Source organism: Cyanistes caeruleus, chromosome 11 (assembly GCF_971803275.1).
Source record: "Cyanistes caeruleus chromosome 11, bCyaCae1.hap1.1, whole genome shotgun sequence".
NCBI lineage: Eukaryota > Metazoa > Chordata > Aves > Passeriformes > Paridae > Cyanistes > Cyanistes caeruleus.
Window position 1 is genome coordinate 14,735,248 of NC_141711.1, and position 285,719 is coordinate 15,020,966.

Below are 285,719 nucleotides of genomic sequence, written 5' to 3' on the forward strand. Positions count from 1 at the left end.
AATTAGGACTTATACAGTAACTCTGAGTCAACTAATACATCTGGGTGTTGCCTTGGCATACTTCCGATGGCAAATCCTTCCTGTGTAGGCTTGATGTTCTTACATACTCTGATGGCCTTTCAAATGCTCCACTTGGAAACTTGATCAAAAACCTGTGGTGATGCCAAAGGGAGATGTCCCATTAAATTCCTCAGTCTTCCTTTGGTCCTCTAAACCTGCAGATGATCCCAGGCAATTTCTTTGATGCCTTCTTCCCCAGTGGATGAAGTAATTACGACTTCTGTGCAGCAGGCTAATAGCTCTGAAGGCTTTAGTCAGACTGATTAACAACCACTGTGTTTTAATAAAAAATGTTCTGGTAAATCTTTCTGAATTGCAGCCCTAATTACTCTGCAGCCTGATGTGCAGCAATTGCAAAGCTAATAGGATCACCTGAATCCAGTTAATGAATCCTCTGTTATGGCTTGCTGTGACTCACAAGATGTGCAGTGTTTCTTCTGGTCTCCCCTGCCCTGCTCCATTCCCTGGTGAATATTTATGCTCTGTATGGCTGAAGGTAAAGGGGGTGTGCACCTAGACTCTGAATGAATTAACTTAAATATATGTGCATCCTTCCTCTCATTATTTCAAGGGACTTTTAAGGATCAAGAGCCTGGGCTTTTTGCTTTGGTCTCAAGGTGAGTTCACTCCAGAAGTCACCAATAGCAGCAGTTGCCTAATAGTTCTTTTCAGGATTACAGGTTTTGATGAGAAATCTACTCAACCCTGTTCTCTGCTTCCCCAGCAGTACTCTGCATCTGTGTTAGAGAGCAGAGTTAGGAGAAACACCCTTCCTTCTTGTTGCTAGCATTTAAAGGTGGTTTGTCCTGCATCAGAAAAGGAAAAAAACCCAAAACATTAAACTGAAAGTAATTTGTTTTGCTGGAAATTTCTCTGTAGGATTCAACCCTTTGTATGTAAACATATTTATGCACCCTGGCTGCCTTCACTCCCCTTTCAAAAGAAGCAATACATATTAACCTCAAATCCAAGATTTTTCATCTTTTACAAGGTTGTAAGCTGGTGATTTAGTTTTGGAAAGCTTTGGAGTAGGACTCTTGGCAAGAAATACAGACCTACCAGTGCTTTTGGTTTTAAGGTGCCTTTTGCTTTTACAGGTGATTTAGGGCTACAGGTGATTTAGGACTTGTTGGCAGACTTGTGTTAAAGGTTTGGCCTCAGTCAGGGATAAACAAGGATGGTTTGAAAGTGGCCTTTCAGGAGTTCCCTCCTTGCTCACTTCTTATTCTAAATGCAATGTGCTTCTTACATAGATTTATAGGTTTAACTTCTTGTTTAGGCACACTATAAAATATGCCTCTAACCATGTACCTTGTAACTACCATAATAGCAAGGAAGCCTGTCTGACGAATTTAGTGGCAGGAAGCAAAGTCAACATCTAAAGGATGTAATAAAGCGATTCAGGTGGGTAGGACACAGCAACATACCAGAGGAAAGACTTGACACCAGTTACATTTCTGGTCCCGTAGCTCCAGTGCTGTCCTTTACTGGGCACAATCCAATGAACCATTTGTCTGAACTCTCATGGTGTTGGGGCTGTAAAGGGGAGGATGCATGGAACAAATCTTCCTCTTTTCTGCTGCTCTCATCACAGATGATTTCATACGTGGGTCAAGCTGAAAAGCTCCAGCTCAATACGGGGGTGTTAACAGAGGATATTGGACTGGGGATTTTCAGTGGCTTCATTAAATTTCTGTCTAGGAACTTGAAGCCCTTGGGTAAGAGGGGGGAAATGCTAAATGATTCAAGTTTTGCAGTAGAGAGATGAATGAAGTTACAATGGAACCGTACAAATATTTATTGCATGCTGGCAACAGATTTCAGGTCAGCCCTTTACAGCTGGGAGCAGAGAATGACAATATTTTTTTCTTTTAAGCAGAGTTTAGAGCAAAGAAAAATAAAAGGCCTGGATGATGTTTAGAAGGAGGAACAAATCCAAGCCTGGCAAATCTGCTTGTACATGATAAGACAGGGAGGGCAAGAGAGCAGAGGTGGTGCTGGAGGGTTTGTGTTGCTTTCCTGAGCATGAGAAGTGCAGCATCAGTCCTGTAACTGCTTCTGTCTGTCTGGGACTTGCAAAAAATCTGTGGTGAATGATGGGCTGAATGTGGGAGGAAAGGAGTGCAGTTTATCTTAGATTTTTAAATATTATAGTGTCAGACTTCTGCATGTCTGGCTCTCCCATAAAAGTTCAGAGCATTTGAAGGCTCCTTTTGTTTCTGGTATTCACAGGCATTTATCCTCTGTGCTCTGTGCTGGGCTCAGTAACTGGGAGGGGATTAGGAATGCAGGAGCTGTACCATGGTCAGATACCAGTTTTGATTGCCTGAGGTTTTCTTGTTACTGTTTTTGTTTGGTTTTCCTCTTTATGGAAGAAATGGGTAATGTGTGGTTGAAGTTAGTTTGACTCTGAGTTGCTGGATGCTTTGTCAGTGACATTAGCTTGGTGGCTTGGGGAAAGGGGGAATGCCTCCCAGAGTCAGAGAGGTTTTCTCATGGTGGGTGGGAGGAAGTCACTTCTCACTTCCTCCTCAGACAGAGCAGAGGTCCTGCTGTCTCACTTACATTTCCTTTAGTCCTGCTGATAAATATTTGTAATTTTGATGTTTTGGAAGCTGAGTGCCAGAAGATCAAAACTCACACTTGCTGGTTTTTGTGGAGAGTGAGAACTGGCTGCTTCCCACATGTTGTCTGTGGGATTGCTTCACATGGCTGCTCTGTGCTTGGACAGTGCCTCGCCCTACCTTGGGAGCTCTCGAGACAGGAGCTGGGCAGGAAGCAGCATGGCTGTGAGCTGGGCAGAAGCAGGACATGGGGACCAAGAGGGATGGAGTTCATCCCTGGCTTCAGGATGATGAGCAGGCATGACAGAACATGGAGAGCAGTATGTGCTGGGTGCTGCTGGTCAGCAGCAGACTCTGTCCTCCTGTCACATTCCAGTGGCTGACCAGACCCCAGCCTAACCCACGCTTCCAGAGCTGAGCCTCTCCCCCTCGACTCCAGCTCGAAGCAAGGCTGGAGAGGGAGCTGTCACAGTGGAGCTCCAAGCTCACTCTTTCTGAACCGAATGTGGGAGTTTTTGGCATGTCCTTGAGTGGGACAAAGATTTAAAATCCTTACCCTAACCTATGGGGAAAGCATTCAGGAGGCTTTCATCTCTGGAAAATGCACTGGGTTCTCTGGATGAAAGAGCTATTATTTACCTATCAACAACATAATCCCCCTCCCTCCTACAGATTGCAGGCAAGCTCCTGGGGCAAACGGCAGTGTAATTAAGAAGAAATATTTACTATGAAGGACTAGCTGAGGCCTGGCTGGGCAAGCAGCCATGAGCCTTGTCTGAACTTGCCTTCTGTTTGTTCCCCTTTGAAAGGAAGGAGTCAAAGTCTTTTGTCAGAGGAGCGTTTGTGAGGCATGAGATGGTGGGTTGGGCCTCTGAAGCAGCCAGAAGTTATCAGGCTGTTTGTTCCAAGCCTAGGAAATCCCCCACAAGAGGAGCTCCTTGCATCTAGAGGCACTTCACTTTGCTGTTATGGATGGCTCTTAGGTACATCTGCAAGTAAGGGTTGGTGTGGGCCCTGCACCTGGTGCCATGCCAAGCAAGCAAGTCTATGGAAATACTGGTCTAAAATCCCAAATTAATTCAGTGCTTGTTTGCATCTACTTTCCCTTCTGATTTCTGTTGCAATTCAAGATTTTGCTTCCCAGGAATCAAGCCCTAGTGTGTAGATGCAAGGGAGCTTGGCTGCTGGAGAAAGCATGAACTTACAAAATTGCTGGGACTGTTTCACAGCTCAGACTTGCAGCCTACTCACCTGCCTTCTGCCACTCTGATCAACAGCAAGGAGGGGTGACAGGGTTCTTGCTCATCTCCTGGCAAGGCTTGGCAAACTGAAATTTAATAAATAAGTCAATTGTGAGTAATAGAAACAATTGCAAGGATGTGGTGTGTGGTTCAACCAGCTATCACTGCTGTGGTAATGCAACAAGGCATGTGATTAGACTGGGAAATTGCTGTAGCAATACCAAGATTTACAGCATGAGTCCCACAGAAGGAGTACTCGTGGGAGACACACACAGACACCCAGGGCTTGCTAAAGGACTTAGCAAAGTGTCTGAACAAAGCCAGCACCATCTTCCAGAGTGCTAAGGAAGCCATGGAAGCAACTGGAGAGGTGCCCTGCACCATGCTGGTATATGTGCTTTGAAACAGTTACATCTTGTCAGAGTTTTTGAGGAATATGTCACCAGCTGGGCTGATTTAAAAGGTCTTTTTTGGTTCAATCCTCTTTGTTGTAAGTATGGTCATGTACTATCAGCAGTGTAATAGCTGAAACAGGGTTCGCAGATGCCTGTGCTCCTGAGCTGAGCCTAACATGTCTGGAACTTTGATCTTTGATAACTGCTTTATATACTAGATATCTGGTTTGTGTATTTTAAATAAAATCCTTTGCTTCCAGAGGGAAAAGTTTGAGGCTTTGCTCTTAATGACATGTCTCCTTTTGTTTGGGAGCTTGGATGCAATGCCAGGGAAAAACAGAGGTTATCAACTACATGGGTCTGGGGAAGAGGAAAGGCTCTGAGCCACGGGCTAGGAAGCCACAGAGTCTTTCTCACAAAGAAATGAGTGGCTCTTGCCCCTTAAGAGGGCAAGAACAGCTTCAGCAGTGCCATTTGCTGTGGCTTCATCAGTGCCCACCTCCTGCTTTGGCCCTTGGTGTGGGGAGGAGGTGTCTGCTCAGCCACTGCAGCTGGAGTGTGGTGACCAGTGTGTTAATGCTGGCAATCCCCAACTGAACTTGGAGCTTGAGTGGAACAAAACTTGCTTGCTGTTTTTCCCATTAAACCCGCGCCATCCTGGCTCATGAGTGTGTGTGTTTTTTGGCTTCACTGTCCTGAAGAAATGCCAAAAAAGCTGTCAGGTCTCTGGTTTGGCTTCTACAAAGGTGTTGTCCATTCTGGTGTCCCGTGCATATGGGCTGTAGGAGAAGAGCCCTGCTTTTTCATCATTGCCAGTGAGCCAGACATCTACAGTCCCTCTGCCAAGCTTGTTCTGCTGTTCAAGAGTTCTGCTTGATTTTTAAAGGGAAGTTGATTTTTAAAGCTGCCTGGAGTATTTGCTGTGCTTTCTGAAAGAGAAGTAGGCAATGAAGTTCTGGTCAGAGAAAATACATGTTGGTTCTTTTGGGGAATGATTCTGGCCTTGTTTTGTTGATTCCCACTTGCCGTTCTTTCATGGGCACATTTGCTCATTGTCAGGTTGAGGGATGCATGTCCTTGGAGTACTGTGTCCTGGAAAGGTGAGTGCTTGCAAGTATGCCTTGGATGAGACCTCATTCCCTTGGCAAGAGGATCCTGAAGCCAGATAGGCTTCTATAGACAGTGCTTGTATCCAGAGATCTGCATCATCCTAGTGCAGCTAGGCAGTAATCAGGACTAGGGAGACTATCTTTTAAAATTGTGTTTGGAGTTTTGTATCAAGGACAAGTCTGTGCCTGGGACTATGCATACACTGAAGAATGTCTTCATTTCCTTAAACTTAGCATGTTAAAGTGCGAGTTGCTGAAATACTTCCTACTTCTGCTCTTCCCCAGTAGTTTAGAGACAAGTTTAATAACTATCATTTGAAAAGAACCTAAGGAAAGAACTCAAGATGTTCTTTTCTGTCTGACATTACAAAGAGACTTTCACACCTCATCTCCAGTCACTGCTAACTGAGTTGTGTCTTTTGTGATAGTTATCAAACAAATAGAGTAGGTATTTCCTAGCACTGTAGGTATCCACTGGACATTGAGGTGAAGCACACAAAGGAACCTGAGAAGACACTGAGGATCCCCAGAGAGGCAAGTGGGAGGTGCAGGTTGCTGTGGACTGCACATTCCTACACTGAGCTGGTGAGGAAGAGTTAACTCACTTCTGTCTGAGCTGAAGGTGGAAGCAGAGGTTGATTGACTGAACATTGGAAATCCTCTCTTCATGCCAGGTGTAACAAGGATCATCTGGTAAAAATGTGTGTCTGCCTGAGACAAATCTGCCTTAGACATGCATTAGCACGAATGGAGTTTGCTGTCTGCTGGAGGAGCCAGGTCCCCAGTTGAGCAAAGCCTAATGGAAATTGGATCCAGTCCAGAATGTCTGGATGGCATATGATATTTACTGAAATATGGTATTGCTTGTGTAAGCAGCACACCCTTCTCCCTCACTCTGGAAACCATCTGGGCTTCATGTGTGAGCGGCTGAAAACCAGAGCAGGAGAGTATCTGATGCTGTGTGGCTCCTGTGATGTGTTTCCCACTCTGGCCCCCCTGCCTGAGTGTCCTTGCATTTGCAAGCATGGGAGTCTCACCCATGCCCCAATGTCCTCTTCACCCACTGAGGGCTTTCTTCCCATGCTCTGCAGTGGTTGTAAATGGAGCAGGGCTGTGTGAGGAGTTTGCACGGGGCTTTACTGACAGGGTAGGAGGCAAACTGTCTTGCCTTGGCCAGGGTACAGTCATTTTGCTGGCCAAATCTTTCATTTCTAGCTGGGTCCACAGCCTGTAGTTTTATTGACTCTACTGATTTTTATACAAGCTGGACTCAAAGCTCCTGGGAACAAGGAAGGATTATTTGGCATGTCTGTGCTCTTGCATAGCAAGTGTTTTTTCCAAATGCAGCTGAGCACCCTTAGCAGAAACTTGGGACTGGGCAGAGCCTCCTGTCCTTGACAATGCCAGGCTAAGAAATTATTTGTTCAATTGCTGTGTTGAAAGGGCAGGAGGGGACAGAGGAGTACACAAAATAATGCAAGTTTGGCTGTGCTTTCCTTTCGCTTTTTGGAGGGGAGTTAGTTAAAGGTAGGACTTCTGGGGTGGGGTTAGGGTTTCCTCTGCTGTTTTCAAGGCTTTCCTTGTAGCTTCCTCTCTGTCTGTGTATGCACACTGTGGGTTTTGTTTCTTAGAGGAGCATCATATGACAGCCCCAGCATCTCTGATCTTTCTGGCAGACTGATCCCTCTTCCTTCCTGAACTTGATAAACAGTCCAAGAAACTGTGCCTGTGTGTGAGTGCAAGTACGTCTTTCACAGACCACAATGCTTCTCCATTCTTGGTGTGGTTTTTCTATCCTTCCGTCAGAGTTTCTGGTGCTTCTCTGCTTTGCTTTCCCATCTCCCCTCCTTCTGTGGTTTACCTGCTGCTGCCTGACTTGAAGACGTGGATGATACGTGAACAGTCCATTTTCTGAGAACTCTGACTTGTGCTCCCTGGCCTCCCACCCTGATTGCACAGGTTTTCTGAGGTGGTGGTCAGGGTTTCAGGCCCTCTTGACAAGACTTTGCAGGGCTTTCTGAACTCAGCCTACTTGTGCAGTGCTGGCAGTTTCTTCCTGCCAAGTGGTTGCTGTGGCTTGCAGGTTACCCAGATGCCCAGTGCAGGCAGATACTGTTGGAAAAGGAAAACCTTCTCTGTGTGTCTGTGTAAAGCACTGTGGCACAGCAGAGCTCTGCTTCAGAGCAGAACTCTGACATGGTAGCAGAATGTGAATTGTTCCCAAATTCCAGCTGTCTTTGGCCTAATGTGGCTAAAATACAGAGAGCCACTGAAGCAACTTCCCTTTTTTCCAACTCCAGCAGCTTGTGCTTTTGTGGCTAAAAGAGCTGGCTCCAGCTATGTTACTGCTGCTGGAAAGTGGAAATGCCCTGTGTGCAGACACCCATCAAGACTCAGGAGGGTCCGGAGGCCTGACCTTTGTACCTCTGCTCAGAGAGGGTCTTGTGGGCTGGCAATTACCCTAAGAGCTGTGCAATCCCTTGGGCTGAGGGGAGCATTTTCCTTAGCTCCTGAAGTAGTGCATGTTTGAATCTCATTCTCCTCTCTAGGTCATTGCCAGCCTGAGTTGCCAGAGTCAGGCTGGACTAGCCTTGTACTGTGTCTTCAGCTCCTCCAGCTGAGTCTGCCCCTTTCCTCAAGTGTAGCTGATGCTTGAGAAGAGTTGTGTGCTCATACCCATCCTCCAGGGTAGGAGAAAAGTTCCCTCTTCTGTGTTGTTTTCCTGTCTCTTGGACCCTTGGAGAGATCCAGCAGCTTGGTGTTCAGCAGCAGCATTTAAACAGGTCACTTCACTATGGAGGTACCTTTTCTGCTCCCTCCCTTCCTTTTTCCTGCTTTGGCAGATTGCCTGGCCTGATTGACTGCATTTTGATTCATTTAATCTCCTCCCTGGAGAAAGATGTGCAGGAGAGATGCTGTTGCTGCCCTGAGGTAGGAATCAAGAGCTGTGGAGTGTTATTTCATTCAGTCCAAAAAAGCCCTCTAACAGCACAGAGGACATGTTGTGCTGCACTGAAAGGCGGCTTTGAGGGATCATGTAATCTGCCCTCGCCTGGCCTTGTGCTGTCTCTTGCTGTAGGGCTGGAATCAAAATACCATCTCAGATACTGCAGCTCAATTGATTGGAGCTGTTTCAACCAATTCTATCTCTGTGTTCTGGAGGAAGACCTTTCTTTCCTCCTTCTCCATCCTGGTCAGGTAACATCCAGGAAAGACGGTGTCCAGATGAGAGGTTCATCTTTTACAGGGAGGTGACCCTGTGAAGGAGACAAACAGCTTTCTAGAAAGTGGTGATGGGTGGGCTAAGGGTGTTGGAACAGGAGAGTGATAGGAGGGAGCAGATGAAATTATGTCCTCCATTTCTTTCAGCCAGAAGGGTTGTCGGGGTCCAAGGGTTGGAATACAGATGAGCAGCTGTGAGGCAGAGGCTGGAAAGAGCTTTTTTGTTTGTGCTGAATAACACTTGGTGCATTGGCTGCCTGTGTCTAGCTGTATGCTATACTACAGGGATGAGAGCTGTGCCCTATTGTCTTTTCTCATCCTATTTCCCTGGAACTTTCTACTGGGATGATCTGGGATCACCTCTCTCAAAGGGTGCTGACTGATGACGTGCACTCAGCTTTAAGCCAGTGGGGTTTGTTCTCTTCTCTCACCTATAGAAAGGTGGTTTCGTTCTGGTTGGCCATGGCAAAGAGGGATGAGGCCAGCCTTGAGTGAAAGAATAGGGCTCAGAACTCTGATGTTGGTTGAATTCTGCCAAGTGAGACTTTCTCCATGTTGCCTGTGTCCCTTGGCAGGAAGGGAATGGGATGAGAGCTCTCAGTGAATTTATTAATTTCTCCTGGGCTGTATCTTTCCAAGGTCACTCTCTTGCAATTGCATGCATATGGGTGGTCTCTCTGCCTAGCTGAGCTCTTGGAAGCCCACCAGGAGAAAGACCTCATGTGAGTATGAAATACAGAGCCTTTATACAGCCATCTCCAAAGCTATTCTTTACCAGGACAAAGCCTCCTGGAGCAGGTCCCTGAAGGGAGCCAAGTCCTAAATCCAGCTTAATTTCTTCTGAGCACTACAGTCCTAGACCAGTTCACATAAGGCCTTTTGACAGCAGGGTCCCGTGATCTTTTATTTTGCGCTAAGTAGTTATTTCTGCTGTTGGGAGTGCCCAGTCTCTTCAGGGAATGGTGGAAGGAGGTAGTGTCCTCAGCCTTGGCTGTAGCTGTGCTCCCTTCTGATGCTCTGTACAATCTTCAGTGCCCCAGTGTTTGGAGGAAGCTGACTGCAGCTTTATTTATATGCCATGGGTGGGGATATAATAAAAGGAAATGAAGAAGCCTACACTAACAGCCATGGCTTTTGTTTGTCACCAGCAATACATTGAGTCTGGCCTCACTAAAAAGCAAATACTGAATGGCCAGCTGCCATTCCATCTTGGGCTCTGGCTAGATGGTCTTGTCTGGAGAGAGGAGCAGAATCAGGCCCATTTGCTCACTGCAGGTCCTGCTGCACAAGGCGGTGGGAATGATGTGATACGCTTCCCCAGGAATTAACACTGGATGAGGCACGTATTTAACCACAGGTCGGGCTCTTCAAGAGTTCTCAGAGTAAGACCCCCTCCTCTTTCCAGATGCTGGAACTCTGAAGAATTCTCACTCTGGATAGACTTTTTTATTTAACTGCTTGGCTTTTGCCCAAGGGAGTCTGTGTGGCTTTATGGGAATGGAGTTTTAGTTGAGCAGTGAGTGTTGTGCACATTTGAACATGTGTACCCAGTGGATCATTCAGCTGGGGATGGAATTGCACTGCTGACCACGGATGTTTGTGCATATGCATTGATTGCACTTATCTGTAAAGTCAAAATCTCTACTTGGTTAAAGCTTCTGGTATTTTACATCTGCTTGTTATTCTCTGTGCTTTGTGAGACTCTGCTAAGCAGTCTCCTGCCCTGATGCATCCTTGTCTTTTTCCTCTTGTGTCTCCCACCCAGCTGGAAAGTGGCTGTGCCACTGGGCCTTGCCACCCAGCTGTGCTTTTGGGAAATAAGTGATTTCCTTGGGGTGTCTGAGAGTGGTGGAACAGCAGGGCTGAGGACCCAGGCTCTCTCCTTGGTGTCCAGAAAGAACAATTGTTCTGTGGCTCCCTGAAAGGAGGTATATGCTTGTGTCTGCAGGGAGATACGCTGCATCTGACTTCCAGTAGAACAATTTTGTTATTCCTATTTCTTCTAAATGGAGAGGAGGAAGACAGGATGAGGAGAGAGGAAGAACTCTGAGAATGAAAAGTTGGTATGAGACTGGTAAAGACCTGTTACAAATGCAGGGCAACACTTCAGGGTGTTTCAGTCACACAGAGAAGGAGGCATGTAAAAATATTCTGGACCAGTTGATGGGTTGTGCATGGCTCCTCCTCTGAGAAAGCTGGTGTAAGTTCAATATTTGATATTCTGGAAAAGCATCCTTGTGGTGTAGGATTTATCAAAGTTTCAGGTCATTTACCAGTCCTGCCTTGAACTGCTGTGTGACTTCCTGGAAACTCTGCTATCTGCATATGCCTCAGGTCTTCCCTTGTCTCTCCTTGGCTGGATCTGTTCTCTCCATGGCCGTAGCCTCTCTTGCTCTTAAGGCCTTCTCCCTGAGCACAGCCCTGGTTTTGAGGTGGCAAAAACTCACATTCTTTATGGTTAAAAGCTAAAGCTTCCGAAGGCTCTAAGCTCCATTTCAAGTGTTCCAGAGAGGTACATCTGGGAGGGAAGGGGAAGTTTTGGCTGTAAAATGGAGCAGTGTGAGGTTTTTTATTCAGTTCTTTTGTGGGCCAAGCAAAGCCTCAAGTGCTGTTGGTGCTTCTCTCTGTCAGCTTCTTCCACTGGAAACTCCAGTTCCTTTCTCTCATCTACCCTGGACAAATAACTGCCATCGCAAGACCTGCAGGAATGCCAGATGGAAATGTTCTTTTCAGACTTGCTGGGCACACAGGGCTCATTTACAGCTTGCTGGCATGTGGTGGTTGTTCAGAGAGCTGACTGGGCACTGCCTCCTCGCATGAGCAGAGGGAAGCCAGGCTCCAGAGCATAAAAGAAGTAAAGGAGAAGGGATTTGTGTGGCAGATGAAGGCAGCTGACGTGCCAGTGCTGGCAGTGCAAAGGTGTTCAGTGGATCCTAAGCTGCAGAAAGACAGACTGCTCAGCCTCCTAACTATGCTGGTTTTGTCCAGGCCTCTCCAAACACTCAATGGACACTTCAGAGCTACTTGGAGCTATTGGATACTTCAGAGCAGCCCTCAGAAGCAAGTACCTCAGGCAGGGAAATTTAACCTGCCACAAGTTTGAGGCTACAAAGTAAATTAGTGGGGTGGTTTGTGATATGACCAGAAGTTGTAATTTCTCCATCTGTTCTTGGGTGCTGCTAGGTACCACTAATTTTCCAGGGACAGACATTAAAGTCAAAACCAGCTCTGTTCTTGCATCCCATCCACCTTCAGCTTTCTCTTCTTCATACAATCTCTTACAGTGCTTTTAGAAGGAATGGGGAACTGGTAGTGATAGGAATGCCAACAGGAGGAAAGGCAGGGTGTGAAAACACACTGGTAAACAGGATAAGTAATATGGATGGCAGCAAGGTTCCCAGGAGGCCAAATGTGTGCTCAAGCTTCTCACTGGGGCGCCAGCAACCTTTGATAGAACTTTGATAGGAGTGGAGAAAGTACAGAGTTTTCCTAACCTACAACCCTTGTGAAAACAGCAGAAAGAGAACTTGTCTATAGCCAAGCTTTTTTCAGCTGACACAGCTTTCAGGTAAGTGTTTCTGGAAACATGACAGTTTTTCCTTTTGCTCTATGGGATCCCCTCACTTGATGATATAATTCAAGTAAGTGCTAAATGGCATCGTGGTCAGTGCCACAGTCAGCTGGGCTTCCTGCAGGGTCTTCAAAGGGTAGAGAAGTGCTTTGGGACATGAAAGGACTGACTTTGCAATAACACCTGAGCTTTTGCCCAGTAGACACCTCTCATGTGAGTCAGAGGTGTATGTATGCACGTGCTGTGGTGGTGACTGAGGCCAGGTGGGTGCTCAGACCTGATTGCCTGAGCTGCCTGCCATCAGGTGTTGAGGTGTGGGCTAGGACAAGTCGCTATGGATTGGTGAGTTTAACACAGACTCAGTCATGGGGGAAAAGAGCTCACCCATTTCTGCCTCTTTCCAGGGCCCTGCTCTGACAGGCACTGCTGTGCTGTCCAAGCTCTGGAGTCCTGGGGCTGCTCCAAGGCCGCCAGCCTTGCAGAGAAGATGGTTTTGTTTAGCTTGCTTATGTGAAGAAAATAAGTCTGTCAAACTAGGGATCTGGAAAGGAGCGGGGGAGCAGGAAGTCTTCCTGTTGGCATTTATTAGAAGGGAAATGAATGGTTTATGTTCAGGAGGCCCTGCTGGATGTACAGTGCTCGAGGACAGTGCTCTAGTGAAAGCCTTCTGACTTCTTGAGTCCGTGGTTAGAATGTGATCTGGAATGAGCAAGAAAGGGCTAAATATAGAAGCTGCTGGCTCTCATCCTGCAATGGTGGCTCTGCCCTCACTGCAGTCCTGGAGGCTGCAAGTTCTGCCTATTGTTCCGGTCACATTCTTGTGTCCCATGATGGGGCCTCTGTGATGGAATAAAATGAAGAGAAGCAGATGGGAAAACAATAACCCAAGGAATGGGCCCTGAGCTTTGCTGGAAGCTTCCAAAAACCCATAAATCCCCAAATGTATTTGTGCTGGATTAGGGAACTGAAGCAAAGCAAGGGCCAAGTACTTCCCTTCCTGTATCCATGTGCTCTTATTGCCCAGAGACAGATGTCTAAGGGGGCTCTACCTTGCAATAAATTATTGTAGTGGCAACTCTGTTTTCTCAGAATGTTAATCACGGCAACTTCTCCATCTGCCCTTTCTCTGCACTCTCTGACCATATTGTCTTGTAGGCTGAGGGATAAAGTGACCCCCACCTTTTCATCCTTCTCCTGTACGACTGAGCTGGCTGCAAATAAAACATGGTGGGAGCCTCGCCAGGCAGTGGTGTTGGTAAATGTTCTACAGAAAGGAATTGGTGACTGGGAGCCTCTTAGAAGGAGAGAGGAACTGATGAACAATGGGCAGGGAATATGACCTGCCTGAAACACCATGTTGGCTGATCATGAAGGTGATTGGAAGTCCTAAGACAGCTGCAATTTCTTTCTGTTTGTGTTTGAAGTGCAGATTGTTACATACAGTATCCCTTCCTTAAGTGTGTCCCCATGCAAAACCCTCTGCAAGCATCAGGGAGGATGGATGATTCCAGAGATGAATGAAAGAAGTTTGGTGCTTTCTGCTTTACCTTGCAAAAAGCAAACAACTTCTTTACTCACCTACCTGACTGTGAAGTTGCTTTGCTCACACTCAGCCAAAAAACTGCAACTTCTTCCCCTGACAGCCTATTTGTTGCTCTCTCTTTGAGGTGGAGCAGTTCCCCAGAGGATTAGACCAATGTTGCAGCTGGCCCAGGGGAAGGGGGAGGCTCTGGTTTGGGGAGCAGGGGACAGGCTCCATAGTGAAATGAGGTCTTTGAACCAACCATCTTGTGAAACTTCATCTTTTGGATCTGAGGCAGGAAGAGCTGCACAAACTGAATCTGTGCTGTTGCAGCATGGGAGCTAAGTTATTTAAAGCCAGGAGGGATCTATATATCAGCAGTCTTCATCCTTGTTAAAATTCCACTTCTGTCCTCCTAATCCTTTCCCCAAGCATTCTTTCAGTCACCTTCCTCCCTGATATGTTTGCTCTTTCCAACCACTGGTCCATGTTAAAAAGCTGTTGCTGCTCTGAATGGACAGATAAAAAGAAAGGAATGGTGAAACTTTTCATGAGTTGGAGTGGATTGGTCCAAAGCTACTGAAACCAACATCCAGGTTCACATTCTGTTTAATGGCCTTTGAATTAGATTTGGTGTTACCCAGGTGGTTTCATTTGCAGGACATGGGTTTTCTGTGTGGCTGGTTACTGTACTAGGGGGTATTTTGAACAGACAGATGTGTACTCTGGGATTGTAATTATATAGTTTGTTAACTTTATTGTTCCTTTCATTTGTGTGGGAGATTTTTTTCATTGAAATTATAGAGTGTTTATGCCCTTCTGTTCTTTGTGTACATAAATCACATAGGAACCTCCAAGTTCCTGGTGAAAAGTGAACTTGACATTGATACAAACCACTGTGTTGTGCACAGGAAAGTGCATTGCTTCCTTTGACCGAGTGTTGTGCTGCCAAATTTGTTTGATGTCCCCCATGTCCTGCTGTGGTGCAGCACTGTGGTGAAGCTGATGTGCTCTTGTGTCTCTGCTTCTACAGCTGAGGATAAGGAGCACACCTGAAAAAATGTATTTCAAAGGCAAGGAGAATCAAATGCAGCTGGTTCCTGCTCTAGTTGATGTGTTTACTTGGAGGACTGTCCTAAGGAAGAATGCTGAGGATGGGGAACTGCTCCTGCCAGCCCCGTGGTGCTACAGGAAATGAATATGTCTGTTTTGTTACGCACCTTGGTTTTAATTAGGGCAAGCCCTGCTTCCTGCTGAACAAGGGACCAATGGAAGTGGATTTCATGAGAGACATGAAGTATGTCCTCCTTTCTTTGGACTCGGAGCCACTGACAGCCTTTTCATGCCATCTGAATGGGATGTGGGAGGAAGCAAGGGAGGAGGAAAAAGACTCCAGGCTGATTTTCTCTTTTAGAGTCTGACTCTCATTCCTGTTGTCCCAGGGGGAGAGTGGTTTAACCCACCAGTCAATGACCATTTCTCAAATGCAAAGTAAATATTTTCTCAGCAGACGAGTCATTGTGAAAGCAACAGTAGAGGGCAGGGAGGGGGCAGGTATAGGTTGGGTGCCAGGGTGGATAACACCAGGAAAGCCATCACAACCATTTACTGGGAACTGTCCAGGCTGCACAGAGTGGGAAGAGCAGAGTGTGGTTTACAGAGTGAGAAAGATGAAAGAAAGGTAGGGTCTTCAGTAGGTGTGAGATCATCTAGCTCAGAGGTGAAGGAAGGGGAGAATTCTCCAGTTTGCTTTGTCTCACTTCAAGGCACCAGCTAAAGCCTTTTGTATGTGCCTAGGGATAAAAGTCTGTTGGTCAAATGCAGTTACTGTTAAGAGATAAAATCCCTAAAACCCCAGACCAGCACGTAGGGCATAAATGGTTGAATCCTCAATTAATTAGCTGCACATGTGGAAGCAAAATGTTTGGGCTTGAATGAAGTATTGAATTCCATTTGGGTGGGATGGTGTTCAGTAATGCCACACTGCAGTGTTTTGTTTTGGAAAAAAGCCGGAGTAATTGAATTCTTTCTTAACATTGAAGCTATTCTGTAATTTGCAATTTGAAAGTGCAGCTTGGGGGAGCTGATTGCATTTCTCAGTGCCTGATCCTGAAAGTGAACTGATTGATTTCATGAGGCAATCTGAGTGTGAACAGAACTACCTTCACATTCAGAGCCCTACAGACCCCTGGGCCCTCAGGAATACAGCTACTGGAGGGAGCTGTGAGTTCTTATTGCTGTTATGAACAGGAATTCTTGGCTAAGAGTAACTGGGAGTGATTGCTTTGTATTGTATGGTCTGTACTGCAAGAAGAAGGAATATTTTCTTATAAGATTTTTTTAAATCATTAAAACTTGCTCTAGCTCAGCCTCTAAATGCCCATGCCATTTTTGATATCACACTGGTATCAAGTCCTCTTCCATACAGTTTTGAAGTCGATTCTCTAAGGATGCTTTTTCCCTTGGTATGGGTAGTTTGGTTTGCTTTACAGCTCTCTTTTCTCAAAACAAGTTTATCTTGAAGCAGGAAGAATTCTTGCTGCAGTCCCTCAAGTCTTCATTGTGCTTGTCCCTGTACAATCACAGCCCTTAGCTGGAGGGTTCACTTTTTGGAAAGAGTAGTCAAAGGAGTGACTTGCCCCAGGGTGTTAGGTGCTTGGGGAGGCAGCCTGAGAATAGAGTTCAGCTCTCCAGTGACTGGAGCCAAAGGCTCAACCATCAGCAGCCTCCTCTCTGCTTCCTCAGGGAGCCCAAGCCTCACCTAGCACCTGTGTTGTTGATGCCACAGTCACAGCCTGTGAATGACCAAGTTGGGTCCTTCAGCAGTCATTGGGCTCCTGCAATGGAGAACAGACAGAAAAGGATTGGGGTTTGGCTTGTTCTATTTATAACTCTAAGCACCTATCCAGGTACAGCATCCCTTCAACTTTGAGAGACAGGTTTTCCACCTTCCTGTTGTTGAACCACACCTGTAAATCAGGAGAATCCTTTGTCTTTACCATTTTTGTTGGCAAGTGAGTAATGCCTAATGTCTCCTTCAATATCATATTGATGCATATGTATTTTTTAAAAAATAATGGCTACTGTCCAGTCTATTTTGCCCCTTCCCATATAGCAAACTAATCTCTCATATTTGGCTGAAAAAGCAGCTGTGCATGAGACAGACACAGGGCAATGGCAAATCCAGCCCATGATGTAGGTTAGCGGTATCAATAGCTTACCCCTTTCTGCTGCTCCCTGTCTTTTCTGACAAGAGTAATGGAAAGTTAAAAGAATTTGTTAACATATGATAGATATTTAAAGAAACACTTCTTCCTGTAAAATGTGTGCACGGTTATCGACATCGTAAGGAGAGCATTTTGTCTGGCTCCTGAATGATGGGAACTCATAGCGCAGTAAATTATACCAATATAGAAGTTAATGTACTTGGCTTTAACACAGATATTTTACTGTTATTATCATGATCAAAAGTGACATACATCACTGTGACATGTACCCAGAATGGAAAAAACCCCAAAAAAACGGTGTAGTTGTGTCTAATAACCCCAATTATAGAGCTTTTTCTAATGCCTTTTTTATAGCAGTTTTGCAGCTCTGTATTATCTGCTATTAATGTGAATTCTCTCCTATCTATAAATTTCTCAGGATTGCCTCTTCCCCTTCACTTTCTGTAATCACCATTTATTATCCACATGCTTCCCATAAAACAAGACTATAGGTGACAGAGAGAGATTGATGCTGACCTAGATACAGGCTCACCCCCAGCTTTTTTCTTTCCTCTCCCTCAGCAATAATGTGCTCGTTACCGTGTGGAGGAGGCTTTGTTAAAAGGTTTAGCTTCTCCCAGCTGTGAGTGCTAAAAATAGCATCATTAACTGAAACTTTGTGTGATCAGCTCCTGGGGAAGAGGTACCGAGGTGGGCTCAAGCTGTAAATAAACAGGAGGAAACTCCATCCCACTGCCCTGTCAGCTCCAGAACTAACTCGGGCTTGCATGGCAACACACTAGGAAAGCTTTCTGTCTCCATCTCTGAGCAAAAGGAGGGTTCCACATCCTCACTGCCCGGAGTAACTGTGGACCTGATGATGATTTTGCTCACATAGTTTTGGAGGTTTGTTCTTATGTTCTCACACTGAGCCTTTTCCCTGGGTAGCTGAATGCTTTGGAGACCTTACAAGTCTGCAGCACTTGGAAGTGCTCCTGGGGGTTTGAGTACTGAAAATTAGTCTTCTCTTGGAGGAGACAGGTATGGAGTGGTCCCTGGCTCACTGAAACCAAGGGATTTAGTATAATCTGTGCCTGGCTGCAGACTGCTGTGCTGTGGCTCTTTTCAAACAGCTTTGTGATATTCCATGCATTTCCCTGGACCCTTCTGGGGCTTCCCAGCCCAAGTAGCCCATTTCTGCCTGCCTAGGCTTCCAGAAGTGAGTAGAGTTCACCTGTCCCTTCTGTACCTCTCCCTGAGCCAAGGTCCCTGCCAAGCAGGATGCATCTGTGACATCTGTGGGAACCTGGAGCAGTTGCACAGGTTGGGGAACATGAGAAGTGCCCAGTGAGAAGGGATAACCACTTTGGTTGCCCAGAGTTGGTTAATTTTTTTCTGTTCCCCCTTTGCTAGGAGTGCTTGGTCCTGTTTGCCAGCACTGGTGAGGAGACAGTGGGTTTTTGCAGCTGCACCTTGCTTTCCTTTGGTTTCCTCTGCTAGGAGACTCCTCTGCATAGCAAAGGATGTCTCATTATCTCCTGTCCAAAAGGGAAATGCAGCTCACAGAGTAATTATCTCTGCCATCCTCACTGCCTTATTTCTCACCATGTTAGCACACTCATAATTAACCACAAAGCCTTTTTCTCCCCCCTCCCTCTTCCTAGTTCTTGCAGTTGTACTGCACTGAGCAACTGGGACATGCTTGAAATAAAACTCTGCCTTTTTCTACCTACTTGAGCTGAGTTTAACTCCATCAAAAACCAAAACCTCCTGTTTTGGGAGAAGACCTTTGCACACCATACATGATGAGGCTGTCCAGGCAGCTGGCATGGGGGAAGTGTGCTGCAGCTCCAGTTATCTGACCAGATTTTCATGGAGCATGATTTGTGGTTCCTTCAGAGAATTTTTGTAGCTTATATGTGCTGGTTTCTTAGTACCCTTGCTTTGGTTTAGCCATAATTTTTAATGAAAAAAAAACCCAAAAACTATGAACTCTGCTCCTGCTTTGGTGATGGGCTGCACTTTGGTAAGTGAGGGAAAAACCTTCACCAAATGCCATGTTAGTAGTGAACCATGGGTTTAATTGTCTCCTTACTGCCCTGAATGTTGTTTATGTGACCGATATGTGAAAATTTTGGATAGTGGGTATACACAGCAGAAGCAGCAGCATTTCTGAAGGTCCCTTAGTGGCCACCAGCCTGAACATCCTTCAAAACTTGTTGCTGATTCAGTTTATCTGGGACATTGCCAGGAAAGGCTTGTTTCCTCCGCTGGTTTCCTGCTCATAGCAGTGGTGGGAGGTGGGGAGCAGCTCCAGTGATTATTGGTAATTATCCATCATCGTGAGCCTGATCCTGGCACCTTGCCTTGGGCATTGGATATGACTTTGACAATACAGAGGCAAAACCAAAGGCTCATGATGACCAGGGCTCTGAAGGCTGCAGGTACTTCTGCCAAACCGTGGCTCTGCAGAGCAGGAAACTCCTTCTCCCCAAGTGGCCAGAAAACTGGCAGACAATTAGAAGTCAGTGCTGACAGACAAGGATCAATAGGAGTAGGTGGGCAGGAGGCAGATGGGCTGCCCCTGTTCACCTCAGCACTGTCAGCCCTGCTCTTTGTGAGCAGAGCTGCAGAATCTTGCTGGCTGTCAGACAGCAGCTCCCCTTGCTGTGCTGGAAAGGGCCTGCTCTGACCTCCTGGCACGGCCCACCATGGCACAAGGGCACCTGGCTGCCAGCTCCGTGTCTGAGCAAGGGAGGCTCTTCCCATGCAGCAGGACAGTGGGCAGAGGAGGGAAATGTCTGCAGGCTGGGTGGCTGCCTGGCCTTCCCAGGTGGCTACTTGGGCTGTGTGACAGTAGCAAAGAGTACGTCACTGCCGTGCCGCCTTGTTTGAGATGGTCTCTCCGTGATCTGCCGTGTGGGCCGTGGAGCCCAGGCAGGAAGAGTGGTTGCTGTGCAGCCAGATGGTTCATTTTTTGCAAGGAGGTTAATTAACTCACATTGACTGGCCCTGGCATCTGAGGAAAAAGTACTTATGGCAACAAATGAGCTGTCACTTGTCCCCTCCTGAGCCCGCTGAAGGAATTCAATAGACCTTTCCCCAGGCACTTGGTACCTAGATGTTTTGTGCTGACATATGTTACCTGTCTCTGTTCTTAAGGTGTCTGTTAAAGCTTGTGTGAGGGTATGTAGGTATGTTAAGGGAGGATTGACCAGAGCTTGGGTATATTTTCAGAATCCCCTTCATCTGTGAGGAACAGTTCTGCTGCCAACTTCATACCACCACCTCTTCCTCCACAGAGGAAAGACTTCTGAGCCTGCTGAGAGCTGCCTCGTTGTGTGGGATGGTGGCAGGGATGTAACTACAGAGGAGCCCCTATGCTCATCTCCTGGGAGCCCCCACAGCTCTGCAGAAGTGTTCTCAATCGCTACCGGTGAGTAAGTCTTTGGAGTATGAATTTCTTGGATCAGACCCTTTACAGCTCATGCCTTGTTGGGCCCTTATGAATGGGAAATGGCATCTGCAAGGCTGTAAACTTGGCTGTACTAAGTGGATGGCCCTGAAAGTGAAAAATGGATTTAAAGATTATTCAAGCCATGAGTTGTTTGGGAGATGTTGAAGCCTGTGTAATGGGCATGTGTTAAGATGTGTTAAGGGAGGGCTGATGAGAGCTGCGTACGGTTTGAGGATCCACTGCCTTTATATGGAACAGATCTGCTCCCAGCTTCATGCTCCCAACTATTCTGCTATGGACACAAGACTCTTTTTGGGAGCACTAACTTAGGTGCTCTTGCCAAACTGGAGTTTTTATGGCAGTTGCTGTATTAGGAAGAAGGATTAAATAATAATCTTGGAGTTTCAGAAATAAAAGGTTCAGTGACGCCACAGCTTCCCACATGTTTGTTCTGAAATCTGTACCCAGTACTGGAGCACATGGACCTGTCTGTTCAGGTCCTCACTCATGGGCAGTGAGGTTTAGCTCATTCCCTTTGTGCAAGTCTCCGTTTGTTTCCTGTACTCATCTGTGACCTTCCTGGGAGGGCTGGAAGCTCCAGGGTTTTCCCTTGAGGGATGATTGCTCACCCTTGAATAAGGTGTTTACTCTTGCCTGTAATTGCATGGGGTTTGAGCAGCACCAAACCCTAACTGTGCTTCCTTCCCATCTCATTGCTTTCATGTAGAGACATGGGTGTGTGCTTTGCTTGGGGAGTTTCAAGTTGGGGCATGATAAGCCCCATCCCCAGGCACTTTCCCAATCTAGTTTGTCAGGAGCAGGTTTTGCTTTTGCTTTTTGTTGTCCATTCATTGCAGTCCCCAGGATACATCAGGGTCTCCCGACCTTCCTTTACTGCCCTATCTCCCTTCTGACTCACAGTACATTTGGAAACAATTTACTGGTTTTAAAATTGGAGGAGAGATACTCTTTATTCCTCTTTGAAAAATGGGGAGGTTTGGAGCAAGAGAAGAGAAAGGACTATGGGCCCATTCCAGTATTTGTTTTGCTTATTGGAAAACAAAACCATTTACCAAACTGCTTTCAGAAAGCAGCAATCCACAGGCTTGGTTTTCATTAAAAAGGCACTCACTGTTTTCCCCTGAGTATTTAGTGACATTTTTCAAGATTTTCTGAGCACAATAATTGTATTTTTTTTATCAAATTTTGTTCTGACTTTGTGACCGCAATAAAGTTTAGGAAACTATAATTTATTATGGGTTAAAAAAATATTTTATGAATCTGACTCCTTTCCTTGATTACTGGATCATACTGTGATTCTTCTCCCAGCTGCAAAACAGCATTGTAAATGCTGCTTTCAGACTCTGTGGGATGTTCCTCAAATTGCTTGGAGAGCTACTCTCTCATCCATTGCTCAGTTCTGTTGCTGAGACCCTGAGAGAGAAACTCTTTTGTCTCTTCCCAAGACTCTAGAAATGGAAGTGTTTGTTTCTGGTGTTTTAGTTTTACTTTGGCAGTAAACTTTCTTTTCTTTTCTTTTCTTTTCCTTTTTTTTTTTTTTTTTTTTTTTTGAGGTGTCTCTTCTTGTAACCCTTCAGAACTGAAAAATAAGGTGTCCTGGTGATGATGTTAAAAGTCCTCCTACAACGCCAACCCTGCTACACCAACTTTAACAGACTCCAGAGGCTGTTTAGTGTTGTTTCAAGGATGGGGCTAATGGGGAGAGAAGGTGCTTTCTCCCTGAAAGAGGATTCTTATAAAATCTGTGCTTGCTTTGCAGACAGGGAGTTGGCATTTGCCACACCAGAGAAGATCTGGAGATGGGGCAATGACCTGCAGAGGCATTCGATGCCTGATGTTTGCTGTAGCCCAGACTCCAGCTCCCTAAAAGCATTGGGAGCAGAAGGCCAGGGCAAATTAGAGGTCCAAGGAGTCCCCCAAATACAGACCCAGGGAAGCTTCCACATTCATTGTAGATTGTGTATGTTCGTATTAAGAGGAAGGAACTCTTAGAGGAGGGGCTGCTTAGCTTTCTGGCTTGATTTGCTGCTGGGGCAGGTATGGCTGTTTTCTAGGAGCTGAACCGTGGTCACTGGTCAGCCTTCAGGTAGTGGTGGTTGTAGGTCATTATTTAATTTAATTTACCTCAGTGAAATCTGAGCTCTGGGCTGTGAGTGCACAGTACCTAGCTACCAGCTGAATCCTACATGTCTTTGTTAGAGAGGTCCTCAGGTATCCTCTAAGGCACCTCGGATATGGTCAGGTTTTGTTAACAAAATAAAATGCATGGATTTTTTTTTTTCCTTCATCCTTTCCCAGAGGTGCTGCTGTCTTTCCATTCTCCCAGGACACTTGATGGCATTTCATTCACTTGAGGTCGACTGATTGTGGCCTTACCTAGCAGATAATATGGATTCCTCACTGCCTTACAGGGAGACTGGAGGGTTTTTAAAGAACATGCTATAAATCATCTGTGGTTATGGATTATAAAGTAGAAGTGATGAAGTAAAATCTATGATGATCACAGAGGAGGGAACTGTGAGCTGCTGTTAATCCTAGAGAGGTACAAATGACCATCTGACATGGAAGTTCACAGAGAAAAAACCTCAGTGTATTTATTTGTTTCCATTTGTTCATGCAGTGGGCATCTAAAAGCACAAAATTGTTTTTAAAATCTAGCTTTCTTTCCAGTTTATGACCCGATTTTCATAATGAGATGTGTAAATAGTGCACAAAGTATCTTGATATTCCCCTGTGTGTTAAACTGCTGCAGCCAGTGTAATTGCTTGCAAATATCGTGTGCAGCAGCAAGGGGAAAATCAGGTTTGCTCTGTATTTATTGTATTTCACTCAGCTTAGCCACTGGAAGCAGCTTTAGTCTGCTTTGCTTCCTCTCTCTCACACCCTTAACCCAAAGCTGTATTGTTTAGGTTCCTAGGAGAATTGGTTGGGAACCTTTTGAGATTATTATTAGTAAATGTTACATTATTTAGATAATGATTTTAATAAAGAAATAGAAATTTGGGTTAAAATGTTTGTGGCTACCTCTTGTAGAGACACCTGCTCACCCCAGCAGTGAGTCAGACACTGGAACTAAGATGTGAAAATTCCTACCTCCAGATCCAGCCCCACAGATCTCAACCTTTTTCCCTCTCAGCTTTGGACAGTTGTCTCCGTTGGATAGATATGTGGGATATGGGTATGTTCTAAACTGAGGGAACACCTTTACTTTTTCCTTGGCTCTTGTCTTTTAAGAGTTTTTTAAGGGTTTATGCCACATCAAATGTTATGTAATCAGTCCCTGAAATTAAGTACACAAGGGCAGATATTTTTCTCTGGATGACTTTTAATTCATGTCTGAGAGAGAAAGAGAGAATTATTCCAAGAGATTAAGCAGGGAAAATGGTATCTGCCTTTGGATAGTGTTCCTTCCTCTGAGGGGGTTCTTTGAGACCCCTCTCAAGACCTGCCCACTGTTGAGGCTTGCAGAGAGCCAAAATGGTTCTTGCCATGGTTTGGTGCCTGCTTGAGGGAGCCAGGCCTGGACAACTGCGTGAGGGTTTAGATCTGATTTACCCCAAAATGATGGCACAAATTGAAAGCACCTAAGAAATCTGGGATTGGGACTGGTAGAACATGGTTCTTCTTGAAAATGTCTGAATGTATGGGCAACTGGAAGTAGTACTTTGCCTCAGTTTCTGTATCTACTTTTGTGCAAGGCTTCTAGATGGCAGGAGTGAGCCCAGCTGGTCTTAACAGTGAGATGTGACTTTCAGCTGTCTGTGCCATTTTCACTTGTTTTTTGTTGACGTGTAAGTCTTTCACCTTCAAAATTTCTATTTGAAATATACACTATTTTTGTGTTCTCTTCTTTTGTGTGTGAACATCCACAAACTGCAAAGGCCAAATCTCTTGCTTTTCCTGTCCCTAGTGCAACTTGTAGGGAGCTGCCTTTGCTTGCCCACAGCCCCAGCTTCACTGTTTGCAAAGCCCTTCATGCTTGACCAGACGAGTTCCAAGTTGGATTTATGGGAAGATTGCTTGAGGTTCAGGCATAAAATCTAGGATGGCTGACTTTATTTAAAAGAGTCTGGGATTCCAGGCTGCCAGAATTGATGGGACTGGCTTGTATATCTTCTCTACTTAAGCCAGCTGACAGTTTTAAACCATCATTAAATCAAACTTTAGTCATTAAGATTTACTGGTAGCTTTTTTACAAATGAAATGTAAAATCTGGTGCTCTCCACGTGGAAGACAAATTCTTGAATCTGTCTTCCTGTATGTTGACAGAAATGTGGGGCTTTCAGGTATATATTTACATGTACATGCTGCTGAGCCCTGCAGTGATGACAGACACTTCCAAATGGCCCTGCCTGGAAAGGAGAGGTATCTCAGTGTTTGAAGGCAGATCCTGCCAGCCTCATGGATTTATGGGAATGAGGGCCCAGAAGTAGGTGAATGGGACAGGTACCTATAAATACAATGAGCTAGTCTTGCACACAGGCAGAGTAACTACATCTAGCTTTATAAATAACAGCAGCCTTTTAGGTTTCCTAGGAGGTCTGGCAGGCTTACAAATGAATGTGCTGCTAGATGTCTGAGACCAGACATCAGAAAGCTGTCCATGAGTGCTGTTGGCCCACTGTCTTATTTTTCCCTGCCCCCATTCCCCGTCTTTTGGTGGGGGTGTTTTTTTTGCTGTTTTTGGTTACTGCAACACAGACCCTGCCTGGCCTGCAATCTCTCACTGCTGCTTGCTGGAGATGAATGATTCATCAAGCCCAACCTGATAAAATTGTGCAAGCCAGTCACCAAAGTTAGTCAGACCAAAAGGAAAGAGAGGAGGGAAGGGAAAAACAAAAACAAAAGGGGCCCTAGAGCTAGAGCTAATTTTTGAACCTCCCCTGGGAATTTAAAAATACATCTATAATGTACTCAGCCTGAGTTCTCCATCTTCCTCCAGCCTGCATTGGGAAATCGGAGAGCAGCCCAGGCGATGTGTTTTAAAGTGCAACTTCCGATGTTGCAATGCAGGGGAGCAGTGATTCAACAAGGCTGCGGCTGTTGGGGCACCGTGTTTGCTAATGGTGCTGCCGAGCGGGCGGCCCTGGTTGCAACCTGCTAATCACTTCCACTCGGGTTTGTTGTGTCACACCAGCCAGGATGGAGCTGAGGGGGCCGGGAACTGCTGACATGAATCATGTGCTGCTCTGCTGTGTAATTAGGAAGGAGCCCTGTGGTTCTCAGTGCACTGGTGAGATTTCTCAGGCCTGAAACATAATAAAGGCTGCCACCCACTTCAGCAGGGAATTGGCATCTTCCCGGCTGGTCCTGAAGGAGGCTGAGAAGCCTGTTTGCTTGGGATCAGGGAGAACTGGGGTTTGGCAAGGTGGGTCACTGTCACATCACTGCTGTGGCCGCGAGGATGGATCTAGGAGGGAGAGCATCAGCTGGGAATAGAGCCCCCGGGGTGCTCTGTGAAAAACCCATCACTCCCTACTTGTGTGGCTGCAACAGTGCTGCTCACTTCCACCCTGTGACTAAACGAGACAGAGTTGCACAAGTGATTGCGATGTCTCCCCTGTCTGGTTGCTGTGATGCTCAAGGGGTTCCCAGGGTGCTGCTTCCGTGTCTGCAGCTGAAGAATATCCTTTAGTTGCTCTCAGCTGGTTGCAGCAGTTCAGTTGGCAGTGGGACGCTGTGCAGGACTCACCAGCAGCAAGCCCAGCAGGTCCCTCTGGGCTGTTGGGGGCTAGTGCGGGGATCACCATTATAGCCACCTCTCTGCCAGCTGGTCCAAATGCATCCTTGGTGCTTTTGGCTTCAGGAATTACAGTGAGCATGAGGAAATGTGTTAAACCCTGAAACCTTCCAGAATGTAGAGACTAATTATTCAGTGAGAATGCTTCAAGGGATTTAATCAAATTGTCCTGTAATTCTTTCTACCCTCCAAGTCCACATTACAACAGAAAGGCATTCCCTTTGCTCTTTCTCATATTAGGTTCATTTTAGTTCAGTTCACATTTCATACATTTAGCATTTAACAACATTTTATCAAAACAGCATCTCCACATGATTTGAATTTAGAATTACATTACTGTGATACTGTCAGGAGAAAACCATGTGCCAGACCCTGAGCTGCTGTGAATGAGCAACAATCCATTGATTTCAGCAGGGCAGCACTGATTTATTCCAGCCAAGGATCTGGCCCACCCTTGCTTAAAAGGAAAACCCATTTCCTCACCCTGGTTGTTGAAACATCACATATCAAGATGGGTTGTGTCTAAATCACCTCCTTTTACTTTTCACCACTTGTGTAATTTTGTTCCTGTTTTCCACTGCTCCTTATTTTTTGCTGGGGCAGTGAAACTTTTCAGTTGGGGATAATTTCACTCTAAGCTCTCAAACCTTGGCACAGCTGAGTTTTGGGAAGATGGTTTTAATGTTGCACTGAATATAAAAAATGAGATTATTTTCTGCAAATTAGGGCTTCTGGCTCTGATGTTTTAGTTCTTGTACAAAACCTTTGTGCTACACAAGGCAGGGAAGGGGCACTGGAGATGTTTCCTACTGTTTTCTTTTCTTTATATGACGCTCAAAGAAGCCAAAACTTGGTGTATAATTGCACTCTTTAAGTCAGAGAGCACCTTAAAAGTTGGGTACCTCTTGAGACAAATTAGAGATCTTCTGACTGACTCTTGTACAATTTCTCTGCAAGAAATACCTTTTATGGGCTTAGTGAGAGGTACTTAATTTTTGTGATCATGCGTCTGCCTGCCACAGCACAGTTGTACTTTTGTGTTAGCACTGTCAAACTACTTTGTTTGAACACCACAGATGGCAGCTGCATTACTGCATCCCTTCCTTGTGGGGGGAGACACAATGTGAGGGAGGAACCCCAGCTCTGATTTCTCATCCAAACAGGATCAGGAGTTCTTAGGCCTGGCTCAGGGCAGGGTGACCCTGTCTTATGCATCAATATGGTTGACATATTTGAGAGAAAGCCCATTAAAGTTAGTGGCTTCTGCCTAGATGACATTGCAACCTCAGCACCTTCCCATGACGAAAGAAGAAACTCCCCTTTTTGGCAGGTGAGAGGAAAAGCAACGATGTCTAAGGTTATAGACTGGGTGTAGCTGCCACTCTTCTATTACTGCAGTTGTGAGAAATTATTAACACTCCTTTGTGGAATCATGGAGCTGAAACAATGGTGACCTCCACCCCAAGCACACGTCACTGCCCAAAACAAAGGCACGGCCCCAGCCTGCATAGGTGTGGACAGGTTTCCTTGGCAAGAGCCTGGCAGGAAAGGCAGGGAGGCAGCTGGGGAAAGCCTCAGGCAGAGAAGCAGTGCTTTGTGGGCTTGACTGATGGTGAAAAGGGAGCCGAAACAGGAGCAAATAAACTGGGTCCAGCATGGAGAGGAGAGATTTTGTACCTGCATCCTACATGAGTAGGATTTCTGCAGAGAATTAACTGGCACTGCTGAGAGGCAGAATCCACATATGGAGTCAACCCAAGGCTCTGGTTATCCACTTGTCTGAAATAAAGTCACTAAAGAAAATGAAATGAGTTGGAAAACAGAAGGCATTGGCAGGAGAACAGCCTGTTACCGGAATATATTTGTTGTATAGCAGTAAATGGAGGAGTCTGATTTGCCTGGCCCTGTGCAAATCCCACTAAGCTTTTACAAACCCAGAAGTGATGACTGACACAGAGCAGAGGGGCAGCAGGCTGAGAGTAAAGTGCTATGAATGTCTACTTTTCATTTGACTCAGGTCCAAGACGACACAGTCCACCCCAGATTAAAAATAATTAAGCTTCAGGATATCTTTTGGGAGTATCTCAGGTTTGATTCAGCCCCCTTTTTAACTTTCATGCTCACCTCTCTTTGGAACTGTGGCATTGTGGCTGATGTAATTCTGTGGTGCCTGGCAGCTGTGACAATGCCCTTGGCCTGCCTTCCTTATCTTAACCTGGAAATATAAGGAAGACCTAGCTGCATCCTTATTTTTACCCAGAAATGATTTTCATCCAGAGGCCAGGAACAGCAGAGCCAGGAGGTGTGACTTCTATCTCTCAGTGTGAGTTTCTGGGAGGACTGGTGGGAGCAGGGGCTGATGTTTGCTGAGGCTTTTGGTCACTTCTTTCAGTTGCCTTTGCAGGTGTGACAATAGAAACACCTCCGCACTGTCCTTTTGAGTCCTTTTGAGTGATTTCACCTCAAATTTTGCCTTTGTTCAAGTGGTAGTAGATCATCTCCAAGTAATCTTGTCAACTGAAATCATCAAGTGTGGTTTAAAATGGCTGCTTCAAAATAGTGGATGGTTTCCAACCCTCAGACTTTTTATTGCTAAAATTATTTGGGAATTTGCAGGGTTTCATATGTTTCCCTGTGAATTTACAATTTTCTGTACAACTAAATGAATTACCCAGCTCTCTTGTGGTCAGATGGGACAGGCAGTGTGCAGTCAAGGAGCCAGAGGTGCCTGGTTAGAAGTGGCCAGGACTTGCTCTGCCAGCTCTCTCCAAGTGCTGTAGGGTTTTGGAAATGCTGCTGTCATCTGAAGGCCATTTCATGCTGCTGAGGACCAGAGAAAGAAATCTTTTCTAGGAACTCAGGCCTGAAAAATACAACGAATCCACATATTTCTTGGTTTTCTCCGTTATCTCCTTGTGCTGCCTCGCAGTCCTATCTCTCCCCGCTCCCTTTAGGGTGACTAGGGTTGTTCCGTGTCTAAGTGAGGGAATGTTCCACTTCCTTGTAAGGAGTGTCCACTGGCCTTACCTGCTGCTGCTTTGCCTTGCAGGGAGCGTGACTTGCACAGATCCTGTTGCTTATCTCTTGTGGAAGGAAGAAAACATCTTCACTCATCAGTGAGGCTGGAGTGACCACTTGTATACAGAGATGGACTTCTCAGTGGAGGGCAGGGCTTTGCTGCTGCTGTTTGTCACGATGTGCAGAGCCCTCCCATCAGAGATGGGATCTTTTTGTGTGAGGCATGCACAGGTAGGAAGAGATTGTTCTAAATCACAAAAAAAATGTTAAAATACATAAGGGAAAAAAAAAAAATATATATATATAAGTTGGGAAAAGCTGCTCAGAATTATTGACTGTTTCATGGCCTTTTGGTGGACTAGTGGCACATAAGCCCAGCCCACACAAAGTCTGTTCAGCATGCACAAAATGAGTTTCTCAAGGGAGTAAGTGTCCAGTGCTCCTTCTGCTCAAAATACCCGTTTTGGGCACTCATTGCAATAGTCTCACATGCACTGGGTGGATGCAGCCAGGCCAGGTGACTGAGCCCATCATTGCTGGAGTGGTTTTTTGTACTGTTAATTTTCAGTCAGTTCAGTGAACTAAATTTGGCTCATGTAGGCATCTCCAGTGCTGGAAACATCGGGAGACTATAGAGTAACAGTGGAATTGAGACCGGCCCTTTGGGCAGCTGTTACATTAATCCAGTCACTCTGGTTTACTCCATCCTGGTGCCCCTTCTTCCCTTTGCTGGTGGGACCCTGGCATCCCTGAATTTCTGCAATTTCCAGGAGTCTCCCTGGTGACAGAGGTGGAGACCATGCTTTCCAGCACAATCCATGCAGCGCTGTTTGCTGCTGATGAGATATTCAGGAGAAAGCAGATGAGAAGTGAGTAGCTCACAGCTGGAGAGAAGCTCCTGAAGTCAAGAGGAAAACAAGGAGTGTCTCCTGTGTTGGAGGGCTATTCACAGGAGCTGACCCTGCAGTGGGAATTGATGAAAACTTAACTTACAGTCCTTCACCATTTTACTTTCCACAGATTTTTTTTAATTCAGTTTGTGCTCTCTCCATCCTGGGGTGGAGATTGCAGCACCTCCTCAGCACAGTACCTTAAGCAGCTCTTAAATTGTTTGCCAGACTCCTGTGGTTCTCACCAGAGCTGGGGTTTTGCTTCTTGTTCTTCAGGCTGACTGCATGAGGTGTATTGAAATTGCAGGGTTTCCTTGCATTCAAGCTTTTTTTCTTTCTGATGTTTCATCATATCTCCCTCTTCTAGGCAGGCTGTAATGTCTGATACAACATAAAACTTTGGAGAGGGAAGGCTTTGTTAAATAGTTGAGGATTATGAAGCAAGAGGTAGATTGTCTCTCAATCAGAGGAGAGCTTGTGATGTCTGTCCCTGAAACTTTTTAGGAAGAGGTTGTCCGTGTGCTCCAGCCATGCTACACAAAAGAGAGGCCTGCTTTAAAATGGGATGGGAACTGCGTATCCTTGCACCATTTCTTCACCTCTGCTTCACAAACAGTGCTTGCTAAGATAATCACCAATGACAAATGCTTATGGAATATTGCAAGTGTGTGAATAACCACCTGAGAAGTATTTGGAAACAGCTGCTCTTAGTTTTCTGAGTCTGAGTTTCCAAACAAGAGTTCCAAATAAGTAAGCAAGGGGAAGATGTGTTCTCTTAGCTGTGGGTACACTTTGCTGAATGGGTGTGGGCAGAAAAGCCATGCAGAGGCTGTTAGTAATCCTCACAGGCTCTGATGTGGTCACACTGAACCGGAGGTTTTGTGTTATATGTGAATGCAATGACTTTACTTTCTAATATTTGGCTGGCTTTATAGACCATCTTCCTTTCTCCCCGCTCTTGTTTTCTCACATGAAGTCACCATTTCTTGCTGGTTTTGGGTTGTTTTGGTGACTGGAGAGGAATGTAGGCCTCTCAGAAGCACATGAGCTGTTTTGCTCTCCAGTACTGTCCCTGCTCTGCTCGTAGACAGAGGAGAGCTGGGTGGAGAGGATCAGTCAGGAGGTTGAGGAGTGGCAGAAAGGCTGCTTTTTCTCAAGGGATCTGTGAAATGAGACGATCCTGCTGTCATTTCTGCAGCAGGTAATTGCATGGTTTTTGTGCACTTTGCATGTCCTTTGTGACCCATGTGTTTCTCATCCCTTGTACTTTCCTCTGAGTCTCCTGAGCTGTTCTTCCTTATTCTCTTCCACTTTTGTGCATGAAGCACAGGCCAGAGATGCCTGCTACCCCTTTGATACCTTCTCAAAGGTATGACTGATGCTAGCCAGCCTTTGGAACAGAAGCAGCTGCAACATGGGCCCTCCCTGTCCTGCTTCTGTCTGTCTCTGTGCATCTGGAGGGGCCAGGCTGCTGCAGTGCCATGGCTGCAGCTCCAGAAGCCTCTGCAATTTGCCTCCTGTGACACTGACTCACAGGAGGTCTTGATTCACTGTCTCATGGGAAGTGCTCTGGCTCCAGGCTTCTCTTAGCATTTCCTCGCTTAGACCCCAGCTCAACAAAGCCCTTGAATGTAGAGGGAGTGTGCAGCTCACTGCCCCCCTGCCAACATGACAGAAAATGTCCTTGTCGCACCGATGGTTGCTTCCTGAAAACGTGTCAACAGTATCAAGTGGACTTGTTTGCTTTGATATTCCCTATTCATGGTGAATACTAAAAATACTTGTTAAAAATCATTACCCTGGTGGCAGAATTCTTTTTCCTTTTCAGTTTTTGTAAGCACTTTCATTTCAGGAATAGGGAAATATGCCTGTATGATGGGGAGAGGATTCTTTTTCCCCACTGCCAAAACAAATGTAACATTTTAGGGAGAGAGGAAAACTTCCCATTGCTTTCATTAGTAATTGAAACTTCAGAAAAAGTGTCTACCCTCTATTCTTTCTACCACTATGGAGATTTTCCACTTAGCCACCATCTTGGAGGTGCTGGCCAGCTCTGCCTTGGCTTTGATCCCAAAATGTCTCTGATCTGAAAAACCATCCTGGAAACATCACTAGAATAGCCTTTCCTGTGAGATTTCTGCTTCCTGCTGGGCTGACAATGCTGCTGAATCCAGTGGGATTTCCCCTCTGGGAAGTGGGACATGGTGTGTCTGCTCGGTACCCCGAATCTCAGGCTCCTCCTGAGAAACCTGTGAAGAGCCACATTCAAATTAAATACTCAAGGTTTTCACACTTGAGGGTTTTACTAGTAATTATGATGTTAAATCCTTCATGTGTAGAAGGCAGCCTTTGGATTTTTTAATCTTATGAAGGAAATTTAATTTTTGGAGTATTGTGCTGGGACCTCAGAGAACTATTTTGGGAAAATTAAGAGTATAAGTTTGGCTGTGGCTGGGTAGTATTGCTCCACTCCTTTATTCCTTCTTTAATGTGCTGTTGACTAATCTGTAGTACAGCTGGAGGTACACTGATAATGTCACTCAGACATCAGGTGCTCTCATAGTGTTAGAGGGCCGGGTGCCTGTCCCAGGCAGACAGGGAGAGGAGAGTTCAGACAAGTTTTTGTTTCTAATTTCTTCCCAACCAAAAACCTGGAGCCCTGCAACTCCAGTTATGCAGAACTGTGTTGGGACTCAGAGAACCCATTCATTTTATGTCAGTGCACGAACAACTATTTGAGTGTAGGGGTTCTATGTCCTTCAAGTTTACAGTGAGTCCCTATGGTCTCTTTATAAATCCCTGATTCCGTGTGTCTCTCTTTGTGAGTTCTGATGTGTTGCAGACCTTGCATTTATGGAATCTGCCAGGCTGGAAGGTGCAGCCTGCTGTTAGATCACATTTACAGAGGGCTCATGTAAGACTTAAACCCATATTACGTTTGTTCCTCTGTGATGCTTATATTTGTCTTGCACTTTGTCTGGGAATTCAGATTGTGTGTCTTGGCTGGGCTCTGTCATATATGTTTAATCCCAGTTTCTTTGCTTTCCTGCAGGGACTTGCTAGGGAACAGGAAGTAAATGGAGTGTCTTGTAGAGATGCCTTGTAGGGAGAGCTGTCTGCCAGCCAAAAACCATCCAGCTACAAAAGCAGCTGTTTCAGCCCAAAGAATTTGTAAGCACAATTATTTTCTTAGCACCTCATCATGCTTCTTGCAGGAACTTCAGCTGTCAGACAGGTTTTCCATGCTGCTAGGCTGGGAAACATGGGGTGCTTAGTTGGTGAATTCAGCTTGGTGATCCTGTGACTGAGGGGGTGCATGTGTGAGAGGGGGGAAGTATCAAGGCATGGAAAGGGGACCACTTGGGCCCAGTCAATACTGGAGGTTTGGAGTCAGGTTTCAGCCTTTTTCCTGTGCCTGCTAACTCCAAACTAGAGCAGGTTTACTTTGCAGCTGGATCTGGGACGTGTGTGTGTGTGTGTGTGTGTGTGTGTGTGTGTGTGTGTGTGTACATGCCTCAGGCACAAGGGAAAGCAGGAATTTTCCTAGGCTGTGACGCACAGTCTACCTGGAGGACTGGCTTTGTCCTGGGCTGCGGGGGCGAGTCCCAGCTGTCCAAGCATCAGTCCTGTCTGGAACTTCTCAGACACTAAGAAGTACCTGGAATTAAAAATAAAAAATGTCATTTGGGAAAGACTAATCAGCACAATGAGAGAGAGTGACCTGCTCCCTATATCTCACATGCATATCCCACTGTCAGTTCTTTTATGGAAAAAATCCTCCACATCTTGACAGCAGACATAAGGAAAATAGATTTGTTTGGTTTAACCACGCAGTTAAATGTAGCAGGCTGGTTCCCCTTTGCTCTTTATTTCTCCACTGGCCCAGAGTGGGGAAATTCCTAATCTCAACACTCAGACTTGCCCTCTTTGCCAAGACTCATCTTGTCCACGTGGCTTGTGTCAAGGCTGTGACTGGGAGAGAAAAGCCTGGCAGCTAGTTTTCTAAGATCATAGCAATCCATTGCTGGTGTCCACAGAGCTGCTGCATCAGGGATATGGTATGGAGCCGCAGGGGCAGGTCCTGGCCAGGGTTATCTGTGCTCCCCTACCCCTGGCGCTCGTGGCCTCATGAAGGGATGGCTGAACTGCACAGAAAACAGCTCTGACACAATTTACAGCCCAGAGTGTTAAGATAATGCCAGTTGGTGCTGCTTGGCTGCATCAGCTGCTTCCTCCATTGTGTTATTACTGGGCGGGGGGGACAGACTGTTCTGAGTGTTGCTGTAACAAATATGTTTTCCTGCTGTGATTGTGAACAGCATCACTGTCCTGGAGATGGATAGTTGTACCACAGCTCATAGAGAGAGCTGAGTTCTCCTTTTCTCCCTGTCTAGGCCCTTGCCAGACCCATGGGACTCTATCTTACATTCTCAAAATTCTCCTTTTACAGTTTGGTTGCAGCTGGCTGTGCTGTGCCCTGCATCAGCCTCCAGAGAGCCTGTGTGATGGGACAGGAGACCTTTCAGCTGGAGAAGTCAGCCGCTGTGCAAGCTTGACCCAGATTCTGAGCTAAGGGGTAAATCTGCCCTTGTTTCTCAAGTACAGCAGTAGCAGGTTGGGGTCGTGGATGGCAGCACAGCCACATCGTGCAGAGCAGCTGAGGGGTGCATGTTCCTGCCCACGTGTCTCCCCTTGGGGAATGGTTACAAAACTTTCTCTGCAACTTTGATGAGACTTGCTGAATTTTATTGTACCCCCATATAGGCATAACTTTAGTTGATGATGGCAGTAATTCAATAGCAATTCTGAAAGTAGTCAACTGCTGCCTGCCTTGCTGACTGGTTGCTTCAGGCCACCCCTTCAGAAAGCTCCAGAAACATCTAGGGGGATGATGCTTGTCCTTATTGCTCTAAGCAAGCCTTAACTACAGAGCGGATGTCACCTTTTAACTTGGTTGTCTGAATTCAGTGGCAACTTTTCACATATGCAGCAGGATGCAGGATCCTTTCCTTCCTGACCAAAACTGTTGAACGTCATTTGCTGTGTCAGCCTAAAATGCAGTGGTGAATTTCATTGGGTAAAGCAATGCCTGTGTGTGGATGAAAAACAGATGAAAGCATAATGCGATCCAGCACCTAGAAATTCAACTTAGATAAATGTAAGCTAGAGAAAGAAGGTATGTGGTTTTAACAGTGACTAAATAGCAACAATTAAATAATTTTGGCACCAATTACCAGGAGATACAGTGGTGGTTCTGCCTCTTGAAGCCTCTGAAGAATCCATGTCTTGTTATCTCAGCCAAAAGAAATTTGGGACATCAAATGAAGCCTAAGAACATTTTTATGCAGGAGACAAATATGATAATTCCTGCTGCCTTCTTTATATGTAAAAATTGTAATTTTAAAGGCACTCAGTATTCTTTAGTGTAAATATTTCTATTCTGCAGCAATCTGTATTTCCTTCTCCTTAATGCTGCTTTCCTAACACATTGTTCTGAGCTGGTGGATGGCAATCAAGATTACAACAAGTTAAATGCCTTGCTACCTCTGTATAGTGTGGAGTGGTGGTTCATGCCCAATGTCCAACAGGGATTGGTCTTTGAAAAGGCTCCATGCTTAGGTCAAGGCTTGCTGAGCATTTCTTCTGGTGGCAGTATGACCAGAAGCTTCTCCTTCCACTGCTGCTCCTTTTGTTTGCTTGTTTTGTTTTCAATAAAGTTCCCAATGCCATCATAAAGCATAATGTGCTTTCCTTTTGGCTGCACAGGCTTTCATCTGGAGAGCTTCCTCACTGATTTTCAGCCTTAGCTGTGTGAATTTGTGTCTCCAGACCAGTCTGGGAATGTAAGAGCCAGGGAATCATCTGAACACCGGGAGCTGTTCTACAAGGTAGGAAAGAATGGTCATGGTCAGAGATTAACTCTGAGCTCAGCTGAGGCCCTGGGCAGCAGGAACCTTGCTGCATTCACAGCCTGGGCCTGGGAAAACTGCAAGGGGCACAGATGTTTCTGAAGTATTTAGAACAGACTGAGCTAGTGACAGGAAGGTCCAAAGCTCTTTCTTGATTTGACCCGAGATTTGGGGAATTAGTGTTTATTAATCCTTGTGATCCTGGAATGCCCATAGGCTGTGAAAGGAAATCTGGACCTCTTGATATGCCCTGTACCACAAAAACAACCTTACTGTGAAGGTCTGTATTCAACTAATCAAGATTTTGTTTGCCAAATCCTTAAAAAATGTGAGACGTCTTCAAATTACTCTCAGTGTTCATTTGTAGTTTTTAAAAATTTGATTTTACTTGTCTGTTATCCTATTACCTCTTTGGTGCTCAGTAAATAAAACAACCTGCAACTGTTTCCTTTGACTTGCTGAACTTGAGGGTGATGCCAAAGCTGTAACTTAATACCAAAGCATCCCAGCTCTATGGACGTGTTGATCCTCTCGACAGCCAGTGAATTCCTCTGGGCTAACCAGGGGGTTATAAAATACATCTTAACATGCAGCTATTCAGCAGAAATCTTTCCTTACCTGACATTAGCCAGGAAAAATCCTTCCAGCCTGCCCTGGAGGGGAGGGGTCCATGAACAGCTGGGGAGGTCTTGATGGCTGTATTCTGTAAACACAGCACCTTCTCCACCAGTCATTACCCTGCCCTCCCTACTCTCCCAAAGCCACAATTGCAAGGTCAGACTTTCAAATTCCAAGGTGCTGCTTCTGAGTGCTGTTGAGTTGACCAAAATGTATTTGAGAAGTGCTGTGGATCTATCCAACAGGTTGGAGATCAGGCAGACCTATGACGCCCTCAGAGAAGCAGAGAATGTTGGAGGTCAAAGGTTTGGATCATAGGATGAGGAAGTTAAAGCTCCATGTCTGAGTCATGATCTTTTGTTTGGCTCTTCTTAGTAGGGGATTTTTGTGCTTTTAGAAGAGAAGTTGTTCTGCTTTTAAAGTATTGCCTTTGATTTCAAATGAAGGAAAAGTGAGTATAAAAAGAGGAATGTTTGTCCACGTTTTCTTTCTTTTCTGTAAAAACCTTGTGAAAGCACAAGTCAAATTCACTTCTGAAGAGCAGGGTGCTCCAAAAGTGGGAAAGCACCATAGCCTGTCCCATCTGTTATGGGTCACCTTTTGAGTCCAGACATGGAAACTCCCATAAAAGAAGCAATGAAGCACTCTGGAATACTTCAGCCTGGAAAAGGGATGATTTGAGGGGGAATGTAACAGAGACTGACAAAATCTGGAGGTGCATGATGAAGCAAATGGGTAGGGACTGCCTATTCCTACATTTTCCCATGCAAGAATTGGAGGCAAACAATTGTGGGCAGATTTCAAACAAATGGTGGGAGCTGGTTCAGGATGTACCAGGTAGGAGACACAGAGAACTTCTCATCAGAGTGTGTTGTGAGTGCAAGGTGTATTCTCAAAAGAAGACAATAGTGTTTGAAACCAAGATTGTTAGGGATCACTTAAGGAAGACAAACCTTCTAAGGCCAAAAAAAATCTCTTCAGCTGAAAATAATTGAAGATTAAGTAAATAATTTGTGTTTGAGAAGGGACCTATTTTTTGACCTATTCTTCCTCTTTCCTGGGTGTCCATCCATAGTTTATGTTGTGGTGGTGGGTGGATCCTTGCTGTGGACTCATATGGCTGCTGTAGGAGTTCTGAGACACTTAAGTCTGGAAACAATATTGTTATTTTTTTCAGTCCTGCAAAAGAAGCACCAGCACAACTTGAGCTTCCTAGAACATCCCAAGGATGACTGATCTCCTTAGAAATTGCTTCCAGGCTATTCCTAAATTATCTGCAGTCTCAGTGATTATGATTTCCTTAATGCCTTCCCTGACCATATAAGCAGTAAATGGAAAGGTCTCTTCTTGCTCAGGGAAGCATCTCCTGAGGAATGGGGACTTTTGGGGAAGAGTAAGACATAAGAGGGGCCCGTAGGCAAAAGGGAAGTCTAGGGAGAGGCACTACAGTGGGACTTTGGGAGCGTAATCTTTGGCAAGCTGTATTTTCTTGAGAAATTTCAGCTGCCTGTAAGTGGATAGGTGGATTGAGAGAGCTGGGTAAGAGCTGTACTGGGATGGGGTAGGAGCTAGCGATGAAAAAGCAGCTCTGTGTTGGAAGGTGTGGGAACATCTCTGTCCCATTTGCTCTTGAGCACAACCAACGCAAAGGAGCAGTGCTGGCTGTTGGTTTCCACAGAATGGGAAGCCAGACTCTCTACTTTCCATGTATTGCTATCAGCAAGTCTGACAACTCCTCAGAGGGATTTTTGGGGACTGTTAAATGTCATGTCTACATGGAACTTGTGCAAGGGAAATGCATATTCCCAGAGCTGTTTTTCTGAAAGCAGAACTGCAGGACTTTTTCCTTTATTTTTCACTTCAAAAGGACTTAGTGCATAAATCTTGTCCCTGGCAGAGGCTGCCTCTCCCTTTGCGACAGCTCAAGTGCATACACAGGGAATCAGAGAGCAGGTGACTTCAACTTAACCTTCCCTCTGAGCTTGAAGAACAAGCCAAGGCAATACAAAAGGGACCTTCTAAGAGACTTGTGCAGCTGCACAGCCCTTATATTGGCCCCATGATCTGTTTATCTTTTGCCTTCAAGGAAGTCTCAGAGTTAGGGGAAGCTCCCCCAAGTTGGATGGCTTAAAAGACTGTATCCGCTGCTGGGAAGTGCAAATGCTTCTTTCTTTATAAGCCATTTGATGTGTTTTTCCTCTCTTGCTCTCTCTTCCCCTCCTCCCCTGCCAGCAGGATCTCTGGCTGCTGCATGCTTTTCATTAAATCTTTCTGATTGTAAGCTTGTATGTTCTGACCCAGGGTCAGAGAGTACCATGGCAGGGATACAGCGCAGCAACAGAATGGAGATCTTTTTCTGGTTTGGATAATAACTGGGCACCTCCAGTTATTGCAGATTGTATTCTCGTCTGGTGTCTGAAGCCTGAGTTAAATGTCACCCGGAAGGGAGCATTCCATGATGCTCCTGGAACACTGAACTTCTCTTGAATGATGAGGGTGTCGGTGTGTGTGCTTCAGTCGTGTCTTGGCCAGCTTCCAGCCTCTAATGCTACTGTCACTCTTATCCCACATGTTCCACCTCTGCAGTATCCATTGGGGGAGGTTATTTAACTTTCCTCACTGATATAAACAACTGCCACCGTTGTGTTGTTGGGTTTAGGTTGTTTGTCTGTAATGAAAGCCCCACGCTTAGAGCCAGCTCAAATCACCAATTGCTTACTCAGCTTCGCAGCTCTGTTATCGGAAGGCATAATCACTTCCTGCATCTTTGTTTGTCTTTGCCTCCCTGCTGCTGTACTGATGGGCTGGGAGGTGCCCTGCTGCTCCTGCAGCTGCTTTTCCCTGCCCCAAGGCACATCAGCATGTGGGGAGGAAAAGAAGTTCCCGGTTATTGCCTCACCTTCTTGCGATGCCGCAGACACAGGCTGCTCTGTAATATGGAATATCATCCTTCTTCTGAGGGAGGAGGTCATGGGGCATTCATGCCTATTGTGAAGGCTGTGGAGTTTGCACTTAGAGGGGACACCTGGCAAAATCCATCTGTAAGCTCTGGGCTACCTGGTATGAACACTGGTGCTGAGATGTCATGGGATGTCTAGGCATTTCTCTTAGTGTCTGCCCATGATACTGGCTAGGGCTGTGGAGATGCAATGACAGGGCCCTGGATGTAATTAGCCTGATGAGCCTGTCCTGGGCCTCCAGCCGCTGCCCTGTCCGTGGGCTCAGGGGCTCCATTTAAACTCAGTCCATGACTTTCATGGCCCCCTGAGCTGTGGTGCTGATATGCTGCTCTATACAGGGCCTCACACTGGGACCCTGATTGATCCATTGAGGATCAGGAAGATTGACCTCCCAGTTTGGCATCAGACCTTTCTGGTGACCACTGGACTGTCTCTGACTGTGGTTACTGTCACTGGAGCTGACTGACCTGCACTTTGAGCTCCTGCCTTCATCTGCTCTATCACCACACATGATCAGAGCTCTGAGTCCGCCCTGGCTGCCATCCCCAGACTTGGCTGCTGGTCTCACTTATGTCCTGTGGGATGGGGGAGCCCTGCCCTGCTGACTGAGTTATCCCTGACTCCTCATCCTGTAGGGAACTCACAGCTCTTCCTGATCCCTGACCCTTGAGAGGTCTCTATGGAGAGCTGATTCTTTGGAAAGACTCATTTTGGTGTGAAACACTTCCTCAACTACCAGCACAGCACAACAAGAGCATGTGGCCTTGGGGATATCCTGTCTGCCCACTGGGGAAGGTGACACTGTGCATCAAAGCTGTGCCTTCTTTCACATCTCCATTGTGTATCACCAGCCTATTAGTTGCAAAATTAATTAGCATTCCAGCTATGGGATGTGATGTGTTTCTCAACTCAGCAGGCTGGCCAGGCAGGACCTTCTGTCCAGCCTCAGGAAAGGAGGTTTGGGGATTTGGGGGTTTATTTCTTGTTTGCTTTTTAAGCTGCTAATAGTTCCAGTGTTTTCTGCTGCAATCAGCAAGCTGCCCTGTACTGTGACACTTCCAGGACAAGAAGAGAAACCATTCTTTTGCAGAATCCTTGCTAAACAGGTTCCCTGAAAAATATGAGGAACTTGTGACTGCTCACACCTGGCAAGAAAAGATCATGATAGATGCATTTACAGAGCAGAAATAATAACAAACATCAGCAGACAGGGGGAAATGGCTCCTCTGAGAGTAAAAACCAGACTAAGGGAAGAAAAATGCTCAGGTTAGATAGCTAAGTTTTGTGATGTACCATGGCAAGAGCCCACCTGTGAAAGTGAAGCCTCCTGATAAGGCTGTAAAATGTGTAAAGAGAATTGCTGTAGCCTTGTCCCATGGGAGGCCCCTAAGCACAGTGATACCTCCTGCCCTAGGGCAGTGCCCCAAGGGAGGGAGCAGAGGTTTCCTTGGAGAGGCACTGCCACATCACCCCTCTCCTTGGTGCTCCAGCCACTGCTGTTTGTTTCCTCCCAAAGGGCTGGGAAATGCGGAGGCATTTAGCTGACTGTGGCAGCTCCTGCCGGCTGTTGCTGTCTCAGGGGGATGGAGAGAGCTGTAGAGAGGGGATGGTACATGAAACCCTTTTTTCCTCTTTTCTGATACGCTCCTAAATTCACCTATGATTGCAGATATTGAAGGTTGCAAGCTCTTGCCAGCCTTCAGAGATTTATAGCAAAAATCCTCCCACATATGCTATGTACTTCAGAGGGCGGAGTATAAGGAGTGCTCCTGGGGGTGGCTGGGAGATGTCCGTGATGTTTTGGAGATCCCCGTTTGTCACTGAAGGGTAAACTGGGACAGCTGTTGTCTCTGGGGGCCCCGCTCTTGTTTATTCCCAAAGGAAGGGGTTTGGTGACCCAGCATCCCAGCTATAGCTCAGAGGAGCTTTATTGGGTGCTCTACATAGGTATGCTCTACAGGTATTCTATGCATAGAGCCTACAACTTGTCAAAGTAATAATTCAAACAGGGTTCATTTGAAGCTTTTCTAGCTATTGTGGAGACAAATCAGGGCTGATGAATCTTATTGTTACAGAAAAAAAAAAAGAAATAAAAATTCCACACAGTAAAGGAAGAGTGGTGTTGTGTTGCTTGAAATTCCAGCTAGATTAAACTGGACGTCTGAAACTGGGGAGATGTGAACAATTGGATTCAAAGCTAAAGAAAATGCTCTTGTGATCCCTTGTGAATCATAAATTCACTTACCCAGATAATGGGTGTTGTGTGACTTAATTATTGTAAAACCAGAATGTGTTCTGCTCCTAGTTTGCTTTTTTCTTTCAGTTTGTCTAGCAATTTCTTCCCTTAAAGATCTTAAATATTGTCTATATTATTACTGCCATTATTCTACCCAAGTCAAATTTATATTGCATATCCCTGCCCTGATTATAAATAAGATCCTAAATTTATCCCTAGCTTACCTAAGGTTGGATTTCTAATGTGGGGAAGCCATTGAAGCTGTCCTGGTGTTGGGAAAATATTTTTCAGCTCTTCAGGCACTGCAGAACTCCTCTGTCAAGATTTATTCCTACAGCCTGGACTGTCCATGGTATCATCACAGGAGAAAACACTTTAAAAATACAAACTGATTCATAGTAATTGATTTCTCTGATCCCTCCTGGGTGGAGAAGAACGACCCACCAAAACCTGTGTTGCTGAGCAAGATGTGCTAATAGACCTTTTAATCCTTTATTTCCCTCTATCCCACAAGAAATTTGTACCTGTTTAAAGGCTGAGTAGATGATTGAAATGCTCCCTTTTGGCATTGTGTAAGTTCAGGGGAACTACTGAAATGGAAATCAGATTTCCAAACCATCACCCACAGGAGGAAGAAAGGGAGCTTTGATTGCTTGTGTTTGCTTGTGCAAGAAGAGATAATGGACTGAAGTTTTAGTGTATAGAAAATGGGAAGAATGTCTTGAGGATTATGGTTGGTGCTTTGGTCATGGGGAGACACTTTTCTTTAGGGGCCTATAGAGTATTTCCCCAGTGAAACAACATTATGGGGGTATGGAAAACAGGGTGAAAAAGGTACAAATAGGGATGAGACTTATCACTGGCAAGAAACCATGTTTCTGGGGGTTTATAGGGAAAGACTGTAATTTGGTTATTGTGAAAGACCAAAGCAGTCTTATCTATGTACCAGGCTTTGATAAGAACGATGCTGTGTCAAAATTCCCCCTGCATTTTTTTCACTGTGTTTGTTTTCTTTTCATCAAGAGTTTTGGGAAGTGAGATGTGGTTTTCATCTCTTAAAGCTGTACTGTTTGGAATGCAAATTGTTCAGGTCAGGATTTCTTTCCCCTGTAGCTTTTATGGCTTTGCTCCTGTATATCGCCTTTTATCTCTGCTTTTCCCTCTGTTCTGAGATGCTCCATTGCCATCTGTGCCCTCAAAAGCACCTGAGGGTCATTTCTCTACCCAGACCCCAGATAAACCAGCCTAGGTCTATGTGTCCAGTGGAATTGCCAGTACCTGATCCTGGCCTCAGTTGTAGTGTCTTTGCCAGAGTTCCTTGCTCTGAGAACTAAACAGATTTTCACCTTTGAAGCCCAACCAGCTCTGTCAGAATTAATTAGAAACACACAAGTGCACAAGTTCTGGAGTGACATTTTGTTGTTTCTTACTCAATGAATGTGCTAGGAAGTAATTTTTATTGTAATGCTGACTGTTAAATTGAAAATGATAATTGCATTTTTGCCAGAACTGGGCTTCTAGATGATAGGAGGTGTTAAATGCTTAAGGTGTTGCTGCATGGCATGTCACACTGCCTCCAGCTCCAAAACCAGAGAAGATAATTGCTAGATTTTTCTTTGTCGTATGAAGACTGTCTAGCCCTAAAACTGAACAAGAGCTCAAAATTTATAAATACACCCCAAATAACCAAAAAGCATCACTGAGTGCATCACCCATGTTAACATACTCAGAGATAATTGTACTGTTGAATTATGTTAAGAGAGTTTCAGGGAAAACATAGGTTAAACAACAACTTCTGTGAGCTTGAGACATTGGCTCTGGAAAACATCCACCATGCAGAGCTGCTTTTCTGTCCCTGGATCATCGTGATTTTATTTTCTTCCCCTGTGATTCAAATGGTGAAAAGCACAGGACCTGTGAATTTTGGTTTTCAAAATGTTTTTTGCCAGCTCTGCTGAGCAGGGGCTTGCAGTCTAAAATCACTTTGATAGACTTATTCTCTCAGTGAAACTGGTGGAAATGGTGGAAAGCGGAGAAAAATGCTTCATTTTGAGCTGCCTCTTTCACAAAGCACTTCAGTTACCTTAAAATCTTTAGATCAAAAAAAGTCTGAAAGGGCAATTCTTCAACACAAAGGAGAGCAGGAGAAACACAGGGCACTCATGGCTGTGCTGGAGGAAAAATCCATCCCACTGTCCTGGAAAACACTTGAACGCTGGAGAGGAAGGGGTGAAATGCAGCTCTCCTGGACAATGTCTTCCAGGGAAAATTCCTTCTTGGCCTAAAGTTTGGTACCAGGAGAGAGGTGAGACGTTCCTCAATCAGCCTCAATTGGGAGGAAATTGAAAGCAGAGATAGGAACAAGCTGTGGGCAATTTGAATTGCTTTCATTATTCAATTAACTTTGCATCAGTGTAGGTGATGCAGAGATGGAGAGTTCTGATAATGCAGGGAACTATTACTTGGGAATCCTCTGGACTTTCAGGACTTTTTGATGTCTTGCCTGATAAGAAGACTGCACTGAGATAAAGACCAGAATCCCTGGAGGAGCCCTTCAGCTATTGTGTTCAAGGAAGATGGCAACTAATGTTTGTAAAATAGGTTTCCTTAAGCTTTTAGCCTAACCTCATCTGGACTTTTCTTCTTGCCAGCTACTGTCACTATTGTACAAATTTTACCCCTCAGCTGAGTGGGGTCAGCCTGGGGTTGCTTTCAGGCTGCAGCTGCACTCTAGTTTTAAAACCACTGCACAGAAATTTGCTTTCCTTTCAGAACAGAGACCAGGGAGCAGCAGTGACAGCAGATGGCTTAGAAGGTGTGAGCCCAAGCAATGACTATACCTGGCTTTGCCAGCCCAGCAGCCAGGAAGAAGGGGACAAGCCATGGGTGACTGAACTGAGCTGCTTTGCAAAATCCTGGGCAGAAACCTCCACCTTTCATTGCCAGCGATTGCCGACCAGCACCTCTCTCTTGGCTGTAAATGCCAGGAGAGAAAAGCATGCCATGCATACTTTGAGGAATTATAGGGGGGATCAGGTTTCCCCTGCTCTGCTTGATGGTGACCCTAGACCCAGGTACATCTAAATAAGGTTGTCTGAAATGCTTACCAATAGGGCACTTCCCTTAGGTTTGTAAATAACCATTTAGAAAGGCGTTTGAAATGCAGTGATTCTGTCAGCACTGGTGTATTCAGACTATTTTATTTTTTTTTAAGTCTCAGACTGATAAACACTAAACAGTTTGAATCTCTGGGCCTGTGTGTGACCCTAAAGGCTGTGGCCAAGCCATGGTGTTGTCCTGGTTGCTGTTTGGAATCATCAAAGCCCTGAGAACTCCCGAGTTAAATGCTGATTGAGAGTGAACCAGTGATTTGGATTTTATTGATTGGTTATTTTATCTGTATATGGGGAAAGAGCTCTACCTTCCCCTCCAGTTCTCAGCCCTTCTTCAGGTGTAATTCCACTTCTTTGGTACTTGCCTTTTGACTTCTTGCCCAAGTTGATCGACTGACAGGCCTGTTCCTGGCCTTTTGTTCCTGAGTGCTGCCCAGGTTAAGGGGAAGTCAGAGCTTCTCTGGCCATGCTTTTGTATGAGGTGCTTCAGGAAACTCTACAATGTCAGGTCATGTAGAGGTCTTGAAGAGGGCAGTGTTGGATGCTGGAGAGACAGACCACATGGCAGCAGGGAATGCTGTGCAAGCTCCTGCCCAGACACAGCACTAGGGGCTGGATGCCAAACTCTGAGTTACTTATGGAGCTGTTTGCTTGCAGGATGCACAGGTCTGTAGGACTGGGAAAAACTGTGGAGACACAGGTGTCATCTGGATAAGCTGTAAGGGAGCTGGAGTTTTCAAAATGCAGAAATTGAGAGATGGGAAAACTTGCCCTGTGAGAATGTTTTGAGGAAGGAAAATGATTTCTTTTTGCAGGTAGCTTCTGGTCCTCTCCCAGTAAAGTAAAGCTGCCGACAAAGAAACTGGGAAGGTAGAGGGTGGTGCCCAGGTCAGCAGGGGAATTGCACACTCAGGAGTCCCAAACTCATGTACAAAAATCCAGGAGAACAAGGATAGGGCCAAGCAGGAGAGAAGCACAGGCTGTTACAGGAATCTGCTTATAGCAGTGAGATCTGCTAAACCTGTGTGAAAACCCTGCAGCCAAAGTGTTGATCAGGAAGCTCAGCAGCAAGAGGGAAGTTCAGAGAATTCACAGAATGTTCTGGGATGGAAGGGACCCACAAGGATCATTGAGTCCAACTCCTAACTGAATGTACAGGGATTAAACCAAGGTCATTGCATCCAAACAAGCAAATGAGACGACTTTCTCCAACACAAATTTATTTAGCTGACAGATGATGACTCGTGCCCGTGGGCAGGAGGTGGGATCAGACTGATTTTAATTGAAGTTCCTGGAGTCTGCTGGCTCAACTGCTTTGTTTCAAGGATAAATTACAGTGTATTCTGAGAATATTGTATAGACTTGAGTGTTGGTGGGTCAGTTGCAATAAAACTTCCCCAAAGTACTGGTGAGATGATGCTTAAGCAATAGCTTGTAATAAACTAAGATGCGTGTACTGTACGTAATGATCGACGACAAAGAGGAGCAGCAGGAGAAGGACAGGAGAGGAAGAGAAATGTTTCTGGTGAAGAGTATAAAATGGTATTTTGTTTTTTTGTTGTTTTTTTTGCAGAGCATGTGGAGCACGTGGGTGGTTTGACTGGAATGTATTTAGAGTTCTGTCCCTGTCATGGCTCTGAGGGAGTGAGCGATGGGTGTTCTGTGCTGCCAGGCAGTTTGTTCCTCACAGGCATCACTGTGTGATAGATCTGTGTAAGAGCCACCCCTAGCATGTCTGTTAAAATGATAAATCCTGTCTTGCACAGGGTTCAGTGTGTTGCAGTTCATGCAACACAAGCAGGAGAGAAAATGAAGGTGCAGAACAAGGCTACAATGTGCCCTAGGGAGGCACAAGGTCTCTCTGATTCTCGGTCCCTTCTGCACGGGTGCAAGGAGCTCCCTCCTTGGCCCAACCCACCCCTTGGTGTTTGCTGGTGTTTGTGTTCCTCAAGAGCAGCCTTTTAAACCCGAGCAGCCCAGCATGAGCTGTTTCCATCCTCCTGTGGGATGTCACAGATATCTGTGGCATGACTCTGAGTCAAACTGTGTCACTCAGCTGTTTCAGAGCACACACAAGGCTCATCTAGGCCTTTACAGAAAAGATCCACAATTCCCTTAGTGCCTGTATAGATTTTTCCACAGTATGGTATTTGGCTGCTTAGTCACAGAGTTATCTTTGTGTTTTAAGAATAGACTTGTCTACCATCTCCTTGGCTGTACAGAAAACTAAAGACTTTATTTGTCTTAGCATAAACACCTTGTATAAGTGTCAGATGTGCCAGCAAGTATGTGCTTAATTAAAAAGGCTTCTTAATAGGTTTTGTTATCATTTTAATGCTCTGCACTTGAGCCACTTCTCTTAAAGGACTGTTTAATGAATTTCTGAGGCTATCTGACAAGTAATGTTCTTGGCTTGCTTGTTGTATAATTGTAAAATTCATTAATGTTTCCCTTTGCATGGTGTATATTGAATCACAAATATTATGACTTAATTAGCTGATTGCAATTTATGGGATGGTGGATGTAGGCTTTTTATTTACTGATCTTATGCAGAACTAACCTGTTTAAAACAAGTAAACAAGCAGAAACTCAAGCTGTTTAGTTGTCCCTGCTGACATATACCTCCCCTTGACCCTCATCATCTGGGGACTTTTCCATAGCTTACTAACCCCCCTCCCTACCTCCCTTTTTTTTTTTTTTTTTTTTTTTTTTTTTCATAAAAAGGGAGAAAGCTTGCTAGAATTAAGCAGACCTTTCGTTTTGGTGGATTGGCAGGACTCAACCAACCTCATTGCTCTGAGTACAGAACTTTCCATGTGTATTTTCCTGTTACAAGCAGGTCTCTAGCATGCATTTCCTTTGAGTCTCACAGAAATGTTTTGAGGTGATTCCTTAGCTGGTGTACTTGGAAGTACTTCCCTCACCAGTTCTGAGAAAGGGACAGAGTTGTTTTTCCTCTGCTTCCTTGAGAGTTGAAATTATTCACACTAGTAGACAGAATTGCTGCTTGTGGGCAGGCACAAATCCACAAGGTTGTGGGTCTCTGAAATGCCTGTGCTAGCAGGGTGAAGGAGGCTCAGTGTGTGACAGCTGTGGGCCAGAAAGGGCACGATGTCCCTGGAAAGACCTACCTAGTGCAGGTAGCTCTAGATAACCATCAAACTGAAGTATCATGTTCCAGTTGTACCTTCTGTTGATGAGTTTATTTTCCTGTGTCTTTACAACAGCCTGGTGTGAAGTTACCATCCACCCAGACTATCCACATTTACTTTCCTAATCAACAGTTTTGCTGGGTGGGAAAAATGGGCAGTGGGTCAGAAATCACAGTCAAATGGTTTCTGCAGGATGACACTGGATGTGAGGGGTGTCGTGGTACCTGCTCCCTTGCAATGCCACAGCCTGTCTGTTTTGCACTGGGATGGAGATTATGTCCTCCACAAATAATGTAGTTATGCTCCTGTCTCTCTGGGCTGAGACTGCACAGAGGCAAAATAATAGTAACAGCTTGCCCGGAGCATACAAGAAATCTGTGGCAGAGAAACAGGATTCTGCCAGAGATCATAATGGCAGAAACATCCTTTTTTCCATCTGTGTTGATTTTCAGATTGCTTCATGCTCCCTTTCTGAGTTTTACCCTTATTATAACTTGAGGAAAGTTGAGCCGCTTCAGTGGTCTCTCCCCTTCCACTCTCCTTCTCTTCCTACAGCTTCCTCATTGTTATTCTTTGCTATGCAGGGCACAGAACTCCTTAGGAAATCAGCTGCTGCTGGTGAAGGCTGGACCTGTTTGGAGACTGTAGCCACGAAAGCCAGACTTCCCAGGGTAATCAGGCCATTAAACCTCCTGTGGGAATTTTTAAGGCTGGCTTTATCTGCCCTGCAGAGAGAAGTCTGGGGAGAGGCCGTTGCACCATTGTTCCTCCTACTGATGACACAGACTGGAATTGCCTCTCCTTGAACACTGCCTCCACTGGGGTGAAGCCTGGCTCTGTGTTGTCCTAATCCCTCAGTCCAGACCACAGTGACCACATGAAGTTAAAGTAGCCCTGAGGCTGTTCCCTTGTTCTAACACGTGCCACCAGCAAACTGCTCAAAGAGATCAAATCTTTGACTAGACTCTGACCCAGTGTCTCAGCTTCAACCCAAAATTTTGGTCTGGGAGCAGTCTGATTGAATTTGGACTTACCAACATAAACAGCTGCTTAGAAAATTCAGAGCCTTATTTCCTTACTTTCATATCCTTTGTCCTATCTTCTGTCGTTACGTGTTTCAGTCCATGACTGTAGACTTTGCTGGAAAGAGTCAGTCTCTCTGGGAGTTACAAACGTTCGTGCAGTCTCATTCTCATTTTTGGATCAGAGGGATGGATTTGAAGAGGAAGTTTTCTCATGATGTAAGATTGTTTGAAGTTTTTGATTTTCAGTATTTTTCTCCCAAACTGCAGTGAGTTTTATTGTAGTTTTATGTTTCCTGGTAATTGATAAAAAAAAATCTATACTGGCTGGCAGCAGCTGAAAAGGCACATAAGGTACCCAAACCTAAAACAAGAACAGTTCTGGCCTGTTCCAAGACGCCTCCCCCTCCCAAAATGTTAAACTGGGAGATTTGCTGAAGCTGTTCTGTTCCCATGGCTGGATTAGACCTCAGTGAATCAGCCCTCTGAGAAATCTCCTTGGGGAATTCCTGGCAGGCTGTACCCCAGCATCACTTGCTGACTAAGTTGGGAGCTTCCTCAAGTAGTGCTGCTGTGCAGGACAATGGGTCAAAGCCTTGCTGTGCCATCCTGGAGCCCAGCTGTGGAGCACAACTTGGAGGCTGGGGAAAAGCCCTGTCCCATCCTGCACCACTTTTGTCCTCCAAATTCCCCAGGATGTGAGGGAGCTCACCCCTCTGCTGTGGGTGATCTGGGATGAAAGCACACTCATTTGAGCTCCTGCCTACACTGAGCCCTAGACTGCTGCTCTCCCAGGAGTGTCAGTGGATGCTGGGCTGCCTGAGAGAGTGGGGCACCAGGCAGGAGGATGGGAGCCAAAATACGTACCTGCAGCCTCCCAAACACTGGGAACCCTCTTGGATGTGGGGTGTAGACTGGCCACGAAGCTGCAGAGGACAGGTGAAGAGACTGTGGGGTTTGTGGTGCTTAGGAGCTCACCAAAAGTTGCTGGAATAAACTGGAGAGCAGAATTCATCCCAGGAGCCATTAGACACAGGCAGAGAGATTTTACTTCTGAGCTTTTAACTTGATTTGCCTGATGTGATATGCCTGTCTTTTTTCTATTTGGAATTATCTTGTCCTGTTTGTACCTTTTTAGTGCTCTAATAAAACCCAGCCATGGGGCCAGAAGCCTTTGACTTCTGGCTTGGCTGCCTCCAAGACCAGATGTGGCAATTTCACCTCCCAGTCTGCCTGTTTCAGCCCAGTCCCAAACAGCTTTTAAGTGATGAAGGAGACAAATGCTTGGCAAAGTTGCTCTGGTTGAAAGGAGCAGAGCTGGACAAGTGTTTTACCCATCAGGGCTCCAGCTCCCTGCCCAGCCAGGAGGGTTTGCTGCCTGCAGCACTCAGCAGCGTGTGTTTGTGCGGGGCTTTTTCTGTGCATATTGATTTTGAGCTGTACATTTTCTTCCAGCAAATCTGCATTTGGCTTTATAACTTCCCAGGAATAGTTTGTGCATTGGAAACCCCCCGCCCCCTCCTGCCATATGGGAAGGAGAAATCTCACTTGTACCCTGTAAAACATACATTAAGATTTTTTAATGAAATGAACTTCCGATAACTGCGGAAGTTTGGAATTTTCAGGGGCTTTGATGCAATGGGTGTAAATTCATGAGAATTTCTGAGATGTACCTGGCAGAAGAGTGCAGCCACCAGCATGGTTTGGTACCAGAGCAGCTGGTGATGCTCTGGTGGTACAGGGTCCAGTATTCAACAACCAGTTGATACAACTTTTGTGTGGATGGCTCAGGTCATCTTCCCTTGTCCAGAGGTTGCAGCTAGCCCTGTGCCATTGCCTTTATCCTTTCACTTCCTGGTTTCCAAGGTCACTTGTGCTTGGTTGGGCAATGCATCCAAGATGATGAACCTGTTCTTAATGTTCATCAAATCAGCTCCCAATTACCCTCCCCCATTGCTGACTTTGCTCATCAGCCTGGGCACTCCTCACGCTGGTTTTTGAGTGTCTTTTTAGTGCAGCAGAGCTAAACTATCTGCGTGGAACAAGTATTGGAGGAGAAATAGGACTTCAACAGAAATCCCTTTGTTTCAGCTTCCCAGCAGTAACACCTCCTTGAATGGAGACTCTTACCTCCTCAGCAAACAGTTTACACTGGCATACCCTGCTGTTTGCAAGGAATGAGACTTGATAGAGGTCCCATGGGTAAAGCAGGCTTGAGTAAAATGCTATCAGTGTCACAAAATCCCTGCCCCTTCTGAGGCTCTGTTGTTCCTGCAAAACTGTTCAGACGTTGATTGTGCAGTATTCTGGTGTCCTTGTATGTATGAGGGTCAAAGCAAAGCATTTAAATTACATTTTGCATCTCAGAACTGGAATTACCTTTTCCTGCAGGATGCTTCAGGTGTAAATTTGCTAAAAAAAACGCCAACCAACTCAATGACTTGCCCAAAATTCCTCCCAGGGTGGAGAGTTTGACCAAGAAGAGAGGGGAAGATAGGGTAATTCTTTTGTAAAATTCATAAACATTCATTTTTTCACAGTTTCCTTTTACCTTCCTTACCTGAGCAGGTGGGAGGAAAACGTGGCCCAGCAGTTACAAAAGGGGCTAAGTCTGAGGAGAAATAAATCCTCTCTGCAGCTGCCCTGTGCCAGGCAGCTGGCCAGTACCACCTCCACAAACACTGGTGTGCATCCAGCACAGGAGCAGCTGAGTGTCAGCCCAGCCCAGCATTTCTCCAGGTGCCAGGTACTTTTGGGTGGCATCACAGATTGAATGTTTCCCGGAAAGAGAGAGTCTCTGTGTAAACATGCTGAATAAACATGCTGAATTCTCTCCGTCCAGCCCCATCCTGTCAAGCATGAGGTGCAGATGCAGGAGCCAAGAGCTCTTCCAAATTAATTCTTTCCCCTCTTGCTGCCTCTCTGTTCCACCTGTGGTGTACAAGCAAACCAAGGCCAGTAGCCTTGGCCAGGGCCAGGCAGGGTGGGACTGGCCCAGTGCTACCTGCTCTGCTTCCAGCATCCCTGTGCTGTGGACCTGCACCCAGCTCTGCCTCTTCATGGATTTGCTGGAATTGGGAAAAGGATTGCTCTTACCTTTGCTGAGGCAAAAACACCATCCAAATGGTTGGGGAAGAGGGGAATGTGAGGGGATATGAGGTAACCAGCTCTTGCTCATACTGGTAATCCCTACATCTTGTGAAAAAAATACATAAGGAAGAACTGGGACTAAGTAACTCTTGTGTCCTTCTTTCAGGTGACCACTAAAGGCTCAGGAGTGGTAGAAGAACACCAGCATCTGAAAAATCAGGTAAAAACAGGTTTTGGAAATGGAGTTCTGGCCATCCTTTGTCTTAGAAAAGCATAGTGCTTTTTTCTCTAAATCCAACATGCAGTTTAGATTTGGGCATTGTTCTGTGCTGCTTAAGAACTTACACTGTTAGAAGCATTCAAGAAACTGAAACTAAGGCTATAGGTAAATATTTGCCACACATTTTTTAGTTGAAAAAGGCTTAAGCAGTTCTTGCTTCAGTGGAAAACTCACAAAGTTTTTTGATTGTTTCTGCAGCATATCTATTACAAGAAGGCTTTGAAGCTTTCCCTCCGGATTTCTCTGGAGCTGCCTGAGGACTTGTGTAGGACCATGGGCAATATTATTTCTGCAGGGAGTGTGTGACCAGGGAAAAAACCTGGTCTCTAAAGTGGGATGAAGGGTTGACAACCTTTTTGAGCCCTTTCACAGTTTGGACTTAGATTTGAGAATTGGACTTCTCTTGAAGGAGGACCTGGAAACTTAGAAAAGCCCTGTGATGAATTTTTTGAGTCATAGAAGAATTGTGATTTTTCTGCAAGAGCACAGGATACCCATTCCATACTACATGCAGCAGTTGTTTGCTCAGTAATATGAACCACCATCACCTGAAGCACAGAGAGGTGATGATATAACCTGTCCACTCAGTTCTTCACTTAGATTTTGGGGGGGCTGGAGCCACATATTTAGGATTTTGCTGAAGGAAGCAGAAGTGACCTTGGTGTTGTCCAGATTCTCCAGTTCCCATCTGCTGCCCTGGTTCCCACCACACTGTGTTCCTGCAGTTCTGACTTCTATTCTCTTTCCAGGCTGAAAGAAAACTGTGTGTGCTTGTATCCCCCTTGGAGCTGAGGCCACCGTGGTGATACTGTAAAGGAGGGCTGTGTGCCATGTCCCTTTTCAGCTCTCTGGCTGGAGTGCTGTGAGGAGTCCAGTGTTTTGTGTGCGAGAGAAACCCCTCTGGCATTCTGTGTTAGAGCTGGATTTACTGGAAACAGGTCCCTGATGAAGACCTTCCTTGCACACTTTTCCCACCTACAGGCAGTGGTGACTGGCACAGCCCAAAAGCCTTTGACAGCCAGTTCTTTTGTAGATGTCTGGCAAGGAGGCTCCAGATCTGGAGAACAAGGCTTAAGTTGAGGCTGCTTTAATTGGACAGTGCTGTGGGTTTGTGTATCAATGAGCAGGTGATGACCTTGCAAGTTCCTAGCCCTGCTCACTTGTAATAGCTCCTCAGGGCTGTGTTTGCAAGAGGATTTTTAGAAGCAGTTTGTATTACAGAGTGACAGGTGTAGAGAGCTGAATTTGCAGCCCCAGATCCTGACAGTTTCTTGAGGGAATGTTGTTTAGTTTCTATTGAAATGTGAAGGCTCCTTCAGTACTGCTCTTTTCTAGTACTGTTTTCTGAATGGCTTGGGCTGGGGAGAGAAGTGCATGTGGAGAAGAGAACAGGCATTTCTGCCTTTTGATTTTAATAGTCCTGTATAATTTTGAGGAAGTCTGTGGCTGTTGTTTGGTGCTACTCCTGCTTCTCATGCCAGCCAACACTGGCAGCACAGGTGTATGTCTGCATTCCTGTTGACGCAGCCCCTGGTAAATTCCTGCTGAAGGCTTCAGTCTCTTCTCCTTTAATTGATGTGGTTTGCTGTGCTCTGATGGAGATTGTTTATGGACTATGACTTTGGCCCCAGCATGTTACTTATGTCTACACAGATGAGCACAGACAAACCTGAGCTTGTCTGCCTATGCAAAGATGGAGTTGACTGTGAGCCAGACACCTCTTAGCATGGAGTCAGAGCCTGCCAGGCTCTGTGTAACTGCTCACAACCCGTGGAAGTACCTTCTGTATCTGCAGTGAAGTCCTTGCTGTGCAGCTTTCCTGTTTTACAGTCATTTGTCAGTAAATCCCATCCATGCATAAGCAGGTGTTTGAGATTTGCAGGTTTCTGTGAGGGATCTTTCCTTTTACTCCTCTGCCTGGTGACTGCATTTTGGGTGATGAAACAGATACAAAATGCAGATAAATCATTGAGATAGGGAGGAATGTAGTGACCCCTGTGGATGTGCATATCCAGGCCTGGTGTCAGACTTGGATTGGCTTGATCTCCTGAGCTGGGGCCTGTCCTGTTACCAAGGTTTGCCAGGACAGCAGGGGCTGCCTGCTGAAGGGAGCAGCTGGTGGCAAAAGCGATGGAGCAGCCCCTTGGGCTGGCGAGGAGATCCCCCAAAGAGCATCGTGCCTCAGAAAATGCCAATTGCCTGAGACAGAACAATTTTGTGGGAAAATGTTGGTTTTGATGAATTTCAGTTGCTGAAAAATATTGGACGAAAATGTTTTGAAAACTGTTTGACCTTTTCTAAATGGCAAAGTTTCAATGTTTTTAGGTCCAAATGCTGCTTCATTTTGATAGCTAGCATTAATTGAAGGTTAAAAAAAAATGTTGGAACTGAAATGGAATTCCTGAAAATGAATAGAAACAAAATGTTCTCTTCCTCTTTTCCTCCCCCAGCATTCTTATTTCTGGAGAAATTGTGAGATTTTTTTGACTTTTTAGTTTCTCTGAGCGGAGATATTTAAAACCTCACAAATTGTTGTGGGAGGGCATCCCATCCGGCTCACTATCCACCTGCTCCAATGCAGTTGCTGGTTTTGAAGTGTTTTTTGTTTTATTCTGTGGTGGAGCTGCAAGCTTTTTTCAGACATTCGAAAGGGAGGGTTTCCAGATCTGCAAAGGGACTGGGGTGCAGCCTCTCCCTGCAGCTCCCGTCTGCCCAGCACCCTCTGTTGGCTTCCTGGCAAGTCTTGCATCTCCCCATCTGAAAGGAAAGAGTGTGAGCAGTGTGCTGTGATTTGTGCTGTGGCTAAGTGACAAACACACAGTGTTTGCTAAACTAACACCTTGGGAAAGCATGAAATGATTACTCTAAAAGCATCATGGCTGAAAGGAGCCAGTTGTGTGCACAAGTCGGGCTCATGTCAGACCATAAGGAATACAAGGTAAATAGGACTGTGCAGCAGGAGATGCCTTAAAAGCCTCACCAAGAAAATGCTGCTCATAGATCCAGAGACACAGAGAGGATGAAGTGGCTGGAGCAAAAGCCTGTGCATTGTGACATTTGCACATCTTACAGCCAGGTGAAGGAACTGGGGTGGAGAGAGCAGGAGGGGCTGTGAGCTTCCTGCTCTCCAGCTCTGCATTGGAGAGAAAATGTACCTTTCCACCTCCTTTCTTAATTGGAAAGGATTCATATAAGATCTGTCATGTGGGGTGTGATGGCAAACAGGCTGTGCTGTCTCCCCCAGCATCCCAAGTCTGTCTCTGGCTGATTTGAAGAGCATTCATCGCTCCTCTTTTAGCTCTGCTGTCCTTGCCTCGTCCATCAGGTGATGAGTCACATCATCGTGGTGAGCGGTGATTTCTGACTTCCACATGATGCTGTACTGGATCTGTGTTTGGAGGACTTTGTTTTTCCTTTTGAGGGGATGTCTGACAGTTTTATTGCATTTCTTTGAGCATCCTCAGTGGGAACAAGAGTTTGCATTTCAGCCACCTTCATATCATGTAGGTGCCAGTTTGGATTTTGGCCTTGCACAAAGGTGATGGAGTTTAGTTTTGCTTTTGAGGGATGTTTGTGAAGTGCAAAGCCATAGGCTTCAGGAAACTGCTAAAAATTAATGTGTAGTAATGGTAAAATGATCCCATTGATACGAAGGATGCTCCTAAAGCCCTCCCAGGAAGGCAGGGTAGGTATGATGAAGTCTGCAAGCAGTTTAGGGGCTGATAGATGGTGAGGTGTGATGTTCCTATAAATATCAAATACTGGTTTCAGGTTCCTGAAAATATTGGTTTTATATTGGTCATTGATCTATTTCTGAAACATGGAGTATTTTGAAAATCTTTGTCAAGTTGATTTGCCTCAAAAAAGGGCTCCTCTAGGGTAGCCAGTAACTGGACCTGAATCCTTTCCCTCTTCTCTAGTAGCAAAGTCCTTTCTTCCTCATTTTCCTGTTGGCAGAAATGTCAACTATGAAGAGGTTGCAATGTAAGCAAACAATTTTTAGAAGACTATTTAAGAACAAAGTAATGGCAAACAACAACAACAACAACAAAAACCCAGGAAAATCTGAAGGGTTTCTAAGTGGCTTTTCCTCATTCAGATGGATGCCATTATGCTGGGAGAATGAGTGGATACAAGTAAAAGGGACCTGGCATGGAAAAATAAAAAAACATAATTTCTAGGAGAGGTGCAGAGCTGAATTCTCTCTCCCATATGTATCAACTATATTCAGTGTAATAATTCTGAAGTCACTTCTTTTAACTCACCTGATGCTTCTAACAGATTGCCCTGATAAACTACTGTTGTCAAAGTACTTCCTGCATCTTAATGTGTCTTCCAGAAAGAGGTCTGCTTTCAAAAATGCACCTTGCAGGTGTTTTTATTTTGGGTACCCATGTAACTTGTGCCTTGGCAGCCATCCACTCTGTTTGAATACTCCTCTGACTGAACATTTGCTCCTTTGAGCAGAGTATAGGAAATTCTGTGTTCTACTGGTGCATTTTTTGTGCTTCAAAATCACCTTGAGCTGAGTGGGTGAAACTGTCTCTTATACAAGTAGCTTGTGTTCCTCTGGGCAGCTCCCTTGCTGAATAGGATGTAAGGCTTGTACCAAGAATTTATAACTCTTTCCCCTCCCAGCTGGTTTTCCCCAATAGTTCACGTTGCTTTCATTTCTGCTTTTTCTCCAAAATACGTAAATGGACTTTTAAAAATTAGTGTCATGAGTGCTTACCACAAGAACTTGGGGTTGGGCTACATCTGAATAGAAAGATGGAATGGCCTTCTTCTTCACTGCACTGTTTTCCCTTCCAGCTTTCAAGCTTTGTGTCTAGGCCCTACATATCTAAAAAAGAAAAGAAAAATTAGCCTGATTTTTCAAAAAACTGGATACATGGATTGCACCATCTTTTTTTGCTGTGAGTATTTTCTTTAAGAATTGGAATCCCCTTTTTCTCCACAATCATGCCCAGAACCTGACTGTTAACATGAGAAAGGGCTAGAAACTTAGATTCTGAGAAACTCAAAGTCTTTGGCTTATAAGGAGCCCTTCAAATAATTTCAAAACATCTTACGGGATTTTACAACCGTGGCATTTTTTGCTTTCATTTTAGATTCAAAGAAATCCTCGGACTTAAAGTTTAAAAACCCACTCAACAGTCTGTTCTTGTACCAGCTTGTCAGGTTCCATCAAAACTACTCAGTTGCTTCCATGTTAATTTTAAGCTGCTGTATTAACTGGTCAGAAAATCTTGTGAAGGGTCTCAGCTGGCTTCAAGACCAAAAGACAGGATTTTTTCAGGCTTGGAAGTTTCTCAGTTTTTTGGAGATCACTGCAGAATTTGAGCTGTACCTTGAAAGGCTGAGAGTTGCATGTGTGTAAAATAAGCTGGGCAGTCACAGATCTGTAATGTAACCTGATTCTTTGCATTTTTTATGTTCCCTAAATGTGTTTACAGTCAAGAAAAATAGTAGTTTTTCCATGACCACACAGCTTTTGGAGCTATTTCTTGGATTTTCTATCATCAATGCTCTCTTTATTATTTTCTGCAGATGTAACTCTGCATATGAGATTTCCATAGACAAATAATATCCTCTCTTTTCTGGGACTTTGGAAAGCAACAAGGAAAGCCAAACCAATCCTGTCCCCCTGTTGAGGTTCTCTTTGAAGAATGATTGCTTTGTGGTTTCTTTAGGGCACAGCTTCAAGTTTGGAAGCAAATGCAAAGTGAGCAGATTCTGGCCAGCAATTCCACCTGCCAGCAGGGTGCATTTCTTAGGTTTTAATGCCTGTGTGCCCAGAACTCTCTCTGCAAGACTCTAACGAAGCAATTAATGGAAAGGGCTTGTAGATAACCCCCTAGAGAATAGCTGGTCTCCTTTTCATGTAAAACTCAGCATCCAGAGTAACCTGATGCAGTTGGCTTTCTAGGATGACTCCTTTTAAGTCCCAAAGCACCTGGGCTTTGGACAGTTATCCTTCTCTGTCTGTTGTAAAATGCATCAGAAGTGTGACCTGTCTAAAAATATTAATTACCACGAGCTCAGACCTGGCACTGCTGCAGGCAGTGCTTGCCAGGGGTATGGCAGCTGTATCTGGTAAAGCTGCAGCTCCCTTTTAATGAGAGGAGCTTGCTGGTTTGGCTGCTTTAAGCAGCTTTCTTTGAAATATTGTCTCCAAAATGCAGAGAGAGAAGAAAGTCACCTCCTGTAGCTGTGCTTGGTGATCACAGAACCATAGAATGGCTTGGGTTGAACCTTAAAGACCATCTTGTTCCAACCCCCTGCTCATGGCAGGGACACCTCCCACTAGCCCAGGTAGCTCAGAGTCCCATCCAACCTGGCTTTGAACACTTCCAGGGATGGGGCATCCACAGCTTCTCTGGACAACCTGTGCCAGGGCCTCACCACCCAAACAAGGAAGAATTTCTTCCCAGTATCTAACCCTACCCTTGTTCTGGTTTAAACCCTCTGAATGGGGAACCACTCTGAGTGTGTTGGCAGCTCTGGCTCAGGTAGGAAAGCAGAGGTCACAGGCAACATGGTCCCATCAGGCATCAGAACATTGTCAGTCACAAGATTTAGTTAAGCCGCTTGAGTTTTCATCAAGCTGCTGCCTCCAAAGGAAAGAAAGTTCCCAGATACAGAAGAGAGCAGTGCCTGAGGCTGTTGAAGTGTGATGCCACTGGGTGTCAGGGTTGTGGACTGTGCTGGGAATGCACCACATCTTCATGAGGCTTTGCCAGAGCCCAAAAGTTGTGCCTCAGTTGTGTCCACCAGCAGTGCTGGCTTTTCTGTGACACCTCTGTGTGTGCCTGAGGGAGAAGTGCTCTCTGGAGAGAGGGTCATTAGGAAGGGTAACCTCAGGAGAGTCACAGCTGCCTGCTTTGTAATCTGCCCATGCTGATGCAAGTTTAAGGTCAAAACTTGTCACCCAGGATTTTGTTGGTGTGTGTCCTTTCTACCCTGGGTTGCAAAGGATCCAGCAATACAAAATGGTGGGTTTCCCATGAAAAAACTGTGCAACATACAGGTGGTTGTATATTTTCTCATCTCTTACTGTATTGACTCTTTGATATTCTGTCCCCATTCCAGGCCAAATCACAGTTTCAAAAACTCCTTGTTCATGATATTGATTAAGACAAATGGATAAATTATTTTAAAATCCTGGTAATTATAAAAAGGAAGGTTTTCCAAGACACATTTTAAGATACTTGAAGATGTGGCAGTGATAATTGTGCAATGGAAAGCGAAGGAAGTTCTCTCCCAGATGAACTATAGGATGAGTAAGAGAAGCCTGCCTGTCCAAGTCCTCCTCAGGGCTCTGGTGGGATCTGATACCTCTCCCTTCCTGTCTGAATTTGCAGCATGACTCTTGTGTGATTATTTCACAGGTCTCTGCCTGAAGCTGGCCCTGCCCTTGGACCACCTGTGCCTTCTCTCCAGTCTGTGCTCATTGGGTTTGTGTGTCCTGGATGAAACCACCACTGAGACTGACACAGTGGTGCTTTTGGGATGGTGTTCAAAGCCTGAAATGAAAGCTGCTGTGCTTTGGTGCAGCCTCTGTATCTGGGGGTTCTTGTGATGGTGGAAAGCAGACATGGGAAGAAAAAACCAAGGGTGGGCAGCAGAAGAGGTTAATGTGCTGGTGCAACTGGCAGGCCCGGGAGGTGGGGGGGAGTGGCAGGAAGGGGTTTGCAGATGCAGCTTTTCTGTGCTCTTATCTACCCCTCTGGCAGCAGCCTCAGCCGAGCTCAGCTCTTTGGGAACTGGCCCAAAGCTTTAATGAAGGCAGGCAGGGAGGCTCAGCGGCGTTCCTGGCTCTCAGGGGGCCCTTTGTCTCTCAAGGCTATCGGCTTTCTCTGAGGAGACACATCATCACCCAGCTCTGAGCTGGATAAGGGCTTTTGAAGTTTTCTGTTTGATATGCGTCACTGCCTCCGTCACACAACACAAGACCTTCTCTGGTTTTATCCTTTCTCACCCACCTGGTATCGCAACCAGAGATAAAACAGAGCTGAAGCTCACGTGTCTTGAAATAACTGGAGTTTGGGGAACGTGGTTTCCTAGAGAGAGCAATTAGCACCTTCAGAAGGTCTTAGCAGGAGTGAGGATGATGAGTCTCTCCCTCCCATGCACAATCTGGGCTTTATTTCATGTAACCAGATCGTTGATGGTCTCAGCTCTTCTCCCCAGATTTGGTTGTTGAGCTGTGCTTTCTGGAGCTGTCTTGACTTCAGCTTTTCACCCATGTGCCTGGCTGTCCCAAGCAGGCATGGGCAGGTGCAAAGTCCTGTCCTCTGAGCTCAGACATTGTTCCGAGGTCAGGGCACCCTGTGGGTATCTCTGGAGGCCACACAGCTCCCACAATGACAACAGTGCTGACTGTAGTAAAGTATTTGTTGTTTAAGTTCAGGCTTTGGCCACTAATGCCTGGTAAAGACATACAAACAGAAACCAATCTGAGCTTTCAGGGTCGTTGTTAATTATTTAGGGAGGGGGATTCCTGGTTTCTCTATCAGTGGCAGGAGGATGACTAGAATGTGTTCACTGGTGTGATGAGCAGGTAGTTCTCCTTTATTTTTCCCAAAGGCACATGGCTCCTGCTGATGGAGCAGAAAGAGCAGTCAGCAGGGCAGTACCTGAATGTGCTGGGTGGGATGACCTACCTTGGTGACTGGTGAGCCAGGATGTGTGAGCAGCTGGTGTCCTGGTGACACCAGGGTGCTTGCAGAGTTAATGTTTGACTGACCTGTGTGCCAGGTGACCTCTGGAAGTTTAGAAGTCAAGTCATGCATGGAGTCAACCAAAGGAAGAAGTCATGTGGAGGGGTGGGGTGAGGTACTTAGCCAAGAGGCAAAGCAAACAAATGATGAATGAGTTAAAACAACATTTCAGGTTATAACCAGAAGGGAGGCTCTGCTGAGAAGCCGTCTCCAGTCCTTGATTGTCTTGCCATTTCTAAGTGAGGGAATTGTGACCACAATGAACTGTGCAAGATCAATAATAAAATACATTCACCTTGGATTTTGTTATATCTGCTGTGCAAGCAAACAGTATTTCCCATGACTGCTGAGAGGAAAAAGCTAATTAAAAGAGCTGCTATTTAATTTGCCTAGGTTTATCTTTATCTAATAGTCAACAGCAGACAAGTAGATCTGAAAAGAAAAGCTCTGGAGGGTTGAAGTGACTTGACCAAGATTGAAATAAACCTAGCTTGAAATCAGCTCTTGTAAGTCCCAGCAGAAGAAGCCTGCCCAGCTGACCGAAAAAAAGTCTCTTGCTTGTGTTGCTGGCAAAGATCCTCAGCTCAGAGCAGAATACAAATGGCTCATTTTAAAGAAATTACTTCTGTAAAGCTTGTCCTGGTACTTATACACTCACATGAGCAGTGGTGGCTCAGGGAGGACTGCAGCAAACCAAACTGAGGCAAGATGCAGGTGTGCAAAGAACCTGGACAGTAAAATTCAGTGAGAGGACCACACTGAGCTGCTGGAATGTACTCAGCAGTGTTTTTATTCATTGTGAGAGTGGGGGTGAACCTGTCCTGGGAGAGAATGCACAGCACATTCAAGGGGGTTGAGGGCAGTCTCCTGAGCCTGTTGGTGCCTCTACTCAACACGGCACATTTCTGCAGATTTATACCTGAGCTTTCTCCTTTTGGGAAGTTCAGCCTCTGAAAGATACAGTCCCTGCATACAGTGGTTTTAGGATCAGGCTTTGGAGATGCTTAAAAGTGCAACAGGGGTGTCATTCCTGAGCAACATGTGAACTCTGTAGGATAGAGGCAAGGTGAAAACCTGTGGATGGTGCTTTAATGGCAAGTGTGTGAATGAAGTGGGGGATGTAACTCATCTCTGTCACCTCTTTTTATGGGATGGTACTGGCCATATAAGCTGGTGTTAGGAATGCTACTGGCAGTTTCCCCTATTCCTTGGAAGCAGCTCCTGTTCAAAATTGTGGAAGCCCACAAGACAAAACTTGGGAAGAAATCAGATTTCAGCTGCTGAACAAAACCACAGTGTCATGTCTTTAGATCTTCTGATGTTTCTGGGGACACCAAAATATCGAACAGCCTGTGGCTAAGTCTTGACTTTTGTTCTCTCTAGTGACTTTGCAGTTGATACCCATTCTCCTGAAGTCTGGCATGATGTAAATCACACCAGCCAGGCACTGATCTCTACTGACTGTGGCTCAGGTGAACATGCCCATGTAGCTGACAGGGCAGCCAGAGCAGCGTGTGTTAGCAATGCTGCTCTCCGGGCTGAGGGGAGATTGGCTCCTTGTCCATGTCCTACAAGGACGTTTGTGATTGACTGACACCTGACACAGCTCCTGGCATAACCACTTGTCACCTGAAATCCTCCTGCACATTCCATCAGTACCTTCAGAGCAGACATTGCTTTCCTGAGGAGGAAGGAATCAGGTCAGGCTGTTTCTGGGGAAGCATTTACTGCACACTCCTGGGGCTGACAGCTTAGCTCCTCTGACAAACTTGTGCCTGAGATTTAAGAGGCAAAAATACAGTGTTTGTTACAAGTGATTGCTCCTGTCCTCTTCAGTCCATATAATTTTCCAGTCTGACATAGCCAAGTTATCGAATCAGTGCTTTTAGAGGCTGGATTCATTTTATTTGTGACCAGGCAGTCCTGGGGACACAAGCTGCCAAGAATCTGTCAATAATCAACTACAGGATATCTTATCTTTTTTTTTCCTTGGCTAAACACATTGTAAGGGCCAACACACCATGAATAATAGATAGTCATAAAAAAAAGCCATATCCCCTGTAAATCTGTCCCAGCTGTTACTAGGCTGAATTTATGACAGCAATATTTAATCAACTGTTTTCAAGAAGAGGGTTACAAAAACACTGTGCTAAAAGTAGTGGGTCTAGAAAAAGTTTTCTGCTTTCTAGCTTAGAGGAGTCCCAGAAATGGAGAAATGTGGGAGGTGATATGGATAGACTTAGGCACTTTGTTTTTGTTTTAATCCACAGCCATGCTGCTGTGCTGTCTAACCTGAGACAACCCACAGGAAATGGATTTACAATCTCTGTGTCTTGTGCAGTGTCTGTCTGGTAAAAGCAATGCCTGAGAAGTCTGACTCTGCTCTTGCTAACCTCTATCTCTTGCTTTTCAGATATTTGTTTTGCTCTTTATCATGAGGTGTAGATAACTCATTTGCTGTGGTGGTTGAGATGGTAACTGCTGTACCTTCTCCTAGGTGTCTACCCCTGCATTTAGGAAACCTGAATTCCCATTAATTTGCATTTGAATTTGGACTTGAGGTCAGCTTTCTGGTCATCTTTGTGGTGTCACACCTAATCCTGTTGTCTACTGGAGCTCTAGATTTTAGCCTTTTCCCTGTTCTCCAGATTTTTCACATGCTGCCGATTCAGGAGTCTGGCAAATCATAGGTCAGCACTTTTCTACCCTTAGAACATTCTTTGTGAAAACAATAGCTTGAATAAATTAATAGAAATTTTCATTTCCATTCTGATGTTTGAGACTTCAGGGTCCATTTGTTAAGTGACCCTCTGTGCAGCAGTGATAGCTGTTACTTTTACATAACAACGTGGCTCCATTAGCTACAGCTCCAAGAAAAAGTTAATAGTCCTGCTGGAAGACTGAGAATCAGAAATTGTCTCATTCAAAAAAAGTTTTCAAGGAAAAGGGATCATGTCAAGTCAATGTGTTGAGATTTAGGCTGATGAACATTGCTAAGGAGTTTGGAGCAAGTATCTGAAATGCCTCTTCAGAGCCTGAAGCTTAGTGGAATCCAGCATTATGGAAAGTCATCCAGGTGGTTTCTGCATCCATACAACTCTGGATACAAATAGCATGCAGGTTCAGATAAGGGTAATCAAATTGGATGCCCCAGGCTGTAAGATGAAATCAGCAGGGGTTGGGAAAGCTCTGCTTCCCAGTCCTCCCCTGTGCTCCCCACTGGGGCTGGCCATTGATTTGCCTGTCAAACTATTAGGGAAGCAAAGTTCCATTCAGTGTTAATAGAGGTAATGAAATCCATTACTCTGCTGTTTGCTTTTTTTTGCTTAAAAGCATCATGCTTGGAGGTGGCCAAGAACACAGGTTATAGAATCTCTTCTTCTGATCTTTCTACTCTTAGGCTTTTGATGTTATAAACGTCTTTTGGAGTGGGTTAGACATCCCAAAAGTGCAGTTTCTCTGGGCACAAAACCCTTTCCAGTATTTGACTTGGGCTTGTGATTTTATGGGAGAGGATCTTTCCTGGCCTGTGTGGTATTTGACTAACAATGAAGATATATTAATACCATGCCCTGGAGAAATGGCTGCTGAAGTGAACTGTCAGGCCAGTGTAAGACTTCCTGCTGTCTGAGGGGATCTGGGCAGAGTCTGCAGCCACCAAGGAGCAGATTTATACTCAGTGCTGCTGCAGCTACAGTAAATCTAATGTCAGCTATATCATGCCAAAGGCAAAGCTTCTCAGGAATGTTGCAAGGGATGACTTTCAGCGTGGTTCGGCAGCCAGCTCTGGTCCTCGGTAAACAGAAATTGTAAAAGCACTCAGAAATTAAAAAGAATAGGGTGGCAGGATGTCACACCAAAATATTTTATTGGGCTGGGGTGCAGGAGGGAGGTGGGTTTGTTACCAGATTTGCTGATGCTTTGCTTGGTGCTCTTGCTGGTTTCTTGTTTTGTTTGTGGTTTGGTTTTTTCCCCTCCAAAGGTGGTGTGAAATATGTATCCTTTCTGAATATTGCACTTCGTCTTTTGAGCAGAGGCGAAAGATCAAATATTGATTTAGTTTTGAAATGTAGGTAAAAAATGGCCATTCCTCCCATTTCCACCTCTAACAGCTTGCTTACAACATTGTTAGCTAGACTAGGTTGCAGTGCTGTAGACCTCTGTACCTTGGACTTCCAGGTGTATTTTGCTGATCTCACTGCCCTCCAGCACGGGCTGTTAGCAGCAATTTAGTTTGAAGGGAAGGTTAAATCTCACGTATTCCTTCACACAGGAAAGCTACAAGTGCCATGAGATTTGAGCCTCTTGGCTTTGTGACTTATTTTTTATTGCTGGGTTCATGATTCACTGGTTCTGATCAAACTAATTCCCAGCAATAAACAGCAGGAAGGGAAAAAAAAATGTGTGTCATTGTTGATAATATGATGAGTGAAGGGACCAATGACCCTGAGAGGAGGAGGGTGAGCCAGTCCTGTTACAAAAGATATGGCTCATCCTGTTCATAGCATGGTACTGCCAGGAACCTGGGGCAGAGAGAGATGAGATCAACCTTAGAAGGAGGAGAGAAGGCTGAGTGACCACAGGCTCCAGCTCAGGGAAGCACAATTACCCTCCCTGCCCCTGCACCACAGACCACCAGCCATGTGGGCAGTGGGGCTGAGTATGTGTGTCCATCATGGCCTGGGCTCTTGGATTTCCATTGGTGGCCTGGGCTACCAAAAAACCCCACGACATGGTCTCTGTCTCCCTTGTATGAAAAGAGATACATGAGGGTGGGTGTGATGACAAGGCCATTTCTGTGCACCCTCAGCATGTTTCTGTGATTCTTCAGCTCTCCCTTGCAAGAGAAGGCATCAGTGCATCCCAAGTACAAGAAATTTTGGTTAATAGCCTGTGAGGTCCTGTTGGTTTCTCAGTGCCTCTGCCTTGCAATTTTGGGGCCCAGCTAGCTGTGCAGCAGCAGTGCTGCTGCCACATGCTCATTTGCCTAATGAGCCTCAGCCATCAGAAGGCAGCCAGGGAAGGGAAATGTAAAGCTGAACTTTGACTTCATGGGCTCAACAGAACTGGACTGAGCTGCAGATATGAAAGAAAGCACAACAAACAAAGAAACAAGCTTGGTAAAGCAGTACAGGGTTTTGGGTTGTTGTGTGGGTGCTCCTGTTGTGATTAGAAGCTTTATCTCCAATTGTGTTGCTTTTGCTCTATTCTTCTTTATGGTGCCTACTTCATCTCCCTGCTGGAAGATGTCCTCACCTAGAAACATGAAATTGCCAGTCTGGATGGTGCTTTCATGTCCTCATGTGAGTTATCTGGTTTCCTCAGGTAGAGCCTTTTCCAGCAGGCCCAGGACAGCTCTTAGAGCCGGGCCTTGCTCCTTCTTACACTCAGGGTTCCACGTAATCACTTGCTTTTCTTGTCCCTCTGCATGACATGCTATCATGAGACATCTTATCAACAGCAGCGCTGCCTTGAAGAGAGCTAATTTATGTGATAAGGCCTTATTGCTCATTTCTCAATCTGTACCAGCACTGCCTGCTCAAAAATAAGATTATGGTGATCAAAAACCTGCAGGACAGTCACCTTGAATAGTGTTGCGCTCCTGAAAATGTGGTATGTGACATAAATCTTTATCAGGATGTCATTTAACAGTGAGAGAAGCTATTGTACTTCCACCAGCTTATAGTGAGTGCTTAACATTTTTATTATGTGGAGTTTATTATTTTAATGGATTACCATGATTATGCAGCTGCACTGTTCAGCAATAAAGAGAGAGATGTTGCCTGGCTAAGTCCACTGGCCCTGGGTGAGGTCTCAGTGGTGGCTGCAACCACCAGCAGTTCTAAAGCAGCCACTGCTGTGGCCACCTGCTGTACAAGGGGCTGAGCTTGGTAGGAGAAGCTGGCAGGTTGTCCTGACAATGCTGAGTCTCAGAACTTTAATTGTGGCTGGTTTGTTGTTATGAAAAAGCTAAATCTCTCTAGTTCCTATTTAAAAGCAAGTGGTTTAATTAGGCAGTCTATTTATGGTGAGATGTGTATCTAAACTGAAGGGCATTTCTTCATCACCTTCCATTTTGCTAATGATAAGCACAGTTACAATAAATTGCCTGCCTTGAGAGAAGTATCTCCATAGATTTTTTGGTTTGATATGGAGGGTGCCCTTACACTTGGCTTAACATGACCTTGTGTGGTTAATTTTTCCAACCATGCAAAACACACATATACACACACACACAAAAAGGATAAGAAGGTATAAAGTTGATTTCTCAGTTGCTATGAACTGGCATAAATCTTAAAAAATGCATTTAATGCCTGCTTGATAGTAGCAAGATTTTTTTTGTGGGCATCCTAACCTGGCACAGATACATTGGCTGGGTACAGTCTCTTGACAGTGGCCACAGAGCATAAACCAAGAGTATTGGTGATACAGAGATGTGCTCTGCAGTGGAGATGTGTCCTGTGCTTAATAGATTCCAATAGGCTTTCTTGTGAAATTGACAAATTGTTTTTGGAATCCTTGGTAAGCTCTTGATATCCTTGTCATCTGCTGGCAATTAGCAGGTTTAGAGGTTGTGATACTTTGTTGTCCTGGTGCTGGGTCCTACTCTGAGAGCTTTAATCAGCTTTGTTTTCTGGCAAAGCCTGCGCTCTTGAGTCTCCTTATTAGCAGTCTCTTCTTTTGTGTTAGAAAAAGGTGAAATGCACAATGTCAGCCAGGAGTGTTTTGTTTAGGAACAAGGGTATGAGTTAGCAGCATGGGAACACTCAGATAAGGTTTTTCCATGCACATGTATTGCAGGAGGTTTGTAAGTCACTGCTGTATCTGACCAGCTCTGTTGACTTAAATATGCAATTTCTCATTTACAAAATAAATTTTAAATGCCTCCTTATCTCATCAGTGACTGAAAGAGAGATCTCTGTGTGAGGGCAGTGGAGGAGATGTGGGGTGTAAGTAATGGCATTCCCACAACCACATCATGAAGGATGTAGCACCATGGCTTCTCTGCTCTTGCTTCCCAGAAAAACTGATAAGATGCCATTTTGTACTGGTTTTGGATTTTTCTTTCCTTGTCCTGTTAAGGGATTACCCTGGGAACCTGGTCCTTCTGAGAAGCTGAGCAGAGAGTTGATCAGAGCTGAGGCACCCTGGGCCATGCAGTCAGGCAATATAGGGCACCTTCAGCCTGAAACAGCAGGGAAATGTGCTGGGGCTTTGCTGCCTGGGAGCCTTTGCCCTTGGCCCCATGACTGCAGTCACACATGACTGTGTCTCACAGTTTGATGCCTGGGATGGGGGTCTTGGAAGCAGGTTGTTTCCCCTTCTAAGAAAAGGGGATTCAATCATCTGCACCAGGCAAAACGCCGAGGGGACCGTTGTATCTGTGTGCAGCTGGTCTAGAGTGTAACATGGTAGTCTGTTATTACCACTAATTTCTAAATGGCAAACACTACAGATTGTTGTAAAGTCCCAGTTCAGAAATACACATAAAAATTACCAAAGTGTTTAAATTGTTTACACTCCCAAGTTTGTTTTTAAAATCCACTCAGAGTTTCTGTGTGCCTGATCACAGTTTGCCATAAGGGATCTAAATGCCTTGGGAAAACTTTATTTACTTGCTACACTCTGCCACTTCTGGGAAATCACAACCCAAACCTCCAATTGTATCAGATTGGAGTAGGTGCTGTGAAGGGAGCCAGGAAGAAAAAGTGGTCCTTGAGCTTGGTCAGTCTGCCCAAGGCATCTCTTGTTTCCTGAGCAGCGAATAAGTACCTAAGCAGTGGCCCTTTAAAGTAACCCAGAAAGTCATGACACTAGCCTACGCAGTACTCAGAGGGACAAAAGGACATTTCATAATTGTTTGTCCAGATAAACAAGTGTCAAGCCTGCATGTCTGAATTAGTTGTGGTGGCTTAAGTTAGCCTTTATTATCAGCAGAAGAACAGTTGTTATTTGAGCTCTCAGAAGAATGCCTTCTCCTTTGCTCACTCGGTTAAGTAACACATAGGATTTTTCTTATGTCATCTATTATTTTATACCACCTAGAGAAACAGATGATTTGATTAGAAATATCAAACCCAAAAATTAACATTGCTTCCTAAATGCCAGTGGAGATTAGTCAGTTTAAACCAGCTCTAGTGCTGACATTGTAAAATGAGTGAACATCAAACAGGGTTATGTTTTCTGTAGTTAGATGGTAAAAAGTTGAACATTGGGTAAAGGAAGCTCATAGCTTGTCAGAGAATTTCCAAGTATAAGGAATAGGAAAGAAAGCAGGTTAGCTATATTTTAAGATGCTGATTAAGATAAGAATCACAGATTTGTCTCAAAACTCAAATCTGAAATTGCCTGTCTTTAGTAGCTCCTCTTTAGCGTGATCAAGACACTGAAGCCAAATGGGTGGTTCCAAAATAAAAAACAAACAAGCCCAAACCAAAGCCCAATGTGCTGGCAGCCTGGCAGCCTTTCTCTTATCTTCAGTGAATAAAGAACTGCTTGTTCACAACCTGTGACATGGGTCATTTGAAGGTGGGTTGCAAAACAGGGAAAGAGAAAAACAAGGACTTTTGAGTAGGTTTTGTGCCATGAGGATACCTGTGTGATCACCTCATCTAATAAATCCTTGTAGAATGTAAATTCAAACAACTGCCTTCCTGGTGTCCTAGCTGGGACATGGATGCTAATGGAGATACTGAGTTTTTTAGCAGAAATGAAAAATAAAATTGCAGCCTTCCTATGGTCCCAGTCCTATATTGACAGGCAGTTGTCTTTATTATGCCAGTGGGACTGCTGGATTCAGTTATTCTTGCTAGATAACTTATTAATGTTGATGCAAACAGGTGTGTTACCTTCAGAAGGCTTGAGAAAAGGCCTATAATCTTTACAGATATGTTTTATACTTCTGCAAAAGGTCAGTGTTAACCTGACTAATGAAAAAACTCTCAATGTCCAGAAGCACAGTTAGTTTAAATGTGTTCTGCCTGCCAGCTGGAGATAATTCCTAGTTGGCCAATATATCACTACTGGCCTCTCTGATACAGCTGGTGAATGGTCACTTATGCAGACCACTGTGGGTCCTGCTCTGCCTAATAACCCCAAATTGTTATGCAGCACTTTCTATTCATAGGTCCTGCAGCACTTTGCAGAAGTACATTTGTGTTTCACAGAGGGCAGGAAAGGCATACAAAGGGCAGTTACTCTGCTGAAGTGTGCCAGTGGCAACCTGTAGACTAGAAAATGAGCTCTTTTAGGCTAAATGTTGAGCCTATCTAGTTTATTATATTAAAACTTGCTGGTTCTAAACTAATACTTTCCAATAGTTACTCCTAATATGGTAACTGGTCAACTATTATTTAGAGTGCATAGGATAGGGAAAATTCCTGAGTCAGTCTGATGAGGATCCATGCTGAAAGCTAAATGAGTTCACATGAGGAGAAAATCTTAATGTATGGCACTGGAAATGAGAATTATGGATATCTGGGTGGATGCCTGGGCTCTGATTCAGTCCTGCAGCTGGGAAACGTGCCTTGTTTGTTGAGGGAATGAGGCCCCTTTTGCCTGGGTAAGAAAGGCACGTCATGGGGAGTAAGTGACTGTTAGACCTGTCCAGCAGTTAGGGACTTTTAGGGTGAAGTAAGCTTCATTTTCTTTTTTACTTTCCATGGAAAACGTAGGGACAGAGACTCTCCTGAATCTTCCCCCTGGCTGGAGTGTGTTTGTTGTGGCACTTCCAGGAAGGCAGAGCTGAACAGCAGACTGAGCCCACCGGGGATGGTGTCCCACCGAGCAGTGCCCAAGCCATCGCTTCTTGGGAAGCCATGCAGGGGCAAAGTGGGAGACACTGGTGATCTCTGCTGAGAGAAAAAGCAGGTCTGGCACTTCTGTGATCCTTGGGGGACATCCTAAATGTGATAGCCAAGAAGAAAGCAAAGCCAAAAAACACAAGGTGTGAGGTGCAAAATGTTTCCTGTTCAGCTTTGTGGGTTGTCCTAGGTTTTGGTACAGAGAGCTGAAAGAGGGCAGGATGTCAGGAAACATCTATCTTGTTTTGGTTTGGTTTTCCTTCTCTAAGGTAAAGGACAGAAATCGAAAGGTCAGGAAAAATTAGAGAGCTATTCACAGAAATAATACTGCAGGTTTCTGAGTGACAACAACAGTTCCAGCCAGAAACCCTTATCTGCATGTAAGGAGCAGCCCTCATTGTAAGAGTTTACCTGTGAAAGACGGGACACAAAGGGGAAATCATGAATTCCATTTGCAGACGCAGAGCAGAGCACAGGGGGATAGCTGGCCTGCTCCAAGCACAGGTGACAAGTTAGAGACCTGGCCCTGCTCCAGTGCCAATGGCTGCAGACTGGAGCCAGTGTGTCCCCTCCCCTCCTGCCCCTCCTCCTGCCCCTGCGGGCTGTAGTAACAGGCTCTTGGAGCTGCTCCATGAGCTGGGGAGAGGCTCACAGCTTGCTGTGCCAGGGCCTCTGCCAAGTGGCTCCATTAAGAATTGCTTTCATGATTACAGCGCTTATGCAAGCGGGGAGCAGGCTTTTGGGAGGATGTTTATATTGCACAGATCCTTTATCTGGCTTGACTATCTCCTCATTACCTGCATCGAAGAATTGCCTGCCTTGGTGGCTAATAAAACTAAATTGCTAAATCCAGCTTTGTGTAACCCTATTTACCTTTTGTACCAGATTAACCTTTATCATATTTGCAAGTGTGTTGGGAAAGTAACATAAACAGAGGTAGGTGGTGGAGGCAAAGGCCAGCCTGGAAGAACCAGCAGTGCCCTATTTGCCAGACCAGCACAGATAAGAGGAGGCTTGTGCCAGGCAGGGAGTTGAAGACAAGCTGTTGCCAAGCAGCATTCATGCTGATGAACATGATATTTGAAGGAGTCTTCCACACCTTCCCTGGATTAGCAGAAATGGTTGGGGCTTAAGGTAAACAGTGAGGAGCCCAAGCACTGCAGAAATAGTTGGTGGGGAAATGAGTCCTCAGGGCTGGCATGGGCAGGGAGCTGTCCTGGTGGCTTGGCAGCTGGGTCGGCACCAGCCTGATGTTACCATGCTCTTCCCAAAGCACAGTCACCACCCTGCCACACTCAGCCTACACCTGGGGCAGGACCTGGGAGGGATCTCTGTTTTGTGAGCTGAGCAAGGACTTCAGGTGTCAGGGATGGGGGCTGTCTGTTGGGATAAATACTGCAGGGACCCAGGAGACCAGCTCTTGAGGAATGACATCATGGCATGTGTGTTTGTTGGTGTATCCCTACTGCTAAAGACAGGAGGGTTTCCAAAAATTCAAATGTGGGAGCTTCCTGTTTTTCTGAGGGGCTCTTGGGGCTCACTTGGAGCAGATCTGGTTTCTTGGTCAGCTCAGTTACACTATGCTTGAGCAGCTCCTTCTACCTTTCCAGTGCGAAAAACAAATTCTTTTTGCTTTGAGAATATTTATCAGTGAACAAAACAAGTATTGCCTGGGAAAATGATCCCATTCCTTGCCACTGCAGAATGTGTTCCTTTGCCTTTTTCCTGCTGATGTATTTAAAACAAACATGTGTCTACACAACTTCATGATAATTACAGCCCTGGCAAAAATTTCTAGGATAGATTAGTTTTATGAATGGATCTTGCATGCAGTTTGCACTTTGGATTGTGTTAAGATCTTGCTGCTTTAAGTTCAGATGTGTTTCCTAGGAAGTGTGGCTGTGCAAGTTTTAGACTGAGCAGCTGAGAAATCCATGGATTAGTAGCTGTGTGGATACATTTCAATTTTTTCCCTAGTGTTTTAGTCTCTCTAAGATTCAGTAAAAGAACTGAAGGAGAAGAATATGAATGTATTTTTTCACTATATTTTAATTTTTATTTTGTATCAGGATTCATGGACTTTTGGAATATTCAGTGAAGTCAAGAATAATTTTTGCAGTATTTGAACAAGCCATTGTGAGCTGTATTGTACCATCACAGAGTTCACAAGGCTGTGTCCCATTAAAGGGGAAACTGGAGCTCCCCTTGGTTGTCACTCCAGTTTAGCTGAATGGGAGTACTTGTCCTTTTGCTCTCCTCGAGAGGCCTGTTCAGCTAAACCTTGCCATTTCGATTGAGTGCTTTGCCTCATCCTTAGAAAATGAGGTCCCAACCTCCTTGTTTACCAGTTAGATCTAACAGAGCATGAGGAAAGGAATAAGGATGGCACAAAACACTGCTTGCATTTAGGGCAAGGTTTCAGGGTCCTGCTGTCCTGAAGCAGAGAGCCAAGGGAGGAAATACCAAAAGAAGTTCTGGGGGTGCCAGTGTTTCCAGTGAGAGGTGGATTAGAAAACTCATTCTCCATCCCTGACCTGGAAAACTCAGCAGTGACCATGCTCCCTGCATCCAGGCTGTGCATCCTGAGTGGAACTGAGTTTAACCAAGTTCTGAGCCTGGGATGCAGTTTGGAAATGGAGAATTGAAGCAATGGGAATCTGGTACCCAAGAATAACTTGCAGACTGATTATTTTGAACTCTTTCCATCCTACTGAGCTGCAGGAGTGTGACTTGTCTACAGCTCCTGCTTGGACACAGCTCTGTGCCAGGTGTGGCAGATGCAGCCAGGAAGGAAGAGGTGGAGCAGCAGAGCCTGTGTTTCCCCTGAGTCTCTTGGGATCCTTAGCATCTTGGCTCCTTATCTGGGTGCTTGCCTTGTCCTATTTATTGCTGGTGGCTCTTGAGAGAGAAGCATTTGCTTTGTTCTGTTTCTGAGGCACCTGGAAAGCAGAGAAGGTGAAGTTCCTGGGCAGGTGAGCCTACAAAGGAAGAGCTGGGTCTCAGAGGGTCCCCGAGGGGTGTTGCCCCTGTTGAAACAGGCACGTGCTCAATCTATTTGTTGAACGAAAGCCTCCAGTCCTCCATGTGTTAGTGGACTGTGACAGGCCTAGTCACAAGTGGAACAGTTTACATAGCATTTTGTCAGCAGCAGGTCTGCAGTTTTGGATTTTTTTTTTTCCCTAAGTCATTTAAGAGAGTTACATCACAGAAAATGCAAGTTCAATGGAAATTTTACTGTCATGGACTTTGCAACTTCTGCAGAGCAAGCAGCAGCCAAGCAGATAATCCCATCTTCTCATATCTGTGACTTTGTCCTTCTTGCCTGACATGAATTTAATCACAATGTCTGTTTATGTGCTGGCTTCTTGAGATGCTGGTGAAGACAAAGATGTTGGGAGGGTGTTGAGGAGGAGAAGAACGATGACAGAGACCTGCAGCTGTTGGGTAACCAGTCTTACTTGCAAAGAAGGCCCATAGCAACAGGGAATTGTTAATAACTCCAGAGACTGGACGTTGACAAGACTGGGGTTTGCATGCCTAAACTCTGTTCTGAAGCTGGGGATGCAGAGGTGTTGTTAAGCTTTTGTTCCCCATGAAGTTTTGGATATCTTTGCCAGCAGAAATCAAATTTGAGCATTTCCAGTTGTTGGGTGAAAGGTCCTTAAGCAAAACGGTTACTCATTAGAATAAAAAATTTGCCTGCTCCCTCTGCAATTACCATCTTGTTTCCAGACCCATAAGATGCATGTCCTAGGAACAGAATAAAATGCAAGTTGGCCACAAATGTTTCCATAAAAGTGTTTTCATTAAAAATTTTTGTTGAAATTGAGACCTTTGTGTGAAAGGATCAGATTTAACTTATTTCCTGTTCTGTAAGTGGTTGTGAAAACAAGTTTAAAGTCTTGGACATATGTTTCCCTTTTTATGAGGAGGGACTTTATATTTTTTTTCCCTCCATCTCCCATTTTGGCATAAAAATCCATTTGAATGAAACTTTTATTCGAAGATTTAACAAGTTCCTGGAAAAAATGGCAATCAAATAAGAGGAAAAGGTCAAGCCTTTGTGTGTCTGGCTGCTTCCAGCTCCCTTTCAGTGCTGCACTGCAGGGCACTGAGCTGTCACTGAGGTCATGCCACTGGTGGCATATTAGCCAGGGCAGGGAGGGGAGTGCAGGCAGGGCCCTGTGAATGCAATCCTTGTGCCATTGGAGAGGTAAAGAGTGTGTAGCTGCCTTAAGTCATGTAGGGGACACAGGAACTGGAAGGACACACAGCCCTTGGGATGAGTACTGTGAACAGCTGAGTTACCTGGATGTGCTTTCCCACCTGTCTCAGGTGCTGGAGGTAGATTCCAAGACTGCAGAGCAAAATCCAGGAGGGGCTTGTTTTGCTGCATGATTTAACCCCCTACCCCCTACCACCATAAGTGGCCTTTTTAACACTTGACAGTTGTCATTGTGTGACATGATGTGCTTTCTAGAAAAAATTAATGTGATTTATGGCTGCTGTCCTGCCCTCTTCAGTGTCAGGGAGCATGGCTAGATCAAAGCAGCTCTAAACTCTATGAATTCAAGAAGCTGGTGATCTTCTCTTCCTTTTCCTAAACTTCGGCCTGATAATCACCCTGCTGAAGCCAGAGAAAAGGCTCCCACTGAATGGATCCATTGTGTAGGCCAGATTTGCACTAGCAAGTTTTACCTTGTCTCTTTAACATCCAGAATCAGCCTTTTCACCAGTTTCCCAGGATATGAGGGCTTGAGAAAATTCAGAGTAGCACAGGCAATGTGTGCGTGAGTCACTCGGTGTGTGAAGCCTTCGCCCAGTCATCCCCAGATTTTCCACATGGTTAGGAGCAGACAGGTTGTGTTGTGGAACAGGAGCAGATGAGTCAGTTGGTTACGGGCTGTGGCTGCCACTTGCAGACATGGGCCCCTCTTTGCTCCATGGTGACTGACCCGATCATGTAGGGTCTGCAACCCTGGAGAGATCTGGCCTGGGATCCAGTCTCAGTGACAGATGATCTTAAAATGATGGGAGAGGACTTCTCCTTGCTTCTGGCCTGCTTGCAGACACACTGACAGGCCAAAAATTACGGCAGTTTGTGTAAACTCTCACCTCATTCTTGCTTATGTCCCTTGCCTGCTTCCTTCACCCCTGGGCTCAAAGGTTTCAGGTGCATCCTGAGAGAGAATGATGTTCCTGGCCTGAGACTGCCACAAGTCTAAGGGCTCCTCATCTGTCCAGCCTGACTTCCCACTGGCACTGGTCTCTTGCTGTCAGCCTGCAATAATGCATGGCTTAAATGACTGCCAGAACTGCTGCTGCCACTGTGCAGAAGCTCTCCTGCAGCTCACTGCAAAAATCTGGAAAAAGCATTAATAATTTAGGAATGTATCAGCTGCTACCTGTATTAAACCCACATGCTTCTAAAGCCAAAAGGCAAAGTTCTTGCTGTTCCCTGGGGCACCAGGGTTCGCAAGGGAAAGGGTTGTGGTTGCATCTTGTCCATTTCTGCTCTTACTTTTGAGAGTGTTCCCAGGCTGCCCATCCTGCGAGAGGGCATGGATAGATTAGGAGGGATTGGTGATACTCTGGCTTGTTGTTAAAGCAAATAAGAGGGACTCTGTCAACAGCACAACACAGCAGGATGTGAAAAAGGGTTTCATCTCCTTTGGAGTAGCTGAGAACAGGATGGGATGCTCTGAACTTCCTATGTTATGTCTGTTCTCCACTTTTCCTTGCGTACTCTTGGTATCTTGACTGTAACTGGTCTGCAGCACGGAAATGGAATTTGTCCTGAACCTTTGTTTCCTTTTTATTGCAGTCCACCAATCTCTTCTCTTCTGTCACACAGAGATAAATATTGGTTTCATAATTAAAGATCACGTCAGGACTAGACTCCAGTTTGTCTTAATAAGTTCATACAATTTGTTTCATATGATGATATTAATAAACAACTGTCATCTCAATGCATACTCTGAGCATGGGTAGGAAACAAAGCCATGCTGACAGCCACAGCTGTGCTGTGCTCCCCTCAGCTTGGGGAGGGTGCTGCTGAGCTCCACAGCCTGGCCAGAAATGTCTGCCTTTTCCCAGGAAAGTTCTCTGCTCTAGACCACACAGATGCCTGAATGATCAGGGAAGTCTCTGTAACTCCATCTCCTGAATCATTGCTCTGTGATTACAAATTTTCAAAATTTATCCATTTAAAGAACCAGAACACCAAAAATGTTGGCAGATTGAACTTGATTTAGTAAGATAGAGTGCTCCTTCACACTGGAGACTTATCACAGCCTTTAAGTTTTTTGTGATGTTTCTTCTTTCTCCCCTCAATTTTGCTACCGTCTATTTCTACCTGATATTTTATAAAGAAAATACTTTGTGGCAGCTGTAGAACAGCTATTTTAAGCAGAAGCTTCCTGCAGTCAAATCAGGCCACCACTGCTCTGCCCAGTTTCACTGTTCCTCCCTGAGGAGAAAAGGAGCGGAAGCCTCTCCCAGGCAGGTTCCCATTACCTGGTCTTCAGCATGTAACTGTGCTGGGGACATGTTCTCCTTTTGCCCACAGTGAGCTAAGTGCCCTTAGCTTTGGCTTTTGGGGGCTGAATCCACCTCCTCAAGTTCTTCCTCACTGCTGACTAGAGAGAGTGTAGGAAGTGAGAGATCCTGCATGAGGAGAAAGATGAGGCCATTGACAAGTTGACATGGCCAGAACTTGTCCCCTAATTCCTGGGGGGTAGCTGGAGCCCCTGTTTGATCCTGAAAGAAGACTGTTCCTTGCTCAGACCAAGCAGCCTGGGGAGATTCTTGGATTATTTCTCTTGCTTCCCCCTAGCAGTTCAGAGACAGTGCTGCCCCTTGTACTGGGGACAGAGAGAGAGGGAGAGAGAAAGAGAGAGAGGAAGAAGAGCCTGAAATGGAGGTGAGGTTATGTTGTGCAGAGAACTGCACTGGATCCGTGCCTGGAAGCTGTAAAAGAGGCTGTCCTGGGAATACCAGCCTCACCCTGCTCATGGATGATGCTTTTCCTGGCCTCTGACTGATCTCCCTACTCAGTCCTGGCTTTCTCAGTCTGCTTTCCCATTCCATAGCCAGGATGTGACCCCTTGCAGTCTCACCAGGCCTGGGCTAGGCCAGCTTTTCTTGTGCCTTGTTTCTCCATGAAGGGAAGTCTGCTTTGCTTCCAGTGGATTATATGTGACATAAGTTTTGCAGCAGGTGCTCTGCTTCCTGCTGCATTGCTGTAAAAGCTTGTTCCATCAATATGTTTTACCCAAACAAAGGTATTGAGAGACAGGAAGAATTTAAAGTGGTCCATGATTAATGAGCCATCTCCAAGAAACACCCCATGAGGCCTGTGACTCCTGTCTTCTCTCAGAAGAACTCCTGTTCCACCTACATTCTTTCATTCCCCCAAAATCCTCTTCTTCAGAAGGGACTGGTGGTTGGAGGCAGCCTGGAACAGAATTAGCAGGCCTGGAGAGAGAAGCAGTTTGACTGTCTTGTCCTGTTTGATCCGTTGCCATAAAGTTATTTATTCTTCATGCTGTTTATCTTAGGACCAACTGAGATAATTAAGAATATGCAGAGATAGAACTCCATTCATCTGAGGTTCTCTGTAGCTTGGAAATGGTGTTAGTTTGTCTTAAAGCACCTCTCCCTTACTTTCCTTTAAGTGCTTTGCTTAAGTGTTTTGCTTCTGGCGCAGGTTGTATGAAGGGTTCTACCTGACCTTGGCCAGGGACAGGAGCCAAGCGCATTGTTTGAGGCCCCAGGGTGAATCCATGGAATGATCAGAGCCCTTGGCTATGAATCTCTGTTCCTCAGCCCTCCCACTCCCCTTCTTGACCCTGGTGTTTTGTACCCTTTCACACAATCATTATCTTCTGTTTCTGCTGCCTGTTTTTCAGGGTGAGTGACAGAAGATGTGCTGCATGAGGGAGTTAACTCCACTGTGAGAGAAGCTCTGCAAATGATCTGTCTGCAACACTGTAGGGGAACTGAAAAAGTGTCATTATTTCTCTTTTCCTATATAAGTCCTTGGTTTTCCAGAGCAGAGCCTGGGACGTGCTGCAGAGAATTTATGAGTGGGCTGTCACATGCTGCAGTGTAGGATCTCAAGATGAGGAAATCCCTGCAGGACAGTGCTGATAATCTCTGGGAATACTAGACCTGAGTGCACTGTGGTAACCCCCCAAGGCCATATCCTGTCTTCCAAGACCAGACCTGCTTTTTCCGGGCCTCATTTCTACCATTCCATGCCTATACCTTGAACAATCAATTTAGTTATTAATTTTTGTCCAGTTTAGTCTCTTCTGCTGTGACAGAAACCTCATGGAAATGAAACATTTCTGGTGGGTTTCCAGCCCTCACAGAGATAAAGTTCTAGTTCCTTGAACTCCCCTCAGCCCTTAAGGAATCCAGTCATGGGGTATTGCCATTTAATGGCAAAATTGGTTTTTTTTGCAAATTTTTGCAAAATTGGAGATTTGCTCTCCAATGCCCTGCAACAATTGCAAGCACCAAGGTAAAGAGAGTCAGAGCCACCTGTTGACTCAAGGTCATCTCCTGAGCTGTGCACCTTTAGGAGATCAGGGTAAAGCTACATGATGTTCCTGGCTATGTGTGTGTTTTGGGGTAGTGACTTCCCCATAAGACAGGGACAATTATCCTTTGAAGTTTTACGTCCAAGTTCTACGTTTTTAGTACTTTTTATTTTTGTAGCATCCAGTGAAGAAAGCTCTACTTGCAGAAAATCTGTCCTGGCAAAGTAAATCCTTTTCGAGCTGGAAGAAGCTGTAAAGCTGCCACAGTCTAACTTTCTCTCTAGTGCAAATCAATTTTTTCTGAGCCATAGGTGTAGGAACTTGCTATGCTGGCTGATGTGGGTGATGTGGGGGATGTGCTTGAAAGCACACACAGGCACCAGGAATCTGCATTTGGGGAATATATATATGTGTAGTTGAAGAACTCATTCAGTCTTTCTGGCACTGCTGGGAAGGGGAGCCCCTGCTCTATAGCAGTAATGGCTATTCTTTTGACAGCCTGATTGCAGGCCTACAGATGCAAAACCCCAAGTCCTTGACTCCTGAAATTCTTTGTAAAAACACTTCCGCCAAAACCAGACCTGAATTTGATCTGCAGTCTGAAATATTTGACTAGAACATCAAAGTGAGTTTGGAGAGGAAGGGTTACTTGATAGAATTGATGTTGCAATTTACCTGATTCTTTTCCAACTCTAGATATTTCTGACATTGATGTTGTAATCTCATTTCTAAATACCCCTATTTCCTAAATATTTGGCATTTGGCCTTGTTTTTCATTGGATTCTTCTGAAAAGTCAGTACTTACCTAATCATTTTGATATAAACACTCAGTGAATCATGGCAGGGGTCTTCTATACAGATTCATATATACCTACAGGAAATAGGGCCATAATCTAAAGGCTATTCTGATCAGTATCACTGTGCAGGAAGTTTAAGTACATGTCTTTTCGGTGGTTTTTGTAGCATAACTAAGCTGTTAACACTAGTGCTTTTCTAAATCATGACATGTACTTACAACTCAGCAACAATAATGACATCTTAGTTTATTCTGTTGGTGCCCATTGCCTTAATCTACTCAGTTTAAAGGCCCAATCCAGCCTGAAGCTGAGAGATATTTTGTTTCTACTTGACTGATCATTACAGAAGCAAAGTTCTTTGGACACACTGGCTGTGGTGTTTCTGCCCTGAACTGAATTTTTAAAGGTTGAAGATAAGGCTGAAAGCTCCACTTACAGGAAGATTTCAAGGATTTCTCTCTTCCTCCCTTTCCCCCCACCCATAAAAGAGAAGAGCAATTTTTCTGCCCAGCTTGGAGGTGGTTCTTTTAAAATCAGATACAGACTTATCCCCAGGCTACTGAGACTGGGAGTTATGGGCCTTGAATATGAATATTTCACAAAGAGAAGCTGGTTGATACAACACTGAAACTACCTTGGGTTTGGAGGCATCAGGGTACTTGGTGACAGTGGGCACTCACAAGTCAGGGAAGGGACAAATGAGTTTGTGTGCAGGAGATACCCTTTTCTATCCCACAGCCACTTTGTGGAGACTCAGTCCCACCTAATGAGGTAAAAAATGATCTTATTTATCTTTTTTTGTGAGCTTGCTTTACATGCTGGTGTCAGATCTATGTGCACACAAATTGCAGATGAAGCTCTTTGCTATTTACATGGCTTATAGAGGGTCAGCAAAGTAGTATCTGCTCTGTCCCTCTGGAACAGGGCACAACAGAGGAAGCAAGGCTGGGAGAGTTGGCATGATGTTGGGCAAAGCCTGCTACAAAACCAATAGTTTGTGACCATGCACAGATAAGATCTTGCACTTCAATAGCACTTCAGATTCAAAGGGAGAAATGATATGCTCACAAGCTTTATCTCTCTGTTGGAATGGTGTTCTCTGAGGCAGTGCTGATAAACCAGGTGATGTTGTTTTGAATGGTTTATCAGGACAGGAAGTGAAGAATGCTTACTACTTACTTAAATTTCCTAAGTGACTAAGCTCTGGGAGCACAAAGGGCAGCTATTTGCCTATCACCGAATCACTGGGAATAGGCCCGTTTCCAAGAGCAGCCACAAAGTTCTTGGTGATGACTCTGATCTGGGCTCTGTGTGTTAAATTATTTTCAAGTCCCAGTCCCTAAAACAGTGCAGTGCCCCTGTGCTGCCTGCGTTCTGCCTTGTTGAGTCAGACCCCAGCTCATGCTCTCCTGCGGGATGTCTGCTCAGCACTGCCCACACCCAGTCCTGCTGTGCTCCAAGAAGGGCAAGGCGTAGCCTGGGGCCAGGTGCTTGCAAGCTGTGCTTATGGTCTTTGTTTCTATGGCTACCAGGATGATGCTTTCCCATGCAAAAAGCAGCCAGAAGACTTTCCCTCCATCCCCTTTGCCTGCTTGTACACGGCAGTACTGGTCAGGACCTGCCTCTGAGTAATCCACTTGCCTTCTCTAGAGGGTGTCATCTTAAAAAGAACAATCACATATGGTTTGATACAAACTAAGACAATATATCCTTAAATAACCAGGGCAGGTGTTGAAATCTTATTCCTTAGAGCTGTAGTCTTCAACATTTTTGATGGCATACTTCTTTTGCTTGAAAGTTGCCTTTAGGAAGAACATCCTTAGTAAGTGTAAACATTATCCATTATTCCTGTGCCCTACTCAGGATTTTTTTCAGCTGAGTGCTTCCAATACCTGAAGAAATGTCCTTATACTCTTTGTATTTTTTGCAATCTTTTCACTGGGAGAAAGTTCCATAAGGAAACACCATCTAAGATGTTTTGGGTACTTATTCTGCACAGTGATGGTAACAGAGAACCGCTGCAAGTATGTGGTATGTAATACCGTTTCCTCTTGTCCTGTCTCTTGTGACCTGGGAGCAGAGGTTCAGGGAGTTGTAGAGGGTGATAAGATCCCCCAACCTCCTTTTCTCCAGGCCAAGCCTCTCTGTGAGCTCCCTCAGCCACTCCTTGCAGGAATTTTCCTTTAGATCCTTCACCAGCTTTGTTGCTCTTCTCTGGGCACAATGCCTTTCTTGTAGTAAGGGGCCCAATACTAAATCAGAATGAAAGAAGGAATCATGTTAGGCAAAGATGTGACAGGATCAGCATCATCCTACACCTTTATACCGTGTCATGCAATGAAGAAGCATCAGCTCCAAAACAAAGAATCCTTTTCGTGACCTATCCGGCTCTAGAGGCGCCACTTCCTAGCACAAGACAAGGGTCAAGGCCAACCTGATGCCTGTAACTCATTTCTGCCACTTCTTGCATTGGACCAGCTCCATTTCCAGCTCCACAATGAAGATGTGGCTGAGGCCATCTGCTTATCAAAGCAATGATGACGAGAGCAACTCTGTTCTTGGTAGTCTCAGCTGACAGAAACTGCCCGTTCTTTGTTGTAATTAAGAAACAGTCCAGTTGGACAGTCCAGATTTCAAATACTAATTCTTCCAAAGCATCTGTAGTCCAAGGACCTTCATTAAATTTCTCTTCAAATGAGAAAATGTTGTGCCACCGGCAGTTTGTTCATATTTTAAATAGTGTAATCATTGACATTAAAGGTATGTTACAAAAATTTGGTAGTTAAGGCTGAGTTGTGATATTTATACCAGATTTTATACAGCTATAAAGCCTGCAGTTAATATTTCTGGCATAGATTACACTCACAATACAAGTGGAAAGGGTTTCTTAAAATGCTGAACAAATGGGAGGTTGGGTGAGGGGGGATGTTGCTCAAGAGGGTTTGGAACGTTTGAGTGGAAAAGCAACAAAAGCAACACCGAGCTCCCAAGACAGTGGAAAAGTTGAAATATTGACAGAATAATTGACACAGCTGACTTAAAAATATCCTGTCAGCTGTTAACCCTTCTAGTGCCAAAAAAAGCATTCAATTTTTGCCTGAGAAGCTGAACACTCCACTAATGGTGACTGTGATTGAGTAGAAGGAGCAAAGAGGTCCTTATACTAAAACATGCCCAAAATCAATACTTTGGGAAATTAGGTGCTCAGGGAGGACCTGAAAGGCAGAAATTAATGTAGAATTTTTGCAAAAGGACTTTTAGATAATGTTCATAGTGTACAGAACCAGAGTTCCAAACAATATCTGATTTTACTGAAGTATTTATCACAATACTAGAAAAGTAAGTGTGCAATCAACCCCTTAGAAATGTTCCCCAATTTTACAGCTCTTATCTTTCTGGACAAGAAGTGCCAGCATGGTTAGAGCATCAAGCATGGAAAATGAGGAAAGAGCTGAGGTTTAGGGAATGTTCTCTAGAGTGTTTGGGTCACCACAAGTCAGATATTCTCAACCAAATCTTGGTCAGAAATGTGATGTAGTAGGTCTGGGTTTCACAGTTTTCTAACAATGGTAAAAAGTACAGGTTAGTGACCTTGGAAAGGGGTATGGCCTGGTAGAAGGTATTTGGATGTAAAAGCAATTTTAATAGATCAATGTGGAGTTTTACGTCAGCAGAATTGAGAAAGCCTTGGAAAAAATCTGGACTTTTAAAGTGTGTTTGCTGTTTACAAAATATAGCTAATCTGACTGAGTGGGAGCAGTCAATATTGTACATGATGATGAAGAGTAAAAAGAGAAGCTATTTGTATTTCACAACTCTCCTACCACTGTGTTAGAAGAAAACATGAACCTTACATAAGAAAGTGAGTTAAACAAATATGAGCACTTTTGTTTTTTTTCTTCCAGGAGAGTGTGGAAAGTAGAAAAGGATTTAAAATATTTTTCTGTAGTATGCACACTGAGTACATGATGCATGCAATTTATATCTGTAAAATATTATTCTCTCTAAGGTTTTCATTACAATCTTGCATTTGACTGAAATCTCTGAAGGTTGATCAAAAAGCGGTGGGAAATTAAACTCCTCAACCACTACACTTTCTTTAATTTTCTCTGAGTAGTCTCCTCTTTTTTCTCCCCACTCTTGTTTTTGATGGTGTATTTTTTGTCCAAACACCTATTACCACAGTATCCGAACACCTGTGAGGAGGTGCTGCTCCAGGATGTGGTCAGGTTCAGAGGCACACAAGCTGATGAATATCACATTCTACCTCTTTAATTGCCACCCCACACAAATCTTTTTTTGGCAGATAAATCAAGGAAGGAGGTTGGTGCGTGATTCATTTACATACTGCTCAGCACAGGGAAGGCAGGAGCGGGCAGGTGGAGACAGGACATCCAAATGCTGTGGGAGCAGCTGTTTAAAACAGCCTGGAGATGACCAAAGCCCTCTTTGAGGCTGACAGTAGGTTTGCTGTTATGTGTTTTACTGAAGGATCTGGAGCAGAAAAGCCCAATATTTTTTGAATAGGGTCTCACTGTCATCACCTTCCCCCCTACCCCAAGCCTTTCATACCTCTAGTCTCCCTGCCCTTGCTGTCCAGTCCCCCACAACTGCTCCTGCCTTATTCCCACCTCAGATTTAAGCTGTCTAGCCCAGCCTTGCTGCCAGGTGCAGACAGGCAAATGCAGATCCCAAGCTGGTAGGCCTGGGGAATGCAGCAGCTTAAGCCCTGCTCCACATCATGCTTCACTTTTGGTTTTGGCCTAGGTGACCCTGGGGACCTGCCTACTAAGAAGAGAGGCTTCCTATATCTCCCAGCAAATTTCAGAGCTAGCTGAAAAATCACTAGGAGGCCCCTTGTGTAAGATTGTACGGATGTGGGAACAAGAAATAAATGGAAATGTTTAATGTTGTTGCTTAAATAACTGCTTACAAACAGGAGAAACGTATCTCTGCTGATAGCAAGATGTCCACAGATGAGCAAGAAGAGTCAGTCTTTTGGCTGAGTGTGGCTTGACAGACCAGCAGCTATGCCTGGGAGACCCCCTTCCCCTTCCCCTTCCCCTTCCCCTTCCCCTTCCCCTTCCCCTTCCCCTTCCCCTTCCCCTTCCCCTTCCCCTTCCCCTTCCCCTTCCCCTTCCCCTTTCCCCTTTCCCCTTTCCCCTTCCCCCTTCTCTCTTGACTACAAAATGGGGTGATGATGTCTGTCCACATTAGACTGGTGATGTACAGTAGCCAGAAAAAAATGTGTGAGGCCTAAGCTCACCTTTCCATGTAGCTTTTGTTTGTTTCACAAATAACTACAGCTAAACTAATAGAACAGAAATTCAATATTTCATATGGAAATATTTAGAAAATGAGTGTGTGGTGGTGTTTTTCTCTGTAGTTAGCTGGTGAAGGCATTGCTAGGTGAGGCTCAAGACCCAGTTTCAAATCCCTTCTCTGTGTTTAGAAACATAATCTGGATTTAAATGTCTCTGGTGACACAGAAGGGCCTTGCCAGGTGACTGTGGACTGTTTCATGATGGGTTTCTCTGCCTTTCTAGCCAAGTCCTTGTGGAGGTGGGTGCAGTCAGTGGGAACAATCTGTCACCAATCTGAAAAATGACTAGTCCATCTCAGGTGTGCTGGAACAGCTGTCACTGGGCAGTCATGCCATTGCAAAACACTCTGTTCAGCTGTACATGCCTTACTCATAAGATGTTCCTTTTCCTCTAATTACCTCGGTGCTATTGTTACTCCCAAGCACGCTGGAACACTATTAAGTAGTAATAACTACTGATACTTGTGGGAGAAATAAGTGTTAATACGTAGCTCATTAGGAGAGCTCCAGGAGGAGCACAGAAAGGGGTTTTTGTCTCATACAAAGCATTAAGCTCCCATGGCTGAGTCTGAATGAAGCCTTATTGGCAGGAGGGTTACACACAGGAGACAAGCAGTTTGGTCCTGGGAATTGAACTCTTGTCGGATCAGAGAATGGGAGAGTGATACTGACAAGCTGAGCCTCTGTAGTTTGTTTTATTTTTGTGTTTATTGTGGTTTGCTTGATATCTGTATCAGATGTGGCCAGCAGAACTAGGGAAGTGATCCTTCCTTTGTACTCAGCACTGGTGAGGGCACACCTAGAGTACTGTGACCAGTTCTGAGCCCCTCAATTCAGGAGGGACATGGAGAGGCTGGAGTGGGTCCAGAGAAGGGCAGCGAAGCTGGTGAGGGGTCTGGAGCACAAGTCCTTTGAGGAGCAGCTGAGGGTCTTCAGCCTGCAGGAAAGGAGGCTGAAGGATGGCTTTGCCACTCTGCACAACTCCCTGACAGAAAGTTATAGCCAGGTGGGGAATCGGCCTCTTCTGCCTGCTAACTAGTGATGGGGTGAGAGGATGTAGTCTTAAAGTGGTCTGTGTTGGGCATCAGGAAAAACTTCAGAGGTGATCAGACACTGGAATGGGCTGCCTAGGGAGGTGTGGAATCACTGTCCCTGGAGGTGTTCAAGGAAAGGCTGACTGTGGCACTCAGTGCCCTGGTCTGGCTGACATCAGGGAGTTTGGTTATAGGTAGGACACCCTGATCTCAGAGGCCTTTCCCAACCTGATTGTTTCTGTGATATCCAGAAATTTTTCAAAACAAATAGAAGATGCAAACTGGCATTGAGTCAAGCTCTTGGTCTGACTATGGGTATATGGAAATGAGCTGGAGTGGTCAGGATGGGCTGTATTGCTTCAACCTGCTTTGAATGCCACACCTCAGACCTTTCTTCTGTACTGTGAGGAGCCTTGTGTCTCCCCATTATGCTGAGGCAGCAAAAGGAAAAACTGAGTGAGCTGCACCTTTCACAACACGGTTGCATAGGGAGGTGTTTCTGTGTAAGAACACAGTGGCATGCTCATGTTAGAAGCTGGACCTCTTGGTTTTCTTTCTGCTTTTTCCTTTGCTGATGATGAGGGCTCTAGTCACGTGATTTTCCACCACTGTGAGAGTGGCCTTGGGTGCTGCTTGTGAGTCTGCAGCACCACTTGTCCAGGCTGCCTTCCGTGGCCTTGCAGGGCTCGCTCCCTCCTTCTGGGAACTGTGTGAGTGTGTGTGTGTGAGGGTCACACAGCTGGTGCACTCTCAACCATAGCTTCTTGAGGTGTAACTTTAGGGCTTTCTAACTGCACATCTGATCCTCCTGCTTCTTTTGCCCTACTTTAAGAGAAGAGCAGGCTCTTGTACTACTGTCCAACTAGGTGATGTTCTTGCTGAGGCTTGCTCTAGTCTGTGGCATTAAAAAAACTAGACAGGATATATCCTGTTATCACTATGCTGTGGCAAGAACACAGTTGTATTCATGTAGAACCATTGCAGCCTGTTTGTAAGACATGATATAATTGAAAAGTCTGGCACATTTCCCATGGCAAACATTGTTAATCCCCACTAGCTAGGATTAGTCACCGCTCCTTACAAGCCTTGACACAAATCTAGCAAGTTATTCAGTTAATCTGCACTTACAGGATAAATATTGCATCCTATGGGAAATTAGGCAGCCTCTTCTTCCTCTCCTGTTGTGCAGTGATGCATTGTGTCCTTTACACCTGAAGGTGGAAGGGAAAAATGCAATAACATGTGATAGATGTTAGCAGACACCTGCTATCACAATGCAGCTGGATCAGCAGGGAAATTTAGTACAAAATAGCTTGCTGAAACCAGGCAGTGGATTTAAACAGCATCTTTGTGCTCTTTGTGGCACTGCAGAATTTTCCTGTTGTACAACAACAAGCACTCGATGCCTGACAACTGCAGGACTCTTAGAAGAGCACCATCTTCCTTTTTTGCTGGGGGTTTTCTCCTCGTATGATCTCAAGCTGTATCTGAAAGTCATTGGGTTTGAGTGATGCATTTCCCATCAAACTAAGGCCTCTGAGAGGAAGGTGTTCTGGGCTCTGAACATTTGCAGTATCCAAAAGTACAGCTCCAAGTTTCTTCACAGGCGATCTCCAAAACAGCAAGATCTTACTGAGTGGGTGGCCTGAGATCCTATTTGTCTGGGCAGAATAGCTGAGTGGATCTGCAGAGACCAAGTTTCCAGTTCTTGGGCAATTTAGCCAGAGAGACTGGCTTGAAGAAGAGAACCAAGGAAGCTTGGAGGCTTCAGTTCAGCAGTCCTGCCAAGGAGTTTCTTCCAAGCCTGCACACTGAATCTGTCCAGTGAAACCAAGACCACCAGGGAAAGAAGGGCCCTTTTGGCTGGGGAGGTCTGGATTTGTGAGGAGTTCTGGAAATTTCTGATTCTGGTGTTTTTGATCCAAAACCTTTTAAAAATTATTATTGCTGAAGTATTCCCTTAGAAATTTAACTCTCCCAATGCTTTAGAACAACATAAATTCCATTTTATTTTGGGTAAATAAGTAATTACATAAATGAATGGATATTTCTCTACCTCATTGATTTATCATCTCATTGGACTGAATAATGTTTTCAAGGATTTTAAGCTTAAATTTCACTCCCAGTAAGCAATGTGGGTTTGTAAATCTTAAGCAAGGTGCTTTTGGAAAGAGAGGACTCATGCTAAGAGCTTTTTTTGCTTTGACAATCTGTCTGCTCACCCTCATTACTGTGTGACTAAGTTCCCTTAAATCTGGTAATGAATTATGTCCCCTCTTGCCCCATTCAAAAAAATGTTGTAGTAACCATGTGTGTGACCAGCCCTGACTCCCAGCATCTTGTCTGAGTGAGTGCTGGCTACTGGGAGAAGTCTGGCATGGGTTTCCTAACATATCATCACATCTGGCCGTGTTTGTCTTGTCCTTGCCCTTTGCTTTTTAGTGTTGGTTGTCTGCCTAGGAAAATTCAGGATTCATTTCCATCTTATCATGGACTTAAAGAGCTAAAATAGTTCTAGACATGATAGTGGAGTTTGACACAATTTTACTGCTCTAAGTTGTGAGTCCAGTGGAACTGATCGTGAATATGGTGAGGACCCATTGTCACACTTATCTTCTCAGAAGCTCTCCTGCCTGGATTTTTAAATACTATGTTTCCATCATGTTTCCTCAAGACAGTCAGTATGGCAGGAAGGGAGCACACAGCTCACCAGTCAGGTTTCCAAGGATATCTCTCCTGAGTGATAAGCCTTGTTGGCAGGACTCTGTGTGACACTGCCCTGCAGCTCCTGGAGGCAGGAGCTGGTGTTCCTTCCATGCCTGGGGATGACCGGGGGGACATTGCAGACTGGTTGAGATAAATCACTGAGTCAATTGGAAACTGCCAGCAGTATTTTTCTTCCTACTGTCCACATCCAGAATTTACACAAGAAGGTCATGTTACTGCTGTTTCCTCTTCCACATTCCCTGTCAGACAAGGTCATTTTTGAAGCCAATGGCCAGTTAAACTTTAATTCTGCATCCATGGAAAATTATTATCAAAAGGGACAAGCTTCAAAGTAGATTATTAACTGGCACATCCGACCACTGGTTACAGTTTAACAGGACCCTTTTACACAACTCCCTTCAGCTGCAGCGAACTTGAACTTTTATGAAAATGAGTGAGATGGAAAGGGTGACTCCCCCTCACAATGTGGCTCAGTAAATCCTGACTGAATAAATAGGTGGAGAGAGAGGACAGAGTTCCCACAGAACAAACTTCTTGGAGCTCTCCTTGGAAGCCTAGATTTTGCTCCTGCTCCTAGTCCTTTGTTGCTGCTTGTTGAATTTGCTTAGTTTTCTGCTGCCAGGGTTTTGAGAAACATATCACGGTCTCAGTTGTGCTGAAATAGGTCCAGCCTGTCACAGTTCTGGACTAGTGATGGCACCAAGGTGGATTAAAGACAACCTCACTCCTCTGCTGGCTCAGGTTTTGGAGTACCTAAAAGCCAGGCCAGCTTTATGTGAAATGTAAATCATCAAAGAGGGAATGACACAGATGAACACCCATGCCTGGAGGAGCAAAAGGAAGGATGGGTTATCCCAACATGGCCTCAATTGATCCTTCCTCTGCTGTGTTTTGGCAATATTGTTTCCTAAAAGAAAATGTTGCAAGGGTGTACTTTGTTTTGGTGCAGAGCGTGTATCCGATGTTTACAGTCCTCCCATTTGAATCAACTGCAGGGCTTGAACATTTCAGTTTTAATACAGGGGGAAAAGAAGGCTGATAAACCAAAAAGAAGCACAGCTATGAACTGAAACCTTAAGAAGAGAAAGATGATGTCTCAAGATGGAGATTTTTCAGTAAATTGATTAATTGCATCAGGCTTTGAATTCTGGCTTCCCTTCACCATGTCTGAAAGGTGCATTGGGGAACCTCAAGCCATCTTGCCCCAGCCTGAAATACAGCACATGCTGATGTGGTTAAAGCCATTCGTACCCAAACCATTATCTGCCAGTCACTGGTTATCACAGCACTGACATGTGGGGAGCTCTGCCTACCTATGTCAGCAGAGCATCTGGCACAGATTATACCCCCTTGTTGAAAACCTCATCCAAAATTACTTTTTCCACGCTGTTTTGAGCTACTGCAGCCACCCAGCCAAGCTCCTGTGCCACTGTCACAGATGTGTCTAGTCTGGCTGAGGCTGTCCCTGTTTGACTGCAGTCTAGACCAGAGTCCATCTGCTTACTTAAGAAAGAAGCAGAATTTGCCATGCTGATGGTTCTGGGGGAGGCAGAGGCAGGTATGCATCCCCATGCTGGCATTGTTCCCCAGACTCAGTTGTCTTGTCTTCCCTGAATGACCCCTTCCAGCTCGCCTACAGCTGAGAGCAGGAGTTGGCCTTTACTTTGGTTTATTTATGGCAGCTTCATTTTTGTTCTGTTTCCCTTATTAGTAATAAGGAATGAATTCTGTTCTTGGCTTAATCAGGGTAACTGTGAGCAGGCTCATGCCTGTGCACTTGGAGGCTGTTTTTAAAAGCTGGCTGATATCAGTGTTATGGTGTAAAACTGACAAATCTTTAAAGAGAAGGTCACAGAGCTGCCTGCAGAGGCCTGACATTACCTTCTACTGACAGTGATAGAAACTGGTGGTGTATGTCTCTGTGGTATCAAAGAATGATATCTAAAATTCACCCCTGCCTAAAGGACTAATCTCCTAAAGTCCTTCTGAATGGCTTCTGAGCTGGGCTAGAGCAGGGCAGGCATTTACATTTGTCCCACTGGCTGTGCCTGCCCTCCCCTTCCCTGCAAGCAGCTTTGAGGCAGAGTTTTGACAGCTTTGTATGCACAGCTGAGTCAGAGACCAAAGTAAACTGGTGTCTCTGCTGGACAGCTGTTAATTGAGATCTGCAGAACCGAAAGCCTCTGACAGTCAAAAATCTGCTTGTAAGAGGTTTTTCCCTTTTCTCTTTCTAGCCACATGAATGGAAACTGAGATCCTCGCTTAGTGATGTGATCCCCATTCCCAGTTCTTATCATGAAGTTTCAGATGTTTGGATGCAGGAGCAGAGGGGCCAGCACTGGCAAACACCTTGCTCCTGTTGAAGGTGCTGTCCTTGCCCTTGCCACGGCTCAAGTGTGGGACCTGTGCAGTTACACTCCAGTTGGAAGTTCCTTGCCCTCGCTGTCTGCTGTTCCAGTTGTGTAACTGTTTCTGAGGGGTTGTCCAGGGGTTTATGTTTGGTAAAACTTGTCCATGAAATTCAAGGTGTTGAAAATAGGGAAACAGAGACCTGTCTTTAATAGCGCCAACAAGGCAAGGTTTCTGGGAAGAATATCTGAGAATAAATCAACTGCCACATCCAGGGATAAAGCTGACAAGAAATGACCCTGGAGATCTTTTTCGGGTCTGAAACAGAAGCTGATGAAGTTTAGGGAGGTATTAAATGGTTAGTCATCCTTGGGCCACTGTGGCTACAACAACACTGCTGTAACAACAGCAGCAGAGGCATTTGCCAACATATTTCTCTGTAAATTCACTGGGATCCATTAGTCCCTTGTTTCCCTGCTCTCATCAGCCTTTTACCTTATGAAAGGCAGAATACTCATATAAAGACATTAAAAAAAAATAATAATCCTGAAATGATTTTACATGGCAGACATTGCTGACAAATTTAGGAAGATGGCCAAAAGGCTAACAGAACTGAAAAACAATCGAATACAAACATTTTTCAGTGCCAACTGTTCTGCTGTGCTCTAGAATGTTGTTTTCAGGGCATCTTTTTCTATGCCTGAGCATGAGAGAGAATTCATCAAGGTGCCCAGGAGAATGCCAGTGAGAGCAGTGGCCTCATGCTCCAGCAGTCAATACTGTTTGGATTATGCATTTTCCACAATGATTATCTATGTCCCTTCTTTTGTTGCTCCTGCCTGGGTGGACTGCACTGTAACTGCTCCCTTCTGGGAGCAAGGACCTGTTTGCATTATAGCAAATGATTCCTTAATAGAGGGCTAGATTTGGTATATTCATGTGATATGCAATCTCTTTCAGCCCTCTCCATCCAGCTTAGCTGGCATTGCAGCAGCTGACAGTGCCTAAGACTGTGTAGGAAGCTGCAGCTGGTGGTCCCAGCTGGGAGGCTGTTTCCCACAGAACTGGGGAGGGTCAAAATTTGCCGAGCCTCAGGGACTGGATCATGGCTTCACTTTTCCACAAGCTGAGTCTGGTTTGATACATGCTGAGGAGCTGGGTCAGAGCTGGGCTTTGTAAACAGGTGTGAAGCCAGTGCCTGAATGGCTTAGCACCTGATTACACCAGGGGAGGCTTGGTTCACCGTCCTCCCATTTCCTCCTCATTTGACTACAAGGTTAAAAGTAGTGTTTGCTTTTGTAGCACTGGCCTGATTTCACCAGTTTATACTGCAGACTATTAGTGGGAAGTACCTAGGCACTGAAATGTTAATGGTAAATATTTCAATTAGCATGTTTTCATGTTTTATTGTTTTGTTTTGTTAGACTTGTGCAGTCTGTAAAGTGCTGGGGGGATTCCATAAGGAACATAGTGTGAGTCTGTATTGTTACATACCTTCAAGTGTCAGCCTGAAGGAAACCCCAACTGCACTTCTGTTCTTTAAGGACAAGGACAAAGAATCAGCCCCCATGAAAACCTCAGGAAAGCATTAAATAAGCTTTTTCTACTTTTAATAAGGAAACTGCAAGGAGATAATTCATAAGTGTGACAGACATGGCCTATAGCCTGTGCCAGCAGCCCCCAGATACCAGCAGTGCTGAGGGGGGCAAGCTGGATTGGGTGTTTGTGGTCATGCCAGAGCCCTGTCCTTTCCATGAAGAGGTGGTGGAGGGGGTTAAGGAGACTGCAAGAGGGATTAGAGGGTTTCGAACAAGCTGATAAAATTTAGAGGAGAAAAGCCAGCCTCAGGCAATAGCAAGTGAAGACAAAAGCAAAAACCTACCTGAGAAAAGCAAGACCTACCTGAGAAAGCCACATGTAATAATTTCTGACAGCATTTCTAAGGGCACACTGATTACAACTTTAACGAAGCTCCTTTCACAACATTTTGCAGAGACTTTTACAGGATAATACAGCTTAGTATTGCAACAAAACTGAGCTTTGAAATGCACTGTGCAGCCTCTCTGTTGGCAACCACATCGTCCCAATCAATAACATCAGTCTAGAAGCACTTACTAGTCTGGGCACAATCAGCCCCGTTCAATGCAGTCCCAGAGTATTGCAAGTTTAATGGAAATTGGTCCATCCCCTGTTGATATGAACTGAACCTCTGCTGGTGTCAATGGGTTGTGTTGATTTAAATGAGTTTGGGATCTACTAGTAAAACTTTTCTTAAAAACCTTTTCTAGATGTTGTTGCTAATGTAGGACTGTATTTCCATCTTGATTGTACATTCAGAGCTGACTCCTGTAAGCACACAGGTGACTAAATCCTATAGGAACAGCAGCATGCAATTCCCAGCTCCTTGTGGTGCCTGTGTGCTTCACCACTGATGGCTCTGGGGGCTCGCAGCTTAGCCAAGGCTGCCCCTGGAGCAGGAGCAGCCCACACTTGGCAAGAAAGTGGTGTTTGGTAACCATCAGCCCTTTTCTTGCAACCAAAATGGGTGGCAGGAAGGTGTTTGGGATACGAGTTCATCTCATGCCACATCTGCTGTGGCTCAGCCCTGGCTGTTCAGTTATTAACCTGCTCTGGTGGAAGGTGGCCCTGCCCATGGCAGAAGGGCTGGAACTAAATCACCTTTAGTTTCCCTTTTAACCCAAGCCATTCTGTGGTTCTGTAATTATCCTGACTGTGTTTGTGGAGTGAGTTTCTGTCCCTTAGGATCAAGCCCTGTGGTAATTACAGCCTCACTGACCCCAGCACCCTTGCAGCCTGTTCTTGTGCACTGTCTCAGGAGAAGGGCAAAAGAGGCACTGGAAGTCTTAGCTTTCCTTCAGGGTACCTAACCCAGCTTGGATCAGAGACCTCAGTGCATTGAAACCTGAGAATTTGTCTAGAAAAACCAAAATCAATAAGGCTGTTGGTGATGGTTTAAAGAGGTAGCTTTGAAGGTAGGATTTTATCTTTCAAAGAGTGTGTGGAGAGGAGGAAGCAAGTGGCTGTGAAGGATGGATGTAAGGAGAAGCCTTTGTATCTGCAGTCCTCCAATTTTATTGCTTTATTATCTGTCTGGAAGATGATGGAGAAATACAGAAACCAAATAGTTGTTTGTTTTCAAAGTATTTTAGTCTTTAGCTTGAAGGTTGGGAGAACCCTGTATTTACCTTAAGCCACATGTTTTGATTGTTGTTTTTTTTCTTCTAGGTGTCAAGGAAAGATAATTTTCTTTTTTTTTTTTTTTCTTTTCTTTCTTCTCTTTACTGAGACTTGTTGGAAAAGTTCCTCCAAAATGAAACTCCCTTAGGCTTGGCAGAGTTACCCTGGAATAAACTTTGTTTGTGGTATATGGGGCATTGGGCAAAATATATGGCAGGCCTTTTGCAGTGGTCTCTCTGTTGTGTCTTGCCAACCACAGAGGGATTTCACAATTAGTGCAGTGTGGAAGTGATCCAACAAAATCTATTATATAAAGCTTTACAAAGACAAGGGACAAAAAGAAGGGCAATGCACTCAGGAACCTGAATGCTGGGCATAGAGTACACCTGGTTTATCTCTACTGAACAAAGTTCTGCCACAAGAACTGTGTGCATCAGCACAGATGATAGCAATGGTACAAGAGCCCTCTAGGTCTGGCCAGCAATCTCAGTAGTCTGGGCAGCATTTTCTTTTAAACTTCTCAGAAGAATATATCCTGCCCTGCTGTTACTGCTGTAGGAATTGTTGGGTTTAAAACTCTAATTTGCTAATGAACCATGGCACTGTTTTGGGTCAGCCTGAGTGTTAACTCTCCAAATCTGTTCTGTGAAAAGAATGAAAGAAAAAAAAAATGTTTAGATTGGAGTTGAACAAAATAGTTTAATTAAACAGCCATTACTGGGCTAGCAACTCACCGTTCCATTCTCTTCTGGAAGCCAGGCTTGGTGCATGGTAAAGAGAAGCACCCCTTTTCCATTTGGAAGAAGTGTGGTATAGCAATAATGGATTTGAGGCCATTTCTTTCTTTCCATTGCTTGGTTGGGCAAGTGGAAATACTGCCAGGTACTTTGTCTTTTGAGGGACACATGTTCTGCTCTGCCTTCATTTCTCGATGCCAGACAAATTCTTCTAAGAGACGACACCAAGCTGAAATTCGCTGGGTATCAAAACTCCTGCTAATATGCAGAGAGTGCCCCTTTATGTTTAAATACTTGAAGGATGTATTTCAAGAGGGTTTTTACAATGAAGGTGGTGAGGCATTGGCACAGGGTGCCCAGAGAAGCTGTGGCTGCCCCATCCCTGGGAGTGTCCAAGGCCAGGTTGGACACAACCTGGTGTAGTGGAAGGTGTCCCTGCCCATGGCAGGGAAGTTGGACTAGATGACATTTAAAAGTTTGCTTCCAATTCAAGCTATTTTATGATTCTATGATATCAACTTGTCACCTTGTTAGGGTTAAGACACAAAAGAGCAACTCTGCCAAGGGAAATGAGATTCCCATGCCACCGAACCAAATATTATCTTGTGTGAACCAGCCAAAATGAGGGCTTGGAACCTCCATGTTCAACCAAACCACAGCTGTTTCAAAGCAGATCCAACAGCACTACAAAGAGCTTTTCCTTTTTTCCATTTCCCCTAAACAAAGCACTTATCATGGAAGTGAGGATGAGAAGGAACAGGCCATCCCATGGGCTGCTAGGTCAAGCCTGATAGGAAATCCAGCTTCCAGCTGGCATGTTACAGTGGCCAAAGGAGGTGAGACCAAAGCCTATCTCCCAAATTTCAGCTGTGCAATCAGATCCAGGAAGAGGCTTGTTCAGAGCACTTCCACCCTGAACACACTTTTTCCATTGGACGGCAATTTAATGGTTTTAACAACCAGAGGCTGTGTCCAATGGACTTTTCCTCTGTGAATTTGTCTAAGCTGGTGCAAAATCCAGTTCTGGCCACTGTAACAGCTCTTGGCATGTGGTTGCCCAATCCTACCATACATGAGAACATACAATTAGTTAAGCTGCAGATATCGCTCCTTGTTAAGCCAACCACACCCCAAGACCTTGTTTATAACACAATGGGAGGGACCACATTTGCAGACTGTTTCATGGCAACTGAAATCATAATTAGCACAGCTATCTTCATATGTTGCAAGATAATTTCTCTTCCGGAGGGGGTGGATGTTAAAGTTTATGTAAATAATCAATTAAAATGAAGGAATCGCTACTGTGTTGCTCTCTGGCTATGGTAGACAAAATTGGATAACATACATTTTTGAGCCATCATTGTAGTTTAAATTACAAAATGGCAAAGGGGTTTTACAAAAGGTTCTGCTGCTGCTTTCTGGTTCACATCATCCTTTTCAGAGGGAAAGGAGTCACGACAGTGTGACTTCTTGAGCTGGGTGTGAACTATGCAGGCAGTTTAGTGCCACGTAGGGACCCTTACGGTCCTTCAGTTCTCATGCATGGCTGAGAGCAAAAGTGAGTGACAGCACAGCAGCCTGTATGGTATTAGCTATAATTATAGGCTGCCATTGTTCGTCAGACCAGGAGGAGAAGTCAAATATTTACTGTTGGGGATAAATGGAAAAGGAGGCGGGTTTTTTGAGAGTGGGCCTGGTCCTGCACTCTTAAACACACTGATTTGAAAGGTGTCAGCACCTGCTCCTGCTCTTTGTCAGTAGATGCAAGCAATGCAGCAATCAGGTTCAGAGCTGACAGCACATGGTTGACTTTGGAGTTTTTGTATTTTTAGCACTGCTGGTGTCAGAGATACCGACAGCAGAATGATCCCAGTGATTCTCACTGAGTGAGAAATGATTCACGCTCTGTAAAAATAAAGCTTGATGCAAGCAGTCCTGTATCCACTGAAATTAGGGCTGCAGCCCCCAGATTTTTGAAAGGACCTTTCCCCCTCAGTTCTTTTGAGAAGATGTGAAAGTTTTCCTGTTAGTGTGGATCCCTGTTTCTGGACAGCTCTCCTGAGCAGTGTTTTCTGCCATCACTCTCTTTTGCCTTGGCCTGCCACTTAAGTTGAGCATTTAGGAGACTTGAACTCAGGTTCCATTTGACATCCCGAATACTGACATGAATTGTTCTGTTCTCCACTGCAGCCAGATGTTGCTCTCTTCAGTAAAGACTGTAATAGTTAATGTTTGCCTCTGACCATTCCTCTGATATGTAAGGGGAGAGACAGTGTGAGATTGTGATACCAGAGTGTCTTGGCTCTGGCCATCTGCTCCGGGTGCTTTTTGAGGCACAGAGAAGGTCTATTTCCAGACAAGTAGCACTTGGTTTCAGTGGGAGAATCTGGATCTTTAGTAAAAGGTTTTACATAGACTTGATATAAAGAAGGGGGAGGGAGTGTGAGTGGGAAAAAATATTTTAGTAATACTTGTGGTTTACAAGGTCTTATGATATTTCAACAAATGGCATGTGCATGCCACACTGAGGCAAATTCAGTTGTAGAAGAAAATTCAGGGAGTTGATACGTCTTTCAATGAATTAATTACCTGGCCTCTATAAAAGGATGTTCACAGATGTGCCAGAGGCAGATGATTTTAGTACAGAAGGCTGGTACTGAGTCTCCATACCTTTGGCAGCTGTTGGTCATATCTAAACCCTTCTCCTTGTAGCAACACATCTTGTGCAAGGTCGCTCTGTGAGGCTCCGTCTGTGCTGTGTGACCGAGGAGAAGGCTTCAGGTTTTGCCCTGGGATCTGCTGGGTGAGGTTTGATGAGGAATGTATTTCTCTCACCCAGAGAGTTGTGCATCCTCACAAAAGCATCTTGAGATGAGTGGAGAAGCTCATTGTATTTCCACACACAGGGAAATTCTCCTGTAAGATCGAGGTTGTTCGCTCGCCCTGTGCCTGCTCCGCATTGCAGAGCTGCTCTGTGCGTGTTCCAGTGCCAGGCAGATGAAATGACTCAGCTCCAGGAACTGAAATAATGATTCAACTAAAAGTTTAAACAAAAGTTGCAGGATGGCAAAAAAGCCTTCTGTGGACTTTCCACTGTTCTAACAACTGCTTATGACCTTTCATACCGTCAGATAAGTGGCTTTATCAAACAAAAACCTGAAGCAGGAACCCAGCTTGTTAACAGAACCACTTGGGTTGCCAGTGACATTTCTTTCCTTCCCTTTACAAGCTTGACTGCCACATTTTAAATGGCAACATTTATTCTGAGAAAAGTTGACCGAGACTTTAGCCACATCATTGATTTATGCACCAGATACCGTCAAATTGTATTTGCATTAAAGAATGAGTTGTAAGCAGGGAACTAGAAACTGTGGCTTAAAAGGTGAATATCCTCTGGATATCAAAGTTCAGATCTCAGGTCACAGCTTTAAATGATTATTAACAACTCCTAGAGTGTACAGGAGGGTGTCTTTCTTTTCTCCTTTTTTAATAAAATTCTGTTGAGTAAGGCAATGCAGAGTTGGCATTGTTGAAAACAGGATGGAGACTTGAGGTACATCTGCAGACCGGTGTATAACCATATATAAAAGGTTCAGTTTATTGATTTATTAGATTTATTTGCTCATCTGAGGCTTTGAGTAACCTGATCTAATGAAAGATAACCCTGCATATGGCAGGAGAGTTGTAGAGGATGATTTTTAAGGGTCCCTTCCAACTTAAACCATTTTATGATACTCCCCCATTAGAGGGACAGCTCCATGTGAAGGGGGTCATGCCAATATAGGGAGAATTTTAAGATTCTTCAGAACTGATTCAGTCCTTTACAAAATTCCCAAACTTTGGCCAGTAATCATTGGAGTGGATTATATTTCATCTCTTCTATCTCATGTAGAGAAACAAAAACTTAAAATATGCAACAAGAGGAATAAGGAAAGCAAGGAAAATGGCAACTTGTTACAGTTGTGTGCCTCAGGGAAACCTCAGAGTGCTCCCAAATTGCAAATTTTTTTCCCAAACTCGAACATATGGACAGGAGTCTTTTTCTCTGAAATGATTATATGGTTTAGGTGGTATAGAGAGGGCTTTAGGCTGTAAAAACTATTTAAAAATATTTTCTTGAATGTAAGATTAGAAATAGCTTGAAAATCCAGCTTTAGGTAGTTGCCTGTTATGGAAAATTGCAACACAAGGAGGTAAAACTTAGCCAAGTTATGTGCAAAAGAGAACAGAGCTGGATGCTGAAAGGTCCTGGGCAGGCTGTACCAGGAGCACGGTAATGCAATCTGTAACCCAAAGTGTATGTTATGTAAACATAGCATTTTCTGTAATGTGAAGTATAGCTGAGAGTGTGTGATGGGGAGAGAGGGAACATTTAGCAGCTTCTGGTGTGTTTACTCTCGAGAAATTGCAAACGGATGTTAGAGAACCTGCTGCACGAATGCCATTTAGATTAGGAAACCAGGCAGATAAGGAGTGCTGTTGAAAATGCTGAAATTACCCAAGGAATGGTATGAAGCTATGTCAGGGGAGGTTTAAGCTGGATATCAGGGAAAATGTTCCTCCCCCAGAGGCTGGCTGGGCACTGAACAGGATCCTCAGGGCAGTGGCCACAGCACCAAGCCTGACACAATTCAAGGAATGTTTGGACAACGTCTCAGGCACAGGGTGGGATTGTTGGGGTGTCCTGTGCAGGACCAGGAGTTGGACTCAGTGGTCCTTTTGGGTCCCTTACAACACAGAGATTCTACAATTCTGAATGCCAGGACCCTCAGACATTTAGATAATGTTCTTCTGGGAACCTGCAGGACAAAGAAAACCACACAGATCCACAGGCTGCTTTACCTAAGAATATAGCTCGTCAGAGTCCTAGGAAAATCAAATCAAGCTGAACATATTATCTTGGCTGTTTCAGTTCCTCAAAGACTCCTTTAAAATGCAGTTATTTGGTTTAAATAGTTTCTTTAATGTTTTCAGCATGAATAGAAATCTCTGTTCCCCAAATAACTTCTGGGGTACTTATTTCTTTGAGACCATGTATTTTGGCACCACTTTGGTTTCTGCTCTCTCTTCTGCCTGTAGAGACAGTAATCCTCTGGAGCAGGTTAATGGAGAGGAGCCTCTGCAAGGAGTTTCAGGGCTATGATCATCTAAGCAAGGCTCTCCTGGAGCAAAGCTGGGTAGTGAGGTAATGAAGTTTCTGCAGAATTGCTTGGAGCCAGAGGCAGGAATCAGCAGTGGCTGCCTGGCCTAAGTCAGTCCCATCAGCTTTAAAATGCTAACTAGGATTGGTGTTACTACAGGGAAAGTGAAATACATTGTTTTTCTCTGACTGCACTGTCCAGTGAAAGCTCCTGTGTGAAGCTGGGAAAGCTTCCATGTCAGGCATGGTAGTAAAGCATGAGCAGAGCTCTGATCAGAGCCCTGTAATCAGCTGGGAGGAAAGAATTAACAAAGCATCTTAAATATGTTCTATGAATGCTGTAGTCCTTAAAAACAAGCAGGTCTCTTATTAAAAAGCCCCATATTCAAATACTGTGATCAATAACTGTATGAGTAGCTGAGTAGGCACTGAAATATTGTCATACCTCAGCAGGGCCTGAGCTCTCAACCACCCCTAGCAATGCCTGACCTCCCCTTCTGTTTTCTGGGAGCTGTTTGCATTTTAGGAAGGATGATCCTGGCCCTGTGGCATTCTCCTGAGTGATTGTCTGATGTTCTTGGAGTCTTAATATCACAAAATATGGAATAAAAACTGGGATGTTAAGTTTCACTTGTTGCACATTCAGTCCCAGAGCCACTGCCCAGCTCTGGCAGCCTCTGTTAGGTGTCTCCTTCCCGTTCCCAACTGAGCAGAGCAGGGACTGCATCCCACACTTTGGGGACTTTACAGCATCTCTGTAGGGTGCTTTTGATAATGCACTGATGTTGTGGTGACTTGGGGCTCTACTTGGTCCTCGCTTTCCTGGGTACGAGCTCTTGCTTTTAATTTCTTTGAGACTGTGTTACTGATATTGAGGAGACACTGACATTTCAGGTTCTTGCTTTATTTTGGTTTTCACCACCTGAAGAAACTGGTCTGTTCTAATACTGTCCTGGCTAGAACTTACTTTGAGCTGATGTTCAAACATACTCTACTGCCATATGAGGACAGCCAGTGAGGATGTGCCAAACAGAAGATAGACAAGCCACAACAGTGAGTGAAATAAAGATGGAAATTACAGGAACGTAATTTTGAATGTCTCAGTGAGTCACAATCTGTTTGTTAGTAACAGAATGCCTTCTGGAGATTGTGGAAAAAAATGTGAGGAAGAGTATGGGATATACCTCACCACCTTTGCTCACATTGGATAGACTGTTGACCTGCTCTGGGACTCCAAAGGACACAGTCCAGCCCAACAAGAGTTTTATTGGCAGAGCTGACATCAGAAACAGGGAAGGAACTGAATATGTAACCTGGGACTTCAAACAAAAAAATCAGTTATGCTCCATTCTCTGTTCTAGATAGGTTGGTGATATTTAGAGAGAGAGAAGGATACAGTGCTCTCTGATATGAAAAAAGTTGTGGCTCAATATTAATCTGAAAGTAGATGGGAAGAAGAGCTATGTTCAAATGAAAGTAGCTTTGTGGTTTATCCTTTAATAATCATCTTATCTTAACGGGATCTGTGTGATGATTAATCTCTGACTCTATTTGGTTACTGAATATTATTAACTTGAAAAAAAATCTAAAAGTAAATGTGTGGTACTGCCTTGGACAGATTCTGTCTGGGAACTGTTTCATTTGAAGACCCCATTTCCCTGGCACTTTACAGCAATGACTGTATGTGAAATAGTGTTTTTAAGTGTTACCTGGCAGATGTGATTCATTATCTCTCCATATCATCCTGCTGTACAGATGCTCTGGGAAAATACAGCCAGGACATGGCCTGTCTCTGTGCCAGTCACTGCTGTCCTAGAACTGAGCAGGGTCTTCAGAGGAACCTCCCCATAGCCGTGAAGGTCCTTGTTTTTTAATGTGTGGAGCTCCCACCCATCCAAAGCATTTGCTTGGAGCAATGTTGTAAATAGTGAGACTTCTGGGAGCACAGAGTTTTCAATGACCTAATGAGGAAGGAAGATACTAACACCCTAGGTCTGATCCTGTCATTTCTTCTGATGCTCAAAGAAATCTGTAGGCTTGGACAACCCAGGAGTGCAGGCATGACCCTGCCATGCTGCTAATGATACTGCTCTTGAATGTCACATTCCTTTTTGTAATGCAAGACCGAGACTTCCAGTGAATTCTTTACAAGCTGGTTCATAGTCTCAGTTAAGTAACACATCCATAATTCATTGACTTAATTATGACAGTTCCTAGGGAGAAAATATGAGCAGGGCTTAATTACAGTGGGCATCAGAGCCCCTGCCCTCTGGTCAGGTTGTGTAGAAGAGGAGGGCAGGCAGGAGCGGGGTGGCTGCAGGGCACTCAGTGTCAGACTTCACTCCAGAGCTTGTGCCCAGGCACCTGATTTCTGTGCTGTCTGCATCAGTGTGGGGGCTGCAGAGAGGAAAGCTATGAAGTGTGCCAGAACATGACATGAATGAAGAGTAGAAGATTGCTCTGTCCCATATTTCCCTTTCTTCTCTTTGTTCATATTTTTTTTCCCTTTCTTTCATGCTCGCCACCTTTTTCTGATCCATCTTCTTTCTGTGCCATCTTTTGCAAGTCAGATGGGTTGCCTTGGTGAAGAGGTTACTTTCAAGGTGTGATGACTTAAAACCCAAGGTCAGTCCTGGTGAGCAGAGAGGCCAGATGTGAATGTGACTCAGGCTGGTGTCTCCTGGACTCACGGCCTTGCTGAAGACCAGGGAAGCTGGGAGGTCACTGTAAAAGGCTTCTTTTGTAGAGGGCTGCTGGCTGCAGCTCTTGCTGTCCCCTGCACAGGGGTTAGGCTGTCCATGCACATCCACCCAGCCAAGCCTTCTTCTGTCTTCCACTTCAGCGGCATCTGAGTTCAGCCCCCTGGGGAAGAGCCCACGGACTCAGAGGTGGAAGGGTTCAACTGCTATGAACCCTGTGCCTGGTTTTGACATTCCTCCTTGAGCACATGAGAGTTTTTGACCTAAAATCTAGGTATGTGCTAGCTACTGTTACTTGTAGCCAGATCTGCACTGCTCAGCTCTTCAGGGGCCTGTCCTCCACCACTGTGCTTGGCAGAGCCTTCCTGGCTTCACACCCTTCTTGCCCTACCACCTGTAATTTACTGTTTCTGCCTTACAACAGCCTTCTAGACCAGGGATGCACTGCGTGCTACAGCTTGTACTTCTGGAGGTGCAGCTGGGGGTTTAATGTCTTCTTCCCTACTTTTTCTGCTTGGAAACACCAAAAGGGCCTCCCTGGCATGCTCTGACCCCTGAGGAGTGTGCACAGCAGCTGGGACATGGCTGTTGGGATCCTTTGGGCAGTTGTGTCAATGTTGTTCTATACCCAGTGCTCTTGTGCAGGTGTTGGAGTCAAGGGTAACTACAAATTTGCTGTCCCCTCCCTGCTGGAGTTTGGGAAGTTCAGCATCTCTGTATCCACAAGTAACAGCCCTTTCTTCTTTCAGTCTGCCGCTAATTAACTTGTTAATTAAAGAGAAAGGAGTGAATTGGGAATGACTCTTAGCTGATGGACATGGGAAGACTCAAAGCCAGAGGCAACAAAGTTGACATTTCAGCCCAATATTGCACTGTCCTGCCTCAGCCAGCATCCAGCTCACCTAAAAACTGGGGACAGGAGGGTCTCTGTGCCACTGGGCCCAGTGCCTCTATAAGGGTAAGGAAGTGTACTGGCTACTTTTGTTAATAATAATAATAATAATAATAATAATAATAAAACACTTTACAAATCTGTTTCCTACTGCTGTTTTGACTATCCTGTGCTGAATGTTTGTGTGTGAGGAATTCTGGTTACAAAATATCTCTTTGCTTGTGATTTCCTTATCCAAACTGGAAGCTATCAAATTCTCTCCTGCAATTTTATGGGACCAGGCCAGTACTATTTTCTTGCCAAGAGTTTTTCCAGTGCAAATAAGAGACCTAGGAGGAATTCACATAGATGGATTTTTATTTTTTTTGATGGTTTGGGGATTTCTTTGGGGGGGGGGTTGTTTGGTTTTTGGTGTTTGTTGGCTGCTGGGTAGTTGAATACTGGTCATAGATATCTTTTTTGAAATCTTCATTTCTCTGTTCATGAATGTTAGACCAGCATAAGTGTCAGCAATATAAAGTGCTGTAACAGTCTTAGAGTGGAAAATAGTGGGAATGACTTCACTGGTGATGCCACCACATTTTGGAGTGTTTTAGAGGTGTCAGTGGCATAGCCTGGAATGGTAGGGATGCTCACCACTTGTTCATTTGGCATCTGTTACAAACAGGAGCAGCGGGGCTTTTCTACAAAGATAAAGTTCCCCTTTTAGGTCTCTGTGTCACTGTAGAAAATGCAGAGCATCCTCTTTCACTTTTGGAAGGAAATGATCCTAAACAAAGCCCTGCCTGTGCTGTGGGCCCTAGGCAGATGGCCAGTGCCATTATCCTTTAAGGGTGCATTAACAGCAACCTTCAGTTCAGAGGCACTTGGTTGTACCCCTCCCATGAGATGCCAGAACGGGGACAAGGCATGGATCCTTCTTGTCAGTGCTGCTGGACCAGACAGTGTCAATGGAGAAAACATTTGTTCTGCTCTTGGCCTGTCTTCTGCACCAGGATTTGGAGACAACACAGCAAAGGTGATGTTGCAGATAAACACAAGCTACCAGACAGAAGCACAGACTTTAGGATTTTCTGCAGCCAGATGCAGTTAATAGATGCCACCATCTACTGCATGCTTCAGAGAAAGGCACAATCTTCATAACAGGCCAAAATCACAGACTTCTATTTGCACCATAATGATCTCTGGAAAGAAATTTCTCCCTGATTAGCATATGCCCAGAAGGGTTTGTAATGAATAGGCCTTACAGTTTCATCTTCTGAGCACCGCAGACATTTGGTCGTATCATCAGCTGGTGGAAACTGGCATTGCTTTGTTGCCTTTCCAAGTCAATTTGCAATGAGTGAAGATTGGTCTTTCTGTTCTCCTTCACATGAAGGTCATGTAGCTTTTGTGGCTTTGTGCAATATGTTCTTCCTAAAGAGAAATGAATGTGCAGTTGTGTTTTATTTTGCAATGATCTTCTAAAGTACCCAGTTCAAAGATTGGGCGTGCTTGACACACTTTCCACCCATTTCTTTCAAATTAATAATCCTCTGATGCCTCTCACGTGATCTGTTGGTCCTGCAACAGTTTGAGCTTTGATGGAGTAGGAGTCTTTGAACAACAAGGGAGTACTGGAAAATCTGGGGAACTTCTGTTTTACTGGCTTTGATACTGTGATGGTACACTATCCTACTGTTAGGCTGCTTCAGTGTTTCCAGTCTCTCAGGGTCATTTCATAATAGATATGGGAAGGATTCTCACTTGGATTGTCTGCAGTTTTCTTAGTTGCCTGGGGAAGAGTATAACTCACCCACTAAAACTACCTGTACCTTGTTTTCAAAGGGATCTAAGAGCAGGATGCTTCAAAGGAACAATGTAGAAAGTTGGAGAAGAACCAGCCCCCCTGAGGAAAGTTCTCATTCTAAAGCATCAGTAAGAGCTGGGAGGCAGACATTTTTCCATCCCCTTCTTTCTTCTCTGTGATATGAGGAGTGTCAGCTGCCACTCACTGTGAACAAATGTTTAAGAATTTCTCACACATAGTGTAGAGATGAGTTGTTCTGCAGGCCTGCTGAAATCAGGACTCAGCTTCCTGCCCAGTCAGGCTTTGAATCAAATCTCCCAGTGTGGCTGGTCAGTGGCTGGTTAGCTGGGTGTCCTCCAGACCTGCTCCAAATGGATCCTGCAGATGAGGTCCCAGAGCACTCTAGGAAGCTGGAGGAGTCCCTAAACATTTACAGGAACAAATTGACTTGAGAGGGTTTCAGTCACTGCAAGCAATGAGGAGAAAAAGTCCTCTTTGAAAGCCAGTAGAGGTTTTCAGGAACTGCTGCTTCTTCTGAGTGGAAAACAACAGAGTTTGAACTATGAACCCAGAGCTGCCCCCAAGCTCTGGGTAAAGGCAGAGTATCTTTAAAGGCCAAGCCCAGCAAGGTTGGCACAAGTGGTCAGGAGCTGGAAGTGTCCTACAAGATATGACCTCAGCTGCTTGAAGAACATCAGGGAGCATCAGAGATTAATGGAAGGAGGAGCCAGCAGTGTCACAAGCAGTGTCAGGAGTCAGATCTGCTTTCTAACACATCATTCTGGGTGCTCTTTGGTATCAAGGGAAAGCTCAGTTCTTCCTTTAGCAGGACACCAGCAGAGACTTCTTGCTCCGTTTGCCGCCCAGTTTTCTCACAGTTCATAGGAACTCAGTATATTGGTGGCTTTTCTCCTGGTTGAAATAGGACAATTCCCAGAGGTAATAGGGCACATGGTGCAACCATGTAGAGAAGTTGCCTTCCTTATGTATTGTGAGGAAATGGCTGCAGATCAATTCTGTGAAGTTACCACTTCCATAGGTCTGATCTCCAGGAAAAATCACCTCTAAAGAGAAAAAGGTGACTGCCCTGTGACACTGACTGCATCTGTCAGTTCTGTTTTCCTTTAAGCAGACAGTAATTGATCTCAAAGGTCTTGTTTGCACTTGATGATGCCTCAGAAATCCTGAGTCACTCTTTACCCGAATTCACCCTGGTACATCTGTTTACTCTATGGCTGTGTGATAGTTGGGAAAGTCCTCAAGTACAAGAATGTTGAAACTGTCATCTTCCTAAAAACGTAGTCCTGCTGCTTTTATAATGGGAAAGTAGGTTGGATGTCACATTCCTTGATGAAACACAGCTGTGTATCAGCTCCAGCACTTCTCAGGTATTGAGACAGCTCAATTTTGCTGTCTGCTTGTGCTCAGAATCTCCTGGTTGTTAACCTCCAGGAGAGCCAACACAGGTTTGTACCTCCAAGATGTTAAATACATATTATATTTATGTCAGACAGAAACGTCTTGGCCTACTCTCTCAGTTCCTGCCCTGGACACTGTGTCAGTGTGGAAGAAGCAAATGAACAATTTTTTTCCTATTTCTGACTTTGAAGGGTGTTTGGGGCTTGCTCAGCTTGGCTCTGCCCCACGTTTGCTATGTCCATGCATGTCTGTGTCACTTGCATCCTTCTGTCTTTGCTAGAGGTTAAGATTGTATACACAGCAAGTTGCTGAGGTCATCTGAAGTTCATTTGCATTCATTTTGTGGTAACTTGGTCACGAATTTAAGCTCTGAAGGGCACCAAGCAATTGTACTTATCAGTAGGAGCCTTGGTGCTCACCGTTTGCTATTGGGCTCTTTTCTAAGTTATCTTCAACCTCAGTCATCGCTGGCATCCAGGGAGCTTAACATCAGACAATTGTCTGAGTATTCATTAAGCTCTAAGTGCTTAAACAGTGAAACCTCTACAAAAGCAGCTCTGAAAGCTGAAGAAGAAAAATATAACTGCCTGTAAGGAAGCCTTCCTGCTGCTAGCCATAAATCAGTAGGTTTTTAGTGGCTTTTGATGAGCATCTTAATGGGGCCTATCAATCTGACTACATTTAAAGTTTCAGCCATTGTTACATTACCCAAGTGATCACAGATCCTCTGATGGCAGAGATAACTTGGGAAAGATTTAGCAGAATATGAGTTTATCTGAAACTGTGACCTGACAACTGCAATGTCTCTAACTGCCTAAAATTACTCATGTTCATCTTTCCAGGATGCACAGAGACTGCACTGATGCCACTCTGTCTTTTGTGGTAGCTAGGCTATTTGTCTTCTCATGTCTCCCACCTTCATTTTCTGCCTGCAGACAACAACATTCACTCCTGTCACACTTGGCCCAAGAAACTGGAGTTAAAATTCAGATCAAGGAGGGAAATTAGGAAGCAGTGTATGAGCCAATGTCATCCGGAATTTGGGCTGATGTAAAATTTGAGCAGTTGCCACTGCTTCCCAGTCATATAATTCACTCTCCTCTAGCAATGGGCGCAGCACAGTTTCAGAGTCTCACTCTTTTTATTTTGCTCCTGTTTCAAAGACACCAGTAAAGAAAAAAGGTCCCCATAAACATCCTGTGGCTTAGGAACATGAGAAAGCATAAATTGCTGGTTTTAGGCGCTTCTCTTCAACCAGCTGTCCCGAAGGCTGTTTGAGCTGTAAGGCCCATCCATCACTCTGGCTACTGACGCCAGTGCCACTGCCAGGGAAAGATCAATCAAGCTGGATTATCAAAGTCAAAGCCAAACACAGCTCTTGTGGGAAGTGGTTGAGAAAGTCTCATGTCTTAATTCCTCACTGTGTACGAAATAAAAAGGGATTGTGCACGTGGGGTGGGAATACCCTGTTTCTCATTAACTGAATGCATGGTCTTGAAAGAGAGGGTGGAGCCCCTGTGCAAAACAGAAATCATATTAATACAGTTTGTTTCCCTGTTTTTGCCTTCCAGTGCTCTCCTCTGGGAACTGTAGTCCATTCCCAGGGCTTTGCATGTGAACACATATATAGTTACCAGTAAAGATGGGTTGGTTTTTATGTGAAAAGGAAAAGCCAAACAGGAAAATGGAAAAAACAGGCCTGGAAGATGCAGTGAAAACTCTTTAACCATAAGAAAGTGACCGCTGTGGCTGCAGGGGTGCAAAGGCAGGCCCAGCCCTGCGTCCGCACTCAGCAGCGCTGGCTGTGCTCTGGGCACTGGCTGCCAGAGCCATCACAGCGGAGCTGTCACCGGGGCTGACAGCCTGCCTGTGCCACGGGGAATGGATGTGACTGGTGGCATCTGTCCGTGCTGGTGGTGGGGATCCCCTCTGGGGAGCGAGTGGCCCTGGCAGCTCAGCACAGGGTGCAGCTCGGGAGCTGCAGCGCCGGCAGATGGGAGGAGGGAACTCCTGGAAGCGTCTTTGGGGCACCCCTGTGAGCAGAGGGCAGCGATTTGCACTGGTCTGTGAGCTATACTCTGCTGTGGTTCAGGCACCAGCCCTGTCTCTTGTCTTGCTTCAGAGCATAAAACAACTCAGAAGCCTTTTTTAAATTTTTTTTTTTTTTTTTTTTTTTTTTTTTGTGCTCATTGGAAGCTGGGGCTTTCTAATAGATGCATGTGTTCCAAACCCAGTTATTTCCATCAGGACCTTTCAGGACTTTTGGTGGCAGGAGCATGTTTGCAACCAAAGCCCAGTTTTGCTAACCAAAACCCAATTTTTCCTACATCCCTACTGCAGGATTTCTTGTGAGGGATGTATATGTGACTTAGATTTTAGGAAAAAAACTTGCCTGGGAACCAAAACCTCCTTCAGAAAAATAGAGTGATAAACCTTTTCCAGTTCCATGAAATATTTTTCAGAAGGCAGGAAACAATTCCCTGCCTCCCTCTACTGTGGTTAAACAAGGCTGAGCAGTGGATGGGCAAGACGGAGCTTGATGGGGGTGAAGGGTGCTGGATGCCCTGGGGCTGGCGGGCTCCAGGCTGGGAAACGCCAGCAAGCTCCCACCTACGCCTGCAGTGAACCAGGAACTGCAGCATTGGGAATGTGTCCCAAACAGCTCAGTAAGCCCTGAACAAGAAGATACAAGTATTTGCTAAAGGTCAGGATCCTAACTATGTCTTGAGGTGGAACTTTGCAGAGAAACCCACTAAAAACCTAGGAAGTAGCATCCTTTTTAGACGTTTTACAGAGAAGGTCCAACACCATACACACCAATTAAGCGGTGAGGTGAGCTATAGTAAAAGAGCAACTCAGAATACACAGCCATAACTTGCCCTGCATGGTGTGGTTGTGCCAAGATACCCATAGAAGTTGTTTAAGCTTCTCTAGTAGCAGACTCATAGGAGCATTGGCACAAGGCATAATTGCAGTGCAGGTAATGTGCTTCATGCATAAATTCATCACTGGCTACATTGTCCCTCATCAGATTTGATTAAAGTCTCTCAAACTGAATTGAAAATGGAAAGAATGGTGCTATTAATTTCCACAGCTGCTGATTACAGAGGGCTTGTTGCATTAGATAGTTCAGTGGTCAGGTCAAGCTGCGGTGTCCATATATGAAAGAGCCAGACATGCTCTGCAGGGAAAAGCGAGCCCTGTGCTGCTCCCTGGTGACTCCCTCGCTCCAGAGGGTCTTGCAGAAGTAGTTTGACTTGTGTGCCCCACGGATGGGACATCGTGTCACAGTGAGTGACTTCCATAATAGCTACTGGTGTTGGCTGTCTTGGCAGAGAGGTTGAGAATGCACCATGGGGAATGAGCTCTGGGCTCGTTCTAGAAGAGACCTCTTTAGGTATGGGTCAGGACACACAGACAGACAGCAGTGAAGGGGGACTTTGGGATTATTTGTGGACAGACAGCTGACATCAACTTTCAGGGCTGCTTATTGCAGTGTATTTAACAGTAAGTTAAAATTGGGTGTATTTTAATGCTGAAAAAAAAAAATAAGCCAAAACAAAGCAACAAGAAGAAGGCCTGAAATAAAAGTCTGTGAGAAATCAAATGAGTGTTTTCCAGGAGCTGCATGTCTGAGTGTTGATTGGGGTGAAACATAGCTTGTTTTCCAAGATCAGCTCTCAGCTTGTGACACAGTAGTGAGACCATGATCACTGGAATGTCTGTACTAGCTCTGGCCAGAGGCTCACCTAAACCCTTATCTTCTCCCTGGCTTGGAACCAGTAACGTGTAGGAGGAGTGTAAGAGAAACTGTTTGTAGTATGATCCATCCCCTGGCATAACCTCAAGCCCATGGTCACATCTGTTGGCCTCAGCATCCTGATGTTTTTTTGGTGCATCCTGTGATTGCAGTGGCTTTAAATTTGGGTTTTGGCCTGGTGGTTTAGGAGTTTTCTTCTTGGCAGGGGGACAGGGCGGGGAGGTGTTTATGAGAAATACTGGACACTTTTGCTTTAATCACCTTTCTGCCCTTTTTATTTCAACAGACCTTGGTCTCCTCCCTGTGCCACCTCTTGTCTGAGCTGAGGCATCCTCCCATGGAGAAAGGAGCTGCAAAATCACTGGTCAATCTGTTCTCCTTCATGCTTTGTCTATCCTTGCTAAGAGAGGGGGTGAGATCCTCCCCCCACAAGTCATGACTTAGGTAAACCACAGGATCATTTTCTTATGGTGGCTTTAAAAAAGGAAGGTTTTACCTTCCTTTGCTTCAGCCTTTCAGTAATCCTTTGAGATTCTACATGTGTTTGTGACCATCCCTGAGCCCCGAGCTGGAATTTTTAAAGCACTACCAGCATCAACCCCAAGCGAAATAATAGATGAGATGAGAGCAGAAGGAAGCACCATGTGCTCAGAGTAGAGAGCTGCATGTGCAGGTAAGCTCTGAACAATTTCTGATTTCATACTTTGCCAGTGTATTATTTATGCCCTTGGAACACGGCGTACATCTGCTTGGTCAGCCTTGAAAGTGGCCTGACTTCAGCAATCAAGACAAGCAGACCAAGGCATTTCCAAATTCTTGGTCATATTTGAGAACTTCCTTAGTTTCTGGCTGGGTTATGTGGATGATGTGCTAGGAAGAAAGAGGAAGTGTTGGTTTGAGCTGTTAGATTGCAAGTGTTTCAGAGTGGCCTTGTAACCTCCTGGATGTGGAGTCAGCCACGTGTCAGGCACTGCTGCTGGTAACAGCAATGTAATCCAGCCCTGGGATTATGCTGTGTACATCCCCTGCTTCTTTTGTGGTTTTGAATTTCCCTAAAAATGTTTTTTTTCACAAACTTTGGTAATGAAGATGAAATCCCCCTTTGTTGCATTTTTATTCCTTTTTATAGATGCTATTGTCTCACTGAAAAAATAAATTTTATCATGGATTATCATGTTCCCATTGCTCCACTCTTCCTCTCTGTGCCTGGAGATCTCTGTTCCCTCTTTTATGTGTTTTGATGTAAAACTCTTGGACAGCATGTGTGTTACATGGGCATGTGCTACCTGCAGACTACACAGCTTCTTCACTGAGAATGGGTTTGTTCATCACAGCTGCAGTAAGGGCTGCATTTCCAGTTTTTGCTTTTTATTTAAGTTTCTTTTATTTACCTAAATACAAGACATCCCCCCACTCGTGCAATTTACCCTATTCCACTCATATAGGGCTGCTTTTGTTCAGACCAACCTTGCTGGCCAGGGCACTTTCTCCATTTTTATTCAATAAGAGAGTTAAGCTGGCGGCTCTGAACTCTCCACCTGAGGCAAGTAACACACCATTTGGGTGACACATTTACATCTATCACTTGGATTTACATCTCTCTCCTCTATGAAGTTGAGCTACTTTGTCAGAAAATATATATATATATATATATATATATATATATAAAGAAGTGTAAATAGAAATGTATTTATTTAGGCAATATCAATATAATTAAAATGATTGAAAACTTCAAGTGGACTTAAGGAGATAGCAGCAGTACCCCCCCGGGCTGTATGCAAGAGGAGCAGTTGTTTTTGGAGAAGAAGAGGAGAAGATAGTGCTGAGGTATTTAGATGACTGCTCTGTTTTGCTTTGTCACAGAAAGAGATACGGTGTAAAGGGCAAGGTGGGGGGCAGAACAACTTTTTATGTTTGGGCATGGGAAGGGAGAAATAACTGTAACGCTGTAAATATTGCAGCTGACACAGCAGAGACCCATTTGGCTTGGAATATAGGGCAATAAATGCAGTCAGGTGATTCAGGGGTGTTGTGCATCAGTCTGCCAGGTAGTCAGGCGAGAGCCGATCAGGAAATAATTATGGCTGATAAGGGGAACTGTAAGGAGGCCAGCACCTTCTGTGACCATGAAAGGTGTTAATGATTAACTGTTATGGAAAAGCTGGAAGCACATTCTCCCCTTCCTTGGAAGTCACAGCCGGCTGCTCTCCTGCATCATTAACTCGAGAGCTGCCCCGCGAATGCGGCTGGGCGTGCGGCAGCTTTAATTCAGGGCAGCGGATGCGAATGGGGAAGCTGCTCGCTTCCGACAAGGGCACGGCTGGCATCCTGCTGTGTCTGTGATCCGTGTGCCTGGATCTCTGGGTTAATTCCTGGGGAAATCCATACTGCTCCAGGGGAAAGGGGGAGAGATTGCTTTCCCCATACGCTGCAAATGAAACCCTGCGCCGGCAATAGGCTCCTACGGGTGGGTGGGTGACAGAAAACTGTGCGGCTTCCAAATTTGGGGTGAAGATGCAAGAGGGAGGAGAGGGGAAATCTTCTGTACTGTGATCAGATGCAGCAGTGTATGATTCAGGTGCTCCAGGACAGGTACACCAACACACAGATTGCAGCTTCCCAGGAGCGGGTCAGGACGAGGTGCTGTAACTACAGGCTTGCACCTTGCAGCACTGCTGCAGGAACATGAAGAGCCCACCAAGCCTGTTAGCAGTGTGTGATGGTGCTCAGGATGAATGAGATGAGATTGGTATGTCCTGGCTTGGTACATCCCTGGGCTTGGCCAAAGGGATGCACGGATAGGGACCACACAGCAAGCTGCCAGTGCCTATAGTTTGGTTCAGCCCTTTGCAGCTGAGAACTGCAGAGAAAAACAGCATCTTCTGCATGATGGCTGCTCCTTCTGTCCACAGCTCTGCCTGGAGCAGTGGGGGCAGAGCCATTTGGTGCTTGGCAGGCGCCAAATTAGTCTGGAGATTCACTCCATGTGGGGAACTGGCCTGGAATGTCAAGGCATTGGTGGTATTAAATACAGACAGTGGGGATGGTGCTGGAGCTGTAGTTTGAACCTTGAATAGATTTTCTTTTGCAACCTTTCTGTTCAGCTCTTAGAGTGATTGCTAATGGATTTTACTTGATTAATGCTAGCTAATTAATTTTTATTAATTAGGTCATATTTAGTGACTCGTGTCCAGATTTCAACAGGAGTAGAACTTATTTTCTTCCTAGTAGTTTGTATGGTGTTGTGGTTTGGAATTAGGAGGAGAGTGATGTGGATAATAAGAAAGACGGAGAGACAATTTTTACAAGAGCATGTAGTGACAGAACAAGGGGGAATGACTTTTTTCCCCAATTCTCTCCCCCATCCCACTGTGGGGGAGTGAAAGAGCAGCTGTGTGGTGCTTAGTTCCCTGCTGGGTTAAACCACAACAGGCCCAGCTATAAACCTCTGCACAGTCCACCTGCAATCAGCACAAATTTCCTCCGCTCAGATCTGTCCCTGGCAAGACAAGGTGCTGCCAGCCCTAGAGACCCACAGTGCTGGACCCACAGGGTATGTAAAGGTGTGTTGTCAGGCCAGGGGGCTGATTCACAGGCTGTTGTTGGGTCTGTTGTTGCTGTACGTGTTGGATATCCTTGGCCAAGATCCAGACTCCATCATCATTTCTGAGAAAATTACGTCATTAATGTAGCGTTGTAATCGATAGGCCACGGCCCTGATTCAGCAGGACACTTAAGTGCATGGCTAATATCCATCACACAGTCTGCTACCTTGATGGCTTGCTGCTTTTTTTTTTCTGTTTTTTTCTTTTTTTTTTTATTAAGAACCTGCTTTTGCATTTAAAATTGGATTTGTGCTAAACTGAGGCTTTTGTGCCTACAAGGAGCTCCAGCCCTGTCCTGACCAAGAGGTGCTGTGTACTCACCGTGTCAGTGGGGTCTCAGGGCTGGGAGCTGCCACTGTGAGGAGAACAAGAATCTGAAGGAAGCCCAGAAAAGGGAGTCTGTTACCAAATGGCGCATTTGACCTTTTGTGGCCCTGCATCCCCACACAGAAGGCTGACGCAGAGATCGCAGATTATGGAGTGAAAGGTGTGTGAATTTGGCTAAATTGCATTTGGCTGTCCTTAATACTGGAAGAACACACAGTGTCCAGGAGGCACAGGGAGAGAAAACCTGCTTAAATGGGCACAAAAGTGATTGGGGATTTCTTACAATCCATACTGGAGGGAAGTAGGAACCCAGAGTTATTTTCCATGTAGAGTTTAAATGAATCCTTACAAGGCCCTATTTTATTTCCTTTTTCTTAACATTTTTATATATTTTTTTTAAAAAACTGTAATTTTAAAAGCTCTTTTTAAAAATATATATTTTAAAGATGATTTAGGAACAGTTGTGAAGCAATTGTTCATTAGGCTTGTGGCTGGGTTTCATGTATTTTTAATTCTCTTCAGCTTGGATAGCTTTTAGTCAGCTTTAATACCTATCATCAAGTTTCACTAGTTGTTATTTATTCCTTTCAATTATGTACCTTACAAGCATTTGTTGCCCCTCACAGATCTTCTGTAATGACCCCTAGAAGGCTGAGGAAATGAAGGCAGAGAGTTTCAAACCACCTTGAGAACAGCTTCCTGTGAGCTATGGCTCACCTTAGCCTGAGCCATAGCTCAGAACTGGTCTGATTTATGCACCCACCAGAGTAGTCAGCAATGGTTTGGGGTGTATTTATTATTGCAGCGCCAAGTGGAGGACTGTAGGGACTCAAGGTCACCCTCCTCACACAGTCAGCCATGTCTGGCCATGGGCTGTTCCTCTGTGGAGTATTGAAGGGCCACAAACTGTCTGACTAAATTTTTTGGCATCAGAGCACTGAGATCTGGTAGCTGGAGAGTGATGAACTCAGCACTGAGCTGAGCAGAGAGCTGGGGTTCAGCCCCAGCATGGGGATGGTGCAGTCCTGTGAGCACAACTGGGTGGTTTTTGGGTCCTGGTAATAAAGTCAGAGCTTGGTCACAAATCATGGACCTATTTCTGTCCTCCCTTTCTTGCTGTGAGCTGCTTTGATCAGGGCCTGACACCTGAGAGGGGTCCATGGAGAGTTCAGTACTGACTGCTGCAGAGCTTCAAGCCTTGGCCTCTCTGCTGAGCCTCTCCAAGGAGCTGCAGTGCTGACCACATTGCTGAGAGCTGCTAAAGGCACTGTTTTCCATCTCAGCCTCACACCATCACTGTCCCTGCTCAGCAGTGCAGTCTCCCTGGTTACCTGACTGCAGAGCTGGGACAGGCATGGCACGATTTTGCCTTGTGTTCTTTGAGCCTGGCTTACTGCTCAGTTTTTAATGTGACAAAGGCTATTTGCAGAGTCTTTTCTAGTGGTCCTAATTTTTAGAGGAGCTGAGTCTCTGGCATGGAAGTGGATCACAAAAGTAGTCTGTTTAGCACTTCCCCTTCTTTAAAGATGAAGCAGATTTGTTTCAGCTCCATAGGTGAGATTCACAAGACTCTTAGTGGGGGTGGTCCAGACAAACCCTCAATAAACAGGATTGCCCCGATCTTCATGTCAGGTTGGTGGCCACATTGCATTCTTCTAGCAGAGCTCAGCTAGTCAAAATCTCCAAAGTGAATCTGTAATGTTAGAACAGATTATAGAGCCCTGGCTGGAAGCTGTAAGGTGCTCCCATACTCCTACAACACAACAGCAACCAGCAGACCTCACTGCCTGCATGTGCTGCTGAAAAGACATCTATGGCTTCAGTGAATTGTTCCACCCAGGCGTGGCTTCTTTTCAGTGCCCTCAAAGCTGGGGCTTGGAGAATTTAAGCAGCTTCTTTTCAGCTCCCAGCTGTGACCATCCAATTGCTTTTAAGGACTGCAGAAAATGCAAGACAGTGGGAGCTGGAAACAGAACAGCTGTGGCACAGCTCTGACAGAGCCTGTCTTGAACTGAATCTCTTTATGGTCCTGATCTGATTCTGGATTGGATTTGTATGGAACCTACCCCTGCCCAGCTTTCTGCTGCCATTGCTCAAGGAAAATGATCTGCTTAGCACCAAAGCCTCCTTCCTTTCCCACTTAAACTGGCTGCTGTAAGGGCTAACATGCCCAAGATGCCCAGTGCAGAGCTCACATCCCCTTGAATTTCACTGAATCTGAAGGTCTCCCTTCAGCCTATAAAACAAATTAAAACCCAAAAAGCCATCTTGTCCTGGGGCTGGCTGCCACCCTGCTTCCCACAGAGCCAGCACAGCTGGAGCAATCTTAGTTCCTCTCTTGTGGGAAGGCAGCTGGTGAGTATTCCTCTGGGGGAACTACACATGGTCATTTTACTCTTAGCTGGAGTTGGTGGCTGAGCTAAAACCAAGTGATTCAGAGTTTGAAGAGTGAATCAGAGTCAGGCTCTGGGAGAAGTTTCCCTAACTCTGCACTCAGCTAAACCCAAGGGCATTGCTCTGGCTTGAGACTCAAATTAGCAGTTTTATCTCCATTGGCTCATCTCAGGAAGTGGTCAGACATGGTTTAGTTCAAACGTAGCCAAATTTGCTACTGGCCCAGTACCTTGGCTGCTACATGACACTATCCTGCAATTTCAGCGGCTTTGGTGTCCCTCCAATGCTTAACACCTAAGCTGACAGTTGGAATTAAAAAGTGAAACCAATCCTCTGCTAATTTTTATTTGGCCAGACATCCCTGCAGAAGCACCCAAGCACTAGAGGAAAGTGGCCCCTCCTGGGCTCTGGGGGGTTTGGTCACCAGGCTGAAGTTTGGACAGCACAGAAGGAACTGAGGGGCTCAGAGCCTTGTGTCACAGCTGGATGTGGCTCAGGTGGACCTTGCTGGGAGCTGTTTGAGTCTGTGCTGGGGCACAGCTCTGCCACGGCTGGCACCAGCTGCTGGGCAGCTGTAAACCCAAAACTAGAAAAGCACCATAGGGCCAGGAAAGCTTTTTCAGCACTCTCAGCATTCCCTCCCTCACGGTGTGGAGGCACAAGCCAAGACCAGCCAGGAGGGACTAGCTCTGTAGTAAAGAGGAAATGCTTTGTCTTTGAGCCTGGCAGCCTTCACATTGCTGGAATTTGCCTTAAAATGGGGAAAAAGGTTTCCTCTGGAATAATATTTCCTTAGACTTGGTTCAGCATGCCTACAGTTCAGAACAGATGTGTTTGGTTTTACTTGGCTGAGAAGTTAGGGGATGCCTGGCATGGCTGGACATGAGGTTGTGCATTCATGCTGTTCATGAATTCTTTTGTGAACATATGGAAAATACGTATCATTGTTTCAATTCCTGGTGCTGGAAACAATGCAAATAAATGACTGTGAATCAGAAGGAGGTGAATCAGTGTAAGGTAGCTCCACTGCCAATCATTTAAGAGCACACACATGATATGGACAATGATCTGGCTATTCAGAGCAGACCTTTGAGCATTGAAATCCAGGGTTTTCAAAGGAGCCCATCAGAATTAAGTGTCTAAGTCCTTCTGTTATCATTGGGAGGTGGGTATGTGCTTCCTTTAAATACTCAGCTTAGCAGAATACCTAAGTAACTTTAATTAAATATTTAAATGAGAGCAGAGTTTCCCTTGAGTGCCTGGGCAGCACATTCCTAGCAAGAGGCACAGATTGCCTCTAGATGCAGACCTACAGCTTGAACCAGCCCCTGATTATGCCCACTTCAGTCTCTGCTCATGCTGGAGCAAAAGGACATGAGATGCTCTCACCATGTGAGAGGTCAGACAGGCTCAGGATGGTTTCTATTTGCTGTGCTGAGGTGTGAAGTGACTCTTGTTTATCCAGCAGTAAAGCTGGATGTTTCTCAAAGGTGAAATGCTCACACAGACACTGATGTTCCAGTAGAGGTGCTGTGGTGTCTCTGACTGCAGAACTACTGGGAGTCTTTGCAGGGTATTGATTTCCTCCCCACTTCACTTCTGTGCTCCCTTGGGCAGTGTGCATGGACTGATGCTGTGGATGTCAGCAAGACAAGAGTTAAATGCTGCTGTCTTACCTTTGAAAGCATAGTAGGAGATGTAGCTCTGATCTTGTACAGGATCCTGTTGCTGGCAGCACAGCCTGCTCCAATTACAACACAAGGTCTGAAACAAGGCCTGGACTCTGTCTGTCCCCTGCTGTGGTGGTGGCAGTGTCACTGCTTTTTGTGGTAAGTAGGGCAATTTCAGTGCCAGTCACCTCTCTGAATGCAGCCTTGCAAAGACATGTGCAAAGTCATTGATTTTTCTTTAGCCCCAGTGTATTTTCCCTCCGTGAGATCATGGAGCTGGCAGGACAGCCCTGCCTGCAGAGGATTTGCTTCCACTTGGGCTCCAGCCAGGCAAGACAGGAATCCTAAGTGCTGCTTTGTGGCTCATCTAGAGCAGCCAACCTCGGTGCTTTCTTCTCCAATTCAACCTCTCAGCACAGGGTGGCCCTGGGGAATCCTTGGCTATTTTTCCCTCTTGTGTGGGTTTACCCAGGGCAGGCAAAGGAGGAATGGAAGCGTCTTCCTCACGTGGGTGTGATGGTCATGTCTTGAAGGCCTGGCAAAGGCTGTTGCACAAGGCAGCACAGACACACAAGCACCTGAGGCAGGAGCATTACCTGGGATGCTACCCTCTCTGCCACCAAAGGGTCTTCATACAGTTCTGGGGGGCCAGAAGTCAAGGTGGGGGATTTGAAGTGAGGAAAGGTCACAGAAGAAGTGAGAAACAGGCTTGGGAACTCGGTCAAATTCCCAGATGGCAGGGCTCCCCAGAGTTGCAGGGCCTTCCCATGCTGCTTCTGTGTTCAGGAGCTTTGCAGTCCAATAACAATGTCTGCAGGTGACAGCCCTTGATCAGACCCTCCAACAGACTTGTTAAGGCCATGCCTGGAAGCCATGTACAAATCTAACCCCCTCTGGTGATAGGCTGTGCATGAGGGAATTGTACTGAAGGATTACCGGCTCCAAAGACTGCTGGAGGGTGCCAGGAGCTTATCATTGAAGAGAAACCACAGCCTGACCTGAAATTCCTGCTCAGGCATCACTTGTTGCTCTAGTAAGTAGGGCCCTACTGAGGTCCTGTGCTGTGTTACACAAAGTCATCCAATGCATCTTCCAAAATGAAAACTTCTGGTTGCTATCAGGGGATGAAGCCCAGCGGGCCCAGTCTCCTGGCTCTGCTTGTTTCCCAGTTGAGAGATCTATGCCCAGATATGCCATCAAATTCCTGCATGGCTTGTGGTTCCCAGTTTGGGAATTCAGTGTCTAGAACAAGCAGCTTATTTGAAATCCCTACACACCACTCTGTAATTAAGAATAAGAGAGAGAATTGCTATTAATTAGCTTTCACTGACCCACTTTTGACCCTCCAAATGCCATTGTGGTGCACTAGGTCTCTGTCAGCCTCGGCTCTGGGGAGAGATTAATCTTCATTACTGTTTTGCATTAGCCTGGCTCTCTTCGTTAGTTTCTCATTAACGTTCTGGTGGGCTGGGGCTGCCACTGGAGAAGAAACATTCACAAAAACATTAGGAAATTAAACCATTTTCTAAGGCACAGTCGTGGCCCAGGGCACTGCTGCCAGACATTGTGGCCAGGCCCTGGCCATTGCAGACGGACTGGTAGCAGCAAATGGTGGCCACAGAGTAGCCCCTGCTTATCTCCATGGAAGGATGCAGTTGTACCACCAGGGAATAACTGAGCTACAAGCCCAGCTTTCCTAGTAACATGGATACAATCCTGTGGCTTTCCACCTGGGATGAGAGGGGAGGGATCCAGTGAAAATTCCCTTACAGATATTTAACCAACGTAAGGAGACCCCCTTGCCTTAAACATAATTCCAGCTGATGTTCACCAAAAGAAACATCAGCACCAAGAGTTCATACTGTTTTGCTGCTCTGTGACCTCCCTATAGCATCAAAATGGGGAGAAGAGCTTTAGTTAGTTTCCCTTTAGCCCATGTGTATGGAATTGCAGAAGTTTGCTTGGCTGTTGTCAGTGTTGTGGTCCAGCCATGAGAATAACACAGCTAACAAAGAATAATGGGATGGTGCTTGTTATGAGTGCTAGCCACAGGTCACAGAGAGCTGCTGCTCCCCTCAAGGAGCAACCCTCACAGCCCATTCTGTGAAGGATAAAATGAATCATTTCCGGTGATTTGCTGGGAACTGGTAAATGAATCAATGGGCAAGTCAAGAGGGCAGCTCTCCTGGCTCCTGGGGCTGTCTGGTGTACTCAGCTCTACTCTCTAGGGAGCACAGCACATTGCTGGTATCACCTGACAGACACAGAATGTGCAGCCTACTTCAGAATCCCACAAATCATTATCTAGGAATGATGCATTTCTGTACAAGTTCTGCAAATGAGATGAGTATGTGTCTGTTGCAACATTACACTCATTTTCATTGAAAACCAAGGTCCTGGATCAAGGAAATGTGTCTTTTCAGCAGCACATGGCAGTTCCTGAAACAACCTGGTAAATGCAGTCCTCAAAGGTTCTCAAAGGTCCTCAAAGGAAATTCAAAGGGAAATAGAGAAACACAGACATATGTTTGAAAAAGAAACTAACCATTGCTTTTAGATTTCTTGCGTATGCATTTGGAATATTTGAGACTTACTAATATTGCAGAGACTGCCATGCAAATTTGGGAATGGGTTGCAAGTGGCAGTGGCTGGCTAAATTAGGAAACATAGGGTAGAGTAGAATAGACTATTTAATTTGGAAGGGACCTACAATGATTGTGTCGTTCCAATGGCCTGACTGATTCAGGTCTGAGCAAAAGTTAAAGCGTGTTGTTACACACTTTGTCCAAATGCCTCTTAAACACTGACAGCCTTGGGGAATGAATTGTCTCCTGGGAATCCTGTTTCAGTGTTTGACTACCCTCTCAGTAAAGAAAACCTTGAAGAGTGTAGCATTAACACCAGTGTGACTGGGGTAATGTGAGAAAGTTGGGAAGGATCTGGATGTGATGCTTTAAATATGTCTCAGTGTCACTGGCAATAATTTGCTCCTGGTGGGCCAAGAGCCTGGAAAGAAGCAGGTTGTGAGGGAAATGTAGGAACTCTTAGGTTAGCTGGCCTGAGGAAGTTCAAAAATATGACAAGTGCCTGTGTGAACATGGGACGTTACCTGTGAGGGAGCCTAGATGGAAATCTATCAGTTTCAAGCTATTTCCTCCTTTCTTCACTGCCTGGAATGCCCTGGGGCTTTGCCATTGCTCTGAAGGGTGGTTGTTGGTGCAGGCACTCGGGACTTCTCAGGGTGTGCAAACACCATCTTCAAACTTGTTGCTTGGATTCAAAGTTTCGATGTTTGGACTTGGACACATCAGGTATGTGGTATGTTCCTAATCTCCAAGTGGATGAGGGTAGTTCTGATGATCAGGTTGGAGAGGTAAGTACTCACCACTACATATTTCAATGTTACCTTGAACAAAGGGCTGAAAAATGTGATCCATTGTCTCAGCAAACATTCCTGCCTGGGAACATATTTGCTAGATTGCTGGTGAAAGCAAGATCTGAAGGGATGTGAGCTCACTCCAAGGTAATTTTGTTTACACATTTCAAATATATGACTGCAAATAATTCTGCTTTCTGCTCTCTCTGCTCCTGTGGAAGCTGTGCACTGGGAAGGAGTTTCCTGTCAAACCCAAAGAAGTCTTAATTTCTGTCTTAGCATGAGCTGAAGGTCTGGACTTATTCAAACTGGGGTGGGGAAGACAGGGCCTTTTGCCTATGGAAAATGGAGCTTTTCCAGTGCTAGCATGCTGCCCAGGGCTCTTGATAGTTGTTTGAATGTGTGAAGCAATGCAGCACCACAGGAACTGCAGCTGGCCAGAGGTTCCCCCAGAATTCCCACTGAGAGCTGCAGCAGTGTTTCAGACTACCAGAGGGAGTATTCTTTATCAAACATGGCCAATTTCCATCACTGCAAATATTTTCCTGTTAAAAGGGAACCTTTACCCACACAGGGTAACAGTTGCAACATTAAAAAAAAATCCCTCTGGGAGATGAAATACACAGCTGGAAAGACACAGCTTTCTACAAGGGGTAGAAATAGCACTGGCAGAGAAGCAGCTGGAATAAGGACTTGTCAGGTGGGGGGTGTTGAGATCCAGGATGTAGTTTTGGAAGGAGGAGTACTGCTGCATCTCCCAGCTGCAGCAGCTGAAGATGAGGTAAATGCAGCGTATGTCAGAAATGTCTAGACAAGGTGGAAAGCTTATTACAAGTATTGGGGAGGTAAAAAAATAAAAAAGAAGAAAGGAAGAAGAAAGAAGAGAAACAAAGAGCCAGTAGATTGCATGATTATACGTTGCCTAAAGGAGACAGGTTGAGATTATATAATTCTCCGGGGAAACTCTACTTGAAACAATTATGTGTTCAATTGGGTGCACTATGTTAGGGTTTTTAAATGAAAAAAAAAAAAAAAAAGGCTGGATGTTCAAGCAAGTGTGGAGGAGGTAGTGAAGTGCTGAGCAGAAAATCTTTTTTTAAATCTTTATATGTACTGCATAGTGGGGGAGAAAGAGACAGCAGAGAAAAGGATGCATTTGACACACGTCAGAGATATCAACAGCTCCAGTGACAATTTTAAGGAAATTAAATGGAAATTAAAGGGAAGCATTTTAGAGCAGAAGTCCCAAAAGCACTTAAAAATATGGAACATCAGAAAAGCTCAGCATTTGCCAGCAGTGGGGGATCAGCTCCTTTCAGGGCTGGTATGCAAAGCACAGTGGGCCAAGCCTGAGTCAGCTCTGAGACACCAGGACTCAGCCTGATGCACATCAAAAGCTGTGCTAGAGTGCAGGAGAACCCCCAGGGCAGACAGCTCCATCCAGCAGGGAAAAGCTCTGAAATCCCAGCATCCTGTAGAAAAAAAGGGAGAGAATTGGGACACCTTGACTTCCTTATTTCAGTTTCTCATGGTCTTGCAAAGTAATGTAATACAGTGTTGTGTGTGCCCAGGGGTCCTCCACTAGAACTCATCTGTCACTTGGTTGTCATCCCTCGGCCATAGCACCATATGGCCTCTTCTTGTCCAGGGCAGTGCTTTCTTGAATTTCTCTGCCTTGCTCCTTTCAGTCCCTGCCTGTCTCAGGGGTATTTTCATCCTTCTCATTTCTGCCTCGCCAGTGACAGGGGCAGGTGTGATCTGATGCCTCTTTCCTTCCTTTGGACTCTCACTGTGTACATGATACCAAAAATCAGGCCACCCCTATAGCCTGACAGAGAGCGGATCCACAGAGATGCACACCAGCATCCAAGCAGTGGAACAAGGAGTATGTTCTGTAAGGAAGCAGAGGAAAAGACACCAGTGTGTTTTCATTTCCTCAGAAACACATCCCAAAAAAAACCCCACAAGAGGGTGAGTCATCCATAGACAATATTGGCCTCTCTGAGTTGCAGCTGCTAGTTTTTAGTTATATAATTTTAATTTACCAATAAAATAAAAGAAGGAAGGAATGATGGGATAAGATGCATATCTTTGTCTCTCCATAGCTCTATCCCTTTTCCAGCATGCATGCAGGAGACTGGTTGTTGGATCTGAGGTCTTTAAGCTCTGAGCTGGTCATGCACATTGACTGAATTTCAGTCAACATATCTGCAGGCTTCAAGTACAGCTTTGTGGGACCGTATAAGATCATATATTTGATGAAAACTGTGAAAAGAATAATTAATATTCTCTCTTTTTACGTAAGTAAGTACTTCAGCATTAGTCAGTATCCTTCTGCTGAAGGATACAAAACTGGGAGGAGTGGCTGATACATCAGAGGGTTGTGCTGTCATCCAGAGGGACCTGGACAGGCTGAAGAAATGGGCCAGCAGGAGCCTGATGCAGTTCAGCAAGGGGAATTACCAAATCCTGTCCCAGAGGAGGAACAACCCCAGGCACTGGTACTCTCTGGGTGCTTCCCAGCTGCAGCAGCTGTGCACAGCAAGGACTCGGGGGACACCAGGCTGTCCAAGAGCCAGCTGTGTGCCCTCATGGCAAAGAAGGCACCTGACACCCTGGGCTGCTTTAGGCAGAGCAGTGCCAGTGGGAGAGGAGATCCTTCCCCTCCACTCAGCACTGGTGAGACAAATTTGAGGTGCTGTGTCCAGCACTGGCCTCCCAGTGTACAAGAGATGTGGATATAGAGGAATGAGTTAAAGGCAGGTTCAAGATTAAGAGGAGAGGCTGAGAGGGCTGGGGTTGTTTGGCCTGGAAAGGGGAAGGCTCAGAGGCAGATCCTCTCAAAAGACAAGATCCTGTCAAAAGACACAAACTGAAATGCAAGAAGTTGTATTTAAATATAAGAAAAACCTCACTGAGAGGGTGATCAGATATGGGAACAGGCTGTCCAGAGCAGTAGTAGTTGGAGATAAACCTGACTGGACATGATCCTGAGCCACCTTCCCACTGTGACCGTGTTCTGAGCAGGACATTTGTGCTGGATTATCTACAGAGCACCCTTCTGACCTCAGTGGTTCTGGGATTTGGTTCCTGGTTCTTACCACCGGATGAATTATTCAGCTGTCAAGGAATCAAGATGATCTCATGAAGAACTGAAGCGATTCTGTGTTTAACATGAAGCTTCCATTGGGCTGGGGGGGATGAGCAGAGTCAGACCACCAGTCTGTCGACTGGACAATCCCTCTTCCCTTTCTGCCAAGGTCTCTGGGCTGGGTGGGGCTAAAGTGGTACCTTAGAATCACAGACTCACTGGGTTGTAAGAGACCTTCAAGATCATCGAGTCCAACCCAGCCCTAACACCTCAACTAAACCATGGCACTGAGTGCCACATCCAGTCTTTTTTTAAACACATTCAGAAACAGGGACTCCACCATCTCCAAGGCCAGACAATTCCAGTACTTTATCAATCTTTCCTTATAAATTTTTCCTAATATCCAACCTATATTTCCCTTGGCACAGCTCAAGACTGTGTCCTCTGTTCTGTCAGGTGCTGCCTGGTGAAAGAGACCAACCCCCACCTGCCCACAGCCACCTTTCAGGAGGTTGTAGAGAGTGATAAGGTCACATCTGAGTCTCCTTTTCTCCAGGTTGAACAACCCCAGCTCCCTCAGTCATTCCTCACAGGGTTTGTGTTCCCAGCCCCTCACCAGCCTTGTTGCCTCCTCTGGACACACGCAAGCATCTCAATGTCCTTCCTGAACTGAGGGGCCAGAACTGGACACAGCACTCAAGGTGCAGCCTCACCAGTGCTGAGTACAGGGGAGGAATGACCCCTCTGCTCCTGCTGGCCACACTGTGCCTGATCCAGGCCAGGAATAGATAATGGACAAGAATGGAAACCAACCTTGAAACATCTGGTGTCTGGAATGCACTTCTGCACAAATTTCCCTGGACTGTTCTCATGTCATTGAGAACCCCTGTTGGGGTTTTCTTTGTCGATTTAAACTTTTAATTTCCATCTGAAGGTATTACATATTTCGACTGCAGAATGGGGAACGGCTGCTACGCTCGTGCCATGTCGATCGGGGTGTAAAAAGGTGCCAGAATGACTTTGCTGTCTGACCTACTGCTGTTATTTCTGATGGCACTAGCAGTGCTGTCAGAGAAAACCAGAGCAGGGGAAAAGGCTAGAAAATCACTCTAGAGAGAAAATTGTGGTGTCCAGAGATGGTGGGATAGGAGTGCTCCAGTAGAACACCTCGTAACCCACTCTGCTGCCTCACTTGCCACCTTGGTGGGATGTCAGGGGACCTGGACATTAATGAACACAAGGAGGCTTGAACGGTGCAACTGTTAATTGCAGACAACTGTGGGAGTGATGATGCCAAGATTGTCACTGTAATGCCAAAAAGATCCAACTGGAGTGCTTAAAATTCAGTCATGTAGGATTGTATTTAGAACCTGTTCTCACCTCTCATGGTGGCTCTACGCAAATCCTGCTGGATTATCATCACTCTTCAAAGCCAAGGACACATCTGAAGTTCCTAAATTCGGGTAGAATTTTAGACTTTTTTTCTCTCTAAGCACCGGTTGTCTCTGGTTTATCCTTTTGTGTGCTGGGGTCTCATCTTACACATGAGGATGTTGGAGATCCTCTGCAGTGTGCCCAGACTCTGCTTCCCAGCACTGAATGGTCTTGCAGGTCACACCATCCCTGCCTGGTAGGGGAGGCACAGGGAGCTGGTGTCAGGAGAGACAACCTCTTCTGCCACCAAGCATTGCTGGGGAAAGCTCTGTCTCCTCTGTATTCTGCTTTGAAATGTCTGCTCAGGGCAACACTGACTCCAGAAAAGGCTGTTCCCTTGGATGAGAGTAAATCAGTGCACAAAAATCCCTCCCTTCCAGTTGACACCGTGTGCCATGCTTTTATGCTTCTGTTGGCCTCAGTGTTTAATGCATAGTTCCTGAATAGGATGTGCAAAAGGTAGACTTGCACCAACTATCTCTTCCTCAAAGTGTTTTCCTGCTTCTGCAGGAGCTGATGCCAGGCTGTAGAAGAGAATAGATGGACCAGGGGGAAACCTGGCCCAGTGGTTTCATCAGCCTTGCATTGAGTTAATCCTCTGAGGACTTGAAGGGAAATATGAAGTGGTGCCAAGACCTGGGGTGAGAGCAAAGCTTGGGGGATGAGTCCAGCTCTTTCCTGCATCAACTCATGGCTTCCTTAGTCTGCCCTCTGATAAACCTTCATGTGAGTCCACGTACTTTAACACTGCTCAAGAGGCAAAACTGCAGAGATGTGTCCAATGCACACAGGATATCCATGGGATAGATGCTAAGGTGCTCAGGGAATGGCAGACTCCTCCCAGACTAACCACAGGCCATGAGAAGAGCCCTTGTCCTTGCTCAAGGAGGGAGTTGTTACTGGAGGAGGAGACCATGAAGTGTTTGTGGGGGTTAAAAGTGGAACGGAAATCAGGCGTGGCCCCACCAACTGAAGTGTTGGGTTTGAGACAAGCAGCTGACAAACCTCTCAACTGCTCCATCAGAAACAAAATGTTGAGGTTTCCCCCCATTATTTTTGCCAGAGTGACCCTTGATTTTCCATCAGGATCATGTTACATCAGCAGTCAAAGGTCACTACAAGTGTCTGCAGCCACAGCCTGCAAACCTGCCCCTGCCAGTATCATCCTGTTCTGAGGCAGCCAAGGTCTCCCCAGAATCTCCTGGTGGCTGCTCATGGATAGGAAAGACCACATAACGGCCCAGTCCTGACATAGCTTTCAACCCTTTGGGGGCAAAAGGTACCATATAAAAGAGGTTTAACAGCTGCATTTTCTCTTTTCTGAAGAATTTGGAGAGTTCTGGGTTTTTGGTTACTTGCTTGCTTTTTTTTTTTAAAGCAAAACAGACCCCAGGTGCTGAATTTCAGGTGAAGAGCATTGCAAAAATAATAGAGACCATCAAAACACAGCCCTCATTTCAATTGCATTTTTTCCTAGAAAACTGCCAAAAGCCAACAATTTAAATGTACCTTTAAAGTACAAAGTACAAAAATTGTACATGGCTACTCAACTGGTTTCCAGTTTTCCAATCGAAAATGTAAAAATCTTCTTTATCCAAGATTCTGGTGGCTGACCTTGTCCTGCCCAGACAGTTGGGACTGGTAAGGCTTTGAGGAAATTAACCTTGCCAAAGGCAGTCTCTGCCTCAGCACCACTTGGGCCATTACCTTTTTCTTGGATAGCCTTGCTTTAACTTCAGCTCCCTGGACTTATTCCACATCCTGCTGCTTGGGCAGGGGGGCTGATGTTGGCTGTTGCTTATTAAGGCAAAGGAGTACAGGGTTGGGGATGAAGGAGGAGGTGGAAGTTGATGGAGTTGCTCTGTGCTCATCCCTACAAGCCTGTGGGCTCATAAGGAAACATGCAGAACTGCATGGGGCCAAATTGTCCATCAGCCATGGGAATGATGCCTTTGCTGTAACTTTGACCACAGGTACAAAGCTGTGGCTGGAGGAAGAGCTGCTTCCTAGACTATACGCAGCTACCGAAAATGGTGTACAAGTGACTTTGATCTGTCAAAACTCCCTGAGATTCCCTGATTATTCCTACCTCATGCTCAAGGCCAGAGCACAGTCACTGGGGAGCAGAGGATCTGGCCCTGAGTGGGTTTTTGTTTCTTTGGGTGTTTCAGGTGCTCTGTCTCAGCATTGTCACTGAAGGCACAAGGTGGTCCTCAGCATCCCAGACAGCGAGGAGCATTGTGTTTATGAGGGCTCTTCAGTGCAGGTGCCCTGCATTGCAGCTGGTTCTCCTCTTAGCAGAGCTTAGGAGCTGCAGGGGATGATGCTGAGTGTGAGGAACAAGTCTTTAACTCACTGACATGCATTTGGGCTCAAGCAGTGTCTCGGTGTGACACGTTTTATTGCTTTAGCAGCCTCTGGCTGCTCAGTGGAGCAGAAGGCTGCTGGGGTGTTTTGTTCTGGTGCATTACTCTGAGTCCCTGAAGGACCTTACCCAGACTGGGCATCCCCCAGCAGCAGAGCTTGCCTGGGGCTGGGAGCTGCTGGAGAGCAGGGCAGGGAGCTGTGTGCTGGCAGGAGTGGCCATCAGTAGCCAGCTTCCTATGGCCATCTTCTGGAGACTCAGAAAAAGGGGCAGGGGGGACAGTCCAGTATTTGATGGGAGCAAATGTGAAATTTTGCCAAACTGTTTCTTGGCTTTCCTACCTGTGTGGGGTCAGAGGGATGTTGAAACTTAAAAAAAGTGAGGGAGTGTGCAGGTGAGCTGGGTTGGAGGTCTCAAGTACACATGCAGTCAACCCCTGTGGAAGCAGCTACAGGATCTGAATCTGAGAATTCGTTGTGTAATTTGTATTCCTGCACATAAGTAGATACTTCTATATTTGGCATGAGGAAAAGAACTCCAGTGTGAACACAAGAGAATCCCATATGGCTGATCTGAAAAGAAAATGTGGAATATTAAGTTGTCTTTAGTGTCCCTAATGCTGTATTTGTACTCTCTGTCCTTTGGAAGTATAGAGGAGACAATGCAGTACCTTTAGTGCAAATCCCTACCCTCAACCCAAACCTAACAACAAAACTCAACAAGAAACCCCAGCCAAACTAAATAAACACACTTAAAGAATGAAACTCTTAGGTGTATGGACCAACCTGGAAGTTTTGAGATGGTGACAAAGCACTGAGTTTTTAGCTGAAGAGGCAGATGATTCTTTCTCTCAAGTGAATCTTTCTGAAACATTGAAGACCTTTATAGCTGTAAATACTCATCCCTCACAGTTGGCCTTGCATGTCACTGGGAGGAAAATACTACAGCTTTTTAGTGGGTTGATCCACATTGTGCTGGTTTCTCATGGAGAATGAAAGAATTTTTTTTAAACTTTGAAGGTCAGTCTCCATGGCTGGCCAAGAATTTGGAGCTAAGTGATAAATGGGACATATTTCTGTTCTGTAGTGTTTTTCTCTAATGCTGTAAATAGTTTTGTAGGGTTTGATTTTAGTTTTTTGGGACTTTTTTGTTTGTGTTTAAGGACCAAAGTGTTCAATCACAAATTTAGGAACAGTTTCAGCCAAGAAGTGTGATCAGTGGTTGGTGGAAATATCAGCCAGAAGAAACTGGTTTCTTGGTTCTCATTTTCAAAGTGAGTGTTTTACTTCTGCTGTTGGTTTTCTTAAAATTGTGGCTTTATTGAACTCACTTTGCCTTTTGGAAGGTGCCTTGGGTAGCTGAACTGCAGAAAAAGCCAATGTCATTGGGCTGTAGAAGGGGCTGGAAGATTTAGAGAAGAAATGCAGTCTCCTGCATCCACAGGTTTAACTGTTTGGACCTTTTCTGCCCCCCAAATGCACTCCCTGCTCCTACAGCAAGTCAGCGAGAGCAGAAAGTGGATTGGTGTTCTCTGTAACTGGGTTTCTCTGCATTTCCTTAGCTTTGCCAAGGTGTTTGAGCTTTGTGGCCCAAAGCTCTGGGAGGTGAAGGGCAGTAGGAAATGCTTGTGCGCATGGATCCAGTTGGAATCTGCTGCATGGGGTAGAGATGCTCAGCAGTGTCATCCCTCGGGCTGGCAGGAGCTTGTTGGAATGGTGAGGCTGGATGTTGGCATCCTGACTGCAGAGGAATCCTGCTTGTCTGCCCACTGTTCACAACATGGGAAGGGTCAATTCCTGAGATGCTCTGTAGGCATGGAGGGAAGTCAGATCTGGAGTGGTTTAAGCTGTCTTTTTTTTTCCTTGTAAGCCTGCTGAACATCACACTGTGCAAGCAAAGACTCATTGAGGAGGAGAGGTTATTAGAACACATTTCAAAAAGAGTTGAAAATTGAGCATGTTTGGATTTTAGTGACCAAATTCATAGGACCCAATGCCTCTCCAAGCTAGGATGGAAGAACACAGCCATTCCATTCACCCACCAGTGGGGCAGGTCCAGCTGCTCCTGGGTGCCAGCAGACTCGTGCCACAGAGGTGTCCTCTCCTGGGTCCTACAGAGCTGCACCAGAGCCAAGCTGTGGTCAGTATGGGTGCTGCTTCTTGGCAGCAGAGCCAAAGCTGAAAGACAAAGTGCTTAAGAGAGAAAAAACAGAATTGATTTCTCCACAAAAGCACTTTGCTTAACATAATCCTGGATACCTTGTTTTGGGGAGGGGAACAGCATGATTTTGGGGCTGCATAGGCTGGGGAGCAGGGACAGCACAGCTGCAGGGTGAAACTCAGCCTCACTGTCCTCACCTGTCTGGAGTTCACCTCTTATTTCTCCTGAAATTCACTGCAAAGGGCCCTTGTTCTGTGTGATCCTCGTGCCTGCCACTCAAGGCTTTGAAGAACACTCCTCCTCCTCTCCAGCAGGATGGGTACTGCTAGACTGACCTCACTTGAAACCAATTCATTGCTCACCAAGGCTGCGGCTGCCCATGGGGTCACCTCACCTTCTCTCGTGCTCCTGGGTGACTGTTCTTGGAAGGATTTGAGCTTGTTGTCTGACAAAAGTGCTGAGCTGAATAAGTTGAACAGGCTGCTCTAACTCACATCAGACATGTCCTTCTGCTTTGTCTGTGGGGACACTGAAGGCTGACTTACCACCAATAGCTCCTTTCTTCTTGAGTTTTTCTGAAGTCTCGGTCTTCTGTGGCAGCTTAGGTTTAAACATCTGGTGCTGTAAGTCATGTAGAAATGTGTTTCCTGTCCAGTCAGTCAGCTTTATGGTGTTTAAATGTCCTCATAAGATCTTCTGTTAAGGCTTCAGCCTGAGATAGTATCTGTAACTCAAGTAATTCCCAAAGAATTATTTGGTGCTGATATTTTGGTCATCAAGAGCCTTTTTAATTGAAAGCCGTGGCAGTGTAATATCTCAGCTCCCTGGTATCTCTCTGCCCATGGTCTGTGGTCCCACAGGGCTCAGCTCAGCTCAGTGTCCTCCTGGCTCTCCAAGAACTGGAGGAGAGCTCTCCACTGCCACACTGATCCAAGCACTTGGCAGAGGCACAGCCTGTTTCTAAAATTGTCTCCAAGATAGTTTTCCATGGATTTGCATCTCCCAGACAGCCGAGCAGGGTGGTATTTTATATGGTGTCATTGTTTGTTTAGCTAATGAGGTAGGGAAAAACAAAGGGCTGGGATCCTTGGCTCTATGAAACAGCTGTCAACAAGCGGCCCCGAGAGAGCAGATGAGCAGGGACTGAGCAGCCAGGGCACTGAACCGGGGCTCTGAGGGATGGTTTTGATTCCTGACTCAATACAGTCATAGATGAAATGCAAAAAGGATGCCTCAGTCCAAAGAGAAGAGGGAGATGCTGGGAAATGTGTGCTTTTCCTGGTGCTCTCCCAGGGAGGAACTGCTGCTGGAGACCAGCTTTGGTCTGCCACTGCTCACCTGGAAAGAAGGTGAGCCCTTCTGCAAGCATTCCTAGAGTATTCTTTCTGGAAGACCTTGCCCACAGAAAGGTGGATTCCCACCCTCACGCCTTGTGCCCTACTGTGTAATCTGGGCCATTCCTTTAGTGGTTTTTATCTGATGCTGAGGAGCCTGGAGGAAAACCCCTGCCCAGAGGAGCTCTGCTGGAGAGCAGAAAGCACAAGGAAAACAATAAAATATCTTCCTGTAGCCCCCCTTTAGTTTGTCATTTTGACTTCAGATGCAAGCTGCCATCATTTCCACATGGAACAGCCACATGAAAAGCACCACTAAACAGTTCTCTGAGTTTCTCAACAAGAAACACAGCAGCTAAATATATTTAATCTGTGTGTATTGTTCATCTTGGCTTTAATTTCCTGTTCTCAAAAGGTTTAGGAATTTAAACCCATGAATCATTACTGAAGCTGTTAATGCTTGGAGCCTTTTCCAGAAATGGAGATAAAGGAATTGATATTAATACCAGCTTAGCACAAATTCAGCCAGAACAACTCTGTGAGAAGTTCCTGCCATCCCAGAGATACCTCTTGGTTTCTAACCATGACAAAAACTGCTAAGAAGTGGGTAGGTGGATGAGATAGTTCTCCCCCAGGTAAACAGTATGCATCCATTAAAAAATATCTCTCTGGCTGGTTATGGGCTGCCTCATCTCCATTTGGAGACCTCCAGAGCACTGTATTGTTCCTCTGTTTCTAAAATTGCAGCATCTATTGAAGCAGGGATTTTTCAGAGTGCAGTCATGAGATTCCTCTGGGAATGACCTCCTCAGGAGGTCATGCACTTACTCATGTTGAATAAAAGATAGGAAGAAATCTTTGCTCAGTTCCATTTCACTGAGCTGTCAGGTGGCTGCTTTTATACCTGCAAGATCTGCACAAAGTCCTGATCTGAACAGGCTCCCAGATATGCCAGAAACAAGGTCTGGCTTCAGTAAGGGATGGTGGCTTACATTTCTCTGCAGATGGAACAGGATTTTTCATAAATCAAGTTATTCATCTTCTTTCAAGAGCCTGGTTTGGCTGGAAGACCATGCCAGATTTCCTTCAGATCCTCTGGGATTGAACACTGAAGGTCAAAACAGGAAGTCCAGGAAAACTCATAGAACGGTCCTAACTAGTGATAGTAGTCAGAAGTGAAACAAAAACTATGTGGGGACTGTTTTTATATTTTTGTCTTGACTCTGGTTCTGGAATGTTATAGAAATAGAAAATTACTGAGACGGGAAGTGACTTTGGGAGGTCTTTTAGTCCAGCCCCCTGCTCACAGCAGGGCTGACTGCCTGGTTGATAATATTGATAAATGTGAGTGTTTAGAGGAAGCTGCCTCATTCTTTCTTGTTTGATTTGTACCTTTGGGTAGCATAAAAGCATAGAAACTACAAGGCAGCTGCAGGAAAACATTTGGAAGGAGCACATTTCATCCTCCTTAACAAACTTGCTCTTCTCAGGATGGAAAAGAAATTGCCTGGTTTCTATCATTGGCCTTCCTCCACTTCCCTCAGGAAAGGGAAGGCTCCACTGTAGAGGAGGCAGTCCTGCTTTGTCTTGCTGCCTGTGCTGGGGGTGGGCTGGAGAGCTGCTGCTAACTGGGCTGGGAAACTGGACCGGGAAACTGGACTGGGAAACTGGGCTGGGAAACTGGTCTGGGAAACTGGACTGGGAAACTGGGCTGGGAAACTGGACTGGGAAACTGGACTGGGAAACTGGGCTGGGAAACTGGGCTGGGAAACTGGACTGTAACTGCAGCCCTTGTTGTCCAACAAGTGTATGGTGGGAGGAGGAATGGGGATAAGGGCCAGTGGAAGAGCAGTGTGTTGTGGCAGCTCAGGAATGGGCTGGCTTGGGAAGGGCCTAAATCTCCAGCAGGACATGCTGCACCGAGTCATTCCATGACCTGATGGTGATGGAGCTGCAGCAGGTTTGTGCCAAGTGAAAGCAGTACCCTGTTTGGGAAGAACTGCTCTATTTGCTTGTATATTTATGAAAATAGAGGTGAATTCTAATGAGAAATGAGGACATGCCTACAATTACATCTGTAGTTTCCATTTTTCTCTTCTAAAACTCTGTCTTTAAAATGTTAGAAACCTACAAAGCAAAATGATAAGAAATGCATCCCCTGAGAGCTGCAGCTCCCAGTACCAGAAACAGTGGCTGAGGGTGTTCTTTGTGGTCCTTTCAGCAAAGCACCTGTGAGCACATTCTGAGGGCTTTGGATTCCCTCCAAACTCCCAGCAGAGCCCTGTGACATGCTTGCTTCTCATGAAGGAAAAGGCCTCTGTCTCCTTCTCGCCTCTGTTTTCCATCATCAGTGAGCTCGAGTTTCTAAGGCTGCAGCCCATGGCTGTATCTCTTCCTTTCACAGAGTGCTCTGGAGCCACTCCTGTCCCTGGAACGAGCTCACTCAGAGCCAGAAAGCATCAGGCTCTGTCGGAGCCTCTGGGGCTGTCTCTCCATCTGTTTGTTTAATGACGCGCAGCAGCCTCATCTCCGACTTCTCCCCTCAGGACAATAATCCACTCTGATGTTTAGGCCAGCCAGCTATTCTTCCGAGACCAGACTGCAGTTGGGGCACTGTAGGCCAGAGAATGCTTGAAAGTCTTTTTATGAATAGCTTTACAACTCAAAATGTTTGTCTGAGGTCTGCAGGACACGCAGAATGCTTGCTGGAGTTTGCCTGCTTGTTTTCTGCTGAAGGAAGGGATGTGCCTCAAAATCCAGATAAACCGATTCCCGAGATCACTGAGTGAGAGAGGCAAAGCTTTTGTGAAGAGAGACTTCAGTGAAGTGCTGGTTTCAAAATCCTCCTTTGCTTTAATTGCTTGGCTTCCATGGCCTTTGGTGTGAGAAAATGGAATGGCTTCTTTCTATGGAGGAAAGAGTGTCAGAGGCCCTAATCCTAATGCTCAGGTGGTACTAGTCTGAGTGAAATACCCCCCAAGAAAGGAAACACAACCAGTGATATGCTTTGGGTTTAGTGCCCTATTAAATAAGGGGAAACATACCCTTGGGATCAAAAAAGAAAATATTTTTCTTTCCAGTAGCCCATTGCTAGGTGTTCCCTTTTGTTTTGGAGGTGGAGATTGCGTACAGTAATTCCAGCATGTTGTGTCTCACATTGTGTCTCTCAGGCAGAACAAAGAGCTTACCCAGCTACTCTGGTTCTGTGCATGAGCCCTTGGAGAAAAAGGGGTTCTGTTCTGCCATGTGCAACCAGGGCACTGCAAACAAGAATTTCTGAAGCAGGTGATATGACCCTAAGGTCTTTTGTAAGCTCCATGTGCTCTTGGCTCACCATGGGACCAGGAGAAGATGCTTCTGGGGCCCTAGAGAAAGAGGTCTGGGGATGGCAGGGGCAGCTACTCCACCTGCTCTGCCATCGAGAAACTCACACCAGCCAAATATCCACATCCGAACATCTGCAGTGGCTGGCAGAGGCAATACCAGGCTGGATGAAATGCAAGCCCTGAATTACAGAGACAGATGGAGCGGGGTAAGGGGGAGGCATGGGTCAGAGGAAAGCAGCAGCTGATCGTGCAGGCGGCTTTCTCCAGGGCGAAGGAGCAGGAGCAATTTCCTTCTCGGAGTCAGCCGTTCCCCAGCGTGGTGCTGAGCACAGTGGGCACCGTCCTTGCGAAATTGCCAGCAGTGCATTAACAAAAGCCCTAATGAAGAACAGAGCGGGGTTATCATTCACCCAGGAGCTGCAGCTCTGCCAAAAGAGCCACGGATGAAGAACGCAGATGGGAGCATGTGTCCTCACCCACCCACCCGTGTAACTGCGGGATGCGTGCCCAGGGCATGCTGCCCTGCTTGGGTCTGCTGTCCTCAGGGCTTCCATACAAAAGCTTCTCCGTTTGCTTGAGCCTGTGTTCAGTCAAGGAGCTTGATTTCAGTGAAACAAGGTCAAACCCTCCTAAAACCAGGAGTTGAGGGCAATTTTGAATGCTTGAGTTGATTCCATTGAGGGGGGTCTGGGAGTTTGAACATTTTAAGATGCTTCCACTTAGGGCATCATTAATTGATGGTGAAAGTCAGGGCCACTGAAGGCTGTCCCCATCACACGTTTGTGAAAGAGCGAGGAAGCAGGACCATGCTTGCTCACAGTGTCTGTGGAGTGGGAAGGGCCACGGATGGGTGGGAGCCTTTCCATTTCCATAGCACAGCATCTCATGGAGTTTACTCACTGCAATCAGCTTTTCAAACTCCTCCATTTGCATCCTGATAATAGCAGACCAAGGCGGTTTTCTCTATTATAAAACTCTCCCTCTGCTCCGCCTTATTCAGAGGTGTTCAGGAAATCTGGCTCTTTCCCCTCCTCTTCTCTGCTCCCCCAAAGCGCTTTTCTTTCTCCAAAAGCAGCATGTTGCATCTTTCCCTGGCCCTGGCAGATGGATTTGTATGACTGTGTGTGCTCAGGGTTATTGCTGCTACCTGCTATTTTAGCAGGAAGAGCCCCCGCGTGCAGGAGAGAACAAAGCCCGAGGATTCCCGAGGTCTCCATTGATGCAGAAGGCACCGAGCGGAACGTGAAAGAGATAACAGAGACACAGCAAGATCCTCCTCCATCCCTCCCCCTCCCTCGCCCTCCGATTCAAGGAGCAGAGGCTGGTTTGTGAATGAGGAGCCGGAGCTCGTTCAGACGGAACAAATACCAATAAAGCAGCACAATAGCGACTGCTCCCGAGCCGGAGCCGGCAAGGAAAAGGTAGCAGTTCTCAAGAGGGGGCTTATTTCCCGAGGAGTCATTGGTGCATGACAGATGGAAGGAACTAATAAAATATTATGGACTTGCAGAGCTTTGATCTTCCTGCGTTTTTTCATTTTCCCCCTTCTTCCCAAGGGTACAGGCTGTGTTATCTAAATGAATAGGGTGGAAATCTCATTTGGAAAAGGCTACCCTGGCAGCATGGCTTGTGGGGGGAATGTCAGCAGCCTGCTCCAGCACCGTGCTTTGGTGCAGGCTGGATTTTTGCAGCAGCAGGTTTTCATCACTATTGAAGCACCTGTACCCCTTCCCGTTCTGTTCCCAGTGCATCTTTCCGCCTGTTTGCAGGTCTGCTGGAGCAGGAGTGGGATAAGAACAGCCATTTTGCAGCTCTGTGCTCATTTTGCAGGTTCTGGTCTATGTGCAAGAAAGAGTAAATGCATTTTTGGGGTCAATGTGCTTTCCTATTTCTATTCCAATGCCTGCAGCTCACAGGCACCCAGCAGCCTCAAGCTGGGGCCCTCAGCAGCCTACAGCTTCTAATCTAATTTTCTTACTGTGACTAATCTTTAGGGTGGATAGGTGTGAGTTTTGTCTCTGTGGCTGTGAAGCAGAGAAATCTGTTTTCTTTCTCGAGAAGTCACCGTGGTAAGAGCCCAAGCCCTGGGGCTTGAATGCAGAGCACGAGTATTGGCTGCATGCAGAGTCAGCTCCCTGGACAGAGAGACCCCTCCTTGATTTCGGGCAGTCTCTGCTCTTGTGTCAGTCTGGCTGTCTGCACAAATGGCTTAGCAAGTCACTGAGGGCTTTATTACTGCATAGGATTAAACTGGGATCATTTTCTCCTCTCCCTGTAAGAAAGGGTGTTGGTGAGTGGCTCTCTTGAAAACGCTTTCCTTGAGTTACCTGGTCTGACTGCAGAATTACTTCTTTCCTGAGCCCCTGCCTTGGTCTTGTCACCCTCGCTTGCCTCCTCTGAGCAGCAGTCCCTGCTCCACGTGGCCATGGCAGCTCTGTCACAGCCATCATTCACAAGGGGCCAGTCCATGCCCTGGTCCTGATGGATCTCCCAGCCTGGCAGCACTGTCCCCTGCCTCTGCCCCTGCTGCCAGCCCAGGTGTAAACCCCCTCACCATGGTGAAACCGTGACTTCCCCATTGTTCATTCCAGCCTATGGAAATAGGTGCTCTGTCCCTGAAATGATGGAGTTAACAACACTGTGAGGGTCCTGCATCACCAGACCCCAGAGTTTATGCCTGAGAAAAGCTTGAATTGGTGTTGAGGGCATTATTGCCCCTTTTGTGCAAAGATGTTGGCGTAGCTCTGTGTTTTAATTCCTGGAACAGAGGTGGGGAGGTGAGGGCTCTGCTGTATGTAGAGGGGAAAACTCAACACCCTTGCTTCAGCTTTTATTATGGGGCCTTTCTGTTCCAGATACTCTATTTTGCTTTTTTTCTTTTTTTTATTTTTTTTGTCCATGCATATATTACATTCCTTGGCTGGTCCCATGGGCACTTAAATCACAATAGCTGGGGGCCTCTGGATTAGGGTGCAACAGTAAATCTGCAGATGTACAACCATGGACTTATTTCCAGCTGTGCTACAGATCTTGCTTGCTTGGCTCAGTTTTAGCAGAAAGCCCATGGTTCCTGCTTGTTTTCTAATTGGTTATTGCCTTGACTGAGCAGAGTGGAGGGAAGGAGGGACTGTGCCCCTAAGTGGGTGCAAAAGGGTGTCCATGGCCAGGAAGAGCCAGATACTAAAGGATGCAGGTGATACCCTGCATGGGAGTCAGGACTGGCTTGTATTTTTGGTTCATACTGTTAAACACTGAGAAACCTGATAAATTATGAGTTAAAATGGCTCTTTTGTCCTTTAAATTTAAGAGCAAACTATGGAGGGAGGCCTTTACAGATTGAATGCTTAAAATAATACCTTCAGGGGTTTTATTTTTTTTTAAACTTGGTTTGCCAAAAACTCTTACTAAGACTTTTTGCACTGATCTTGGACAAGAAACCATTGCAAAATACCACATTCTCCTTAGATGATAACATTGTTTCCTGCCCTGCTCTAATACCAGCCTATTGCCTCAATTCCTGGGATTGCTTCAGTCGTACGTTTGCGTTCTCCGCTGGGCTGGACTTTGACACTTCCTACTGCTTTTGGGGGCCTGGCTGAAACTGCTCCAAGGCTGGAGGCAGCACAGCTCAATGTTTGCTTGCTCCTCTGGACCTGAATCTGTGTTCCCATCTGATAATCCTGACCAGATCCCATCCCTTCACCTCCAGAGAGCCAGCTGGCATATGTAAATCCAACCAACTGGATTTATAATTGCCACATGGAAGTGGCAAGTGCCAAAGCTGCATCCCTCAGCTATCCCCCAGGAGCGTCACTGAGCTCTGGAGTTCAGCTCCTCACAGATAACACAGTACCTTCTGCAGACAGATGGGCTTTGATTTCAGAACACCCTGCTGAGAGACTGGTGGTTCTGGTTGTGTCTGGAGCAGATGTATCTGCCTGGAGTCCTGTGTTAGCTGTTACCCCACCCCCCAGATACCTGATTTCTGCCTCTGTTGCCACTTCAATGTTCCTTTCAGACCAATGTGATCCAAAATCCACCAGGCATGTTGGGGTGGGCTCTGTGGGGACGGTGTTTTGCAAACAAAGCTGGTGTCAGACAGAAGGTTGGTGAGCCTCCCTGAGCGTGCTGTGGTGACCCTGTCATTCCTGTTAGCCATTGTCCCCATGTGGTGCCATGGACCTCAGCCTGGCTTTCCTAGCCCTGTGTGATGCAGTAAACCAGCATCTCCTCTCAGCAGAGGACAGGAAACTGGCCTGACTACAGGCAGAGGCACAACCAAAAACTGCCCCTCTTCTCAGCTCCTGTGTCCCTGCAGGGGCTGGGAGGGTTTTCTCCTCGCAGGTTTCTGTCATATGGAGCACATCAGCTCCGTGTGCTGTTTACTGCCTCAGCTGCTCCAGAAATATTTCACAGGGGGAAAGCTCTTGGCCAGGGCGAGGTTGAATTTTCCAGAGTCTGTTCCCACTGGGGTTTCACTGCTTGCAACCTTTAGTGTGGTTATTTTCTTTCTCTCCCTGAGCCCAGGCCTCTGTTGCCTTAATTAGCTGACTGTGGATGTAACCTTGCTTGATACATGATGGTTTTGATGGGGAAATGTGAGCAATGGAGGTGGTGAGTAGAGATGCTCAGGGATAGTGGCTTTGGTCTGTGGAAAAAATTTAAGAGTTACTGTCTTTTTTTCCTCTCTTTCCTGAACCTGGATACAAACTCAAAATTTCCCATCTCAAAACCCCATATAGCAAAACAAGAGCTTTCAGATCCCAACACTCATCCTCACTTCAAATAAAAACCTTAGCTCTCTTTATAACCTGCATTTAAACAAAGATTCTTATAAATACCCCAGAGAACTCCTCATAACTTGTTACTTTAAAAATGTCAAAATAGGAATTTCAAAGCTTTTTTTTTCCCCATTCAGTGTTTAACAAAAATATTTCAGTGCATTTGTTGAATTATGTGTTTGTTTAAAATAGGAGATTTCTTTGCATATCTGTTCTTGCTGGCGTGTCCCCAGTGGGCTGTGGGGACAGTTCAGTGTGGGGGCTCCCAGTGTGACCCCCGACCTGGACAAAGGCAGCCAGCTTCCTGTGTCCACTCAGAGATGGTCCCTCCACTGCTCTGTACTCACTGGAACAGCTGAGAGAAGATGCAGGGCTGAGCTGCTCTCCTCGTGTCTCTGTCCCGTGCAGCTGAGCCTGTCCCAGGGATGTCACTCACTCCCTGGAGTGTGGCAGATGGCTCACTCCAGGATCCTGCTGCCACTCAGCTGGGATTAGCACCAAATCCCCATCTCAGAGAGGGAAGAGCAAAAAGCATCAGTGTCCTCCTAGCTGGACTGGCAAGGTGCTTCCCACCCAGCCTTGCTCTCTGCATAACCCCCGCCTTTGCCTTCTGATGTGACCAGTGCAGGAAGGATTAGAGACATTCCTGTAACTGTTCCAAAATAACAGATGTTCCCAGCAGTGGGAATCTCCTCTACCCTGTGTGGGAGCAACATTCTGTACAGCCTCAGCTCGGTGTTGGTTGTACCTCCAGTCTGTAATTTCCACAAGGAAATGGAGATAATGGCAGCTTAGGAGACCCCCAAGTATGTTTGGGTCCAAAATAAGAAATATTAGAGGGGTGACGTGTGGGCAGACGTTCATCCTGGTCTGTGCAACATAACCATGGTTGCCACCTTTAATTCTGGCATGCCCCACACAAAGTCAGCGTGGTTTATCCAAATCTCTGCCAGGGTGAGGAGCTGGGTCCCTTTCTGCTTTATAAGTAGGGAACAAAAGTGAAACTGTGCTATGTCCTGCTGCCAGGACCTGGTGGCTGTGTCCTGGCAGGAGTGTGAGGAGCAGGCCCAGGAGGGACAGCGTGTCCCCAGAAGCGTTCACCTCTGCAGTTATGTATATATATATATGCATATATATGTATATATGAAAATGGTCTTATTCAGTCATGCAAGGGTAAACACTACAGGGGACTGTCCCCAAGCTTGATGTTACTTGTCATGCAGCTTTTCTTGGTGTGTTTTCCTTGTGCTTCCTTCTCAAGGCTGGCAGGAACAGACACCCTGGCAGGCCAGGTGTCCACAGGTATCCATCAGCCCCAAGCCTCTTCCAGCCTGGCTCTGTTGGCTGTTGCTCAGTTTGCAGCCTCTCACATGAGGGGTTTGGAGATGCCTGAGAGCCCCAGCTGTGGTGAAACCCAGCTTCCCTTGGCACGTGGGCAGACCCCTTGTCACACACCACGATGCATTTGCAGAGAACGTGGTGAATCGCTGGGGTAGCTGAGGTGGTCTGGAGAGAGCTTCCCAGGTCTGTGGCTTCCCCTTCCTAAGGTCAAACACAAGGCCCAAAGTGAGTGGTCCTTTGCCTGTCTACAGCCACAGGAGGTATTGCTAACAGCTTCCTTCACTGTTTCCTCATCCCCTTTCCCACCACTTTTCCCTTTCTTGCCTTCAGCAAGCTCTCCACAGCGGAGGCTTTGGGGAGCCCCCAAGGAGGGAGCAGGACAGTTTGCTGATGTATGTGTGGCAGCTCTTGCTTCAGAGCAAAGAGGCAGCTGCCCTTGGATACCAGGATGCCCAGGAGTTTCCATGGAACTCAGATTTTACAGAACATTCTGAATTGGAAGGCACCTACAAGGACTGTCAAGTCCAACTCCTGTGTGAAAGTCCCATAGAGGGAACAAACCCACCTTGGTGGATTATCAACACCATGCTCTGACCAGCTGAGCTAATTCAGGGTCATGTGTGATAGCCAGCTGGAAAGGGAGAAACTGATCCCAGTTGATTTACAGCGGTAGTATGCTTTGTTCTTTGAGCTTTATGTGTGACTTTATGGATTTTTTCAGATATATAAAATATTTGGTTGGGTGGAATAGTTATATAACATTTATTTTCTATCTTTTCAGATACAGAGTAGGCTTTTTCTATAGGCAGCTGTTTTCTAAAATCTAAGGATACATTAATGAAGATGCATTACACTGGTATTTATACCTACCCCTTTCACCACAGTGGTTTCAGGGTGGTTGAACCATCATAGACCAAAATAATTGTGAGGGTCTGAAATGTCTGTGGAAAGCAATTTTTTTCCATCAAGTACTATAACCTATATTTTGGCTGAGTTCAGGATCCTGTTTCCCATTGTTGGTCCCTCTCATGTTTTAATCAGAGCCATCTAGTGAAGAACAGAACTATGCTTATTTCAGAATAATTGACTGTGATTAAGTAGATGTTTCCTCTCAGTGGAAGGTAACTAATTACATCTATGTGTGAAGGTCCCTATCCTCCTCTTAAAGAGTATCCAGCTGAGGTTTGTGTTTCTATCAGCCCCCACACCCAAACCTGGTCCATCCCTGAAGGGGGTCACTGATAGCACTGGCAGTTTCAGAGACAGTTCCAGGAGATGCTGTTACACATATAGAGAAACTCTGCTCTAAACTCCCTTCCACATAGAAAGAATGGTCTTTATTTGCCACAAGGAGCTGCTGTGAGAGTGGATTAGTTAATGTTTCAACAATGTTTGGAAGTATTTATAGCATTAAACTAATCTTTATATCACTCAGTAAATAGCTGTTATTTCTTTATGGCAGGCTGCATATATGGGCTGTTATGGTGATGCAGCCAAAGGGGTTTTTGATAAGTTTTTTCCCATTACAAATCAGGAAAATTAATTTCTTGGGTGCTTGTGAAATTTCTGCAATCAAATCAGGAGGGGAGATAGGATGGAAAATATGAAATGAAGTTTCTTGCCCTGTTTTGCAGAAAATAATTGGTGAGGGGGAGCAAAGTGAGGCTTCAAGGGGAAGTGGAATGGCTGTAGTCAGGAGGTGCATGTGTTCCAGCTCTGTTCACTGGCTTCTCCCAGTCACATCTTGGTAGCCAGAGTCACGAGGGTGAATTTTAGATACTGCAGCTGATTTCTTCTTCCTGGCAGCATTGAACTGTTACATCCTCTCCCTGCTTCCAGCTGTGTTTTTCCATCTTCTCCCTGGCACGGGTCCTGGTGCTTGGCAGGTCCTGTGCAGGGAAGGTGCACCTTGATAACCTGCCAGTAGCAGGTTTGCTCTATGTGGAGAGGTGGTTCAGAGCAGGCTCTGCTCAGCACCAGAGCTGTGGAAAAGAGGAAAAATGTGGGGGGACATGAGAGAAGGGACCAGCTCCTTTTGGCACCCTTTAGAATGGTTCACTCTACAGCTGTCATTTATATTAAGACTAAAGATTTTTGATGTTTATGCACCTTTTCACTTAAGGGGAAAAGTAGTTTTAAGGCAGTCAAAGCTGAAAAAGTGCAAAATGAAAAGTTGATGCATTTACTGCATTACCTTTGATTCCATTCATGCAGAGAAAAAGCTTCTGGATAAGGCAAAAAGTTTTGCCTTGGGATTTTGACCCTCACTCCAGGTGAGGTGGAAGAAACTCAGATCCTTGCAGAGTAAATGATGAAAGTGAGCAGCGAAGGCGCAGTTTTGCTGAGATTGAAATCAACCAGGTGAGGAGCTGGGACATGGGAACGAGGAGAGGTGGGTGTGTTTGTGTGGCCCTGCCTGGGCAGTGCTGGCTGGGAGCTGCCTGGGGCTCTGGAGGAGCACAGCCCCATGGATTAGGGCTCCTTGGCTTTATCTCTGCTGATGAGCTCTGCCAATCTCACGTTCCTTTGGTCTCAGCAGTTTGCCATCCCTGCTCGTGCAGAGGGTGCTGGATGCTGGCAGGGCCATCTGTCAAACTGCCTGAGGAGCTGGGAGCAGAGGGTAATCCCTGGTGTTGCCGGGAGCCTGGAAGAGCAGAAAAACCGGAGGGAAGCTTGATGATGGGGTTAGAGCTGTTTCCTTAACTTGAACCATTGGATTGGCACTCCAAGTCCACAGTTCAAAAAAAGATTCCTGGGACAATGAAAACCAAAAGCTCAAAGAAAAACTATCAGGCACAAAAGGTGCTATTTCATAGTTAATAATTGTTTAAATTGATGTAATTGTTTAATTACATACACAAATACACAGCTCAGAGCTGGGAGATCTCTAACCCTCCTAGACCGTGGCCCAGAGAGGCTCTACTCCTTCACCTGCAGGACAAACCTGTGGCTCCCTTGGAACAACGAGACCTTGTCCTGCCAGCTACTGCCTGTCCTGTGTGAAGCAGACCCTCTCACCTTGCACAAGGACTGTCACAGGTCACTTCAACGAGCCAGGGTTGTTTGCATATGGGGACATCTGCCAGAAACGCAGTGCAGGTAGGGACCTGAATGAAAACAGAGAAATGAGATGTCACAGGATGTACCAGAGCTGGCAAAGGTCAGTCTCTCTCTGCTGTGTCCCACTGTTGTTTGCTCCTATGCCTGGCTGACCAAGAGGAGGGACACAGCATAAGTTCACTGTGCAGTGACAGAGCTCTTGGCTGGCCTGAAATTGGAGGAACTCCTCTGACACCCAAATGAACACAAGGAATTTGTCAATAAGCTCTCATCTGCCTTGGAGAGCAGATTAGTAGCATCTGCTGAGAGTCCTGATTACCCCTTTTTCCCTGCCAAATTTTTTGTGGTTGTCAGCTCAACACAGGTTTGTCATATAAGATTTGGAGTCTCCATGTGCTGATGCTGCTCCAAATGAGAGATGAGGACACAGTTACATTCTTGTTCTCCACAATGGGCAGCCCTGTGAATCCAAATCTGCTCTAGCTACCAAGAGGAAAGACAGTGGATTCAGGGGACTTTGAGGAAGATCTGTGTTTCTCCCTGGTGCTGAACAGGCTGGAGATGAGTAGGCTGTGATTTGGGTTGGTGCTGTTTTGCTTGGTTGTCTATATCAGAGGAAACCATCCTTGTGGTCAGGTTTAGGTGGCTCTCTTGAGTTTTGGTGGAAAGAAGGCAGGCAAACTATGTTCTGGGGCTTCCTGATCCAAGGTCTGTTTAGGGACCCTGAGATTGCTGCTCTCTTCTGCTCCAGGAGAAAGAGGCTTTCTCTTTCAACAGTAAGATGCTTGTTTCCTACACAGGATCAAGTAATACAAAATCCCACAATGCAGGTACTGTACTGCTTTTTTCTCAGGTACAAGCTCTTTCTTCAGGTTTTGTTTTTAATTTTTGTACCTTCTTTCCTCTAAATCCTTCAGAACTGTATCAAATATCTCCTTGAATGGCACATTTCTGAGCATGTTTCTTACATTTCTTGTGCACAGGAATTTCTTCCAGGCTTTGTGAAGTCCTCTTTGTTAGAATGAAATGCAGAAGAGCCAGATGGTTTGGCCACAGTCCAGTTACCTAAGAAACATAGCACCAGCACCCTATCTGAAACTATTTCCTCTAAAGATCACGCTCGGCCTGCTTTGTTCTAATAACCGGCTTAAAAGTCAACATTGAGCTGTCAGTACCTATTTTTTCCTCCATAATTAATCTACAAAGTTCAACCTGGAATCAATAAAAATGACCTCATGGCTTTTTTTGTTTTGTTTTTTTGTTTTTTTTAATCATTCCTCAAACAATGTTTCCCCACACAACTTCTCCTTCATAGGTGTGTTGAATGGTGGCTCAGTGATCTTGGGGGATTTTTCCAACCTCAATGATTCTATTAATGTTATCTTTTCAATCTCAATTCACACTGGAATCAAAATCTGAGGTTTTTCTTCTGCAGAAAATCTAAGGAAATGCTTGGCTTGATTCAGTAGATACATTCTCGCTTCAGTTCAAATACTTTTCATGTTCTTTGTCTTTCAGATTGAATTATGCTACATTTAGAACCAGATTTTTTTGCCAACATTATTTTTTATAATATATTTTCTTAAAATACAAAGTGGGGAAAAAATAAAGCAATGTTGGGACATATATCTTTATGTCAGAGGGGACTGTCAGAGGGACAAAGGCACACTTATGGTCCCATGTGACAGGCAGAAATTTACCCCAGAGTCAGTACTCTACATTTATCCAGAGTCAGGTTTCTTCTGACGTGGAGGATATAATTTAGCAACCGCTCAGAATCCTGCTCCAAGCTGAGTGCTCTACTATATTGACTTTTTTGGTAGTGAGATAAGAGCTGATTTTTCTTTCTGAACAAGGCTCTGATTGTGAGCTGCAAAGCTGGGTAGAAATCTGGCCCCATTGACTTCTGCAGTGTGACCTGGTGGTTGGCAGACCCTTAACTCTCAGGCATCTTTCTCTCTTCAGAGTTAAATGTGGCCAAGCAGGGCTTTTTTGGTCCCTTTGTGATAGCTCTTGCACAATCTCCTTGCTAAAGCAGTGTATCAAAATCAGCGGGTGAAATTGGACGCTTCCTCTGCAAATGGAAAATTTATTGTCCGCTCGTGCCTTTGTGCTGAAGTTCAGATCTGGGGTTTTAAAGCCCCTCCTTCCCCTGCCTATGTGGGAGTTTCCCCTAAAGATGTGGAATGTTTACTGCATACCAAGGGCAAGACATTATGCAGACACGAGGCTCACAACACCTACAATTTCTAAACCACATGTGGCCTGTGTGGATTTCCTTGTGCTGAATTCACATGGAAACACAAACACATGTGGCATTTTTGTTGCTTTTCTAGGAAATCACGGAGCACAGCCCTGCAAAATAATACTTCCTACTGTTGGATCCACTCTGTGAGAGGGGAGGTACTGCTTTAGTGTCCCAGGCTGCTGAAGCCTCATGCCAAGGTCTTGAGTCATTCACCCCCAATGTCTGACTTTCCAGGAAGGCAAATCCCAGTTTTAGAACCTATTGGGGACCAAAGAGCCCTCTGGGAAATAATAAAGGAAAGATCATCAAATGTTATCAGAACTTGGGGTTTTTTTTTAACTTGCCAGGAAATGTGTGATTAGAAATTGGAGAAACTGTGCTGTGTCAAGACAGCTGGAATAAAGCCAGCAGGATATGAAGTGGCTTCAGCCTGCTCTGAGGAAGGATGAAGTGAGCTGGCAAGGCATGAGGAGAGGGGACATTGGGGGGAAAGTGTGAGCAATTAATAGGTGGCATCTTGCTCTATGTGCTCAATAGCACAGCTCTCGGCTGCTCAGTAATCACCTGGGGGATGTGAAGGGGTGAGGTACCACTCTTGACTGCCAGGTGAATACCAGCACATGTTGGTGATCCTCAGAGCTCCCTGATCTGCACTCAGGGTCTCTCAGGTTGGCAGCCAGCAGGATGGTGCTGCATGGTCCTTGGGGAAGAGGTGTGGATGTGAAGGCCTGGAGAGGGAGGAGGTTGCTGCAGAGAGATGTCCCTCTGTGCTGCCAGCATCAGCCTTCTGCCTTTCTGAGGAGGGAGATATCTTTTTTTTCCCCATTGCAGCTGATACAGCTGAAAAATACAGCAGTTCTCAGGGAAAGCAAAAGTCCTTTACTTTCCTTGGCACACATAGCAAGACCAAGAATGCTCAAGTCAGCATCCTACACCAAGAGTGGTAGTGGTGTATCCCCGGTTATTCTTTGGATGTATTGAACAAAATACATATGCACCACCAGCAGCTGCAGGACTCCACCCCAGAGATGGCTGCATTTCAGTGGTGAAATCACACTGGAATGTGCTTCTCATCCAAACATTAACCCCACTTAACTTAAAAAAACCCAAACAAACCGCACCAAGTTTGTCCAATCTGAGGACAATTTACTAGCCTGATTTTCTGTAGCAGAGGGACTTAAGTGTTCTTCTTGTGTCCCTGCTGACCCACCATCGCTCTTTGTCAGAGAGCTGGAAAGTTTGGTCATGCTGGTTTGGAGGAAAAGGCATCTAAGGAGAAGAGAGAGACAATTTGCTTCCTCTTCCCAAAAATCCACTTCTAAAAAGTTTACCGAAGGCATATACTTTGTATGATTGACCTTTTGGTCATGCAAATATTTTAATGTCTTTTGTGGCTTGTTCCATGGCCTTTGCAACTTCAGCAGAGGTCTTCTGGTGGGGTTTCCTATCCCTTGGTGCGCCCTCAAACCCCTTCGCTCAATGTTCACTTCTAAGCTCGTATAACTGGCCTGTATTTCCACGTGCACAAGGAGAGTTCTTCACAAGAGCCCTGGAAATCCTGACTCCTACTCAAATGTCTTCCTGCTTGCCCTGGGAGTAATGTTCTACAGAGCTGGTACCTAGAGCAGAAGTGCAAGTGTCACCTTTAGTGACTTCAATGTGTTAATGGCTTGCACCACAAGACTGGAAATGTTTTCATATTGTGACACTGACTATGAATAAGAAGCTGGCATGTGGTTTGTGATACCCTGAACAGCTCCTGGCAAGGAATTGCATCCCTCTAAGCTTCTCTGGGGAACAAATGCAATGTCACCAGCTGCAGCTCAGGGCTTGGTCACACAGGGCATAAGTATTTCACTGGTGTAAGGGATACAAGTTACCAGATGGAGTTGCTTCATAGTTGTATCAGGGAAGAATATGGGATATTGCTCCCAAGAATCCCACCATTCCAAAAGGTTCAGTTTGTTTTAGTCCACATTGTTATCTCTTCCAGGGTTATCTTCTGCACTTAGTCCCATTGCTACTAAAACCACTGAAAACCGAATTTCTGGATCAGCCCATTCCTGATTTTAAAAAGTAAATGAACAGTCTTTCACTAAGTGCATCAGTTTCTCCACCTGGTTTGACTTTGAGTTGCATTTTCCATCACCTGCAGTAGTGACAAAGGGCTGACACTGCTGATGGCTTTGGGACACATCAGGACAACTTAAGTCCTTCCCAGTGAATGATTTCAGAAATCATTGTTGTGTCTTTGCTTGCTCTATTTGGACTTCTTTTTCTGGCACTGCTGTTTTGTAAACATGAGCTGTTAAGCACGTTGATGAAACTTTTACCCAGAATTTACATCTAATTTTGGAGAGGGCTTGAGCCAGAGCTAAGGGACACTGAGCTTCTTGGTATGACCACAAACAATATCCAAGAAGACACGAGGAATGTTGGTGATGTACTAAGTTCTCAGTGCTTTCAAAATAAAGGAAAACAGCAAGACCCTGCTAAGAATATGAAGGAAGAAGCAAAAAAACTTTAAATGGGGGCTTGAATTGGTGGCACAAATTTTTCTAGTGAGCTGTTAACTTCCTTGTTAACAAACTGGACTTGAGTCATAAGCAAGGTACATAGCCTAACCAAAACACTGTGGAATTCAGATACTTCAGCACTAGAAAGTCAACATCATATTAAAATGCACCATCTGATTAGGTGACAACTGCAATTTATTCCCAGGGAAATACATTTAATTAGTTGGAAGGAGTCAGAGTGTTTGATCTTCCAAGAAAAAGATGCTTCCAAGGGCTGGTAAATATGAATTCAGAAGAGGGATTTTGTGAGGGGTTCACAATTCATCTGTTCACTGAAACTTGTAAAAAATCATTGCAGCATTCAATTCTCTTGTGAGCCTTTGAATGTAATGAGTGCCCATTCCAGCCAGTGCTTCAGGTTCACATTTAACTGCAGTCAGCCCATTTTTCCTATCCAGCTCCTTCAGTTGCCAGAGATCTTGGAAAGATGATCCAGAATCAGTTCAGAAATACCACAGCTCTGTCGAAACCTGCACACCAGCTGTTGTCCACAGTGAGTTGGTGACACCGTGGTCACAGGCTCTCTGCAGTGTGATTTCAAGGAAGGAGGTTCCCTGTTCCTCTAACAATGTTGGTGGGTTTGGGGATCCATTTTCACATCTGCAGCTGGTGTTTGGCACCTCTGGAAATGGATGATTTGGCACTTTTTCCAAATTCCCCTCCTTTCTGTGCCCAGCCTCCTATATGCATGAGGATATGATATCTGTGCCAGAGAATCCAATGCTGAGAGAGAATTGCCAGGCAGAGAATTTCCAGCTGTATTCTGCATAGCATGGAAACAGGGGATTCAATCTGCAGCTCAGAGAGTGTATGGGATACCCACATACACATCCATGTACAGACATGGAACAAATCCTGATTTTGGGAAGCCTGGGACAACACTTGTACTTAGGAATGCTTTGTTATTTTTAAGCCACCTTTCCTACCCTCCCTTACAGTGCTTTAATGGCCATGATACAGGAATATATCTACTCCTTTAACCTGTTTTATCAGAACTTTGATTCAGTATCAGTTTTTTATTTCTTAATCCAGCCTTTGGTATTGAAGAGGGTAAACTCTCCCACTCCATATTTCATGGTCACAAAATAATAGATTTTAGTATCACTGCATCATAATCAAACCAACCAAACCTCCCCCAGTACAGTGCATCCACAACCCTGTTACAGCAGAAGTCTCTCATGGACAGAGGGAGAGATCATTTTGAGGTGAAAAATGCTCACCCAGCCTGTCTGCCACCAAGTGACTCAAAGTGTCCTTGCTTTCCTCCTTTGTATAAATCTCCAGCCCCTCACCCACATCTTCCCTATGTTAAATATTCCCCTTCCATTGGGAAGTAGTTCTGTGAGCATTTCTAGGAGGAAGGGACAGCTAATAACAGCATTAAACCTGACCTTCTGTGTGTGCCTGAGTCTGCTTTCTCCAAAGCCGTGCATAAATTAACATTCTGGCAATAAAACTGAGCCTGTTTAATTTTCTGTTTGTCTAGAAACATTGATAAAATGTCATGATATTTGATTTCATCTTTGTCTATTTTTTGCCCTGGCTGAATGAAGCTCACTGGCCTCTGGAGACCCAGGCACACACAGCGTGTCTGGGAGCACATAAAGGGGCACTGTCCCTCAGACATGTGCTCCTCAGCCACGCAGGAAGTATTGGGTTTTATGTTTGAAGCCTGGCTGAGGTTCCCTAATGGCTGTTAATCCTCTGGTTTCTTTGACTACATCCTGTACCAGACCTGCTCCCACCTCAGCAGGCTTGGGGTTTCTGCTTGCTTCACGTAAGTGTCCAAAAATGCGTAGGAGGAGGCTCCATACCAGACTGAGCGTGTGAGTGGGGTGGATTGAGAGAGCAGCTACAGCAGCTAAATTTTCCTTGCTGAAACACTAAAAAGTTGAGTGTACTTTTAAAGGATGAGACACTTTGAAGGAAGAGAAGTTCTAGCCCAAAGGGGCTCTAGGTAAGAGGCAGCAAAGGAACTTCAGAGCAGTTTTAGGGTGGGCTTAGCGGATCTGCTGCCGGCAGTTGGAACTCCACTGAAGGCTGTGGGAATTCTTGCCAGATGCAGACATAGCCTTGAGCATTGTTGATACAAGGAATGGTTTCCCAGGAGAAAGAATAAAAAAAACTTAACCTGGAGAGATGGCCTGACACATTGCTATGGTAATGAATCCTAAAAATAAAAAATTTTGGAGAGAAATGGACCCTTTACTCACAGTCATCCTTCCTTTCCCTCAAGGCTTGTGAAGAGTACTCTTCCCCTGAGTACAGTGCTGCTCCCATGGCTGCAATTCCATGGAAAACGTGTCCCAACAAAACATTTTTCCTTCTGGATAACTCTGGGACTTTTCCTGTCAGACTGAATTTCAGCTTTAAAATTTGTTTGAAATCAGCTATTTTCTATTCACATAAATTGTGAATCTATTTTTACAATTAGAGTGCATGGCTCTAAGGGATTATTAAGAATTACCAGCTACTGCAAATAACAGCTGGAAAAATGAGTGAAATTCTGACATTTTCCATAGCTCTGTGTGCAAAGCTGGTGACAGAATCAACCTGTTAGTTAAAACTTGTCGACCTCAGGAAAAGAATGTGAATTCAAATCAATAATTTTAATTTTTTATGGGTTTTGATTTTGTTTGAATTGGGCCTTGATGAAGTTTCCCCATTCCTGTCCCCAGTGCTGTAGCACTGGTAACTGAGGGGAAGATTTCACTCTACCTGTGCATCCAAGATCACCATTTTCACAGGGATGCTGCCAGCTGCCCTGGAACTGCTTCTTTTCTGCAGTCTCCATTTTGTGGTGGTTTTGGTAAAACCTTTTTTCCCACTGCCTTCTCAGAGGATATTTCCTTGTGATGATTTTCATATGTTTTGAGTTGTTCACACAAGGTTTAAGTCAGGTTTGAAGCCCCCAGGAAGAGGAGGGAAAAGTGTCACAAAGCCAACCACAACCAACCATGATCTGTTGGTGTTAACAGTCCTTAATATGGCACAATATTGGATAATCATAAACAGCTTTTGTTTCATAGGGGTATCTCTGTCCCATATTAAAATCCTCCTTTGCCACAGAAAATCAATGTTTATACACAGAAAAACAGAGAGGGACTCAGATTTGGGGGTTTTTTACCATGATGTTAAATCCCACAGGCATGAAGTTAAATTTTCCCCTCTACCCTCTGCTACCAGCAGACCCTAGGGGAGAGTTTGGGAAGGGTCAGCTCTGCTCAGAGTGCTGAGAAGCAGATGGTTCATCTTCATGGGCTGCACACTTCGGGAGTGATGGTGGCTCTGTCGCTTGTGACACTGGGTCCCTTGAGGTTGTTTTGCAACAGTGTTATTAAGAATATATTTCTGGAAGCGGTGTGTGAAACTGCTAAAAGATCGTAGGTGTTGGACAAACTGAGGGATCTGAAGCAGCAAAACCCTCAGGCTCTGGTTTAACACGAAGCCTGAGGTGTGCTGGACCAGCCCTTGCTGAAGGTGTATTTGGGACATGCAAAACTGGTGAATTGCAAGGGTCTGATGAGCTGTCTAGGGGTGAGAAATCTACTCCACGTTTGGTGGTGCAATATTACAATGTTTGTGTGGTTGGATGGAATTCAGTAATCATGGAAAGACAGAAGACAAAGCTAGGAAGGAGCCTCTGCAGATCCGTATTTGTGCTGATGGTAGGGACCTTTCGCTGCTCCGGATTGATGCTGCTGAGAAGACTGTGGGGTCTGGGACCAAGGCCAGAGCGGGTAAGAGCAAGTTTCTAAATCTCAGGGTTGTGTTTTCTACTGGATATCAACAATTCTGGCCTGGAAGAACCCACAGCAGCCAGTGGGAGGGAGCAGTGGCAGGGGAAGCTTTGCCTGGCAGGATGTTCCTGAGGCTCCACTGTGGCCTTGGTGTCCCTTGGAGAGCAGCATGCCGAGGTCCCAACCTTGTGACAAAGAACTGAGGATCTCTCAGCAGCCCCAGACCCAGACCCAGATGCCTGCTTGGCTCACAAATGCTGCTGATGCAGCAGAGGGCAGGGCAGAGGGAGGAGGAGGTGCTGGTGAGAGTTCCTACAGGGCTGTATCTAGCAGCACTGCCAGGATAATGTGACTGTGGTGGCCTGCCATGGTGCTGGGGTAGTTCTCAGCCCCGTGGAGATGTGACCCACATCCAGAGCTGATGCACACAGACAGCTGAGATTTAATGGGGAGTGCCCAGACTAGCGATGCAAGGGCCTCTTGTCGCTGAGAGTGAATGGAGCCTTATGGATGACAATTCATAAATCCTGAGTTATTTACTGCATGCAACCTGCCCCAAGCGGTAAATCTTATTTTCATTTACCTGAAGTTAATTTCTTTTTAGAAACAATAGTGTTGCCCATGTGCCTTTTGGAAGACATATCAGTTTGTGAACTTGTGGCTAATGGATGGTTTGGATGGGTGCCAAGGCATCAGGAAATCGGCTGTACCCGCTCTGGCTAAGCTTGGAAAAACAGCCAGTGTTTAGTAATGCTATCCAAAGGCAAGTAGAAAGGTGAAGCTACAGGCAGGCAGGAAGAAAATAGCCCCTCTCACTCTGGTGTGGGCTACATGATTGATCCACAGAGGTGCTGTGCAGGAGCATGGAGGGGTTACTGTGTGAAGCAGGACACCCTCCAGCAGGGTGCAGTGAGCTGGGAAAGCAGATTGGACAAATCACTGCTGTACTTCAATGCCACAAGAGAGGAAGGGCTTAGAGACTTCAGGATGAGGACTCAGAAGTGTATTGTGTATGTCTAAATTGGATCTGTAGAAAAACATCTTCCTTGACTACCACATTGCTCCTGGAAAAGTTAAGGGTTGTATTACTATGGACTGCAGTAGGAAAGGACAGTAATTTCTGTCCTTTCAATAATTTTGCAAATAATTTTCATAATCTCAAAACTGGATGTATCTGGAGATTAAAAAATTTAAAGGCCTGGCTCTTCTGCCTTTTACACCAGTAAATTGCCATGAAATAGAAACAAAACTGTTGTCTGTACCTGTGATACTTACAGATTGAAGACAAATACTTTCTTTAAAGTCTGATCTTTGAAATAATACATTTTGCAGGATCTGATTCATTCTGTATTGAAATACAATTTGTTGCAAGCATGTCTACTTTGCTTTATGGAGCTAAATGGCCTGAGTGTTGCTGTCTGCCTGATGCACTCCTCAGGCATAACCAAATCTTCTGACAATGTCAGAAGCAGGTAAGAGAAGAAAGGCAAAGCACTTGCACTCTGTAGCCCTGTGGATAAAGCAGGACATGATGAACCCATTTTGTTCTCAACAGGAGTGCAGACTTAAAGCAGGTTTCCTGGTGTGGGTTTGGTTGCTTTTTGGTTTGGTTTTATTTTCCCTCTTTTTTATGTTTGTTGTGTTGGGTTTTTTTGGGGGGGTGTTTGGTTTTGTTTGTTTTTGTTTGGGTTTTTGGTGGGGTTTTTTTTGTTTTTTCAGGAAAAGAAAACTGTCTTCAGTAGTTTGCTGCTCATATTTATATACTTTATAGTCTTGTATACCATCATCTTTTCAGTAGTTGAACAGAAACCTCTCTGTTTCAAGTAACCAAGTGTGAATTACAATGCAGAAGCACATTAATAGACCCTGTATCTAGAAAAATACAATTTTTGATACACCATGAACAGCAAAGTGGACTTTCATCAGTGGAGTTCCTTGTAATACAGCTATTCATGGTCCAGGTAGAGATCTAAGTGGATCAGAAACCAAATTAGGTAGAAGTTAAGGGTTTAAACAGAGATACCAAGGTCAGACAGTGAGCATGAAGTATGAATTGTGTTCTCCAACACTACATAGAGATCCTGCTAGCGTGGGCTGTTGTGTAGTGTGTGGGTGTTGTGTCTGTGTGGTGGAATTTCTTATCCAGCTTGGCTGAACAGACAAACCTGACCAAGTGTCACTGTTCAAACTTATACAGCCTCTCCTCTGTCCTGGCAGAAATAAATCAGGCCCTAAGGAATGCCTAAGCCTGTGCACCCTGTTGGGCCCTACCACCTTGGAGGCACATCCTGGAGGTCTGCTCAGCCTCCCTGCTCTGCCAGAGGAGGGAATTGCTGCCTTGTCCGAGAGATTTCCGTCTGTCAAACACTACAGATTCATTTTCCCTCACCAACCATTGCTGAGAATCCACTGGCGAGGTTGTTAGAGGGGATTTTACCCATTTCCAGTGTGGTTTTGCAGTCATTGTTTGAAAGGAGCTCAGCCCTGACTCATGTAGGATTTCTTCACAGTGTTTGTGTCCCAGTGACCTGGCAGGCATGCAGGTTGTTCCCAGGGATGGTGCAATGAATGTCTTCCCATGCTCCTGCTGTTGTGTGTATAAATTTGTGTCCTGAGGCCACAAACTCACTGGAGACCCACCTCATTGCAGGCACTGTCCCAGCAAGTGGTAAATTAGTGGGTTTTTTCCCAGAAGTGATTATAAGGAAGGAATAAGACAAAGGGGAATGTGTAATTTTCCCATTATAGATGGCAAAAGGAGAATGCCTCTCTTGTTACAGATGTGCTTAACTGTCTTAGTGGGAATAATTCTTATACTGATGGTGTGGATTGCACCAGTGTTTGTACCACTTCAGCTTGGTCTCCTTCCAGGGCAAAGGAGCTACAGCAGCAGTGACAGCCTGAACACAGCACAGGCAGGGGAGGCTGTGCTGAGTGAGGTGAACCTCTATTGGACAAGTGCACTTTTCCATCTGAAAGGAAGGCACAAAATGTCTTTCTCAACCTACACAGAAAGGTGTCCTAAACCTCTTCTTCCTTTCCCTGCTGATGGATTTCATTTGGCTCAGTTATTACACCACAGCAAATTAAAGCTAAAGAAAACACAACAGCAGGGAAAACTCCCATCATCTTGCAGCACGTCTTCCCTGCAGAGAGATATTTTTGACAATTCTGTTTCTTTTTTTCCTAATTAGAAGTAATGATGTGTTTTTTGGGTCAAGAAGACCTCTTTTGCTGTGAAATATTAGGCTGATTTTGACAGTGTGGCTAAAAATAGGCATGTACACACACATGTGCCTGCATGCACATGCACCAGCAGGAATAAACATGGAGTGCTCTTTGCCTAATTACAAACATACTTTCCTCTGGGGGTGGGGGAGCGCCTTTGCCTCCAGTTAGTTGTTTTTTAAGTAAATAGAGAGAGGGAGTTTTCTGAAGAACAGATGGGCTGGAATGAGGAATAGAAATATTTTCAGTCAAAGAGGGGCTGGATGATGTAATAAGCCACAGGAACAAAGTTCAGTTATTTTATGCTCTCATCCAGACCTCAGAGTGAAAATGCCTCTGTTGTTAATTTCAGATTCATCTGCTTTTGAAGCCTGGCTCTGGCTTTAAATGCTATTATAATATACACGGAGCTAAACTGGGCAAACAGCAATTGAGCAATGATGGAAGAATATATTTGTCAGCACTGGAAGCGTTTGGGTAGTGTTTGCACTGCAGATGATAGGCCAGAGATGCATTTGGTTACTCTGGAGGCAAAAGGGTGTACCTTGAATAACCTTAATAGAAGCCCTCAAAATTTTCCTCTGTCTGAGTGAAGTGAGGTTGGCTTTTAAAGCTGCCATTTGAGGGTTCAGTAGTTGCTCATAAATACTTTGGCAAGGCTGGCTGGTTTTTGTGCTGGGATGAAATCTCTCCTGCTCCACTTCCATGCGTAGCTCCTCCTGCGAGGGCTTGTAGGTGCTTTTTGGGCTGTTGGGGCCTGGGGAGAAGCAAAGACAGAACTAATGCCTGCACTGCAGCTGCTGTGGTTATGCTGGTTATCACTGTAACCTTTGAGAAAACTGCTAATTTTAACTAACTCATTGTTATCCTGAATCGTGGACTCTTCAGACAATGTGAAGTGTCAGCAGTCTTGAATGGTGTTCCAGGAGGCAGGAAGGAGTCTTGTGCAAGGCCAAGACAGGAGAAAGAGCAGGAGAGCCTGATGGGGACCTTGCTCAGGAGTGCAATTCAGTACCCCCAGTGAGGGAGAATGACTAATAAAAAAATTTAAGTTAAAATGCTAGTCATTGGAGCTGATGATCTCTCTGCAGCAAGCTGGCCAGTCAGCAGCTGCTGGGGGTCTCACCTTTTAGCTCAGAGCCACAGGGCTGACATGTAACTCTGTGAAGTGCTGTTCTCCCAGAGCTGGCTCAGAGGAAAGCAGCAGTGGAGTTGCAATGGAAAGAGGCTAGTAGTAGGATGTGCAGAAACTCTTGCAGCTGGTCCAAGCACTGAGATTTTGCCAGCCGCTGATGAGTGCAGAGAAAAGTGGGGAGAGCATGTGCAACAATCACCCAGTGGCTCTGACAAGCTGATGGAGAAAATTAGGAAAAGAAGTGATGCAAAGAATGATAAGGACAACTGTGTGTGAAATGAGGAATTTGGGGATGGTCACATACCTGTGGAAATGTTCTCCCTGCCTCTACAAAGCTTCTTTTCAGGACTCAATTAGCTTCTATGTCAGACGGGATAAAATTCTTGCTGTTTGTTTCAGTATTGATCAAATTGGTCCCAGTTGTTTGCACAGCACTGTGCTCTAGTCCTGGTTACATTTGGTTAACTCCCTTCAGAGACAAGAGCGATGCCCATGAATCAAGCAGAACAATTTATTCACCAAGAGAAGCCTAATGGATGGTTTGGACAGCCTCCAAAAGTGCAGCTCTCCCTGTCTGAGAAGCCTGAAACGTTTCAGCACTTGAGAACAAAATCCAGAGATGGGCATGGCTGAGAGCTGTGCACAAAACTGACAAACTGAGGTTGCTTTTTCCTCTTTCTGCTTCCTCAGTCTCTCAGAGAGACTTGACTTCTGCAAGGGAAAGGTTTGGGATTTCAAATCATGCCCAAATTCCATTGCCCCAGATTCATGGCTCTACCTTCTAAAGCTCAAGGGGTTGAGGTCCAGAAATCTTCTGAGTATTGTGATGCCTACAGTGTTTCCCAAGTCCCCGTATGGATTTAATTAGTGTTTGTTTGAATTAACATGACCTAAAGTCCGAAGTGAATGTGACATCTGAAAAAAATCAGAATGCAGAATGCAGGACATTTTGAGACATCTAAAAGAAGGTTTTGATTGATACAGGATGGTTTCAGCTGTGATTGAAAAAAAAAAAAAAAAATAAAGGAAAATAGAGTTCAGCCCAGTAAAGATTAGCATGAAAATGTACTTTTGAGGGGTTTAGGGTACGTTGGGTTGACCACATCCAGCAGCTGACCTGGCCACTTGCTCTGCCCTTCCTCTAGGGAGAGTTGGGGGAGCATTGGAAGAATGAAAGTCATAAAACCTCCTGAGTGAAGATAAAGACTTTAATAACTGAAGAGGGTAGTAAGTGCTGCAAAGATGGTCTCTACCACCATCCATGACCAATGCCCAGACAGTCTCTGAGCAGCAGCTACCTTAGAAAGATTGACCTTCCCTTTGGTCCCACCTGCATCCCCTCACATCTCCCTCCACTCCCTGGGTGCTGGAGTGAGAAGCAGGGGTCTTTATGCTCTGCAGGAGCCAGAATTCTGGTGTGTTATCAACACTGATAAAATCACAGATATAAAACCCAGCACCAAATGGGCTACTGGGATGAAAATTAACTCCATCCCAGCTGTATCCTGTGCACTGAGGTTTGGAAGGGAGAGGGCTTTGTCAGGCTCCTGCCTTTCATCATCATCAGGAGCTATGAGAAGAATCAAGAGGCTACACAATGTTTCCCAAAAGAGCAGTAGGGAACCACCATTAGCTGAAGTCCTGGGAAAAAATCCAGTTTTGGCAGTTCCAGCAGTGATTTGGTTTGGTGGTAGTCACCCATGATACATGGCATAGAGCAGGGGATAGAAAAGCAATTTCCTGAGAGGATGGAGCCTGTCTGGGCCATGGCAGTAGCTTTCACTTCTCTCTGTGCTGCTCTTGTGCCCAGACAGAGAACAACACTTTGTAAGGGAAGATAACCTGGTGTTTAGGAAACTGCCAGGGGGTTATTTGGGACCCATAATAATGGGGGGAGCTCATTTTAATTCTGGAACCCAGGGAGAGCTCAGTTTTCTTCTGGGAGGGTTGCATGTGGGAATGTCAATTCAAGAGGGTGTTTGTCACCATGTGCTGTCCCTTTCTAGCTTGAGTTTGTCTGGATGATGGATGCAGGGGAATAGAATGTGGGAACACCGGACAGCCAAGCAAGCTGAGGATGGGGTTCCTTCACATGGTGCTGTTAGGAGAGGTCATACTCTGAGTGATGAGAAAGCTTGAAAATTTACATGGCCAAAGGGCAGAAAGTTTCTTCTGTGTCTACACTGTGCCACAGCCATCATTCTGTGAGTTAGTGCTGATTGTTGAGGGTGTCTCTCAGAAATTGTCAGAATTGGGTGCTGATGGTCACTTATCCTTGCACAGTTTTGTTAGAAAAATGCCAAATGTACAAAAGGTACAAAAGTACAAAGTGATTCCAGACCAGTACATAGCAGTGATGGTTGTGTGACAGTGCAGTAGGACAATGTGCTCAAGCGGGGAAATCTTCACCCAGACCTTGTAAGGGCTCCTTAGAAGCCCAGGGGTGTCTGCTGCTCCATCCTTTGGCTACTGACAGAAGAGACCTCGTGCTAATTCCAAATTCCATGGAAGGAGACAGCACCAGCAGAAATGCACACTAAGAGAAAATACAGGAGAAAAGGCAGGTGTGTGGTATGAAGCCTTGAATAGCTGCCAGAAAGCTGATCTATGTATTTAATCACCTGGAGGAGTCCCAGAGCCTCTGTGGCTCAGTGAGGGTCCCCCGAGATGGAAGCATTACTGTGCCTGTAAGTAATATTCCTGTTTACTCCCACTGGTGCTTTATGTAACAATCCTCTGCCCGTGACTGCCTGTCAGAGCTGCAGTAACTTTCCTTTTGATAGATGTCTTCATGCTGGAGGGGAATTGTGGGGATTCCAGTGTGAAATGGCCACCAGCTGGAACAGTGACCCTGTCTGTGTTGTCTTCTAGAGGAGCATGGAGGCTTGAAGGTGGATGATGAAGATCCAGCCACTGAGCACTGCACTTATTTTTCCTGGATGTTTTAGTACCTGAAGCAGAATTATGAGAGCAAGAATCTCTTCCTTTGGGAGAGTCTGTTATCAGTCAGATGCTTCCAGGGCTTTTGCATTAAAATACAAAGTAGAAATCCTATAATAATAATCTTGGCTGCTTTCTTTACATGGTGTTTTCCGACTTCTTTGCTGTGTTGTATTTCCATTGACTTGTAGAAGGCAAGGCTGTCTGTGTTAGGGAGATGATGCAGAGTCAAATGTGCAAGTGTGTCCTTTGTATTGAAGAATTGATGATTATACTCCAGCCACCCCAGCCTGCAGCTCAAATCAGCCACTCATGTAGCAGCAGCAAATAGAGGGATATTAAAGTTGCCTTGAATCACTAAGAAATAAACCCTATTTCAGTCCCTATCTGCAGACAATTCTGTGTATTTTTCCCTTTTTGGGAGAGGTGGAAGGGGCAGTACAGTTAAAGAAATGTTGGGGTTCAGTGGTCCAGTGTCTTGTTGCAGGACAGAACGTGAAAATTGCAGCAGCATCTTAATTCAAGGTGTCAGTGACTAAGTTCCTGTCAGGAAAGCTATTTTGAGGATGCAGCAAATTCATCTTCCAGGACTTGCAGAGTTCATGGCTCAGCTCACATTTAATGAACAGCAAAGTTTGTGGTCAACACTGTAGGCTCTGAATCTTTTCAAATCTTCTACCTTGTTCGGAGATTTAGCTGGACAAAACTCTTCCTGAATAATTTTGAGCCACCTCCCTTGAATGTTCAGTGGAGGAAGAGAAACAGCAGCTAAAACCTGACCTTGTTTAGAAGAACTCTAATTATTTATGTCCTTTTTATGGACTGCTGCTGCCAACAGCTTTCGCTCACTTTGCGGTTGTGGGTCGCAATGCCTGCTGCTGCTGTGTGTTCAGCTGGGCTAACACCACATGCCATATTCCATGAATAAATTCCCTTGATCAGAAATCAGAATTTATTTCAGCTGTGTTTATTTCTCTCTTCATCTGCACTGTCTCCATCCATCCACCAACCCCCCACTAAGACCTATTACTCGCTTTTTCTTCAGACTAACACGGTCTGAAAATGCAGTTGCTTTTCATTTCATGCATGTGAGCAGAACTCTGAAAGTCTTCACTGTTTTCACACCCCTTCCTCATGTCTTCCCACCAAGCTGTTTTGAGATGTGTCAAGGGATAATCCTGAGTTGTGTTCATCTGTTCCAGAAAATGTGAGGTCTTGGCTATACTGTGAACACCTGCCCAAAATAGGACACCAAAGGCTGTTACACCCACCAAATGCTGCCTCATCTGGATATAGATGTGCTTTGTACTGCCAGAATATAAAGGAAAAAATATCCCTTTGTGAAGATACAGACATAAAGCATAACACAAGCCATTTTTGTTAAAAAAAAAAAAGGAAAGGGGAGTGGTATTGTATGGGTGTGGCTGTATCCACACATGGGATTGTTTCCAGCACAACTCCATCAGTGAAGGATCACACCTCTCCATGTCCCTGCCTCACAGAGCTCTCCTGGCAGAAATGCTCTTATGTACGTCACAGTTGTTGCCTGATTTTTCTCTTTAAAAGGACTCTGCTGATGGGAAATGGAGAGTGAGAGACCTGCTGTGAATTCCTCTGCTTCACCCACAGAATAGCTCCTGTGGGAGAGCCGAGACTGATAAATGGGGTGTGAGTTTGAGATAATGGTCCCCTGACAAAAGTCCACATTGGCTGCAATGGTGTGAATCCAGGCTGCTCTCGTCTCTCTGGTATTGTCTCAGTTACATGATTCTCCTTAAAGCTGGAGCACAGCCAGGCATGTTTGGTCCTCCTTGGGAGAAGAGAGACGTTGTGTGGTCCCAGCTCTCTGGGTCAGTCCTAAAATTCATCCTTGCTTCAAGGCTGCATGGGCTGTTTCAGGCTTGCTAGTGGACACCTGGCTTTCTTGAATTTAAAAGAATCAAAGGAATCACCTGCAAAATCACCCAGCGACACAGTTTCCTGTTGAAAAGCCACCTGGGTTCAAGCTTGTTTTGGGCCCACATTAATTTCAAATGTATCTTTAAATGTTTTTATGGTCATGCTGAGATAATCCGACACCAGGTGTAGGATAAGGCCCACTCCTGCCCTGGGCAGCTCAGAGTTGGGATTGATCTCAGTGAATCATTGATGTAGAATTGAAACTATTGGCAAAATAGCTCTGTTTTCCAACTCTCTTCACCACAACGAAGCTCCTCTTGTCCTCCTGCCTCTGAAAGGGCCATTTTCTTTACTGTGCTCTACATAGGCTGGGAGGTGCTGTCCATGTTGTCTTCAAAGGAGACACTTTCCTGCTGGCACCTCCCAGGATTCTGAAGCCATTTGTTCCCAAGTGTGTCTCCTCATTATCCACACTAATATATATAAACCTTTTCTTTGATCCTGCCAGCACCCTGATGCCGGAGAAGCTTTTCTGCAGCTGTTTTCAAAGTCATTTTACTCGGTTTCTTTGATTTGCCAAAACATTCAGCAAGACCTCCTATTCTTGCACTTATGGTCTTGTCAAATACTGTGTAAGCTCAGTTTATTCAAGTTGTATCTCATATTTCATTGCACAAGTTTTGTATTCAATTACCCACAATTTGGATGCCTACAAAATTCCCAATATGCAAATGTCCTATATTTGGCAAAATTGGACTGGAAATCTCATTAGACCAGGCTTTTATGTTCTGTCCCTGACTTCCCTTCCAAATAAGCTGTCTTCAAAACACTTTATAGTAATTCTCTTGGGGTTTTTTGATTTTCTGTTCTTGCTTTTCCTCAGGACAGAAAAAAAGAGGAAAAATATGCTGAAAAATGACAAACACTAAAATAATTTGCACATGTGATTTTTTTCCAACCTTCTGCAGAAGTTTGCTCCAGATCAAAGTTCAGGTCATTCCCCAGTGCCTGAGGTTTTTTATTTTCCATGGTTACAGCACAGAGGATGATGGAAGTAATATGAAGTGATGCCAGTGCCTGTTTGGACAATACTTGGATCAGTAAAAATGTGTTCCGTGTTTTCCAAGTATAAAAAGCCAAAAGAAACCACCTTGAGGTACCATGTGATGTTGTTTGCTTTGACCCAGGATAGCTAAAATGAAAGGTCTCTCTGAACAGAGGGTGTTCAAAACCATCCCACCTTTTTGCATGTGTGAGTGAGGAAGGAAATGTGGTGTTTGCAGGGGCATGTTGGGCTTCAGCTCCTCTGTTTGCCTCTGTGTGTCCAGACAGAATTTCCCCAATGAAATGGCTTTGATTGCTCTAGTCCAGATTTTAAATAGAGAGCTCTTCTCCCAAATTACACAAACTGAACCTTTTGTTGGAAATGTCAGTAAGCAGGACAGGAGCTGGGGGGGGTCTTTCCAGATTCACTCCTCCCATGAAGTCTCCTATGTTAGATTTGAGGAAGGCTGTCAGAGTCCTGTGAGAGGCCTGTGGGCAAATTCTGAATATAAAAATGTGAGGCTGCTGCTGTTTTTTCTAATTTTCATGGGAATGTTCTTGCATGCAAGGCTCCTCTGCAGATTGGGACAGTTTGAGGCTGGATCACAGGTACCAGTAGCAATGAGCAGTGCTCAGCTGGAACCTCAGAGCTGCTAAAACAGGGATAAATCTACTTTTTTTCCTACCTGCTTTCCTTGTGACAGTACTGTGAGATCGGGGAATGAAGAGCACTGGTGGGAGTCAGCACTTTGTGCAATCAGCAGGCTGATGTGCTGGGGAGCTGTGGGCTGCTGGACAGCCACTGAAACTGAGAGCCTCTTGCTCACCCTCTGTGCAGTCTGAGAGGTCAGTCCCAAGTGTGAGCACAGCTTTCACCAGCACTGTGTATGGACAAGCTCTGCTCTTGTTGCACAGGCTGACTTCTCCCACCAGCTGCCACCAGAGCCATGCTGTGGCATGGTGTATCAGAGTGGTGGGACTGGATTCAGTTTTCATCTTCTAAGAGAAAGAGACATAAGCTTCTTTGTTCAGGAGCCATTAATTAGCAATTAGTGGTTCAGTGGCCCAAACTCAAGGCTTTGCTGTCTGGTTTAGTTCACACCAAATTGCTCAAATATCTTAATATGCACTGGAAGGATAGGCCATTGGCATGTTATTTTATCTTATTTTCTTTTTTTTTTCTTTTTATTTTTTTAAGCTCTGAGACATTCTTGCTTTAGACCTGGAGGGTTCTTTTTTTCTGTGATTGCTGCTTATGATGCAGAGAATGGTCCTTAGGGTTAATGGCTAAATCCAAATAGTGTCCTCTGCTGCCTGTGCACCAGGGTGTACTCAAGTGTTCGTCGCTTTATTTTACAACCACAATTTTTTCTAAACTTAGCAGAGCATACACTTTGTCAGGAACTGTCCTCATGCCAAGTTTCAGGTTTCAAAGTATAGCCATTTTTGAGCTATTCCCTGCTTCTTTCCTTCTGTGTGTCTCCCTCGCATTGCACACAAAACTTTCTTTTTAATGTAGAAAATTATATTTTTTCCACCCATTTGTAACTTGAAACATCTGAAGAGGTTTTGCTCCAAGTTTATATTTAAAAAAAATAATGAAAGCCAATGCTGGCAGAGAAAGCAGTGTGAAAAGCTGCAGCTCAGAAAATTCAAGAACATTATGGGCATTTGCAGGGGAGGAGGAAAATGGAAGTCCTTGCAGCCTATCTTAACAGGAGTCATGTGTGATATTCAACAAGATTAAAGCTGCTGTAGCACAGAGCAGTACTCCTGTTTGGGCAGCCTAATGTGCTTTATAAAGTGATGGGAATTATTTGCTGGCAGTCCAGCCAGTTGTTGTGATCCAGCACATTCAAAAGTACTGTGATGGCTGAGCATTTATATATTTGAAGATCTATCTGGGAGGGCTGCTCTATGATTTTCTGGCCCATGAACAGTTACAAACATCTGGGCTTTCTTTGTGCTAACATTGTCAAGTCAGAAGCCTTTTGGACAACTCCATCTGGCCTGACAGAATCTTCCACTGCTCCCTGACACCATGGGGTTTATTTACTGACTGTCCCCCTGGAGAAAACTGGGCATTTAGGCTGGGTCTAGGTTGTCTAGAGACTGGTAGGCTCAATTTAAATCTATTTCAAGTGGACTACAATTAAAATATGTCTAGACATAGGATAATTTTTCTTATGTCTTTGTTTTAGTCTTGGCATGGCCATAGGTTTTGGTGACTTGGTGTGGCTGCTGGTCAAGGCACCAAGCTAGCCTTTGATTTTTGTCAGAAAGTAAAGTTTTTCCACTTCAATATCCCATGAGCCAGATGCTACCATCTGCTGCAGATTCTCCTCCCCTCCTGCCCTGTCCTCTGAAGCCCCCTCAGAAGTTGTTTTATGAATAATGACATACCTGCATTTCCAACTGTGCATAGCTTTTGTGGATTTTGCTGATCTCCAACAAAAAGTTGGTCTTTCGGCCACCACACCATTGGCTATGTTGTTGAAAGTATGACATCTGTAAGGCAGGACTAGGAAGCAGGTTTTGGGCTAGGACATACAACATCTGCTTGCTCTTTATGTAACAGAAAAGGTTCTTGACTGTAACCTGTAATGCCAGGGTCAAGGTGACAACTTGGCTCCACAGCAGAACCCAGCATCTCCCAGATAGGATGCTCCTGGTCCTTGTTTGTTTGACTCTGCAGATCTCAAACTTCTCAAATTACATTCTTTAGTGCTCTTAGGGATTGTGAATCCAGAGTTATGGATTCATTTTCATGCACAAGGGTTTGAGGTGCTGAGCAGTTTCTCCTTGCTCTAATGCCAACTACAATGAGACGTGGCTCTGAATCAAAGCCACAAGTTGGCCAGCTTCCTCTTTGGGGACATCCTTGCCTGTTACTAGTTCCAAATATTACGTCTGGCTTGAAATTTTGTGATTAGGCAAATTAAATTCCTAGTTCTGAACAGGGCAGGAATTTGTAAAAATGTAGAACTAGAGTAGAATCTAAAATGGCCTGATTGCAACTTTGGGTTTAAGCAAAGCTTCAGCTGGAAAAGAGGCAGACCTTCAGGGACCAAATTGTAGGTTCAAGGTCCTGAAAGGGATGATTCAACATTTCATCTTTGGATCTGACAGGATTTGTTTGGCTGCAACCCATTTATTATGTGTGAGCATGAAAGATCCTGTGTACTTTCCATAAAAATCTTCTTCCACTTGAGACTGTTTCAGGCTTTTGGCCATTGAAGCATTTGTAAATTTAAAAACAATCTGCTAATTTTCTTTAAACCAGCCTTGTTTGGTGTGTTCCTCAGTTTTGTACTGCTTTGAGTTGTGTGTGGGCACTGTGTTTAGAGAAAAAAAAAGAAAAATCCAAGAATATTATTGTTATCACTGAAGATGAATTCCTAGAAACGGTGCCATGGTGTAGTAAATGCCATGTAAACCCAGAGTAACAAAATGTTCTTTCATCCACCACCTACCACAACAGAAACCTGCACTTTCAGGTGTGAAGACAGTCATGTACCATACACAGCGTGCAGTTTCTGTGGCGGGCTGATGGAACGCTGCACCTTGTTATTCCCAACCTTGCGTCTTTAGGACACGCTGGGTTAGATACAGGAGGTGCCTTTGTGGCCTGGTGTCCGTAAATGGCCTCATTTGCTTTGGCCTGGCTGCCAGTTGACATCTGCTTCTTGCTAATTAAGCACAGATTAAAAGGTGATCACCCTGCTACTTATCTTTGCAGCCCGGGGGGTGGTGCCAGTCGTGGTGTGTTTGACATGCCAGGGAGCCGGGAGCCTCTCATCCCACACCAGTCACCCTGGGTCGCCGTGCCCACCACACAGCTCTATTTCTACTCGTTAAATAGACTTAATAAATAAATAGCACCTTCCAAACGTGTAGGCGGCTTGTCTAGCACAGCACTGGCCCTTCCAAAACGCGCTCTGAAGCCAAAAGCGAGTGTTCAGCGTGGCCAGGATTTATCATTAGAGCCGTACGGGCTAGAAAGCCTGTTTGTGGCCGGCGTGCCAGCTTGCCTGAATAGCCCACAGTGTAATCTCCCTCTTTCCTTGGTGGGAGGAGCTGCCAAAAATAGCAAGCCAAGAATTTGTTCGTGTTATTTCTGGGACTGCACCAGGAACTGACATCAGGAGGAGAGGAGAGAAAAAGCGAACAGTGTGACAAGTTTAGGGTCCATGGTTGTTTGGGTTTTCATGTTGCTGTGGGGCCACTGGAAGGGTCTGGTAGCCACATCCTGCCTGTGCCCACTCCCCCATGTGAGACTCTCCCCAGGCCCTGGTGGCTTGAGCAAGATTTCTCGAGCCCCTGCTCTCTCTTGGGGCAGCCGTGCTGGGCCCAAGGTATGGGACTGAGCCAGGGAGCCTGTTCTGTGCTCCCGAGGAGCAGCCATGGCCCCCCACGGCCACAGGACTGTGGAAGGAGTGAAGTGTTAGCTCCTGGGCCTGAGAAAAGGCAGGAATGAGCCCCAGCTGAATCGGCCTTCACAAAAGCCTGTGAATCAAGCTGTGACTTCTGTGTGGAAAGGGCTGTTTGTGTGACAGGAGACATCACTGCCCTGGACAGCTGGATGGGATCCTGGGCCGGAGATGGAACTGCACTACACCACTGCTGCTGCATCCAGACCTGGGCAGCCCTTGGCCATGGGGTTATTTCTGAGACCAGCAGAAAACTTTAGCTTATTGCTAGGCAGCAAAAAGGAGATGAAAGTAATCTTATGCTGGTCCTACCTTATATTTCCTGCGTTATCTGTCCCTTCTTTTCTCCTCCCTTCTTTGCTATCAGCATGTACCCATTGGAAGTGACATCATGTAGCATTGTACTCTGTGGCCACAGCAGCTCCCCTGGCAGCAACCCTGGCACGGGCCACCACCTGCCCAGGGAAAAGGTTGGGAATGTGTAGAAAACTGAGGTTACCCAGGGCTGGGTGACAGGACATGGGGAAAAGCTCTGTGTTCTTGCTGGAGAGAGAAGTGAAAGATGCTCATGGCAAGAAGGGAGGATCTCAAGCAGTGGTGTTGACAGTGTAGAAACGTGGCCTGCAAATGAGAGTGGTAAATCAAGCTTCGTTAGTGTTGCTGCTGAAATCACCACTTTGTCAGCCTGAATGGATCCGTACGAGGGTGTCAGATGCATCGAGAAGATCAGAGCTGCCTCTGTGCACTAAGGAAATGTCTGTGTCCCTCCTTCACAAGCTCTAGGCCAACTCCCTGGCCTGTGATGGAGCTTATTTGGCATCTGAGTCCTGGGTTCAGAGGCACTGGCCTCACAAGGGCCTGTTTAGCTGCCTGACTTCTCTCTGAATGGCTGTTTGCTCACTGCCTGTGCTTGCATTTGTCACTATCTCTACATAAGAGTGCACCATTCTACGATGAAGAGGCTACTGAGTGTAAATCCTAGGGAAGGAATAAATTTCTGTGTTGTCTGTTGTGGAACAGGCAGAGAAAGAGGTCAATTGCAGCTTTGGTCTACCCTTGCTTCACCAAAATTCATTGTGCTCTCAACGCTGGTCCCTGTGCTGTATCAGTGGCTGTTTGAACATCCTGGCGGGAGGCACCAAGATTTACCAATGCAGAGAAATTCAGGAATGTTTGTTCATGTTTGACTGTGGTAATTAATGACATTATGGTGATGTCCATTTTACAAAGGGCCATGACTGGAGCTCAACAGTGCTGCTGCTGTGATGAGAGATCCACCTGGCTTTGCAGAGCTGAGAGTCTCTAACAGTGAAGCCAGGCAAAGGATGGTGGTGTTGGAGAAAGGACAAAAGTTGAGGCAAAAGCACCTCCACATCCTGCATGTGGATCCACATCCACAGCAAGCAGGGCTGGCACAATAAAGCAGTTGGTCTTGTTCTGTGTCCTAGGTGAAAATATTCAAGGCAAAACCTATCCTCTCTGTTAGCCAGAGAGGCTGTGGATGTCCCATCCCTGGAAGTGTTCAGGGCCAGACTGGACAGGGCCCTGAGCAGCCTGGTCTGGTGGGTGGCATCCCTGCCCAAGGCAGGGGGTTGAACAATACAGTCTTTAAGGTCTCATCCAACCCAAACCATTCCATGATTTCATGCTCCTGTAGGCTGAGTTTCTGGATAATGCCAGTTTCTCCTGAATCCTGTATTTTGTCATAGCTAGTCCTGCTAGAATCAGACAAAGCAGCTACAGAGGGGAACAGCCCTCACTAATTAAGGAGATCAGCATCTGACACTAATCCAGGGGAAATCAGTCTAGGCTACATCAGGTAACAGGAGCTGGGGATGATGGGTTTGCCTGCATCTTCTCCCTGAAAAGGTCACTTTCACCTGTCATCCCATTTGCTTTCCTCTGTGTATCAGGTCTTGCAAAAGAAAGCATTGAGTACTTTTAATTAGAGGCAGCATTACAGTTCAAAATGTACTTGATCTTTATTTCACACTGTTTAGAGTAGATTGAGCAAAGTATTACAGCTAACAGGATTTTTTTTAAGAGAACACTCCCGGTGCAACTCCACTGATAATTTGATCATTTAAGCATTTTTAAGATCTGAAAATGACAGTCTGCCTTTTCTACATTATAAAAGGGATGTCTTTAAGGTGCCAAGCAACACATTCAAGGGGAATACCATTGTTTGGTTTTAACTTCTGCCCTGATATTAAAGAGATGAAGTAGAGAAGTAGGACATTTCATCATCTTAAAAAACAATGCAGTAGACTTTAAAAATTCACAGAATTAATTACTTCAGTGAAAAAACATCATCATCATCATCATCATCACCATCAACCTATAACTGGGTCATTCACCAGTTACAGGAATCAAAGAATTTCAAGGCAGAGCTCAGCCCATGTATTAACTCATCAGGATTGCTTGTTTAACATGTTGCTGCCATTCCCATTACTGGCACACAACAGAACTTGCTGCAGGTGGCCCAGCAAAATGTTTTCATATTTTTTAGATTCACGGGAACCTTTTGTCTAAGCTACACAGTGGAACAACTGCACTGTGCAAAACGCAGCATCTCATCCAGGCACAGCCTTGGAAAGCCACAGTTCTTCTTTGGCAGTAAAGGCCAGACAGTCATTCCATAACTTGAGAACTGCTGATGACCTACCAGTGTGCAGGATCCCAAACTGTAAGACCAAGTGGGGAGGAGAGAATTTGGGAAGCTGAGAGCAGGGATGCAATTTTCCTGCACTCACAACTTTCTGGTGTGAGTTAACAGAACCCCTCAGCCAACAGAGATGTGCTTCCAAACCACTCTTATTGACAAAGGCATTTAAAACCTGAATTCAATAGGATGGCAGAAGGCTAAAAATGTTAATCAGGAATATTTAGTCAAGCACAAAAAGTGATTGACAAACAGCTAATGTCAGGGAATACCTTATGGAGCAAGGTATGAGGTGAGCAGGTTAAACTGCTCTGTTCATCGTGGTGACTGAATCCCTTTGCTTCAGATTCAATATTAAATCTCCATGTGAAATCCCCTGCAAATAAAATAGGTAACAACATCTCCTGAAACTGCTGGTCTGCTTCAGGACCAGCTATGACCTGGAAAGGTAAGTATTATTGTAGTTACATTTTTTCCCAGTTCTAGATCCTTTTCCTAAAGGATGTCAGGGTGGTAGCCAGCTGTAGCACTTTTAACATAGCAGAGGTGGGGAGACCTCTATAGAGAATCATCAGAGCTGAAACTCAGATCTGCTTTTCCACTTGGTTTAATTGAGATGTGAGGTTGTAGCATCCTTCAGTTAGAATCCTGTCGAACCCCTCTGAGATGCACAAATGTGAGTTCATGGCTGGCCACACAAGCACTGCAGCTCAGCAGTCTCTTGGGCCCTCAGGAAAGAATCCTGCAACCAAAATTCTGTACAGAGCCAACAAGAACAGTCAATAATAAAGAAATCAATACCCCCAGAGCCTGCATTTGGGTTTGAAAGCACTGTTTGGGATGGTTTTCCTCATCAGAGATCTGTTTTTTCCAGCACAAGCCAAAATCTGCTTTTCTGTCCAGGCAGCTTAGCTAGCAGGGAAATGGGAGCAGCCTTTTTGTCCTGTGTTTTCATGTCTAGGTATTTTACAGGTAATTCTCGCATTGGAAACCCAAGGTTGCATGGTTCAATCCATAAGGGCAGAAGAGAAAACCCAGTGCGCATTCAGTTCCTCCAGGGCGAGTAAAGGCCCTTGTTTTAGGAGATGGCATGGCTAGCTGGCCAACTGGGAGAGCTTTTATCTGAACAGGCCAGAGCAGATTTTGTTCTGCAAAGCTGAAATGGGGCCTCTGGAGAGGAAGATAAAACTCTGTATGCTTAGGCAAGGAGCTGCCAGAGGATTTTCTGGCTGGGGGCTCTCATCTTTCAACACATCCTCACCCAGGAGAGGTAACCAGGAGACCAAGGACCGCACAAGCTGACATTATTTCCCTACTGATCCTTTTCAGTTCTGGATAAGGCTGGCCAGCTTGCTCTGTTGTGACTGCTTTAATTGGTTCCCTGTAAGGTCCCTAGACTTTGTACTTTCCCTGTAGGGCCAAGCTCATTCAAAAATCCACACAAACCAAAACAAATCTTTCATCTCTTCCCTGGACTTTCCCCCTGTTGCATACCCCCAAGTGGTGTTGGTGGTGAACCTTTCCTCCTAGCACGAATCCCTTGCTCCAGGCAAGCTCTCTGTGACTCAGTGCGAGTTTCCCAGGCTAAGAACTCAGTCAGGACAGGATGATGCAGTGACAATAGAAGACATAACCTGTTTATTTTAGCCCCTATTTAGATTGTGACTGAAGTGGGAGCTGCCGCAAGCCAAGGCTCCCGTTTCTCACAGAGCCTTGGTGGTGGCATCAGTCCAGGGTGTGGCTGGTGCTGGTGGAAGTGCTGGTGCTTCAGAGTTGATGTTAGAGGAGAAGGACACGTAGAGCATCACGTAAACCCCTCGTTGTGTGTGCAGACATAATGAGGGATGTTGTAGATTAACCAGGGTGACGTATCCTCATAGGAAGCAATGGGCCTGGCACTCTTTCCTCTGGACAGATAAAGGAGCAGATAAAGACATTGTGCCAGACCTCTGTTAGAGGAAGGGCTTTCAGGCTGGCAAAGTCATTGAAATATATCAGATTGAAACACTTGTCCTCTTTCCTATTCCACAGCAACTCAGGACAGCCTTACTTTGTTTGAGTCCCATTACTGGAATTTCTGGGGAGAGTTCATGCACATGTTGCTCACACCATTTTCCTGTTTGTGCCTAGAGAGAGGGGATTGAAAGTCAAGATTACTGTGCCTGAGTTTCTTAGTGTAAGGCAATATTTATTTCAATGCAATGATAAGTAAAGAAGCCGAGGATTTTCTAATTCTATTTTTTTTCTAAGTTCAACCTGTTTGGGGTTTTTTTTGTTAATTCCATTTCATTAGGTTTACTTTAGAAAAAAAAAAAAAAAAGGAAACAAATTTGAACTCAGAAGGAAAGCACAGATTTCACACATGCCCCCTATTTTTTCATTCTAATTTTTGACATTTTGACTCTTGTCCAGCACCTCTAAACATGGACCAGCTTTCCCAGGTGTTTCCTTGCCTGCAGAGGCTGAGGGCTGCTGCCCTTGCTCATCACAAACAGCAATTGTGACATTGCACACCACTCAGCTCTTGTTGAGACCAGACTCACCACATGCCCCAACAAAAGCAGCAAGAGGAAAGTTATAACAAGGGGACAAAAGGTATATTCAGCAGCAGTAAAGAATGTGCAGGAATAAGACAGTCATGCAAATCTTGCCGTGAAAATGCTGCCTGCTCTCGGGGTAGTTGCAGCAGGAAGAGCAGCTCTGGAATACAGTGTGTTGCTCCAGAGGCAAAGCCAGTGAAGGGCAGCACTGAAGCCCATGTGGTGTTGCTCCTCTCCTTCAGGTAATGGGGGGGGCTCTACACGAGCAGTCACTTTAGGACACCCCTCTCTGGCCTTCCTCACAGTCCTGTTTATCTCCTCTCTAAACATTCCCTCTGTCACCAAGTGTATCTTTGATGATGGTCCAAAGTTTATATCCGCTCTCATTTTTAACCTTCATGTCCTGTGGCCGAGCTTGCTGAGCTCATTACGTGTGCACCAGTCTCCAAGCACGTAGGCCAGCTCCTCTTCTCTTTACTGGGTGACTGATTAGCAGCAGCAGGACCGCCCAGCAAGGAAGGGACAGCTCTCAATGCCAAGCAGTCAACAGGGTTTGTTTTTGCACCATGCCCTAGAGGCATTCCATAGGCACTGCGTTTTCCATAGGCTGATGAGAGAATAAAATGCTCTGCAGCTGACAGAAAACATTTTCAAGGTGTGGTTATGAGTCATGGTCCTGTATTTTATCTTGTGACCTGGCCCAGCTTTGCCTCTCTCATGAAAGTGAAAGGTGGGCAGAGTCCCTTGTATTCCTTGGGTGAACTTTCATGGACACCAAAACCAGAAGGATTTTCCCCAAAGTTCCTAGATCTATGTGGCTTTAGTGCCCACTGAAACCTTGGGAAATGGAACTTTGCACATAGATTTCCAGTTCTCTCTCTCTCCCTATTTTACATGGATATTTAACTTTGTGTTAATAGTTCTCAGACACCGTATTTTGTACTAATGAGCTCCAATCCTTATTACAAGGAGCAGAACGGAACTGTATAAAGTGCCAAAGGAATAATTATTCTCACACTTGAGCAGCAGACTGACAGGGACAAGTCCTGTTCAACCTAACAAGCTCCTGGAGCAGGAAGTGTTGTAGTGTGTTACTGGGAAAAGCTGAGCTGCAAGAGGTAGAGAGTATTTCTGAGCTTCCCAGAGACTGGCACCTACTTGAAATGAAAACCATAGGGAAACAGGAAAACATTGGCAAATCAAAGTGTATTCTTCACTTGGGATAGCTTCTGCCTTCAGGGACAGATGGATTTTGGGCACCAGTTTTGTTCAGTGTAATTTTTTTTTTTCTCCACAATTGGTAAAGAAAATAAAGTTAAGACTGCAGTTAAGCAGAGGAAACCTCACCTGGCCCAAACAGAAAAATACAATTTTTGCCGTTAGCAGCTCACACGGTGAATATTTGATTTGGCTAATAAACACAGAGAAGTTGTTAAATTATTTACCTGCTCTGTGTACTGAGCATTTGTTGCTAAGCTGCTCAGTATTTAAACACCCAACTCTCCAGCACACAGCTCTGCTGAACCAGAGCGTGGAGGCTCCATATACAGTGTGTCCCACTGATCTTTTTGGGGAAAGGTGGCAAACATCCCAGCAGCAAGGATGGCTCATGGATGGCCAGCTGTGATCTGTAGGTGGCCACTGTGAGCCCTCAGTGCATGTGGGCCATTGCTGGGTTTGGCTGAACAACATTACCCAGGGATTTTCAGTGCCACTGGGATTGTGCTGGCTGCAGGATGCACAGGGTGCCTCTGGACAGGCGATTTATTATGTTTACAATCAAATTTTGGGGTTTTTATTACGTTTTTGTAAATACTGTTAGACTACCAATAAATTCCCAGGCTTTGCCCACGGATCTTAATAGCAACATGTGGGCAAGAGAAAACTGCTTTAAAATATATTTGTCCTAAGAAGAACCAAGCAAGTGAACAAAAATCCAGCCAGTGATCATCTGTGGTTTAAAGGGAACTCAAAGTGTGAGTTTCTTGAGCAAAGCTCTTGGGTTTTGGTGAACCTGGGGTTTTTGCATTGACTTGACTCCAGTTTTTGGAGCCGTGTCCTGACAGGGTGGCCCAAGAGCCGGATATGAGATCCTGACTGCTCTGAGTCACTGTCTCCAGTACAGGTTATTGTATTGCAGTGTTTTCACCCTCTGAGTGTTCCCACATAACCAGAGGTGTCTCTCGAGGCTCCACAGAGGTGGGATTTTCCAAAAGAATCACTCAGTAGATCCATATATAGCCAAAAACAAGCTGCCCCCTACCCCAGGGTGTGCTTGGGCATGACTTTGCTGTGCAGCTTCTCAGGCACAGTGGCAGGGCCATCATCACTTTGAAATCTCTTCTGCTTTAAGGGCTGAGTAAAGAGGTGCACACAATTGGTTGTCAGCATGGATTTCCTGGTTCTAAACCTGGGGCTTGCACTGCTTGTGCTCCACAGCTGTTTACTGACACTTTTCTTGCTTGATGTGGTCACAGCCCCAGGGTGTTCTCACTGCACTGCTGGCAAAACAGCAGCAGGACAGAGATGACACCTTCACCAGGGGCTGAATTCCTCCCTGCAGTGCCAGGGACCATCTGGTGTCCTGTGTGTCCACATGGATGGATGGATCACTTGTGCTCCGAGCTCCTGCCAACACTCCAGTGCCAGCCTGGGAACCAGGCTGCCAGGAATTCTGCCAGGGCAGAATTCCCACAGCTGAAGTGGGTATCTGTGTCAGCAGCAGGAATCAATCCATGGAAATCTGTAGTCTGCAATTCTTGAGTTTACTGTGGCTGGAGAAACAGGCTCCCTAAATGGTTGGTTTGGTGGATGGAGCTTAAAGCATTATTTTATCTTTTGTCACCCTCTTTAGTCATACACCTGGCAGCTGCAGGACACCTGGGAATGCCAATGACCAACTGTGCATACAGGAGTCCTTGGTGTGCCTCAAGGGCTGGATTTATTGAATAAAAGGTAGGAGATGTAAATAACCTTTACTCTTTGTATTTAAGTGTGGCTAGGGCTTGGTTTTTAAGATCTGTGCCCCTCAAGGATATTTTCCCCCCCAGTAAGGACTTGCTAGTGAGTTGAATTATGTTCTCAGATTTCAAATCAAACTATTTGTTGATGTCATGAAAATTATTCCTTAAGCTGTGTGAAACCCTCAAAAATGTAACTAATTTCCTCAGTTCACTCAACACCCATCACTCAGTAAACTGGGGCTGGAAACCAAGTGGCAAACCAGCTTGGGACTATTTTTGCTTTTTGTATGAATGTTCTGTTTGAATGTTTTTTGGGTTGGGTTCTTGGTTTGGTTTTTTTTACCTTTTCTGTAGACTTTTTATATGTTTCTGTGATCATTCCAGCAGCAATGTTTCTGCTACATGATTTTCTCACAGCCAATTAAATGTGTTTGTGCAAATTTTCTCTGAACATCAGCTCCATGTCGCATGTTCCCTACGATGCCTTGCAGGCTGTGAGTGCAGAGCCACCAAAACAGGGAACACGAGCGGTATTGGGGCTTCAAAAATTGTTCAATATGGAACAAATTTCTAAATTTGATCATGAGCTATCTGAAATTCACTATTTGCAAGGCATTCCTTGAAATAGGCTTGTACAAGGCAGCGACGTTTCAAGGAACAAATTCATTTAAAGATTTGGTGAGATACATTTGAGCTCTCAGCAGGAGGAACACGACTCATCTGGCTGTTTCCTGGTAGAAAGTCATTCATGTTATAGTTATTGTGGTGTCTCACTCCTTTGTACAGGAATATTTCATACCAATTTTAGTCCTCTAGTAGTGTATATAGAGCACTACAGTTTTAGACCGTTTTGAGATAAATAAGTCTGTGTGGCTTTTTAACAAGGACCTCTAGGAACCTTACAAATACTGATTATGGATTATGTTTTCCATTCCACCTGGGAGGTGCACGTGAGTGGTTGGGTTCAGATTTACAATGAAAAGTTTGTTCTCATAAGAGGCATCTGATCTGCCTGGCATCATCACTAGTGTCTCAAGGTCAAGGTATCCTCAGGTATCCTCACCTTGTGCTTTCTCTCCCAACTTTATCCACGACCTCAAGGTTTTCTCACATGCACCCTCAGAAGGAAATGTGTTTGTGTATCCTGTGTTTGCCAAAGACAACAGCTGTCATCAGCACCATGTTAATATTTCATAGGCAAACAGAATTGGCAGAGATGGTTCTGCAAGCCCTGGTAGCTCCTTGGTGGAGAATTTTTCAGGTTCTTTGCTTAACCTAAGCTTTGCCTAGTGTAGTAATTCTCAAAAGAGCTTGGGAGGAATTTTAGCGTGCCAAAGCTGGAAAAGAACCAACCATGTCATGGCAGGATTTGCTTTTCCTCTTTGGCCTCTGGGTGACTCTGTGCTCCCCTTGGGTTTTAAATGTGTTCCCAGAGAAACACACTTTGCCCCCATGGAAGCATCACACTTCACTGTTTCCTTCTATGTATTATTAAGTCACAAAAAGAGCTTTGCAGCTTTTGCTTTTGAAATATCTGCTCATTAGCTGTAATTAAATCTTTAAATTCTCCTTCAGGCTTGGATAAGGCACAAGCTCCACTTATACCCTAAGTTCTTCTTCTGACTCTTTTTTATATATTTTATTAGTTTTGCTCTTCACTAACTACTGAATGCAATGATGTTTCCAAAGCAGCCAAAAAGAAAAGTATTTACTATTTAGCGAGGTATGTGTTAATCTGGCAAACTATTAAATTGGCTACAAAGGCTCTTATTTAATATGAATCACTCTGTAAAGTGCCTCAACAGCACAGCTTCTTATTCATTATTGCTTAATTTCATGATATCTGAGATGTGGGATTTCAGTTAACGGGTAATTGAGATCATAAATCAAAATATTTTCAATGAGATTACATGAAACACAAGATGTTCAGGTTTGGAGCACAAAATTCCCGGCAGCTTTCAGCAAGGATGGGTGAGGTCTGCAGGCACATCCCTCTTCCTCCCTCAGGTTTAACATAGGATCACTGGAGAGGGAGCAAGTTTTTAATGTGTTGTCCAGTTTCCGTCTGTCTGATGCACTGGTATTGCCTCTACCGGTGCAGGATTCCCGAGGGACGTCTCTCTGCTGGATGGGAGACTTTCCTGTCCCCAGTTCCCCAGTGGGAGCACAAGGCCAGTCACATTCTCTGGCAGTTTCCAGTGGTACAGAGTACAGGACTTGGCTGTGTTACCAGCTTCTGTGCTAACTTGCCAAAAACATCCTCCAAGGGTCCTCAAGGTTGCACAGGAAATCTGGGGAGGAGCAGAGATGTCAGACAGGTGGTCTCAACCACTGACCCATTTTTCCTACTCCTTCCCCTGGAAGACAATGAAAATCAACTTACACAGGATGACTAATTCCTTCTAATAATTCTAATTATCACTTTTGTTAAGAACTCATAGACACAACAGAAGCAACTGGCAGAGCAAGGATTTTAGCAGAGACAGTTTGCAAGACATACTGACAGACATTTTCATTCTCTCTTCCCCATTTGGCCTACTGACCTCTATGAGCCTTGGTTTGATCATATTACCAATTTTCTAACAAAAAAATTTACCTGTTTAATTCTTTCTTTTGAGAATGTGCATGAGCAAGCTTCCCTTAAAAATCACAAGAACAGCAGTCCTCTTCACGGGGAAATAAGATGTTATAAAACAAGTGTCCACTTCTCAATTTTTCTATTGGAGATGAAAACCTGCAGGATAATTTATATATTTTTAAAGGAAAGGTATTTTGGGGGCAGATTCTTTTTTGTTTCTTTTCTTGGCTCACTTGAAAGTCTTGAAAACAGTGGCTTCACATGGAAATGCTGAAGCAGCACTTGGCGGCATAGCAGCAGCAACCCGTATCTCCTCCCGTGTGTTTGAGGCTGCCAGCAAGGCCTGGATTACTGCTGGCCTCATCTTACCAGGCAAAATTACTGCTTTTTATAAGGTCAAATGTGTAGCTTCTTCCTACTGGAAAGGCTGAGGAAGGACAATGAATGATTCATCAGGCACTCCAGCGGCACACAGACCCCTCGTGTGCGTGGTGTGGGAACACACCAGTACACAGATTTCCTGTTCGTACAGGCTGAGTTATGTAGAAAATGCCTTTTCTCCATCACCAGAGCACAGAATGGGCTGTTTGTGACCAGCTTTCTCTGGCTTTTTCCCTATTCTTTTTTCCTCTGCCCCTTCCAGGATGTTATTTGACTTTGTCCCTCATCTGAGGGCTTGAGCTGGGAGATTCAACCAAATCATGGACCATATGGATTTAGAGCGGCTGAAGCATGTAATCCACACTGTGGCTGTTACAGAACGCCCTGTGGCTTTGTCCAAGAGCCTCCAAATTGCTTCATATATCCAGATACTCGAATTAGGAAAATACACTCTCATTACTAACCTCATTTACTGACGCCGTACTCTGTGCTCCATGGACAAAAAGCAGGACAGAAAGGCTACAGGATGGGCAAAGGAAAGCCCTGGAGGATCAGAGTTGTTCAGAGAGAAGAGTCTCTTGTTTCCTCATGACCCTTCAGATCCACAGGTCCTCACACCTCTCCTATGGGATGGGGCCACCACTTTATTTTAGGGAACAGTCATTTTTCTGAGAGCTTAAAAAGTTGCTTGAAGCCTTCAAAGCAGTAGTGCTCTGGTGCCAAAGTAACTTTGTGGATCCGGATATGAGTGGTTTTCCCCAGGCTGTGACCAACTGGAGGCCTAGCTTGCAATTCAGTGCAGGGCTCCTCAGTCCATGGGTGCCTGTGGTTTTGCCCCAGCATCCAAACCATCTTCATCTTCTGCCTGTAGTCAAAAATTAGAAAGTGACATTTTCATTACTGAAAGTTTCCACTCTGCCTTGTAGCTGCTTTATTTCTGGTCAGTGTTAGCTAAAGGCCCTGCTAAGAAGTTCTCCTACAGGTAAGGGTAGGCAAAGGGTTTAGGCAGCGTAGCTTAGGTGCCTCATCACCTGCCTGGATCACAAGACCCAAGAGGTTTCACTCCTTGAACTCTCACTTCATCCTTATTCTGCCCTTTTTAGATGAGTTGCTCTCTTCCTATGGTTAAAATAGTTCTTAATATCATGATTTGCTCAAGGTGTAGAAATAGACCAAAAATGCATTCCCCAACTGCCCTGAAAAACGTTCAGGTCTCATGTCATTATTTTTTAACCAGGTCTGCATTAAAAGTTTTATGAGCTGCTCCAGTTTCGGAAGGTTTCCCGTAAATGAACTTTCCACCACTCTGTGACAGCAGTGTGTTGCCAACACATGGATAATATGGAAAATGAAAGAGGAAAAAAAAAGCCCTTTCCCCCGCCTTTCCTCCATCTGTTACAATACGGGACTGTGGCAGGAAACGAGGTTTTGCAGTTTTATATGAGCAGAAGTGTGTTGTGTGGTTTTTCGGGGGTTTTTTGTTGTTTTTTTTTTAAAGCTGTGGAGTGTGTCATTTCAGAGCTCTCTCCAGCAATCTGGAAGCAACCAACTTAAGGCATGGAAAAGACATTATGTAATTGCAAAAGACAAAAAAGCCTCCCAGTGCTGAGGCCTTGTGGCAGAAGCCAGTCTCTGACCTCACCCTTCTCAGGATCTCTGGAGAACACTGTGTTCCTCTGGCCCCTCGCGAAAAATAGCCACTGCCAGATTTCAGCAAACAATTCTGGCATTTCCTTCCCCTGCCTCTGGTCTGTGGGTGTTTTGGAGTCTCTCGCATGTGTGGGCAGGGATTCATTAGCTAAAATAAAAACTGTACTACAGAGCTGCAGTGGAGAAAAAGAAAGGTAAGGGGGGGGAAAATGCAAGCAAGTGTAATAAGCCTGTAGCCTCAACTAGTCGGAACTCGATTCCAGTTTTGGAATTAATAAAGAGCAAGCCAGAAATAAAGGGGGTCACCTGGGCCCCGTTGTCCCCCCTCCCATGGTTGGCCGTGGTCCCTTGGTGCCCCTTCTTCACAGCTCCTGCCGGCAAAGCTGAGCACAGGCCTCGTGTTTGAAAGATCAAGGTCTTTGTTCTTTTTTAGCTTTTCCCAGTATAATCCCTACAGAGATGTAATTGTTCAGTGTTGTTTTTCCTCTGAATTCTCTTTAATTTCCTGCCTGTGGTTTTGGGGGTTTTGTGAGGTTTTATGGTTGTGGAGAAATTTTGCTGTTTGCAGTGGCTGTCCTACATGCTCTAAAAACTTTCATTCTAAGAAAAGACTTTGTATGGCCTAATTTAAATTGCTGGGTCATCATTATTGCCACTGCAATACTCCTAAGGGAACCCAGATAAATATCCCTCCCCATGGGCATCCTGCCTTCACTCTGGTTCTGGGTCTCTGGGGCCAGGAGAACCCCATTCATTTTCAGGCCGTGGATTGGAGTCCTTAAATCCCACTGCTGGTGTATCCAAGGGGAAGGGAAAGCTACACTTTTTTTCCGAGCAGAGAAGCCAGCCATGTCGTCCTAAACTTTCTCTACAAATGTACTGGAACTTGGCCGGTGTCTGCCAGCTGGAGCTCAGTACCTTCTTTACAAGTTTCTGCTTCCTTCAGACCAGCTGCCAGGGCAGCCAGTGATAGGCTTTCAATTGCTGCCTTGTTTATTTAAGATCTTTGAACCTCAGAAAGCTCTCAGAAGGAAACAGAAGCTTTGGTTGGCCTTGTAGGGAACCTTATGTCTGCCTGCTTGGGCTCTGCAGCCATTGTTGGAACATTAAGAAACCTGCACCTGCCTGCTGCTGCGAGGTGATCTGAGCGCTGGCCCTGCCCCATGCCTCCCTACACGGAGAACCTGCTGTTTGTCAGCAGCTTTTCCTTTACCCCAGCAGGAGAAACCCTAAATCATTGATGAGTCCTTCACATAAATGACTCTGCAGCTCGTCCATCAAGACCCAGGCTGCAACAACCCAGAGTCATTGGGGGGAGTAATTCCTGTTCCCTTGTCCTTTACCAGCAGAAGCCCTGTGGTCTGGTGGATTGAACATGAAACCCTGGAAGCCTGTTTTCTAAGCCCTGTGGTGCTGCTGTCACACTGCCTCGGTTCTGGGAAAATGTCTGATATCTTGATGCTGTGGGTTTGTCCTTCCACTGCACCAGAATAAACCTAAATCAATACATATTTCATGTATTAGTGCATTTATAATATTAAATAACATAATAACTTGAATAAACAGAAATAACTAAAGATAAATTATGAATAACCTGTTTGCCTTGCAAACAGCCCTGAAACGTGACAGATCCCTGTAACCCTGTGGAAAACGAAGGGGGAACGGGCAGTTAACTAACAATGACAAAGATGCTGACAGTCACCAGGATCCTTCAGGGCACTTTGGAAAACTTCTGCTAAAATTTGGTAGAAACTGAGTGATGAATGGGTAGAGAGGATGAGCTCACTCAGAGGGTCAACGTTGGCTGCCCAATCCCAGCTGGCTTCTTGTGGTGTTTTGTTTCGGTTGGAGGAACCAAACTTGCTTGGAGGGGTGATTGCTATGAGCTTTTGAGTGTCTTGAGGAATGTCCATGATGTTTGCCAGGGTGAAGAGCTGGGAGGGTGTCAAGCATCTCCAAAGCTTATGGAAAGGTAGCTGGGGAAGCAGAAACAGCTCTCCCCAGCTGAGAGAGGAGGCAGCAAGAGCTGTACTTGGTCTTTAGGTACAGGATGGGAAGGATGTGAGTAAATCCTGCTGTCAGCAAAGCTGCTGATTTCCTGGGGACCTGCTTCCAGGACTGCTGAGGTCAACAAGTCTAGAAGGATCACACAGACATCAGAGAGCATTAAAGAACCTGATCTCAACCTGGCTATGCTTTTCTGGAGTTTCCACTGGAGAGATGTTGGCTCGTACACCTAACTCCTCCACTGGGGATCCCAATCCCTTCTTAAACACCTGCCTGATTTCTCAGGTAATTTTCCATTTGCACAAAGTAATTTGATTTTGGAGAGAGGGCACAGAAAGCACTGACAAAAGGCTATTAGCTGTTCCCTCCTGACAAATAGCACAGTGTGAAGGGAGCCTGGAAATTCCAACCCTGAGCCCTTGCTCTCAATGCAGCCAGCAGCAGGGTTTAAGCCATATCCCCAAGGAGACACCAGTGCAAGCAGTACATCCTCCCCTGTTGAAGGGGATTTGCCTTGTTGCTTGATAATGTTCTTCATGATAATTTGCCAGCAATTACTTCAGAGCTTTTCTCCTTCTGTAAACAGCCTGTCTGCTTCAGATTTGTCATTGAGTTCTAGGCTGAAGTGTGTGTCCGTGCAATCCTGAAGGCATTGGTTTAGGGAAAATGAAGCCTGGGTCTGGGATGTGTTTTCTGATGGATTGAGTTACCTGTGTGGCTAAAGCCTATAATTATCCTTAAATGCTGCAAATTAGCACTTAGTGCCACAGAGGTGGAATCAGCACCTGGTGACCAATGAGGGCTTTGCTCCATCCCTGGAGCGGGATGTTTCTGGGGGGCAACCAGTGCCATTCCTTCCCAGTGCAGATGATTCATTAGCTCTTCAGCTTCTGTCTCCCTTTCCCTGCATTCTGTCAGTAATTTTTATTCCAGAAAGTGAGTTTTCATGTAACTGGTGGATATCTTGGTATTACCAGGGAAGGAGAGGTAGGGCAGTTGTAAAACCGAGTTTTTCCTGCTGTGCAATACTTTTATTCCCAGTGCTTTTCTTGTCTCACTCTCTCTGCAGGAAATGAACTGTAGCTCTGAGCATGCTCTCCACCATTCTCTATATCCACCTGGCCACTGCACAAAGTCATTTTGCTTTGGTATTTGAGCACTTGTCCTTCCTTTGTGCCTTTTTGAAATTTGGGACTGCAACACTATTGAAAGTGCTCGATTAACATCGCTTAGGGTGGTTTTGAACTAAGGGCCAGGCTGTAAACACCTCCTGGTCCAGGCTTAGAGTGGCAGAATCATGGTTCCCTAAATGTTTGGAGTTTTTACCCATGTTCCACCAACTTTGTATACTGTTTCATGTGTTCTGGTTCATTTGCTGAAAACAGATTTTTGTTATGAAAGACAAACACAAAAAGCATCTCACATGGAAAACAGGAGTGTAAAATACTCAGTGGAAAGTAAAATCCTACTGAATTTCTTTCCTTCCTTCTCATCTGTTTCCAGCCCAGTCCTTCAGTATCTCCCATACCTAACACAGCCAATCTGGAATGGTTGAGGGAATTTCTTGCTTCTGGATCAACAGTTAACAGTGAACAGAAGATGGTCTGGTTTGGGATGAACAAGCCTAATGCATTTTAGCTCAGATAAAAAAATGTTCTATTGTTTTAAGTCAGACTGTTTGAAAGGGTTGAAACTACTCAAAATAATTTGTTTCTTTCAATAAGCAGCACTTTATGGTGGAAAGATCATAACTTATGTGTCTTATCTTTTTATCACCAGTAGGTTTTTAATATATTACCCTTTATCTCTGGACTGGGAAAGTTCATTGCTATGCCTTTTCTCTCCAAATTAACATAAATTAATTACTCTTCCCAGAAATGACTGTGAAGAGAATAAAAATGCCTTTTGGTAACTGGTCAGACTTGGACAAAAAGCCAAAAGTGAGTGTAGCTTTAAACACGGAGAGAAGAGACAAAGCAGGACCCAGTATTAGATGCCAAACAATAAAGCCTTTAACATGTCTTTGGGATTTTGAGGGGACTGTACTGCTGACCTCTCATTCCTGCATATTTTCTACTGGCAGCATGGCAGCTTTTTCCCTCTCTCTGCTCTTAGAAACCCATCTCATGAAACAGCAACAGGAAGACCAAAGTAAAAACACTCACTGAACTGATGGCTCTGCATGGGAGGGTGGTTGAAAGTCTGAGCTGGTGTTCCAGGGGGTTAAAATGGTTCAAGACCTCTTAAGGCTCCTGACCTGGCTGGGCCAGCTGGAAACACTGCTGCCACTCACCAGCAGTGATGTCTAGAGCTCTCATGGAAGAGGGGTTGTCACCACCCTGGTATGGCTGTTTCCTTCCCCGCATGGGCTGCTCTGGCCAGTTCTGCTGGGGCAGCGCTGGCATGGCAATGGAAGTTGGAATTGCTTTGCTTGGCCAGTGTTTGTAAAAGGAACCCTCATGCATGGCCTAAATCCAACTGCAGGTCACCAGCGTGCTGCTGCATGTAGCTCCTGAAGGAGTTCAGGCTTCTGGAGAGGTTTTGGTGACATGGCTCCAGTGGGACCTCACGATGAGGATGGGTTTGCAGCCTCCTTTTCACTCCAGCACGGACAGTGGTTGTCACACCCACACAGAGCTGTGTCTGTGCTGTGTCTGTGTCACACTGAAGATATCACCTATGGCATGAAGCACTCAGTACAGGCAGAGTGAATCTCTGGCAAATGTCCCTGCTCTGGAGCCAGAAGGCTTGGGCAGAGCCTCTGTCTCCTGACAGTCACATTGGTTCTGTCTGAGCTTGACCATGACTTGGATACAGAAGCCTTAACCCTTCAGGAGGAGGAGGAGGAGGAGGAGGAGATGTTTAGAGTTGTGACTGGGGGATGAGCACCCTCCTTGTAGGGTGGTGTGAGTGCAGTGGCCCTGCTGCTGCAGGCATGAGGCGTGACCAAGAATAATGGTGGCCTGGCTGACTTTGTGTATTAACAAAAGGGACACTTGATTAGCAAAATGGTAATTACCTTTGGATCTATTAAGTATAATTATTGAGTAATCCACTGGAGCATACAATGAGGAGGGAACATTTTTAGCTTGTGAGTGAGTTCTGTGCAGTCCCCTAGTGCTGTACTCCCAGTAAAGAGCACTTAGGCAGCACTGACGGCCTGTAGCTTTTAAGAAATTACTGTGATGCATCTTTAAAACTGGCAGCTTTATTAAAAAGGGAGGTGAGGGGATGCTATTATCTTAACATAGCTGGGTTAGGAGTGTGCATTTCAGAAGGGCCCCAGTGTGCTGTGAGGCTTGTGGGCTTGAGAGCTGGAGGTACAGACAAGTGCCAGAGATGCTGAGATTAGTCTGGGCCATTTTGAGCTGAAGGTGCTGCTATTCTCTGATCTGGGTGGTGGGGCTGGGCTCATGCAGTGCTGACATGGGCACTGCCTGGCCATACTGCGTGTAGTAAGAGCAGGACAAGGAGCCTTTGTCCAAGTCCTGGACGATGCTACAGCACAGAAACCTGTTGAGCTGGACCAGCACTTCAGTCCCACTTCTGCTGCTTGGCTGACCAGTGAAAAAATGGAGAGGAAACAAAGGTTTCCCCCTCCCCACCCCCCAAATAAGTTTGCACTTTGAAGAATGCTTTTCTAAATTCAGATGAAGATGTTCAAAGCTGAGTGATGATGGCTCTGCCAACCAAGCACTCCCAGTCCTTGTGCCTTTGTGACTGAGTGGCATGCTGATGGGATGGATGCTTGAGTGCTTGGATTGTCATTGCAGGGTGATGGAGATGGTTGTTTCATAGAATCAGAATCACAGAATCAAGGAGGTTGGAAAAAACCTTTGAGGTTCACAGAGTCCAATTTTTGACCAAACACCATCTTCTCAACCAGACCATGGCACTGAGTGCTACTTTGAACACCTCCAGGGATGGTGACTTCATTCCAATGTTAGCAACTCTTTCTAAGAGGAAATTCCTCCTGATATCCAACCTGTTTCCATTTGCCTGTTTATCAGCAAAGGAGGTGTGTAGAGAAATGAAAAATGAGCAGTCCCGAAGCACTTAGAAAACACCATTAAAGTAAAAAAAAAAAGGTATAAAACCCACTTAGCTGGATTTATTTCCATATTTGCAGAAATTTCCATGGGAATGCTTTTTGCAGCACTTGGCTAGTTCATGCTATGATTTAGCTGAGCCCTTTGCCTGCTCCCAGCCTGCAAAGTGAGGCAGTGCTGCCTCTTTCTTTCCTTTAGAGTGGACATTTCAAAAGGCCGTGTCTTATTCCAGCCTCTCCAGACTGGAGTGGGAATGCAGACCTCGGAACACCTGCTTCCCACACCAGCAGCCCTGAATGGCTGAGGAGCACACGGCTGCTGAGCCTTTGTTTTGGGGCTTTCTTTTAACTACAAGGAGTAATCGGAGTTGGCTGTTAAATAAATGAGTTTGGTTGGAAGATAAGCCCGGACACCTGAGGTCTTGCATTCCCGGCAGAGCTGGCGAGCTCCAAAGGGCTTTTTCAACAGGCATCACTGGAAAGTAGCTATTATGTGTGAGCTTTACACTCAAACACCTTAGGACAATGAAGGCACCAGAGGACACTGCTGCTCCCGATTGTCACAGCAGAATAAATCCCTGCTTCCTGCAGCGTTTCCCTCCGCTGGCCGCGAGGCCAATGCAGAGCGCAGAGCTTTGCGGAGGCACAAAAGGTCTCTCAATAGAGCAGGGGTCAAACTGCGGGTTCCTCCTTTCAAAACGGCCCCTGATCTCTGATGCAGAGCCCTGCAAGACCCCTTTCGGAAACGGAGAAAGGGCGACATTGTGCTGCTGAAGCAAAGGAGAGAGGGAGGAGGAGGAGGAGGGAATCCCAGCCCCGCTTCTGAAACGAACTTGGGCTGATGTTTTCAGAGCTCTCTACAGCAGAATTTTAGGTCCCCAACTCCCAGTGGGACCTCTTACCTGAAATCTCTCTGCCAGTCCTGGCTGTGCAGCATATCTCAGGGGGGAATCCAAATATCTGCAGCTGATTGTGGGTCCTGCTGCCTGGGCACCCCAGTTGATGTCCTGTGTGTGTCAGGGGGGATTTATTGGCCCTGGGGCTGTTGGGACACAGTGAGATGGGCTCTCATACTGAAGGACACCTGCAACTGAGTAATTCAGATGGATTGAGCCAGTGTGTGACCTTGAAACATGAAATGGAGTGCCCTAAAAAACAGGCCTGCAGTCTCAGCTGCCCTCGCTCAGCACACCATGCTGTGGCAGTCACTGGTGGTGGGTTGTTTTGTACACTGGGCTCAGGTGGATGTGGCACTCCAGGATGGGGCACATGGTGCACCAGCAACCTCCTTGCAGCTCAGGTGGCATCTGCATGAAATGGATCTGGAGAATGAAACATTTTTGCTAAGGACCTGATGTCCACACTGTACATATTTTGGGGTTTGCTTTTACTATTTTTGGTCAGATCCTGGACCTGTTAGCTGATAGGACATACCTGTACCTGCAAAGAATCCTGTTCTCACAGCTAGAGCCCTCTTTGTGGTGGGAAATACAGTACAGGAAGTGGAGAAGATCAGGACTTCTCCATCCAACCCAAACTTCTGATCATGTACTTCTGAGGACACAGACTCTCCACCAGCAGCAGTGCTGAGGGTGGCAGGGACACTCTGACACCTTGTTCTTGCCAGTGTGTTCTGGGTGGCAAGTCCAGAAGAGTTAATGGGATGTGCAGACCTCCTTCCTGTATGATAGGACAGGCATTGGGCTGGGTCTGCCAGCAGCAGCCAGAGGGGCCCATGCATGCAGCCCTTACCAAATCTGAGTGTCCAGCAGGCACTTTGGTCCCCTGCATGATGTCCCCTGGCAAGTCAAGAGCTTCTGCTGGCCAATGTGTAAATGGATACAGCATTTTTAGTCTCTTACTACCTTTTTATGGTGAATGTTTCCCCCAGAGGTTTCTGAACTCTTTGAATAGTGTAGAAATATGGCCATGCACAAAGTGCCCTTCCTGTCCAAGCCCAGCAGAATGCCTGACTGCATCACCCTGGCACAGCTAGGGTCTTCAATGCCCTGGATCCCAGCTACTTTCACTTCTCCATGTAGTTGAGGAAGCTTTCACACATCACCCCCCTCCTGTTTTTCTACCCGCAGAAAGGATGGGGCAGCCTGGTTCTGAGAAATACACCCAGGGGAGCCTGAATTTGGCCATTGCATTCCCCATCTGTTAAGTACATCCACACAATGATATTTCAGTACGTGTCTTAAAACAATGATTCCCTTCTCATTGTTTCAAGTCCTTTGGATTCCTTGTGCAGCTTAAGGAGTGTCCCTGTAGAGCTGAAACACAGCAGCAGAGCTTCTGGGGTAAATCAGATCCCGTCTCCCCGCAGAGCACCAGCAATGGAAGAATAGCACTGTGCTGGCATTGCATGTTTGCTTTGCATGGGGAAAGAAAGGATCCAGCTCGTCCATATTGCACGGGCACAGCCACCACCTTTTGAAGGGTGCAAGGAGGGAAGGGAAGACCCACCAGAAGCTCACTGAAAACCACCACACATCTACAGCTTTTCTTTCCAAGCAATAAATTCCTCTGATTTCTGCTGTGCAGAAAACAGCATGTGGGGAATTCTGGTGCCAGCAGCACTTTTTGTTGGAAACCAGGATGTTTCCATAATGAGGAAAGAAACGTTATTGAGTATGAAGTTATCAAACAACTTGACAAATTCAGATGTGCTAAATCACCCAGCATAAACATCTGTCTGGCCTGCTTCTGTGTGCCTACAGCAAGGGTGGCTTATCCGCCTCTTGGTGAGATGCAGTATCTGTCCTCTGCTGCTATTTTTAGCTTGAATTTATTTGGAGGAGACTGGTACAATAATCTCATTAGGCCTGACTTGCCTTTAATTCCCCTTAAGACTGTTTTGGGAAGATGGGCAGTTAAAACACTGCTGTGGTTGAAGCCCTTGTGCATGCTGTGATGTGAAAGCCCATGTGTGGTTCCCTGTGAACACTGGAGCTGTTGTTCCCTGCATCATTGGTACTTGGCTGTGTAAGTGGTTTGCTTTCTGATGTTGGGGCAAATTGCTTCACTTCTCCATTTCCTGTTTACTTTTTCTTTTTCCTCCTGGGCAAAGTTCTTCTGTGGCAAAATTGGCTGTTACTTAGTTTTCCTGGCCCTCATCTTGGGGTGTAGCAGGGAGAGGCATGGCTGGGGTCTGTAAGAAAGCAGCTACATTCAAACATAATCCCACTGACCTCACTGAGACTGCTCACATGTTTTAAATTTAGTGCATCCTTAAATATATTCAGGAATTGGAGCTGGGTTAGTTTAGGCTTGAATACATGAAGAAATGCATATGCATTTGGGACCAGAAGGGAACCTGAATGTTTTAAATCCATTAAATGCAAAAGTACAATCAATATTGTATTTTGGCTTAGGAGCAGGAAAACCAATTTTGAAGTCATCATTTCCTCTTGCTGATGAGTGGCTGCATGGTAGCAGAGGAGGGGAGCAGAGCTCCGTGGAAAAATGCAACCACCTCCCTTCCTGCAAGCAAACCTGGGCCCAAAGAAGGGTTTGCTGCAAACTCTCTGGTAGCCACTGATAGGGCATGAGGGAATGGCATAAAGCTGGGTGAGGGGACATTTAGGTTGGATATCAGGAAAAGGTTCTTCCCCCAGAGGGTCTTTGGGCACTGGAACAGCCTCCCCAGGGAATGGCCACAGCACCAAGCCTGACAGAGTTCAAGGAATGTTTGGAGAACGCTCTCAGGGACATGGTGGAATTCTTGGCTTGTCCTGTGCCAGGAGTTGGAATCAAGGATCCTTGTGGATCTTTTCCAGGTCAGGATATTCTATGATTTAAATGTGTTTGCTTTGCATTTTCCATCTCTGCGCCATGGTGCACAGCTTAGGTGGGGAGTCCCACCTGTGGGAGCTGCACCTTTGTGGCTTCGTGCTTCCCCCCAGGACAGCATTGTGGAGACAGATTTGTACTTTATACCAAAGAAAAACCTAAAGACAGCTTTTCAGAGATTGCCCACACCAAGATTTTTACCTACATATTTTCCCACTGAGAACTCTGTTTCATGAAAAGATTTTGGGGAAAACCTTGAGCTGTTTCTTTTGTTTGGCGTCAAAGCCGGCTTAGAGGAGCCTTTTTTTTTTTTTCCTTTAATAGCAGCCAGCTGCATTAGCAGTCTTGAACCATGTTCTTCCTTCTGCTTTGAATATAAAGCCTATAGCAAGGGAACATTAGTTTTTCGTCTTGGCAATAAACAGTGTCTTCAGCTGCCAGTAGTGGAACTTGCCCATTTACTTGCAGGAGAAAGTTAAAATAAGCACTAATGAAGAAGAAAAGCGAATCCAGCATTTCAGGTCTGTGTTCCCTATTCCCTATGAATAGGCATGTACTGCTTGCAGCAATTATGGTGATGGACTGGAAGTCCACTGGGTGTTGCTTGTGCAGGTATAAATCCTGCTGGCTGTGAGCCACTTTTATCAGTTTATCTTCTGCAGTGAAATGGCTTAAAACTCACTTCTGGATCCTGAGGCAATGCTTGTGTCCTTGCTTTGGCTTTTGCATGTAACAGCAGAGCATGCTTTTGCTTTTTTTTTTTTTTCCTTTTGAAAGAAAAGTGAAGAAAAGAAGAGGAAGAGAAGAAAGTATTTAATTTGCTCCAGGAAGGCTCTCCTACAAACCTGAATGGAGTATAATAAATGTCACTTGGGTCTCCAGCCATAAAAGACAGCTTGTCCTGTTGAAGGGGTTAATGCCCTGTTCAGGGGCTAATTCTGCACAAGCCCTTCAGTGCCCACAGCCAACACCCCAGAGGCCAGGCAGCCTCTCTCTGGGCCAGCCACCACTGGGAAATGGGTGGCTCCCCTGAGATTTGCTCTCTTGCATGAGCTCTCCATGGCCTCCAGTCACACATCACAACACTTTTGGGTTTTGGCTGGTTCTTAAAGGATGTCCCAGGCAGGCTGAGCAGACACAGAGTCTGTGGTTTTCTCTCTTCCTGAGTTCAAGTCCTGTAAAGTGGGAGTCCGGGAAAGAAACCAGCCTTTGTAAACGTTTAGTTCACGGCTGTTGCTGGGTCTTGTATCTGTCCGCTCATCCCAGTGCCTGTCATCACACAGCTCCACAACCCTGTATTTATCTTGTTCCTTTTCTTTCTTCCTCAGTCCATGGGCTTTCCCCCCGCTCCACAGTCTGCCCTGCTGCTGATTTCTGCTCCTTTTCTTCTCTCCCCTTTGGTCTCTCCTTAACTCTGTGCTGCTTTTTTCTCGCCTGTACATTTGTTCACCACCTGTGTTTGCCCAGGCTTGTGGCAAGAGCAGCCTTCCCTTGGTTCCCTTGGAACCTCCCTGGGGCATTCCCAGCATCTCTGCAGGAGGGAAGCGAGCCATGGGGCAAAAACGAACTTCTGTGATTAGAGCAGAGTGAAAAAACTCAAAGGCCTTTTCAGAAAACAAAATTCAAGCTCATCTTTACTTTTAAGTTTTAATTTCCCAAGCAGTGCTGGGTACCCTGGGATTTCCCACAGAGCTGGCCTGGTGCATCGCTGCCCATTTGGGGAGTGGGGATGGATGCTGGGCACAGTGACACTGGAGAGCAAAGCTGCTGAGCCCAGGGGCTGCTGTGCCTTCAGGGGGAATTTTGGCATCCAGTCCTGCCTTCTTGGGGTGCACAGAATTGGAGTTGATGATCTGCTGAGCTGCCCTTTTTTTCAGAGAGCTACTCTGTTGGACTGTGATCCTCCTGCAAAGTGTCCTGCCCACCAAACCCAGGAGGGATTGGGAGCATCCATTTCTGCCTGAGGTCTGTGTCTGCATGGTTAGGACTTGTTCAGAGGAATCCCATGTGTGTACATGAAGGAATGAACATAAAACCATCTTCTCTGCCATTTTCCTGCATCCTCACCTCCCTACTTAGTGTTTCCAAAGATATCTTTGCATCTGCTCACAGACCATCTCAGGAGTGATTTTTGGAGATGAACAGGCTTTGCTGCTTCTACAGCAACTTTAGTTTTCCCTGTGGCATCCTGGATTTGTTTAAACCTGAAGTTCCAGAAGGGCAAAACTGTGGCAGAAGGCTGTTGAAACATGTACAAACTGGCAAGTAGTAAAACATACTCCATCTTTTGGGAAGACCAAAGGTTGCCTATGTCTTAGAATTATCCCTCACTTTTGTAAGGGTTTGAGTGCAAACTCAGAACCCTAACTTTAGAAATTCATGTCTCTTAGTTATTTTATTTATAAAGAAGTTTGTCTGTGTCCTGCTAAATAACTTTAGACCTTGGAAAATTAGATGTTGAGGTGTGATCCAGCTCTGTGGCTACAGTACTGAACTTGAGATTAAACTTGGATTTTCATAGATACTCAGGTATCAAAGCTTTTGCTCTGTGCATGTGCAGTTTGTAGGAAGATTTGCAAAACAGGACAATACACTATCTAATGGGGTATTTGGTTAGAAAGCAGCCCCACAATTCTCCTTCAAGTATGGATGAGTCATGGCTTCTGTAAACTTATGGAAAATTAATCCTGATTGTAAACAGAAATATTTATCTAAGAAATGGGAATTTTTTTAGAATCTGGAACCTCATGATTTGCCACACTGTCAAAAGGCAAATTTGCACCAGCAAATCATTCCTCTCTGCATCTCACATCAGTTTTGGCCAGTGGCTGCTCAAGGATGAGAAAACAGGGAGCAGAGCAGCATGTGAGCCTGCAGAGCTGCTACTGTCTCTGGCAGGAAATGAAGATTTCTCTTTCAGGAGAAAAGTTTTGATAGCCAACAGCTTCTAAGGTTTTCATAGTACCCATGCCAAACCTTAATTGCTTGTTTTAATCAAATGCCTCTTGGTTTTTGGCTTAGTTAAGTTTCTTGTAAAATATAAGAATCTCCCAGTGATCTGATCTTTGGAGATGAGAATTATATATTTTTATGCATATATATATATATGTGTGTGTGTAGATATATATATAAACACATGAATACATATGCTGCTTAATGTTGTCTTTTTCTGTCTCAGAAGTCTTGTGTTGAGATGTATGGTGTACAGAGGCATTAAAAACACCCATGGACATCTCTTTTTGGTTTTGGAGGGTTTTTTTAGCCACATAACTAAATCACATTACACTGAGCCTCCTCCAAAAGGACTAATGCAAAATGTCAGTGGAAGAAACCACTAGTGCTCTTCAGCTGTTGCAGGGACTTGGTGAGGTAAAGGACCTTCTTTTCCACATACCATTTTTGCTTTAGCTGTGTGTTTCCTGTTAAACATATGTGGTGTATTCCCAACATATGGATGTTAAAAAACAAGAAATTACCCCAAATGCTGCTTCATGAACATCATTATGATTTTTCTCAAGAGCACATAGTGACAGGACAAGGGGAATGTCTTTCAGTAACCTGGCCTAGTGGAAGGTTCCTTGACAATACCAGAGGTTGGAACACGATGATCTTGAAGGTCCCTTCCAACTCAAACCATTCTCTGATTCTGTGATTATGATTCTTGTGATTTTTATTCAGTTGTTGGTCTCTGGAGGGGGGAAAGGTGTGGGTCTGGCCCTCCTCTTTTTCTCTCTGAAAGCCAGCCTGTTTCTAACCAGTGAAATGAGGGAGGCTAAAACTGGAATAAGACTGTGTGATGGTAATGAGGCAAAAACTGTGTTTGCATATTAGAAACTGTGTCCAAAAATCTCAATGTATTGCCCACAGCATTACCCTGCTGCTTTGCTGGGCACACAGTGTGTCAGCTGAATTCAAGAGCAGGCAAAGATGTCTTGTGAGGTGATGTGACAGCTGAAATGGCTGTAGATGGGGTAACCCTCGAGAAAGCTGGTACAGTGTGTGTGTGGTCTCCTCAATGTGCCTTTCTCATGTGTGAGGGTGTACAAAAAATCAGTTTGAACTCCAGGGTCAGCTTAAAGGTCTTGTAATGACCCAGTCTGTGTTGAGCTGCAGGAGGAATTGGTTCAGAGTATGTCTGGAGGAGAGGCAAAAGTAACCCCAAAGGTTTTTTAATGATGATGGCTTGGAGATTTATACCTAGTTTACTTTCTGGAGGAAAAAATCTGGGCATTTCCACAAAACCCCCATTTTCACAGCAAATATTTAATTTTTACTGAAAATTGGGCCATGGACTTGAAGCTGGGAGGAGCACTAATCTCTGCATCTTTCTGAGTAGTCATGAGTGCCTCCCTGAAGTTACCTCACAAATTGTGCATTTTTGTCCATAATCTGGACATTTCCCTTTATCCTTTCTGGAAGTCACCCTCCTATGAGGCACTGCACTTCCTGCTACAGGGCTTAGGTCCATACAGCCCTCCACTTCATTGATAATTGCCATGGTTTTCAAGCTAGATGAGTTCTTAAAGGGATGCCTGGACTCGACTGGATGTTAGCTATTTGCTTCCAAGGGTAATTAGTCATGGGTTTAAATAGAAGGAAATAATTGGTGTACACATAGAGTGGAAGCACTTTTCTGCCATTATGGTCTGAAAACATATTTATTTGTTCATTCTGTCTGAACGTGAAGTAGCTCTTCTGTTAGCATGGTAAAATGAGTAGGCATTTTTACGTAAGATGGTTCTGGGTCCTATTAGAAGTTATTTTCTAATTTGTGGAAGAGTGGGTAAGAGCAAATTACTTGAATTGTTTATACTCAGAAAAGAAAATCAAAGGTAGTTTCCTGAAGAGTTAAAATGTATTGCTGACATAGTGATTTTGGCATTGGCATCATGTGGCAAAAGTGTATTCTGAGGTACACATGTACCGATTTGCTTTAACAAAAACCTGTAGCTCAGAAAGGTTGTCGCTCAGGATTTCCATCTGGGAGGTGGAAGACACATTGGTATCATCAGCCAAAAGGACAAGAAAGATCTTTTCTCTGTCCTCCTAAGTCCTTTTCCTCCACTGACCTTGTAGTTCAGGTGCCTTATCATTCTTCTCTTCTTCCAGCTGACCCAGCTTGCTCAGTTGTCTGCTGATATCCTCAGTCTCATCTCTTTTATGCTTCCCTTGGGTCACCCTCCATCCCCTTGCAGCACCCATAAGGTGAAACCTCTCCTGACTCAGGTTGTCGCTGTCTGTCCTCCAAGGAAGTCATCTTGATTATCTCTCCAGTTCTGAGTCCACTTTTTCACCTCGCTTCCTCTGGCGATTTTTGCAGCAGGGAAACACCTTGCACACAGGATACAGAACACTGGTGGTTGGAGGATGTGGTGTCTTAGCTAGGGAAAAAAGTAGCTGAAAAACTGGACTAAGATCTGAACTAAAGGTCCTTCAAGGAAAGATGGGACCCAGTCCAAGGCTCCCACATTCTGTGCAAGAGCCTGAGCCACAAGCCACTAAAGAATAGAAAATCCTTTTGTTTGCTGCTTTGGCTCATCTGATTTTGACTGAAATCCACAGATTTCTGGCTGACTTTCACTGTATTTCTGTATTAGTTTTATGAGGAAGCTGTTGGGTGAAAAATATCATCTATGTGTCGATAGAAGTCATAGCATCGCTTCCTACTGTGCTCTAAATCTGACAGGAGTTCCATCTTGCTACTGTCTATAGGAATTCCCCCTGCTGCCCGTGCAAATGCCAGGCTGCCACTTCTTTCACATCTCTTCCTGGGCTAGGGAAATGCCTTCTTGGAAACCTGCACTGTCAGCTAAGCTGACAAAAGTTTTATTTAACATGAGGCAGAACTAATACCCTTTAAAGAAAGCTGCCATGCCGTTAATTGTCACTCTGGTTTGTGTCAGATGCTTGGAGGAAGCGTGCTTGGTTCCTTCACAAACACAACAGCATCTTTCACTCTTAGTGAATAATGTGTTCCAGATGTTCCACCCTGTGAGAATTTCTTGCGCCCACTGCAATGCCAAGAGAAAAATAAAGCAGTTCAACTTATTTAACCCAGATCTCAGACTGTCTGTCTGCATCATCTAACTCCATCAAGCTGATGGAGCACATGGAATGGATGGAAAACATGTGGTTTCTATAGACTCCTGCATTTCATGTTGGTTAACAAACGTAGCATTCGTTTACCCAAGGCCATAACAGGCCTGAGCCTAAACCCGGTGTATTCCTGGCAGGTTCTTTGTATTTTCCCCAAACCATCAGTTCTCAGGCCTGGAGCCCTGCCAGTCCTCCTATTTTACCCGTGTTATCAGCCTGAGGACTCTCTCATTTACCTTCTTCATAGACCAGACAGAAATAGTGCCTAAGCTGCCCTCAAAACTTTAAATGGACTGCCTAAAGAATCCTGAATCCTCCTCTGCCTAAAGATTTTGTGAATGGCATTGGGACCTCTTGTGTTTATGGCTGTAGCTCAAATACTCATTGTAGTGTTTCCAGGCAAATAAAAACATATTGGGGCTTACAGCAGGGTTTCAGAGAGGTCCACTCAGGATGGGCTCTGAGCTGTCCCACAGGCTGCCTTGTTAAACTAAATTCCAGGTGAGAACCTTCCCACCAGATGGAAACTACTCAAGTGGATCATTGCAGGGAAGGGCAGAAAAACCACCTGTGGCTCTTGATGCCCTGAATCTTCCAGCTGAGCATGTTAGAAGGGGTGAGATTGCTGTATTTAGCCCAGGAGCTTTCCATAAGTTTTGTGTTTTAGGTACTGGGACATGATTTACAGACACAGTGCCCAGGTAATCCCATTCCTGTGGTATAGGAATCACATGTACTTGGTTTTTCCCTTACACAAAATGGAGGCAAGAGTTCCTGACCATTCAGACTCTTGAGAGGATCACACTACAAGGATGAAGGTTTTGTGTTGCTATGAGAGTGAAGGAGTTGGTGCCTATGTGAGCACCATAGCCCAGCAAGGAAGTGGAGAGCCCTGAAGTCTGGCAAATAACTTTAAAAATCTCTGGTGGGTTTCCAGAAGTCCCTCCTCTGAACAGAGTTCTAAGAATTATCTAAAGTTTGGATGGGTAATTTAGGGGAAGCCTGAGGTGCCTGTTTCAGGTGCAAGACTCCAGAGCTGCCTGATATTGACACTGCAGTCACTGCTGTGCTCTCTCAGGGCACTAAGGCTGTATCTTGCCCTGCAGTGAGAAGTGGTGTGAGCTGGCAGGAGCTCTGGTGCGCAGCTGCTGTGTACAGGAGGGCTGCAATGATGGCAGGTTTTTATCAGGAGCCCAAAAAACAGGGCTACAGTGCCAGAAAGCTGCACTTTCTTTACAGATACACATGGCACTTTTTTTTTCAGTGGCCACACAGTTGGGAGAAATTCTTTCTTACTGAAAGCTCAGTGTCACTTGAAAATATCAAGAGTATGACTGACCTATTTTCTATTGGCTTCCCAAAAGATCCTGGTATTCCCTGGTCCCTCCTGGACTTCACTGTGAGATCCACAATGTGATTTCAGGGAGACTGAGACTGTTTTTACAGTGACAGGTACCTCAGAGGTGATGGGGATGTGTTGTTGGCATGCTAACTTTGTGCTCCCTTCAAAACCTCCCAAACAGAAATGTCAGAGCAGCAGCTCCACTCTGTCCTCTCATAGGGCAGAGATGAGGCCATCAAAGTACTTTCATCCTCCAACCTAAGAAAGAAACTCTGCAGAAGATCTATCTGGTCACCCATGTCCCCATGTGTGCCTCTGCCATTGCCATTCTGTACAGAATCACATGCAAATCTTTTGGCATTTCCATCTCTAGACCATGGCTTTCTGAGGTTTACTGAGGCTGGAGGACACTGATGATTTCTAAGTCCTTTCAGAAATGTCTTCCTTCCTTTGAGAAAAGAAGATGTAGTGCCAAAGATGCAGAACCAAAGCAGCATGCAAGAACAATTATTAAACATTGTTAATTAGGATGTGTGAAGATGGTCCCTCTCCCCTTTTTCTTTGAAGCATGAAAGCCCAGAGGGAGCCTTTATTAAAGTCAACAAAGAAATCTCAAAGGGAAAAATTCCCTTCTTTAATGTGGTCACACACATCATCTCCCGCCTGGTGTGACCTGACATGTGAATGTGTTTAGGGGCTGTGTCACATCGGGGCGCAGGCACACTGCGCCCCGAGCCACGGAGGGGAGAGAGGAGGGGAAGAGGGAAAGAGTCCACACAGCTGGTCTTACATCTAGCTGCTTGGATCCTGTTGCTGCTGATGCCAGAAATGGAGCATCTGGAGCTTGCTTTTGATGGATCACGTATCTTTTGTTAACCGCTTTTGATTTAGTGTGTACTCTTTCCAAAGCAACCTCTGATAAAAGCGAGCTGCAGGGTCCAGGCAAACAGCTGGATAGTCCATTCTGGAGTGTTCTGCCAGAGGGATGGATCTTGTGTTACTCCCCAGATAAGTTTTGTTCATGTGTTTGAAAACAAACTGGAGCCTCACAGCAACCTGATTATAGTAGTGCTGGTGGGCTCAGGGAAGCCCATCAGAAATAGCAGAGATCCTGCTGTACTCTGGGAATTGGGGTAGAAAACCTCCAGGTTCAGCTTGGTTACCTAACAAGCAGTCACGGCATTACTTCCCACTCAAATTCCCAAATAGCATCCATTTGTAGGCATAAATACTTTGTCCTCTTTAATCCCAAATGTCAAAGACAGGAATTGAGAAGTGCTTCAAAATTTTTAGCTTTTCTCCTTATAGGGAAAGGTGGGGTATGGTGAGCTCTGATCCATAGGATCAAAGACACTGGGCTCTTGCACTGGAGCTCTATTTGATGCTGGATACGGGTGATGACAACAGCGCACAGTATGTTGCAGTCTGCTCTTATTGTATGAAAATATGAGATAAACACGAGGAAAGATGTCCTTTCCCCTTCCCTGAACTGCTCTGTGGGTTGGTGGGAGCAAGGCTTGAAGGCTTCTGAGGAATGCTTTGGTAATGGTGGAGATAAAGCAGGACAGGGCCAGCAGAAAACTCACAGAGTAGAGAATCTGTAGCTTCATGGACTCTGCAGGAACATCGTTGGTTGTTCTATCAGAAATGTTTTGTGTGAATTAAATAGTGCAAGGCGTTCTGTTCTTGTCCTGCTCTGTGCCATTTCTTTGGTTTGGTCTGACTATATTTTACCTAGATAATTTTCAAAAATATCAGGATTTCCTCATCGCCCCATTGTTAATTTAGAAGTGGGGCAGCACCCTCACTGAGCTCTTCTACAGCTGATATTACCAACCACATCCCTCTCCATGTCCCAGAGCTAGGCCGTGAGCTTGTATTTTTCCAACCAAATTTCTCCCTCCCTTTCTTTTCTAAAGAGGAAAATAAATAACAATTTTTTAAAAAGACAAATGAAAACAAAACAGTTTCCAAAGAGAAGCATCCAGACACTTCCTTCTGATACCCAGATAGCTTGGCACGTTCATCTAATCTTCTGCCTTGACTGCTGGGCTGGCTGGCCACATCTGAAAGGAGGGGGATCAGCCAGCAGTCAGAGCCTGGATCCATGAACGACGTTGGTGGCAAGGAGGCCTTGGCAGTGGGTTCTTCTCCTTCCCCTGCTGGAGGCTTCAATTGTTGGGCCATGGCACATGAGGCTCCCCCGAGCCCAGCAGAGCCCTACCGGAGCCGGCTCCATGCTGTGAGCAGACAATGCAATTAGCTGGGTTTCACAATGTGCCATTTTGGGTGACCTTTCCAGGGAAAATAATTAGAGGGAGACCATGTCTGCTGTTGATAATTGGCTTCATTAGCTCTGAGGTTAATTTCAGAGATGTGCCCAGGAAGCAACAGAAGAGGCTCAGGGGAGGATGCCCAGTTAATTACTTGTGAAATAAAAAAGTCCATAGGCTTTGTCCTTGTGTGTGTTCAAGGGAGTCCACAGGGCAGCCTGGGCTGATGAGGAGGTTGGCCCCTTCTCCTGCTATCACAGTGATGGTGGGATCAAACAGCCTCTCAGAATGGGAAGTTTCCAACCCCTTGGTACTGGCTTGCCTGACTATTAGTAGATTTGAAACCCAGGGTCTGGATTGGCAGGCACATGGCTGCCCAGGCTGGAGTTGGAGAACAGAACTGATTGCAGGCTCTCATTTCCCACATCTTGAGGTGCAAAAGGGACATCCCCTATGGAGACCTGTTCTTTCTCATGGGATTGAGGGTCTAGAGGATGGGAGAAAGATAGGCAGGAGGGGAAGCACCCTAGGCACCAGAGCCACAAATCCTCTCTATACTGCATTTGGTCTGGCACCACAGACACAAGTGCCACTTTCTGTTTGTCACCAGGGCTGTCCTTGCATTGCCCAGGAGGTTTGTCCACAGGACCTTGTCCCTGTCTGCACAGGCAATAAGAGCCCAAACCTGAAACTAACCAGGCTTTGACTTCCTCTCACCAAAGCTAAACTGACTCCCAGTGGCTTTGGTGGAGTTTGCCCAAACCAGGGCCTGGGGAGAGGCACAGCCTCAGCTTGTTCCCTCAAAGCAGAGACAGGTTTTTCAGGCAGGAGAGTAAAAAAGGGCTGGGACATGAGCACTTGGGAATACATTCCCACAGCGAGCCATTGGGCAGGAAAGAAGTGACCAGGTCAGAGGAAAAGCATATAAACAACCCAGAGAGAGAATCTTTTTGGCTGCCAGTTTGTTTACATCTTGCAGAAGAGAACGTCGCAAGCCGCGTGTATCTCTGGCTAAATACGACACAAAGTTCCCGTCCTTTCCAGTGATAACGAAGGGAGAAGACTCCCTGAAGTCACGTCTGTATTTCCTGTCCCAGTTTTGGCATGAGGAAGTACTGTAGGTTGTACCCTAATAAAACGATCAAAGGGTCTTTTGTTTGCTTGGGTTTCCCTTTCCTTGGGCACACAATTCCCTGGGAAAGCTTTCTGCAGTGTGGTGTGGACGGCGGAAAGGTGGGAAGTGTCTGGGATGTGTATGAGAGACAGACCCTTCCTCTTGGCCTGAATGAACCTATTCCTGAGTGTGGCTGAACTCAGGGAGACTTTGTGGATTAAGGTTAAAAAATGCATCATCTGATAAAGACCAAGGTTTTTAACAGAGCCAACAGGACCTGGAGATAGAGGTGCCAGGCCATTCCACCGGAAACTTAACATTTTTATGCTCATGAAGTTTTAGGGAGATCCAACTCAGAATTTCCTGGTTTAGAGGCTACTCTTTTGTCCCTTATTATCCCAAGTATTCAGATCAGCTCTTGGCACTCAGCTCCTCCCTAGCCTGTCCTCTTGTAGCAGAAAGTGCATCCACCTTTGTGACAGAGAAGAAATTATACCTTGATGGTGGTAACAACTTCATGTTCTCGTTTGTGTTTGGAGTCAAATTTTACCTTTATCAGCAATTGCAGCCAAGCTGATGTACATGATGCACTTCTGTGGGCCCTCTGGTGTGCACATGCTATGTGAGAGCATTAGTTCAGTTTGACACTCACTAGAATGTTCTTCCCATTGTGAAAAACATCACTAAAATTCAGCACGTTTAGGAATAGCGAGGTCCAAGGCAAGATTTATTTGAGACGTCTGTGCTCAATATTGAATTGGTCCAAATCTGTCTAGATCCAGACAGAACTTGAAGCAGTCACACTGATTTCCATGAGCTGGGTGTACCCCAATAATCTGCAGCTCAAACCTCATGAAAGGTCTCAAAGCCATTAAAAAAAAAGTTTCTTTCTTTTCCATGCTGTAGGATCTCTTTTTCCCCCCAAAACTCTTACAGTGAGACATGTTCATTTGTTCACAAACTGGTTCTGGTTTTTGCAAGTGTGTGCCTGGTAACATTTTCTCAGCAGCTGAGAGGATTTGCACCAAAGGTTTGGTCTCTGCAGTTGGGAGGGTGGGTGGCTGATGAGATCACATGCCTTTGTTTCTGCTCCATGAATCAAAGCCTTAAAGCTCAGAGTTGAAAGTCCAAGAAAAAGAAATTAATAAGTAACAGGCTTCTAGGAAAGATCTTTGGAGAACTAAGTGTTTGGTCAAAATTAAGGAGGTCTTGTGAAATATTTTCACAAGTACCTGAACATTTATTAATGATCTTCTCAGGCTGTGAAGAGACAGAAGCTACCCCAGCACTTCAGTGATGCTCTTTGTGTATCTTTTAAGTTTTTCTACTGGTATTAGTGCAAGAGTTGGTTCATTTGTAATTAGTACTTTGAACAGAATCTTTTGTTCTAAATCACCCATTCCTTTTCTCCCTTAGAATCACGTCTCTAGCTTTATAACCTCTCCACACAGATACAGCCCTAAATCAACGTTTGGCTTCAGGCTAGTGATATTTCTTTACCAGAAAAATATCTGGCAGCAACTCCCCAGTGCATTTGAGAATTAGGCTGTATTAAAAATAAGGTTATACTTGGTTATTTCTCCTATATTGTCTTTGAGCAAGCATAAGGCTCACTGCTCCTTTATCCATGTCATTTATGGATTTCTGTAGTGCCAAAGGAGGCACTTAGCATGTTGCAAAGGCAGATTACCCAGAATAAATCATATGGTATGGGTTGCAGTGTTACAAGCATCTGGCTTTGGGAAGATTTGATCCTGAAATAAGGTTTGATGATGAAGGTTAAATGATCACTCAGAAATCAAGGGAATGCTCTCCATTTATCTAGAGAACTGTGAGACTCCTCTAGCATACAGGAGATCTTTATTTGTCCTTTCCTGGTGCAACACTTCCCTCACTTGCTCGCTTCCCTCACGTTCCCCTTTTCTTTCTGTCATGGTTTAACCCCAGGCAGCAACCAAGCCCCACACAGGCTGTTTGCTTGGTCCCCTGTGGTGGCATGGGGGACAGAATCAGAAGGGTGAAAGGGAGAAAACTGGTGCTGAGATAAAGACAGTGGTGCTCATGAAATCAGTGACATCATCCAAGGGCTTGTTTTGAGGCAGAATTGCTGGTTTCTTGGGTCATGGACACTGTTGGGTGCAGGGAGTTTGGAGTGAGCAGGCGTGGCCCTCGCCAGCCCCCTGATGTGTTTCCCCAGCTGTGTTCAGACCTGTCGCTGTCACCACAGACCCCATCCCTCTAAACCGCCCTTCATGTGTTTTAATTTTCATTTCTGAGCAGAAGCAGGAAACCAGCCAATGTGTGAAAACAGGGGATAATGGCATGACCTGTACAAGTTTGGAACCAAGGCCTGATTTGCAGTTTGGGGTCAGCTCTGTTTTTTCTCTAATCAACTGAGCAAGCAGGTCTTGGGTAAAGCACAACCTGTGTTTGCTGGGTAACACCAGTGAACAGAGAGCAGAGCAGAGCTGGCAGCTGCTGAGGGTGAGCTCACCTTCGCTGTGGGATTTTATTGTGCTTGGATGTGGCCTCAGAGAACCACCACAGTGCAAACACTCGCCAGGAGTAAACATCTGGAGGCCAGAGCTGTTCTCGGTCTGTTTGTGCAGTATCTCGCACAGAGAGGTCTCCCAATCCTGGCGAGAAGTGTGTAGCAAATAATAACAAAAAGAAGCAAAGCATTTTTTGGCAAATACAGCTAATTAGTCCATCATTGTTCTGCTCCCTGGAGATGACCTAACAGAGTCAAAATCCCGTGATTTTATAAGAACGTAAATATTATTTTAGTCATCTTTAAATTCACTTGTTTAAGTCTCAAGAATGGCATTAGTATGAGAAACACTATTCTTTCAATTACATTTCCTCTTTCCTTTTCCTGTCTCATAATTTTTAGAGCTACCTGTGTAGACTATTTCTCAGTACCTTTCTTTTTTACAGCAGGTAATCTTGTCACTAGTGCTGGGAGGGGTTCTTTTCTTTTTTTCTTTTAAATAATTTTTAATGTCACTTTCTTTCTCCAAGCTCTGAGATGGAAGGTTGTGAAACCTTGTCGTAGCTCCAGAGCTCTACACTTTCCTCAGCCAATCTGACAGGCATGGCTGAGTAGTTCACACCTGGCCCTGAGGGTCAGGGCACCTCGACCTATTTTAGGTCTTTCCTGTATTTACCGTGTGACCCTGAATGAGTCACACTCTGGAAAATGTGACTGGAAATTGCAGTAATGAGAATTTCTTAATCCTTGGCTTGACTGCAGTGAACTGGGTTACCCGCCCCACTCTTCTTGTGGAGAACTCTCAAATTTCATACCTTGGGCCTACTCTGGTGCCTGGTTTCCTGAGATTAGCACATGGGGATGGATGCTGCAAAGAACAGCTGTTTGCCAGGGACCCTGTGTTACCAGGGCTGTCCCACCTCCACTACCTGCCAGTGGTATTAAGAAAGCCCAAATCTTTAAAAAAAAATGTAGTGAAACTTGCCCAGGGTTTTATGGAAGCCTCAGGTGCTCCACCATGCTTGTTTGAGAGCCTCAGATGGCAGCATAGGCTTTCCACAGCCGTCTTCCTCATCAGCTGCCAGATCTTGTGAGCAAATGGATGTGCAGGGCCTTCCCCACAGACAACTTCACTTTCTGCCATAGTCACCTGGTAAAGTGCCTGCAGGGCCAGGATGCACACAGTGACCATGGCAGTAAAAGGCAGTCATGTGAAGAAGTACCTGAAACTTTTAAGGTACAGGAGGTGCAGATGGAACAGAGGATGTTGAAGGTCCTCAGGGTCAGTCATCTTGTAAAAGACATGGAAAAGTTGTCTTCATTTCATGAAATGTCTGCTTTCACAATATGGCCTGTGGTTATTTAGCAAGTCAGCAGAAGCAGAATTTCATGCTCTTGTCTCCTTTGTGGGCACTGAACATAGGAACAATCTATACAAGTGGTTTGTTTCCATTGCCCTGCCACTGCTCATTCCCAGGTACTGGTGCACAGAGGCACTCCGACAAAACAACTGAAGTCCATCTAATCTCTAGTTAAAGCAAAAGTTCTGTAAAACACTCTCAGCTTTTCAGAGGTGTTGGAAGCTGAGTAGTTTTCACACCTCCCTGCAAAGCAGCCGTGCTTCCTGCAGCCCCACTTTACCTCAGGGGTCTCTTCCAGCTCAGGCTGTGACGAGGTGAGGGAGAGCCATTTAATGTAAGGATGGAAGAAACTGCTGTGTTTCAGCTGTAGACTTGAGTACACTGGAGGCCCTGGGTGCTAAGCAAGATGTCATCCTCACCTCTGTGATGTGCCTGATCAAGGCAAAGAGGGAGCCCATGGAGAGGGAGAAGGGGTGAAGCTGGAGGAGCACTGCGCTCCAGGAGTCTGAGAGACTCAATCCTGTCTGAGTTTGCAAGAAACACTTGGGGAGGGCTTGTTTGTATTTAATAAAATCCAGGAACAGCAACAACAAACCAGTGCCCAGTCAGCTCAAGTGAGCAGATGAAAATAAACCAGTAAAGCATGGGCTAGACACCAGCATCCATGGGGCACATGGAGGGGATGTGTGGAACCCAGAATGGTGACAGAGCTCTGTGGAGAGCCAAAGGAGATCTTACAAGGCTTCTGGGGAAAAGTGACCACGTTGAGGGCTTCAGAAGTGCTGGAGACTTTTCCCTGTATCACAAAAACTGTGAGAGGTAGTGCAAGGGAAGGAGGAGATAACTGTGTTTCTTCTGGCAGGGCAGTCTGAGGTTGGGAGATAAAGCACAAGGACTGTTTTGGCTCTGCCTTTACACTTTTTCCTCATTGTGTCTCCCAGTGACTCTTGCCATGGGTCCTTTCTCTTCCTGGCTGTGTTTTGGAGCAGGAGCAGCAGGGACTACCCCCTTGCTCTGGTGCAAGAAGGGCAAGGCAGGTACCTGTCAGATGGATGGAGTGAGCTGGGGGTACACAGGCACTGCAATAAGTTGGTGTACGACTGGAGGGAATGAGTTAATTCAGGCTTTGATTCTGTCCTCTCACAAGAAAACGAAGACATGCCATTAGAGGAGATGAGTTGTCTTAATCACTGGTTTGACATTCCTGTTCTTTCTGTTGAACATCTTTTATCAGCATAGATTTGGGTCTGGCTGAGGGTGCCAAACAAGCACTGCATTAGTCCTGGAGGAAAAGTTGTGGCATGTTAGGTCATGGCTCAGAAACTTCCCAGCAAAACTACACTGGTGTAATGAATCCCCAATATTTGGGGTGACCTCAGCATGTGGAGGTATTGCTTACCGTGGGGTAGGAGAGATGCTGCGTGATTTTACTGCTCTAACCCAGTGGTATCGTTGTGAGGGGACACTTGTGACGGAACATTTATGGAGGTGGACGTGCCAGTGGGCGTATTGTGACTTAGATCACAGTATCTGCTGAAGGCAGTGCGTATTTTCCTCCCCTGTGTATATATATATTTAAGTAGGCAGCAGTTCTGCGGCGTTGCTCACATCAGCCCACCAGCCCTACCTATCTCATGGATAAAAGAGTGTGACAAGTTCAGATTTTGGGGGAAATGCTGCCTGTTGTCCACCTGTAGGGTTGGGGTTGGTCATGGGGAGCCCATAGCTGAGATGGGTGTCAGACACGAGGATTTCAGCCATCCCCATGGATCCGTGGCTTAGCCAGGAAGGGCTGCTCTGAACTGTAAACCAAGTCCTAGCTCTGGCAGATCCTATGGATCTCAGTATGCTTCTGGCTAAACTCATGGTGGCACAGATTTTTACCTGAGGAGAAATCCTGCGTGTAAAAGTCGTAAGTAGAGAAGCCACATTCAGCTGGAGGAGAGTCAACTTCAGAGCAGTTTTAATCCACTCACACAGGGGACAGCCCCAGTGCAGGGATTTTCTTGTTCCCTTTCTGTGGTCCAATAGCTCAAAATAGATGTGAGTAGCTCCACTACTACTTTTATTAGAAAAGGGGGTATTTGGAGGGGCCGGGAAGCAAGGTGTGAGAGGCAATTGCACACCCCGAGCTTGGACGCCAGTCGTGACTTTTATGATCTCATTTCCTCATCTACACACAAACGCCTGGCCAAAGCCCAATCTCTGCAAATGAGCTTTGGTCACCACTGGTTTTAATTAGCAGGAACAGTCCTGTGCAGTGTTCCCAATAAGCTAGTGACAAAGTATCAGTCTCAGTCTCTGGCAGTTTTCTCCTCTTCATCCTGCCAGAGGGCTTTTTCTGAGCCCCAAACCAGCCCCTTGATCTCTGCTTCCAGGAAACCTTTATAAAATTCAGACCAGATTCTTGAGCAAGAAACAAATGTTTCAGCCAGAAAGATTTCTTTTTTCCTTTTTTTTAAAAAAAATTTATTTTATTTTATTTTATTTTATTTTATTTTATTTTATTTTATTTTATTTTATTTTATTTTATTTTATTTTATTTTATTTTATTTTATTTTATTTTATTTTATTTTATTTTATTTTATTTTATTTTATTTTATTTTATTTTATTTTATTTTATTTTATTTTATTTTATTTTTGGGGAGGGTGAATGGAGGATGATTAAATCTGAACCAAATCTGAACAGATGATATTTTCAATGGCACACTTAGCATTTCTCTGGGAAGGCTCCAATGGGCACAGCGCTGCTGTTGTTTTCTTAAAAATGTCAGTCAGGCCAATGTGTTTAAACAGGTTCGGCTGTTACCTTCTTTCCTCATGTTTCACAAGTACAACCAGTGAGTCATGTGCAATATTATTTATTTGTATTCCAGCACAGCAGTGACGGGCTCTTGTGGGAGGCACTGCAGAAAGCCCAGCGAGGGAATGGCTTTGCTTTTAAAGAGGAACCCAGCAAAATACCCAAAGTTCTGGCTAAAATTGCCAACCCCCATCCATGCAGCAGGGATGGAGGTTCCCACCCTCCCATGGATGTGCCAGTGCACAGAGCTGCTGTGACTCGCTGCAGGGCACAACGGCCTTGTTGGCCACGCCAAAGAGGGGGCTGAGGTTCTCTGAGCCAAAGGGACAAGCTGGTGTGGCTCAGTGGCCGCCCACAGTGGAGCCACAGCCCAGCCATTGCTCTGAGCTCTGCTGGGGTGCCCCAGGGGGTTCACACACACAGGGGCTCCCATCCTGAGCATGCAGTTGGGTGAGCGAGGGAAGCCTGACGTACCTGGAGGTCTCTACCTTCACTGAAGAGTGCCCCAGTGAATAGCACTGAGCAAAGGTAGCATTGCAGCACCTGTCCATCGGTGCTCTCTGATGGATGCAGTGTGTGTGTGTACATCATCCTGTGTCTCACTCACCCAGCACCCAGTGTTCTGCCCAAAGACTCTTTTCTGCAATAAAGACTGTCTCTCTCCAGACCTTAGTTAACTTCCCGATTAATGCAGGATCATGAATTATTCATCAAACCGCCAATAAGGCCATTAAGTTTCCCATCTTTTGAAGATACTGGTACCTATTCCGATTACAAGAGCAAAGGAGGAGGCTGCAGATCTAATTGCAGGCAACAAAGTGAGGAAGACTCTTCGTCTGTTGCTTTCCTAGTGAGCCTGAAAAGCCTCTCTTTTATGGAGGTGTCAATAGCAATTTCACTCGCTTTTCAGGGGAACAAGTGCCTTTAACCATTTAAACCCACTTAAACGAACGGCTTTTGTGCTTCGATTACAGACACAATGCAGAGAAAACCAGCCCCAGTTGGATGCAGGGTCCCCCGCTGGGGAAGGTCCAGCCTGTGGCCAGAGGGGTCGTGGGTGCTGCTCTGCCCTCCTGACCCACCGACCTCTCCCAGCTGGGACAAGACTCTCCCTGCTGATCTGAGCCTGGATGCAGGGCTGCACAGGCAAGGTTTGCCCTGCTAAGGCTACACTTTGTGACACAGCCATAGAGCCTGTCACCACTGAGTGACACCTTGCCTCATCCACCACACACTTCCAAAAGCCTCCACATTGCTCCAGGAGGCCTGGGCAGCCAGTGCCTGACTTGGCATCTCAGGAGGTGATTTCTCTCTGCTTTGCTTTTCCCTGCTGGCTTTGTCCCGTTCAGAACTGCTCATGAAAATGGCCTTCTGAAACCCACAGGGTCACTTTGCTGCAGAACTCAAGCCCCTGCCCAGGCGTGGTGGTTCTCCTTGTTCAAAATAGTCTAAGAGCTCCGGGCTAAGTGGATGACAGCAGCATTAATAAATAATAAAACACATCAATAGTTCTGGGGGATTTTATAGCCACTCCTATCTCAAGATCTCAAAATGCTTCACAAATGTTAATTTGTGGAGCTTTACAAATGCTCTTGACAGACTGACTGTAAAAGAGTTGGGGCATGCAGGAGAGCAAGAACCACATCACAGCCTCTGCCCCCAGGTTGTGAACCTTTTGGGCCACAGCTCTGAGCAGCCTGCACTTATACAAACATCCAGGGATACTACTTTTGCTCCCTGATTTTTATATGCACAGCACCATTTTGGTTGGATAGAAACAAAATCAGGGAGACTGCTTCCTCTTGTTGAAATTTTTTCCAGCAACTTTTCAGTATAAGTAGCCCAGAAGAGGGGTGGTGATACCCACCAGTAAGCACTGTCCCGTTTATGTGCTGTGAACCATGTCTTGAAGGGAGCATAGAACCAGTGTCATATTATTTTGACATTAAAATGCAATAGTATGAAGTGATAAGGGAAGAAGATTGCCTGGTCCAGGCAATCTCATCCTTCAGGTACAGTTAAGCAAATTAATAGTTAAACAAGGACATTAATGAGGTTTGAAGCTAGTTTGCTTTCACAGTCCTTCTGTTAGGGATTGTATTAAACCTGGTCCCAATTAGCTCATAGCAGGAGTGAAGTTCAGGAGGCTTTGCTGGGCAGGCTGAAGTACCACCACTGCAGGAAAGCCTGGAGGAAGACACCCTGTCTACATTTCTGCATGCTTTCAAGGTGCTTGCAAGCTCACCACATTGAAATGTGTTTCTTTTGCCATAGCAGTGGACTTGACTGACTTGATGCTCAGCTTGGTCTGAAGAGGGAAGCAGATGGCAGCAACTGAAAACTAGACTAAGAAGTAGTTTCTTTGTCTGAAACTTTCAGGGAATAAAGTCCTGCTGAACAGCAGTATTAACAGAAAAGAGATGAGATCTGAGGAAAGAAGCATTAGGGGGGGGTTGGTACAAGTAGGAAGACACCTGATCTGTCTGCTTAGGAGCACACACAAATGCCCAAAACCCAGGGCTGTTTATGGGACATGTCTGTCATTGTATGGTCATTTGCATTTCTGAAATATCTTCAGTTCAAACACAGCTGATGTGTAGGGAATCTCTGCAACTGTACCGTGATCCCTGAGGCCACTTGGCACCGAGGTGAGCTCAGGGGAAGGATTGTGGCAGAAAAAGGGGGCTGGTGATGTTTTTCTCTTCATCCCATCTAAACTGACTTTTTAGTCTTGGCACAAGGCAGCAGGGAAGAAAAGGGACAAAGCAAGGCTCAAAATGCATCTTTCTCTCTGACCTATGCTCAGTTAACTCCTCTCTGATAGCTCCCCAGGACAAATTGTTTGGGCTGGCAGTCTCTAGTGAGGAAGATCACATCTCCTAGGTGAAGCCTTTTTCACCCAGTGAAGATTTAGTTGTTTTTGGACTGAAGGCCAAAAAAAACCCATGGAGACTTAGATCCTCTTCTGTTTCCAGAAGCAAGGAGGGGAGGGAGTGATTTCCACTGCAGCAGCCGAGAACACAACAACGTGACTGTCCATGGTCCATCCCAGGGCTGCCCTGCTGCACATTAAAAGTTATACCAGATTGTACCCATTAATGACAGCTAAAAAATGTAAGCGGATTAAAATAATTTAAGAAATAATTTCCAATAGAAACCCCATAGGAATTCAGCATCTGCAATTATCTGCTAAGCTGCAAAGTAGAGATCTGGTTCAGGAGTGATGCTGGAAGCAGTTTATGAACTACATTAAGATCTTTCCTGGCTAATACAAGCCCAAATCTGGCTACAAATAAAGCAAAATGCTTATGTTTTTTTATAGAAAGGCTTCCCAAGTTCCTGGATAACAAGAGCAAAGGAGAATCCAGTTGATTTTAGTTTGTTTGGTTTTTTTTCCTTTGTATCAGCCTCAATTTTATTTTAACCACCTTGGCGGGAGGTGAATTAATTTGGCAAACATACAACTATTGGTGCAGCAAGTCCCCTGTGCTGATGCTAAAGGCTGTAGCATCCCAAGGTTCAGTGAGCCACAGATGCAGCCCTGCCCCTGGGTTTTTAACAGCTTGTCTGAAAAAACAGGGAAGGCACAGCACCGAGCCACAAAAAGAGAGGAGAGCTAGAGAAAATAGACATCAAGTGTAAGAGACCTCCTCAGTGAGGCAGAGAAAAGTGAGAAGCAATTTGACTTCTGTGCCCAAGTATCTGTGCAGAGAGAAAGCACCAGATATGGAAGGGCTCCTTAATCTTGGGAGGTAAATCAGGGCATGCATCCCTGGCTGGTGAAAAGAAGCAAAAAAAGTTCAACAGGGCTTGTGTTTTTGGCAGCAGGGACAGTGAGCCTTGGGGACAAATCACCCACAGCAGAGGCTGCTTTGTCTCAAACACTCTAATAGTCCTTCTTTTGAGATAGGCATAATCAACAGAAGCCATTAATCTTAATGTTGGGGTAATTAAGCTTAATACAGGGCAACTGAGTGAAAATGAATAGGCTGGGATGTACGGGAAGTCAGATGGGATAATTCTTTGTGGCCTTCCAGTATACAAACAAGCTTTGTAGTCCTAACACATGCCCCAGAGGCTCGCTGTGTTTTACTGTGAAAAGATGTGGGTTTATTAACACCAGATACCCTTCCAGACCACTTTCACAGAAGCTGGAGGATGTTGCTGGTGCAGAAATGACACTGGAGTTATTTAAAATGTTGGCAGATCTGCTCCCAGTTTCCTTTCTGCACCCAGAGCCTGTAGGGTGTGAAGGGATCCAGACCCAACGCTGTGGCCAAGGGCCGCTCTCGCCAAAGGCGTGCAGCTGCCGCTGGGCCCGGTGCTGGTGTCGGGGAGGGGACAGGCAGTGCCACACATGTGCTCAGCTGTGGCCACCCGAGGAAAGATCAGCCCCAACGCTGCCATTTGCAGTGGGAGAGAACTGGAAAGATGTCTGTGGTGGAGGTGTCTCTGAGCAGGGAGGGAGGCAGTGCCGGGGGTGGAGGACGGGAGCGGTCTCCGCAGTGTAAATGTCACTGCCCATCGCCTTCTCTGCCCAGCCCTTCATGGCCCCGTGACAGAAACCTCTCAGCTTTATCCAGGGAAATTAATTTCTTTCTATCTGCTTTCCCTTTTGCAATTGTGCTGTTCCTGATTTTATAGCCATGTATTTATTTATTTCATTAATCTTTAAATCACCATTAGTTTCAGCCACGTTGTCGTGTTGAACGACAGAAAGGAGAAAATGTGAATATTCTGTTCTCCCCAAACCTGGAGCACGTACAGCCAGGTGGCAGTTCAGGCTTGGCTTCTCATCTGGAAGCTGGAGCTGTGTTTTTAACAATACAGCACCCACCCAGCATGAAATTGTAATGGATCACGCCTTGCCCTAGGTCCTTGGCTTATCCTTGGTTGACACTGAATTAAAGGACATGATGTGTGGGACTCAGTAAATCCCTAACCTGCTGTCCCAGAGACAAGCATTTCCAATCGCACCATGCTGACACACGAGATTAGTGGAAGAGGTGCCCTCAGTGCCACAGGCAGAAATGGGTCAGCTCCTATTTGGAAAGCTCTCTACTTGAAGTGAGTAGTGAGGCAGCCTGTAGGAATAAAAGGCCAAAAATCCTGTGCTTTCTGCCTCGGAGCCCTGCTGAGATTCACAGGCAGTGAGTCCTCAGCAGCTGAACGGGACCATTTTTGTGGTGGATATTAGCTTTGTGAATGGTATTTTATTAGAAACTAGGAAACAGTCTACCTCAGGAGCTGCACTTACTGTAAAACTCCTTGCTACAACCAAAGTCCCTAAATTTGTTTAAAGTATATCAGCTAAGAATTTGTTTATTAAAGGCTTTATTGTAAACTTTTCAAATGCAGTGTCCCCACTGCTTCTAATAACTGAGTGCAGCAACAAGACAAATCTCATATTTATTGCCCTTTCCCTCTTCCCTTTGCCCTAATCAAATCCTTTATTCATGCTTTTTCTGACATACCAGGTTTTCTGGCTTGGTTCAGCAGTGACTAAGTAGCTGTACAGTAACAAAACAGTGCTGTCTTTGTTCTGGAAAAGTGGAGAAATGAGATGTATAATCTTGAACTAAGGAATCCCACAAGTGTAAAGGAAGCCACGTGTATTCCAGCATGAGCTGAGTTGAATTTACCAATGCTGCCTAGAAAGAGAGCAAAGAAAGAAAACAAACTCATTTGTTGTTTTGTTTTACCACCTCTTAAATGACCCAAAGCCCATCAAACCTGATGGTGTTTTGCTAGTTAAACTGATGATACTCATCTGCCTCTTATACATTTGCCTTATTTTCTCCACTTCACTCTCCCACTGTCTGTTTGCTCTCCCACGCTGCACATGCTCATCCTGCCAGTCGGGATCACGAGGAGCCCTGATTATGTTCTTTCTCCTGCGTAGCATCATGTCTTCAGCTGGTATTTTGGACAGCAAATTATCCCCAAAGCTGCACTTCACTTAGGACAGCCTACTGTGCTTCTTCCATCATGTGGCCCCCTCCAAAGACAGCTCAGTTGAGCAATATGTGCATTCTGTAAGGAAACCTTAACTGTATCTCTTCCTGGATTATTTCAGTAAGTCCTACTGATTCACCATGCTTGTAGAAAGCAAAACTGAAATGTAAGATGTTATCCCTGCTGTGTGAATCCTCAGGACAAGGTGGCATAGCCTGTGTGCTTTCCATGGTGGTTTGAATGCTCCAAGTCTGCCTGTGCTCTTGGACTGGCAACAATCCCTCTGGGAGCAATCAAAAAGGGAGAGCTCCTCTGCCACAGAAGTGTTGCTGCTGCAAGGTGCGGGTGGGACAGAGTAGGCAGATCCACTTGAGCTGAGGACAAACCCCTGTTCCTCCCTGGAGCTGGTGTAGCCAAGTGTTGAGCTCAAAAGCAAAGCCCTGTTTTACTTGCTAGTAACTTTACAAAATCTGCACAGACATTCAAGGCATGCAGCAGACAGGAAGGGGGAGTGCAGAAAGGGTGGAAGCCAGATGTGAGCTGGCTCACTTGAGGGTTTGTGCACAGACCTGGGCAGCATTGCTTTGTCTGCTCTTTTGAGTCTGCCACTCAAGCCACTCCACGGCATGTGCACCAGTGGTACAGTTCATTCCCTGGGAAATTTGGCTTCTCCAGCCATTAGATGGTGTGTGTAGTCTGCTCTGTGTCCAGCTGGGATTCTGTCCTGGTGGGATTTTCTCCTGCTCTAGGTCTGGAACCTAGAAACAAAGAACCCAGCTGCCTGAGAAACCAGCTGGAGGCTTCTCAGAAGTGCAGAACATGGGTGCAGAGCCAGGCCACAGAGCTGATGGGAAGAAAGACACCTGGAGAATACTGTGTTGAGCTCACAGCAGTGTAGAAAGCCTAGTAAAACCAAGCCTAAAAGGAAAGACTTATCTTCCAGTCATGAGTGGGAGGGGAGTTTGTTTTAATCTATTTTGGGGGGTCGTTTTAACCCTTCTACTGTAGCTCTTAATTCCAGGAGTTCATTGCTCAGGAGTAGGAGGCAGCCGTGGGGGCTTCTGGTGATGTGCTCAGAGCAAGGGAGGGCTTGGGTAGATCCACCTAAAAGGTCTTGAGCTTCTGAAAACCCATGGCCAGATTTATCCTTTCAGCCAGATTCTGTGGCCTTCTTTGGGCAGTCAGGACTGGTTGCATTGGCACCAAGCCAGAGTGACTTCTTGGCCCAAGCAGTGGCCCCAGTGGGAGGCAGCCCTGGTGGAAGTGTGCAGTGTCCCAGCAGCGCTTTGCAGAGCAGGTTTCCAGCCTGCTGGGATGTGTTGCTGTAGCAAATCATGTTTCCCAGATTTTTCTTCATTGGTGGGAGCCTCATGAATCATGGGGCTACCTTCTGCTCTTTCCCATGTCTTTGGGGTCCTTTGGGTACTGTGGGCCTGTCTTCTCCATCAGGGTGGTTTCCCTGTGTGTTCCCCATGGGAAGAACCATCAGTGTGGTCGTGACACTGGAGTTCATTATGAGATGACTGCGACAACTTCAGGATATAAACAGTGGGAGCAGATGGGCTTCCAGAGACCAGAAATCCTATTTCTCTATGAACATCCTCAATAATTAGATGTGTGCAAAAACAAAGGAAGGAAGGAAAAAATGCTGAAGGCTTGGGACAGCCTGTGAGCAGAATTGCCTTAACACATGAGTGAGCCTTTTCTGGTGGCTGCAGTGTGGTGAGCACCTGCAGAGCTGTACATGAATCACCTGATATGCTCTTTATTTCATTGTGCTGTTACTCATTGAGCTGCTGCAGGAAGCTTTCCACCCTGCCACCCCAAAGCATGGTTATCCTTCAGGACTTTGTGCTCCATCAGTTTGCTGGTGTGACCCAGTTACCTGATTTAACAGGGACATTTTCTTCCTCTTTTGAGGGCACCATTGTGAAAATATTCTCTTTGCTTCTTTGGTCTTGAGACCGTGGCTGAACCCCATTCTCCTTCCCCATCCCACCCCACCCATCTGTAAATCCTGTTGTTCTGCATTAAAATGCCTTTGCTGCACAAAACATTACATCCTCAAGGGTGGTATCTGGCAATACATAGAAGGCAGGAGAACTGGAGAAGGCTGTGGAAGCAATGGCTACCTAAAGCATTAGGTACTGCCCACAGCAAACCCTCTTGGCTCCAAACCCTTTCCAGACAGTTTTGATTTTTTTTCTTAGAAGGGATTTTTGAATTTGATACCTAAATAATTGCTGTGATAAGTTTTGTGTTTTCCACAGCACTTTTGAGTTGTGCAAGAAAACAAAAAGCCTAAAATCTATTCTATTATTTTTTATGAAAGGTCTCAATATTCTCAGGATAGGGAGTCAATCTTCCAGCCACTTCTGAAACTGGTGGGAACTTACTGATTTTCTGGAAGTGACATTTGGTGTCTCCCAGAGAGCTAAGATACACAGTGATACCCTCTTTTGTATTGAGAGTGGCTGTCCTGGGTTTGCTCCCTGAGAAGAAGCAGATTGCCCTAAAAGTCCCTTGAATTGTGCTCCAGCCATCATTCAGCCACAAACACACACAGTGCTTCAAACTGCCAGTGCAAATGAAAGTTGTTTCAAACAGCTCCTTGTCTGTAGGAATAAACTAAAATGAAGAGCTCCAAAATATGCAAAGATGCAAAATAATCCTGGCAGGGGGGAGTTAATCAGGCATTAAAACCCAGGGCAGAGTCCAGGCAGAGATTAGAGAGTTGCTCTTTAATCAAAGCAGCTGAACTCATGTGTGCCTGCTAGTAACACTGCTTTTCAACCTGGAATTTGAGTTAGAAAAGCAAGGATTTCCTGTAATTCCGCTAATACTATTATTATTTGTGCAATGATCTGGAAGCATTCTCTTCAACTGTGGTCTGGGATCAGGTGCTGTCAACCCAAGCTCCTGTTCCTGCTGGAGCAGCAGCAGAATGGGAAGATCCTGCCTGGTCCCTCACATTTCAGGAGCCGTGGCAAAGCACTGCTTGTGAAGGGAAACAGCTCCTCTGGGCCCTGCTGCCAACCCCACCCATGCTGGTCACTGTGAGGATGATGCTCCTTCTCACCTGCCCAGCTCTGGCAGCAGCCAAGTGCCAGGGCCTGGAAACCACAGCACGGCAGAGATCTGGTTGTGTGCAATGCCCAGACCCTGCCGTGCCCGCAGCCACGTGGGGATTTGGTGGTTTGGTGCTAAGCTGGGAGCTCAGTCCCAGAAAGCTTTCCCACATCACCTGTGCTGGGGACGATGCTCTGTGTGGCCTCCAAGGCTCTGTCACCAAACGGGAGTGATGCTGCTGAGTGGCTTTAGCCCTCAGGCACAGCCAAGCACTGGGCAGACAAAAAAAGGGCCCAAAGCCACTTGAAGGTGCCAGCACTGAATGCACAGCAGTGCCAGCAGTTGCCTCCTGCCTAATGGAGCTGTGCAGATGTGACAGCACAGGATTAGCAGTGCCCTGAGCTCCTCACTGTCACGATTTAAGGATGGATTTGAGCTGAGCAGCTCAAGCTCAGGGCAGCTGCCCTTGCTGTCGGTGCTTGGTTTTTCCTGGCCCTCCTGCCCTGAATGCCAGTGTGTTTCACCTCTCACCAGGCTGCCTCTGCAAGAGTGCCTCTCTTCCCCGCTCTGGCAAGGTCTCCACTCACCAAGCAGAGCTGGTGCTTACTGGAGCTTGCTGGACCCTCCCTGGTGCTTACTCGAGCAAAACTCTTTATGGCACTGGGAAGGCTGCCAGGTCTGTGAGAAATGGCACCAGGTTTGCACCTCCACATCCACATGGTCACTGAGAAATTGCAGCCCAGACTATTTGGTCCTTCCTAGTGCCCGGACAGAGGGTGTTGTTACCAGCCAAGCAGAGGGGGTGGTAGATAAGGAGCTCATTTTGGCACTTTCCAAAGTTTTCGTGGCTCAGGTTTTGTTCAGGTAGCAGGTCAGGCAGACACAGGTCAGCTTTGTTAATGTCTGGTCTTGGAAAGCTTCTTGTCCAAACCTGGCTGCAATCTGTGCCTTTTGCCTTCAACCCTCTGTATTTCCATGCTGATCCATTTGAGCAATGGTGTTTGGATGAGCTTTGCCCATCAGTTGCTCTGTGATACTTCAAGGAACAGAGAAATAGAGCAAGTCCCTTTGTTTCTTCCAAGGGTTTTCAGGTGCCCGTGACAGCTGGCTTGAGAGAGTAGATACAAGTCTACTTGCTTCCTAATTTTTTAACTTAACTCCAAATATTTCACTGTTCATTGATCATTACCTGTCTCCTCCCTAGCAGATGGATGTGTATTGGGGACATTCCTCATTTTTCAGGATGAGAGAGACGCTTTTCTCCATCCCAGGCATTATGCAGCCATGAGAAGTGCCTGCCAGAGGCACTGTCTGCAGATGGGCAGTGAGTGACTTGCTGGCTGACCTGGCACTCTGCTCTTAAGCTTGGCTTTTTTTGATGTTAATGACCCTCACCACTTGTCAGCCAGGACAGTGCTGCATATTGGGGGCCATACAAGGTACTAAAAGGAAATAAAGCATTTGGGAATCGGCCCATGCACACAAAACTCAACTGATCTTCATCTTGAAGTTCAACAATAAAATGAGGTAAAGATATTTGCAAGGACGTCCCCTTGTTGTTTCTCTGTGCTAAAAGGCTATGAAATAAGGAGTGGAGATGTGTGTGCAGATACATGAGGATGCTGCTGGGCAGAGCAATCTCCAGGTTCTGTGCTGACACCCTGCTCCTCTCCATGGTGATGGGCTGCAGTGCCCGCTCCTTGTTGATAGATGCTTATTGCCATCAGGACTGCAGGGCACAAAATGCACTGAAAACAGGCCAGCCACAAAAACAGCTCCTCTGAGTTGATTTCTGCTGTGTCAGGAGAAAATAAGTCTATAGAGGAAAATACAAGAGGGAGCTGGGACAATCAAACACAGCACAGGGGAGAGACTGCTAAATAAAAGCAGTGGCAGTGATGTGCCCTCAGTGAGGAATCGCTGCCTTCTCCACAAAGAGTTAACACTGGATCAGCACAATCCCTATTTTTAACTGTCTCCAGCAGTTTCCTAGCAGCCTGCTTTGACTGGGTTATGCTGAAGGCCTGCCTTAATGTTAGTGCCATTGGGGAAAAGAGGAATTCCTTTGCTGGCCCGGGAGCGGCAGGACATTCCCAGAGTGTCCTGCTTTGCTCATTGCCTTTTCCAAAGCTTCTGTCTGGTTGAAATAAGAGCCCTTCCAAAATTTCCAAGCAATTAAATTAAAACTCCTTGGAAGGCAGGCCTGGATTGCCTTTCAGGAAGGGAGGCTGACTGCAAGCAAAGTTAGCTGCTGTTGAACTGTACAGCAACGCTTGGAGCAGTTTGCCCTCCCATGGCCAGTTCGAGCTTGCAGCTTCTGCTCTCCAGTGCTGCCACAGAGGTTTCCTTTGGCTCAGATGGATTCAGACTCTGGATTAGCATTGTGCTCTTTGCCTGTTTCTTTACTCCAACCCCCAGGATAATCTGCCTGAAAGGGAGAGCAGGGGGTTTGCCGGAGCAAAGTGCTCTTGTGGACAGTGCCCAGCACCGCCTTCTCCAGCACTACCTGCTTCCTTGCAGGTAGTTCTGAGTGCTTTGGGATACCATGGGCCTGTTCTGCATTTCGTGGTTTGGTCACTAGTTTGTGGTTTGTTGAGGCTCTTGTGTAAGCTCCAAAATACCCAGAGCTGCTGCACCTCAGTGGGGACACCTGACAGGGATTGCAGGCCGGAGCACTGCTGGGTACGAGCTCTCTGGACACTTCTGCATTCACAAGACAAGTGAAAATGACCTCAAGTTGTGCCAGGGGAGGTTCAGGTTGGACATCAGATAGAATTTTTTCACTGAAAGGGTGGTTAGTCATTGGAACAAGCTACCCATGGCAGTGGTGGAGTCACCATCTCTGGAGGTGTTCAAAACAGGAGCAAATGTGGTCCTTTGTGATATGGTTTAGGGGGTTTGGCAGTGCTGGACTTGAAGATGTCAGAGGTCTTTTCCAACCTTTTTGATTCTATGGTTCATGGATCCTGTTGTGAGGTCATTCCTCCATTCTGAGGCCAGATCCCTCACATATCTCTTACGTTTGAGCAGCCCCACTGCAGGATGTGCCTGCAACAGCGGTGCAGAGAGCCCATTGGCCTGGCATGGGTGGGATCAGCAGAGCCACAGAGCAAATGGGGTGAAAACAGGAAACTCTTTTGCTTTTCATCAGGGTTTTGCATGGGAAAACGAGAGATTAAATGCATACTCCTAATTTCTGCACTCTATTTTAAAACTGCATTTCCTGAGATTCAGACTTGCAGGCATTTAGGCAGAAGACAGCAGTAGATAGGTTGGTTCCTTCCTCCTGCCCACCATCTTCAGTGACATCCCAGTAAACAACCAGGTATGAAGCACTGATGTTTCGTTCCTCCACCTATCTGTCAAAAAACTTTTTCTAATTTGCCTTTTGAATTTGTTTGGTTTCTTTTCCCCAGCATCTTCAGTAGATTCCCTAACATCAACTATTCTTGCAGCCCAGACTATCTGCAGTGGATTTCTAGGCAGTAAGTGCATGACATAGAGCAGTTGTCTCCCTGGTGTTCTACGGTGTCCCCAGCCTGATTCTCCAGGAGACAAAACACAGGAATCTGGTCCCTGTTAACAGGCCATTAGCACCAGCAACATCCAGAATTGAATGTCTTGGTCTTTGAGCAGCCAGCAGTTACTGCACAGTGTCCAGTGCAGCAAGTGTGGAAAGCCAGATGATTTTAATGACAGGGTGTCCATTGAAGTCTCTGGTTTGCAGGAGGTTGTGATAATTTCCTCTTTCTCCCAGATAAAAGAAATGCAGAGTAAGAGAAGTTCCTTGGCCACTGCTGGGTGGACACTTTGAATATCTCATTTAATTTACTAGATAATGATCACATTTATGGAACAGCTTGTTTCAATTTTCTCATTATCACTAACTGAGATGATAGCTTATTTAATCCACTTCTGCACCACTTCACACACAATGAGAAATGTGGGAAGGAAAGTCATTCAGAAGAGTATGTGGAGCCCTGGTGTAAGCAGGTTGGTACAGATGAACCTTCAGTGTGGAAGGCTCAGGTTTCTGATGAAGGTCACTAATAGGAAGCCATATGGAACTGAGCAGCTCTGCAGGACCTGTGCTGTTGTCCATTCAGGACTCGGGTCATGCTGGAGTTCAGTGGCTGAACCAGATGCCAAAGCTTTTTCTCTGAGACAGTAAGAAGCCTGTGCTGTTAAAAGACTGATATATTGTCTGCCAAGAGGACTGAAGCAAATGATGAATGAGATCAGAGATGAATTTGCTCTAATACTAATACGTTATATGTAAGAGCACAGAGTGTTTCCGCTGATTCTGAAAGAAATTTAATCCTCTGCCACTGAGAAGGAAATGGGCTTGTGAGTCTGAGGAAGGAATGCATCATAATCCCAGAAGAAGTAGGCAGTGATTTCTTGGCACTGGGGATTTGGCAGGATTTTGATGTGGAACAGGAGCAGGTTTAGCCAGTGGATTTCAGCAATGGCAAATGGGGTGAAGGACACCTGTGGTCTCTTGGCTGTCCCTGGGCTGCTGTGTCTGTTTTCATATCCTTACCCATATAATGGTAGAAAGATTAATTATTCAGAGTTTTCACATGGAAGAGAACAAGTTCTCATGCTGCTAAACCACCTCCTTCCCTGATCACAGGGCATGGAAGGCCCTGCCATGGGAGAGGATGGGATCCCAGCTTCACTGTCAGCCATGGAGGAGAATCCCCTGACGGCTCAAAGGGAACTGCCAGAGAACTCTGACATTGTCTCTTGATTTTTCCGATGTGACAAACAAACAAACCCACCTGCTGTCCAAAGCAGAGCAGGCAGAATGTGACTAAAGGATTATATTTACCTTCACACCTTTATGAAGGCTTATGCAGACCCCTGAAGTGTAAAGTAAAATTATCCCTCTTATTTCAGTTGGCTTCTCAAGAAGGAGGTACACAAGAGGGGCCTGAAGTATTCACACACTGAGCTGTGTTCAATGTCTCCCCCAAGAACCTTCTGGAGAAGTCAAATGAAAAGCCAGGTGTGCATTGCAGGGGGATTTGGTTTTCCAAATAGAAACTATAAGATGAGGAGAAAAGCTGTGTTTTCAAAAGCAAGGAACTCTTTGGAGTCCAGTTGTAAATCAGACTTTCCTGGATCCATTATGTAAAATATCTGCTTGACCTGTAGCGGTTTAGGATTCATTCTTTAAATATTCTTTTGAGCACCAGCGTCAGAGCTCTGTCTAAAAAGTCCTTTATAATGGGCTGTTCTGCCTTCAGCTCCTACTCATTTTATGCTAATTGCTGACAAGTCATAATTTTCCAGTAAACCACTCAGAATAAGTTCCATGCAGATATTAATGACACAATAAGTCTTTGAGCAGCCACCGAGACTGAAACATGAAAAGCTAAAGGCATTTCCTTTTGGGATTTGACCCCCCGATGTACTGCTTGTCTTCTAGGCAACAGGCAAAAATTCTGTGTGTGGATGGCTGCTTTCTAATCCCCAGCTCACACTGATGAGTTGAGCAGCTACCTACAGGATTGGCTGCGTGAGGATGAGAGTGACTGGCTTGCAATTCCTGCCCAGACTTAGGGGAATGAGGTGCCCAGGTCCCACCAACACTGGTAGCAGGCAGTGCCACATTTACTGAGCATTTCTGGAATCCAAGCTGTTTCCTCTGGCACTGCCAGCTGCACTTCTACTCCAGCCTTAAGGAGGGGTGGCTGTGAGCTGTGTGACATGGAGGGGTGGCCAGGGTGCCCTGATGGTCAGTGGAATGGTCAGACAGGACTGGGTGTACCACTGCTGCCTGAGGAAAGAGTCCACTGCAGGCAGGCCCAGGAAGGGAAGCACCAGGAGGAACTTCTGGCCAGATCACCTCAGCTAAGGAATAAATCCTCCCGTGCATTTAGCCCTGCAGACACACATCTGCTGTCCAGCGGTGAGCGGGGGAAATTCTACAGAGTGAGCTCGTTCCAGGAAGCTTTAGTCTTATTGGTTTTTGGAGGAAACCCAGAAAAAATTCCATTGGAAAACTGAGAGCTATTATGCAGGATAACTGTTAAATGACTTGGTATTTGCCCTTGGAGACCAGCTCTCCCAACTTTATCAAAAATTATATAAGTTGATTCTCCAGTTTTGTGTCACTGCAGGCCCAGGGTAGTGTTTTCTACAGAAGGATCATGATGTTCAACAATTGTCATCGTATTTCTGTTCTTTTTTTATGTGTAGAACAAAAAGGAAAATTAGAAAGAAAATTTCTAATGTAATGTAAATTTTCCTACTGACTTGTTTCTCTTTAGAGTCCAGTAAGTTGTGGAACACTGCACATTTTTCAGTCCTTTCAGTTATTTTATTAAGTAACTCCTAGTATCACTTATGGTTGTTTAAAGAGAGGAAAATGGGACTTTTCCTGTCTGCCAATTAATTTATTGTGATTAGCACACAATCTTCAGGGCATCACCACCACCTGTGGGCCTTTCCTTCTTCCTCTGCTTAGCACCACTGGTCTGGTGTACCTGTTTACCTGTTAACTCAAGGCATTGTCCCCACCTGGAGATGACATTTGTTGACATCTTGCCTGGATGTCAACAAATCTCCTTCGAAGGAGATGTTGAAGCAAGAGGGAACAGCCAAGCTAGGACCTTACGGGAAAGAGGCAAGTAATCAATTCTTACAAATAGCTCAGGCTGTGATGGAGTTGAACTGGTTAGGAGCTGATGAATAGCTTCCTCTTCTTTCCTTTGGTTTTGAATGGGCAGGCTGTGCTGCTGTGCACAAGCTCTAAGCATCTCTAATTTGCAGGGAAGGCTCAGTTGTCCATTTGGGACCAGGGCTGGCACTGGTTGTGGCTGGAAGAGGATGGGGAGACCCAAACAAGTGGTTTCTGCTATTCAAAGTGACCATTCAGTATTTCCCCTCCACCTGCAGTGCCCTGCTCCACACCCTGCCTGGTGAAGGCATTGGGAGGGACTTTCCAAGGCCTCCACGTAGCTCTTACGTCTGTCCCATACCTGTGAGCTTGGGCTGAGTCATCCCCCAGGCAGGTCCTGGCAGAAAACCTCTGTGACTCAGGAGCTCCCAGGAGCACAGCAGCTGGGAAGAGCCACCAAATAAGGGAAGCTTTCTCCTTGCCACCATGCTGCTGATCTGCCTGGGGGCAAACAGGACATTCAGATGTTCTCATAGGCTTAGGAAGGGAAAGGAGTGAATAGAAAACAGAACAGAATGGGAACAGGGGTGGAAGCAGGAAAGCCATTTTGGCCTGGTGGGCTGTACTGCTGCCTATACCAAAGTCTCTTCCCGTCATCCCAGTCACATGAAAGAGGCTTCACTGCTCACCAGAAAACCGATGAAAGGTGCACAGTGCAGAAAGCAGAGGATGGAAAGCTTTGTTAAACACTGATGATCAGTGCCCAACACAAGTATCTTCTGCTTCAGAAGAGTGCCCAGTGTTGGGAGAGCAGTGCCGAGCCTCAGCCTGTGCCGTGGGAGGCATTCTGGAGAGCAGAAGGGCTGGGTTTGTGTCAGTCACCAAGGATCTGGGCAGGGTACACACCGTGGGCACTTCAGAGGGTCATGGCCATCGCCAGGAGACAGCTAAAGTTGCGGTCAAAGAATGAGCCACAATGAAACTGTGGCAGCCTGAAGTGGCCGTGTCCACTGTGATGTGAGTGAGTGAGGGCAAAGCCAGCCTGCACTTCCCAATAAATGTTACATTGTGGTGTCATTAGCAGGCTAGGCAGCAAGGCTAAGGATTAGTCAGTCCTTTGAAGTTCCCAGCCCTCTCCCACTCCGCTGTCCTGCGCTTGGGGCTGTTTGAGGCCAAATGGTGTCTCTGTGCTCGCAAGGAGCTGTCATTCTGTCAGGAGCTAGTTAGAACTGACAGATAATGCTTGATTTTACATTATAACCCGTTTTTTCCCCCCACGCCGACTGTACATGTCTCTTCATGCCCAGGCCGTGTCATTTCCGTTTGTTTCCGCTTCTTACATCTCTCTTTGGCCGGGCTCTCCTCCTCCCCGCCTGCAGAGCACACGTGAGGTTTGGGCTGTGCCCGGAGCTGTGCAGACTTGCAGTGCTGTGCTTCCAAGCTCACTCCTCACCAGGGGAAGGGATGGCACAGCCTGGGTTGGGTGGCACCAGGACAAGCAGGAGGCAAAGCCAACAGCTTGCCACTGCTCCCATGGTAGGTGTGGTATGACCAGCAGCAAAGGTCTAAGTACAAATGAGTAATCTCCCTTTCGGCCCCTTTCAGCAATTTTGTCTTTCATAATTGAAAAAAAATAAATTTACATCCCTTTGTGCTCCATTGCTGCATTCTGAAGGCCACTAAATGTCTCTTTGCTGAACTAATCTTTAAGGTCCCTTTCAACCCAAACCATTCTAGGATTCAATACAGCTTATCATCAGTGTGGCTCCAGCTGAATCTAAACCACCCCTGTGCTCACAAGTGTTGTGCATCAGACAGCTGGGATGTCCTGGGGTGCCATCAGGCACAGGAAGCCCATGGGGCAGATTGATGCTTAATTCAAATCTCCTGAGCCCCAGTCGAGAGCTTTTAAATATCTGACCACTCTTTCTCACCTGATCTGGAAAAGCAGCAAAGCAACTTGTCCAGTGTTAAACACATCAGTAGTTTTGCTTGGATTGGCAAATCCTGTCACCACCAAATGCACTCATTTTAAGGTGTCCCAGTTTTAGGAAGATAAAAATAAAACTTATTCCATTTAAATAATTTGGCAGTTCATTTAAACCTTGCAGGAGTCAAGGCCAAGCTGTACAGCTTGTGTTAAAAGAAAGAGCTATAAAAGTGCAAGCATGTTTTTCCTTCAGGGGAAAAACCCCCACCATTTTCAGATTGCCATGACAAGTTCTTATATATTTATCTTTTTCTTCCCCATTGATGTGTTGGAGGTAGCTAATAAGCTGGTAAGGCTGATTATAATAGATCCAAAACCAGGACTCGGAGAGATTCCCCGCAGCCCATATCCGACAGGTCTTGTCACTTGGATGCATTTGTGAAAAGCTGGTTTGTCTCTCAGATGACAGATGCTTTGATGAGCTAATCATCTCATTTCCGTGAACTGCACATCTGTAAAAACAAAAGGGGATGAGACTCGAACAAGTGACTAAGCCCTATTCTTGTTTGCATTGTTTCATTGCTATTATTTGAGTGGAGCTGCTGTGGAGCTGCCTGCCCCACGCCAGCTCACAGGTGATGTGACATGTGCTATTTTGAGCAGATGACTCCTCTCTGGGGTTCTGCTCACCACAAAGCCCACAAGAGGTTTTTTGCCCACACCTGGTGGTCTCTGACACCCCAGGAGCAACCAGCCTTGGCTCAGCCAACCTCTCATCTCATGAATGTGTTGCTCCAGCTTAGGAGGCAGATAGAAAGGGCAAAGCTGAGGAGGCAACAGCATTGCAGAGGTTCCTGGGGGTGACAGATGCTCTTCTCCATTTCCTGGGGGTGGCAGATGCTCTTCTCCATTTCCTGGGGGTGGCAGATGCTCTTCTCCATTTCCTGCACCAGTGGCCAGTGTTCATCCCCACTGCTGGGTCTCCTCAAAGCCACAAGCAGCAAGAGGGTCCTCCTCGAGCTCGACACATGTGGAACAAGTGCTGGCCGGGGGACAGGGGTCAAGACCCTGCCACAACTTTTCTGCCAGGGCCATCAACTTTGTGAGGTCACCTGCTCCAGGAGGCAGTAGCTCTCTCATCCATGTTAGCCTGGGCAGAAGCTCGATGCTAACAGGTGGTTTCCTGCCTTTGTTATTGCCTTTCTTATTTCCCATTATTTTTTCAGTGTTTGTGCTCAGCAGCCAGTGAGGCACAAAGATGAACAACCCTTCTGAGGCTTTTTATACCTTTTCTGTGCTTTTTCTTTATATTGTGGCACTTTTAGGCTGAAGCACCAAGGGTTCTGAGTTCCCACAGAACGCAGAGGAACTAGGGGCAGTTCAGTGGCTCAGTCCTGATGCTGAAAGTCCTCACATCCATCCTGTGCATCAAACCCTCCAGCCCATGTATTCATTCTGGAGAAAGGTCCAACAAAGAAATTTAGTGTGTGGTAACTAATTTACCTTTGTTGTCCACATCTAGTTAATTTAGATTAAATTTCCTGTATGTGCTTTACCAGTCATGTTTTCTTCTTTAACTTTGTGGTCCTAGGTTTCACTCCCTTGTTTCGGTGTTTTCTGGATTAATTTTACAGCAAAATAAATTGTAACTATGTCAATCCACCAGTATGATTATCTGAATCAGGAAGTTTGTTTTTTCTGTAGTTTTTTTGTACAATAGATCTGTGATGAAGGAGGAGCAGATAAAGATCCTTGAGGGAGGGATATGCCCAGCTACTGAGGCCACAAATCCTCAGAAGTTTGTTTCCTTTTTTCAGTTCAAACATGAATTTATGAGAAGGACACATTGTATGTCCTCCACCTCCGCCTGTCCAGAGCCATTTATATCAAAGCAAGAAGGTTTTTTTGCTCTGAAGTGGAAGTTTAAAAGGAAATTATCAGGTACTTTCTAAACCAGTTTTGCATCTTTGTTGCTGCTTTATCTGTAGTAATTTGAAATGCTGGGGGTGGAATGCTTTTTGATGGAATGCCAGCAGAAAACTAAAGCCCAGCTTTAACCCTTGGGCTCCTCTTGTCATAGCTTTGTACCTCAGGATCGTGTTCTGTGGACTGTAAAAGTTCCTCACACTTCTCTGGCAGAAGTGAGGGGAGTTCAGGATGTGTGTCTTTGCCTGACAGGGGACACAGAGCTCTGAGGGTGTTTTTGCAGGGCCAGGGCGGTGTGAAGGGAGCTTCCAGAGCTGACGGGGTGCAGAGTGTGGGTCTGCGGCTGCTCTCTCCCTGCTGTTTTTGCTGTGGGCTTTGTGTGCTTTGGGCTGTGTTTTCCTTTGGTGGGGGTTGCAGAGGAGCAAGAGGAGCTGATGCTGTCCTTACTGAGGCATTTCCAGGCTGAAAATTCAGCATTTATGCATTAGCCAAGATTCCTGGGATGGGGTGCTGGTACAGGACTATCCCAATCCACAAAAATGAGTCTCACTGAGAGCAAGCAGTCTTGGTGAGTCTCCTCCCTCCATGTTCATGGATCAGCCCTGGAACGTGGCTCAGTGGTGGCTTTTTCTAAGCAAGTTGTTCCCATTATTTTTACTTTTTTTTTCCTTTTTTCTTCTTTTGCCTTAGTTCAATGTAACAACATCAGAGCATGGAAACTACGCCGTGAGCTAATGCTGCTCCCAAGCAGGAGTTAAAGCATGGCCATTCCCCTTTTCCATTTCCTTACTAACAGCTTCAGACCTTGGCATCTATCAAAATAGATGCTGGAGCCAAAAGCTAACAAAGGTGGAAATGATCTCTGCAGGGCAGGCTGCTGTTTCCTTTGATCTGGTCTCAGGCCAAGCAGATACAGCTCCAGCTTCAGCCCCTGCTCGTGATGTTTGCAAAGCGCAGTCACTGTACCCAAGGCTGGAGAAATGGAGAATTTCCCAGCCCAGGGAAATGTCTGTGCAACATGAAAACAAAACAAAACCAGGAAAGAGCAGATGTCCTAGAAGTGTGGGTTTGGAACGAATATGCATAAAAGGATGTTATTGTTGTGGGTTGTAGGGGTCACCTGTCCCTTGGGAACCAGCTTTAGCTTACAGGGACACAAAAGTCTGGAGGATCAAGAATTTGGCGGAGCTACACTTGAGCTGCAGAAATGCGGGGAAAGGCATGTGATGGGAGAATGCCAGCCCCTAGAACCCCATCTAAGGACAGTGGAAGCTACTGGGGATCAGAAATTCAAGCTTTGTGCATACTGGTTTTTGCACTGAGAGGAGAAGCAGAGCGTTCTCAATGTCCAGAGCCTCTGAAGGGCAGGTATAAGTCACCGGTGTCATTGCATCTGTGCAGGGTTTGGTATTGACAGAATTTTACTTATGGATCTTGCCCTAATGCAGTTAAGACTTCCTTGAGTTTGAAAAGTGCTTTGAGATCTTAAGATGGATTGGTCTTTCTAGAAAGACAAAACATTGCTATATTCACCTTCTTTTTCAAACCTTTTATTATAATTGCTCTCTGTGAGCACCAAATTCACAGGAAAAAAATGTATAAAGCATTAAAAAGTCATTGCTGTCTGTCTCCTTTCCCCCACAGATTGCTGAAGTTTCTCAATTTTGTACTCAGTTTCCATCACTTGGGAGACACATACATCAAGCCAATAGGATCCATAAATATTCTTAATCCCATTTTGCTGGCAATTTTTTCCTGCTTTAATCTAATGCAAATGGGATCCCAATTCATATGAGAAGCCACGCTTCTTGCCTTGGCAGAAATGCCCCCCCAACCCTAAATGAATCACACTTATTTCATGTTTACATGATCTCTAGACTTTGAAACCCTTCAAGGGCACCTCAAAATACACCCTCAGTTTCTACCAGTTTGCAGGCTCCGGAGGAAATACTGGAGGCTGTTCAGAACAACAGCCTCCAGGCAGGGATCGGGGTGTACTGGAGACTCATCTGGCAGTGCCAAAAAAAGGAAATGCTGTGTTTTGGGAGGGTTTCTCAAGCTCTCCCCAGCACAGAGGGTGTGGGGGGCTGGCAGCGTTGTGACGGCTGAAGCAAGTGGGATCAGCCAGAATGAAGCTGCAGCTCCCAGCTCTGAGCGGGGCCGTTGCCTCACCGTGCTCTCCAAAGGTGTGTTCCCTGCGTGGCAGAACATGTCACCCTCATTAAGCTCCTCAACGTCACGCAGATCTGGAGCTGGTGATTTGCTTCTGGGACCACTGCCATGTCTCGGGGTGCCTGACGGGAGGATTATTTTTGTTCTTTGCAGAAGACACTGTTTTCCAAATGGATCATAAAAAGAAAAATGTGCTCGTAGGTGTTGAAAGAGCAAATGCTTTTGCATTTGACTGCACTGTGCTTTTTCTGGTTTCTGTGCTCCTTGGAAGCAAATGGGGGCTTTCATCAGGATGTTAAATTCTGGGTCCTTGTGGACTGGCTTTGTCCACATAACTGCACTGAGGTGGTTTTTAGGGGAAGGCAATTGAAGCAGTGTACAGTGATTCACAAAACAGACCTTTTCAGGCCCCCTCTGCTCCCTCAGCCAAGTTTTGCCTTTTACATTTTCCTGGGTCTTTTTGGTTTTGGTTTGGAGGCATTCATGCTCTCACACCCCACCAGGGTGTTTCTAGAGCTCCACTAGGGCAGCAGCTGTGCCTGGTTTGAACCTCATTTCATCTGCTCTCAGGGAGATGCTGGTGGCCCCCTCCACAGTATTCTGGGGCAGCCTGACATGCCATGTCCTGCCCATGGTGCTCTCATTACCTGCTCTTTCTCTGCTCTGTGCTGCCAGAGACCCTCCTGGACCCATCCGTGCCTGTCCTGGAAGTTGCTTCTGGTGCATGTTTTTTTCCATGCCTCTGGCTTTTAGCTTGGGTCTCTCCAAGTGTTCCCATGAAGTCCTTGGCACCCCATTATACACTGATTTTGAAGGATTGTGGCCCTGGTTTTCTGCACTGTAACATTTGGATCCATTTGGTGATTTGTTTGTTAGCAGCTCTCTATGGTTGGCCTGCTCTCCTACACCAGCAGGCTTCTCCTCAGCCACCAAATGTGCTGGTGTGTCGTGAAATCCTTCTCCTGACTCATCCTTCTGATCCTTTAAACTGCCCACTCCAAAAGCACACTGTAGGCTGGGATGAGGAACTCACCCGGGCATGAGCTGTGCTGATGCCTCCATCCAAGCCTCTCTGAAGCTTCTGGAAAGGAGACGGTGGAGACTGGGACATGAGTTTGTGTCTTGTCTGGATGCTGAGGAAAAGTCCTGAATTTGCTGAACCAGAGAGGCCTTTACCTTCACATGCTGGCAGGCAGGTTCAGCTGGGAAAGTGTTTGGGGAAAGGCTGATGGTCAGACACTGTTCTCTGCTGCTGGTGTTTTGGGTATGGTGATATCTCCTATTTCAATCAGCGCTTTCAAAAAGCTCCTTTTTGTGAGGTCAACAAGAACAATTTTTCATTTGCATTTTTCACACAGTGGAAGAGAAGGAGCTGGTGGGGCTGCAACTGGGGATGTCCCTCCAGTCACAAGCTGGGTCCTCACCGGGTGCTCTGGAGGCCAAGCTGGCACTCAGTGAATGGCCAGAAGGCAATCAACAAAATCCACAGCCTCTGCCACTGAGTATGCAGGATTATCAAATATTTCCTGCTGTTAAAACCCCATAGAAATGGGAACAGCAGCTTCAGAGAATTTTTTCTCTCCATCATTTTATTCACCTACCATCTGAGCTCTGGTTGCAGGGTCTGTCTCTGGAGCAAGGTGGGTGGATATTGTCTCTTTTCCCTGTGAATTCCTCATGGCACTGTTGATCTCCTGACTTAAATTTTTGGTGCAATTAAGGAAAGCAGTATCATCAAACTGTCTGTGCAGGAAAGTGATGATCAGTGACAGCCTGAATGTGTCACATCAGCAGCTTCTTATGAGGCACTCGCTACCTCCACAGAAGTTATTTGTAGATGGTTTTAGTTGCTCTTTGACTTGCTCAAAGGAGAAAGAGTTGTTCCTCCTATTAAATTAAAGAGGTCAGCGGGGCCTGCAGAGATTGCCTCTTATTTTTGTGTGGTCTTGTGAAGTCCTGCTTTCCCAGCCTGTAAAAAGCAGGATGTTCTTACCTGATGGAGGTGGGAGGTGTGCTGAGATGTGCAGCACAAGTGTGGCAGAGAGAAAGGTACACAGGCCCAGTGCTCTGCAGTGAACCCAAACATGGGGCAGAGGCTGGGCAGAGCTGCCACTCCTGGAGAGGGCAGGACACAGTTGAGGTGCTCTTTGCTCCAGAACAAAGTCAAAGGGGAATGCACCAAGCAAGCAGCCATCCCCAGGAAACAACACAGTGCCTGCATAGAGGCATGGGTCAGGTGGGAGACAGAAGTGACAAAGAAGCCTTGCAGAGAAATGTTATTACTGGTGGTTGTGTTTGTGTGTCTGTTTATTTTAGCCTTCAAACAATGCATTTGATTTTTTTTTTTTTTCATTTTAAATACTTTTTGAGCCCAGCTTCAAAGTGACCTCCTGAGGTAATGGTTCATATAATTCCTGGCAGAGAACAGCTTTTGAGTAAAAGCTGGAGCCCTAAAATGAGACCTCAAAATATAAAGCCATCACTCCATTTTCCCCAGGTACCTGCCTGCCTGGAATCCATCCTCCTTATACTCCTTTGTTTGAACTCTAGAATGGGTGACAATGTTATTAATTAAAACTGTGGCATGCACAAGTTTTGGAAAGGGAACAAGAAATGCAAAAGCAGTGATTTCCTCCTCCTCCTCTCCCTCCTCTGCAATTTATTCTATTCTTGGATTTCCATGTGATATCTTGTCCTGCAAATAAAAATCCCAACCCACCTTCCCCATCCAGACTTACTCTGAGGAGGTGCTTGGGAACACCTTTTGCTTTGAACTGAATCATTGCTTTATTTCCTAGATATGAAGGCAGCAGCAGGGACCCACCCACCTGCTCCTTGGATCAGGGGTACTGGCACTATGCAAATATAACACAAAAAGACATGCAGGCAGTAAATCCCTGGTTGGGGGATGTGAGAGAGGTTCACAGAAACACCTTTTTCTTTGGGTTCACAGCCTTTTCCAAGTCAAAGGTGGCCACTTACATTGCCTCCATCTAGGTCAGGCTCCTGAAGTGGAAAGATGTAGAGCAAGTTACAGGTAAAAACCAAGGATCCACTGCAGTCACCTCCTCTAGACGACAGCTCAGGGCCCATTATCTAGTCTGGCTTTCTCTAATGCTCTGCATCCCACAGAAAACCTTTTTTGTAACCTACTTGCTGCTGCTCCCCATTTCTAAAGAAAACTGCTCTCCTTTACTGGCCTGGGTGCTGCAAGGAAAAGTTCATTGTCAGTAGGGATGTCATTTTAAAAAATTAATGCATTAAAAATGTTTCCTTCCTCTACAATAATGATAATCTTAATTTCTGAGCTTCCTGCAGTAGAACATTTTCTTAATTGAATTCCTAATACATTGAACATCTCTAAAAAGCATGAATGGCAATTTCATCCTGCTGGCTGCATTCTCCTGAGGAACACTCTTTGGGGACTGTTCATGACACAAAGACCTTTTTTCCCTCTCAGGACAAGGTTTTAACTTCAGCCTTTGCCCACCAGTCAGTATCAACCCTTGTTCTCAGTGTGGTGGATCCTTTGCTGGAGGGGAGTTCCTGTGTCTGTCCCAGGGCACAGCTACAGCTCTGCAGGAGCTACATCACCACTGGGCTGCCTCTTCAGCAGGTCCAGCAAATCTCCTGTTTATATGAGCACAAGGTCCTGCCAAGGACTTGCTTGCACCATTCCCTTGCCAGGTGTGTCCTGGTGCTGGCAGGACTCCTGATGGGGGCCTGCTGCACCATGCTCTCCATCCCAAAGCGCATCCAGAGACATCTCTGATTCTTTTAGGTGCTTAGGACCTCTGCAGAGTTAGTAAAAGCACCTTTGGAGGTGTTAGAGTTGCCTTGTCTCATTGGAAATTAGATGAATGGAAAGAGAGAGGGGAAAGCAAAGGGAGGATGGGAATGTGCAGAGCTCCCCAGGAGATCGTGTGCCATGCTCGGTCATTTCCTCTGACAGAGGTTTTTTCCCAAGATTACTTTGTAGTTATACTTTGTACCTGTCATTTTGTGACTATGGATGAAGCATTTTAACTTGAAAAGTTATTCCTTAGATCTGGAAGAAAGATGACAAATTTTGCGGGGAGGGGGAAACCAGAAAAAGTACTGGGAAATAATCTCTTCATGGGAGGTCTGAATTCTTCCCTCTCCTCTGAAGGTCAGTGTCTACCCTGAGCTCAGCTGCACCACAGATCCAGCAGAACATCTCTCCCTTGGTATCCAGCTTCATTATGGTTCCTGTTTTCTCTTCCCTCCCAGGACAATTGCACTGCCCTGGGCTGCTCACTTGGGAAGGGAGCCCCAGAAGCAAACCTCTTGGGCATGGGAGAGTCCTGGTGGAAAGCTGTTTGCGTGCAATGGGAAGATGCCTAGCTCAAAATCACTCTGCAATCTTCCACTGCTATCCACTGTAAGTGTAGCAGCAGGCAGATCAATCCTGCTGGCTAACAGAGAACAGTCTTTTACCCCTAAAAAGTGATTGAGTACAGCTCTGTAGAAATAAAGCACTGATTATCTACATTTCACACCAGGTCTATGGGCCTAAGTGTGTGCAAGAACACCTTGAACTCCCAGGGCTCAACACATCTGCCATTAGAATAAGTTGTACCAGGGACTGACTGGACCATTTCACTCTTCAGTGGTGATTTTTCAGAAAATGCACTGTACTGAAGATGATTTTCCATTTGGAATAGCACAGGAATGCTCTCCTAAAACACTGAACACGCCTGGTATTTTTAACTTAAAAATGGCTGCTCAAAATACAAGGAAAAGTGTAGGTAATTAAGCCCCTGATCACTTAAAATTAGAGCACGTGGCTCAGAGAACACAGCCCAAATCAATGAGGGCACAGCGCTTTGCTAAAGGCATCTCTAAAAACAAGTGCTATGGAGCGGAAGAAAGGTCTAGAGACTTTTCAGTTCCCATCTACAGAACAAAATTGTGCCCTTTTGTGGTAATTTTAATATTTTTCTAGTGACTTTGATTTGCTATGTAGAAAAAACAAGAGATAACAAACACTAATTGTCTCCAGCTTTAATGTTGTATTTTCCAACTGCCTCCCTTTTCCCTGATCACATGTATGGAGTGCAAGACACATTTTACTCAATGCCAGAGCTGACCAAAAGCTCTCAGTATGTTTTATATTGGTTCAGTTAGTGACTTAAATTAAAAAAATTAATTAGTAATAATTAATTATTAATTAATTTTTTAAATGTACAGCAAGATGGTGACTGCAGCTCAGCCATGTTGCTGTGACAGTGGTCTGTAGGAAAAGCTAAGCAAGCTGTTATGGGTGTCAGAGGAATAAATCTCTTATCTCAAAGGGCTGATCCATAAAGGATTGATGGTTCAAGCCCTGCTCTCAGACAGGTCATTTTTGGTACAAAATGTAAATGTTTTATCAGCATCAGAACATCTCATGGTTCAATTACTGAGCCTACAAGAAGCCCCAGGTTGTCAGCTCAAGCTTCTCACATTAAAGGGAAAGCCCAAAATGAGTCTCAGTGTCACAGGCTAGGGTCCTGCATTAAAAAAAAATAAAAGAAAAAAGGGAAAACACATTAAAAGTCTACAACTGAGAATTTTCACAGTGTGATCAAACCCCCTGCAACGAGAGAGAGACTGACATGACTCTTAACTCCAGTTCTCTGTCTCAGACCCTAAATAGTTGAGGTCAAATTTTTAATAGAGAAGGTGAGTGATAGATTCCAGATTCACAAGTCAGGCAGCCTCCTGACGTTTTCTGTCTGTAAAAATAAGTAGCCTTTCTCTACTTCTAACAGAAATCTCTTCCCTGGCTCTCCTTGACGGTTTCCTCTCCTGTCTCCACCTCCAGAGATGTCTGAACAGTATAATTTCCTTTTATTTTTAGCCATCTTTCATAATTGAAAGTATCTCTGCGTCGAATAGAAAACGTTCCCATGAATTCCTCAGAAGGCACTTAGAGCAAGCAATTGATGAGAATGAAATATTTAATGGGGTTTTATACCTGTGAACCTGGTGACACCGGCACATCTCAGCAGCAAAATTTTCATTACATCAGGATGGATGGGCATGAGGCTTTCACCTCCCCAGCTTGGATTGTGCTTCTCTTTTGGGGTCAGTCCTGGATCTGGCCTGAGGGGTCTGGGAGTCAGTGGCAGGTGAGGAGTGGCTGCTCCTGCCCCCAGAGCTCCCAGTTCTTCCTATTGAGGACCCAAAACTGCTGCCTGGGGCAAAGCTGATGTTTCTCACTTGTCAGAGCACACAGGGTGCCTGCAGTGCTCTCCAGAGACACAGCCATATCCACAGGCAGTTATTGATCTCATCTCAGCAAGGAACTCCTTGGAATCAGACCCAGAGTCCAACCTGCTCCTTTTCTTCTCTTGCAAAGTAGCCAGAGCAGATGTCTCTGGAAAAAGATGACACAGGAGCTCCTTCAGGTCTCCTGCATACATGCTGCCCACACACAAGTTTGCACTCAGGATCTTCCTGAGGCATCATTTTTGCCTTTGTATTTAACAGTCTGTGAAGGATTTTTCATCCCTGGATTAGCTCACCTTTTTCTCAGGCCTGTTCTGTGCTCCCATTTTGATGCTCAGGGAGACAGACCCTGCTCCTGCTTATTCTCAGCAGCTCAGATGGATTTTGCCTCGACCTGAGGAGCTGCAGCAAGAGCAGTTCAAAGAAAGTGGAGGAGCAGAAACAGCCCCCCTGTAGCCCACACTGGGGCAGGATTAATTCAGTTTAATGTAACTACTAAAACTGACCCTGAGAATCCAAGGCTTTAATTGCATCAACTTCACAAATCAAGCTTTTTCTAATCAAACTCTCTTGTTGTGACTCACCCCTAGCCCAGAGCCAACTGCTGTGGAGATAGAGGAGACAAGCCTCAGTTCTCTCTACCCTTTCTCCCTTCCTAACCAGCCATTAACATCTCCTTCCTATGTATCCCCTTCTGGGCTGCCTGCCCTCACCCCCCACATGTCACTGCTCTGTCCCCTGCCACCTCCCAGCTGGCTCATGCATCTCACAGCACCCTGCTGGAAAGGGTGCGAGGAACCCTCTTTTGTCCTTAAAATTAAGGAGGCCTCTTAATGAGTACATGGGCATCACCCTTGGGGGTGTCTCCTGTGCTGCCTGTGTCAGCCCCTCCTGGTTTTCTCTTGCTGAAGCTGTGGAGGAGAGCTTTCAGCCTTGCCTCTGTTTGGGAACCGTACCACCGCTGGAATTTATGAATCATAACGAATCACGTTGCCAGGCACAGGGAGGGTTATCCGTGTGGGATCTAATAACTCCCGGACGTTTAATCACCTGTGGTAGGTTCTGAGCACGTTGCATGACAGTTAACAGAACTGACCTTTTAAGGTGAAACCACAGGAAGGTGTTTCTCTCACAGGTCTTTCCTCGCCTGGCTTGTTTAGAGCATGCTGTGAGCAGCAGGACCTCCTGGCCTGGCAGAAGCAGGAGGGAATGTTGTCCCTCAAGAATTCCCCATTGGGATTTCTACAGAGATTTCAACATCAAAGAAAGGAACTGAGTCTGAATTTTGCACGGGGCTGTTGTTCCAAGGTGTCCACAGACACTCAGAAGCCAACACGATCTCCCAAGAAGCCTGGAGAGGTTCTGCCATGCCAGAGGAGGCATCGCTGGGCCTGGCCCGTGACTGCACGTGTGTGCAGGTGAGTTGTGTGGGCTCAAAGCTGCCAAACCCCCGCCACTTGTGCATCCTTCATTCACTCCTACCCCAAAACCCAATATTTTTCCCCTGTGAAGAGTTGCCTCTGTCAAGAAAATACGAATTATGAAGATCATGAACTGCCCCTTTCCTGTCTGTGCCAGTCCCGTCATGCTACTCCCCAGTAGTGCAGCAGCTGAGGTAGGTGCCACCAACACTACATTCTCAACAGCCTCGTGAGCTAAGCTGAGCTTCCCCAACACTGATACATCTGCTGTGTGAGCACAATTGCATTTAATTGCTGAGATAAATTTAAAATAATTGCCTGGGTAACATTCCCTCTTCCAGGGGTGTTTGTGGATGAGCAGGGCTTTTCTGGGTAACCCCACGCTGTGCCCAGGCACTGGCAGCAACTTTTCCAGACAGCCAAAGCACAACTCCTGCTCTCGAACGCTTCCCCACGGCCCTTGGAGTGGTTTCAAGTGAAAAGCAAAACGGCGACATTTTAAATGTTGCCTCCCACACAGTGTCTCTCTTCAGCCTCCGTTGCCACTTGCTGCGGGTTCAGAAGTCTCTGGTGGATCAGTCTACCCCCGGAAAACTGTGGGTTTGCTAAAATAGAAGCATTTTTGCAGAAGGCAGTGATTTGGATGAATGTTTTGCCAGCACACATCTCAGGCACTTGCAATTTGTCTCAGCATTTTGTGTTTTTATTTTATTTTGGATTTAGTTGTCTTGTAGGCAATACTACCAAAACAGAATATTTCAATGTTTGTAAATAATTTTGGTGGGAGGGGCAGGGGGAAAACCCTGATTTTCAAATACACTTTGAAATACCAATATTCCCTACCCAGCAGTAGTCTCTCTTTGCTCTCATCTCACGGTATCAGCTCTGGTTACATAAAAGTTAATGGCACTGGGAAAGGACCTGAATGTCTTTCCCACTAATATGCTTTACTTTGAGGATGGTGAATTATTTAAAATGCTTTCTATGTCTTTATATAGTCTGTCCCAAGTCACAATCTCATATTTCCTTAATGTCAGTCTCATAATCGATTATTCCTTTTGTGGTAGCAGCTGGCATCTCCTGTCAAGATCCTGTCAAGGACCAAGGGGCAGTTGATACCTTCCTGGGTGGTGATGGAGAACAGGGCAGATGGAGGCTGCTGTCATGCACCAGCTCAGCCAAAGCTGGGGATGTCCATGACCTTCACAGCCCAGGATGAGCTGGAGGAGAGCAAAGCCAACAGCTGAGCAGAGAATTACACCAGCCAAGTGAAGCAGACCCTGGGGTTGGTGGATCCTAAAGAGAAAGCACTGGACAAAACAGGAAAAGCCCTTTCAAGACAATGGGAAGCATTTGAATTTGAAATGCCTTGGTAAATGCTGTTTTCTGGCACCTGGGAAAATTTCTCAGTAGTCATGGCAGGAAAAAAGAGTAAGGAATAGTGTGTCCAGTGGAAATTCCTGCAGCTCTTGGCTCAGCAGAGTAGAATTATTGGAGACTGGAGCCTGCTCAGGACAGTGGAGCTAACACCTCCACCCTTGCAAGAACTGGGATCTTGGGTGACCACAAGTGGTGAGCTTGGGATGTCATTAAAATGCAACTCCTGCAGCAGCACAGCCCAGAACTCCCTGCTGAGCAGTTTCATCATGCTGCAAACTTAGAGGGAGGGTGTCAGCTACTAAATCACCCAAACCACTTCCTGCAGCACCTGCTTTTAACTCCCATCTCCTGTCCCAATAGTGCCTAGACACAAGTGCAAAGTGCTGGATCTTCAGCACACATTGCCACTAGAGGAGCAACACACAGGAGTAACACCTGTGCCCTCACCATGGGCAGAAGCAGAGCATGGCCCTGCTCCTTACTGGAATGCACTTCTCCAGCACCTGGCCAAGCCTAATGGCTGAGCATTGCTCCTGGACATGGACTAGAAGACAGGCAGAGACATCTCGAGGAGGACTGTGACCCTCCCAGCTGCCTGCTCACTCCTCAGCTTTCTCTTTCTCAAGGGCTTCGGGAAGCTGCAGAGGTTCTGAGATTTTTCTTTTCCCCTTTCTTGAAAGTGTGGCTAAAAATAAATGGAGTGTTGAAACCAAGCCCAACCCAGAAAGCAGAGTGTGTAGGTGTGATGCAAACCAACACCTGGGGCTGTGAAGCATCCTGGGGGAGCTGGCACCCATCTGGCAGAAGTGTTCTCTCTTTCTCCTCACTCTTTCTTTGGCACCTTGTCAAAGAGCACACAAGATGCTGAACCTTTAGTACTCTTGTTTGAAAATGACCTAGACATGTTGTTCTGGTTATGAGGAGAAGAGAACAAGGAGAGAACAAGTTTTCATTTGCAAAACTATCTGGGACCCCTGAGCTACTGCTGTGCTCTCAGGTTTTATTTCCTGGCTGAAGGTTTCTAGTGGTGGATGGTAGAAAACAGTGATGGCAGATACTTCTTTGAGGTGGTGGACCAGGACAGTTCTGAGGTTCTGCCCCTGGCAGGTATAAATAGACCAGCAGACAACATAATTCGACATTCTTGGACAGGGTCCAATGGAAAGAAACTCCTTCAAGTACCATAAAACCATAGAACTTCATCTTAGAACCTGTCAGGAAGACTGCTGTGTCTCCTTAATAACAGGTTTTCCATGTCTGCACAACATGGACATGCCAGCCCCACAGTGCCCCCTCACTCACACCCTCCCAGCAAGCATGGGGGCAGGCCTTGGGTGTGATGGGGAGTCTCCCCTGAAAACGGGGGATTTACGGAACTTTGTACAGTGAGAAAAGTCATAAAACATGTGCATGACACTGCCCTGGACCCCCAGAGAAGCCATGCACCCTGCCAGAGAGGAGGGGATGGGGACAGGGAGGCCATTAACATATCAATCCTTAAACAGCCTGAGGACTGCAGCTACCATGGGTTAAGGGCTGTGGTGGACAAATGTGGGCTTTGTGTCACCTCCAGTGAGATGGAGATTGGCATTTGGTGCAAGGGGAATGTGCCCCTCTTGGGTTCAGTAAATTGCTTGGTGATGCCGTGATCTTGGAGCAGCCAGGAGAGGCTGTGTGCAGCCACAGGGATGGGAGAGTTACCCTGGGACACAAAAAGGGCCTGCATTTGGTGGGTAAGGGTGGTAGCACAGGTGGGACTGTAGAAGATGAGTGTTATGAGTTGCATTGGTCTGCAACAGCCTAAACAGGGGCACCTCTCGGGCACAGCATCCCAGCAGCAACCTGAGAGGCAGTAATTCCCCTCTCCTCCCTGCCTTCTCCATCCCCAACACCTCTGCCAGGACTGAAAATGGTAGGAAAGTATCCTCCAAGCAAGCAGAGTCAAAGAGCCATGAAGGTGGAAGGAGAGCTGTGAAATCCGGGTGGGAACCAAACAAGGTGTGATTCCAGGGGCAATTTTCAGGGAAGGGCTTCCAGGGACAGTCCAGCTGGTGATGTCTGTGGACACCAGCCAAAGAAAAAGCCATGAGCGCTGCCAAGACCCTGCATTAACCTGCCCTCCCCTCATGCACCACCCTTGCTGATGTAAGTGCAGGGCTGGAAGCATTTTGCTCCCCACCAGCCCCTTCCTGCTTATCGGGAGCCGGCGGCGAGAGCAGGAGCTGCTCTCACAGAGGAACCCCACAAATCCTCGGATGAGCGCCCGGACCGAGAGCCGTTTCCCAGGGGGATTGGGCTGGATTGGATAATTAATCACAGCTTGTCTGGGGGAGGATGAGGAAGTCTGAATAAAGGTGTTAACGGCTCTTAAAGGCTTTCCTGGTTTGCAGAGGGTGCTGCCTCAAACAGATTATCTGGAAATATTATTAGCTGGAGTGGGAAAGGGTTTTTTTTTCCTCCCGTAGGCTCTTTGCAGCAACCCTAAATCTGCTTGAGCTGAGGAGACAGGTTTTATTGTGCAGGGGGAGGTGGGGGAGAGGTGTTGGCTGTCAGTGGGTCAGCAATTAATTGGTTTATTCCTTTCTCACGGTTATTTTCTAGCCAATATCGGCTAAAGCCCCGGTGCCCACTTTGTCCCAGCTCAGCAAACAAGAACTGCAGGGATTTGCACTGGGGGGACCCCAGGCCACGAGATTGGCTTTGCAGGGGCTGCTGGGAGGTCCCTTGTCCTGCCAAGCCTCTTTCCCTGTTATCTCGTCTTAGGAGGAGGATGTGATTAGTGTTCACTGCCATGGATGTCAGCTGAGGGATGAGAACTGTGTGCCAAGAGGAGGAAAGAGCTGCCATGGGTAGATGGTGAGTGAAAGCAGAGACCTGTCCCTTTTGCTCCAAAGTAAACTTCCCTTCAAATGTCTCTGTGGCCCATTAGTTCAGACAAATGCTCTTGTTCAGCCCTGTGCTACCTTGTCTCCTGGCACAAGTGACCCTCAGTGAGGGTGGGCTCTCCTCCATCTGCTGCTGCCATCTGGGAAATAATTTCTGATTAATCCAGCTTTATTGAAATGACATTCCTGTTTACCTGTGGCTTTGTTACAATTCTAGAGCCTATGCAGGTCAGAAACAGAGGGTGCCATCAGAGCAGAAACCTCATGCCCTGCCAGCTCCAGCTCAGCCCAGCCTTTGCCACCAGCTCTGCTGCAGTGGGTGGTGGGGCTGTGCCAGGCAGTGGGGCTTGCTGTGAGCACAGTAATTGTTCTGATGGTACACCTCAAGCTGAGAAATCACCTTTCAGTCCAGAGCAGGGATAGAGAAAGAGCATTGTCTGAAGGATTTCAATAGTTGTAGCTTGACATCATTCTGGCTCAGAGAGAAAAGTGTAAATTTTTGAGTTTTAGAAAGGTGATGGAATGGGAGATATAAAACTGCTGGTGCAGGGTAGTCCCCTCCCTGAGCCTTCCTGGTCTCCACAAGGCCTGCAGAGCAAGTGGGAGAACCCCTCCATGGATAAATTAATTTGAAATCACATTGTCCACAGGGAGCATTCCCTGTTGCAGTGCTGCTGCTTCTCTTCCTATTTATTTAATAGGAATTAGGCACACTGAGCAGTGTCCCATGGGCTACTTTCTTCATGGTTGCACTGATTTCCAACAACTAAGCTAGCCCAAAAGAAAGCCTAATGAAAGCAGCAGATTTCCAGGTCTCTCTTTTTCCTTTACAGAAGACTGTCCCTTTCACACACAGAACACAGTGAGCCCAAACCGGATCCCCATTCTCCATGGGGACCAACTTGCAGGGATGACGAGAGAAACAGAATGAGTGCCCAGCTCTCCAGAGCTCAACTGCAGAGCCACAGGATTCACCACAGCCCTCCAAGACAGCCCATTCAATCTCTTGACTCGGGGCTGGAAATAGTGGCAGGAACGGAGAATCCATTACAGAGAACTAAATAACCCTCAGTGCAGCACTGCTGGCTCCATAAGCACTTCTGCAGCTGCTGGGAGACTGCAGCAGCACTCCCCGGAGCAAGCAGACACAGGTGGTGCTGGCATGTGTCTGGAAACAGCCCAACATGACAGGAGGCTGAGATTTCTGGCTTTTTGGGCCCTTCCCCTCTGCCATGGGACCTCTCACCAAGCCCTGGGGTTTCCAGACAGCCCAGTGTCTGCCCCTGGTGGGCCAGAGGCTCTGGGCTCCGTGATTTGAAGGCAGTGTTGGCAGAGCAGGGAGATAATCTGTTTCCTGAGTTAAAATTGCTTTTTCCTCCCAAATGGTCCTTCAGGATTCACAAGGCTGTTAAGAGCAGAGGGGGATTTGGCTGGCCAGCCTGCAAGGCACTGGTGGGATGGAGGGGAAGGGAGCAGGCGCTGCCTGGGCAGGCACTGGAGACGGCACATTAACCATGGGAAGGAAATGTTGGCCAAGGGCTCCAGGGAGCCCTGAAAGCAGCACATGATGTTGAGTAGCTCCTATGGGCTCATACTGAACCCAAGAGCTGTGTCCACACCCAACAGTGCAAGATTTTTCTCCAAGGGCTCCTGGAGAGCATGGAGCAGGCAGGAGCCAGGAGAGGGACAGGCTCTTGGATGTTGGACTGGTTACTGCGTTAAGTTAACCCAAAAGTAAAGGGCCCATGTTTCTGCTCTGCAATGCAAGCTCTGAAGTAAGCCAAGCTCCTGAATGTTCAAGCAGTCCCTTCCTTCTTGTAGGATGGTTCTGGTATCATGTTTCTCATGGAACCCAGACACATGGTCAGGAGGGTGGCACACTGAACCTGACAGTGCTTGAGAAGGCAGATTGATGCTCCAGGAAGAGTAACAGGACAAGGGGCTTGTCACAGGCATCTCCAGCCATATTCCCCGTGTGCCCTTTGTTTCCCTTCAGCCTTCACCTCTGCAAAGCGAGTTGGACTGTAGCCACTGGGACTGAATGCATGGAGCTGGCAGGCCTGTGTTGCCCACCACAGTGATAGGTATGCATAATGTCCATGATGGAGAAGAGACCAGCCACTTGTTCTTGCTTTGAAAAGCCTCCTGTTGCCAGGCAGGATCAAGGCCCACACCCCAGCTTATGTGTCATCAGTAACCTCTCCTGCTGTTAAAATTGCGTTGTCTCTCTTAATCATAAAAGGCTTATTTTCCCACACTGGAAAATGAATTCAGCACCGCTGGCAAAGCTGGGGGCTGGGAAGTTTTAATTACTGTTTGTACAGTGCTCTGGGGCTCCAGGGTGAATGGTGCTGGAGGCCTGGGAAGGGTTATATTATATATTAGCAGTTACTTACATTTTATTTTATATGTGAGTTCTGTGGTCTTGTGAGCAGCTCCTTCCTGATGGCCCTGCAATGGGGCTTCCTAGCACAAGCAACACAAATCCCCCTCTCCTGTCACAGTTACTGCTGATGAGCATCACTGCAGTGTGAAAGAGAGGCCTAGAAAGTCCAATGTCCACCTACAGCCAAAATAAACTCAACCAGAGCATGCCTGTAAATACCCACCTGCTACGCAGGGAAGAAGAGCCCTAAAGCTCTCCTCCCACAAGGCTTTTCCCATTAAAACATCTCTTCCTCAGGCAATTCAGCCACATTCTGCATTAACCTTCCTGCCCCTTCCTTGTTCAGAACAACACCTTCTTAATTATAATCCATCAAATTCCTTTCCCCTCTACCTGGAAAAAAATGGGATTTGGGGACAAGGAACAATTACAAAGTTGTAAATCTATTTTCATGGGAAAGGAAATCAATCCAGCACCCTGCTGGGAGCCCTGCTTTGCCTAAACCCTGGCAAAATGCAGTAAGAAGTTAAGGCTCTTAGCAGGCGAGCTCTACAAGAGCTCTATTAAGCACAGCTCAGGTCTTTGTGGTCAAGTGTCCCCGCTGTGCCTGGCGCTCCTCTTTTGGCACAACGGGGCAATTGTGGCTGTGCCACTCAGCATCACACTCTGCCAGCACCCTCTGCTCAGGGGACAGGCTGCTCAGCAGCCCCTCACAGGCCAAAGCCAGTGCTTTAGGAAATGATTTTGCAGAGGGATATGAGTGTTTTGATGTTGTCAAAGTCCTGGAAAAAGGATACATTCGTTATCAATTAGTGTGTGCCTGCATGTGTTCAGCTGCAGGCGTGTGATGGTGTCTAGGCTTGTGATGCCACCCACATGAAAATCAGTGAGAGAATATGATCACTTTGATCTAACATTTTCCAGGGTTTTTTTTCCCCACAATAGTGTTTTGGTGGCACACTTGTTTGTCTGACAGAGACTTCCGAAATATTCCACTGATTACTTCAAAGGACAAAACTGGAGTTACTTAAAACTTGCCTAAGCTCACCAAATGCAAAATCCTCTCCAAAAGACATGGATTCCCTCTCTAGCCATCTGCCACCTGGTGGTTCCTCCTGCATGCTGGCTCCTGGAATGGTGGGCAGCCTGTGCCAGACATAGTGGGTAGGGTAGATAGCCCAGGGGAGGCCCCCAGGGTGAGGGCAAAGCCCAAGAGTGACAGCACTGCAGTCACCACCCAGTGGGTGACGTGCCAGCACTGCTTCTGATGTTTTCCTCAAAATCTGGGACAGACAGAAGGCAGGAAGAAGTTTAGCTGAGCCACTGTGCCCCTGCTGCTGCTCAGGAGGGTTTCATTTACTGCCTGGTCCTCCATGGTTTCTTCCAGGTGGCTGCTGTGGCTTTCCCAGGGCACGTGGTTGTAGGTCTCATTGGTTTTCAGGCCCCATCTCTGAAATCAGGCAAGGGACACATTCACAAGTCCTTCAGCAGCACCAGAGTGTGTCAGGGTATGGTGGAGCCAGCCCAGCCAGGGAAGGACAGAAAGGGATGAGGGTGACAGTCCAGCTCACATGCCACCAGCACTTCCCCAGTGCTGAGCAGGTGTCAGAGGAACGTATTCTGCACAGTGTTTGTTCAGTTTGGAGTAACTCCTCTCTCAGGATACTCTTCAGCCTGCCTGGCATGAAGTTGGGAGGGATTCAGTGTGAAGCCACAAAAACAATCTTGAGGAAGAAACACAGATTGTCTCCTGTCCCCCAGCCCAGCGATCCAAAGTGGAGAGGCTGTCCATGGATGTCCCTTCAGGTCAGAATCCTGGGTATGGATCAGCATCAGGTCAGCATCCCTGGGTGCTCTGCAGCCTCTTTGAATGAAGTTGTGTTTGAGTTGGCTGCCACTGATCCCAGCCTGTCTTCAGCTCACAGATGCTTTTAACCTTTTGGGGAGGGGTCGGCATGGCCAGAAGCTGCTGAGGACACTGCCATGATTCAATCACATGCTCAGGACATGGACTGTAAACACAGCAGGGAAACCAGGCCACATCCCAGTCCAGCTTGGCTTCCTGTCTCAAGGTCCCCATCACCCAGAAGCTGGAGCTCACCTCTTTTTCCATTGCCTCTATGCAGCAGTGGTGAATATTTCAGTGATACTCCCTAAAAATAAAAATGTCAACAGAAAGAGCCATTTTATAGCATGGGTCTGTGCATCTTTGGGCCCTGAGCAATCAACAAGTGGGGAGGAGAAATGCTGAAATAACCCAGGACTGTGAAGGTAACAGTCCCTAATTGCCCATGGACCTGCTCTCCCCAGCATTACCTGGGGCAGGAGGGCTGTTTTCCCTTTCTGCCTTTCTGCCTAGGCAAATAACCAGTTCTCCCCAAAAACAGTCCATCTGTCTGTTACTCTGCTTGGTAGAAGAGTCTATATGTGGAAACAAGAAGTAAAACCTGTGTGACCCTGCCAGGATTCCTGTAGTGTGGCAGTGCAGGGACTGGTCACTGCTCCATTGCTTATGGGGGCTGCTCATTTTCTGCTACGGCTTTCATTGAGAAAGGATATAGGCAGCCTGTGTAGACAAGGCTTTGCTAAGCAGGAATACATAAACCCAGCTTATAATAGCCTTAAATATCAGAGTTTTGATTCAAAACTCAGCAGCAGCGCAGGAGAGAAACCAGAGAGCAAATACTTTGTGCAGCCTTTTGGGGAATGAGTGGATGAGCCAGAGTGTAAAGATAACAAAATTAGCTTTTTCTGGCAGTTCAGGAAATGTTCAACCCCTGCAATTCAGGTTTTGGGGGAATGACCCTACTTGGCATTCTTGCCTGCCTTCCTCAGGCCCTCATCTGTGCCTATCACAATCTTTGGCTGGATCCTTTACAGGAACTGGGGACAGGAGCTTCTCCCCAGCAGCTGAACAGAGCTGGTGAATTCTCAAGTAATGAAAGCACTGGTGAGAGCTGCATTAACCCCATCTAAGTGAGCAGCTCTGATGGATGTGCTGCATACTTACAGAGCCAGCTCAGTACAGGAACAGGGCATCTGAGGACATCAGGAGGACAGTGAAAGCCTTGTCATACAGCCTAAAGTCTCACAGCAAGTGTCTATTAATAAGCCATGCCCACGCTTCCTCCAGGTATTTACAGTGCCCTTTCTCCCTGTTAGCTTTGAAAACCACAGCTCTGTTCTACAGAGCAAGTCTTTTTCTTTTAGTGATGCATTTGGTGCCACAAGTGCGTTTGACTGGGCCTGTGCACTGGTAAAAACCTACCTCATTTTGGGAAGTGAGCAGGATTTCCCTTTAAAAATGGTCTGTGTCTGGATGAACAGTTCCAGCCTGTCCTCTGGGAGCCTGTGCTGTGGAGTCAGTGGCTGGCTGGCTTTAATGCTGGCTGAAAAAGGGAACCACCGAGCCCACAAAATAGAGTGGTGACAGTGTCAGTCCAGCCAGCAAAGTCACCTCCCCTAGGGCAGGTTATCCCAGGGAAACAGGGACAGGTGGGGATTCCCAGATGCTTGGAAGGGGATCTTTGGAGGCTTGCTAGTGTATGGGGACCCCCAAAAACCATGAAGGGTTTCTCACCCTTGCCCAGGGCAAAGCTCCTTGTGCCACACTGATTCTTGGGCAAATTAGCCAAAACTGGCATAGCTGCAAAGTGGGGCCAGCTGACAACTGGGGTAAGCCTGGCCTGTGAGTCAGGTTGGGGTGAAAAGATAAGGAAAGAAGCATTTGAAGCCCAGGGAAACAATGGGGAAATTAAATGGAAATTGGGACCTCTGAGTACTTTTGCCTTTCCCCATGGAGAGCTCTGGGATGTAGAGAGCAGTTCCCAAAATCCAGCACTGTTATAACTCAGTTGTACCCTCTGAGAAATGTCTTTTTGCTGTTAGATGTGCAGCTGCTGCTGATTTCCTTCTCTTCAGCTAGAGCTGGAGACAAAGGACAGAATCATTGGTAATGAGCTATTTATGGAGAAATTGATCTTGACTTGCGTCACTAATACCAAGCAAGATGGTGCCATGACTTTCTCACCATGGTTGAGGACAGGACGCAGAGGAGGTTGAGAGCCTCGAGGTCCTGTGAGTGTTAGGTGCATGTTTCAGCACTGCTGGGTTGCAGGAGAAGAACCCAATCTGCCTCACTGGAAAAACAGCCCTGCAGAAACCACAAGAACCCGTTGTTCTGGTCAGGCCTTTGGATTTTTGTCAGGATTTTTTGAATACTCCTCCACATTTAAAATTCCCACTGAGCTGTCTTGCAGTTTGCAAGGCCGATTGGGATGGGATGGTGCAGGTAAGCTGGCAAGCAGGATTGCCCTGGAGCATCAAACTATTCAGTTAGCCCCCTGTGCCTGCAGGAACATGGTGCTGGCAGCTCATCACCCCTCCTGGTAAATTAGATATCGCATGGGGGCTTAGTCACACCAGAGAAGTACAAGGCTCACAACTTGCTGAGACAAATTTCTCCCAGCTTTAATTAGCCATGAGATGCTGAAGTGCCTGAGGCTCTCTCTCTGCCCATGTTTACACTCGGTGAATCAATACAGTTTGGACTGAGGTCTCCAAATATTTGCAGTTAGCAAATATTGCTGTGTTTTGCCTTTCCAGCTCTCTGTAATTAGCTGGAAAACAATGGTTTGTATCCCCAGTCTTTTCAAAAACAAAAGGGTGGATGTTCAGGTCCCAGGATTTCAGTGGGAGAGCCAGTGCTGCTCATCCAGCATCTCTGCTGTGTGCTGGCCCTGGAAAGAAGTGAGAGGATCCTTCTGGCACCCCAAGGATTGAGCAGGCACCATTTAGTAGGAGCTCTTAATACAAGTAAAGGAAGTCTTAACATTTGAGCCTTGATCCTGTCTTTGCTGTGGTTTTTTTTTTCCATTTGAAAACACTCTCTCCTTTCCACATCTCCTCCCCTCCCTTCCTATTTCTCTTACTGCCATGATGACATCCAGGTAACTGAGGTGCTGTTCTGATGTTGGCATGAAGGTTCCCATCCAGCCAGCTCACACTTGCAAGTGCTGGACTTTCCCCTTCTCATCGAACACCAAATGCACTGAAAACCTTAAAAATAATCTGCATTTTAACTGTGGTCATGCTAAACAGCTTTTAGGAGGCAGTGATGCAAAAGATGCAGTGATGCAAAGAGTGCTATTGGCATTTGTTAAATAATTGTGTTTAATTTGCAGTAACAAAGCACATGAAATCCATGTCACATCAACTCTCCTAAGGGTAAGTGTTACTTTTCTATAAAAATGCACAAGGTTAATTTAAAGATTGCAGGTCAGCTGTCCCTCCAGATTGTTGTACAACCATTGTCATGTGTAAGAAGGGATGTGAGAGGCAGCCCAGGTGGGTTTACATGTTCGTGCTGGCAGCAGAGAGCTGCAGTTGCTCAGAAGGAATGGATGGGTTTGAACACGCCTGGCACAAAGGCACGCGCTTAAAAACCCCCAGCTCATAAGGACTCATCCCTGTTCCAGGGGCTCTGTCTGAACCTGACTGCAGTGAGCTGTGCCAGATAAGGCTGGGACACTCACCCTCGTGTCAGCTGGTAGTGACTGTGGCACTGACTGCCAGCAGTGGCCATAGCAGTGGCCACAGAGCCCTGGCCAGTGGCAGCCCTGCTTTGGCACTGGGGAAGCGGCCCCAGCATGGCAAAGGGACAGCTTGACTCTGTAGCAGGGGAGGGGAAGAACCTGTTTGGCTCAGATAAATTATGTTGTTCTCCTCAAGCTAAAATGGAGCTTGAGCTGGTACTTTATTTCTTCCACCCAGGCTCAGAAAATGGGAGCCTTGGTTGCTGGGATGTTTTCCTTTGCCAAGTCTCTGCACGTCTCAGTTTTAGCAAACAGTGAGCCCAGTCCTTGAGACATCCATGTCGATGATGTGGTCCTTGGTAATGGTTCAGCATATATATTTAAGGCAACACAAGTGACATGGAAAGCAATCCCATTGCACAACCTAGTGGGTTTCTGCCTGGGTCACATCAGTGTGAAGGAAAAGAGGGCCAGGAAAAAGAGGAGGAGACAAGGAGGTGACCCTGCTGTTGGGAAAGCAGAGGCCTGACCCTGCTAATGTGTTTCATCAGGGTGATTTGCTTATTTGGACTCTCCAGCATCTTTATTGGGAGGTGCTGCCCAGCTCATCGTGCCCAGCCAGGTGCTGCTGTGATGGTGGAGCTTCACCATTCACCTGGTGTTGCTCCTTGGAAAAACAATTGCTGTGTGCACTGTTGGTTGTGATACTCAGGAACTGAGAGGGTTTTCTCTTCTCCAATTACCAGAGTGGCTGGAAGGCACAAGTTCTGTAGTATGCGGTGTTTTATCTTCCATCTGTCTCTGGGCTGGAAGAAGCCAAAAAGGGAGTAGAGGATTGCATTTACCCCTTCTCCCAGCATGGGTTAGGAGAAGCAAAATGATAAATCAGGAGACATTTCAGCACTTACCTCTTGTTTTCACAGAAATCACTATACATTACAAGTGCCTTTGCATATTTTATAGCACTTTAAAAAGCCAATGTAGCTAATCTGGAAGTTGGCTTGTTCAGAGAAACACAAAACATGTGCAGCCATAAAAATCCCTCATTTCATGTCAAGTTATTGCATTTTCAAGTTTCTGAAAGGCAATCACAATTATGCATCCAAAGACTTTGCTTTGACTTACCCCAGCTCCTCCTGATTGGTAAGAACAAAAAGATCAGCACAGCTTCTTGAAAAGTTGTGTTGAGCTGTTGCTGCATGGGACAGATGTCACAAGGGCAGCCTCCACACGAGGGCTCACCCTTAGAAGGGGGGCAGTGTGTTTTTGTGCAGTTAGGAAAGGAAAGGTAGTCTGGCTGAAAAGGGCAGAAATAAGCCAGGTGATGCCAAAAAGTTGGAGGACTAATGATCCTGAAGCAGCTGGCATCCCTCTCACATGGAAAGGTGGTTTCCACCCCCACTCACATGTGGGTTCGGGGTTGCAAAGTGCTATCCCATCTCTGAGAGATGGTGAGGGGTTGGATATTCGTAAATTTTCTCTCCCCTGGTTCTTGCTACTACAAAATCTGTGGGTATTTGTCATTTTTGGAAAAGACTGCTTCTCTCTGCCTAGATAGATGAAGAGGTTTAGCAGTTACTGGTGGTATCTGTAAGACCTGCATGTGCATGCATACATAGGGTGACCACGTAAACCCACATCCCATGGAAAACCAGACAGACAGCTGGCCTTTCCAAGTACTTGACTCAACTTTCTAAGGACTGTTCCCAGGTTCCCTTTTTATTGTCGTTTGGACATTTGCAGTGTTTGATTGCTGGAGGGAACTGGGGGGAGGACAAGTGTTGGGGTTAATAGTCAAGGATGCTGGCTGTCTCCAGGTCTTGCTCTGCCCTTGTCCAGGTGATGGCCTGGTCATCTTGCTCCCTCTTCTGCTGCTAAGAGCAGCTTGGCCAGGCCTAATCATGTTACCAACTTCAAAAATTGTTCTGTCTGTGGAAGGAAAGCTGTCTTCAAGGGGAGAAGGGGGTCGGGTGTGTGGGTCCAGGCAGGGGGACAGCTGAGGGCTGGCCCACGTGGCAGTGGCAGCCTGTTCAGCTGGAGCAGAGGACAGCAGTGAGCTGGCAGTAGCAGTTGGTGTATTTCCTGCCTGTAACCTACTTAAGGGGAAAGCTGAAATCTGTTGCAGGAGCAAGCAGCCAGGAGCATTGGATGCTGCTGGAAGGAGGAGTATGATTCAGCCACCTGAAGGCATCTCCCTGTAGGAGAATTACCTTCCCTATAAAGCAGCAGGCATTGCTCTTAAGTGTTATCAAGCTTAAATCGGTTCCCTAGGTGACATCCCGGTAAGTGGATTTCCCAATTAAGCACATCCCGATTAAGTGGGATGTACTGTAATTACAGAGCGCTCAGCACTAGGAGCAAATCAGATCCGTTTGCAGCAGAAGGGCCAGATTGAAGCTCTTCCCCAGTCTGCAGTGGGCTGTACCCAGGCATTTCTGTAAGCATGGATGTGGGCAGGCAGGAGATGGGATTCTGCAGCCACCCCCGCCATGCCAGTCAGCAGAGTGTTCCCTGCAGGGGGAAGAGGCTGGAGGAAGCCCTGGTGCCACATCTTTAAACACTCTGATAATGGGAGCATCCTCCTCCTGAGGTGGCACTCATGTCTCCTGCTAGTCCACAATCTGCTGGATGAAGCCTTTGCTCCTGCCAGAGAAAATACGCATTAGCAGAGATGGCTGCCCCCACCAGGCAGACAGAACAGCCCTTCAGAGCCAAACTCCCTCTGCACAACCCAGGTTTTTCTGTCATGGCACTCTGCCCATCCTTCCGACTTCCCCTTCAAAGATGTCCCACTCCCAGCATGAGGTCTCCTGGCCCTGGAGTCAGACTAGGGCTACATAAGCCCACTCCTCTGAAGCTTTGTGGTTCCCAGCTACCATGAGGGAGAGGAAGAAGATGCTCCTTTTTTTGTTGTCTGTTAGTGAAAGGAAGAAGAACAGAGCCTTGGACGGGTGGGAGCATTTTTACCTGGACAAGGATATGAAATCTAACTGGAAGCCTTCTGGCAATTAACTGGTCGTGGCAACACTTGAACACCAGAGATGGGACATGAGGTGTAGATAAGGTGCAATCAAGGGTAAAATCTGTGTCAGGAGGGGTGTGAGGAGCACGGCCACTTTAGAACTGGAGCAGAACTCTAGATCTAGAACATGGACCTTCAGACCAGGCCAGTCTCTGGTGTGGAGCCTGTTTTAGCACTCTTGAGGTTTATCCAGCTGCTTCAGGACCCTTAGTTCCCACTTGGCCAGGAGGTGATGCAGGTGGTGCAGCACTTTCCCTCAGGGCTCCTGGTCCCCTGGCTCATGCATGTCTTTGGTGGCCGTGGTGCTTCCAGTGGCCCTGTGCCTGCAGGCAAGATGGTCCAAAAGCTCTCACACCTATCACACCGTGTTCTCCACTGGGGCTACAGGCTGGGGGCAGAAGCCTGCCGGAAGGGGTGAGACCTTACATTTCTGGGTGACACCTTACATTTCAGTGTGACCTGTTATGTGACTTTTAGCAATGGACAGAACATTACAGTAGGAGAGCAGGGGAAGCTGAGGAGCTGCTCCTGCCTTTGAGGAGCTTATCCACATGGACATGAACTGGCTCTGTCCCATGTGGACACGGATGGATCCTCATTCCTGCTGGCTGGGCTGACCCCACACCAGCGCAGCACCTCAAACCCTTGGTGATGCCTCCTTGCCTGCCCCTGTGCCTGTTCCTCTCTCCCCCAGCAGCTTCCCTGCTCCCACCAGCCAGGCTGCAGCGTCCCCACGATGCTCACATCTGCTCCACGGGAGATGTGAGGCACTCTGTGAGTGCCTGCCTGCGCTGCTGTTCCACCCCCAGGCCCTTGCATTGCTGCTCCTTCCATACTGCTGGTTTTGCAGTGCCACCCACTGGCAGAGGCTCTCCAGAAATCCTCCTCTGCAGCTTTTCTCTGCCACAGGGGATGCTCCAAAGATGAAATTTTAGAAGGATAGCTCTGGTGGGTGTAATTCACAGAGTATGTCCCACGAGTGCTGGTCCTGGACATCTGGAAATCTTCTGGCATCTTTTCCTGTGTATCTCAGTGTATGCTGAGCCCAAGCTGCAAGGTCATTGTGTGGGCAGAGTCCCAGGTCTCAGCTCAGGCTGTGCTTGTGTTTAAGGCTACTCATCCTGTCTCACCCCAAAGGGTCGTTCAGCCCCAAGTCCTGCCCGCAGCCTGGTGGGGCAGGCGGGGAAAGGGGGTTCCTCTTGCTGCTTGCTGGGTCTGATTGGTTTATGGAGGTTCTGCGCTCCTGTTTTGCTGTGCAGGATAAAACACAAATGCCTGGCTGATACCAAAACCCACACTGAGCAGGAGGAAGCATGCATTCCAGTTGGGAGTGTGCTCCCAGAGATTCAGGCTTGGGGACTTCTGGGAGAGGATGCTTTGGGGCCACTTCATTTAACAATTTCCAGGTCTCCCCGAATTTTTCTTGTCCTTATCTGACCCCATTTACAATCTTGTCTACATCCCCGGTGAGGAAACAAGAGGAGAGGCAGCAAAGGGACAGAGCCGTGCAGTTCTCAGGGTTTGAATGTGTTGAGGGCTGCTGCCAGCCTGATACCCCATGGAGCAGCCAGAACCAGCCACTGCCCACATGTGATTGCCACATCCATGCAGCAGCAGCACACATGGATTGTCAGGAACTTTCTCCCCAGCCTCCCAACAGGCAGGGAGTGCTCCTTTAAATAGAGCCTGACAAAAGGCATCTTGGGGGCGTCAAGTCCTGGAGCAGTGTCTTCCAAAAAGTATGAAAAGGCCCTGGAGGGGAGCCTGGCACAGCCTCCCAGATGACAGTAATTAAAGGCTTTTGCACTCAGGCACTGGGAACTGCTCCTCTTGCAAATTGGCCTTGATTGAAGAGGAAGAAAATGATTAGGCTGAAGGGGAGTGATGGGGGTGGCAGGCGAAGAAAACATGGAGGTAGCTCTCAGTTTGTCTTCTGATTCTTTTCCCTCTTCCTCTCTCCCAAACAGTGTCTGTGTGGGTGGAGGGAGCAGTGTTCCAGCTCCACACAGCCTGGGCTGGCTCTGCCTGAGAGCTCTGGGGAGGTTAAGCTGAAAAGGAGCAGCTCTGCTCTGGTCCTGCCCACGCAACCCCAGAACATCACCCAGTGTTTCCTGCAGCTGGCCCTGTTCTGGAAAGCTCTCCCAGCTGAATGGCACCAGGGTCACCCATCCTTTTGCAGAGCTGGCAAAGCAAAGTTAACCCCTGGCCTGGGTTATGTTTTATCCATTGCTCCCAGTAAGGGCCATGCCAGCATACTCCCTGTAAAGCTGAGGGGTTACAGGTCTTTCCCCTATTTTAAAGAGGATATTGATAGCTTGTTTAATTCAGGCTTTGCCATGATATGTGTTTTAGACCCTTGGTTTTTATTATCTGAATATATTTACGTTCAGCACTAAGCCCTGCACCAGCATGACGGTTCCTGAAGAGTAGGTGATGGCATGACAGAAATCTGCTCCCTTCCCTTCCCAAAGTTGTGTCCCTTCTTGGACCCACAATCACCAAAGATGTCCCAGCTCTGGCTGGGGATCTCCATGGAGCAGTTTGTGTTGAAGTACTTGGAGAAATTACTGTGCTGTGAGCACAGATGCTCCAAAACCAACCAGATGCTTCACCATGCAAGGCCAAAGAACTGTTCCAGAACTCAACCAAGAGCCTTTGGCCTCTGAGCCCAGGCTCAGCCCCGTTAGCAGTCAGGTAAAGCAACTTAGCTCAGACTATGGCAGGACAGAACATCTCTTCTGTCCATCTGTGAAGGGAAGGTAAGCGAAGGGTTGATTGAATGCAACTGTAAAAACTCCAGCAGAGAGTCTTTGAGCAGTCAGTCTTACTCAAGGAAGCTGCTGACCCAGTCTGCAAATGGATCCTCTCATCTGGGTCCAGTCCTGCAAGTGCCAAGCCCAGTGGCCAGACACCTCATGGGAAGATGGGGAAGCAGGCCCAGGGCCCTGCATTTGGTGCTTGGTTAATATTTGGATGAGCTAAGTGGTGAGCTGAGTCTAGTGCAGCAGCTGTTTGTTATAGAGCAATAACTCTACCATGAAATTCAACACAGCTTATATGAGATGCAGGCTGATGCAGAGACAGGACAGCAAACCTTTGGCAGGGGAACACCCTCTTGTGTGGGGGCAAACCTTGAATCACAAAGGTGATGTGACTGAAGACGGGACAGACAAAGGCACTTTGTCTGCTGGTTTGGGTGAGGTGTGATGACTGACTGCCCCTGTGTGCTCTACCACAGCCCATTCCCAGTCCCTTCAGCAGCACTCAGCCACCCTCAATCCTCCCTGGCCTTTCAGAGGGGAAGCTGCTTGCTGGAGGGAGCAGGATAAGTGAAAGAGACAAAAACAAACAACCTGCTCCAGCTCCTTCAGCAGTGGAGGTGGTTCCTGAGTGAGCAGGGCTCACAGCACCGGTTCATTCAGCACAGCAGTGCTGGGTACCCAGACCCCCAGGTACAGCAGGCTTTGTGCTCTTCAGACCCACTCAAAGAACTACTCAAAGCCCACAGATTATCCCTGAGCTTTGCACCCGGACTCAAATTCTTTACTAAACACCTGTAAAACAGCTCAGGTGGGCACACTTGGAAATGGCCACACTTGGAAATTTCACAGCTGTGAGCAGCTGGGAATTGCTGGAGGAGCACCTACATGATGCTGGGGGGTGACAACACCCCAGTTCCATGCACCAAGGGGGACCACAGGGGCCTTGAGGGGAGATGGGTGGCACCACGTTCAAGTGGGGCTGGATGCCCCTCTGGCCAGGGTGTGCTGCTCGTGGTGGTCACACCAGGTTGCTGCAGGATCACATCCCAGACTGGTTTTCCTTCAGAAGGAGAAGAAGAGAGCACACTTTCTTCTCCAAACCAGAAGTAAAGCTGGATTCACTTTCCTCCCCAAAGCACTCAGGTTTGGTCCCTACCCTGCTTTGCATTACCAAGAGAGCAACAGCATCTTGCAGCTCCTTCCCATCATCCCCATCCAAACCATCCTGAATCACAGTTTCAGCCAGGCTCGCCAGTGGGTTCAGCCAATTGTGTACCAAAACAGCGCAATAAAACCACCAGAAAATATTTTTTTCATTTCCACATGTTCCACCACAGCTGCCTGAAAGCCCTGTGCAGTGCTTGGCTGCAAGAGCTTCCCTGGGGCTCACAGGGTTGGACTGCAGAGGGTGGAAAGAGGGGTCTTTAACCCCCCCCCACCCCCCCCCACCCCCCCCCAGTGCAAAAAGCAGTTTTGTGGCCCTTCTGCTCCTCTCTGCAGGTTATGCACTGGTGTGACTCGACAGCAGATGACAGAGGTTAGGATGAGGCCTGGGGTGGCTGGGATGCTGTTGCCATGGAAATCACCCAGTGTCTGGAATAGCAAGAACAAGAGCAACTCAAAAAGTAATGATCTGTCACATCGATTAAGGGGGAGCTGGAGGGATTTTGTTTGGGGAAAACCTTGTGCTTCAAGTAATATGAATCCATATGCCACATCTCCCTGTTTGCCTTTCCCTGAAGGGCTCTGTCAACAGAAAATAATGTGATTTGTTTTGACCGGGGCTTTCTCCAGGGAGCACCGACACGGTGCCTGCCCATCAGCTGTGCTGCGCAGCTCTGCCATCCTGGGATGAAAGGCACCAAGTCAATGCAATATTCATTCACTTCCTCTTCCCTCCTTCATTCATTTCTTCTTCCATTCATCTGCTTCATTCACATTTCCCCAGCACTTTAATGAGCAGTGCTTAGCCCCTGCAGCCTGCAGAGCCTTCCCCCGGTGCTCTGTGCTGCAGATGGCTGGCTGCAGGCTTCGTGATGCTGCAGGGCACAGCTCGGGGTGGCTGGAGCGGGGCTGTGTCGTGCCTAGCTGGCACTTGGATCTCTTAAACCCCCCACAATACTCCCTGGGTTTTGCTGTTCCATCTTTCACATCTTGGTGATTTCTCTTAGGCGTGATTTCTGTGTCACCACCTCCCGTCCTCTCCATGGGAGCCACTGTGGCACTGACACCCGTGCCCGTGGCAGCCCTCCCAGGGGCAGGGGGTGGCTTGGAGGCAGGTGGCACTGCTGGGGAAGCAAGAGGGAGCCGAGCATGGAAAGGGCATCATTGGAGAGCTGGTGCCAAGCACTTGGTGCAGAGCCAGAGCCACAAGCACAAACATCCTCGGGGCTGAGTCACTGCCCACCTGCTCCTGCTATGCCGCTGCCTTTGTGGCACTTGAGGAGCATGGGGTGACTTCTCTTCTTCTCTGCCCCATGTCCTGCTCTCAGAGACCAATTCATCAGGGGCAGGTGCGAAATAGTCCCTGTATGAGCTCCGGGCTTGGGCCAGGGCAGCAGAGCTGTGGGCCAGCAGATCCAGGGCAAGCAGCCAGACCCCCGGTGTGAGCAGCTTGGGCAAAAAGAGGTCACAGCCACGTGCAAGAGCAGAGGCAGGAACAGGAGGCACCTGCACCAGGCACAGGCAAGCTCCTGGTTTTAGGAATTTTCCTCAGATAAGCATGGTTCAAGCCTCCTGTTGCTCAGTCTTGGGCACTCACAGGGTGTGGATGGAGGGAGCAAACATGTCTGTACCTCAATGCCCTTTTTTAACCACCTCAGAACAGGTTAGTATTTTTTCTCCCACTGATATGCAAACATTTCTCTTGAAGAAAAGAAAAGAAAATGCCTGGGTAGAAATCTAAGAAGAATTAAAAGAAGAAAACCAATTTTCCTATTCATGATCTCAGCAGTGAAGAACGACCCCTTCCTCCCCCAGTCCCAGCCCCCTCTTGCTGTGAGTGCGGGTGAGCTGTGCTCTGTGGCTCTCCAAACAGCCAAGTGCATTTCTGAAATGAAGGAAGCAAACAGAAAACATCCGCTCTCTTTATAATAGAGAGTGCTTTCTCTTTTGTTCCCTGCTTTTTATCAAGTATCTGCTGCCATTATTGTTACTCACTGGGTTATTACCTCCGAGTGGCTACTTCCACCAGCACAAGCTGGTTTATTGTCTACTCAGAGCAATTATGGATTGGGATAATTCCTGCCATGCTGTTTTATTGTGGAAGGATCCGCTGTGTTCCGTGGCCAAGGTAACTTGAGGTGATTTGTGCTGCTGGGTTACCCATCAAGTTAATTAGGAGTGGGTGGCTGGTGCCTCACAGTATGCTGGGACAGAAGGAGCAGCAGAGGCTGAACCCAGGCATCTTCTCAGTAGTCAAAGGAAATTTTGCTCAGTGGAGCAGACACCAGGTTAGGTTTTTTCCCAGGACTAATTCATCTTTATTTACTGGCTGACAAAATGTTGGCCAATGCATCCTCCCTCCAAGGGTGTGGGATCCCATTGCTCTGGGTGTGTAGAACACAGGAGTGTTCCTGCAGGAGGACTTGCAGTCTGGTGGAAGACACTGGCTGTCTGGCTCATTGCTCATCTAGGAGGTCATTCATTTCCTCGTGCTGTACGGCAAGGACAAGAGGAGGAAACTGTTCCTTGGTCTGGGTAGGATTCCCCCTTAGGAACTGCCTCACCTGGCTGGTTGGAGAGGCAAAATGAAATGAAAATGCTTCTCTGAAATCTGCAATCAAGACCTTGTCCTGGGCCTCGTGCATCTGTGCAGATCAGAGCCCCAGTGCTGTCATGCTGCTTCTTTGAACTGGGGGGAGTTTCACCCCAGGCAGGAACACCTGGATTCATGGCAGAGGGCTCAGCCTGCAGGTTGCAAAAGTACCTGGTTATTTTCATTCCTTTGATACTTGATCTACTATCAAAACAACTTATTTCTTTCTCTTTTACTTCCTAGGAATCCCAACAAACTTGCCACGGGCAAGAACATTTATTGGTGAGGCACTGCCAAATCCCCTGAGCTGTCCATGCACAAAGGGGTCGGCTCATCCCTCCTGCAGCCCCTCCCAGGTGCAGCAGGGCTTAGCACAGGGTTTCTGTGAGGGTTTGGTCCTGCAGGAGCAGCTGCCTGGCTTTTGCAAGGCAGATACTCAGGTTTAGTAACAATGTGTTTATACATTCACTTTGTAATAAACAAACACAAAAGTGTGACACTTTTAAGCCCTTGCTAAGGCAGTGACAAATGTGTTTTTCCCACAGTTAGTAACCCGTGGATTAGGAAGCCATGGTTTTTATTTATTTTTAATAGCACACCATGAGGACAGATTAGCATGAAACCATAATGCCATCACATGGTCTCCAAATCCTCTGTGCCAAGACCCCATCCAGGTTCAGCACAAGCAGCAATGAGTTTTCTAAGGAGGCTTGACAATAAAGAGTGCTTTTCCTTGCTGGCTTAGAAACTCTAACAAACAGGGCTGAATTTCTAGAGTTGTATGTGTGCAGAGAACATTTCAAAATGACATTGTTCAGTTATTTACTTTTAAGCTTGGACCTCAGAAATGTCTTGGTATCTGGCCCGCACCTGACACAGAGCAGTCCTGCTGGACCCTCTTAGCAGAGCTCTCTTGGGTTTGATGCTCAGCTCACACCCTGGGCCAGGTCAACATTTGCCCATTTCCTAGTGTTTTCTTGAGCAGAGCTTCATGCTTCATGCTTGCTTTGCTATTCAGTCCTGGCCCATCTGATGTCTCAGATACCCCTTCTGCAAGAAATTGATGTCTCAGACTGATCAGAATGGACACAAAGGTTTCACTCCTCTCCTGACACAGGCTGGACCCTGGGAAATCTCATTTGAAAGTCAGGACACAGTAGAAAGCCATCTCCCTCCTGCTCCCCTGCTCTGCCTCTGGTTCAGCAGTTTCTAAGGGTCTGGAAATCTGTCCTGAAGTTTCAAAACAATTTTCCTGGTGTTCTCCCTTATTGGTCTGAGTTCCCAGAGCCAAGGGACATGGTGTGTGGCCCTCAGCATTTGGGGTCTGCCTTGCCTCCTGAGGGGGCAGAGAGCAGACAAGACTGTGGCTCTGCTGCTGTCCCTGCTGCCTTATTTCCCCATCAGCCATCTGAGATAAGTTCTCCTTTTTCTGCTCAAAAAACTGCCTGGATCAAAGTTTCACAGCTACTCTGAGCATTCCAGAGTGCACCAAGGTGGGACTGATTTTCTCCCCAGGTAACACAGTGCCTTAGTGGATGATGAGATTCCAGAATGACTTGGGAGACACGTGAAAGCCAACATCCACCTGCCAGCTGGGGGTGGGCTCCTCCTGCTTTGAGGCAGTAACATCTCAGGTCCAGACTGGCACCCAGCAGTGGCATCTGGGCAGGGAACTTGAAATCTCCAGCAGATGGAAGATAGTGGAACTCTCCAGAGACTTTTCCTACATGAGGTTGTTTTCTTACATCTCCTTGCCCCCATATTTTTGGCTCCTGGCCTGCCCACTCAGCTTCTTTGCCTTGCCCCAGCTCTCAAAGCAGCCCCAGGGCTGGGCATGCTGCCTGCAGGTACCTCTAGAGTGCCCATCTGTATTCATGGAACTAATCCTATCAGGATCTGGTGGCATTTGTAAATATTTGCATTTTGTGAGGAAATACCCTGTTTAAACATAGGTTGATATTAATTCCATCTTCTTTACATTCCCCCACATCCTTGAGCTCCGTTCACCAGCCCTGGCCCCTGAGACAGCTCTGCTGAAAGCAAATATGTCAGTCTGCACTGCACAGGGAATATTTTAAGGCTCTGAAAACAAAGTTTCTTATAGCAAAGCTGCCAAAAGTAAAACCACTGCCATGCTAAAATATCCTCTGCCTCCTACATTTGTAACGTGGGAGTCTTTTATATCCTCTTTACTGTTGCTGAACCATACATTTGTATTGGCAGCAGATGTATATAGACTGGGACCTATTTCAGTGTCATGCAAAAGAGCTCTTAGGTTAAAAGATACATTACAGCTTACTGGAAAGCTTGAAATTAACTGTGTGATGATGCCACATGAAGATAAAGAACCAGCAATTTTATTGAATTACGATTTTATCCATATGGGCTGAAGGTTTGAACTGTGTTAACGTCTCCAAAGGTCTCCAGCTGCCAAATTAACTCTTGAGGTTTCGGGCAGCTGGTTGGAGACAGGAAAAAAAAAGACCTGATTTAACTGTTTCCAGACAGTTAAAAGACTGTCCAGAAAAACACTGCCCCCTTCTACACTGTATAGGAGTAACCCAAAAAGAAGGCAGCCAAACACAGCCCCTGCTCCAGCCCTGTCTGGGCAGTGTGAGGGATGCAGGGAGGGCACAAATTTCCTTGGCTCTCAGGCACAATGGCAGGAAAGACTCAGTTGGTCCCTACGAAGCTCTGCTGTGGTTCTTATTACTAGCAAACCCATAAATGTCAGAACTTCAGTAGTCAAATTCCTCTGCAGTGCTAACAGACCTCTGTAGAGTTAAGCAGCAGAGCCAAAGGTGTCCTTGGACAACCCAGGATTTCCTTGGCTATCTGGCAGCGGCACACAAAGGGTTAATGAGGGATGGAATTAATGATGGAAAAACACATATAGGTTTAGGGGAAGGATGAAGGACTTTTTTTTCCTTAATGTATGTTTTTTGCTTCACATCTTAGCTCTTGGCACAGCGTCCCCCGTCTCTAATCACACCTTATAACTGCAGTTTAAATCAAAACCCACAAGGCTGGACCAGTTGGATCCAGTTTCTATTAAGCCATTTGAGCTGTGACTGAGCAGACTTGCTGTCACCAAGCCAGTCCCCTGCCTGTGCCCCCACATAATGAGGCTCCCAAGCAGCTGCTGCTCGGTGCAGGAGAATCCATGAAATCCCAGATCGAGATGCACCCCCTGCCCGGCCCTCTCGCCCCTCTGCAGGCAGCTGGGTGGTGAAGGATGGACCAGCACAGGAAGAGGCTCTTGCTGGGTTGTGGAATACACCTGAAAAACTTTGGCCATTTCATAGGTCCACAAGAAAAAAAAAAAAAAAAATTAAAAAAACATGTTCCCAGCTTAAAGAAAAATCCCGTTTTTGTCCCTCCCTGTAATTTGTTGGGTCATTCATCCCCTGAAGAGGCTGCTGGTGGTTTTGCTGGGAAGGGCACTGCCCAGACACGAGTGGGTGTGCAGCTGCAAAGGATGGGATCCCACCCTCTCCATGGGGCATCTCTTCTCCAACAGGACGTGGGCTGGAGCCACTGCTGATAAAATTGCCTGGGACCCGTTTTGCTCTCTGCTGGTGTCAGTGAGCTGCTCTCCTGATTTTATAGACCTCAAGAAAGTCCCCGTTGGTTCCCTAACCTGGCACACCCACCAATGCACACTGGGATATGGAGCAAACAGTCCCAAACACAATCCCAGCCACCTCTGCCCTGCCCATGGCTGCTCCCGCAGCCCTGGAACACAGAGAGGAAGGATGGAGGGGAGCAATGCCTTGGCATCACTGGGCTCTGGTTTAACTCCTTCTTGCAGCCATTTTGAACGCTGAATAAAGGAGGAAAATAGCATGAGCCACAAAAATCCAGGCCAGTCTCTGAAGTCAGATGTGTTTGAAAATGGAATTGCAGCTGTGACAGGGAAGGAGTGTATTTATTAGCACTTCCTGCCTTCTAAACCAGTCTTTTAAAAAGCACTAGTTTGGGTGGGAAGTTTGTTTGGGTGAAATTATTGAGGAGGGAATTGGAATTATTAATGGTTTGGTTTTTTTTTTCCTTTCCCTTCATATATCACTGAACTGCACAAGGCAGCCGCAGACTCCAAACTGTGGATCCCTGTTCCTGGACTCTGAGCTCCTGAGGTTAATTTTACCATTTCAATAATAAGGGAAAATTATATGGATTGGTGGCAGAAGCAAGTTATATGGTGAGTGGAGAGGAATTCATCTCCAGAGCCACGTTACTGCTTCAGACAAGGCTGCAGCAGGCGGCGGCGCCCGGCTCTCCCAGCACAGACAGCTACAACTCAAGAGACCCTGGTAAAAATTAATTGAGCTAATTAATTGAGCATCTGTGGCATGGCTATTTTCTCTGCATGCCCTGGCTTTTAGTCCTCATCTTTGAGGGGGAAAAGTGCCATTGAACCAATTTATTGGCAGTGCTGGTTCTCAGAGGCAGAGGTTGTCGCCTTCTGAGTGGCTCTGAGATACTCACTGCAGGTGCCCGAGACTCAACAGGGACTGGGCACTGTCTGACCTTGTGGCAGAGTTTTCTATATGCAGAGAATAGGGAGAAGAAAATATTCTGGAGATTCTCTGTGCTAATGTTCACTGAGAGATGGCATTGTCTTCCCTCCAACAGCTGCGAACCCAGGATGGAACATGGCGCTGAGGGCACCTGTATGGGGTAGGGCAGGCTTGGTGCACAGCATGCCTCAAGACCCCTTAAAAATTATGTAAACCCAGTCCTTCAATTTCCTTTTGTTATGTGCAGCAGGTCAGGTCCTGCTCTGGAAGTCACTGAGTTGTGGATCAGCCACGTAGCTGATGGAAACGCTGCTACTGGCCCGTGGAAGAGTTTTATTTTCCAGCCAACACATACAGGAAAGAATAAGGTTTTATTTTCTTAGCCATCACTTTTTGCAGGCTGTGTCAAGCTAACAATGGCTGGGTATTCCTCTGAGGTTGTAAAATAAGCTCATTCATGCTTTCCTTTCACTCTATTTGTTGTAAGAAAAATCTACTGAGCTTCTCTTAGCTTTTGAGGTGGAGTCCATGGCATGGCACCAGCAGCCAAGCACTGCTCTGGTCAAACATGAGGTCAATGCCATTTGTGTTCCCTCAGCCACATGGATACAGAGAGAGGGAAATGTGGGAGTCTTTTGTGGGCTCCTCCTCACCAAGGGGAGCCCTCCCTCCCTCCCTCCCTGCTGCCTTTGCTGTAGCTCTAATTTCTACCATGGACGGTGCAGGGAGTAGTGGCCACTGAGTCAGAGCTGAATCACTGCCCCACACTGAGCACAAGGGGCCCCAGGGCTGCTGGAGATGCTGCTCTGGTGGTGCTGGAAGCTCAGTCTGTATCTGTGTGGGGATGGATGTGGGATATTGTCACTTGGCACATAGTGGTGACCTGTTGTTGTGTGGCATTGAGGTACAGCAGAGGCTGGGGGGAAGATGATAAAGTGACATCTGTCTTTGGAAAGAGATGCAGCCAAAGATTCACCTGACTCCTTGAGAGGGGGCTTGGTGGAGGAGTTTGGATGCTATCCCAAAACTTCCTGCTGGTGACAGGAGACTAGCGATGGCAATATTGCCAGAATGGCTGTGGGACAAGGACAGAAGCACTGCAAACAGATTTAACTGCCAGGAGCAAAATGCTTTGGGAAGCATAGCCAAGCATTGGGAAAATCTTGCAGGATTTTCAGGGAAAATGTGGTTGAGTATGTGACCATCCTGGAGAGCCCCAGGGACAGCAGTTGTGTATCTACAGCAGCAGGATGAGGTGGGCACACACTGACACAAGACCAGGTTAGTTACAGTCCAAATGTCAGAGCTCATTAGCAAAACTGAAATCCTGGTGGCCAGACAAAACTGAAAAGCAGATCTCACCAAAAATTAGAAGAACACATTGGACTTTCCAGGTTTGAAAAAATGCTTTATCTTGACTCATCTGGGCTTAACCCATGGGCACATCCCAGTTGCTGTGCTGACAGGCAGGTCTGGACAGAGCTGTTTGGCCTGGAGGGGCAGCCCACAAGTAGGAATCACACCTGGGGAGTAGGAAGACGTACAGGAATTGTTGAGGAAGGAACAAGAAATCTCTCCCATCCTTTCATCAGGTTTGAGGCCTGATCTTTGGTGTGTTTTACTGGTCCAAAAGCAGAGCAGCCTCCTGTCCTTAATTCCTCCCCAGTTCTCCCATTGCAGCATGATCAGTATGAATGCCAGCAGCTGGAAGACTGAAATAGCAGCTACCATTGCTTAGGCCCCACTGATTTGTCCTGTGGTTTTTCCATGTCCTTTAATCTCCAGTAAATAATCCCTCACTTCCTTGTGGTCTTTCTAATTCCATGCTCTGTGCTGGTGCTTCCTGTAAACAGCGGAGCTGGCGGCTCATGCGTGGCCACCGCCGTGTAATTGAGGCTGTCCCCTGCCATGCACAGGGCATGTGACAGGGCTGTTTGTCAGGCTGGATGGAGCTGTGTCCATGGGCTAAATAATGGAAATGACAGATTCTCCTCTCCATCCAGCCAGGAGAAGTCAGGGCAGGTTGTGATGATGCCATTGGATCATACAGGTGTAAAACCAGCACACATCAGAGCATCACATCCAGACACCCAATGAATTGCACCATCTGGCCTCCAGAAACCATGACTGGGCCAGTGCTTGAAAGAAAAACTGGGCTAAGTTATAAGCAATGAGGTTCCTCCAGCACATGTTCGCACTGGTGCTTGGTCTCCGGTGCAGGAGCCACATCCCATGCAGAAACTGTGACCAGACCTTGCTCAGCCCCTAATTGCCACATCTGCGGCCTAAAATTTTGAGTGGAGTACTAAAATAAAAGGAAAAGGTTAAGGGTCTGTGCTGAATGAAAGCCCTTCCTGATGTTGGATCCTTTGCACTCTTGTAGGTAAGAGGCCACCAGACCCTCCAGGGATAGCAAGGGAGGCTGAGAAGGCATTTTTCTGATCAAAATATCTTCAGCTGCTCTACGGGTCAGGAGCTGTAAGATTTGTGTATCAGATACCCATCCTCAAACTTAAGAGCATTTTTTTTCCACAGTGAATTTGCATTAAACCAATGGTGGATCACAGAGGGTTGTGACAAGAGCTGGGCTGCACTTTTTGGGTGGCACAGCTTTTCCTCCTGTCTGAAATCTCCCCTCTCTGGGTTTCTGCTGACCAACAGATCCAGCCACAGATACCTGAGCATCCAACAAACTGCTTCTGCAGGGACTTCTCTGCTCCCAACAGATCTTGGGCTCACCTGTGCCTGTCCTGGCCATCCTTCTGCAGGGGGCATCTGCACATGCCTGGCTGGAAGATGAAGTGTAAGAGTGCTTATGGAGGTCTTGGTGCAGTCACATGTGTGGAATTCTGCCAGCTCTGCCAACATTTGCAACTCGCAACATCAGTGCTGATGTATTTACACAACCACCGGAGGGATCCTCCAACCCTTTACATGTGCTCCTTTCCAGCACAGCTGCTTCCAGAAATCTCCAGGTTTCAATCCGTTGGCTATTTCAACCAAGTCCCAGTTTATTTATTTTCTTCTCATAAGCTCCCAGCAGCCAAGTTGTGATAGCCAAGGGAATCCTTCTCAGTCTCTCAGCATTAATGTCTCAATTATCAGAGCGCTGCCTTCTTCCACACAGGGATTGAATGTGTGTGTGTTGCAACTCCTTGAAGTATTTTCAGAGCTGAAGTGTAAGCGGGGACTTGGTTTCAAGTGGCATTTGAGGTGTTCAAAAAAGTGCCATGAGGTAAAATCCAGCCCCAGTTTGTGTCATTTTATGCCACTTAATGTCTGTCATCTTCTTTAGAATGGGACAGTCAATAGCAAATATATAGCAGAGCTGAGTTTTGCCTTTAATGCTAATGACCCATGGTGTTTATACCCCAGGGAACTGCATGGATCCTGCAGCTGGCTCATGTGCTGAGCGCCCATCCTACTCCTCACACTCTGGTGTTGGCTCAGGGAAGTCAGGAGGGCTGATGCAAGGCAGCAGGTGGGCAGTTTGGGTTTCTGGCTGCTCACACAGCTCCAGAACGACTGAATGGTGGCAGGAGCCATCCCCGACCATTCCATGGAGATCAGATGGGAAGCATAATTGTCTTGCCCCTTGGAGGACTGGGAATTGCTGGGTTTTGTCATTGCCACCATTCCCTCGCAAAGTCGGTGCCACATTTGTCACCGTGCTGGGCTGTTTTGGATGGAAAAACCTTATACACAATTAGACTAAAGCAAAACCCCTACAAGCTGTTTGATGGCTCACTGAGCCCTCCCAAAAGTGTCACAGGTGGGGATGAAACTCACCCATTCTGTCAGCCTTTCTGCCTGTGCTCCTGGATCTCCCTGGCCCTGGGCTGACCATGTGCCTCCCCCACTCTCTTTGTTCTGACAGTGGGGATGTGAGAAGCCCAGAGAGGAACAGAAAGGCTTTTCCCAGGCAGCAGTAGGAGCCCTTCAAACCTGCAGCCAATAGTCGTTGCCTGGAGCTGGTCCCTTTGGCTCCAGGCACTGCTGAATTTGCTGGTGGAGAAAACCACTGCTTTGGATCGAAGCACTGCTAAAGGAGACTTCACAAAAGTGAATAGCTCGTGGTCAAGAAGAGCTGCCAGACTCCTGCTTTCCCAGTAACTAATAAAAGTGCTTTTTAACACAATTAATGTAATGTCTTGCTAAAGACTGAGGGAAATTGGAATTGAGACATTTGTATTTTGACAGACTTTGTGGAAAACTTCTGTTCAGACTGGTAGGAATGAAACCAATAAATTTCTGAAGAAACTTTCTGAATTCAGCCTTCAAGATAATAGATAGGCTGTTTCTGACTGTGGATAAATAAACTCTGTTTTCATAAGTGCCTAAAGACCTTCAGGATGACGAAGTGGAACATACTTCAAGTCTCCAAAGATGGGAAGTGGCTTCTGAGTCAAATGCCCTCCCGTGCCAGGGCTCGTATTTTAGACTGAGATCACTCTTTTGTGACTTGTTGACAGGTTTTTTGTTGTACTTTAAAAAAAAAATAAGAAAGGAAAATGTCCCAGGCTGAAAATAGCAGTGAAACATTCCCCAACTGGCCATCCTGTTCTTCAAGAAAACTTCCCAGGGAACACAAAGCTCCAGCTGCAGCCCCAAAAACACTGGGTAAGAAATGGCACCTTAGGAAAAGGTGCAGTGGAAAAAAACTATTTTGGGTTACTACATCCCCTGCCTGAGCATTGCTCATCCCTTATCTTGTAGTGCAGGTGATCACCTGCAGAAGGAAGATTTGGTTCCCACCAGGAAATGCTTAGAGGGGTGGACTCTGAACATGGGAAACTTAACTCACTCCCTTTTTGCTCCCCCCTTTCATGAGGAACAGCCCTCCTTGCAATTCCTGTCCTTCCTGGCAGCCGTCCCAAAGACAGGTGGTAAAAAAGGCTGGCTCAGAGCTCATGGCATTCTGGAAAATCAGGGCAGGTGCAAGGCCAGGGCTGAACTCTGCAAATGAAACCAAAGGAGATGCAAGCCAGGCCTGGGGGGATGAGCAAAACAGAACCCTTAGCAGTAAGCTTTGTTTGCTTTGTCCTCCTCTGCAGCTACCTGCTGGTGGGAACTGGTGGATGTGTGTTGGCCAGCAAGATATGCTTTATTTGAAACAAATATAAAGTCAGTGGTGAAGGAAAGAGATGTCACATATACAGAGTAGAACCCAAACCAGGCTGATGGGCTCTGAATGGATTCCTGCAGTGGACAAAGGATGGTCCTGACACGATGGTGGGATGCTGGAGCAATGTGCCTCGGATCAAACACCAGTGCAATGGCCAAGGGGCTGAGGCTCAGAGAAGAGGCACCGGCACATTCTAAGAGCTGGCTCAAGAAAGTGTTTCTCTGGTTTCTCAGAGAGAAAATGAAGGGAAATCAGGTCAGAGCTTGTGATGTGCAAAGGTGATGGAAATGAGGGAGTAACGGGATTTAGGAGGCAAAGTCTTATCAGGTAGTGGGAAATGGGCACCAAATGAATGCAGTCCGTGATAAAGGCTCTATTATTTAAAAATCATTACCCAGGGAAGTAACTTAGCAAAGCTTATGCTGATCCTCCTCTTCTGAGAATGTCTTGATCACGACTGGTCCCTCCCCACCAAAGCAGATGCTCTGTTTCATGTGGAAATGAATTCAGGTCTGAGTTGCCCCAGGGATGAGCCTGGATGGCTGCAGCAACCCACCCTGCCTTGGAGCCTGGATTAGGGAAAGGCAGCTTGTCCTTGCCAAGGAGCCGAGGGGGATCAGAAAAGGGTTTCAAGAAGGTGCTGAGGCTTTGACTCATGTGCAGATTTCCCGGGAGCAGGCAGACGCGGCAGCATCCCTGCAGCTCAGCACTGGGCTGGTGCCCAGGTGCTGTCTTTAGCCCTCCTGGGCTCTGGATGCTGGGAGCGAGGAGGGCAGAGAGGGACTTTTTTCTAGCAGGGGGAAAAAAAAAATCAATCTGCTTTCAGTTCAGCAGCTCACACTCGGGCTGGCTGCAAGAAACGTATGCTCTGCCGCCAGAGACACCGCAGTTGCTACAGCAACTGCAGAGCGCGGAGACACCCTCCCTCTGTCCCCCTCCACTCCCCCAAAATAAGGCAGAGCAGGGAAGGTGATGGTGGAGAGGCAAAGGAACTGGAAGGGACGACCCTCGGCAGCCACGGCTGCTCCTCGCTCGGCTCCCACCCCGCCACGGCCGGGGCTCGGACACCGCTGTGTTCCCATCGCTCCTGACAAGCACTTTGTTTCCAGGTCATTAAGATTCCATTCAGCAGATCTGCAACCCGGGACGGCCTGGCAGAGCACGATCTCATCCCAGCCAGCCCACCCCACGCACCCGCATCGGCGGGCCGGGGATGTCATGCCAGGGATGCGGTGCCGGGGATGCGGTGCCGGGGATGCGGTGCCGGGGATGCGGTGCCGGGGATGCTGCGGGGGGAGCGCAGCGAGGAGGGGCAATGGGAGGATAAATCGGAGCTGTGCTGCCATCTCATTACTATTTAAATCGGGCTCCGCGTGGTTCCCAGCACTGTGCCATCCTGCCTCCATAAAAGCTCATGGTTTCCCCTGGTGCTGCTCTCTTCAATATTTAATGACAGGAGGAAGAGCTGTTTTAAGAAACACTTCAGTGCTTCCATCCGAACAGAAGGTTGTTTCAGGTGGCCAGAGCAGGCAAGAAAAACCTTTAGCTGTTAATTTTTCAGGATTCTGCAGCAATTGAAGAGGTGGTAGCATGATGACGCAGACTAGGGGGGAAAAGAGAGATCTTCTACATGTCTGGAGAGAGTAAGGACTCCTGAGGTCTGTCCTGCATCCTCTACCTGACTACATGTCAGTGTGGCTTGATGTCTTAGGCTAAAACACTTGAATGAGGCTACAGTTGTGGAGCTTTAGTGAAAAATGCTTGAAGTTCACCTGCCTCCAGATCTTATCTGGGCACTCTGCCCTCCCCATCCCTCTTGGATGTATCAGATTTGCTGAGTGCCAAGGATATTTGAAGGTGTCTACCTGCCAGAGACTTCTTAAGGATTTATTTGGGTTCATGAAGTGTTTGAAAAGCCTGAGTAAAACTTCTGTGTAAGGAAATGTGTTTTAATGCAAGTCAAATCATAAATCAGACCATCCCTAACACAAGTGAGATGAGTCTGATACAAGAGGGGAGGGCTGTGCTTCTCCTTCAGTGGCAGTCCTGTGGAGCAGCTTGGTTATTCTGGTACTCGGCTGTCAGGGGTGGGATGGCAGCAGGGCTAATGGAAGTGTTGCCACAGCCCGTATTATTTTCCTAATAAAGCCCATTCTGTCATAGGGTAGCAGCTGGTATCAGGCTGAAATCGGTGCCCCTGAGCACCATTTCCAGACCAGGTTGGGCACTATTTAAAGCAGTCAGGTGTCCCAGGCACAGCCCCAGTGGTGGCCTGCACAGCACTGTTCCTTGGTGGGAAATGGGAACTCTGCACCAAACCTGTTTGCCAATCCCAGTCCCTTCCCCTCCAGCCATGGTGCAATTAGGTTTTCATTTGAATTATGTAAAAAGGACGGTGTCAGTCATTTCTCAGCACTGATTTTGTGGAAGGGCAGCTCAGTAATTCATGTCTTTAATATCCAGGGACAGTGTTTGTGGAACCTTCTGTTGCTGCCACCCAGGATAAGAAGCAGCCTTCCAAGAGAGACAGGGTGGCTGTAGTGGGCCCCAAAGAAGTGCAAGGAGCACACCAACAAGTGTTTGCATTAGTGGCTTCAATGGGGACAGGATTTCTTAATTAGCAAGACCTTCTGAAAAGATCCTGGCACAGAACCATTGCTAAAGTCAATCAGCAGACACATCCAAGTGAATTTCTGCTCAGCTAAAGGCAGGGAAAGAAATAGCACAAGATCTGCTCGGTGCTGCAGAGGGGAGGATTTTACTGCTGCTGAGTAAAACCTGTGTGCAGCATCTCTGCATCCCGGGAAAGGTGGGATGACCCAGTGGCTGGAGCAGGTAATGCATCCAAAAGAAAGCGGGGAGGGGTGGGAAAGGGCAGTCCTGGTTTTGTGGAGGGTCATTAATTCTCTCCCAACGAAGCACTTTGAGATGTGCTACAAGAGTGCTGAGGATTGCTGGTTTGTGTCCCTTGCCGCCAGGTCCTGGGGTTAGAGGGGCAGGAGCTGAAGGCAGGGCTGGGAGCCCCATGCTCTGCCTCCAACCCTGCCTCTGCAACAAGGGAAGCCCTTTCCTAAAGGTTTGGAAAGGGATTGTGCACAAGTTCTTTCCAAAACTCCCAAATCAGGCTTCTAGCCAGGGTTTTAACCCTGCTCAGAGGGCAGAACACACAGAACCTGGCAGGATCAGGCCCTGCTTGTCTCTTTATCCCTTCTCAGCTCTGCTTGAGCAATAACCTACATTTTTTGCTTTGCAGAAAGAACATCTTGGATTATGTTGCTGCAAATGAGAGTTTTCAATCATGGTATCGGATGAGCTGCAGGTAAGCAGCGGGTTTAATGTCAGCTTTTTTGGCAGCTTCTTTATTCTCTCTCCACTTTGCACAAAGAAACCATCTTTGTGAGGAAGTTCATTTTCCTTTTTAGCCACAGCATTTGTCAACATGGCTTCCCAATAATCCTCTCCGTGCAGATAAAGGCGAGCTGGCAGCCACAGCGGAGCCCTCACCTCACGCCTGCTGCCCACTCTGGGTCATTAAGGGGCTTTCCCCTCTTTTGCATGGCAGAAGCTGTACACATGAAGTGTACACATGAAGGATTCTAAATTCCAGTGTGACACCCAGTTACCTTTAACTCCATCCTACTCGGCCCTGTGCAATTTAGGTGCCAAGGAACAAAAGCCCAGGCCCCAGAGGGTGTGGGATGTAGGGCCCTTCTGCCCTCACTAGGCAATCTGGGGCATCATCCACCAAATCCAGTCCAGGGTATAGGGAAGGAAAGAGAAACTTCAAATCATTTGGGCTGCCTCTGTCCTTTCCATGTTCATTCTTTTTGGCCTTGCAAGGCTCTCGGACCAAAGTATCACTTTATATCAAAAACAACTACCACAAGGCCCTTCAAACCAAAGCCAGACCCAGGCCAGGCTGCACACCCTGTGGGTTGCCAGCACAGGACCCTGCCCAGGATTCACACTGCCCCAGCTCAAGCAGTGAAGGCAGGAGAAGGAGCTGACTCCCTGTGCCAGGGAAGCAGCACCTACTTTCACAGCCCCACGCCCAACTGTTTCCCTTTGGCGCCGGCTGGTTTGGAAGACTTTAACTTGCAGCCTCCTTAACTGCTTCATTTCTGCAATTTTGCACTATCCCACTCCCAGCAATATCCTCAAACTCTCCAGCAGTGTGAAGGCGGGTGAGCTGAGATGCCCCTGCTGCTGAGCTAAACAGCACAGGGCTCGTTTTACTGCTCAGAAATCTGTAAGGAATCAAGCAGGTCGACGCATAATCCAGTTTAAAAATCATAACAGAGGGGCTGGGTAACTGTATACAACACTGGCCTAAATTCATATATCAAGTGACAAACTGTAATGAAAAATTAAAGGGCCCTGCTTGGCACAAGCTGGCTGCTGTATGATTTGAATCCTGGGAAGCAGTCACTTCACATGGAGCAGCTCTGCCCGTGTCCCTCGTGCCTGCGCAGAAATGGTGCAGGGGTTCAGGCAGCCTGCACCAACAGCATCAATTTCTTTCCCCCAGCTCGTGGCTGTTGAAGCTCAGCAGTGCTAAAACGTGACGTGGGCTCGCAGAGGACACGTGCAGCCCGTGGGGTGAACAGCAACCTGAACAGCTCTTCCAGCAGCTGGGGCTCCGTGTCCTTCTAGTAATAAATTCCTCCTGGACAGTGTTTCAGGGGATTGCTAGGATTTGAGCAGAGAAGAGGCTGGCTGGAAGCAAGAGAGGCTCCAGGTTTATCCTTGAAAGCCCCTGTGCTGCAGAGCCTGGGGCTGCCTTTGGCAGCCTGCCTGGAGGAAGATGTCGGTGGAGGCTGAAGGCTGCCTCGTGCTGCATGAACCCACCAATCCCCTCCTCAGCCAGCTAAGTTGGAGATAAATCTCCCTATTAGCAATGCATAAAGCAGGCCAAAATTCGAACAGCTTCTTAGGCAGGAGGTGAAGCAAAAGCTCAAAATAACTTTAAAAAAGTCCTTTCTGTGCTCCGGTGTAGAAAGTGGTTGTTTTGGAGCTTTCCCATGGTGTGCCTGGCCTGCCTGCTGGGAGAGAGGGGTGCTGAGCAAGCCAGCAAAATCAGGTGAAAAATAACCCCATCCCAACGTCAGCAGCAAAGCTGAGAGGAACCAGAAGTCCTGAGCTGTTTCGAAGTTGTGTTAAATAATAAAGCAGAGAAATGAATAAATTAGCTGAGCATCTATTTAGGTCAGCCCTCTCCGTTTCTCCCAGCCGCCTCCGTGTGCCTCCTCCCGCAGCGATCAGCTGCTCGGTGCACGCTGTGCCTGCGGCTCCGCTCCCTCCTTGGGAACAGCCGGGCTCTCGGGAAGTGCGGCTTGAGCAGGTGTCACGTCGCCTGCACACGCTCACCCCATCCTTCGGAAGCGGCAGGCGAGCTTCCTTTTCCGTTACTGGGGCAAAATAAAAGTGTTCTGGAAAATCCCATTAAAGCACTAAGCGTGGGCTGCGCACACGTGGCTGCTCCCTTCCTGGCGCTGTCCCCCGCACCGAGCTGCAGGGTCCTGCTCCACGGGATGCAGCTGCCCAGGAGCTGCATCTCCCTGCTCTGCCTGCTCCATGCTGCCAGCCCGGTCATCACCCAGCTATTTCCCATTCCCAGCTTCCAACCGCGGCAGCACCTTCACCTTCGCAAGCCATCGCTCCACACCTTGCAGGTGCCCCGGGCTCGGTTATGTGATTGCAGTTGTCATCTGTTGATGACATCCAGCATCATTTGAGGACATCCAGCAGATGGACCAGGCTGATTGACACAGATGGAGAATCAGCTTTTAAACCCCTAAGCTCCCCTCAAATGATTCCAATGCTTCCAGAAAAATGGAACGGCCATGCAGTCCTGTATATATGTCTTTATTTATGCGTTTCCCAAGCATGAAAAGCCCTCTTTGATGTTCAGAACATCTCGTGGCTGTCAGCTATAAGCAAGCTGGATAAAGACTGACCAAATTCCACAAGGTGGAATTTATCTGCATCAAGGGCTGCTCCATCTCAGCCCAACTCCTGCTGGTCCTCCCAAACCCCACAGGTAGCTGGAGATGATCTCCAGTGATGAACCCAGCCAGAAGCAGCATCCAGGGTGTAGGCAATGGAAAATGAGATGTTTCTAAGTTTGGCCAGGCTTAGCTGGCTCCTCACAGGTCCCAGCCTGTGAGTCACCGGTACGTGGGCCACCAGCACAGCCTCCCCTCTGGAGGAAGGAGTGGAGGTGGAAAAATAACAAGAGGAAACCAGTTGTTAGTAGTGCCAGCTCCGGGGAGAGTGGGAGGAGGTGGCAGCCCTGGAGAGAAAGGTCAGGGCTGCATTGCAGGCTGCTGCCTGATTTTTCCTCCTGCCTTCATGGTAGGAAGCTGCTTACAGAAACATGCTTGTGCAATATCTATGGAGGGTCTGGGCTGGTCTGAGGGGAGAATAAAAGCCTCCAACAGCAGCCAGAGGTGATGGAGGATTTGTTTCTGGTCCCTGCTCACTCATCTCCTCTGATTTCTATTGAGCTGAACCCGAGTACCCTGTTAAAAGCGAATTTTGGCCCCATGCAAACATTGTAAAAGATGCACTTTTCTGATGCACTGGGAACAGATACATCCAAAAATAAAATAAAAGATTGCAGGTCTCCAGCCTCTTCTGGAGCCTCAGCTCTCCTAACTGGTGCTAACTGGAGTGCACCAGTGGAGGACACAAACCTCAGCTACTGTTCCTATGTCCCTGCCATCAGCTCTGGAGCACTTGCAAGGCTGCGCTGTGACAGCTCCCCTTCCCATAGGGATATCTGCAGCTGTGGATCAGCACTTCTGCTCTCCATTGGCTTGCAAGAATTCCTTTCCTCCTGAACCTTCCCATCTGACAATTGCCACCAGTTGCCAGTGATTTTTCCCACCTCCTATCCCAAGTGCTCAGAGCCAGCTGTCTCTCCGCTGGCAGACTGGCACTTTCCATCAATGAAACTCTTTCTCTATGCCTTCAAAGAAATTATAACAGCTGTCAGGGGAAAAAAAAAAAGGCACAGCCAGGTAGGATGCCAGGTCATGGGGGAACCTGCTGTGTGAAACTTGCTGTTACTGGCTGGCGATGCCCCTTCTCCCTGAGTGGGACTAATTCTCCCACTTTGAGCCAGAGCAGGATCTGTTATGCTCAGGCTCCCTCTAGTGCCTCCATGCCCCATTGTTCCTGGCTTCTCCGGAGGCGTATCGGCCGTTTGTCCCCGGGGACTGTCCATCCATCGCCCTCGCTCTGCTCCAGCACCACTCGGCTTTACAGCACAGCCTGTTTGCTCACAGGCTGGGAACAGCCCTAAAATCGCCCCAAAGCCACCGGCACCTGCCAGAGTAGGGACCTCTCGGGGACCTGCCCGACAGCCCAGTCCTGGCTCTGCTTGCTGGGGTGAGGGAGGGTGATGAAGGTGGCCATATGAGGCACAGCCCTGCATGCTACAGCTGCACTTCAGTGGTGTCTGCAGACTGAGCCTGGGGATGGGTGAAGTGCCTGAGCTGCCCTGGGAGCAGCCCAAGGTTGAAATCCTGTGTGAGCCATCAGGGATAGCCAAAAGCACCCCCGAACTCTCCCCACTCCCTGATACCTCTCCACAAGGGAGCAGTTTTTAGGGGTGCCCTGCATTCTGTCCAAGCAAAGTCAGCTGGACTCCTGATCAACACCTGAACGTGCTTGTCACTGGTTTTGTGTTCAGGGCACTGGGGAGCTGTGCTGTCACACTGTGTCCATCCTACATGAACATGGCCTTTCCTTGTCTTCTTCCTGTGAAAATGAGAAGGAAATTTCTTCATGTTTTAGGAAATGACCAGCCCCAGCCTCTGCTGAAGCCCTGGTAAAACTCATCCTGGCTCAGCTGTGGCACCGGCACCATGCTGGACAATGGACAGTCCCTGGCATGACTGAATGGGGCAGCCACAGGAATTCTTTACCCCAAGCCAAAGTCACCTCACAGGGAGGGAGGAGGCAAGTTAGGGGAGGCTGCTGAAATGTGTCAGCATGAAAATCGTGACAAACCTGACAGAGATCAATCAGCATAAGTGTGCATGATGCAAGGACAGTGACTGAGACACAGTTGTCAAAGGCACTGTGAGATTTTTATGTTATGATTTTTTCATAACTGTTTTGCAGCTAGAGTAATTAATATCCTATTTAATTTAACAGCTCTTTTAATAGAGGACACTTGGGCTAACATGCACTAATTAAGTCTGTAATCACTAGAAGCATGACTAAAGGTTTTGAACTGGCCAATCATCTTCAGTAACACCATAATTAGAGCCACAGCAGCTCATCAAGGCATGGGAGAAATTCAAGGGGGCTTGATCACTCAGCAGTGTACACAGGCCCTGATCCTGCCTTGGATCATCTTTTTCACCTCATACTCTGCATTGGTTTGCAGTGATTTACAAACTACCCTAAATATGTTATGCTCAACCCCATGAACTGAATGTTCTTCCACGGTTTTATTTTAATAATTTGGCTTATGGATCTTGCAATCACCTGGGCATTAAGCACAGCTTCTCTAATCCCCACCTGTCTGACTGCTTATCTGGGTGGGCTAGCAGTAGCTGGGAAAGACTCCCAGGGAACTCCAACAGAAATAATTGCAGCAAGACCCTCAAAAAACTTGGAAAAGGTAGATAGAGCCCTGAAGTAAACTCTTCTGTTTCTTCCTGTGGAGGAAGGCTCAGAAGTTAGTTAAAAAGAACAAGAGTTTTCATTATCTAATGTCCAAGCTAAGGGGGCTGGCAGCCTTTCTGCCTTTTGAAATACAAAGGAGGCAAACACACCTCTGGGATTCAGTTCTGTCTTCCACTGAGCTTGGCTCTTTGTGTTATCAGGAAAGTCAGGGTTGCTCTCTACTGTTGGCTGCAATTAGCAGGCCACAGTGATGCACAAATATTTTAAGACTGCAGCTCACTACAGTGGAAGGAATTTTAAAAAAACATCAAGTCAGATGTCTGCATATCAAAGAGGATTTTGAGCAGACCTTCATATTCCAGCTGCAAAGTGCCAGTAAAAGAATATTGCTATTTTCATCTATTTTTACACAACAGCCACCTAGAATGGGGATGGGACTGGGAAGTGAAGCCAAACACACTTTGCATCTTAGGTCTTGCTCAAAATAAGAGAAATATTGAAATTAAATTGAATTAATTTTCTTTTTCCTGCATATTTTCATTTCACTCTCATCAGCATTGCCCATCTACCAAGGATAATCTATTTTCCCCTGTTTTTATAATAGGAATAGCTTGTTTATAGGTATCTGAACTTGAGGCAGAGTAGCAATTGCTCTACAAGCAATCAGCCGCTGAAAAAAAATGTCCAGTTCATTCTCTGTACTGACAAGACTAAACAGTCTCTAGGCTATTTTTTTCAGTCTGTTACTTTAAGCAATTTACTTGTTCCTCTCATTGTAAAATACAGGCAATGCCATAAAAAGATTGCAGTATGTTCCCACAACACAGAAGAGCCTGGGCCTTTTCTGCTCATTTTTCAGAGGTTCCCATTTCAAATGACAGCAACCTTAGCCAGAAATTCTACAATTGGTCAACAGACACAACCCAAGGGGCTTGGACAAGCTTGGTCTTTGGTTCTCCTTATTCCTGTGACACTTCACCATGGGAGATGTTTCAACCCATAACCACAAATGCAGTCTTTCCTTGAACACCTCCAGGGACGGTGGCTCCTCCACCATGCTGGGCAAACCATTGCAATGTCTACCCTTTACACAAGGAATTTTTCCCATCGTTGTCATCATTTTAGTGTCTTTCACATACTAAAATACCTAAGTCTCAGTCCGTGTCTTTTGCAGGACTGAAACTTTAGCCTCAGCATGGCCAGCATGGTCAGAACACGGCACAAACCCCTGCACTGTGCCACATCTTTGCTGAGCATGGGGGGTTTTGGGGGTCACCGAGGCGGCACATGCAGATCCAGTGTCTGAAAGCAATCAGAGCAGTTCGAGCCTCTTCACACAAATAAAGATGCACGGCACTGAACGAACCCGCGCTGAGGAGCATTGCCTGTGTGTGACTGTACTGCCCGAGCGCGGCGGAACGCGCAAACCGCGCCCGGACTTCGATGGGGCCGAGGGCCTCAGGCTCCCTCGGCGGCCGGGCAGGGCCCCGGGCAGGGCGGCCTCGGCTCTCGGCTCCCTCGCCCCGGCCGGCAGAAGCCATGGCCGGGGGGCACGTTAAGTGGGGGGACCGTGTTGCTGGGGACCGTGTTGCTGGGGGAACCGCGTCGCTGAGGGACCGGGTCCGCCACGTCGCTGGGTGTTGCGGGCTCTGCCGCGGCGGGGCCTTCCCGGGGCGGGAGCAGTGCAGCGTCAGCTCCCTCACGGAGCAGGAGCGGCGGCCGCGGGAACCAGGGCGCTGCGAGCAAAGAGCGGCGCTGCGGGAAAGCAACGGGGAATCTGCCGGGCGGAACTACAGAACGTGGGGTTCCGGTCCGGCCCCGATTCCCGGCTGCCCCCGCGGTGTTCCCTCTCTTCCGGTCCAGAGGCGGCGGAGACGAACGCGGCTCCGGTAAGGGCGGCCCCGCCACCATCCGCCACCATCCGCAGGCCGACTCGGGGCTGTCGGAGCGGGGCCACAGCCGGGGCTCGGGGCTGTCGGAGCGGGGCCACAGCCGGGGCTCGGGGCTGTCGGAGCGGGGCCACAGCCGGGGCTCGGGGCTGTCGGAGCGGGGCCATAGCCGGGGCTCGGGGCCGGGCGGGCTCTGCGGAAGCCGGGCGCCCCTCAGCAGCCCGGCCCGGCTGAGCCTTGTGTGTTTCTCCCGCAGGTGCGACCATGGCCAAGTCCAAGAACCACACCACGCACAACCAGTGTGAGCGGGGCGGGGATCCAGGAGGGTTTAACCGGGCTGGGAGCGGCGCGGTGATGGCAGCACGGTCTGGCCGGGGGTTTGCAGCGAGATAAGGTGGTGCTGCACAGAGATCGAATGGCGGTGTTTAAAGGAGTGTGATGAGTCGGGACTTGTTTGGGCTTAATGTAGAATTAATACGTAAACAGAAGAATAGGAACTTTCATGTTAAAAAACTGGGGGTTAGTCTCTTCTCCCAGGTAACCAGCAATAAGATGACAGCACACAGGTGTGTCCTAGACTTAAGCTGTGCTAGAGGAGGTTTAGGTTGGACATCAGGAAGGATTTCTTCACAGGAAGGGTGCTTAGATATTGGAATGGGCTGCCCAGAGAGGTGTTGGGTCATAGGTTAGACTCTCGAAGATACTGGAGGTATTTTCAACCTGAGTGATTCCGTGGTGATCATCACCAACTAAGCAGACAGAGGGGCCTTTTACAAGAGCAGGCAGTGACAGGACACAGGGGAATGGATTCACACTGACAGAGAGTAGGCTTAGGTTGGATATTAGGGAAAAGTGCTTCCCTTCGAGGGTGGGGAGGCCCTGGCACAAGTTGCCTAGAGAAGCTGTGTCTGCTCCATCCCTGGAAGTGTCCAAGGTCAGGGATTGGATCAACCTGGTCTGGTGAGAGATGTCCTTGCCCTTGGTAGGGGGGTGGAACAGGATGGTCTTCAAAGTTATTTTCAGCCCAAACCATCCTGTCATTCTCTGATGTTCCTGAAAAGCTTCATCTCTGGGATCCTGTGCAATCCAGAGATGGCCACAGTGATGAAATAGTTCATGCCTGAGGTCTTCTCATCAGTGCTGTGACTTAGTAGAGGTCACGAGTAGGTTGTGCTTGGTCCTGCATGGTGGGTGACAGTGCCCTCTGACACTGGCCACAAGTGCTTGGATTTATTAATGAGTGAGGCTGCTTGCTGGTGGTGCTGTCAGTGTGTTGTTAGTTAATGAGGTGCCTGAAATCTTTGGATTGGAAGCCAATGTAGAGGGATGAGCATAGAGATGTGGTTTTAATTGAAATGTAGTTTGGATAGGAAGGGTCTGAAAATTGTGTATTCCACATCATTTTGATAGTCAGGTATGCTTAAAAAGAAACTAATACAGCTGGTAAATAATAGCAGAGACTGTAAGTAAAGGAATTGTCTTGTTTTCCACATAGCCCGTAAGTGGCACAGAAATGGCATCAAGAAGCCCAAAACTCATAGATATGAATCTCTCAAAGGGGTGAGTATTTCTACTGATATTCCCAGGCTGTTGGGTCACTGGGGCTTAACTGTGAAAAAAATCCAGAATTTTTATTATTTTGACTGACAATTTTTTTGCAGCCAGAGGCCTGTGTTCCAGGTGGTCAGAAGCACTGTGGGGTTCAGTTCTTTTACTTACCTGACATGCAACTGGGATGTTTCTAACCCACATGAAATCTGCCCCTTTTGTCTATAAAACTGCATTTTAGTCAGTGGCCTGTTCTGTCCCTGTCCTGTTCAGTGGCTATCACTGAGTGCTGTTTCCAGTAAAACAAACACTTGCCAGTGAAGTGGTTCCTTTCCCTTTTGAGTCCTGCTGTCTCTCCTCCTCCTCTCCTTCTCCTATTCTCTCTACTTCAATATTGTTTTACTACCTATACTAATCCAGATAATTTCACTTACAAAATCAGAGGAATTGGCATTTCTGAGGAAAACACATGACAGTGACAGTATATTGCTTTTTCTGAGATTATCCAAATGGTACAACAGGATCTTTTTCCACACTCAAAAGTGAAAACAGTAAATTTTGTATTGGGGGGAGGGTTGTGTTTTATTTTCTTTGTAGATGTCATTATCTACAAAGCTTTTTGGAAGTGATGTAAAAATTTGTCTTCTGCAAAGCTCATTGAAGGTTCAGTCCTGCCTCTCCTGCAGCTTTGCCCATCCTTTTCTTTCTTTATGTTTATTCCTGGGATTTGATATTTTTTGTTTGTTTATGGTGGTTAAGGAAATAGCTGTTAAAGCCTGGTTGCAGATGACTAAAATAATTTTGTTAAAAAAATAGAAAAAAGTCTGAGCTAGTCACAGCCTGTATTTGGGAATAATTGGAACAATATGGAGTTATAAATGTTTTTATATATCTCTTCTGCAACATGGCTTATTTTTCCTTTATAGGTTGATCCCAAGTTTTTGAGGAACATGAGATTTGCAAAGAAGCACAACAAAAAGGGGCTGAAGAAGATGCAGGCCAACAATGCCAAGCGGGCAGCTCAGCAGGCAGCTCAGCAGACTGCTCAGCAGAAAAAGGACTGATGTGCTTCAATAAGAAGACCCAGTTTTCTTACTGGCATGTGTGTTACAGCATTTTTTTAAAATAAAATTGTATGTAACAAAGTGTTCACCTCCTGAATGTGAGGAGAGCCCTCCACAAGCCTTGTTTGAGTAGCATTTTAGCTGCCAGCTGTGCATCAAGCCTGTGAGTGCTGATCCAGGGGAGCCTGACTGTCTTGTAGTCCCCTAGATCTTCCTTGTGCTTTTGAAAATTGGGGTGACATTTTCTTTCTCGGGTACCATGACTTTAGTGGTAATTCCTGGTGTTGTTACAGCAAGGTGAGATTTCCAGGGTCTGTTACATGTCTGCTGTTTTGCTGTGTAGTTCGTACAGCTGTGGGAATCCCAGGAAATACGAGGGTAAGGAGTGCTGGCTGTGGTGGTGGAGACCACAGGAGTTTGTGTTAGAGTTGCGTGTGTTGTATCCTGAAATACTTGTAGGTATTGAAGCATTAATGGAGCTATCCATGGGAACATGTAAGGGTTTAGAGATACACAAAATACACATTTTTTAATAGTGACTGATTTTAAAGAATGTCTTTCATTCCAGTTGCAAAAGTACTGTCTGATAAAATATGCTGGCTTGGGGATATGAGAGGAAAAACATGCAAAATCCCAGGAGGGGCTGAGCCCGGGTTTTGCTCCTGTTGTTTTGTACATCAGGAAAGAGCTTCACTCTCCAGGGCCGCCTCAAAACTGACTCAGGCGAGTTTTCCACTTCTGGCGTGAGGCGCCTGTTGGAATGCACCCAGCTGTTCTGCAGTTGCAGTTCCGCGGTTTGTCCACTCGGTGGGGTAAATCCGTGGAGCCACACGAGGGCTGGAACTTCACACCCACCTTCCGACTGCAGTAGGGCAGCAAAACACTTGCTGGATGAAAAATATAATTTTACCTGGAACACCCAGTCCATGTGGTTTATTTTTTGAATAGTTAAGCCAGTTACCAAAATTCTGTGTGTTAGTTTGAATTCTTTCTGGCTTAAATTCAAAAATCTTTTCCCAGTTCCCATTTTTTAACTGGTTTTGACTGATTAGAAAAACCCACCCAGCCCTAAACTAAGCAACGTAGAGATTTACTAATTTGAAACTTGCAAGTCAAGGAGGTTGTAAAGTCAGGGGTGTTTGTAGCCCTCAGCTGTCTCATTCCTGCTGTGTGCATCTCTTGGGGTTTTGTGGAGTCTGGTGTTTGTCAGCCTGTTACATTGAGGAACTTGCAGGATCACCAGCAAAGGTATCAGTAAAAAGCACATTTAATACGAAGTGACAGCACGACAGAGTTCATTGGCAAGGTTCACTCTGCTGCTTGCTGGATGGTTAAGGCACACAGAGAGTGGAGTTTTTGCAGGTATTGAGGGAGATGGGAGTGGCTGGTCCAGCAATGGTCAGTGTGGTCAGTCTGGTGTAGATGTGTGTTACAAGAGTGAAAGAAAAGCCTCTGAAAAGAACACTTGCTGTTTGTCAGTCTGTACCCCTTACCTGTGTGTCTGCAAATTTTCTGTGCAGTTGAAGTTCTGCATTTTAAATCTCTGGCACTAAAACTTTTCCATATAAGAAGGGAGATTTCATCTTGATGAAATCTTTCCCCTTGATGTTTTCCCTGGCGTGCTTGTGTTGTGGGAGTAGGTCACCCACAAGATGCAGTCTGAGGGAAGAGAGAGGCAAGGGTCAGGCTGAGAAAAGGATGTTGGAGCATTGACGAGAAGCAGAGGGCAAGATTTGGGCTTCCTGTGGCTCCAGGGAACTCCCTCAGGCCTGCCTTCAGGAGCAGCCTCTTCATCTCGCTGCCCTTCATGCTGCCCTTCAGTGGGACAGCTTCCCAAATAAGGGCTTGCTGACTTTCTGACCAAAATAGCGGCTGCGTGACAAAATGCAGCACAGAGGAACGTAACCTTAATCCAGGCATCATTGTGTAGCAAGAGACAGGAATTTTGTGAGCTTCCACAGCAGGTTGGTGTCAGGTTTGTTGTGTACACCCTGCACACGTGGTGGTTCTGCAGGACGCTGCCTGGACATCAGTGACCACCTACTGCATTTGCTAACCCTGTGACACCTCTGTTCACAGCTTTCCTCTGTACAGTTGTCCCAGCCCAGTAGGGAAAGCTGTGCAGGGGAGTTTGTGCTGACTCTGCCTGTGGGTGGGTCTCCATCCTCCTGCTTTGTGTAATCATTTAAGTTCTGTTGGTGAAGTGAGGTTGGAGATCCTTTTTGGGGCATTACGTATAGAGAGCCCAGGAGGGGGAACTGACAGCTGTGGCCCACTTGAAGCTATTCCTATTACGCAGAGCTCTGTCATCTTTGATATTTAAAGACTTCAGAACTCTCATGATGAAGTGTTTGGTATCCTGCAGGAAGACAAAGAGCTCAGAAGCATCTCAGTGCTTAACAACTGCTGTACATCAGCTTACATATCTCATGCTTGCTGCTGCTGTACGTCATACTTGCTGCAGATTGTTTCTCCCTTTTGCAATTAAGAGGACTCAGTATCAAGTTCCAGTTTGGCTCCTTTCTCTGATTTAAAAAAGAAAAAGAGCAAAGGGCGTGTAACCAAATACCAAATCATCTCATTTGGCAAAGGTGAGATGTTGCTTTGAAAGCCAAGAGCACGGAATTGGGGTGGGGAAATCAAAGCCCTGCAAAATCTGCTGATGGGGCAAGGTATTCACTGGGGACACTGATGTCCACAGTTATGATGAAAAGTAGGGCTGGACACATTCCTCTGTCCGCCTTCACTGCCTTTCAATAGTGTGGTCAAAAAGAAGCAGCAACAGAACATGAGTTCTGCTTTGACCAGGTTTCAAGGCTGCTGCAGGTGTTTCTGCACCACAGAGGCTTTGGGTTGGTGAAGTGTTTATCTGATGTACCTTAGCTCATGTTACACTGCCCTGCTGGCAGATTCATTAAGAGGTTTTATTAGG

The 285,719-nt window shown here is 46.2% G+C and overlaps 1 protein-coding gene and 5 long non-coding RNA genes across 10 annotated transcripts; 3 read left to right on the forward strand and 3 right to left on the reverse strand.

Annotated features, from left to right (window-relative positions):
* Window positions 1-425: 425 nt before the first annotated feature.
* Window positions 426-144,897, forward strand: LOC111935162 (uncharacterized). 4 transcript variants are annotated; one of them, XR_015274848.1, is made up of 9 exons: window positions 426-527; window positions 632-677; window positions 20,128-20,326; window positions 29,158-29,357; window positions 34,467-34,592; window positions 35,783-35,904; window positions 52,283-52,336; window positions 111,619-112,005; window positions 144,751-144,897. It is a non-coding gene; the product is annotated as an uncharacterized LOC111935162 (long non-coding RNA). The 4 variants fall into 4 exon arrangements; XR_015274850.1 differs by lacking the exons at window positions 111,619-112,005; window positions 144,751-144,897 and adding an exon at window positions 57,209-57,312; XR_015274847.1 differs by lacking the exons at window positions 52,283-52,336; window positions 111,619-112,005; window positions 144,751-144,897 and adding an exon at window positions 48,589-51,797.
* Window positions 143,508-145,180, reverse strand: LOC147651024 (uncharacterized). Its single transcript, XR_015274852.1, has 2 exons — window positions 144,731-145,180; window positions 143,508-144,518 (listed from the first exon to the last, which is right to left on the reverse strand). It is a non-coding gene; the product is annotated as an uncharacterized LOC147651024 (long non-coding RNA).
* A 27,939-nt stretch (window positions 145,181-173,119) lies between these two features.
* LOC111934878 (uncharacterized) lies at window positions 173,120-173,970 on the reverse strand. Its single transcript, XR_002867469.2, has 3 exons — window positions 173,914-173,970; window positions 173,549-173,624; window positions 173,120-173,405 (listed from the first exon to the last, which is right to left on the reverse strand). It is a non-coding gene; the product is annotated as an uncharacterized LOC111934878 (long non-coding RNA).
* A 50,385-nt stretch (window positions 173,971-224,355) lies between these two features.
* LOC111934880 (uncharacterized) lies at window positions 224,356-225,627 on the reverse strand. Of its 2 annotated transcripts, XR_015274958.1 has the most exons (4): window positions 225,499-225,627; window positions 224,954-225,093; window positions 224,618-224,791; window positions 224,356-224,492 (listed from the first exon to the last, which is right to left on the reverse strand). It is a non-coding gene; the product is annotated as an uncharacterized LOC111934880 (long non-coding RNA). The 2 variants fall into 2 exon arrangements; XR_002867471.2 differs by having other exon boundaries at window positions 224,356-224,791.
* Window positions 225,628-234,871: 9,244 nt separating this feature from the next.
* On the forward strand, window positions 234,872-240,374 carry LOC111934881 (uncharacterized). Its single transcript, XR_015274851.1, has 5 exons — window positions 234,872-235,022; window positions 237,990-238,272; window positions 238,367-238,469; window positions 239,346-239,647; window positions 240,016-240,374. It is a non-coding gene; the product is annotated as an uncharacterized LOC111934881 (long non-coding RNA).
* A 39,314-nt stretch (window positions 240,375-279,688) lies between these two features.
* Window positions 279,689-282,869, forward strand: RPL29 (ribosomal protein L29). Its single transcript, XM_086845547.1, has 4 exons — window positions 279,689-280,175; window positions 280,432-280,476; window positions 281,671-281,735; window positions 282,650-282,869. Exons 2-4 carry the CDS (start codon window positions 280,440-280,442, stop codon window positions 282,785-282,787), a joined length of 240 nt encoding a protein of 79 aa, XP_086701673.1. The 5' UTR covers window positions 279,689-280,175; window positions 280,432-280,439; the 3' UTR covers window positions 282,788-282,869.
* Window positions 282,870-285,719: the final 2,850 nt, after the last annotated feature.

Bases quoted from the DNA above. Each gene is read 5' to 3' on its own strand.
- RPL29 (XM_086845547.1), top strand. From the start codon at position 280,440: ATGGCCAAGTCCAAGAACCACACCACGCACAACCAGT. The intron at 280,477-281,670 runs GTGAGCGGGGCG...TTTTCCACATAG, and splicing joins CCACACCACGCACAACCAGT to CCCGTAAGTGGCACAGAAAT. The intron at 281,736-282,649 runs GTGAGTATTTCT...TTTCCTTTATAG, and splicing joins GATATGAATCTCTCAAAGGG to GTTGATCCCAAGTTTTTGAG.